Genomic DNA, 288358 nt, shown 5'->3' with positions numbered 1-288358 from the left:
ATTCTTGAGAAAAGTTAAGAAGCTGATATAATTGACTTTACTTTAAATTCATGATCATAAATTTTATTCTTGAAATTCGGAGGTCATTGCCAGGGCCTCTGGTCAACAATATCAGCCAGAGGTCCTACTGCATCTTTTTAGTAAGCTTTTACATTCCCACACTGTAAGGTAAATAGATTATATTTTCTTTCTTCTTCTCATGCCTCATCTACACTCAAGATCAACACCTTAAACAATTTCAAGAGTTTCTTTAATAATCAAAATGATGTATCTGAACCTTGAACACTCCCTTTTCTCACTCAACCTTGTGGCTAATCGCTTTATACTTCAAACATGAATTCCTTCATCTTTTTAAAACCAAACCTGTAAGTCAACATGCAGCTACCTGTTTTCCAAGTGGGAAATACCCCACCATCCAACAAAGGAAAGTGCAGGCCATGTGTTTGTACTAGCATTTCCCAGAATTTTCACATTTATTCTTTCTAATGAGGCAATATCATTAGCATACACCATAAATTCTATTATGACAGCATATACCTTCTATAAATATTTCTTTCTATCTGTATCATCCTCCAGATACTGCTGATTTTTATCTCCTTCTCAAAAAGAAATTCTCTTAAAAGTGCCTCGTACATCTTGATTCATTTTCACTAATTCTCATTTATTCTTTAACACATTTTAAAACTTCTCCTTTGTTCTTCAACACAACCAAGTCTAGTTTCAGTTTATATAACTTCACTGGGATGACAGCCTCTGATGATGTCTTTATTCAAGCCTCTGATGATGTCTTTATTCACAAATTCAAATGACATTATTTGGTCATCATCCTCTTTGACATTGGGAATACATAACAGAGTTTGACCTTCTGTTCTTTCTTGAGATTGTCTTCTCTCTTATAGTGTACACTTTTTGATTTGCCTCCAAATTATACATATTAGATCTCCTTGAAATATATTCTTGACCTCCTGTCATATTTATTTGCATTCTCTACCTGAGAGAGATTCCCACATCTTTAAATAATAGCTACATGCTAGTATCTTGCAATTTTCCTTCTCTGACAAAGACCTCATTTGAGAAACCCAAATTTATAGAATTAACTGCTGCTTGGATACTTTGAGTAGAATACCTTAAGGGAAATTAAAAGTTAAATTATCCAAAACAGAACTCTTGATTAAAGCTCACCTGATTTTCCCCCATTCTTCCTCATTTAAAAATGATGTATAGCCTACCTACTTATCATACCCAGAAAACTGAGAGTTATTTTTTATATAATTCATCTTTTGCCACCACGTACCTTCTGTATTATCTTTCAGATTTATGGCATCATAAGGATTTTAATATCTACCTTTGTAACATATTTCATATATACGCATTTCTATCTTGGCTGCCACTAGCTTGGCTCCAGTCATTTCCATCTCTTTCTTAAACTACTTTTAATCACTTACGAACTGATTTACTCACTTTTTCACCTTCCATTCATTCTCTATAAATCAGTTTGAATATCCACTAACATATAAATCAGATCATAATGTCCCTAAAGGTCTCCAAGGCTTTCATCTGCAGTTGGAACTAAAATGTAAATCCCTTATGATGTTCCACAGGATTTTACATAGTCTTTCTTTTGATTTCTTTTATAATCTTATTCCATACTACTCCCCCTCCATAGCTATACCCAGTCACAGCATGTCTTCAATTCTAGCACAAGTTTGACCCCCTCATGCATCAAGGGCCTGCATATTACGGTTGTCTATGTATTTCTGTCTGCCTATGTGGTTTGTCCTTCAATTCTTCGGGGCTTTTTTATTATTATTTAGCTGTAAGCTCAATTAACAGTAAGCTTTTTCCCATTCTATCAAATATAGTTTCTCAGATGCTCACAGATATTCTCTATCACAGGATTCAGTGACTCTCTAGTATTACATAAAATGATATAATTATATGATTGTTTTTACTAGCCCATTATTTTAATGTTGTTGTTGTTGTTTTTAATCTCGTGCTGTCTTATTCCATCTTGGTAGCCCCAGGATAAGGACAGTGATTGGCACAGAGCAAGTTTTCAGTAAGTATTTGTTGACTAATTGAATGAATGTGTATTTGATAAATGAGAGTACACTAAGTGGATAAAGGGAATGAAGTTCGCATTTTAACATTAAAATCAAATGTAAATTCATGAACATGGAATATCCTGAAACTTCAGTCAATTTAATATGTCTATAGATAAGGGGTGGATATAAACAATGAAGGGCAAAACAGTCAAATTATTAAGAACATTGTACATTGTGCTAATTTTTTAACTTTTTTTAAGTTAGTGACAATATTGGCTTTGATTTTTAGCTAGCTAACTATAAGAGCAATGCCAAAGATAGAAATGGAAAATACATGCAGAAAGAAATAACATTTAGAGTAATGAAATTATGTCCCTTATATGAGAAAAAAATGAGAAACTGAACTACAGGAGGAAGAGTTAGTCTACAGAGAAGAGGACCTGCTAGATAAGTAGAAGATACAGGATTTGGTGATAATTTGACAACGGAAGGGACAGTGCAGAAGCATCAAATATAATTCCCAGGTGTCTAATACCAATGCCTGGCTTTTTACAATCCTCGGTTAAAGAAAGTAAATTTTAAAAAATGTGAACTGACCTTCCTTTAAGCTTCATATTGCTACATCCTGAGTCTTATTTTGTGAGCAGTATTTAAAGAAGCAGGAAGAGTGGGGATGGTCTTGGGTAAAATTTGAAACTGAATTCCTTTACTTGGCCTCCTTATATTACAGTTTTTCTTTTTTCTTTTTGGTTTGGCCAAATTTTAACATTGCTTTACATGTTTTCTGTTTGTGAAACAATTTATATCACATTTATAAACAACAATTTCAACTGGTAACAGATGTAATATTCGCTATCAAATACACAGTTCATAATCTTGAGGGGAAAATACATCACAAGGTAATTAATATCAAAATATCAATTCTATCAATACTTAAATGCATTTTACTGTGTGAGATAAGCCAATCTAAACAGGTAACATTCATGCTATATGATTCCAACTATATGACATTCTAGAAAAAATAAAATTTTGGAGTCAGTAAAAAGATCAGTAGTTCTTAGGAATTAGCAAGTAGGGAGGGATGAATAGGTGGAGCATAGAAGGTTTTGAGGATACTGAAACTATTTTTTATGATACTATTTTGGTGAATGATTTCATGATACATTTGTTAAATCCATAGATTGTACAACACCAAGAGTGAACCTGGATCTACACTATGAACTTCAGTTGATCATGGTGTCAGTGTAGACTTATTGGTGTAACAAATGCACCACTGTGCTGCGAAATACTGATTGTGGGAGAATCTGTGGGGACCGGGGTGTATGTACTTTCTGCTCAATTTTGCTGTAAAAGTAGAACAGCTTTAAAAATAAAATGTATTCCTTATTAAATAATAATGCTTTGCTATTCTAGATCTTAAACTAAATGATATATTTCTTAAAGCTAATATTGTATTAAAAGGGGTTGCTGAGATACTCAGTAGTATATACCTGAAATCTGTTTTTATTGGCTACCTCTTAGTTTATTTCATCTTAGGTGAAGATAACAACACAATGCAGAGGGAGAAATTTGACATCATAAATTTTGACACCAAATTTTGATTTAAAATTGTAGTAATAGCCACAACAAATACTGCATAAACATAAGAAGTAGCAAATAAAAATGAGGTCCTTTCCTACCCTATGCTTGAACTGTAGGCGCTTACTACATCTCTGAGGTGAGAGTTTACATGGGCATCTCAGTCATGTATAAAAAACAGGTGCACATGGCGGGACTAAGTTATTAATAATTCTCTGAAATTTTTTTTGCCTCTGGCTTTATACTAAATAATAAACAGTATGTAAAAATAATTTAGATTGTAAAACTACATAAAAATATTACCCCTCTGACTCCTGTCATTATTTTTTGCTTCCTACTTTAGACTGACACATACCTCCTGGACCATCACAACCTAGAGATTTGCAGTTTATTTCATACTCAACGATATGTGGCTTGCACCAATGCAAAGAATGTTTTATAAGTATATAAACAAAATGATCACAAAGAATGGAGAAAATATATGCTACAGTTTGATTGTGCGCCTCTGAAACTCATGTTGAGATTTGACTCCCAATATGGCAGTGTTGGTGGAAATGGGGATTACTAGTGGGAGATATTTAGATGATGAGGGTACCACCCTCATGAATAGATTAATGCCACTTCTCAGGAGTGAGCAAGTCTTCACTTTTGTGGAAATGGGTTAGTTTTTCTGAGAGCAGGTTGTTACAGGTGAGTGCAGCTTCTAGTGTATCTCTTTGCTCATGTCCACTTATCTTTCTGCTTCCCTGCTATGTTATGAAGCAGCACCAGGTCCTCATCAGAAGCTAAGCAGATGCCAATTCCATGCCCTTAGACTTATCACCCATGAAAATCCTTAGCCAAGTATGCCTCTTTTCTTTATAAGTTGCCTAGCCTTGGGTATTCTCTTATAGCAACACTAAATGGACTAAGACAACATACATTGAGTATATCAGATATTTAAACAAGATATATACTGTAACTTTATCATATCCCCATAACTTACCTAGTAATTAATTATTTTCTTGAATGCAGTAAACAACACTAGTGTTGCTGAATATTCTTATTATCAATATGAGATAGTGTGGATGTGATTTACAAAATAAGAAATTCTGAAACTGCGACATCTTCAGTGGGAAAACGTTAAAATAAATTCAGAATAAAGCTATTCTTATACTTTCCAATATAATGAGTTCCTGAAAAGAATGGCAAGTCAAATATTAAAAACGTTCCATAGACTTCACATTTCACGTTGAAGATTCCATTTTTTTTTTTTTAGTTAAAAAATAAAGTACAGATTTCTGGGCTCTGGTTCAGCAGATAAGGGGCTTAGAAATTGCTATTCCATCTAACAACAAGTAAAAAGATGAACAAACTAAAAAATCAGCAACTCTTTTTAAATTTATCAGGGAAATGAAGTCATAGGGCAAAATGCTGCACCAAAAATTTGAGACAGAGAGGCAAATACCAGAATCACAACTTAAGGAGCAGAAATCCACAAACAGACACCTCCACACGATCCAGTGTTGGGGTAGAAAAACCTGTACTGGAATTGACAAGTTGCTGGAGAATTAGTGTGAACAAACACGAGAGAGAAAAATTCCACTCATGAGGAGCCCTACATTTTTGTGAACTTTACCTTCAGGAGCTCTTACAGGACCTCACAGAGAATAACAGAGAAAAAAAATGTTTTGTGGTTCCAGCCGAGGGAGGGAAAAGCAAACCATTTTGAAATATGCCATTACATCCTGTCCCCAGAAATGAAACTTGCGTTCAGGATAAATTATTTTGCTAGAACTTAACCTACTGAAGTTCCATCAGAGACTGACTTAGGAGAAAGGAAATACCCAACTGAAGCCCATTCTACATATCTCACCTCACTTGGTGGTGTGGGGGACTGAAGCAGAACTGGTGACTATAGTCCAGAGTTACAGGCTCAACAAAGCCTGACACCTATCCATAAAACTGTACAACACTTCCCCTCCCCACAAACCTTACTACTACATTGCCAAAGCCTTCTACCACAGTTCCTTTTCTCTACTACATCATGTCTATGGTTGATGACAGAATTATAAGACTGACTAAAGGTAAAAAATTAGTTTTTTAAAAATTTCAGATAGAAATTCATACTTCAGAGAAAGAAAAATTGTCATGGATAAAGTGAGAGAACTACATATTGATGATTTGGTCAATAATCTAAGAAGACTTAACAATCCTTAATGTTTATGCACCCAAAACAGAGCTTCATCAAAATATGTGAGACAAAAACTGGTATCGCCATAAGTAGAAGTAGATAAATCCAATATTATTGTTGGAGACCATGACATCCCTGTATCTGAAATAGATAGAACCAGCAGACGGTAAATCAGTAGGAACAGAATTTAACTCAACAGTACCACTAAATAACAATGTCTCCTCTAAGGCCACAATGAAATTAAATTAGAGACAACAGAAAGATAGCCAGAAAAATCTCAAAATGCTTGGAGATTAAATCACGTACCTTTCTATAGCACACAGAGCATATAGGTCAATAAAAAATATCTCAGAGACATTTAAAAATATATAGAAGTAAGTGAAAATGAAAATACAACTTATCAAAATTTGTGAAATGCAATAAAAGCAGTGATGAGAGTAAAATGTATAGCACTGAATAAATATATTAAAAAATATAAATTATTAATCTAAGTGTTCATTGAGGAAGCTACAGAAAGAAAAGCAAATTAAATTCAATGTAAGCAGAAGAAGATAAATAATAACATTAGAAATGTATGAAAATGAAAACAAAGAATCAATACAGAAAATCAACAAAACCAAAGACCGATTATTTGAGAAGGTCCGTAAGATGAATTACTTGCTTGTCAGATTAACTAAGCAGAAAAGAAAGATGACACAAATTTATTTTTTTTACGGTAGCTCTATTTTTAGTTTTTGAGGAACTTCCAAACTGTTCTCCATAGTGATTGTACAAATTTACATTCCCACCAACACAACGGTTCCCTTTTCTCCACATCCTGGCAGGTATTTGTTATTGCCTTACTTTTGGATAAAAACCATTTTAAATGAGGAGAGATATCTCATTGTAGTTTATTTATTTACTTGTTCATTTTTATTTCCATTGGTTTTTGGAGAACAGGTGGTATTTGGTTACATGAGTAAATTATTTAGTGGTGATTTGTGAGATTTTGGTGCACCCATCAACTGAGCATTATACACTGAACCCAATGTGTAGTCTTTTATCCCTCACACCCTTCCTACCTTTTCCCCCTGAGTCCCCAAAGTCCATTGTATCATCCTCATAGCTTAGCTCCCACTTATGAGTGAGAACATAATGATGTTTGGTTCTCCATTCTTGAGTTTTTTCACTTAAAACAAGTCTCCAATTCCATCCAGGTTGCTGCAAATGCCATTAATTCATTTCTTTTATGGCTGAGTAGTATTCCATTAATTAAATATATATATATATACACATAGCTTCTTTATTCACTCATTGATTGATGGGCATTTGGGTTGGTTCCGTATTTTTGCAATTGTGAATTGTGTTACTATAAACAAGTTTGTGCAATTATCTTTTTTGTATAATAACTTCTTTTCTTCTGGGTAGCTACCCACTATATGGATCAAATGGTATGGTGCATCAAATGGTAGTTCTATTTTTAGTTCTTTAAGGAAACACCATACTGTTTTACATAGTCATTGCACTAGTTTACATTCCCACTAGCAGGGTAGATGTGTCCCTTTTCACTGCATCCATGTCAATGTAAGATATTTTTTGATTTTTTGATTATGGCCATTCTTACAGGAGTAAGGTAGTATTTCATTGCGGTTTTGATTTGCATTTCCCTGGTAATTAGTGATGTTGAGCATTTTTTCATATGTCTGTTGACCATTTGTGTATCTTCTTTTGAGAATCATCTATTCATACTCTTAGCCCACTATTTGATGGGATTGTTTGTTTTTTTCTTGATAATTTTTTTTTTTTTTTTTTTTTTTTGAGACGGAGTCTCGCTCTGTCGCCCGGGCTGGAGTGCAGTGGCTGGATCTCAGCTCACTGCAAGCTCCGCCTCCCGGGTTTACGCCATTCTCCTGCCTCAGCCTCCCGAGTAGCTGGGACTACAGGCGCCCGCCACCTCGCCCGGCTAGTTTTTTTTTGTATTTTTTAGTAGAGACGGGGTTTCACCGTGTTAACCAGGATGGTCTTGATCTCCTGACCTCGTGATCCGCCTGTCTCGGCCTCCCAAAGTGCTGGGATTACAGGCTTGAGCCACCGCGCCCGGCCTTTTCTTGATAATTTTATGAGTTCATTGTAGATTCTAGATATTAGTCCTTTGTCAGATGTATAGATTGTGAAGATTTTCTCCAACTCTGTGAACTGGAAAGATGACACAAATTTCTCTTCTTTTTTTTCTTTTTTTTATTTGTGTTTTTATTGTTTTATTATACTTTAAGTTCTAGGGTACATGTGAACAACGTGTGCCGGTTTGTTACATACATATACATGTGCCATGTTGGTGTGCTGCACCTATTAACTTGTCATTTACATTAGGTATATCTCCTAATGCTATGCCTCCTCCCCCTTCCCACAATATGACCCGGTGTGTGATGTTCCCCTACAAATTTCTAATAAGAGAAATGACAGCATTAAAATCCCATGGGCATTTAAGTGATAATAAAGGGATGCTATGAGCAAAATTATGCACACAAATTTGATAGACTGGGAGAAATGAATCAATTCCTTGAAAGACATAATTATCTGCCAACACTCACACAAGAAGAAATAGATATTAATTGGTCTATATCTTCTAAAACTTTCAATCAATAATTAACAACTTTTAAAGACAGAAAACACCAGGCCCAGATATATTCACTAGTGAATTCTACCAAATTTAGGGAAGAAATTATGCCAATTCTTTGCAGTCTAATCTAGAAATTATAAGCAGAGGGAATACTTCCAAACTCATTGTATGAGGTAACCATCGCTCTAGTATTAAAACCAGAAGAAAAAATTATAAGAAAAAACTACAGACCAATGTCTATCATGACATAGATGAAAAAATCCTCAACAAAATATTAGCAAATCAAATCCAATAATACATACAAAGAGTAATAGACCACAACCAAATGAGATTCATCTCAGACATGCAGGCTGGTTCAACATTGGAAAATCAAGTAATGTAATCCATCACATCAACAATCTAAAAAGAAAAAAAAATCATATGATCATATCAATCAATGCAGAAAATGCACTTGACAAAAATCTAACACTCACCCTCAGCAAACTGAGAGTAGAAGGGGACTTTCACATCTTGAATAAGATCATCTATAAAAAGGCTATAGTGAACATCATACTTAATAAGAAATTTAAAGCATTTTTCCTAAGATCAAGGAAAAGACAAGGATGTCTCCTCCCATCAGAGCTTTTCAACATTTTGTTGGAAGTCTTAGCTAATCAAATAGGATAAGAAAAAGAAATGAATGTTAGACCTAACAGGAAAAAAGAAATAAAACTGTCTTTGTAGAAGACATGATTATGTAGAAAATTAAAAAGAATCCAGAAAATAATGTCTGGAACTAATAAATAATTACAGGTTGATTACAGAATACAAAGTTAATGTACAAAAGACAATCACTTTCTTTTATAAAGGAATGAGAAAGTGGAATTTGAAATTAAGGATACAACACCAGAGTGCACAATGTAAGTTAAAAGAAGCAAAAAGTGAAACAGGTAGTAGTTATCAACTACAACCGGATCAAATCATTCAGTGAACTTGTGAAAAAAATTCAGACCAACTGAATGTTAATGTTTGTCAGTACAGTTACAGCATAATTTTCCTTAGTTTATTATGAAGCATACATTGAGATTTCAGAAGTGGTCAGCATCATCGAGGAGCTCATAGAAATGTCGAATCTCAGGTGTCTCTGCAGACTTTCTGTTTTAATCTGTGCTGCTATGACAATATGCCACAGACTGGATAATTCACAAACAACAGAAATGAATTTCTCATCATTCTGGAAGCTGGAAGGTCCAAAAGCAAAGCACCAGCAGGTTTAGCATCAGTCAAAGGCTGCTGTCTACTTCAAGATGATGCCCCACTGTTTCCTCATGTGGCAGTGGAAGCAGGACAAAAACAGGCCTAAGCTAGTTCCTTAGCTTTTAAAAGGCACTAATCCATTTACAAGGGTGGAGACATTACAACTTAATCGCTTCCCAAGAGGCCTCATTCTTAATACTACCACAATAGGGATTAAGTTTCAACATGAATTTGGGAGGGGATACATTTAAACATACTACATTTGAATCTGCATTTAGCAAGATCCCCAGGTGATTCCTAATGCACTTTAACGTTTGAGAAGCACTCAAATAGAAATAATAGAATTGATAAACCTTAATAAGATGTTTATTTTACCTGATGACAATGAGAATGCAATAAATAATTTTAAGTACGTTTATAAAGATAATAAATAAAATGTTAAAAATTTAAAGTTTTTTAAAGTGTAGTACTATTTACATTAGTACTGCCCAAAATAAAATACTGAGGTATAAATCTAAAAAAGTACGTACAAGATCCATGAAAGAAAAACTACAAAACTCTGATGAAACAAAAGAAGGACAAAATAAATGAAGAGAAATTCTATATTCATGTGCAGGCAGACTCAGTATTGTCAGGTTGCTAGTTCTTCCCAATTTGATCTACAGATTAAATGCAATTCCAAACAATAGCTCAGAAAGCTGGTTTGTGGATAGTGTCAACCTAAATCTGAAGTCTATATGGAAAACCCCAAAACCCCAAATGGCCAAATTAACATTGAATGAGAGAAGCAAAGTAGGAGGATTGACACTACTTAACTTCCAGAGCTACTAGAAGGCTCCAGTAATAGTGATAGTGTGGTATTGGAGAAAGAAGAGACAGATTGACAGAATGGAATAGAGAACCCAGAAACTGACACAATAATTATAGTCCATTTATTTTTGACAAAGGAACAAAGGCAATCCAGGAGTAAAGACAGTCTTTGCAACAAATGATGATGCATCAACTGGACATCAATATGCAATAAAATGAATCTACATGCAGATTTTATACCCTTCATAAGAATTAACTTTAAGTGAATCATAGATCTGTATGTAAAAAGAAAACTATAAAACCTCTAGGAAATAAAATGGAAAAAAAATAAAGGTGACATTGGGTATGGCAATAACTTTTTAGATATGACTCTAAAGGCACAATGCATAAAAGAAAGAATTGATAAGGTGTACTTTACCACAGACCGAAAGAAAATATTTGAATAAGGTACATCTGATAAAGGGAGTTATCTAAATTATACAAAGAACTCTTAAAATTCAACAATAAGAAAACAAACCAATGGATAAACTAAATGTGCAAAATACCTGAACAGATACCTCATCAGAAAATGTACAGATGACAAGCATTTGAAAAGATGTTCAACATTATATGCAATTAGGAATTTCAAATGAAAACAGTACTGATATTCCTCTACACATATTTTAGAATGGCCAAAGTCCAAAACAATGACAATACCAAATGGTGGTGAAGATGTAGAACAACAGAAACTCTAATTCATTGGGGATAAGAATGAAAAGTTGTGCAGCTCCCTTGTAATCCATGATTGTGGTTTCTTACAAAATAAACATAAGATCCAGTCATTGCATTCCTTAGTGTTTACCCAAATGAACTGAAAACTTACGCTCACACAAAAGCTATTACATGGATGTTTATTATTGGAGCATTATCCTCAATTGTCAATAGTTGGAAGCAACCAAGAAGGCCTTCAGTAGGATGAATAGATAAAAAAAAAAAATTGGGGTACATCAGGCAATAGAATATTTTTCAGCAATGAAAAGAAATGAGCTATCAAGCCAAGAAGAGATATGAAGGAAATGTAAATGCCTTTTACTAAATGAAAGAAACCAATCTTAAAAGTGTATATACTGCATGATTTCAGCTATATGACATTCTGGAAAAAGCAAAAATTTTTAGGTCAGAGAAACGGTTCTGTATGATACTACAGTGGTGGATAGGAGTCATTATAACATTGATCTAAATCCATAGAATGTACACCACCTCGAGTAAATCCTAATGTAAACTCTGGGCTTTGACAATGATTTGTAGATGTTGTTCCATTGATTGTAACAAATTTATCACTGTGGTTTGGGATGTTGATAGGAAGTTTGTGGTGTTTAGGGACAGGGGTATATGGGAATTCTACGTGTATGTTCTGCTAAATACTGCTGTGAACCTGAAACTGCTCTAAAAAACTTTATTAATTTTAAAAAGAATTATTCAATCCCTTAATTATGAGTGCATGGAAACTGTTGGAATCTGAATAATGCCAATGAATTTCACCAATGTCAGTTTCTTGGTTTGATTTTGTAGTTTGCAAAAAGTTATCAAAGAAACTGGATAAAAAGTACAATAAATCTCTGTACTATTTCAAATGCATATTAATACATAATTACATAAAAATTAAAGTTTATTAATACTCCCTCTGCCTTTACACATTTTTTTTTAATTCTTTAGCTCTAGCATCTTGTGCCTGTTCATTAGCTTGTGTACTTGACTCAAAATTGGTACATTATCTGGCTTAATTCAAATGAGAATTCAATTGATAGTTACAGGTTCACTATTTAAAACTCCAAATATTTATTTCATTATTTCTGCATTATCTTATCATATTAAGTTTATGAGATGATTTTTAAAACTAGTGACATTATTTTTATTTTTCTGTATACCAATAATTTTATAAAAATCCAAAACAAAGCATTAAAAAATTAAAATATTGACTGGGTGCAGTGGCTCATGCCTGTAATACCAGCACTTTAGGAGGCTGAGGCAGGCAGTTCACAAAGTCAAGAGATCGAGACCATCCTGGCCAACATGTTGATTCCCCGTCTCTACTAAAAATTCAAAAATTAGCTAGGCATGGTGGCACGTGCCTGTAGTCCCAGCTACTCAGAAGGCTGAGGCAGAAGCATTGCTTGAACCCAGGAGTTAGAGGCTGCAGTGAGCCAAGATCATGCAACTGCAACACCAACCTGGGCAACAGAGTGAGACTCCGTCTCAAAATAAATAAATAAATAAATAAATAAATAAAATATTAAATCATCTAGCCAACAAATGCAAGTGTTTTGATAAATATAATGACCTATAAAAAGGAGTTCTTGGGCTGCAGGTAGTATCACTAGGAAACAGCTTGAAATGATCATAATTCTGCTCATGGTAGCTCATTTGGTATCTGAAAGCCAGTTAGAGGGGTCTTATACCTAACTACTGGGATGTCTGAAGTTACATATGCAAATTGGGGATAAATAAAGTGGAATGGTATAAGGTCTCAAAGAGGGCCTTACAAAATTTTAGTTGTACGGAAGTAACTCATAAACTAAGAATTTTTTTTTTTTTTTTTGGCCTTGCCTGGAAATAAATATTTTAATTTTTGTTTCATTTTTATGATGACAAATAATTTTCAAGTTTATTTCCTTGTTTGTTTAAATACAAAGCTAAACCACAAACAGGTATAATCAAGACATTATGTCTCACATTTACACTCCCATCGGATCCTCTTCCAATTTGCTGACCACTGACCAGGCTAACGGCGGGTGGGAGGGAAGACTTTCTTAGGTAGCACCATTGTGAGGCCCGAGGTAGGGTTGAGGGGAATCAAAAAAAGGATGGGCTCTCACACCTGTCTCCATTCACATTTACCTGGGACCAGGGTGGGTAGGAGACACCCAGTCATGGCTCCTGAGCCCCGGCCCCCTGGACTGAAAGGATAGTGAGTATAAGCTCTGTGAAGGGCAGAAGGAGGCAGCCACCTATTCCTCCTGCCTTCACAGTTAAGGTGAAAACCTTAGCCCTATCCGTGATTCCTGCGGGCTGCCGGGCCCTGCGTGCTGAAATTTTTAATAAAAGGAAATTGTTATTTTTAAGCTTAGAGACTGACGAAATTAGGATGTTTCTATAAATAAAATGCCAGCCACCTCTCCTATTCCCTTCAGCTTCAACCTGCCATGCTCCTAAGACTGGCTTCACTCAGATCTGCGGTGGTATTCCCTTCCTCCTTATGCAGAAAACAGATACTTGGCATGAAATTGTACCTACATAGTCACAATTTTCAGCTTCTGACACACACATCATTCTAGGATAATTCCTCCACTTATACTTAAAGATCATGACCTCTATTTCTCCTAAAATATTTTTATGAATATGAATTGCTTTATCTTTCACCCATATTATATATTTTACCATTTCAATTAGCTCCAAATCCTTAGCTGGGTTCTGTTCAGATGTCAAGAATAAAGAAAAATGATTCCCTTGAACATACATCCTCTTTTAAACATTACCTTCCTTTTCCCTCTGAGCAATAGTCATTCAGTTGATAATGCTTAGTTTTATGGTGAAATCAGCAAACTAATGATCTTTTCTGTCATGTCCACTAATCAGTGTTCTAGATCTTCTGAAAAATTAGATTTTTAAACTGCTGATGAATAAGACAAGAGCACCCGATATTTGCCTTATAAATACCCCCCACAACACACTTGGTAAGACGCTCAAATTCTGTTAGACAAGAGTTGTTTTTACACATTGAGCATGTACCACTATAAGAAAATTTGTAAGAGAATGTGTATATCAGTGTGTGTGTGTGTGTGTGTGTATGTTTTCTGATAGTAGCAGAGTTGTGATAATCCCAGATAGGAAATTTTTCTAGAAAGGGAAAATAATGCCATACACCAACACTATTATTCTCTTCCTTACTATGCCCAGAGGTGCTACCGAGCAGTGCTTGGGCAGTTATATATGGCTTCTCTGTCTGAAGATCTTGCTGGGGTTAATGACATACACACCTGCGTCAGCTCCAGTGCAAACAGCTCACTCCCCAAGCAGCTGAGAAATTCCTTAGGAATCAGTGTTTATCTGAAACCCCGAGGGCTGCTAGCCAGCCCTGGGTGAGGAAGCCTGTGCTCAGACGTATCTGACAGAAACCTGGGCAGTGATGCAAAGGGACTCTTCCTCCTTTCCCTTACTTTTCAGTTTGTTTTGCCAAACTATAAATCCTAAATGGAGTAATTAAAGTGAATGATACCTCATTATTTCTTAGAACTGTCAAAATCATTTTAGTTCCTTTAACACACCTGTTATTTTCTTTTATCATTATTCTTCAGAAAATTAATTTTACACTGGATATCTTTTTCTCTCTATGCAAGATTGGGAGTAAAAAGTTTTCACTTTATAACCCTTTCATAAATTTTTCTGAGCTTTTATTGAGCTTTTCTGAGCTTAAAAGCTCTGTCGGTGCGGCCCTCAAGCAACTGCTGGTGGAGATAGCTCAGATGTTTGCTCGTGAGTAACTCCAGTACTGTGGTCATTTGCAATAGGACCACTGATGTCCCAATCTCTCATTTATCTCCCAATGGCTGTGCTTCACAGCTGCCTGCAGCCTGGCCCCAGCAGACCTGAGGAAAAATATTCTAGTGGACAGGATGATAGGAAACTACTTTGGTTTCTCTCGGGAAGGTTAGGGTCTTTTATCTCTTCCAACACTTTACTGAAGGTGCATCCAGTTCTGATCTCTTTCTCGCAATCTTCAAGTATTTTCCAGGGACACTATAAATATAACAGATAAAAATTAGTTATTAAGCCTTTCATCTTGGCAGGTGACATTTCTGGGTGTCTCAGGGAGCATACCCACTCTGCTTCCAAAACCCTGAAAAGCTTCCGCGGAAGCTTTTTTGTTTTTATTCTGGAAACAATAAAGAGAAACACTGTAGACTGCATTCCTCTTTACCACCAAAAACTTCAGTTTGTAATCTTAAAAGTCAAGAACACATTCTCTAACATTGTCAAACTAAGTAAACTGAAGATTGATAAAATTACATTGTCTGATATGCTTCCATCATTCAGGTTATAGAGAGTCATCCTGATAACATCATTAATGGCATTTTCCCCCAATTTGGATCCAGTTCGGACTCTTATGTTGCTATCAGTTGCCATGTTATTTTGGTCTCTTTTAATCTGGAAGGGCTCTGAAACTTTCCTTTGTCTTTAAGAACGAAAATATTTTTGAAGTTGGCATATTGTTTTGTAGGAGAAGCTTTTATTACTGTTTTTATTCTTGCTTGTATTTGTATCTCTTACTCAACATCAACAATCAGATAAAACTAGTAAACCAGGCTGATCTCCACATCCAAAATGATTACAAACACTATCTTTATTCACTTTTGACACCACTATTAATAACAACAAAGTAAGGGAGGGCAGGAGTTCCACAAGGAGACTTGCTGTCCAGGGAAACATAATATGAATGCCAGACTAAACTGAGGTTTCAGAGTACTTATCTATCTACTCATCTTCTGCTCTGTGCTTTCTCGTGGGATTATCTAGCCTAAACAAATATGTGCAGACTTTCTTTGCCTTCTGGTAAGGATTTAGAAGTAAGGCAGTATTACTCTCTAATTCTGTGCATGGAAACTTACTCAAGGCTACGTATACATTCTAACTTGATCACTGGAAACCAGTTTCATTTGAGGGTACTAATTATCTCAAAGGCTGAGCCATTCCAGCATTCCAACAGTGTGCTCTGTTTCTTAAATTGACTTTTCATTCAAGTAAGATCTTTTTTTTTTCCATTTGCACTAGCCATTGTTCAAAACCATTTCACCTGTCATTAAAGAGTTTTTTTCTAAAAATAACATCAACACATTTTTCTCAGTAATAGGAAAAATGATTTCCTCAAAATAATGTCCTCATGATGAAATCATATTTACTCCTTGGTCAGAAAATATTTTTGACACTGAGCAGAGGTCTACCATTAAATTTAGTAAGTTAAATATGGATTTTCTTTCTCTTCTCAGGGAATGAAGAGGATTTAAAGAGGATTGTGTGATGTTGCTAGAGGGTAGGGACAAGTTTAAGGATGATTTTCTATGTCCCTCCCTCTCCATTCAGAAATAGGACTCATAAAGCGTTCATGACCAGGCATGTAAATGCATGAAGTTTCATTAGAACCATGATTTAGTTGGTACAGAGTAGCACGGTAGATATTCCCGAGAGAGTTAGTTCACTTGTTTGTTTATTTGTTTCAGTAGATTTCAGTTTTTAGAATAGTTTCACATTTGTCTAGTTTGATTTTAAGGAAGTCTCTAACCTTCACCTGTACACTCTTAGCTAGTAGGTATTCCTACTATCAATATTTCCGGACAAACCTAACTCTTTCCCATGGCAATCCAGGGATCCCCTGAAAAAAAAAATGATACAACAATAAAAGAGGAAAAGAGAGTATTGCTTCTCATTTAGGGGTGCTATTTTATCCGCAATAAAACTTAATTGCACAAGATTCACAAGTAATGATGCTTGTATCACAGTCCGTATGCAGGAGGATATCATCCCACCTTGCTCAAGCATAAATACCAAGATTTTTCTGTCTACACTGCCACCACCTTTTTTAGTGGAAGTTTGTCAACCATTTGTTAGAGGTTCTTACAAATGTACTGAATTACTAGAAAAACAGGACAATTCAGATGAGGGTTAGCCAAATGTTCCAGACTAAGTGGTTGTTCTTCTGGATGATGTAATGTTGATTTGCAGACAACTTTCATTCCTGAGCTCACACCCCACAACAATTAGTCTTACAAAGTTAACAAGCAATGACATAATGCATAATGACATAATGACACAAGAAAATATTGGCCTAGCTTCCATGTGATTCCTCAGCACTGAAAATCTGAGGGACAGTTAATTTCTGAGGCCAACTCACTCCTCCCAATGCCAAATGCACTCATTTTTCGTAGCCAACACTCCTGCCTCAGGATCATATTCCCATATCTACTTTTCTGTCCCAACCCTGGTAATCATCCACTTATTTCCTAGTCCATTAAGTAGAGTGGATGAATTGTTTTCGTTTTCATTCTAATTTGACAATTTTTGCATAAACTTTATTTTCTACTTTCTTCTAATCTTCCTTTTGATACACAGAGAACTTAATTTTTAAGAAAGATATGTTTTTCCTCTTTTCACTCTGCCTAAAACAGTACCACTTTTCCCTTAGCCAATGTGAATGCCTCTAACTGACTTGAAGAAAGTTTGTATGAAACAAAAGATGGAAAAATGCAAAAAATACAATTTTAACACATGTTATTGCTATATAAGAAACCCCAGGCCGGGCGCGGTGGCTCAAGCCTGTAATCCCAGCACTTTGGGAGGCCGAGACGGGCGGATCACGAGGTCAGGAGATTGAGACCATCCTGGCTAACACGGTGAAACCCCGTCTCTACTAAAAATACAAAAACTAGCCGGGCGAGGTGGCGGGCGCCTGTAGTCCCAGCTACTCGGGAGGCTGAGGCAGGAGAATGGCTTGAACCCGGGAGGCGGAGCTTGCAGTGAGCTGAGATTCGGCCACTGCACTCCAGCCCGGGCGAAAGAGCAAGACTCCGTCTCAAAAAAAAAAAAAAAAAAAAAAGAAACCCCAGTAAAGATTGATCTTACAAGACTTCATACTTAGTTTTAACGAGAAGAGTTGGGATAATTCAATGATGATTCGGATATTTCAACACTCAGATACTTTCTAAAATACATACAGTAGTTTTAAAAATAAAGATTGGAAAATCCATTTCAGGAAAATTAATGATTAATTTGTCATTGTGGATGTTGATTTATCAATAATCATAACATATCAGGATGGATATGAACAATAAAGTAGATGCTACAGTGCTACAGCATAGTAAAAGTGTTGGATAGAAAGGAGAAAGTCAAGGATAGAATCCTGGGACTGTCTGCGTTTAAGACAGAGAAAGAAAGAGACCTGAGAAGACACAAATGAAAACTAAAAACAAAAAACTGTCACACTAAGAGAACTAGAAAAGAATGTTTTAAGGAAACAACATCTATGTACCAAGAAAACACATTCCTCAAAGACAGGAAAGTGTAAACTATTACAGAAACTGAGCTCAAAGTGTTCAAGAACTGGGAGTAAAGCCCACTATCAGAGGGAAGTTGTTGTTCTTGTTGACTTTGTTGGTTTGGCAACTGGGTATGAAAGAAAAGTTGAATGAGAATACAAAAAATGCAAAAAGCAGGTAGAAATTACTCCATTATATTGTTCGACATGGAGAGGAAGGAGACTAGTTTAATGGTTACATGAGGAAGTAGAAGTTTCGAGAAAGTAGAAGGCATTTTAATGCAAGGACGAACTAAGCATACATTCAGGAAGTCAGCAAACAGCCAAGTAAGAGAGGAGATCTAAAGACCATGGAAGAAGTATGGATATTGACAAATTAAAATTCAAAATAAGTGAGCAAGGAGGATTCAGCACATTAATAGGAGATATACTTTTAATTAGTCAAACTGGAAAGATACCGAGGAAGGGAAATGAAAAATCTTGTATTAGAAGACTTCAAGCTCTACAATGTAGGAAATGAGATATGTTGACTGTTTTAGTGAGGGTGAAGAATAATTGTAGAATATAATTATGTGAAACACTCCTGGAACTGTAAACCCTGAGGATCTTTGAAGGACTGATCCCATGTATATGCATTGAATCCAAAGTGCAGCTCAAAATCAACAACACAGAAACATGTTGTAGAGATATCCCAACTTTAGATATGGGTAAAGTTGGTTAAGGCAATAGTAAATTCTAAGTATTCAAGCAATGCCATTATTGAAATGGCTGGTCGTAAGCAGAGGCATGTGATTCTGGAAAGCCTCTAAAAAGCTGAGTGAAGAGTGGCTGAATGAGACACAGAGAAATGTCATGGTAGCAAAAATCTGATTCAAGAGAATGGAAGAAGTGAAAAATGTGAAAGGAGAGTATTGATTAAAATGTAGAAATATGGATATAATCAAAGCTATTTTGCTGCACATTTATCTGGAAGTAGTAAGGGATTGGCAAGGCAAAAAATATTCATTCTAATTGGATGTCATTAAATACACTGCAGAAGAAAAAGATGTGAGAGTTTCACCATTCAAGAAAACTGAGTTTTATTTAAAGCAGTTAGGAAGAGTTTTTCTCTTTTGTTTTGAAAAGTAGAAGTACATTGGAGCTTACTTACATTTAAAAATAGGTTCAAAAAGATGTAATGAAAAGTAAGTAGAAGGCTGGCAAAGAAGGTAGTTGAGACAGAATGAAGAACAGGAAAAAGAGAAGCAAGGAATTCTAAATAAATTGGATCAGACATGTTAGTAAAGTAGAGGGGAAAATGCAAAATATGCAAAATATGCAAAGTTCTATTATTAGAAGGGAATTTATATCTAATCATTTCCAGTGTTTCATTTTCAATGTTGCTAAGATAAAATAAGACTATGAAATTTTATTCATTGTCTTTGGTTTTACATCAAGAGCACTTAAAGATACACTCATATTAAAGTTCGACACTTGTTAACAAACAGTATATGTAATTTTTGAAGTTTAGCAATAATGTTTTTATAAAAAATAGTTATTAGAGCCATGACCATTTTTGTAGATAAGATCCAATGGTGTAGAAACCCTAATTCCATGAAATGCTCTTATTGAATATGGAGAATATTTAAAATAATTTTATTGAACTAAAATATTCAGTTATTGGAGGGTATTTTAAAAAATAGCAATGGATCAAGACAGTGTTTTTTATTGATATAGCCTTTCAATTATATTTTAAAAGCATTTGGAGTACTCTGAGTGAGATATCAAAATCTAAGACAAAGATTTTCTCATAATTTTTTTAAAGTTGTTTATCTTCTGAAGGCTTACAATTATATGTAGTTTCAAGATTTCTAAAATATGGCATCATGTATTTTCTTTTCATTAAATATGCAAAGGCTCTATTTTACAACTTAGTATATCTTCTTGTAGTAAATAAATACAATGAAAATAAGAAATGCAGTTTTCAGAGACAAGGTGATTGAGGTTTTGTTTTACTTAGGACTGAAATTAAAAAAAAGCAGTGAAACAATGTCTAGAAGTTCTTCTTTCACTTTATGGAACCTTCTAGAGTATGCTGTGCTAGGTAAGACATTTTATAAACTGGGCTACTTAATTGTCCTTTGGGATTACCAATGTTGTAAAAAAACAGGCCACAAGACAGAGACGTTAAATAGGTTTTATTTGTTGTTGTTTCTTTCTTACCCCAGAGCAATGAATTACAAAATGTGTACATGACTTCCTCTCTCTGTGTCTTTTTCATAGTTCTCTTATGACTTTCATGAACAATGAAATCACAAAATAGCAGTTTTAAGATGGCATAAAACAATAAGATAAACAGAGGCGATAAGATAAAGGGTGAGAAAATTTATGGATTACCAGCTGTTTTGGGGAAAAACAAACGCAGAAAATGTGTGTGATCAAGGAAGGAATACAATTAAGAGTTTACACAAAGAAAGACCAGAATTTTGACTCGATGGCCTGGAGGGCATCAACATAGATTATCTGATGAGATTTCCAGATCTGACATTGGAAGTAAATATTAGACCACTGTGTACCAGTAGGTATTTGTGAAGTCTTACATATTTCTCTTCCTATCTCTGGTTTGTTCTATTTTTTAATAAACATACCACTTAGTGAATGATAAACTCTTTTTCAAAAAATGAAAATAAAATTACCATTCTGAAAATTGGCATAGTGTAGAAAACATCTGAATGATTGTGTTTCTTTCCCAATTTTTATCTGTACAGTTTGAAATTATTTAACCATGACTTTGTAGTGTGCAGAATACTTACTGGCTTTTCATGCAAATATTTGACAAGGAAAACAAGAATAGAAAACCGCAAAATATTTGTCAGTATGACAAACACATAAAAAGTAAAAGATACACAAGTCACAGTTTTAAGGGAGATACATATCATTTTTCTTCATAAAATTTATAAAAAGTACAGCCTAACATTGTGCTTTTGGTCATTGTCATATACTTTGATAACAAATATTAGAAATTAAGATTTTCTTAGTTTCAATACCAAGTTGATCAATATAAAAATTAACAGAGGAAGCAAGAACAATTTATTTTTTTCTAAATTACTTGAGTCATATAATTATTGCCAATGTTAATCTTTCTTCCAATGTGATTAGCTGTGGAAAAATATGATTGACCACAAGGCGTGAGAGAATTTTAAAATATTGTACAAACAATCTGCAAGAAATTGCACTATGATTAATAAGGTCCAACTTAGAAATTTTCTTCAAAGTGAAATAGTACACAGAATTCTGATTTATGAAATTCATCATTTGTTTTCTACCAAAAGAATGTAATTTTTTCTGCAGACCTGACATCAAATATATTTATACATATATTACATATATTTTATATATTTGTCATGCATGTTTTCCAATTAAATGCCACATATTTCAGTCTGTTTGTGCTGCTATAACAAAATGCTATTACCTGGGTAGCTTATAAACAACTGAAATTTATTTTTTATAGTTCTGGATGCTGAGAAATTCAAGATTAAGGTACTGGGATATTCAACATCTATCTGGTGAGGGCCTGTTTCCTGGTTCACAGATGGTGCCTTCTTTCTGTGCCCTCACATGTTAGAAAAAGCAAAGCAGCTCTTTGGGGTGTCTTTTATACTGGCACTAATCCCGGTCATGAGGGATCTGCCCTCATGATCCAATCACCTCCCAATGTTCCCGTCTCCTAACAGGACATTGGTGGTTACCTTTCCACATATACATTTTGGGAGACCCAAACATTGAGACCACGGCATCATGTAGGTTTACAATGTTTCAAAGAATAGTGATGTGAATATTTTTATTATGTTCATACAGTTTAGCCCTAATACTTACATTTCATAGAGAGTACATTTGCAATATTTACAGAAATACTTTCCAGCAGAATAAATACTATTCAGCAAAAAATAGAAATACGAAGAATGAAAAGAGTCAATTAACTCAATATCATTTTTCAAGAAAATAAACCATGGAAAGGGATCTCAATTACGGCTTTTACAATTCAATCTTATTTTTATTTGAAAGCACATAAAGGTCACTGTGCTTAATGCACATGCTTTAAAAGAAACCACAGGGCTTTTCATTTACCATCAGTTATCCACTGATATATAGATAAATCTTTGCAGTACCATAAATTTCCACAATATAAACTCAGTAAAGAAGTATGTGGCATGCACTTTGAAAATATCCGCCTTGTAGTCAGTAAAGTTTCTATTCCATAAAGGAGGCTGTGTTTAACCCTCACTTTAAACAATACTAATTATTTTTATGCAACTTTGACTTGTTGCAACAAAGACATTTCTTATATATGAAGACTAACAAAAAAAAATCCTCATCTTACTTTTCAACGTTGAAACTGGAAAACTGCCTTTCTCTTGAATGTGACTATCCATCAACGCAAACTATGAGTTCACAATCCTGTTGTTACCACAAGTACCACAAAACCTGCAAATATGTTATCTAATGTGTTTCCACAACCACAAAAATCAAAGTAAAATTTGCTATCTTTCATAGTTTAATTCCATATTTAAGTAAAAAAAGGAGCTTACCAAGCATACAATGAATATGTCATTTAATAAGAATGCATATATGCTAGTTTTATAAAAAATATGGATACTGCATTATCTCTGGATTGAAGTTGAAAAAACGTTCAAGTTATTAGTATTTTTACCTGCAACATGAAGTTGCAGTTTCATTTTGTCAAACCTCAAAAACAAGGATGAAAGGAGTATGTGTTAGGTTCATTTGAAACTAAATTCATGAGCACACTAGGAAAAGAAAAAAAGAGGTTTTGTTGAACGAAGTGTCATATAAATTCAAGCTGGTAAAGACTATTTACAGTGGAGAAAGTGAATAAAACAAATGAAAGCCCTGGAATGTTAAACAGACTTAATACTCTAAGAAAATGTACTAATAATGCATTTGTTAAAAAAAATGGGAATTTGATGGGGAGGAGCTAAACAAGGATTTTGATAGCTTTGATGGATTAGTGAAAGAGAAGCCATTAAGTGTAATTTAGAAAATTAGTACAATGCGGAGGCTTTATAGTCCTATATACTATATTTGTATATTATTGTATTTGTAAAGTATAGTATGTAAAACTTTCAAGGTAATGTAATCTTTCTTAAGAAATTATGTTTGTAACATGAAACTGAAATGGGAAATGTTCCCTTGTCTCCCGGGCGGGGTGTGATGGGGGGTGTGGCTTGCTTCCTCAATACCCGGCTGTAGGGAGCATACAGGCGGGGACCTGTGGGGCTCTGACCCCACGGCAGTGTCCAGGGGTGAATGTTTACAGTGGAAGCCCCAGTGGGCGTGTGTTATAGGGTGCTCTTTTAATTTAGCCGTCTGTAGGCGGCTCATCACAATTTTTCTGGCAATTAAGATAGACTATGTACCTAAATCAAAATTGCGATAGTTATCTAGAGAATCTTTTATCTTTTCAATCTGGATAAGTATGACTTCTTAATAGCCAACTCAGCAAAGTTTCTACTGATGCCCTGCTCACCAGGCCACTCTAGCCATTCCACCTGGAAGACCTCCTGATTAAACATAGGATTCTAACATCCCTCACCAGGCTGCATCTCCAAGTGAGCGTGCACCTTTCTTACTGTGCCCCGTATCACCTAAAGGCTGGAGGGCTGAATTGTTCAGGAAGAGAGAGAGAAGAAGGAGAAGGGGTAAAGAAAACAGGAAAAGAGGAAAGGGAAGAGGAAGGATCACAGATCAGAAGAACACAGCTTGTTCTGATTTCCACTAGATTTTCAAAAAGGAAACTCCACAGATTGTATGGTTTGAAAAGCATAGCCAACCTAATAATTTTGTATTTCGAAAATGAAACAAATGTATTGTTTTCATGATACAAGCTATTCAAAATGAAACTAGACAAAATCTTCTTGGATAAGTATATGCATCTTGTGGTAAGGAAGAAAGAAAATGAGATTTTTATATTTATCAATATAAAACAAGGCTTTTAAAATATTGCCATGGAGGATAGCAAGGCATCTCTGCTCTTAAAGGCTGTTTTGCCATCTTTATTTGACTATATGTTTATTAGTATTGTAGGGCGAAAGATAATTAGATGACCATTTCTAGTGAAAGATAGGAAGATGACACTTAAATAATTCAAAACAAAAAGATGAGCCTAGATACGACAAGGTTGTTACATAATCTAGCTAATGCTGAACTAGTATATAAAATATGCACATTCATCTAACACTGTTACTTTAGGCAGTTTCCTTTCTATTTTACATAACTTTGTCTGACCTCACTTTTTTTACCTACAAAGTAATAAATTCAATTAGGTGAATTAATAATTTCGGCCATAACTTTCCTATTACATAGTTCCATTAACAAATGATACAATGTGGTCTAAGTTGCAAGGTGGACTACCATTTATCCAAGAAGATGAATTGTGCTCTGGAATGCAGAATACAGCACTAGGAGTTGGCCTCAGGACTTCAAGATTTGCTGCAGGTGTTCAGAAGAGTTATTTAAATTCTTTGGACTCAGTTCCCTCACCTACAAATACAAACAAAGGTAAAATGATCTCTAGGTTTCCTTCAAGCTCTAATATTCAGCAATTTTATAAACAGACCTGTGTGTGTGTTACAGGAATTACAAAAATAATTCTAGTGCTCTTCTAAGTAAATAATGTAGCTTTCTTTATGAAGTGTTATCAAGAAGTTACACAAATAAACTGTTGACCCTTAAATAATTGTTCTCATTTGAAATTTGATATATTTGTTTTACAACAAGGTAGCATTGCCATGTGACAACAGCATATAATACAAATTGTTTCCAATTTGTTTTTCCTGTGTCTGTCTGCCTTTGTCTGCCAGCTTTGGAATTGTAGTGTGTGGTTCTTTTCTTTGCATTATTTCTTAGAGACTTTTTTTTTTTCCAACAGCTTTTTTGGAATGGCAGGTTACACAGATAAGTCCATTAGTGGAGATTTCTGATATTTTGATGCACCCATCACCTGAGCAGTGTACACTGTACCCAGTGTGAAGTCTTTTATCCTGCACCCCTTCCAACCCTTCCCTGAGTCCCCAAAGTTCATTGGATTATTCTTACGCCTTAGGATCCTCATAGTTTAGTTCCCACTGATAAGTGAGGACATGCAATGTTTGGTTTTCCATTTTTGAGTTACTGCACTTAGAATAACAGTCTCCAACTCTATCCAACTTGATGTGAATGCCATAATTTTGTTCCTTTTTATGGTTGAGTAGTATTCCATGGTATACACACACACACACAAACACACACATATATACATTAAATATACATACAATATTTTATTTGTCCTCTCATTGACTGATGGGCATTTGAGCTGGTTCCATATTTTTGCAATAGCAAATTATCCTGGTATAAACATGCCTGTACAAGTCTGTTTTTCATATAATGACTTATATTCCTCTGGGTAAATACCCAGTAGGGGGAGTGCTGGATTGAATGGTAGTTCTACTTTTATTAGGGTGGTGCAAAAATGATTGTGGTTTTGCCTTTAAAATGGCCAAAACCGCAATTACATTCACACCAACCTAATAGTTGTTTAAGGAATCTCCATACTGCTTTCCACAGTGGTTGTGCTAGCTTACATTCCCACTGGCAGTGTAAAAGGGTTCCTTTTTCACCACATTCATGCCAAGATCTATTATTATTATGTTTTTATTGTGGCCATTCTTGCAGGAGTAAGATGGTATTGCCTTGTGGTTTTGATTTGCATTTCCCTGACAATTAGTGATGTTGGGCATTTGTTCATTTTTGTTGGCCATTTGCATATCTTCTTTGGGGAATCATCTATTCATGTCCCTAGCCCACTTTTTGATGGGATTTTTTTTTTTTCTTACCGATTTGTTAGTTTTCCTTGCAGATTCTGGATACTAGTCCTCTGTCTGATGCACAGTTTGCGAAAATTTTCTCCCACTCTGTGTGACCCTTAAATAATTTTTAAGAGACCTTGATATTTTCATAAGTCCTTTCCTCATCTCCACTAAATAGTATGATGGAGACCACAGAAGTAGAAATTCATAGTTATCTCCTAGGTCCTGGCTGAGGGTCACATTCTTTGTTGATGATGCTAAAGAATCTGCTAAAGACTGAAGTGCAGGGCAATGCCTTCCTTTCTGTGAAGCAGACACGGAGGGTTGCTTATGCCTTGACCAGTTGAGGTTGGGGACATTAATATTTTCTCAAGTTAACTTTAAAGAAATCAATTAATTCTGTCCATACTTTTAAAACAGTGAATATATTCCACACGCAGAAAAGTAAACTACCTGAATCCATCTTTAAAAGAAAAAACATAGTGGGAAACAAAAACAAACATGGAAAATAACAGACTATATACATATATTTATGTACATACACAAATACATGTTATATGTGTATAACGTTTTATAGTCTTTTTTGCATATATTAACTGACATTGCATTGGAATGATTAGTTTTCTGCATATTACCAGACACCCAGCTTACATGTTTTTTCATGTTAAAGTAATTTGAAATTTAAATGCAAAATTCCAATTTTACCTTTAGCTACTTTGAAAATAGCTTTATTTAAATAAAATATCAGACTGCCTTCAAAAGCATACATACAAAGAAATGTTTAACTTCTCAGGGTTAGTAAATGGTAGCAAAATAAGTTTGCAAGAGATAAGGACTTTCAGATGTTTTGCTAATTTTAAGGGTGTATATTCTAGAAGTAAAAACATATATTAAGCAAATTGGTCTAGTAATGTACACATCTTGAGAACAGACAGCTAAATTTGATTGGGGATTTCTAAACCTCACTGCAGCCTTCAGCAATTTTATTATCTGCAATGATTATTATGTGTTTCTTGCCTTCCTAAAAGACTTGCTCAATAGCAAGTTAGGTTAATATACATATTAACCTATGTGTGATAAATTTGAGTGTCATAAAACAATCTAGATTGAAATTCTATAATTAGACACTATGGTTTTTTTATCAAAGGATAATTTGACATTTAAGTCAATGCTATTAATCCTTCACATTTTTGTGCTATTCATAGCATTGATTGTTAAGTTTATTTTAAGACAGATTTTTCTTTTTCTTTCTCCTAAAGATACCCATAACATTATTTGACATTTTGCATGAGACATCTTGTTTGTTTGTTAAGTGTCTGTGTGTATGATTCATGTGAGTGACTATAATATAAGCTATTACATACTTAGCTTTCTGTTTTATATTTACTTGTACTTTGAGAACACTAAACATAATAAACACTTCCACCGGTGACCACCAAATGAGAACATCTTGATAATCATCTAAGATACTATAACACAGGCTTCAGGAACATAATGTTCAACACCAGAAAAGAATATATGTATTTGAATACTGGTCAGTAGGTGAACTTTAGTATCTATTATCTATTATTTTAAAGTTTGGTTTTCTCAGTGGTAAAGTGAGGATATATTGAAGTCTTAACTTTTAAAAAGATGCAGTTTCTACTTCAAACAATAGAGTGTTACCTAAATCTCTATTTCCCCTACTTTTGCATCTTGGTATGCCTCTTAATCATATTCTTTACTGAGTGGCTTTTTACTTATATTTTCCTTATTCTCTCTCCCTTGTTTAGGCAAACACTGTCCAAAATAAAATTACCTTGTCGAACAATGGATAGTTTACACATTTACTCTTCATTCCTTTCCTAATGGTTCAGTGGGATCCATGCTAGTTTTGTCTGTTTCTGTTCTGGGGTCATGACATTGGAGCACATGTCTGCTTGAAAGGATCTGAGGCCAAGGTCCTGTGGACTCCCTTGTCACTTTTATACCTGACTCCAACTCGATACAAAAATAAAGTTCAGTATGCTACTCTGACTTATTCACTGCTCTGATCCACTTTTGTGTTGAACTCTTTGTCCTGCAGTTTGTGCAACATGATTCTATGTAGTTAGGCCCAGGTCAGGCCCCTCTGACCTGAACCAACTGATTGTACCATGGATTTAAGAGATAACTCTGTTTGGATCAAAGAAACAACGAGAGCTCCTTTCCTTCTCTGCCGACACTGTCTTGATAGTTGTCTTTTAAACAGCACTGTTTCTTTATCAGGCAAGAGCAATGTATTATTTTTAAATTTGTAGTCTTTTTAGAGTTGATAAAGCCCATAATAAATATATTATCTTTTAAAGACTGGTGTTATTACTTTCCTAATTTTACACACTAGAAAGCTAAATCCAGAGAAGTTTAATTAGTTGCCCAAAGTTACACAGTAAGCACGGTGCAGAACTGACATTATAATCTCAGACTTTTTTTAATCAGAGACCACTATCAGTTTTCCCAATAATCATAGGACTGACCCATTTATAAACTGTGAATTGAAATGAGGGAAGACAGAGTGCCAATAAACATTTTTTTTGCTTCCCCCTGGGGAAGAGATGTCCCTCGAATTTTAACATAAATTGGTAAATAGAAATTTGTGTGGAGACAAAAAAGGAAAAGAAGAAGAACCTGAAACTCTGTCACCCATATGTATTTTTTATGGAAATTTTTCTAAGCTGACTTGTTGACATAGCCCAAGAAACCAAAGTGTCGGTAACAGAATGAATTGTTTAGATACACAGCCACAACACATGGTATCCAGATCTGACTCAGAACATCTAGGACAGAATACCAGTTGTATTTGAATATAACACCTTGAAGAAAAAGGAAAAATAAAGTAGAATATTTTAAAGTACTGATATTTTTATTATTATTACAGTTAGGAGCAAACAAACATTTGTGGAGGGAATTACTGACAATTTCCAAATTGACTGACAATTTGCTAATATCAGATAGTATATTTAAGCCTTGCTTATTTAACATTTACTACCAACAAAATTGGAAAATTAATGAAAACATTCTATAAGCCTATTGTAGGTGGCTTAAATAGGTTCTACATTGCTGTGTGAATAATCTATAATTGAAAACACTTCACACAATGACTTTTTATTGATTTTTCTTTCACAAAGTTTGATATAGTTAAACCATATTGCTGGGAGTAAAATAACATAGTTTACATGTATAATTTTAGAATTATGGAAAATCTTTCACCAGCATCACTATCTCTTCAATGGCAAGCATATATTTTGACCATAACCATATCCTTGAAAGACTCCTACAGGACCTAGAATAGCTCTCCTGTGAGTGTGTGCCTGTATGTGGTTTCATCTCTTATGACTCTGTATACTACTATTAGAAATCTTATTTTAAAATAGATGTTATAATCTAATTAATTTTACTATACATATTCCCTCTATAAAGTAAGTTGAAATCACATACATAATCTTTACCATATGATAAAGATTAACTATAGAATTGGTAATATATTATATTGCTAAGCAAATAAAACATCTTTTATTTTGTTTTAATGTACTAATAACATAAATCAGGTAAAAAAATCGTGTCTGATATATAAACTTGAGTAAAATATAATTGATTCATGTGAGTGACTATAATGTAAGCTATTACATACTTAGCTTTCTAAGTATGTTCATTTTTAGCTATAATACATCAAGGGCACTGTCAGTGAAGCCAACATAACCAATTCTGATATTTTAGTCATAGGTACCTCTTCTTTCCCCAGAGGACTCCTGGCTTTATTTCTTTTTCTTTCCTTTTTTTTCCTCTGCGGGCTCTGGAGAGCAATCTCCATTCTCTTCCTCTGGCAGATGCCACCACAAACTCTTTCCCCTAGGGTTCTTCACCACACAAGCCTGGGTGTACAGAGGATGTGGAAACCTAAGCTGTACAACCATTGTTTGCTGCCACCCAAGAGGAGAATATAGGCCATTTTTATTTAAAAGTTCTACAACTAAACATGATTAAGAAACACGTTCTACTTCTCAGTTTTAAGTGGGTATCAGAATAACTTGAGTAATACATTAAATATGCATATCCCTTAGCTCACTGGGGGCTTAATGAATCAGGATCTGTGATAGTTGAAACCTGGAAATACCCACATTTTAAACAAGCCTGCAGAGTGTTAAAAGTTGCTTTGAAATCTCATAGTATAGTTTCTAATTTTAGATGACAAATAAAATTCTAAGACATTGGTCTCCAAAAAACGTAGGCATCACTGGCTTGCTTGTGATAGAAATACAATATTACAACTTGTATGTATTAATTTTTCTTTAAAGTAAATGGCCCATTAAATAAATTATCTGTTAAAGCTCAGACTGATGCATATACTACCAATACAAACACAAATGAAACAGACACAAAACAGCTGATATACCTTCTCTGCACATTGTGATGTAAAGTCAAGTATAATCTCATAAGATATAATGAGAAATTGTATAAAAATATCCAAAATTTTCAAAACCATTTGAAATATAGAGTCTCATCAAAGATAAGCAATGGTATACATTTAATAGTAAAGTTAAAAAGACAGCACATCAAAATATGGTTTATTTAGTAATTATTTTCTATATATATTCCTATTGTATGTTTTATAATGTGTACAATGTATTGGCACATGACATCACTTAAATAAATATACATATATTAAGAATACATTTTGATAGTTTTTATTCAAAGACGTATACAGTTAGAAAAGTCTGTAGACCATATATGTAATAGTTTCCTGCCTTTTTATCCAAATAAGGACATCTTTCTTCAGAAATGATACATTTCTTATCTCAGAAACCCAATCCATGCAAAATAATTGAATATCTTTTCATCTCAAGTGAACAATTTATGTTTATTTGAGACTCCTACCCTCGTGGCATTACTCAGGCACTCAGCCATGACCAGGAGTAACTTTTACTTTTATCGACAAATCTGCAAATAGCAAAATGATTATTTAACTAATAATAATTATTGAAACATACAATGCTCTGAATGTTGCAATCAGTCATTGAAAATGATGACACCAGAGAGTACTTGAGATTGTTAAACTATATTGATGTAAATGACAACGATATAAATGATAACAACAATAATTTAATGACAGCTTTGTGACAGGCATTGCACTAAACATTTGTCAAAGGCAATTATCTCCATGTATAAATGAGGAAAACACCTATATCAAAGAAACAAATTACTTGGTAGAGTTCTAATGGGCTTCATAAAAAGAACATTATTGTTGGCCTTTGATAAGCAATTGGGTGTTTGCTGTCACTTATTGGCAAAGGACATTCTTGAGCAAAGAAACGTCACAACAAAAGGGCCCTTATCTACTGGTTCCTGGGAATTAGAACACTCTCTTATCCTCTAGTCTATTGGCTAAATCTTGCACTTTTTCATGATGCCAACTGTTCTTCACTTATCCTTCTTCATTGTCCTTTGAATTAAGTGTCCAGAATACATATCTCAGTTGCTTAATTATTTGTTTATACTCTCCCAACTCTGTTTTTGTTAAACTATAAGATCTGTGAGAACAAGAGTCATATTTCTATCACTCACCTTTATCTTTTTTGAGCCCAGGAGTATTACTGAAGCATGTAGCCAGTGCCAAATAAATATTCGATGAATGTGTGACTGAATATATTAGTCTGGCTTGGAAACAGGCACATGCAACTATCACTGAGGGGGATGCTAAACAGAACACAAATAAGCACAAGTTTGGCCTAAGGACTGAAGGCCTCTAAATAATAAGCAGTCACAGCATTATAGCTAGAGAAGTGCAGATAAGTAGAAAATAATAAAGATGTTATGTACAGAACTATAATGCTTTGTATTACATCTCTATATATTATGTGCAATTATATGAAGCTATTAAACTTTCAATGTTAAATAATCATGTGGCTCTATTTTGCATTAGGAGTAATAAAATAGTTAACATTTATATAAAATGCTTTGTATCAGACAACATACTCAAATCTTAAATAGATTACTTAATTTAATTATTACAGAGACTCAAGGGCAAATCCAAGTTTTTTGGAGTCTGAAGCTTATATGATTTGGGGGTGGGAGATCATCTTAAGAATTCAGTATTAAGAATATTAAATTAAGTACAAAACTAAATATTTATTTAGAATGAGAAAAAATTCAATAAATTGCAATTACAGAAAACAACAAACTTCATAGCCATTGTAAAACCCACAAAAATAACATATTTTATTAATTAACACTACTCTATTGTTTTCTTGTATTTTTATCTGTCCCACTTAGTTGACATTATTAGCACTGATAACACAAAAGCAATGGTGGGTAAAACTACCAGCACATTAGCATAAATGAAAACAGTGGTGTCAAGTTCTAAGAGCAGTCATTGTGTTCTTTACCATCTTGCACTTACAAAAAAAAAAAGCCAGTTTAATTTCAGAATTTCCTTGGTGATACAGTAAAAAATATTAATTTTACTAAATTTCAATACTTGTATACAAGCTTTTAAATATTGTGTGTGATAAAGTGGGAAGTTTGCACAAAACAATTTTGCCGCACAACAAACTACAAAGATTTTCTCATACACACACACACACACACACACACACACACCAAAAAAAAAAAACAACTCTTATTTGTGTTACAAGTTGAACTGGTCACTCTTTTTCTTATGTAAAATTATCTTTACTTGAAAGAACAACTGACAAAAAAAAAAAAAAAACCTATAATTTAGAGTTAAATGTTTGGCTTATACTTTCTCAAAAATGAATGAAGTAAACCTGTAACCTCAATAAAAATAAGGTGTTGTCTTTGATAAATGAGCTTTCAGGAAAAAATTAGGACTTTGGAAAAATTGTATCCACACTGTGAGCTTGACAGCTTCTCAATAATTTTAAGACGTCTCTGATGAGATCAATGAAAATATTAATGAATGTTATAGTTTACTATTATATAATAAAATATGTTAACATTTGGAAGGTATGCATAACTCATAAAACCAACATTTTCCAGAGGAAAAGTTATGTATTATGAAAAAGAACCTTAAAAGTGTAAAATAAGCCAATAGTTTTAAATTTCTCATCGCAACTAGCTTTCATGAAATTATTATTTTTCAGGTTTGAGTGTAATCTTAAAGAAAATTATCTATAATTATCTGAAAAGGCTATTAATTTGCAAAAATGTTAAATGGTTCTACTCTTCTACCTAAATGTCTTGTTTGTTTGGAAAATATATTTTTTTCATAAAAAGTGTAATATACATTAACATGTAGTGAATTTACTGTTGTTGTTTTCAAATGAATTAATAAATGTATATTTAAATTTTTTCCATTTTAATTTCTGTTATGGTAGTTATAATCCACAGAAACAAAAGCTTAGGACATTTGGTGAATTTTTTAAGTGAAAAATATCCTGAGATTAAGAGTTTGAGAACTATGGCCGGGCGCGGTGGCTCAAGCCTGTAATCCCAGCACTTTGGGAGGCCGAGACGGGCGGATCACAAGGTCAGGAGATCGAGACCATCCTGGCGAACACAGTGAAACCCCGTCTCTACTAAAAAAAAAATACAAAAAACTAGCCGGGCAAGGTGGCGGGCGCCTGTAGTCCCAGCTACTAGGGAGGCTGAGACAGGAGAATGGCGTAAACCCGGGAGGCGGAGTTTGCAGTGAGCTGAGATCCGGCCACTGCACTCCAGCCTGGGCAACAGAGCGAGACTCCCTCTCAAAAAAAAAAAAAAAAAAAAAAGAGTTTGAGAACTATTACTCAAAGAAGAAGGTGAGGGAGAAAAAATATTGCAGTTCTCCGTCTCTTGCTCTGATCCCTGGTCTTGTTTTGGGGAGGGCATAGAACAAAGTAGTTTAGTACAAATGACTTGAAATTAGATTAAATATATTGACCCAGAATTCGAGCTGCTCCAGATAACTAGCTCTGTGATACTAAGAGATAATCTCTTTGTGCTTCCAAGTCTTAGTTTCACTAATTCTAATATGAGAACAACAGTAACACCTATTTCATAGGGCCTTTCCAGAGGTGAATGCAACATGAAACTAATGAAATTTACTTTTCAAGGTCTATGATTTGCACAGGCAACTTCTAAAGCCCTAGTTAATGGGTGTAGGGCGATTGAGGTTAGTTACTTTTCACAGTCAAAGAAAATCTGAAATGCCCGGAAACCTGAAAGCTTTTATTGAAAAAAAAAAAAAAAAAAAAAAGGCTTGGTAGAATTTACTGCAAATTTGACAACAATCCTAAATTTTATAATATAGCTAAAATGACCTCTCCTAAACAATCAATGATAAAATATAAACATTAAATAACCTTGATAGGGAACTTAATAGGGAAACAATATTTTTCCTACTCTTTCTACAGGAAAAATACTGCAAAACCATTGCCATATGAAGAGGCCAAAAAGAACCCAAGTAAAATGTACATGTGTACATCGTTTGACCAGTCCTTAGAATGCTTGATACTGGGTTTGTATGTAGAAATAACCATTGAAATCATCATTATAAGAGCCAAAAACAGGCCGAGAGTAGTGACTCATGCCTGTAATCCCAGAACTTTGGGAGGTCGAGACAGGCGGATCACGTGAGGTTGGGAGTTCGAGACCAGCCTGACCAACATGGTGAAACCCCAACTCTGCTAAAAATACAAAATTAGTTTGGCGTGGTGGCACATGCCTATAATCCCAGCTACTCGGGAGGCTGAGACAGGAGAATTGCTTGAACCCGAGAGACAGAGGTTTCCGGGAGCCGGGTTGCAGGGAACCGTGATCACACCTTTGCACTCCAGCCTGGGCAACAAGAGGGAAACTCCATTTCGATAAATAAATAAATTAATTAATTAAAATAGCTTAATAAAGAAATACACATCTCACTCCCTCCAGCTAAAATTAAATATTTTTCTCTCTATGTGTCATATATTTCTTCTCTACCTTCTATCCTAATTTAAATGGTATAGAGATGTCACTCTAGTTACAATTAGTAATATAGTGCGAACATTTTATTACAATATGTGTACAACTAAAGCATATTTTCCAGTGATGACCAGTGTTAGCACCAAGGAAAAGTCCTTGGTGCTATTGATCCACAATGCTGAATTAGTTATTTCACTCTAAAGAGTGGATCCCATTTGTTAGAGAAGGGAAGTGTCAACTAACCAAAACAATGTGTGTATTTCATTACTCTTCCCATTTGATGTTTGACAAAATAAAATGGTACCTACCCAAACCACAATATCAGGTTATGGATCCAAGTGGATTTTGTTTATTTGAATCAATATACAGGATTGTGCACATTTATGGGTTTATATTACCATAACCACAGATGGTAGTCACACTGAATGTATGACATTTTTACATAGATGCACATGTTTTCAATGATGCTAAACTTAATAATTTATGTACTTTTTTATATAGCCCATGAGACTGAAAGGCAGCCAAAGAGAGCCACATCTAGAAATGTTGCTGATGTAAACGAAATTAAATTTAGCATTATAATGCACAAACAAAATGAAAATTAAAAATAAAGCACACTTATCAAATGCAGTTTTAGTACTAATCAAATACTGTGGGTCACAGAGGTGAAAGACCTCATGCACTTACACTAAGTGATTAAAGAGACAGCAGTCTCTGTTTAATGCCCTAGGAAACTGTCCCCTCTTGTTGTCTTAAAGGATCACACAGAACCGAAGAGAATTCCCTTTGTCCATCTCTGAAGAAATACAGACCCTGGCAGATGCATGACAGCCATCAACACACTGAATGATTAGAAAATCATTCCCTGGAGACACAGAATTTAAGAGATAATTGTATAAAAACAAATAAGTGATCAATCAATAACAATAACAACAAAGGCCTTACCTAAAACCTATTGTAAAGTAGTTTTTTTTTTCTTGCAATTAATATTTAGTCCATCTGATAACATATAAATGAAGTGAATAATACCATTTTGGATTCTAAAAGACTATACTTTTTAATAAACTTCAACTATTAAAGCTTAGGATCCCTTTAGATGCTTTTAGCATTTGCAGAAACTATTCAAAAATCTAGTAAAGTCTTTTAAATTATACTATTGCAAATAGAGACAATTTTTAATTCTGTGTGTGTGCTTATCAATTAAGCACACTATCTCTATTTGTTAGCTACTGATAAAATAGGTTGTGAGAAAGGCAATGACCATAAGTAGTGTGTTCAACATATAATGATTGTGATTGATGAAAATCAGCACTATACATTGCTTAACACTTGGGAAAACTAATCATCCAATAGTGCTAGCAGTAACAATTCCTAAATTTATTCTAATATACTTTTATAAACTGATAATTTATAAATTCTAGAATAAACCTGAATGAATTCTTTTAATATCTGACAAAATAAGTTTTCTTCTGGGCAATATTTTAGCTAAGTGTATCATTCAATCTAATTCACTGTACAAGTCATTATTGCATGAAGTTTCATTTAGCAGATATTTTGCCTGAAATGTAATCATTTGGCATAAAACTGCTACATATTGAGCGGAAATAAAATACCTGAAATAAAGAGTAAATAGTTCACTATTTGAGGATACTAATATAAATGTGTAAATTAGATTTTAAAAGAAAACATTGCTACCAGAGTTGAAGCTTTAATATAAAAAATTTATCCATAGTAAATCATTAAACAAAGCTTAATTTATTTCAACGTTATAAAATTTTAATATTGGAAAGAAATATTTTTTCTCACATCTAATACAAACACACACACAGGTGCATGCACATGCATTTAGACTTTTTTTTTTTTTTTTTTAACCTAAGTGGATATCAAAGTTGACAAGTGGAAGAAACTGCATAGGTACCATATTTCTCTAAAGAATAAGTGATCAACTCTGTAATTTGTTTCAGGAAAAATACAAGTTTAACAGGTATACATTGCTATTCTGAGGCTGAAGGGTTTTCCAGTGATGGGGTTCAAGACAAGTTACTCTAAAATATGGCATGTCGGCATTTGAGAAAGAATCAGAAGGAGGTAACAAAATCTAGGAAAGTCACTTTGAATTTTTCCTGCCCTTCTCCCCTGAAATAAATCATAAGACCCTCGTTTGAGAGATGCCCTCCCTATACTGGAAGGAAAGGAATATTTTATTTCTGAAGACACAGAAACACAGAATAATCTGAACAAACAGGCCTTGCTAAATTCCTCTATGCCATTTGTACTATTAGATCATACCTCATTTGTCCAAGTATATTTCTTCGTGACTATCCAAGTATTTATTAAGCCTAAGTGAAAAAAAAAAAAAAAAGTTAACCCTTGAACAAGTAGGAGATTAGTGATGGCATCAGGCATGGTCAAAAATCCACTGATAACTTTTGACTGTCCAAAAACTTAATCATTACAGCCTACTGTTGACCATAAGTCTTACAGATAAAATAAACAATTGATTAACACATAAATTTGTGTATGTTTTTTGTATTATGTACCATATTTCTACAATAAAGTAAGGTAGAGAAAAGATAATGTCATTTTTAAAATTAAAAGGAAGATAGAATATAGTTATTAATTTACTGGAAGTAGATCATCATAAAGATGTTCATTCTCAACTTCATTATGAATAGGCTGAGGAAAAGGCAGATGAGGGGTTGATGTTGCTGTCTTAGAGGTAACAGAGGCAGAAGAAAATTCTCATATTAGCACACGCACGTAGTTCAAAGTTGTGTTGTTCAAGCATCAACAGTACACAGTTCTCTTGTCTATTTAGGCTTTTATTTCCGAAGCTTTTCATGCATTTAAAATTTATATTAAATAAATTTGTATGTCTTTCTATTGTTAGTTTGTATTTTGCTATAGATGCCTCAAACATAGCAATGAGTGAAGAAAAAGTTTCAACAGCAAACATAATTCTGTTCTGCTGAACCGCTCTTATGTTCATAATTCAAGTATCAATATAAAATAAAATATTCTATATTCACTTTCTATATTCACCTAACAGTGTGGGCTGCGTGAGTCCTCTCTAAAATACATATCAACAAAGGGAAAGACAGAGGGAAAACTGAGAATTCAATGTGGAAAATGTCCTCACAGAGATTAGCAAGTAGAAGAGGAAAATCGAAGAACAGAAACAGAATTAACAAATGCTTAGAATTGCGTCACATGTTTCTTTATATTTACATCTACTTTGGGGAATCCATTTACCTTATTAAATTAATTTTTCAGAAACTGTTGTTTGCGTTTAAGCCCATTCATCCTCTTTGGTTAAATAGCATTGATAATTGCTCTTATGAGACACTAAATTGGGACTGTGGAGAATCAGAGAATCCTTTTACATTTATTTTGTAGTTAATTTGACAGTAGATCTGTGTCCCCATATTAATCATAAAGTGAAAGATGATTTTTATTTACCATTTTCTCTCCAGCATCTACAATATTGTCTCTTAATAGACTTTCCAATTATATTTGATGAATTAATAAATAAATAAAAACAGAGGAGGTTATAGTAGAATACTTTAGCCTAACCCTACTAAAGACCATAGTAATAAGTCAAATAGCCTGAATATTATATATTTCTTAGATTGAATGGTGTTGAAGATCACACAAATTAGACAGTAATAATTGGGATAGCCTAACATAGCAACTTTGAATTTATTGCCTTCTGCTACTATACAATAGATAAAACAAGTTTCCATTTCTAAATATAGTATCTTCAGTCTTTAATCCTAGTGAATGCTCTACCATCTTTAATCCTGCTGAATGTTTGTATATCTATTGTAGACAGTAACTTTTTAAATGTTCCTAATGTAGGACAAAGTATGGACTTTGATATAATTTTATTCATTTCAGACCTATGCTTTGAGTCTAGTTACATAGAATTCTTCATCATTGTTCCTTTCCTATGTGAAATCTCCTAATAATCCTAAAATGTTTATGCACATATGGATAATTTCCAATTAACTTTGGAATATCAAATAATGATTTAAGGAATTCACTAAAAGCATAAATTAAATTAAAAGAAGAAAATGTATCTTATATAGTTATAGTAGTTTAACAATAACCTTTCATTTTAAAAATTAATTTTGTTATGACTACATAATGATAAACCAATGTTTGAATAAGAAAAAGAAAGGAAAGAAGAACTAATAGATTATCTTCCCTAATGTAGAGACCCTGGTTTTGTGACCAAAGGAAGATTTGCAATGGTTTTACTTAATTAGCATCTGCTGAGAGAGGCTGTGGTCTATAATAGAATCTGCAAAACATGGGTGTTTTTCAGAGCCTCCCATTAGTTAATGGTGTGACCTTGATCAAACAGATCTGACCCTTACTTTATTCATCAGTATATGAGGAGGTTGGATCAATACATTCCAAACCTAGAGTTCCACTGTTTTCTGTGGTAGACCCAGGAGTTACCAGTCCACTACTGGTGTTCTTGGAAATTTTTGAAGGCATTATAAATAGTTTTCAAGGTTTAATAATAACCAAGACAAAGACTGACAACTTCAGTGAAGACTATATTTTGTCAAAGTTTTTAAAAAAGTGTTTTAATTGACCTTGTGGGAATTAAATCTGTGCATACATGTTGCATATAAAGTGTTTCAAGCTTAAGAGCTGAAAAACTAGTTGATTATTTATAGTTGAAAATGTCTTAATGTATTGCGTTGGACAGCTTGAGTTTTCTAGTTTCTACAGGTTGATAGTTTTATATAAAAATTGTATTTGGAAAGAAAGAAGTGAATCACTACAAAATATCAAAGCAAACATGGGAATCAGAGGATAAGAAAGGAGGTAATCAATAAAGAATAATAATTATTTTTGTTCTTCAAAGCTTTTAAGTAATCGATCAGTGAGAAACAGAGCATCTAATCAGTGGTGATGCATTGTGATGGTTCAGTCTGTCCTCACTGTCCTGCTTCCTTCCCATCATCCCTTCAGAGGCCTTTTCCTGATTCACAATTGCCTAATTAGTATTTACCCAGTGGACCAGATTGTGTATGCAAACTTTGATGACAATAATTTGCACAGAGCTTTAGTTCTACAGCACTGGTTTTACATGTGTGGTAGTTTACCACTTATACCAGAATTGGTTTTGCCATAAATCATGTCAGTAGATACATTTTGAGTTCATTCTGTCAAATTTCATGCTACATACTATGCTATATGCTATAAACTGATTTTAATTAATATATTTTGTCATTGCTACTTATTAACTTGGAATTCTGGTCATATGCAGTGTTGTAGCTTTAGTCTCTGGTTTAATAAGGCTAACAAGGCATAAAAGTGTCAATTGTCCTTAGCTACACTTGACTGGGATGGACACATGCCTTATAATTATCTTCCTTCAGTGGTCCTGATCTCTCCAAATCTAAAACTAAGTTACCCTCTTTCAATGAACATATCTAGATTATTCGTAGTAATGTGTATATTTTCTTTTCTATATAAAGCTATATATAAATAAACAAACATAAATGCATGTGAGAGAAGGATATAGCTCATAGCTGCCTTGACTTACCTACTCTCTTTGCCACCCGGCCCTTCTCACATTTCCAGTGGCAGGGCAGGGAGAGATCTGATAGAGCAGGCGAGTACAGAGAAGCTTATCACTTCCTCAAAGTTACTAGTGCTGCTTCTCCAGGCTCAAATTCCCAAAGTCTGGATTTTGTACAAAGGATCTGCTGAATTTATATTTTGACAAATGCCAAATAAGCAGGCAGCAAAATCAAAATTCAATTGAACCTGAAACCAAATCTAAATTTCACAAGCATAGAATGAATTTCTAGAAAACAAGAAAAAAAAATATTTAAAATTAATTATTTTGCTAAAAATCAAACAATTTTATTTCAAGTTTGGCATTATGGTGCACTAATTTCTGAACACTATAGCTTCTTTATGCCTGCAGTTACTGTATTGTAAATCTACAATATCACATGGATGATGAAATATTATATCTGTTTGTTGCTATGTCAATCTTAGACATTCAGAATTGTTTAAATTTTATTCATTGCACAATGTTTAAATAGGGTAAGCAGTGTCTCAATTTGTTTTGACATTATATTTTAAAATATTTTAAATTATAAATTAAGCAATATTTTACACTTAGGGTAGTTACTTGATAAATGCAATTATGTAAATTAATACGTATATGATATGCTGTAATTAACAGTTGCTGAACTTTCTTTTCTTAATTACCACATGCAAGTTTTAAAATTGAATGTGAGTAAATTGGGAATCATTTAGCATATTATTTAAATAAATGAAATCGAAATTTTGAAAGACATGTTCAGTATCATCTGAAGTCAGTAAAAGCAACAAGATATTTTCATCTAACAGCATGCATTACAGACAGTAATGTTATGAATAATGCATTAAATGATTTTTTTTCCTCTAATAAATGACCAAGATAAAGATCTATCTCCATGTAAGCTCTATAACTTGAAGAGTGGTAAGGATGAATTTCACTGAAGCAATCCACAGATTAATTTTTTAATGATTAAAGAAAACCTTTGTGAATATTTTCATGAAATTAGCATGATTGTTCTAATTTATATGTTTGTTTATGTTTAAAATACCTGCTGCTTCACAAAATCACTTGGGAAAAAAATTAGCAATCCATCAATCTAGATATATGGCAACAGAGCAATGTAATTGACATGTAAAATTTTTTGAAATTCTGAATTTTCACCCAGGTTTTAACTTTCCTTTAATACACCTTTCGTTCCACAAATTTCCTGAAATGGAGTGATTAGCGGGGCATTCACGGTAAACATCATGGGAAACATTTGCACTTTGAAAGAATATCATTTTAATGTCTTCTACAGCTGGTTTTGGCAAACTATTTTCTCTATAATCAACCATTGGATGCTATTAAATATTTATTATCTAAAAATACAGTATTTAGATACTTATTGAAATATCCTTGTCAATATATGAAAATTGGTGTTCTACCCCATTGAAACATCTTGCATAAACAAATGAGAAGGCAGTTATAAAGCCTGTCCTCTTTTATGGTGTTTGGCTGAAGGAGATGAAAACACCCCTGATATATTTCTACTTATGACCAGTAATTCTGTCACATGTCACATTAACCACTTTCTAAACATACAAATAAAAGATGTTAAAAAAAACCTTTTAAGCTTTTAATTTCTAAATTAATCATAGCTTTCACTATTTGTTCTATTGTCTAGGACAAGTTGATAAGTATATAGCAATTACAGATTTTCCATGCCATAAATCTCTTTAAATAGACTATGGTGTTAGTTTCTGATATCAAATCCTTATCAAATTCCTTATTAAATCTGTTAATGAGGAATTAAAGCACAAGCCGAATGCATTGGATATGATGAACATTTATTAATTATAGGACTATTGATTGTCTAAAAGTTCAGCAACAATAACAATCATGTGGATATATGCATTTGATAAACAGTATGTTTTCATCAAACAATGAGCCTGATTACATACTTTAATGACCATGCAATGTACCCATTCTTTTCCTCCTCCACTCCAGGCCCATGTAAAGATGCACCCACATTTTGGAGGAGAAAAGTGATCTAGATAATCATCTGGCCATCTTCTCCAAATTGGGGAAATCATTTTAAGCATCTGAGTATTTTTCTTTAATCTTTAGATCCCCAAGACACTTCATTAATACCTATGCACATGTAACTGGTTAAAATTTTAAAAGCTCTTCATGTGCTTCTCACTTTCCAAATGTCTTGGAAATGTGGCAAATGTCTTGGTCTGTCGGCAGTGTCTGTTTCCTAGAGCCCTGGAGTGTTTTCAAAATAATTTCTAGGAAAAGAACTACAATGATGTTCAACAATAAGATTTTACAGCAAGCAGTAGTATTGTGATGCAGGATTGTCTTGAAAGAAAATTGTCTATTTTTCCCCTTATCCTTTAATATGTTCAGAGTCAAGCTTGGCCTGTTGGACCAAAGAGTTTTATGTATGGTAAGTTCATGTATTTGGAAATAGTAAAAAGAAGAAAAATATTTGTAATTTCCATCTCATGGAGAATAGAAAGGAGAAGGAGGAATGAAAGCAGAGTCATGATGTTGTCAAATGTATCCCAATTTAAACCTGATGAGGGGAAAGTTCATCAGATAAGTTAGTGTGGAAGAAGGCTATGTCCCTAACCATGCACCAACCTGACACATTCACATCAACTCAGTGATCTCCGTAAGGGAGGTCCTAAGATGTCATTTTCCTCAGAAACATTAGTTTTCACGGGACTCAGCTAAAGAGACCTAGCTAACAGTTTGGAGAGACTGCCAAGGAGGTCAGAATGTCATAGCAGGAAACTGTTTTGAGACATGCAGAGGAAACTGCCTGACCTGTGACTATGTGGGCATAGCAGGCAGATCTCAGACAGTTTCATAGAAACAGCGAGGGCTGAGACAAGCCTGAGACAGTTTTGAAACACTGCTGGGCCTTATGAAACCAAAATATCACTAGTTGTTCCAATTACGGACTTTAGTGAAGAAACTAACAGGGTCAGCAACACCCACATGGATAAGGCATATTTTTCTGGAGGACAGAAGAAGCTGAAGACATCACACCCCAGGGCTTTGGTGCTTAACTGCTGCTGTGAGGCTACATAAGCACTGGGTCATGATTTAGGGGAAAGAAGCAAAAGGACAAATTGTCCCAGGTTTTGATTTTTCTTAATCCAAGAGACTGAACACTACTTCATGGAATATTTAAATTATTGATGCTAACTAAGGGATGTCAAGGGAAAGGAACAGAAAAAATGGTGGGGTCAAGAAGAAGGAAAAATAGAAAGTAATAAGGGAAAGAGAAAAAAAATTAAAGGGCACTTTTTAAACTGACAAATAATAATTCTACAAGTGTTACCTGGTACAATGATGTTTGATATTTGTATAATGATTGAATTAAGCTAATTAGCGTATCCATCACCTCATCTACTTACCATTATTTTGTGGTGAGAACGTTTAAAATCTACTTTTTAAACCGTTTTGAAATATACAAATGTGTTCTTATTAACTTCAGTCACCATACTGTTAATAAAGTAAAGAAACAACCCAGGGAGTGGGAGGTAATATCTGTAAACCATATTTCTAATGGTCTAATATTCAATATATACAAGGAACTCAAACAAGTCAATAGTAAGAAAGCAAATAGCTCAAGTAAAAAATGGAGAAAGAATCTAAATAGACATTTCTCAAAAGAAGACATATGAATGACTAGCATATTTATGAAAAAATGCTCAAAATATGTAATTATTAGGGAAATGCAAATTAAAACCACATTGAGGTAACACCTCAAGTATATTAGAATGACTGTTATCAAAAAGAAAACTTTTATGCTTTGATTTTTCTCTCTAGCTCCTGATGTTACTATTTATTAGGATATTTGAAATATCTCTGAGTTTATTTCAAGGTATAGAGTGTTCCAAGGAAAACTGTAATGGTGTGTTGGAGTTCTTACTATATTTGGAAAGAATAGAAGTCAGAGTGATAATAGGAAAAAAGGATGCAAGAGGCTGGTTCCTAAGGCTAGAGGAAGAAAATGAGTCAGACTGGGAAACATTGGTTCCAAAGATCTCTGTACTTCTAAAAGCCTCTATTCAGTACCCTCAGCTCCCTTTTAGCTTGACCACTGTGCAAGAAGCCTTTCCTTGTTGATGAACATAGTAATCAACAATATAGAAGGGAGTAAGTTCCCATACCTATCATGAGCACTTTTCTCATCATCCTACACTGAAAGAATTAAAATGCCTCCTCACTAAAATTGTTATTATGTAGTAAGTTTAAGCTGGTTTACACTGGGTTGGGCCTGGAGAACTAACTACCAGCTAAAAACTGAATCTAGGAAATATTATTTTTTAAGTGTAACTAAATCAAGAAATGACATTGGAAGGGTATTTTTAAGTGGCCTAGAGTCTTTTTTTTTTTTTTTTTTATGGTATTAGATCAATAGCTGCAGTTTAAAAGGTCTATTCATTCAAGTTCTTTGGTGTAATGCTCATTTGATTTCAAATGCCTTTTACAAGTTGGAAAAGTCACTGCTCTCATATGACTAAGGTGGAAAAGGTCAATTAAGTAATAGTCTATTCTGGTCTAGCAAGAGTCTCTTCCTTTCCAATGTTAAACTATGTATTCATTTTTAAGAGCTCAAAGTTTTTTTCAAAAGTGTTTTTTTATAAATTAGTAATATAAAAAAGTATTCATTTTAAAATCTGCTTTCATGTTTTAATCTAGAATATATAGGACATGTAGTTTTAAAATATTTCTCATACTTGAATCTTCCCCTTATTCCATGGGTCATTGCTTATATTCAGATCTTTATTACCTTGGAATATGGAATAATCTCTAAGAAAGATTTTTTTTTTTTTATTCCAATATCTCCCACTTCTAACATATGGTACTGGCAGATTAGCCTTCTTAAAGAGAAGAGCATTGATATTACTACTAGGTTCAAAGTTCTTATTTTTGTTTTTTTCCACCCAATATTTCTCTAGCTCAATCTGTAAAGTCCTCATTTCTTTGTCAGGCATCCACAACCTTCCATAACATCTTCCACATCTACTTTTACAACCTCGTTTCCTACTCTTTGATAGATCCTCATTCCAGAAAAATTGCAAACTTTCAGATTCCCTTTTAACACTGCTGACATTCTCATATCAGGAGTTGGTTCACATGAAATATTTTTCAGGAAATAGCCTTGCCTTACAACCTCTTCCACCCACACAGTTTCCAGGTGCTTACATTCTGTTCATCATGCAAGATCTTGCTCAAAATCCCTCAACAATATTCTATTTATATACTCAAGCCTGTACTGTCTTCTGCACAATGTCCGGTTACATTTGCCACTATTCTATGGAAACCCAGAACTGAGTAGGCTTTCCTTTTTCATTTCCATTATTTATTTATTTATTTTTTCAGAGAGGTTCTCTCTCTCTCTCTCTCTCTCTCCTCTCTCTCTCTCTCTGTCTGTCTTGCAGGCTGGAGCTGGAGTGCAGTGGTGCAATCAGGGCTCTGAACTCCAATAAAACTTTAGGTTTAGTCTCTTTTAAAATAATATTTTTGTCTTCAAAACAAATGGCAAAAACTTCAATTCTAGTTAAATCTAACACTTCCTCTAATCAGTCTATAAACACATGCAGCTGAGCATTTAACATGTTATAAGAACATATTTGCATTTTTACAATAAATTAAGACAGAAACACACAAGATGCTAATTTGATGACTACCACACCCACACTCTTCTGGATATCTGCTGCATACTTCTGCTCTCTGCTCATTACATCCTCTCCAATCTTCACTTTAGCTACTGAGCTTAATCCTGTATTTTTGAGAAAGGAGAGACAATATGAGGAGAACTGCTAAAATCTCATTAAAAATCATCTACCTGCCAACCTGCTTTGCAGGCACCTAATTCTGTCCTGCCTCATTTTACCACACATCAACTGTCTTTCCTGTTAGTATGAAAACTTTTCAACTTGGTATTAGACCTCACCCTCTCTTACCTATGCAACAATGTCATCCAGAAGTTATTTCTCAATTCTTTAGAATCATGTAGTATCTTTTGTTCCACTATATAGTTTTCATCAGTAAAAAAAAAGTAGTGCAATTGTTTTTATATTTAAAAAAAGGATAGACAGAGACTAGTGTGGTGGCTCATACCTGTAATCCTAGCACATTGAGAGGATGAGGTGAGAGAGTCACTTGAGCCTAGGCATTCTAGACCAGCCTGAGCAACATAGTGAGACCACTTCTCTACAAAAAGAGATTTGCCATTCATGGTGGCACAAACCTGTAGTCCCCACTACTCAGGAAGCTAAGGCAGGAGGATGGCTTGAGTCCTGGAGGTCAAGGCTGCAGTGAGCCCTGATTGCACCACTGCACTCCAGCTCCAGCCTGCAAGACAGACAGACAGAGAGAGAGAGAGAGAGAGAGAGAGAGAGAGAGTGAGAGAGAGAGAGAGAGAGAGAGAGAGAGAGAGAACCTCTCTGAAAAAATAAATAAATAAATAATGGAAATGAAAAAGGAAAGCCTACTCAGTTCTGGGTTTCCATAGAATAGTGGCAATTGAAATCTTTCCACATAGCCTCTAAAAACTCACATAGAACAAGAGAGAGCACACACAAAACCACTCTTAACTCAGATCTAGAGCTTAACTAGTAGACAGAAATTACTAAAATCTCTAATTTACATATAAATAATAAAGTAAACACCCAAAAATGAGTAGGGTCAGATCTGGAACCCAAGCTGAGGCTAAGACTAAGAAGGAAATTGAGTAGAAAGGAGATGGTGGTGAAGCCTAGCAATAGCAGGAGACGTTAAATGACTCGAGAGAAAGAGTTTCACACTTGGTGGAAGTTACTGAGAAGAGTCACAGCTTGGACTACTGGGAATTGTAATGAAGGGGCTTAAAAGTATAGGCGATCAAAGTTAGTAGTTTTCAGAAAGCACAGTTTCTGGGGAGGAGGCATTCCTTGGAAATTGGGGCTGGTGAAAGAGAAGAGAACAAATGTTGGAAACCAAGCATCCTATGAAAACAAAAAAGAATTGCAAAATCAGAAGACCGATGAATCGTTTTCCTCTGCTGAAATGAAGACAGATATCTATGAACAAAACCATGTTTTGGTATATCAAAAGAAGAGGATACTGTGGAACAAAGAAACTTGAGAATCCACATACCTAAACTTCTCTTACAAAATTACCTATTTTGCTGGTCTAGGAAAATATGAGACAATTCAAACAGAAGATAAATTACCAAAAATGAAATAAAATCCATATACAACTGTGTATTAGTCTGTTTTCATGGCCTGGACTCTACTGTGGCCCCTTTCGGCCACGTTGAAGTGGTTGGGATGCAGGGCACCAAGTCCCTAGGCTGCACATAGCATGGGGACCCTGACCCTGGCCCACTAAACCATTTTTCCCCCTAGACCTACTGGCCTGTGATGGGAGGGTCTGCCCTGAAGACCTCTCTCATGCCCTAGAGACATTTTCCCCATTGTTTGGGCAATTAACATTAGGCTCCTTGTTACTTATGCAAATTTCTCCAGCTGGCTTCAATTTCTCCTCAGGAAATGGGATTTTCTTTTATATTGCATTGTCAGGCGGCAAATTTTCCAAACTTTTATGTTCTGCTTCCCTATAAAACTGAATGCCTTTAACAGCACCCAAATCTCCTCTTGAATGCTTTGTTGCAGAAAATGTCTTCTGCCAGATACCCTAAATCATCTCTCTCAAGTTCAAAGTTCCACAAATCTCTAGGGCAGGAACAAAATACCACCAGACTCTTTGCTAAAACATAACAAGGGTCATCTTTGCTCCACTTCCAAGAAGTTGCTCATCTCCATCTGAGACAACCTCAGCCTGAACTTTATTGTCCATATCCCTATCAACATTTTGGGCAAAGCCATTCAACAAGTCTCTAGGAAGTTCCAAACTTTAGCACATTTTCCTGTTTTCTTCTGAACCCTCTAAACTGTTCCAACCCCAGCATGTTACCCAGTTCCAAAGTCATTTCCACATTTTTTAGTATCTTTTCAGAAACACCCCACTCTACTGTTAGCAACTTACTGTGTTAGTCCATTTCCATGCTGCTGATAAAGACGTACCTGAGACTGGGCAACTTACAAAAGAAACAGGTTTAATGGACATGCATTTCCACATGGGTGGAGAAGCCTCACAATCACGGCTGAAGGCAAGGAGAAGTAAATCACGTCTTACGTGGATGGCGGTGGAAAGAGAGAGTTTGTGCAGAGGAACTTCTCTTTTAAAACCATCAGATCTCATAAGACTCATTCACTTTCATGAGAACAGCCCAGGAAAGACCTGCCTCCTTAATTCAAACACCTCCCATTTAGTTCCTACCATGGCACATGGGAATTGTAGGAACACACCCAAACCATATGAAACTCAGTGGGAAAAAAAAGCAGAAAATGAGAATGAACAATTTCAGCTGATGAAAATCATATCTATTCAAAATAATATCAACAAGAAAAAAGTGAAGGATAAAACAAAAGATAAACATTTTCAAACTGACTCACAATCTAGAACTCAATTATATGCTGAACGCATAGGACAAACTTAAAATGGTGTGATTCTAAAATACTAAAAATAAAGGAATGGGTGAAGGTGTATTGAAAAAAGTAAATAAGAAAAAATGGATTGGATTTCTGAAAACAGACAAGGTACAGTAGGTCAAAAGGCATTAAAAGATATACTTTACAATGCTAAAGACCACAATATACAATATTATGAATATCTAAACAACTAATAAAACAACTAGCTTTATATAGTAGAAACTACAAGTGATGCAAAGGAAACTGAAAAATCTAAATGTAGAAGAATTGAACACACCATTCTCCGTACAAAAATCAAGGAGCGCAAGTAATGATAATAATGATAATGTTAAAGAAGACTTAAGCAACATAATCTTATGCAAATGCATAGGGTAACAGAAAAATGCCTTAATCTCAAGTGCACAAGAAATAGTCATGAAAATTAAACATATATTTGGCCCTTCAAATCTCCAAAATTACCACGAATATTACAAGCAACATTTTCTCACAGAGCTACAATAGATTTAGAAAATAACACAATTAAAAACTAGACATTAAAAATAATAATGATGTCTCTTTATCCCGAAATTTAAATAAAGAACTTCTCCTATTAATACACAGGAGAAAGAGGAATTGGGAAATAAAATTCTGAAAACTAATAGTAATGAAAACACTACGTTTGAGATACTAACGATATAAAGTAGTAATCATAAGAAAATATATGGCTATTTATATGTATAGTAATATGAATCAAAGAAGGAATAGGATTGAAGCAAATTTTCCCAAAAAAGTTAAAGAACAAATAAAAAACCCTTTAAAGAAGGAGCAAAAAGAAAATAATTAGAGGACAAGCAAAAGTCAATAAATTTTAAAAAGGAAAAACAGTTAAACCAGTTAATGAAAAAACTTTTAAAAAATAAAGTAATTATTAGATAACCAAATTAAAACATAAAAGATGTAAAACATAAACATAATAAATTACCCGTGGTAATAATTATTGAATGAAAAAATGAAAACATGAAGTGATTTTGCCCAACAATATGCAAATAAATTGATAAAACTAGATAAAATAGATAACATTCAAAGGAAAATATAATTTATCTAAATTTATTACAGTATAGAGTTATACTTCTACAGAAGAAATAGTTATTAAAGATTTACACCAAACCTTTAAACCCAAGCTAATCTCAATTATATAACAGTATTCCTGAATAATCCCAAAGAATTCGTGATAAAGGTAGGAAAACAATAAAATAATTCCAAAAGTTTGCAGAATATAAAACTAACATACAAGAATCAATAGGCTTTATATACAAAAACAATATTTAGTGAGACAATACAATGAAAGAAAAGCCTTACTTACAGTATCAGTGAGAAAGTTAAAATACCTAGTAATGATATCATTAAGAAATGGACAAAACCTATATGGGAAAAAGCTTTAAAACATTTTTGAAAGGCAAAAAGGAAACTCGAAGAAATGGAGTGAAATTCTTACTATGGGTTTGGAAGAGTCATATCTAAAAGAGTCAATTCTCCTAATGTTATGGAGTTTTTTTTTATATGAATCTTAGCATCATTTTGTTTATTCCTAAAAATGAGAAGAATTTGTATGGTGAAAACCATAAATCATACTGAGTGTGTCCTCTTTTAATGACTACTAATTTTCTTAAAGACGTGTACATTGTTGGTGTAGTCATAGTTCATTTATTTCTGTTGCTGTGTAACCTTCTTCTGCGTGGATTTTCCACAGTATATTCATCCATTCTACTGTTGAAAATAGTTTGGGTGATTTCTAATGTGAGGTTATTTCAAAGAGTGTTGCCATGAACATTATTGTCCATTTCTTTGTTGAAAACATATTTCTTGGGCTCTATGAGTAGAATTGCAGGGTTATAGGTTATTAAAACATTTAGTTTTTAATCTGTACTGCCAAAGAGTTGCCAATGAAAAGAGTCCAAGTCTGTAAAATATTTTAAGAGATTTATTCTGAGCCAAATATGAGTGACCATGGCCCATTACACAGCCCTCAGGAGGTCCTGAGAACATGTGCCCAAGGTGGTCGGGGTGCAGCTTGGTTTTATACATTTTAGGGACGTATGAGACATCAATCAAATACATTTAAGAAATATATTGGTTTGGTCCAGAAAGGCGGGACAACTCAAAGCAGGGGTGGCGGGGGTGGTGGGGGTTCCCAGGCTATAGGTGATGTAAGTAAATACAGGTAAATTTAAACATTTTCTGGTTGACAATTGGTTGGGTTTATCTAAAAACCTGGGATCACAGAAAGGAAACATTCAGATTAAGATAAAAGATTGTGGAGACCAAAGTTCTTTTGAAGTCTTATAGTTTGAAGTCTTATAGTGGCTGCCCTTAGAGGCAATAGATGACAACTGTTTCCTGTTCAGATATTTAAAAGGTGCTAGGCTTTTAGTTAATCTTTTTAGGATTGGGAGGGCCTGGAAGAAAAAGATCTAACTATGTTAATAGAGATTCTTTCCAGTTGCAAATTTTACCCCACAAATGACAGCTTTGCAGGACCATTTCAAAATATGGCAAAGAAACATGTTGTTGGATAAAACATGTTGATTTTTTTCCTTGTCTTGTAATGTTATGACAGAGTCAGGTTGGAAAGTTAAGTCACATTATACAGCGTTAAAAAAAATAAATAAAAAATAAACATCTGATGAAAATTCATGATTTGTAGGGCATGACTCCACAGACCTCTTAAACAGGAATTTGGGCAAGACAAAAAAAATCAGAGTTTAGTCCTCAGGGTTTTCCAAAGTGGTTGTACAAATACTTCCATCCACAGTGTATGAGAATTCTGATATTTCCAGCCTCAGCAACTATTGGCATTTTGTCTTTTTCATTTTAGTCATTTTTGTGGGTATGTAGTAAAATCACATTGTGGTTTTTATTTGCATTTCCTTGATCACTGCACAAGTTGTTGGCCTTTTGAATCTTCTTTTCTAAAATTTAAAAACTATGTTTATGGATATCTAATAACTGTTGAATACCCCTTAGATGAAGATTCTTTTTAAGTCTTTATTCCCTGTTTCTACTAGGTTGCCTTTTTCTCATTCATTCAAATAAATCCTTTACATATTCTGTATATGTAAAGGATGTGAAGATATATGGATTGACAACATCTTCGCTCACTCTGTGGCTTGACTTTTTACTTTCTTAATTATTTCTTTTGATGACCAGAATTATTAATCTGATACAGTCAAATTTATGAAGCTATTTCTTTACGGTTAACATTTTTTGTGTACTGTTCAAACTTCCTTTTTCTACTCTAAGTTCATGAAGATGTTCTTCCATGTTTTGTTGTTGTTGTGATTGTTGTTGTTTTCTAAATGATACTGTTTTTCCTTTCACTGTCAGATCAAAGCCCTCTGGAATTATTTTGTTTGGGTGTGAAGTAGGATTTTAGATTCACTTTTATTATATTTGTAATAGGGGTCTCCAGTTTTCCTTGAGCATGTCAGTTCATTTTTACATTCCAAATGTTAATGTAGGCATTCTATTTGGAGGAATGTTGTGGGGAAAAAAGCTTCTAAATTTTCTTAATATTTAATTAATCATTCTATTCTAAAACTATTGATTATATATCTTTGTCTCACAAATTTTAAATAGCATCTTTGGTTATATATGCCATACATTTTGGAGATAACGTTTTGGAGGTACAAATATTTTATCTCAGCAATTCCCGATTGCCTCAGGACTCATCATGCTTTGGGTAACTAAGTGTTCCATGAACTATGTGATCACTCACTGAAAGGAAGACAAATGAATTGAATAAAACAAAGCCAACTTTCAGCTTTAAGATTTCTGAATAGACTTATTTAAATGCCTAGCAGTATCTCAAAATTCAAGGGTTGGTATTTTCACAAAAAGTCTCTTTGTTTTCAACTTTGTAAATTCTAAAAAAAAATAGTATATGCCATAAAAAAAGAGTTAAGAAAGATAATAGGTGAAAAACAAGACTATCCCTACTCAGGGCTATATGAGGTTTGAACATTCTGGGAAAAATCAGCACTGAGCTGACAAGAAGTAAAATAACGAGTTGAAAATTAGCTGGGTGTGGTGTCCCATGCCTGTAGCCCCAGCTACTCAGGAGGCTGAGGCGAGAAGAGAGCTTGAGTGTGGGAGGTCGAGGCTACAGTGATCTGTGACCGTGATGCTGCACTCTAGTTCTAGCCTGGATGAGACAGCAACTTAGACTCTGAGTGACACTGTCTCAAAAAAAGAAAAAAATGAAAAAGAAAAAGCTAGTGGGTTTTCTTCAGTTTCTCAATGTTTGGCAAAGTCTGGGGATTATAGAATATCTTGTACCTTTGGTTAAACCTACCCCATTGTATTTATGGGGTACAACTGTGAGGTTGCGAGCTCCAGAGGCCCAGAAGCAAGGTACTAACGTCCTTTACCATCATTTAACCAAAGGAACCTAGTGTTTAAAATAAGGGGCAGACTAAGGGGGATTTATAAGTGGATGCTGTAACTAAACTATAGGTATTTCACAGACACAATGAGAAAACAAGCTAAATCCTAGTAGGGAACTTTGTATTCATCTTAGTGTATGCCAATGGAAGAAAGAAAATGTCTATAAACAAAAACTTCTCTTCACTCCTTTTGTGGGATGAATTGTGACCTCCATCAATTCATACATTGAAGTCCTAAACCCTGGCACTTCAGAGTGTGATTCTATTTGGATATAGGGCCTTTAAAAAAGTAAGTCAGGTAAAATAGATCATATGGGTGGACCCTAATTCAATATAACTGATGTCCTTATAAGAAGAGGAGATTAGGACACACACACACGAAAGATGATGAAAAAACACCAAAAAAGATGGCCATCTACATACCAATTACAAAGAACTTAGAATAAACCAACCCTGATGATACCTTGATCTTTGACTTTATAGCCTCCAGAAAGGTGAGGAAATAAATTTCTCTTGTTAAACTACCTGATCTGTGTTAGTTATTATGGCAGCTCTAGAAAACCAATATACCTTCCTTCCACTCCTAGATTTATTTAAGCCCTCTTTGAATTTAAATGCTCTCATAGGGAGAAAGCAAAAAACAGTAGAACCCTGGAATGAGATATGAATAAAATGTTAAATGGCTGAATAATTACTGACTGAGTTTACCTGAAAACAATCAAGCTATGTTTTTCTGGTTGCCCAGCAACAGTCAAAAGAAAGGGGGAAAAAACCATACAATTATATCAATAAATACAGAAAATGGATTAGACAAAATCAAACACCCATTCATGATGAAAATTGTCAGCAAATAGGAATAGAGCAAACTTCCTCAACTTGACAGAGAGCATCTGCAAAAATCCTAGTGCTAACTTCATACTTAATGGTGAGAAATAGGAAGCTTTATCACTAAGATCAGAAATAAGCAATGTTATCTCCTCTCACCACTGCTTTTTAACAAAGTACTAAAACTCCTAGCTAGTGAAATAAGACAAGAATAAGAAATAAGAGACATACTGATAGGTGAAGAAGAAATAAAACTATCTTTGTTTGCAGGTGACATAATCATCTACTTAGAAAATCTGAAAGAATCAACAACAAAAAAAACTATCTTGGAACTAATGAGCATTATAGCAAGGTTGCATGGTATAAAGCTTATCTACAAAAATTAATCATTCTACGAGGCTTTCTACTTTTTCCATTAAACCTTTGGCATATTGATCACAGGTTTTTAAAGTACCTGGTCTGATAATTACAACATTCCTGCCGTATCTGACTCTGGTACTGATGCTTGCTCTGTCTCTTTAAACTGTGTTTTATTTTTTCCTTCAGTATGGTTTATAATTTTTGTTGTTATTGTTGAAAGATGAACATGACATACTATGTAAAAGCAACTGCAGCAATAAAACTTTAGCAATGTAGTGGTAAGATCCAGAAGAAGAGGAAGTATTCTACAGTCCTATGGTTAAATCCCAGTCTTTTATTAAACTTGTGCGTGTGAACTGTGAACTTCATCCTTGCTTCTCAGTTTTGTTTTGTTTCCCCCTCCATTATGTGGGACAGGGTGACCAGAAGGGGCTGGAGTTGAATATTTTCTACTTGCAAAGTGGTAGGCTGGAGCAGACTGGCTTTGAGTATATCCCTTCTCCCATGTCACTTACGCTTCAATAAAATCCCAGTAGCTAAGGCTCTGGTCATATAGTTTCTGCTGAGGGTAGCCTTGCCAACAAGAACAGAATATTCCAGAGTATTTTAAAATGATTCTTTTTTTCCCCTTTCCCTGCTAAAGGCAGAGGGGACATTTTTTTTTTTTATACTTATTGTGAGGACCAAGTACAGCTCCAGGATGTAAAGCTCACAAAAATGTAGGGATCGTGCTTTGTTTGGGTCTCCCTGGAATGTTTTAATCTCAGACTTGTCCACTCTGAGCCTCCATTAATTTGTGAATTTCTGTGCAAGTTTTCCCACCTAAAGAAGGTTCCCGTGATTTTTGTCCTGGTAAATTGTGATACTGTGTCCCCCTGTCTTTCTCTCCCATTTGGTGGACAGAATTTGCCTTGTGAGCTTACTTCTCTGAGCGATCCAAGAAGAACTGTTGATTCATCATTTTGTTCAGTTTTTTACTTGTTGTTGAGATGAAGTGCTGGCCGCTAAGCTCCCTACATGCTGGACTGAAACCCAGAAGTTAATGGCTATGTTATCATCTTTTGTAATTATCTTCTTTTCTTAGAGTTGTAAGTTTTAAATATAGTAAAATTAGAGATTTTTAAAAAATAAATGGGTTATCATAGACTCCTAATGTAGACTTGCTTTTGACAAACTCAGGAATAAAAGTTGGAAACTAAAACTTTGCTTGATGTAAGAAAAAATAATTTTATTGAAGTGGCAAATAGAAAAAGAATATAAGTTGTTAATGGTATTGTGATGACACAATATTATTCACTACAATAAAATGAAATTAAAAATCCTGAACTGTTTTATGAATATTATTTCCTAATAATTCTAGTGAAAGTACATCTGTGCATCAAAGGTCAAAATGTTCACTATGCTAAATAGACTTAAAGCAACATGATTTTATGTTACCGTGTGCCTTAGAAAAGCAGTAACTCTGGACATTAAATTGGACACTTTGAGAAACTGCATTTATTTTTTCTGATTAGTAAGACAGAATTTGGTCTACTTGGGTAGTAACTTGCTAAATTAAGGGTGAAGATTAGAAGTGCCCTACTAGCTCACTTAATGAACAAAGGAGACACAGTCAGATGGTAAATATTTTATTTTTAAGTCACTTATCTTTAAGTTTCATTATCTGTATAATAATAATACTAAAAATAATAATAGTGATTATTATAGAGTTGAAGTAAAAATTTAGCAACCTGGCTTGTTTTAAGCCTTTGACGTTCACTTAGTTACTGAGCTACTTAAATTAGAGTTTGTATGAAAGTCATTTTCTTGATCAGAAACTGTTCCCCACTAAACCCATTTTCATTTCTGTTGTTTTAGAAAAACATGGTGGGCATTTTTGTGATATTATAAAATTAATTACATCTGCAGCCCACAATATGTAACACACTTGTTACATCCTTATTTCTGAGTAAAGTAGGGCAAAAGGAAAGAAAAATATGCAAGAATGAAAATCACTATTCTCTTAATTGCTTTATTATATACTTCATTTTTTGTAGAGGAAAAATAAACACATCTTACAGTCGAAGAAATAGTAGAGGCACAAATATAGTAGAAAAGGAATCATGAATTTTCTCCCATTTGTGGAAACCGATGGTTTAAGTCTATCCAAAACAAACTTCAATTTTTAGCAAAGAAACTCTATCTAATGCATTTATTTGGAAGGGATTTTGATAATATCTATACAAATTTATAGGCTATTTTGGAAAATCTTGCTTTTCAGGGATACTGATTTCATTGTGGCTAAGCAGCTGCTTATGACTTTGAACAAAGCAGAAGTCTTGGAATGCTTTCCTGCTGTCTGTGTGGACCTGTGTGTGCCAGTTACTGCACAAAGAAATAGTTTAATTCCACATGGAATACAGGTATGTTTGGGTTTCAGGAAATAATAGAGTACTGTTGATTAATTGTGAACCAGAACAAATAAGCCACAAGAGGGCATATTTTTCTTTATTTCATCACTCATATACAAATAAGGCTTGCCTCAGTTGGGTATCACAGGAATTCCCTCTTCAACCTCATTTTCTTAGAAGGATACACTGTATCTAAAATATGCTCTAAGGGTAGAATGATGGTGGTATGAAGGTATTTTTAAAAAGCAAACTTAAATATGGTTTTTATATTATGCATAGGAAAGTTGTTTATTTTTCCTTAAAGTCCTTCCTTGGGGATTGTTTATTGATATAAGTACATTGTTACAAATCAAACACAAAGAGGCATTTATCTGACTAAATTCTACCAATCTGCAATAGCCATGTAGACTCCTATATGAGGCACGGAAAACCTTTCCAACTTCTAGTGAATGTTCATAGTCAAGGAGGACTTTCTTTTCTGAAGTCTCAGGATTTGGGCCAAAGAGGCTGGACTGTGTTTTTATTTTTATTTTGAAGTACATTCCTGCTGAATTTAATTATTCACCACACCCCAACCCAGCTAAGTAAATATAGCCTTAAGATTCTGGCTTGGACAGTTTTGAAAAATAGCCGATTTTTAAAAATTTTCTTCTTTTCTTTTCTTTATTTTTAAGAAAAGTCTCTATAGAAAGGTGAAATATTCTACAGAGGGCATTGAGGCAGAATTCACAAGGAGCTGAGTGATAACTATGTCTTCCTTGGCCCTGGTTTCCTTGTGTCTAACATGAGGGCTAGAAGGTTTTGAGGTGTCTTCTAACTCTGAATGTTTATGATTATTTATGATTTTATAAGAGTTTAAAACTTAAAAGTATGAAGCAAAGTTTGGACAGTTTTACATCCCAATTAACTAAACATAAACTGTTTTCCGTCTTTATCTGATGATGAGAAGCAGGGATACATTTACTTCTGAGAGTTCTATGTATGTATAATTAATACAGAAATAAAGGATGACAGTCAGGTGTGTTTTTTCCCATCATTAAACACATCAAATGATTTTATAATGTAAATATCTAATGATCCAGTGATGAGTGTATTGCTATGATCAAATGAAATAGATGGAAAAAATACCTGGAGTTTATAAGAAGAAAAAAGCTAATAGAAGATAAGGAGCTAGGTGAGCTGCTTTAAACTCATGCCCCTCACTTGTTTCAATTTAGATGCAATGTAACATATATGCCAATTTTCTTGGATGAGGATAACAACATCTCTTATCTGTCAGTGCTGATAAATTGATATACGAGAAAACATTTGTAAAGTGGTATTTATTATAAGACAGAGAGGTTTTGTGTATGACTAAGGTATGACTAGTTTTAGAGAAGTAAGCATTAAAATGATATGCTTTTTAACCCAATTTTCCTTGCTTGCCTCTGTGCATAAACTTTGGGGTCTCCTTTATCAATCATTTTCTTTCACGTTCACCAAGTTTTCATTTGATTTGTGAATATAAAACTGTGCAGAGAGAACTAAGATTGTAGATTTTGTTGGGTTTAGTATCTTCTGCTGAGAGTACAGCCAAATCTTCTGCTAGATTTAAGCTCTGGACCCAGTAATTACCTTTCTCCTGTCTTCTGGGCAGAGGTAGCTATATGTGGAATTGGGGAAGCCTACAATACGTCTATTCTACCCTAACCCATCCCTGCCGCCTTTTCCCATGGCTCTCAATATAGATTGATGATTACTGAAATTATACAATTAGAATTTTATTCTTTGGATTTGTTTGGCATCAAATGTGATCCTTTGAGAAATAGTGTATTTCATATTGCCTAACACATATTACTACCATAAAATGAAAATTACTTATTCATATTATATCTGTGAGCCTGGATAGAGATGAGTGAGGAGTAGTATGTCTCAGAATAGCCTAGATTCTCAAGGCACACAATTTATTTATTCAATAGTGTTTCCAAGAACATGAAAGTTATTTGTTTTCTTTTCTTCTTCTTTTTGTTTGTATTTTTCCTCTTGGACTGAAACAGGCATACAAGCAGCAATTAGGTGGTTTTAACTGATGATATACACATTGCTTTCAGTGAAATTAAGGCTCACTTGTTAAATCTTGAATAGTCACCCTTGAAGACAAACTAAACCACACAATACACCTTATATTTTTTGTAAAATATATTTTTTTCCCACTGGGTTTTAAGAATTTAGATAGGGTATTACCCCTATAGGACAGAATACTAAATTGCTTTTGATGAAAGTAAATCTCAAACTCTTAGAAAGGGTTGTTAAAGCTATCTTGGTGGGACCCTATACAGTTATTACAAATTCAGAAATAAATCCAGTGACTGAATATTAACATTATTTCTACTGTTTTTATTAACTTGTTTAACATATACATATTGGTCAAACACCTAGCACATTCAAGACATTCAGGGAAGCAGCCTGAAGATTACGGAGCCATGAACACAGCTGAGGCCATTTATCACATTGGGCAATATATTAACAGTTGATTCTGTCTGCTTTGTGCTCAGAGTCATTAAAAGGAAGGAAAGCACAGAACTCATGCTCCAGATGTTGTTTTCTCATGGTATGTTCAGGATACTCTGGTAAATTCTGTCTAAATTTGAAGTCAGAACATCTTAAACTAAATCACTACAATACAATGTCACAGGCATTATATTAGAGGATGAAGAAACAAAGACACAAAACAGCCAAAACTTTTGTATGGGATGCAGACACATGCATAACTAATTATAATATAACATGAAAAGAGCTTATTATAGCAGTGAAATCAAAGTGCTTTGGGAAAACAGGAGGGAGTAATTAATTCTATAGGGGGTTTATGGAAAGGATTGAATGGTAGCAAAGGAAGGTGTCATTTGGTTTAAGCATATTAAGCTACAACTTAAAAGAGAAAAGAGGAAAACGGGAAATCCAAAGTTAACCACAATTCTAGTTACACACAAAATTCTGGTCAATAAACAGACAACATTATTTAAAAGTTTAAAAATAGAGTTGTTGTTGTTTTTTTTTTAAATCAAAAACTGCTTACTATAGACTCACCATATATGGGGGACAAAAAGATATTTTGTTTTCACAACGACCTTGCAGTTTGGATGGAAGTGCAATGACATATACAAATGAAAATAACATAAAAACATAGAAAAATACAATAAACAATTGCATGACTAGGTGCAGAATGAGTGGTGTAACATTAAATATAAAACATTCAGAAAAAAATGAAATAAAAGTTGCTATAGTTTGAAATAGTCTATGAGGACTTAATTTTTTTTTTCTCTATCCAAAGAGGGTATTTATGGGGTTGATTGGTTGTGAGTCCAAACCAAGTTTATAGAGTGGGGCAGCGTGAGACACAAGAAAAAGCCTTGGTCAGATTTGGGAAACCTGAGCCTTTCCTTAGCCTGACTCTGCCACCAACCACCTATAACTTAAAATGACTCATTTAGCTTCTGTGGCCCTCAGCCCTCTGCCACAGATAAAAGGTCAAAAGAAGAATGTCTTCTACCCCTTTCAATTATTCCATTACTGCATTTGTCTGTTCATCATCTCCAAATCAAGATATCTTTTGTTACTTGCTAAGGGAGCTTTGGGACCCTTGATTTGTGCTCTTAAATCAAGCTGACAAATGCAGGATCCCATGGCTGCTTTCTTTCCATGTCTCTACCTCATGTCAGATTTATGTTTGGGACTAAGGGCAAGGTGTGTGACTATAAACATGGATTTCCCATCACAAAGGATTTGCCATGCAGCTAAAAATGCCTGACTTACAGGGCTCACCAAATGCACAGGCCTTTTTATAATGTCCCTGACGGTGGCCTCATGAGCTCACATTGTCATATATTTTTGCAGAATCTGTAGAAGTGAGATATTTCTGTGTTACTTTTGCTTAAAGAGGTAGAAGTGAGATATTTCTGCATTACTTTTTCTTAAAGAGGATCCTGCATTCAAATTGCATAGGTTCCAGGTTCATCAAAACTTAGATCTTTTCCTTGTCGTCATATACTTCTAAGTTCCTACTACGTGAATAAGGGGTGCAAAAATCTAAAAAAAAAAAAAAAAAAAAAAAAACTCCCGAAGACAAGAATATGAAGCACATCTCTTTGTAGGTCTGGTGTAAGGGAAAGAGGAAGAAAGGATTACATTCTACTCGTTTTTATCTCTTTCTGTTTGGTCTTTATTGGGCGCCAGCCCCTTAATGGAGGGCTGATCCCTGTTCTTCATCCCTATGCCTGCCTTGTCAAGGCCATTAACTATGGACTGAGGTTTTACATAGTGGAACGCAGATATTGTTTTGTGGGATTAGCATTTTTAGGACGGTGTTTGTGGTCACTTTCTCTGTTTCTTCCTCACGAGGTCCCTTAACAGGTTTTATGGTATAGAGAAGGAAATAAAGAGGTCCCCAAACCACCCAGAAGGAAGATCAGACGTCGGAGGTTGCTTTACATATAGGGTGCCCTGTCCTGATAAACATCCGTCAGCGCGACCGGGGCTACCTCTAAAGCCATGCTATTGGCAGCCTCGGCGCAGCAGGGATGAACTTTCTGCACGCTTGGGAGTTCTGGCGTGCGCAGTGGAAGGGGGGCGGGGGCTGGGGGAGGAGATCGGAAGGGGAAAGGTAATCCCCGGCGTTTTCAGCATCCTCTTTTTAGAAAGACTGAGTCTCTCCCAGGACAGCTGCTGCGGTCACACCACAAATTTAAAAGCCGCCCTCCTGTTTGGAGCGTGCCTTTCCTCGCCACCCTCGCCTCCCCAAAGCTCCAGCTGGTGCCTCGCTCTCCGCCTGTCCCAGCGCGGCGCTCGGGGGAGGCAGCAGCGCCCCCTGCCTCCCGGCCTGGCCCCTGCGGCCGCAGCTTCCCGGCTCTGCCAGGGCTGCTGGCGGTTCCGCCGCTCAGCCAGGGCTGCGGCTCAGAGGAACGCGCGCCGGTGTCCCGGGTCGCTGCGCCGCTGGACCTCAGCCTGCATCCCGTTCCTCTCTCCCTGAAAAGCCACCAGGAAAAGAGAGAGAGAGAATAGTTCACAGCAGGTAAGTCTGGTTTGGGTCACCTGCTACTCCAGTGGGAGTGTGTGCTGGAGACCGCGGTGCTAAGCGGGGGTAGTGGGATTTGGGGGTGGCTGTGTCCGAAGTGGTGGATGAGCAGGGTCTGGGAGATAAGGAACCATCCTGAGACAGAGAAGGCTTCCGCGAGCGGACAGAGAGTGGGCGCCCAGGGTAGCAGACGCGAAATCGGTGCGCAGTAAGCGCGGCGCCGGCTTCAGCGCGGCCCCTGGGGCGCAGTCCCACCCTGCCTCAGCAGCTGCGGAACCTACTCCTCCCAAGCCTCCGCCTGGCAGCACCGCACAAAGTTTTCCTCCCGAGACGCACCCAGGAACTTTGCGCTCTCCCTGGTTTCCTCGCTCCCCCACCACCCCTCCAGTTCTGGGCAGCGGAGAGCGCCTATGAACGTGTCCCCGGCTTCCGCCGGCTGCAGGTTGATTTGGAGACGCTTTGGTCGGGAACATCCGGGGAGGATTTGACCAAAGGGCGTCTGCGCCCTCGCTCGCTCCTTTCGCTGTTGGTCTAGGGGGAAGGGAAAGGGGCAAGGAAGAGGGAAGGGAAGCGTGGTGGTTTTTATGTAGTTTTGAGAGAGGAATGGGCGACGCCTTTTTCCTCGCCGGGGAATCGCGACGCTCCGTCTGATGGAAGTGTGCATCCTTTTAGATTTAGAGGGAAAGTTGGAGTCAAAGAGCAGCCACAAAGCTGGCTATCTGAAATGTAGTTAAGGCAAAACACTTGGGGGATCCCTTTGTAGTAGTGGGCTTGGCTCACTTTGGAAAGGCCGGATTTGACCCGTGCTGGGCATTTAACCAGGAGTGCGGTCCCCCGGGTGTTTCCTCCCGGCTTCCGCCCAACAAACCCGGAGTTAATGCGTTAATGGGCTACGCTGGTAGCGCACGGGCAGTTTTCGGCGCTGATTCTCCTCCTCTGATGACTTGAGTTCAACCTACTGGGCTGAGTTGCTTTGACTCCGTCCCAGTGCAAGGAAGGAAATTGACAGAAGGAGGAGACACTGCGCTCTGGCAGGGCGCTCTTGGATCCAGGGGACTGGACCAGAGCCGCGCCAGCAGCTGGGGCCGCTAATGTCCGGGATTCCGAGTTATGGGGACAGGAGTTAAACGGGCGAACTTTCAGCGATTTCGCCTCGAGCGAAGCGGTAATAAAATGCAAGCTTCTCTGCGTGGACTCTTATTTCATCACCAAAACCCCACCACTTCTCCCTTAAATTAGTGCTATTTATACAAGCAAAAGAAGAGAGGAGAGGAACCAAAGTTTATGGTTTAGCCTAAAAGGGTTCTCCTGAATGTATGCGCAGGCGGGGAATGGCGTGGTGGGGGCGCGCGGAGACGAGGGGGAGGATTTCCTAACAGAGAGGGAAGGGTTGAGGCGGAGGTAGAGGAGAGGTCTGAGACATCTCCTGGGTCTGGTGCTGCTGCTGTTGTGTAACCATGACAACCGCGGGGGCAAGGGCGGTCAGAGCCTTCCCAGTCCTGCACGTGGAAAGAAAAATGTGAAAGGCGGAGAAGGGAGAGAGCCACATGTCATCACTCCAGTGATGCCTTCCCTTCTCCTTTTCCTTCTCTTTTTTGTTCTCCTTCTTTGAGGCCAGACAGCAAGGAGGATGAGCAAGAAGACACACATATCATCACTCCAGTGATGCCCTCCCTTCTCCTTTTCCTTCTCCGAGGCCAGACAGCAAGGAGAATGAGCAAGAAGATCGCGATTGGGAGTGATCAGCCCCAGCTGGCCACTGCTTTAACCTACTCCGGTCTTAGAGTCTCTGAGACTCGCCCCAGCAGCTAAGGCTGGTCAGGGGTGCAATCTCTGACAGGCGCAAAGTGATGACCCTGGTCAGGGAGATGGGAAAAGACCTTGGCTCTTGGAAGGGAAAGGCCAGGAAATATAGGAAGGTGATGTGGGACGAGATAAGAGTAGGGTCAAGGGCTGAGAGACAGTAACACAGTACTGCTTCGGATTGCCAACATTTCCAATGGAATTTGCCCAATTGTGAAATGGAAAATTGCTAGAGAAAGGAAGAGACATTTATCAAACACCAATTGTGTTTCAGGTGCTGTGAACTTTATCACAATTAATATCCTCAACAATATGATACAAGTGTCATTATTCTCTTATTCTTTTCATTTCTTTTTGAAAAGAAAAGAACAAAAAAACAGAGACATAAAGAGTTATAAATGGGTATTGTCCCATTTTGGCTTTTATGTTCTTAACAAAGAATCATAATTCTTAAAAAGTTGTGTTGATGGGGGAATAAGCTAGGTAGTTATTATTTTAGACATGATAATAAATGAGATGCAAAAATGTTGCTTGATGTGCCCAAATATAGGCTGAGTAAGGGACAGGGCTGAGATAGGAACTGTTTTACCTGGGTGTGGGTCTCCTTTCAGAAACTTCAAGCAAGTTGTCGTGAACCCACTTAATGGGAGGACTTTCTGAGGTCAGTTATGATGCTGTATCTGTATCTGTTATCATTTACATGTGGAGGACACTCAAAAATTTAAATGCAATTCATGGTTGAGAATGAGAATGAACCACATCAAATTGATAAGCCCAGAATCATATGTATGTGATATTAAAGATCTATTCATACCTATAGGTTTCATTTTCCTTTGTAGGAATTATTAGTTTCTTTAACAATGTCCATAAAGGGGAAAAAAAATAAAATAATTTCTCAAATAGAAATCCCATGGTTGTGTTAAGAATATCTCCTGAGATTAGTTTTCCTCTGTCTACTTATTGTCCTCATAACCTGAATACCTAAGAATTTACATCGTATTTCAGCACCATTGGTTCACTTTTGTAGTTCGCTCTGGTTACTTTCCTGTTGACATTTTGAGACGAGAGGTTAAGAAAAAGTATCTGGCAATGTAAAATGTTTTGGAATTATTAGGAAACTATAATCAACACTAGCAGAAACTAATGATAAAAGATAGAAAAGTAATTGCTGTGGCTTTCTTTTGCCTTTCACCAGAATTGCCTTCATAAGTAAGTCTTTACTAATGATTTGCTTTATATTTTGCAGAAGGAAAATACACAAAGAAAAGCTGAATTTGTAATCTCTCTTTTATATGGGGGAGGACTAGTAAGCGTGGGAATGGGAATTATTTTTGGTGGCAGGGAAGGTCAGGAATATAAACAACTGGAAAGGCAGAGGAAGCACATCTTCTACTGTTTCCGAAAGGGTAACAGACCGGACTTCAGGTTTCAACTTGAGTCACCAAGCTGATTTACTCTCACATATCTTTCTTTTCCAAAACTAAGACGGATATTGCTTGGGGTTGAAGTTAAATTAATTCAAGAAGTTTCATAGTCTCCAGTTATTCTTCATACAGTGCTCTCATTCCAATGCATGGACTTTTGTTAACTATCAAAAGGGTTATCATAAACCAGAGGTGTCTCTGAAGATAACTTCAGGGATTGGCAAGCATCTCTGTGTCTCAGTGTCTGTTTACTACATTAATAGAGCTACTGGGCTAACTCATTACTATTTTTATTATGCCTGTGTAATATCAAATTCTCAATCTCAAGGGGAAGACATTCTAATTGGTGCTAGTTTAATGAGTATTATGTCTTCAGGTTGTTTGTTATAGCTTCATTATTTTGGCAAAGCAAATGTTGACTCTGAACTTTGCTGTTCTGTCTGGGCAGTTCACTACATTGCTGACACATGTTCCTTGAGAATCATCTTTGTCAATTAATAAATAATTTTCTTCATCAACAAGAGTAGCCATAGGCTTGTTTTGAAAAGTTCTTATTATTCTTCCTTTAAACACCTGGAGCTGCACAGAGTACTTAAGTAAAGTAGTATTTCAACACTCCATAACATAATCCTTGAAAGGAGAAATAAATATTCACATTTGTGGAATAAGTCATAATAACAATAATAGTAATGATGATTTTCTATGGGCAATAACACTGATCACATTCTTTCCTGCCTGAAAACATGGTTTTAAAACAATTCCCATTCTCCAGGAAACATAGCCAAAATCCTTTTTCATTTTATACATTTTCCATACCTGTCAAGCTAATAGTCTATTTTCAAACATTTGTATTCTTCTTTACTTTTTCTGTGGTTATGATCCCTTACTAGGTAATAAGAACCTTGAGGGTAGGAATTTGTCTTCCCTAACTTTTTATACCTTCATGTTGTTCAGTGCTGAACAAATTCTAAATCCTATCGAAGTATAACCAATTGTTTAAATAGGTAATAGTGATTTTGAATCTTTTTATTGACTGTAAAAGTCAAACTAAAGATTTTGGAGTTTATAATTTACTTTCTCTGAGATTTTAGCAAAAAGTGTTATTTACAATATTAGGATTTTACCCCTCATAAAAAATTGTGAGAGACTGGGAGTTTTATGATAATGCATAACACACAGAAATAGTGTCATGATCAGATCAGATAGAGTATATAAAAATAATAATTAAAAATATTTAAGATTATTTTTTGTAATGTTTAGAAGGATCCAATTAATAAAGATAGGTGTACATCATGTATGTCCATGTTAATTCATCCTAACTTTAAATACCTAAATAATAACTAAAGAAAAAAAGAAAATAATAATTCACTGTAACCAAGAAATACAGTGATAAACAATTGCAACACTTTTGAGATTATTTTGAAACTTGAGTGATATTAAGATTAGTAGACATTTATATATAATATAAATAATTAAACATCTATACATAGGTAAGTCTTTTTAAAAAGCTGACATTGTAATGAACTATACTGTTTATATTTGCATTTTAATAACTGTGATGATTTTCAATCCATCATTATTAGTCTTGGATGCTTTAGATCCATGTTCATGTTTAATAATTTTAATAGCCATCAACTAGGTCATCTTTAACTAGCATGCTAATCTTTGACTGGTCAATTTATTCAGTTTGCTCACTCATTTGCAAAGCTCAATAAGCTACAAAGATTACCTTCTTTTTCTCCCCTCCTTTTTCCATGCTGTACTCTTTGGAAGGAGGTCAGCATGCTTAGCCAGCACTTCAGAAGTAGACAGTTAGGCTTCTCTTTCTCATGGGCAGAGTAGCTACATACATTACTTGAAATTATTGTGCATGGAAGAATTGTCTTTTCCTCCATACTTGTTAATTTATTCAGTCACTTATTTATACTAGCATACTATCATGGTTATTTTTTTATACTTGCATTATAATCAGTACTACTTAATTTAATTTATTTATTTATTGCTCAAATTTTTCCAGCTTTGGCCTCTGGGAGCTCTTTCAATTGGCTCCTCTGTCTTTTCAATACACCCCTAGCATTGTGTGTGTGTGTGTTGTGAGCATGTCTTTATTTTTTGGCATTTCAAGATGCTGTAGGCTCACCCTGATCCATTCCTGGAATGAGCCATTTCTCCAAAAATGACTGGTTCTTTCTATTGGAGAACAATATTAGAAAGCAAGATTGGCGTGGGGTAGCATTTTACAGTGGATAAGCCTGAGGAGCCCTATCTCACTATCTTATCCAGGTAATCAAGGTCAACATCAACAGTGGGTGGTAAATCATGTTGATAGTATATGCCCTTGATATTACTGCATTAAAATGACAATTTACCTCTGTGATCTTTCTCCCCAAAACTCATATCTTCAATCTAAGCACAAGAAAAAATCAGATAACTTAATCTAGAGTAGCATTCTACAAACTACCTGATCAGTAATCTTCACACCTGTCTTCAAAAACAAAGAAAGTCATCACTTCTCAGCGCAAATGAACTAAACTAAACAAACAAAAGCCTCAAAATAAGCAAAAAAAAGTCTGAGAAACTATTACAGCACGAGAAGCCTAAGCCTAAAGAGATATGACAACTAAATGTAATATAGTATCCTGCATGGGACCCTGGAACAGAGAAAAAGAAATGTTAGATTAAAACAAAGAGAATCTGAATAATGTATGGACTTTGATTATTGAAAATGTGTCATTATTGATTCATTAATTGTAAAAAATGTCCATACCAATGTAAATGTCCATACCAATAAATAATAAGAATAACTGGATGTGATTTATGGCAGACTTATCTGTACTATTTTCTCAATGTTTCTGTAACTTTAAAAGTATTCAAAAAATAAAGACTATCTTAAATGTATATTTAAATTATATAGTGGAAAACTCTACTAATAGTGAACCATTCTCTGGTGTCAGTAAGATTAATGCATGTATTAGTCATTTTCACACTGCTATGAAGAAATATCCAAGATTAAGTAATTTATAAAGGGAAGAGGTTTAGTTGACTTACAGTTCCACATGGCTGGGGAGGCCTCAGGAAACTTATAATCATAGCGGAAGGGGAAGCAAAAACGTCCTTCTTCACATGGCAGCAGGAGAGAGAAGTACAGAGTGAAAGAGGGAAAAAACCCTTATAAAACCCTTATGTCTTGTGAGAACTCACTCACTATCATGAGAACAACATGGGAAAACTGCTCCCATGATCTAATCACCTCCCATAAGGTCCCTCCCCACAACACATAGGGATTAGAATTCAGATTACAATTCAACATAAGATTTGGGTGGGGACACAGAGCCAAACCATATCATTCTGACCTTGACTCCTCTCAAATGTCATCTTTACCACATTTAAAAACACAATTATGCCTTCCAAAAGTCTTAACTCATTTCAGCATTAACTCAAAAGTCCAAGTCTGTAGTCTCATCTGAGACAAAGCAAGTCTCTTCCAGCTATGCACCTGGAAAATCAAAAGCAAGTTAGTTCAAAATATAATTGGGGTACAAGCTCTGGGTAAATGCACCCATTCCAATGGTAGAAATTGGCCAAAACAAAGAAGCTACAGGCCCCATGTAAGTCTAAAATTCAATAAAGTAGTCATTAAACCTTAAAGTTCCAAAATGATCTCCTTTGACTCCATATCTCATATCCAGGTTATGCTGATACAAGAGGTGGGCTCCCAAAGCCTTGGGAAGCTCTGCTCCTGTGGCTTTGCAAGGTACAGCCCCACTCCTGGCTGCTTTCACAGGCCGGCATTGAGTGTCTGTGACTTTTCCAGCACAGTGCAAGCTGTTGGTGGATCTACCATTCTGGGATCTGGAGGAAGGTGGCCCTCTTCTCACAGCTCCACTATGCAGTGCCCCTACAGGAGGCTCTGGCCACTACTCTATTACTTTGTGGGGGCTCTCACCCCACATTTCCCTTCTATACTTCCCTAGCAGAGGTTCTCCATGAGGGCTATTCTCCTGCAGCAGACTTCTGCCAGGACATCCAGGCATTTCCATACATCCTGTGAAATCTAGGCAGAGGTTCCCAAATCTCATTCTTGACTTCTTTGCACCTGCAGGACCAACAGTACATTGAAGCTGCTAAGACTTAGGTTGCACCCTCTGAAGCAATGGCCTGAGCTATAACTGGGCCCCTTTCAGCCACGGCTGGAGCACCTGGGACACAGGGCACCAAGTCCGAGGCTGCACACAGCAGGGAGGGCCTGGATCGAGCCCATGAAATGTTTTTCTTCTAGGCCTCCAGGCCTGTGACAGGAAGGGTTGCTGTGAAGTCTCTGACATGCCCTGGAGACATTTCCCCCTTGTCTTCATGATTAACATTTGGCTCCTAGTTACTTAAGCAAATTTCTGCACAGGCTTAAATTTCCCCTCCGAAAATGGGTTTTTCTTTTCTGTTGCATCATCTGGAGGCAAATTTTCCAAATTTTTATGCTCTGCTTACTCTTGAGCCCTTTGCCAGTTAGAAATTTTTTCTGCCAGATACCCTAAATCATCTCTCTCAAGTTCAAAGTTCCACAGATCTCTAGGGCTGAGGCAAAATGCCACCAGTCTCTTTGCAAAAACATAGCAAGAGACACCTTTATCCAGTTCCCAACACATTTCTCATCTCCATCTGCAACCACCTCAGACTGCACTTCATTGTTCATACCATTATAAGCATTTTGGTCAAAACCATTCAACAAGTCTCAGAAATTCTAGACCTTCTCACATCTTCCTGTCTTCTTCTGAGCCCTTCACACCATTCCAACCTCTGCCTGTTACCCAGTTCCAAAATCACTTCCCCATTTTCAGGTATCTTTACAGCAGCACCACACTACCCAGTACCAATGTACTGCATTAGCTTGTTTTCATGCTACTATGAGGAAATACCTGAGACTGGGTAATTTCTAAGGAAACAGGTTTAATTGACTCACAGTTCCACATGGCTGGGTAGGCCTCAGGAAACTTCAATCATGGCAGAAGGTGAAGCAAACATGTCCTTCTTCCCATGGCAGCAGGAGATAGAAGTGCAAAGAGAAGTGGGGGAAAGCCCCTTATAATACCATCAGAGCCCATGAGAACTCACTCACTATCATGAGAACAGCATGAGGAAACTATCCGCATGATCTAATCACCTCCCATGATATCCCTCGCACAACACTTGGGTATTACAATTCGGATTACAATTCAAGATGAGATTTGGGTGGGACACAGAGCCAAACCATATCAATGCCTTTCAACTGAATGCTTATGTTTTCCTCTACTTCCATTTACTACTTTGCTGCCATTTTTTTCTGTTGATAATACTATCATAATACATAAATACTGTAAATTAGCTGTTCTTGTAATTACTTATTTTTCTAATAAAATAACATTTGAATTATTAAAAACATTCAGATTTCAAATTATGAGTATAATTAAAGGCTTTCATACAAAAAATGCTATTTATTAGTCATCTTTATAAATCAATCTTAAACATTTAAAAAATATGTGCATTTTTTACTTCTGTCTTTGCTGTTTCAATGATATTGACAAGACACATCAGTGCCAGATGTTTTCAATTCTAGGTGATGATTATGCTTCCAAGATTCTAGCCAAGTGACTACCAAGTAGTAGTAGTGACTACTTACTCTTTTTTTCTCTTTCAATCTCAATAACGTCTACCACATTAAGTGCTTGAAAAATCACTTGCCATCAAATGTTATATGTGTAATATGTAGACCATGACAATTTTGAATATTAAATTATACCCAAGAGTATTAAATTAAATATTAAAGAATACTAAATTATACCCAATATATAATTACATATTATAATTATAATTTAATTATAATATTAAATTATACCCAAATTTGAATATTAAATTATACCCAATTCTACCTCTCCCCAAAATAACTTTTAGAAGCTGAGACTTACATGTGTTCCAGACAATATAGAATGGGCAGCAAATATGGCTACCATCTTACTATCTCCCTATTACATTTTACACACGTGTGTGCATATCTATACACACATACATCCATGTATGAATACATGCACTATACAGTCATGTATCACTTAATGACAGGGATACGTTCTGAGGAATATGTTATTAGGCAATTTTGTCATGGTGCAAACATCATAGAATTAACCTATGCAAACCTAGATGGTATAGCCTATTGCTCCTAGGCTACAAATCTATATAGCATGCTACTATACTGAATATTGTAGGCAACTATGACACAGTGCAAAGTATTTGTGTTTCTGAACATATCTAAACAGAAAAGATACGGTAAAAACATGATATTATACTTTTGGGACCACCGTGATATTGTGATCCATTTTCGAATACAACATTCTTTATATCACATGACTGTATAGATATATCTCTAAATGTCAATTCTCTCTCTGTTTCTCTCTCTCTCTCTCTCTATATATATATATATACACACACACATATGTATATATTATATATACACACACATGCATATACATGTTACTTTACACATTATTCCTTCTCTTCCTTGTGTTCCAAATTGTTGAATTTTTTTTAAAATTGAGTTTTGCTGTCTCTCGGGAAGCTTTCCTTCAGTCAGACCCAAAGTTGTTTTCCCTTTTCTATATAAGCTTTTATACATACCAAAGTCATACTCTTTTTACCTTATATTTATACTTATTTAATAATGACCTGATTCTGTACTTTACAGTTAACTGGAGTTTCTGCTGAATTTGTGCTATACCGGAGAAATGGCTGAAAGTTTAGGCATGCTTTTTTATTTCTGGTTTTAGTTTGTATGAGTGATAGCATACAAAACACATTTCAAGAACTTGTTTGGAAAATGTCATGGAACCTAATCCCAGAATGTGTGACTAAAGAGTGATATCCCACTGAAATTTCTGAAACAATACAAGTGTCTGAAAAGACGAAGATCAATATGACTAATACGATTTGGACTCTTACTAGAATCTTAGATTTTGGGTTTTAATTTCCATTACACAAAATAAATTTTTAAATATTTTATAGAGTGATCTTGTCTTGACAACTTAGCTCAATCCAATAGAGGGATGAAGCAATATAATATTCTGACTAAAATTTTTTAAATGCATGCTTAATTTGCACACTAAGTATGTGAACCTCACTTTTTTTGTACAGACTCATGTTGTCTACTTCTTTGTTTTAAACTTCTATCAATATATCATCGTGATGGCTTGTGAATACTTAATCATGATGAGAATATTAGTTTTAAAAATTTATTTGTAAATGAAAATAATCATCTCAAATGTTAACAAGATTTTAGGTTTGACTTTACGCACTAGAGAGTGAATTCTTTATATATTTTTGCAATTATATATATATATGTTAACTTTATCCTTGACATATTTTAAAATTCAAAATTCATTCTTTTGACCACACTATCTTCTGTCTTGTCTCTTCATATATTTACATAGTTCCCTATCATAACTGAATTCATTGTTATCTGTTTCTTCCCAAGCAGATTGGCCAATTATAAAAGTAGCCAGATTCTTCTGTCTGCAAAATTACCTGCATGATGACAGAGTGTAAGACAAATTATTTATAATTTTGGAAATGGAAGTTAATACAAACTAAGAAATTATAGTAGTAGATTTTGAAATTGATTCCTATCACCTGTAAAGTAGCTGTTCAAAAGCACTTATACTGGATGTACAGACGGGTGAATAACATTTCCCTTTCTTTGGCTCAATTCACATTTCACAGAGCTGTGGGGATTGTTGACTTAGACTTCACTGTGATGAGGCTTGGCAGAGAGTATTCATTGTTCGGGTTTTAAAAAGGGCAAGTTTTTGGCCAGAATAACTTGCAAAAAGAAGGAATGTTATGCTTACACATGTGTACTCAATATTAACTTTCAGAGAGCCTGGGCTAAGATATTACATGATTCCTCACCCTATCCCAGCCCCATTCTCTAGATGTTGATTGTTTAGAAGCCTTCTTTGGTTGTGTCACTATCACATGGGTCTTTTCATATTTCAGGAAATAGTACTTTGATTCATATTTCAGAAGTTAATAGTGTACAGTGAATAGTCATTTCATATCTTGTGCACTTTCACTCGAGTTATTAAAAATCACAATCTCATTCAGGCTTACTTTCCCCTAGTATTTAGCAGTACAAAACCATCATCTCCATGTCAACAAGCAATCATTCTTTTGTATACTTGCAACCCTTTATTACATTCAATAATCATACATGAAGATTTTGAGTTTTCCTTTACTAACTGGGTACAGACAGTGTTGAAGTATATGTGTGCTTTAAGTTGATAGTGTATTAGGATGAGAAAAATCTATTGTAAATTTGCTAAAATGATAAGCAGAGCAAACCAGCATTAGCCATATGGACCAGGCATAGGGGTCTACAGTTTTGCTGTGCTCTTTCCCTAAGGGGCTCTGGCTATGATTTTCCTTTTCAACTGGAATAATTTTATATCTTTTATTGCTACCAACTCTCCCAGTCATCAACTGATGCCCCTACTCCCTACCCCACAGACACCCACTTAATCTTACCTGGAAAAGATTTTTTCATTCCAAATCTACCCACTTGTTTGTAAGATCTCTTTCAGTCCTCAGTAGCTCTTGCCTTCTCCCTTACTTCTTCTAGTGCCACAAGGTTGTTTCTCAAGGATACAAACCAAATGGTTGTTACCTAGGTATCTTTTTTCCATATTCTTATAGCATATTACCAAGTATTGCACAAAATAAGTGCACCGTTTCTAATACTTGATTGAAATTAATCCATTTAGAATCGAATGCATCTGTTTTTTTTTGTCTTGTGACAAACTTGGGCTATGGATCTTATCACAAAGCTTATGTCACTCCTGTATTTCCCATATATTTATATTGCTCTTGAAGCCCTCCTAACTCCAACTCCTCTTTTGTCTTTTCTTTAATGAGTATTTATTTTTCACCTGCTACATGCCAGGTGTTGTAATAGTCACTGATGAAAAACAGATGAAAAAACATGACTAGTGCCCTAAAGTAGACAATTTTAAAAGAATTCTTTATCACCATGGGTTAAATCACATATCGTTAGGGTATCAAACACAAATCAACAAAAGGATCTATTTGTAGTCTTGGTCTTTTTTCTCTGCAGCCTATGCTTAATTACATCACCTTCATCCTCACCTGCTTTTATCTATGTGGAGGTTATGTTCAGAGTATTGTCTCCCTCCTTTCTTTCTTGGGTCCCAGCTATTTCAGCACACCAGGAGCCCTGGCTCAGCACCTGGTATTAGTCCTGATTACTCAATATTTCAGTTATAAAGGTAGTCAATCACTTTAGTAACTAAAAGTGTTAGAGTCCTTGATTAGTTTAACTTTCAACTGAAGCTTTAAAGTATGGAAATGAATGTGGTATCGTGGCTAAGACTATGGGCTGTGAAAGCGGACATCCTGGGTCCAGATCCTAGCTCTGTCAGCTCTTAGTTGTATGATTCAGACAAGTTACTTTCTATATCTCAGTATCCCATTTTTTAATTGGAGTTCATGAAAACACTAATCTCATAGAGTTATTGTGAGGAATACATGGGTTAATACAGGGAAACCAAATACTATATGGCATATTCCAATAGCTGTATGTTACTTTTTCTTTGTCTTACACAGACTGTGCGTATTACAATAGATCAAATTCTATTGTATCCATATAAGATCCATTCTCCTGCCTTTGTATTTTTTATCTGCTGAGTTGAATCCGTCTCATTCAAAGAACAGCCTCTTGGTGGCCTACTTCAAGTATATACCTTCATAAGAAAAGGGTGTTTTTAGAATTGAATATCCCATCTGTTTTGGCACGGAAGTGTGTTTAAAGGGATAATTTTGGGGCACAGTGCAATAGATCATGTTACAGTGATGTGAGGAAGAAGGCAGGACAGTGTAAACCCTTAATCCTAGTTGCCACAGAAGAATCAGCCAGTTATAGAAGCTGAACAGCAAGTAATAAAAGCCTTAAGCACCCCCACTCTGAATTCCCAGACTTATTTCCTAGCATCTCTCTGTTCACTTTTAAACTATCTACTACTGGATTAATAATATTACATATTTTTTGCTCCAGTTATACACCCTCAAATGTGCAATGTATATTTGTTCAATTCTCTCTCTCTCTCTCTCTCTCTCTTTAACCCAATGCATAGTTACTTACTTAGCCTTCCAAGCTAGATCTGCTCTCATTCCCATCTCCTTGTCCACAGTTTACTTCCACTGTGTGATCACTACCTTGTTCCTTTTGTGCCTTGTTTCTTGTGCCTTTTCTAACCAGGTATTGCTCTTGGGATCTTTTGTTAAATGCTCTCACTGTTTTGCTGTTTCAGAATATCTATTTTAGTCTCCCTCATAAGAAAGTGAGGGGAAACAAAATGACCTAATTCACCATCCACTCACTCAAGGATCTGGAACTCAGCCCGGAAACATTCTCCATAATGCAGTCTCATGCCCAGAGACAGGATCATTTGTAGACCACACACCAGTGCTCAACTTGCCCTACTTGAGCTGTCTAGTTACTAAGAGAGCCCAGAATGCTTGCTCCCTAAATTTGGGCTTCAGAGGACTGTGTAGGAACCTGCAGTACAGCACTTGTGCAGTCAAGTTGCCTAATAGAAGCTAAGCACAAATCCCTCAAGAAGCAAGTTTAGGGAGAACCCAGAGATAAATGAGTAACTTCTGCATTTGTAGGGAATCTAATGTGCAAAGTACATCTTTGTTCCATGCTGCTTTATCGGCTTGGCCATTCCCTAGAATACAGTTTAATAGAAACAGCAAAGTATGTTAATCAACGATGTTTTCCAGAAATTGAACTTGAAGGTCACTTCAGCTTCTGAGCAAGTTGAAGTGAAACTGAATAATGTTCTGATTATTTTATGAAAAAATACTTGTTGAGTGCTTTTCTTGGTATGGTTTCAAATTAGGCTATTCCCATAATTGTCTCTTTTGCTTTTGGGTCCTCATCAATATGTCAGATTTTAATAATAATAAACAAAACCCTATCTACAGAAAGTGAAATGTTTTAGAGATAGGATAAATAACAATTACTCTAAATATTTTCTAAGTAATCACAAATAATTATTTAATGATTTCTAAATAATCATTCTACAATATTCATCTTGGGAATATTAAATATTGCCCCATGTTTGCAGATAAATTAGTGTAAAATGTTTCTTGTACTCTTTCAAGTGCAGAGGGAAAAGAAGCCTTTACTCATACACACACACACACACACACACACACACACACCGCTTTAACATGTGTCATTTTCTATTCCATGAGTCCTTAAGGATAATTTTGTTAGAGCAAATCAAGAGAAGGAAACAATTTTAAAGACTAAAACCAAAGTCAGTTCAATTCAAGGTTCATTTTTGTTTTATTTTTCCTTTTTTATATATAAATTCATTCATTCCTTATGTACTTTTATTACTTTAGTGAATACATATTATAAATACGCTGGCTTGCTTCTCTATGAGATTTTTAGTAAATGAGATAAACAATATTAATTTTTAATTATTTTATGGGAGACGTACAGGGCGTCCCTTTTCAAATTATTAACTTTAGGTGTTGTTCAAGGGACATGCCTATCAAACAGTGGGTTTTCTGGGTAGTTCCAGGACACTAATAAAAAGATTGATCTTGATCAAGGTAACAATTGTTGTTCCAGGTCCATAGCCTAGGACTGAACACAGGTAGGGAAGATGGACCAATTCTAGGGCTTTCATGTGGGTTATTTTGAGGCCCTCACAATTCCCAGGCTTCCCCTGACTGTTCCCTCTCTAGCTCCATCACGGTTGCTTTCTCCTCCTCTTACTACATTCTCTTTGTTCATGGTTCTGTTCTTTTTCTCTCTATAGACTTTGTTCACTGACCCATTCACTTTGCTCATTCCAGTTATTATTTAAAAGGGAAATACACATAAATTATTAACTCTAACCTCTCAGCCTTGATGCTTGTTGAGTAGGCCCTAGTCTACAGCAGTAAATCATCCACTTAAGGGTTTACATTCGTATGATTTCACCACATGCCATCTTCTACTGGTTGTGACTTTGTATGCACAAGCGTGTACACTGTATTTTGGTGGAAAGGAAGCTCACTTTTGAGTCACAGTCACAATTATTCTATTAATTATTTGAGAAAATTTTAGTGTACTTATATATTGAGATAGAGGCAAATGACAATTTTGCATCCAAAATGCAATGAGTTTTAAAGAGAATATATAAAGAAATAATCTATTCTGGTGCCTGACACCATTGTTATTTTAAAAGTTAACACTAGTGTTTTGATGTCTTCTCACCAGTATGTATTAAGCATGTTCTACTGGTTGCAGAAATTTGAAATTCTGTGACTTGGAATTTGGATTTTATTCCATAGTTGATAGGGAATCACTGAATATGTTTGTTTGAACAATGAAATAACCCAAGAATTAGTGTCTTGGGAAGACGAACCTATGAATAATTTTGAAGGAGATTAATTAACCCTTTCACATATGTGATATGGACTAGACTATTGCAATGGTAGTGATAATATAAAAGAAGGATACCAGAGAAATTATACGAAATAATTTATTAGACTATTATGGCAGACTGTGCCTGATAGTCATATGGTTTATGATTTTGCCCTATTCTATATTCAAAACACTCTGCCTGACATAGAACTTTTTCTATACCTCTCAGCACCTAGATTCCCTAAGATCCATACCTTTCCATTGATATTATACTTTTTGAAATGATTGTTGTATTGTTCCCAGAATTCACCATGGAACAAGAAATATCTTTCCACATACATAGAAGTCTGAGGTCAGACTTGATTCTAGCAGTATATAGAATACTTCATGATCTTTTTCCTGATAAAGGAAGATGACTGTTTCAGACTACTGAAATAATGAGGTACAGAAAATAGGTTTGTACAGGCAGCAACTTTCAAACATACATCATAGAACTCGAAATAGAAACCAATGATAATCTTACTAAATATTTATTTTGTGAAATAAAGTAGTGAATACTTACTTTGTTGTCATGTATATTTAATATTTAGGGCCCAGCATTGCTCATGCTGTTCTTCCTGAATGGAATTCCTTCTTTCTCTCTCTCTCTTTTTTTTTAAATCTTGTGCTATTCTATTTTTTAAAAATCAAATCACATTTCACCTTCTCTATCCATCAGAATACCAAACCAGATCACATACATACTGAACTTATTTTTATTGTTACATTCACAAACACACATTCACACATCAAAATAAATAATTTAAATTTAAAACTATTTCATACGGACACTTTGTCTCACTAGCAATCTATCAGTTCTTAAGAACTGATAGTTCCACATTTCATATTCATTCTGCGAGATACCTAGCATAGCAATCAACAGTTGTTGATTTGTAATTGCAAATGAAAACAAAAAAAGTAAGTAGAGTTTTGAGAAAAGAATCTAAAATCCTGAGTTGTATGTAGCATCAGTAAAATATTTTTGTTTAAATAAATAATGAAATAGATACCACAGCACTTCTTTTCCAATTTTTGTTAGAATCAGAAAGACTTAAGATGATTATCCTTTTCTCAACCAAAGATATCCAAAGTCAGTCTCTTAGGTGGCAGTACTGATTTAATTTAAAACATATGTTAGATGAAAGGATGCACATTTTAACCTCCATAACATTAAGTTAATAAGCTATGAAAATGTTCTAAGTACTCTATTTTGCCTCCTTACTATCAGCCCATTTCGCTTTAGGTTATCTTCATTCAAAAGAATGTTACGAGCAAAATATACTGTGTGAAAGTAGCAGACAACCTGTTAGTGCTCAGAAAACAGTGTCTCTAAAGTTCAATTTTATTCTAAATATATTAAATTAGTGTATATCCACTAACTAATTTTTGAATTTTTCCAACAAGCTGCATTTTGTTAAAACTTGTTTAACAGAACTAGTGTCTGAAGGTTTTTCTTTGTTTTGTTTAATTTCAGTTTTGGATGTAATTGGAGTATGAGCCTGACAAACTGTTGGTTTCAGAATATTTATGTGAAAATCTTTCTAATTAATAAAATAATGATAAAATAATTTTTTTCTAGTGTGTCTCATGGACTCATAGTATAAGAAAATGATAAAATATTTTTTATCTAATTTATTTAATGGACTCACAGTATTTCAGAATAAAAAAACAAACTGAGATATTGTCTAGTCTGATTTCTTAATTTTACATGGACAACTAAGCACAAGCTGGTTTGAATTCCTTCCCCTGCCTCAATGCTTTACTGCCTCTTTCTTTCTTTTCTCTTTCTTTCTTTTTTTTTCTTTCTTTCTTTCTTTCTTTCTTTCTTTCTTTCTTTCTTTCTTTCTTTTCTTTCTTTCTTTCTTTCTTTCTTTCTTTCTTTCTTTCTTTTTTCTTTCTTTCTCTTTCTTTCTTTCTTCTCTTTTCTTTCTTTCTTGTCTTTCTTTCTTTCTTTCTCTTTCTTGTCTTTCTTTCTTTCTTTCTTTTCTTTCTTTTCTTTCTCTTTCTTTCTCTCTCTTTCTCTTTCTTTCTTTCTTTCTCTCTCTCTCTTTCTTTCTTTCTTCTTTCTTTCTTTCTCTTTCTTTCTTTCTCATCCTTATTTCTTTAAACATGAATATATATATATATGTTTATTATATATATAGTTTAACATACATGCTAAGTGTTCAGAAGAGAATAGCCCTGGGCTTGAGTAATTCATAATCCAATTCTTAGGTTGGTACAAAAAAAAATTAAAATTAAAAATTGCAAAAACCGCAATTACTTTTGCACCAATCTAAGACACTGGTTATAGTGTGCTCAGAGGCACATGACTGAGTTATCACAGAGCTGAGATTACAACTGAAGCCTCTTCATTCCCACAAGAGTAAACTTTTTGCTTCTTACTGAGGTTGACAACTAATTTAGAAAGAAGCCTGTAATGCCAGAATTCTTGATACTTATATCAAAGCAAGGTGACAAATAATAGTCATATTGAAATGAGCATTTCCAGATGAACAAATTAAATTTTGTATCAGATGCTGAAGAATTCTGTTCTGCTATGAGCACCCAGTCTATAAAGCTGGTATGGTCTTTACCTAGAATATATTCCTTATAAAAACTTGGCTGGGCGCCATGGTTCATGCTTGTAATCCCAGCACTTTGGGAGGCCAAGGTGGCAGATCATCTGAGGTCAGGAGTTCGAGACTAGCCCGGTCAACATGGTGAAACCCTGTCTCTACTAAAGATACAAAAATTCATCAGGCATGGTGGTGTGCACCTGTAGTCTCAGCTACTTGGGATGCTGAGGCAGGAGAATCGCTTGAGCCTGGGGGGTGGAGGTTGTAGTGAGCCAAGATCATGCCACTGCAATCCAGGCTAGGCAACAGAGTAAGACTCTGTCTCAACAACAACAACAACAACAACAAAATCACAATAGTACATTTATACACGTGTACCATTTATTAACACTATACAAATTTATATTTATCTATTTATCCATATATACAGATGTATATGCATGTATACATAAATGCCTATTATATAACATGCTAATTCTATCTTGTATAAATGTGATTGTATATACTGTATATCTATGATTACATATACTATATATTGTACATAAGAGAGTGTTTGCAGACAGCAACTTTCAGAAATTTCTTGTGTAAAGTAGTTCTTATAATGACAGTAATAACATGAAATCACACACTGACCCAAATGCTTCTCCTCCAAGTGTAACATTTATTCTTTGAAATTGCCTATTTCTACTCTATTTCCTCCATTATTACATGAACTCTATTAGGTAGAAATATGTCTGTCTTGATGACCATTTTATCATTATGGTACTTATAAATACATGGTAGATTCTCAATAAGTGTAAAATAATTAATGTTTTACAGGATAAATGTTGTCAAGTGTCTTTTGTGATGCTCACCCTGACTTAAGTTATTCGAGACAATTCTTCCAGACAACTGTAAATTGTGAAGTCATTGTTTGGCTTTCTTTGTCTTGCTTGAGTACCCTTGGATTTACATTGCTCTTATCTATTAATTTTACTGTGACATCATCATTCAAGAAGCATAAACCAGGGATAGGCATGTTTTGAAGATAACTTGCACTCATACACTAACTTGTGAAAAACAGGTTTTTGAAAGTCACAGAGGTATTTTAAAATAAGAATTAAAATTAGATCATACATTGATAAAAAGTTAAGTGGTATTTGCTGTTAGATGTTTCTTGGAAAACTTGTTCTGACTAGCCTGTAGAAAGGATGAAACTTTCTTGGGACTACTGTGTGACTGCATCCTGTCCCCACCAAGCCACCCAAATATTAAGTAATGGGTAGGCTCTGTAGGTGGAGACGGGCCATTTTCCACATAGTTGTAGTTGTCTTTAAAAAATAGTAAGAGCCACAGGTTGATTAATCTATTTCAGCCATTAGACTATGATAAGAAAAGTATAAAATTCCGTCAAACTTTTCAATTATTATATACACTTTAGTCCAAAATATATGTCTTCATCATAAATATGCATGGGAACAGTATAGAATACCCCTACTAGTGTTTTGTTTATAGCTATTTGTCTGTGGGAGGTAGACTTATCTAAAGTATTACCATTTTCCATTTGTTATCTGGATGTGAACAAAGAGAAAGATGTTTTTACACAATATCATATTTTCTTGGTGTGGTCACCTTTAATAATAGAAACTAAAAGAAACATTTCCCAATGTATTCATCATAATTCTATCAGGAAGCAGATGTGCAGTCTTATTTTTCTTTTAAATCATGTATTTATTTATTGCATTATATCTTTCAGTTGTAGATATTTTCCTGTAGAGGAAATTCCATCCTTCCTGGAATAATAATTCCCCAAGTTTTAGATGTATTTTTTAAACTGGAGATTTGACATGAAAATACACCCTTCCTTCTTAAATATATTGGTCTTTTGATTGTATGTCTATACCGGTAAACCTTGAATGCTTATAATGCTTCCTGAAGATATTTCTGTGTATTTATAACAGTAAATCAAGATAATTTTATGGGCAAAGTCACATTCTTACTAATCTACCACAAGTAGACCTCCAACAATAGTATCAGCTACACAGTAAATTATATCATTCAAAGGTGAAAATTTATAACACAACCACCTATCCTTCTAGCTTTCTAATTGCTTTTCTTCATTCCCATTGAAATGCTTTATGTTTCCATGAGAACATCTCCACCCTTGACTGTTCTGCATATTTCCAGATACTCTTGGCCTCACTTCTTTATTTAACCAGCCAAGACCTCCAGATGAGGCATTTCAAGCAAAATGTTTCAGCCTATTATAACATTTCTTCTCTTGACATTTCAGTGTAGTTGATGTAGCTCCCTGCATGATGAAACATAATATTGTTTTGGCTTTTTATGATCTTCAGGGTCTCAGTTTACCTGTGTCTAATGAAATATCTGCTGTTTCTCCAGCCACCTTTGCTAATGGATATTTCTCTAAGGCCATATCCATTTGTATTCATTTCAGGACATTGTTTCAGTTAAATTTTGTTTAATTTGGTAATTTACTTTCACATTCACTGTATGCCATCATTTATATAATACCTCTGATCCGTTGCTTTGGCTGTAATCCATTATCACCTTCGTACAAAACCTCAAACTCATGTTTTCTTACCCACTTTAATGTTCTTTCAGCTCTTCCAATATAAAATGTTCAAAATAAAACAGGGCTTTCATTTTTATTTTTCCCCTCACCAACTCACTGAACCTCTTTTCTTTACTTTTATCAACACCATACGGCTAGTAATTTCAACTTTACACATCAGTCATCTCTAATGCAATACAGAGCAGGTCCTGTGAACCTAGTCCCACCTGGATTCCCATCCTGATTCTGTCACTAACAAGCTTGTAGCCTTGGGCAACTTGCTTTATCTCTCTATGCCTTAGATTCAGCATCTGCAAATGAAGTATTAAGAGTATTTAATAAATTACTGTGTGTATTGAGTTAATATGTGTTCATAAGTTAGAATAATGTCTGGTCCTTAGTAATACCTCATAAATGTTAGCTACTATTATTATCACTTTCCTTTGCTCTTTATTTCCAATTACTTCAGCAAGTTTTCTTAAAACTTGCCTCCTTTCCATCATCACTGCCAACACCATGATTCAAACCTTCATGTTCTTTTGCCTGAACTATTTTATTAGTTTTCTAACTCATATTTTTGTTCTCATTTTATCATAAGCCCTAATCAAGTGAAGATATTGCATTTAAGAACCTTTATCATTGTTAGTAAGACTTTATTTGGTAAGATCAACACCGTGTAGAAAAATACATAATTTAAGCAAAACTAACAATGACATTAAGTATCACATGCATATATAGCATGTTTTAATGTGTATATGTGTGTAGGTATATGAAATATAGTAGTAAATGAATAACAGTATCATTCCAAGAAAATCAGATACTCATTGGTTTTAAACCTGCTTATGCCATTAACCGGCTTCTTGGCACCTTCCTCTATTAAAAAATCGATGAAGCACATTATATACTCAGGTACATATTTATATAATTTTGTTAGGAATAATATATGTCCTTTTAAGGCATATGAACCTATCTGCATTTTCTCTTGCTTATCTTTTTAGTGTCTTTTCTGAATATTTCTGTAAAAGGCTGACCTTTGCAAATACTTTGTAGTGTTTGAGATGCATGATTGCTTTCTCTACTACTCATTTTCTCCATAAATGGAGACTTACACAACATACTTGCTCCTATTTTATATAAGAATAATTGTAAGGAATAATTGATGTCCTTCTTAATTTAAAGGGAATGACCTGAATTGGGTTTAAAGAAATATATTGCAAACTTTTTAAAAAATGGTATGCATATGTACTCAGATATTGAAACATCACAAATGATGAAACTATTGTGGGTGAAGCATGATTTTCACCTGATAAGGTAAACTGAAATAAAGTGACTGCCCTGTTTGGACACCTCTGGTGTCATTCACTGCCTACTGAAAGTGATGGCAGAATCCAGTGTAAACACAATACCCTTGTCATGATTGGGTTGTAATCTAACTTTGCAGTTTAGTCCGTGCTTATCTTAGCCGCATGAAACTATTACATCACATCTTTTCTCATGCCATATCTTTTGTGTCTATTGAAATATTATCTACTTACAAACTCTAGCTTAAATAATTTCTCTACTGTGAAATTTTCTTTGATTCTACTACATCTCCCATTCATCTCACTCAAGAAATTTTTTTTACTATTCATCTTCTATATTTCTTGTATAGCACTTTCATTCTGCCTAAATTACAGCTCTTTGTATACATGTTTTATATCTCTAAGTGCCTATTGTTTCCTGGAATAAAAGACCATATTTTATTTACCAGCTACAAATACAATGGAGTTGAGTTTTATACAGGTTCTAAGTTCTAAAGTCAATATTTAAAGTTAAAAATTCCTACTGTCAGCATTATCCAGAAAAATCCTAATGTAATATATAAAATGTATTATACAAAATTTGTGTGCCACAAAAGTGGCTGACATTCAGTCTTTCAATAAACTACAACACTGAAAGTTTTCCTCCTGTATTGTGTCAAGTCACTTTCTTCACTTCAGCACCAGATGAAGTAATTGGCTTGTCTTTAGAGGCTGTGTTGTATGAAAAAAATCCATGGATCTTTAAGCATGAAAATCAAATGCAGCTTGCGGAGATGCTCAGACTATGAGAACTTAGACTGACTAAGAGAATCTAGTTTTCCTTTCCAAAAAATATTTTTTAAAGAGTGGCAGTTCAAAAATGCTCTCTATCTGCGTTAATTTTAAGAAATTTGGTTATCAAGTTCATAAGAGTTTAGATAAATAAATATATGTATAGATACATACAGATAGAGAGATAGGTTTTGGTTCAAACAAACAATAACAACTAGTTTAAATAACTAGTTTAAATCCGTGATTGGTGGTATCATTATACAACGATATTACATAGTGACTCTGTTCAAGTTATTATTCACTGAAGGCTCCCAGGTAGCAACGTTATGAAAAGGACATACTTTTGCTCAAATAGACCTTTATTCAAATCCATGCTCTGATACTGACTGACTGTAAGACCTGAAGCACTCACTACACTTGTCTGAGCATCAACTTTATTGCAAACTAATTCACATTTTTGAAAAGTCTTCCAAAAGAATCTGAAATAAGATGTGTAGAGTTTATTTCATAGCAAACATTCAAAAAAGATTGGTGATTATTACTGTTGTTATTGATGTTTCCATTCACAAAATAAACATTTTTAACTTATGAAACTTGAAACTTTTCCTGTTAGAATGGAAGTCTGTAACTTTACTCAGTTCAAGTTATATTTGAAAGATTGGCAAAAATTACTTTCCCTTACTGTTTCTGAAAAGCATTCAGATATGAAATGCTTGGTTATTTACTTGAATCAGGATTGAAACATTTGGCTGGTTGAAAGCAATTCTGGGAATGAGAATAAGGGAGCCACTTTAAATGATTGAAGCTGGATTTCTGAATTGAGTCTTTCAGAAATAAGGGGCTTCTTTGCCCATTTTCCATGAATTTACATTTTTCATAGTAAATTGTCTTGGATCAGATAAATTTTAAGTAACATCTTTCGCTTTATTCATTACTTTAAAAAATTCATCTTTAAATTGCCTAATTATTTCCTACAGTCCTGTTATCCTTTCTGTTGGACTGATTCTTTTTTTCTTATTTTTTCCATCATGCTGATCATTTTTATAGCGTTTTTTTTTTTTCAGAGTCCATTTCTGATCTTAGAAGTATTATAAATCTTTCAAGACTTTGGAAATTAAGATTTTAGTTTACTGTTCGCTCTGATGACAAGCACTGTATTCTTTGCTTTATAACAATTTTCTTACTGAATTCTCTTGATTTATTGTGTGGTGGGTGATATCTTCTCCTTTTTCAAGTGAAGAAACTGAGGCATAGAGCGATTAAATAACTCGCCCCAATTTCCTCCTACTGAGCTGTGAAGATAGAATGTGGACCCAGGCAGTTGGATTTTAGAGTTTAAGCTCTTCACTGCTGCACAAGCATTAGCTCACTTTCATGGAGAGGCCACTTTCCAAGTGCCTTTTTTTTTTCTTTTCTTTGTGTTCTGTTTTACTTTCTAATCTTACTGTATATTTTGGAATTATATATACTTCTTTTATATTCCTACTTCACATCCTTGTCTTTCCTTCTCGTTAGCTCACCTCCTTGGATGTCCTCGGCCTCTAAACCTCTGCCTGATGACATTCAATCGCTGACTCAGTTCCTTTACTTCTGTCTTCCAAGGAGTCTGAACATTTTAAATGTTATTTTCCTTTCAGTCAGTTCCAAGATGATGTTTGCCTCTGCTAAGTGTATTTCCTCTCAGCTACTGGAACCTTCTGTTCTGCAGATTGCTCCTTGGTGCATTTGGAAAGATGTTGCCAAGTTTCTTTTTGTGCATATGCTTGTTTTCAGTTTCTGGAAACTTGTCAGAGCTTCCACTCTTTTTCCAAATTCTTCCTCAGGTTTCCTCACCCTCCCAGTACACCTTTCCCATATTGTTCCTCCTTCTATTTACTGCTCCACTCCACTGCATCTTTAGAGTGTCCTTTTATTCTGAATGCTTAAACCTACCTGAAATTTCTGGCTTTTTTCACTGTGGCATGAGTTGCACTTTAATCAACTATGACATGTCATTCTTAGAAAACAAAGGTCATTCTATGAAAACAAATGGCTACACATTCTGGAAACTTAAGCTAATAACTTTTGTTATTAATTTTTATCTGATCTATTTCACCTGCTTCTTTCATTTTTCTTTCATAATAATTGCACTTTTTATGTTTCCCAACAAACTCATGATAAGGGTGTGGTTTTATGTAGTAATCACTGTTTTGTTCACTCTGTGTTTATTGATGCTGTGACTTTGTACATGAATTGCTCAGGACATACAATGCAGTGGAAGGATCACTTGCTGGGCAGTTGGAGGATGAGGTCTTTGTTGTTGTTAGCCCTTCTTTCTACTTGATTTAGGCTGCTCAGAAACCTCTCTGATTCTTGCTTTGTTACTTGTGAAACAGAGGATGAGCAATATCTAACTCCAAAGCTGAACTTAAAATGAGATTAAAAAAAAAAAATACATGTTTTACAAATTGGGAACAGCTACAAAACAGGTACAGTTTATTATTACATTGACTCTCAAAGCACAGAGATGAGTGTTTGTCAGACAAGCAAATGCATAAAATGCAAACAAATGGACAGTCTGACTAGAGTGAGAATTTCATTTCTTCAGAGTTTTCTATTGTGCATCAGATGTTTCTTAAAATGCAGAAATCTTCACTTTGAGTTTTAATAAAAACATATTTGTATGCAACACTGTGGATATTTAAGTTGTGAGATGGTGGATGACATACCTGTTTTGCTAACTCAAATATCATAATCCAAAAATAATACCTGTGTGGGTAGTTCAGTTTCTTCCTATGATGGGTTTTACAGAGTGATTCATAGAAAAAAATACAGATTGACCTCTATGTACATGCAACAGCATGTGTTATTATGGATAAATAAGTCCCACCTGAGAATTGTTTGCTTCCTTCTGTGAAGAGCCACCTCACTCCTACATGAATGATAGTTGTTTTCCTCTCTTCCTGCTTCTTGGAACTCTCCCTGCCTACTCAACCTGCAACCATCCTCAGTTCCAGCCCTGTCTTCTTTGCCCCTCCAGAGGCCATGCGTACCTGGGTTTTTCATACCCCGCAAAGTTACAGCAGGGGAGGGAGGAATAATTTTATGATTAAAACATTATAAAATATTTATGATTTATTTCCATATCTATATGTTATTTATATATTTTATATTTCCCCATTGCTAATTATATGAATGATTTATTCACATTTTAATATTTTAAAATATTAATTTGCAAATCAACACAAAGAATCACTGTAAGCTACGTTAAAATGACCAATTATTTGATTTTATTTAGTTCCCTTCTGGAAATTGCCAAATTAATTTACTATTTCAGGTGAAGGCTAGTGTAACAAGAAAACACGGAAGATAAAGCTAAAATTTTTAGTCCTTTTGAAAATTGAGTTTGTATTATTAATATAATTCCGATATTTCCTTATTTTATGTTGACTGTTTTGTCTTCCAGAATCATGGTCACCCTCTGTATGGTCAAGTTGCCTATATTTTATTTACACTGTCCAACTGATGTTATCCATCCCCCTCCTCCATACATGCAAGTAGTCATTGCTTGCATTTTTAGACTTCACTTCCTAATTTTTGGGTTGATTTCTTTTCTGCTTCATTGCAATTATTCTTCATAAACCTCTTCTCCTAGTACCCAATTTAATAATACTTTTTTCCTCCAGAATTTTGATATATTTTGCTGGTTTGTAGAGAGATACTTTGCCCATCAACTTGTTGCTCATCCAAGTTGAGCTTCTTTAGTGCTTTAATCTTCCATCAGAAATCATCTTTCTTTGTATCTTAATCATTTTTCCATCATGTCTCTGAACTCCTTCCAGCTTCCCTGCACCTTTTAGATAACGAGATGCCTGGGTCTGAACACCAGGTGCAGTCCCACCAGTCCTGTTTAGGAGTGTCCCATTACCTCTTGTGCTGCTATGATGTTTTCTTGTTCCCCAAGGTTCTCATTAGAATGATGATGCGTGTTTCTACAGGCAGAGAGTCAGGCACACTGTGTCGCCCCCATTTGCCTATAGCTGCCTTCTGGTTAATTCTTTTTCCATCGTGGAAATCTCGTTTCAATTTCTCTCTCTCTTTCACTATGACTCTGTCTCTCTTGTTCTTTATAGTTTTTATTTTTACTCATTCTGCCTGACTCAGATCTTATTCCTGGGTTTATTGACCTCTTTATTTTTTTTCTGTATCTTGATTAGATCCATTATCTTCCCAGTGCTATACTTTCATGCTGGTGTTGATAGTAATCTCTGTCACTCTGACTGCATGTTCATTCATCTCTTAACCATATCAATTTTGTTCGCACTTCAATGGTAAAAAAAAAAATACATATTTCCTTATTTTATATAATGCCTTACCTTTTTGGTTTTTTTTTTTATCACATCAATAAGTAGGTTGACATTATCCTGTTAGGCTTGAAAATTCAATTTTATCAAAGTTGAATTGAGATATATATTATTTTCAATATTACTATTTTCAGTTCAATAAAATAACAGTTCAGTTTTTATCCACAAGTGATATAGTTTATGGACAGATGTGATAGATATGATATCTCTGGAGTAGTTACTGTAGAACTTATGGCTTGTGTTTCTTGAACACTAGTTGGTCATTCTCTCTTCGTTCACTTCCTTCTTTCCTATCTTTCTTGCTTCCTTCCTCCAGTTATATAATGGTTACTGAAATCCTACCATCTGCAGGACAGTGTGAAGGAAAGAATGTGCACTGGTATTAGATGGCCTGCTGTCAAAGTGAATAGCTCTGCAGCTACATCAAATCATTTACATTGTCACTGTGTTCTCACCCATAACTGACGTGGAGTTCAGCAATATGATGATTAAGTAAGAATAAGACATCATTTTACTCACAAATTAGAAGCCTAGTTAGAGATAAAGCCATAATAAATTTTCAGATAATATTGAGAAGAACCTTGACCACTTGAAAAGTTTGTTTTTCTGGTTTACAAAACAACACATGGCTCCCCATTGCCTACCAAATCAATTGTATCAAAACACCTTCATAGTACACATGTGGTTTGTATATGACCAGAGGACGGAAGTGACAGAAGATAGAAAGTAATGTAATGGTTCATGAATTAGGTAATAAAGATAGATGAGGGCTAGAGTTAGAGGAAAATCTGAATCTGGCACTTTAGATTTGGGAACTGACTTTAAAGTCAATGACTGTTAAAAAGGGGTAGATTCTGTCCTACCACCTGGTGTGTTTTCATGATTAATCCAGATTCCTTATCACCCCTCTTTGACTTGCTGCAATGAAATATTTGAAGATGATGGTCTGGAAACTGCAATTTAACACCCTCCTCTACCCTCACTGCCATTTGATTTATGTGTTTATACTTGTTACAAAATTTTAGCTGAAAGTGCAGCCAGTCATTGTCAAAATAAGAGAATATCAGGGTCTAAGATAAGTAGGAGAAAAAAACAGACGAAGGAGGTTAAGGAACTACAGGTGTTGGGTCCCGCCAGTAGCTGAGGTGATGGTAAAGAGAGTGATGTGGGTAACAAAGCAGGTAGACACTATAGACACAGTCGGTGAGAAGGGGAGAAATAAGTCACTATGAGGAATTTGTGGTAAGGGCCAGAAATTGAGTTTCTGATCTTAGTGGAACAGAAAAAATTCTGATGATACAAATCAGTGTGCTTTGGGGAACTGAAGTGAAAACGTGAGGACTGTTGGGCATTGTTGAGAGGAGCTACATCTCCGCCCAGCGGAGCCTTTGTTGGCTTGTTTTGTTTTGCTTTGCTCTCCCCAAACAATGTTGATGTATGTACAGCATAAATTAATGCAGTTTACTTACAAGCCTTGTAAAATACAAGTAACAAGAGAAATATAAGATAATATTGTGACATGGTGCAAAAAACTCAGACATCAGAGTATTTTAGTGAGCACATTTTAGACAGTATACATAAAGTGTAGGCAAGGGTCAAATTTTGAAGAAAAGGCACATAAAATGTACAATGGGCAGCTGCTTAAGCATACCAAATTGTCCACTTATAAAAGCATCTTTTCAGGAATTTAGTCTCACTTGGAGAAACAAAAATATTTTGGTTAATATTGTGAAATACAACCAGAATCTTTCATACAAGTTATTTTTATTACACTATGCTGATATTTTAACATTGATATCAAAACTGTTACCATATTTGTATTGTTAACATAATTTATTTATTAACTGCCACATTTTTAATATTGACTTTCTTTATCCATCTAAGCAAATAAGGATGAAATTTTGTTATTATAAAAATAAGAAATAGAATAAAACCCTAGGTCTATTTTTTAAATCAGACTAAAAAGGTAGGTTTGTGCCAGAAACAGTGAGACATTCTGTATTTCAAGGTGCCATTTATTCCCGAAGCATGTCAGCCTCTGCAGTGACCGTCTGTGTTTATCTTTATAAAGAGTAAAGTGAACCATTATGCAAACACACTTCCATTTGGGCACTGTAGCGCAAAGTGTTAATGGCATCATTATTCCAAACAAAGCATGTTTAGAACCATTACTTTTTGTGTTATTTTTCTTGTGGTGATTTCCATAAAGTGTCTGTAGGCTAAGATATTTGCTGATATAACTATTTTCTTCTTACTGTCTGTTATGCTAATGGTATTTTGTGGTGTTTTTGGTAAACCGTTTGATTTACTTCATAAAGAGCCTGTTAGAAAGATTACTTTGTAATCTGTGCCAGCTCTCTTTCTTTGTGTGTCCTCTATATTTCATGAATATAAATGGCTTATAGGTGATGACTTGGGTGGAAAATGTAAGCAACTCAAAAGGGGTTGAAATTTGCTCATAAATCAGTAAAATTCTTAAATGTTTTCAATACCAAACTAAAATGTAGTTAAGACCATAGGTCTTAAAGAGATATTATTTTTCTGAAATGTGATTTTTATAACTTTATACTCTGGAACATTCAATGATTCCTTTAAGTTGGAAGAGTCAAACTCTAGAATTCTATGCAATACATTGAAGTTGGAGATTGCTTTATTATCTTAAGAATCACTTGTGGCCGGGTGCGGTGGCTCACGCCTGTAATACCAGCATTTTGGGAGGCTGAGGCGTGGATCAAGAGGTCAGGAGGTAGAGACCATCCTAGTCAATGTGGTGAAACCCTGTCTCTACTAAAAATACAAAAATTAGCCAGGGGTAGTGGTGCGTGCCTGTAGTCCCAGCTACTCAGAAGGCTGAGGCCGGAGAATTGCTTGAACCCTGAAGGTGGAGGTTGCAGTGAGCCGAGATCTTGCCACTGCACCCTAGCCTGGGCGACAGAGCAAGACTTCATCTAAAAAAAGTCACTTATATTACAGCATAATGCAAGATGAATTAAAATATTATTTTGTCTACATTTCTAAGCATACACACACACACACACACACACACACGTAACAAATAGGTGATGAAACTAACAATTATCAGAAGAAAAATAAAAATAACTAGATAAGCCAGTGCACATTTGGACTTAGAAGCACATCAGCTAAAATAAAAGGAATTGTATAAGTGTGACATAAGTCATATTGTTCATTCATATTTGCAAGAGCTCAGCATTTAATTGTCATTGACTGAGGTGCCACAACTTTATGAGATGTCAAGGGCTCATTACTTACTGCTCTATGATAAATGCAAACATTATCTCTGGTAATAATAGACATTTTATAATTTGTACTCTGTTGAAGAGCTAACCCCCATTAGAAATAAATTATATAAATAAAACATAAATATAGGTAAGTATGACATCTCTAAAAGGTAAATAAATTATTGTTTATTGTATATTTTTTAAATAATAGGTTTGTTTTATAGTACCTAAATGTGTAAGTGAATCATTTGCAAAATGTCTTTAATTAACACCATCAGTTGGACCTGTTCCCTGATTTGTCTATTATTTAAGATTTGTGTCTTTGGCATGTTACACCCCTGTTGGAAGTACATTAAGTTTCAGTGTGACTACATGTTATTAGGGGTTTAATATGTACCTATGGAAAACAAAATAACTAATGGACCCTCAGGGAGATTAAAACTAAGATGATAGCCTCATAAGCACTAAATTCTAATGGATAAGTAACTAGTGTCCAACATATACGTTAGGGGTAACATATATGGATATCACTGTCCTGCTTTGAAAAAAATATTTTAAGTCAGATGGTTGGTAGGAATGTATAATGTGATAATAAAGCAAATGTCAAAAAAAAAGTGATTGCAGAATCCAGGTGTTGGTGTACAGATGCTTTCTGTATACTTCAACTTTTCTGTATGTGTGAAAATTTTTATAATAAAATGTTTGAAAAATCTTTGCAATGCAAGATCATTACATTATTTTTAAAGCAATCAATTTGAAAAACTGTGGAGATGACAGTAATAACATGACACAATTCTTTATATGTAGAAAGACAAGTTGTGCTTTATCTTTAAATAAATACCTTTAAAAATAATGACATCTGAGCTTAGCTAAATTCGTTTCAGATTTTTGCATATTTTTGTAAAAAGGTTTTACTCTTTTCTCTTTAGATTATGTGTTCAAACCTAATTATCTTTTATGGTTGTCTATTACTTAGGGCCAACCTAAACTTATCACCTTGTGTTGTATTTTAGTCAATGCACTTATTCAGTTTTATGGTTCTCTCTGGCACATTTACAAAGTGCACTTTATACTGCACTTCTAGTTTCCTATAAACAAGGAAACAATCTGTTCTACTGTATTTCAAATCACTGCCATCCTGACCATTACTTCATTTGCAATAAAAGTCACAAACTGTGCAAGTGCATTTCATACATGTTCATTTCCAAGGTGTTAATAAGTAAATGTCTGGTCAGCATTGGTACAGAGAAGGTGACAGACCCCCCCACATGGTAGGGTTTGTATGAGGTTTGATGGGATACCAAGAGTATGCTTCCCTGCCCATTTCCTTGAGGCTCCCTTCAATGGGAAAGTCCATGTTTGTTCCATCTTTCTAAAAAATAAAATAAGGTGGGCCGGGTGCGGTGGCTCAAGCCTGTAATCCCAGCACTTTGGGAGGCCGAGACGGGCGGATCACGAGGTCAGGAGATCGAGACCATCCTGGCGAACACGGTGAAACCCCGTCTCTACTAAAAAATACAAAAAACTAGCCGGGCAAGGTGGCGGGCGCCTGTAGTCCCAGCTACTCGGGAGGCTGAGCCAGGAGAATGGCGTGAACCTGGGAGGCGGAGCTTGCAGTGAGCTGAGATCCAGCCACTACACTCCAGCCTGGGTGACAGAGCGATAAAATAAAATAAAATAAGGTTTCTATTGAAAGGTAAATGTTATCAACCACTAAGAGTTATTAATAACTGAGCATGATGAATGTATATTGTAGCCAGCCCTGAGAAAACTGGGCATGATGAGAGTTTGGAACTTGGGAATTCTCTGTAGTGTCTGAACATCCCTTGGTTTAGCAGGCACAGGAAATATGATGACTTGGAGGGTAGGCAAGCAGAAGCGAGCAGTAAGGCACTCTTAGCAGTAAGGAGCAGCTAAGGGTTTCTGTGACAGTTGATTTTATGTGTCCACTTGACTGGGCCCATGGGGTGCCCGGACATTTGGGCAAATATTCTGGATTTGTCTGAGAGGGCATTTTTGGATAAGATCAACATATGAATTGGCAGACTGAGTAAAGCAGATTGTTGTGTCTCCTGTTGTGGGTCTCACTCAATCAGTTGAAGACCTAATAGAACAAAAAGCTTGACATTCCCACAAGTGGGAGGGAATTTCCTCTTGCCTGACTACCTTGAGCTGGGATATTTATTTTTCTGCCTTTGGACTTGAACTGAAACGTCTGCCCTTATTGGTCCTGGAACCTGAAGGTGTTTGGACTGGAACTGTAGTATTATCTCTCTTGTTTTTCAGGCCTTCACACTTGGACTAGAACTATAACATCTGCTGTCCTGGTTCCCAGGCTTTTGAACATACACTGTTGGTTCTCCTGAATCTTCACCTTGCCAACTGCAGATCTTGGGAGTCGTCAGCCTCAATAATTATGTGAGTCAATCTCTTAAATAAACCTCAATAGATAGATGCATGTATTCTCCTATTTGTTCTGTTTCTCTGAATAATTCTAATACACTGTCCTTGGGCTGATGTGATTGGAGAGGAAGCACTCTACATGATGGTTCGTTAAGGCAAACTTTGGATAATCTACGTCCACACTACATACGATGTTATTTCTAGACATGATCACTGCAAGACATTGGAATGCAAATAATGATTGGGTCTCTGCTGTATCAATGACTCTCAAAACAAATATAGTGTAAAGTAATTGTAATGCTTTGAGTCCTGTTAGTTATATACAGTTGACCCTTTAACAACATGAGTTTAAACTGGGTGGGTTCACTTATATTAGAATTTTTTTTTTTTCAAACAGATACAGTATTCTCAGGATGCAAAACCTGCTTATACTGAAGGCAGTCTTCTTATAGAGCAGGGTTCTGCAGGGAGGACTGTGGGAGAATATTGCACACGTGGGCATATGGGAATGGCAGTGATCCTGGAACCAATCTTTGGTGTGTATCAAGGGATGACTATACATTATAATGTTGCCATTACATTAGTAATCACTTGCAAATAGTTATTTACCTCTCTCAGAATTAGCAGACATAGCTTTCTTGTGATTTCTTGATTTGAACATGTCACAGTGTCCCAGTTCCTTAGGCTACTAGACTTGACTTTGACTTGCATCAGTGACTACTTTTGCTTCAGCTCCAGAGCTAAAGACGAACAATTATGGTAGTCCCTTCTACTATTTTATTTGTTGTATAGAATAACAAAATATACCATGTAAGCACCAAGTAATTTATCAGTTTCTAATCCTAATACATGTGTGTATTTGTTTTATAAAATAAATTCTTTCAATAGAAATTATTTCAATGAGATTATTGATCTATGTTTGAAGACACTTTGCTTGTATGTAATCTTGGCAATGCTCTGTTGAGTTATTACTATACCAAAAATCAACATCATATTCTGTTATTGTTGTGTTGTTTCATTGTTTGATAGGCATAATTAATAGCTCTCATTTTCCTTTTACTGTAAGATTGTGATTAAAATTTTAGGTACTTAGCCTGAGATCACTTTCATGCTAGCTAACTTGTCTTCTTCCACAAATTAGACATAATGTCATCCTCAAATTATAAACTATTAATTTTCAGGCAAGAAAAATGATGTCTTCTGACTACCATATAATTTAATTTGGTGATCAGGGATCAAATGTAATTATAAGTATTGATTCCTCTTTTATTTGCTTATGACTGATAATGATTCTTTTACGTGCATCTTTGACTTATTCTAACAATCAGTAATAGGTAATTCAGTCATTACTTATTTATACATTACAGTAACATTTGTTTAACAGGTACTTGAAATAATCGAAACCAAAGATTAAAGAACCCTCACTCTGAACAAACAAATATTGTCCTACAAGTAAGCATAGGTATAAAATAAAACATAAAAACAAAACAAGGAAGAGATAAATGTTTAATAAATCAAAGGGAGAGGGGCGGAGCAAGATGGCCGAATAGCAACAGCTCCAGTCTCCAGCTCCCAGTGCGAGTGACACAGAAGACAGGTGATTTCTGCATTTTCAACTGAGGTACTGGGTTTATCTCACTAGGGAGTGCCAGACAATCGGTGCTGGTCAGCTGTTGCAGCCCGACCAGCCAGAGCTGAAGCAGGGCGATGCATCGCCTCACCTGTGAAGTGCAAGGGGGAAGGGAATCCCTTTTCCTAGCCAGGGGAACTGAAACACACACAACACCTGGAAAATCGGGTAATTCCCACCCCAATACTGCGCTTTAAGCAAACAGGCACACCAGGAGATTATATTCCACACCTGGCCAGGAGGGTCCCATGCCCACGGAGCCTTCCTCATTGCTAGCACAGCAGTCTGCGATCTAACTGCAAGGCAGCAGCGAGGCTGCAGGAGGGGCGCTTGCCATTGCTGAGGCTTAAGTAGGTAAACAAAGCCCTGGGAAGATCGAACTGGGTGGAGATCACAGCAGCTCAAGGAGGCCTGCCAGTCTCTATAGACTCCATCTCTGGAGACAGGGCACAGCTAAACAACAGCAGCAACAACAACAACAACAACAACAGCAGCAACAGAAACCTCTGCAGACGCAAACGACTCTGTCTGACAGCTTTGAAGAGAGGAGTGGATCTCCCAACACGGAGGTTGAGATCTGAGAACAGACAGAGTGCCTGCTCAAGTGGGTCTCTGACCCCTGAGTAGCCTAACTGGGAGACATCCTCCACTAGGGGCAGACCGACACCCCACACCTCACACAGTGGAGTACACCCCTGAGAGGAAGCTTCCAAAGCAAGAATCAGACAGGTACACTCACTGTTCAGCAGTATTCTATCTTCTGCAACCTCTGCTGCTGACACCCAGGCAAACAGGGTCTGGAGTGGACCTCAAGCAATCTCCAACAGACCTACAGCTGAGGGTCCTGACTGTTAGAAGGAAAACTAACAAACAGGAAGGACACCCACACCAAAACCCCATCAGGACGTCACCATCATCAACGACCAGAGGCAGATAAAACCACAAAGATGGGGAAAAAGCAGGGCAGAAAAGCTGGAAATTTAAAGAATAAGAGCAAATCTCCCCCTCCAAAGGAACGCAGCTCATCTCCAGCAACGGATCAAAGCTGGACGGAGAATGACTTTGACGAGATGAGAGAAAATGGCTTCAGACTATCAAACTTCTCAGAGCTAAAGGAGGAATTACGTACCCAGTGCAAAGAAACTAAAAATCTTGAAAAAAGAGTGGAAGAATTGATAACCAGCATAATTAATGCAGAGAAGGCCATAAATGAACTGACAGAGATGAAAACCATGACCTGAGAAATACATGACAAATGTACAAGCTTCAGTAACCAACTCGATCAACTGGAAGAAACAGTATCAGCGACTGAGGATCAAATGAATGAAATGAAGCGAGAAGAGAAGTCTAAAGAAAGAAGAAGAAAAAGAAATGAACAAAGCCTGCAAGAAGTATGGGATTATGTAAAAAGACCAAATCTACGTCTGATTGGGGTGCCTGAAAGTGAGGGAGAAAATGGAACCAAGTTGGAAAACACTCTTCAGGATATCATCCAGGAGAACTTCCCCAACCTAGTAGGGCAGGCCAACAATCAAATTCAGGAAATACAGAGAACGCCACAAAGATACTCCTCCAGAAGAGCAACTCCAAGACACATAATTGCCAGATTCACCAAAGTTGAAATGAAGGAAAAAATCTTAAGGGCAGCCAGAGAGAAAGGTCGGGTTACTCACAAAGGGAAGCCCATCAGACTAACAGCAGATCTCTCGCAGAAACTCTACAAGCCAGAAGAGAGTGGGGGCCAATATTCAACATTCTTAAAGAAAAGAATTTTAAACCCAGAATTTCATATCCAGCCAAACTAAGTTTCATCAGTGAAGGAGAAATAAAATCCTTTACAGATAAGCAAATGCTTAGAGATTTTGTCACCACCAGGCCTGCCTTACAAGAGACCCTGAAGGAAGCACTAAACGTGGAAAGGAACAACCGGTACCAGCTATTGCAAAAACTTGACAAAATGAAAAGACCATTGAAGCTAGGAAGAAACTGCATCAACTAACGAGCAAAATAACCAGTTAATATCATAATGGCAGGATCAAGTTCACACATAATAATATTAACCTTAAATATAAATGGACTAAATGCTCCAATTAAAAGACACAGACTGGCAAATTGGATAAAGAGTCAAGACCCATCAGTCTGCTGTATTCAGGAGACCCATCTCACATGCAGAGACATACATAGGCTCAAAATAAAGGGATGGAGGAAGATCTACCAAGCAAATGGAGAACAAAAAAAGCAGGGGTTGCAATCCTAGTCTCTGATAAAACAGACTTTAAACCATCAAAGATCAAAAGAGACAAAGAATGCCATTACATAATGGTAAAGGGATCAATTCAACAGGAAGAGCTAACTATCTTAAATATATATGCACCCAATACAAGAGCACCCAGATTCATAAAGCAAGTCCTTAGAGACTTACAAAGGGACTTAGACTCCCATACAATAATAATGGCAGACTTCAACACCCCACTGTCAACATTAGACAGATCAATGAGACAGAAAGTTAACAAGGATATCCAGGAATTGAACTCAACTCTGCAGCAAGCGGATCTAATAGACATCTACAGAACTCTCCACCCCAAATCAACAGAATATACATTCTTCTCAGCACCACATCACACTTATTCCAAAATTGACCACATAATTGGAAGTAAAGCACTCCTCAGCAAATGTACAAAAACAGAAATTATAATCAAACTGTCTCTTAGATCACAGTGCAATCAAACTAGAACTCAGGACTAAGAAACTCAATCAAAACCGCTCAACTACATGGAAACTGAATAACCTGCTCCTGAATGACTACCGGGTACATAACGAAATGAAGGCAGAAATAAACATGTTCTTTGAAACTAATGAGAACAAAGATGCAACATACCAGAATCTCTGGGACACATTTAAAGCAGTGTGTAGAGGGAAATGTATAGCACTAAATGCCCACAAGAGAAAGCTGGAAAGATCTAAAATGGACACTCTAACATCACAATTAAAAGAACTAGAGAGGCAAGAGCAAACACATTCAAAAGCTAGCAGAAGACAAGAAATAACTAAGATCAGAGCAGAACTGAAGGAGATAGAGACACAAAAAACCCTCCAAAAAATCAATGAATCCAGGAGTTGGTTTTTTGAAAAGATCAACAAAATTGATAGACCACTAGCAAGACTAATAAAGAAGAAAAGAGAGAAGAATCAAATAGATGCAATAAAAAATGATAAAGGGGATATCACCACCAACCCTACAGAAATACAAACTACCATCAGAGAATACTATAAACACCTCTATGCAAGTCAACTAGAAAATCTAGAAGAAATGGATAATTTCCTGGACACTTACATTCTCCCAGGACTAAACCAGGAAGAAGCTGAATCCCTGAATAGACCAATAGCAGGCTCTGAAATTGAGGTAATAATTAATAGCCTACCAACCAAAAAAAGTCCAGGACCAGATGGATTCACAGCTGAATTGTACCAGAGGTACAAGGAGGAGCTGGTACCATTCCTTCTGAAACTATTCCAATCAATAGAAAAAGAGGGAATCCTCCCTAACTCATTTTATGAGGCCAACATCATCCTGATACCAAAGCCTGGCAGAGACACAACAAGAAAAGAATTTTAGACCAATATCCCTGATGAACATCGATGCAAAAATCATCAATAAAATACTGGCAAACCGGATCCAGCAGCACATCAAAAAGCTTATCCACCATGATCAAGTGGGCTTCATCCCTGGGATGCAAAGCTGGTTCAACATACGCAAATCAATAAACGTAATCCAGCATATAAACAGAACCAAAGACAAAAACCACATGATTATCTCAATAGATGCAGAAAAGGCCTTTGACAAAATTCAACAGCCCTTCATGCAAAAAACGGTCAATAAATTCGGTATTGATGGAACGTATCTCAAAATAATAAGAGTTATTTATGACAAACCGACAGCCAATATCATACTGAATAGGCAAAAACTGGAAAAATTCCCTTTGAAAACTGGCACAAGACAGGGATGCCCTCTCTCACCACTCCTATTCAACATAGTGTTGGAAGTTCTGGCTAGGGCAATCAGGCAAGAGAAAGAAATCAAGGGTATTCAGTTAGGAAAAGAAGAAGTCAAATTGTCCCTGTTTGCAGATGACATGATTGTATATTTAGAAAACCCCATTGTCTCAGCCCAAAGTCTCCTTAAGCTGATAAGAAACTTCAGCAAAGTCTCAGGATACAAAATTAATGTGCAAAAATCACAAGCATTCTTATACACCAAAAACAGACAAACAGAGAGCCCAATCAGGAATGAACTTCCATTCACAATTGCTTCAAAGAGAATAAAATACCTAGGAATCCAACTTACAAGGGATGTAAAAGACCTCTTCAAGGAGAACTGCAAACCACTGCTCAGTGAAATAAAAGAGGACACAAACAAATGGAAGAACATACCATGCTCATGGATAGGAAGAATCAATATCGTGAAAATGGCCACACTGCCCAAGGTAATTTATAGATTCAATGCCATCCCCATCAAGGTACCAATGAGTTTCTTCACAGAATTGGAAAAAATGGCGTTAAAGTTCATATGGAACCAAAAAAGAGCCCGCATTGCCAAGACAATCCTAAGTCAAAAGAACAAAGCTGGAGGCATCACACTACCTGACTTCAAACTATACTACAAGGCTACAGTAACCAAAACAGCATGGTACTGGTACCAAAACAGAGATATAGACCAATGGAACAGAACAGAGCCCTCAGAAATAATACCACACATCTACAGCCATCTGATCTTTGATAAACCTGAGAAAAACAAGAAATGGGGAAAGGATTCCCTATTTAATAAATAGTGCTGGGAAAATTGGCTAGCCATAAGTAGAAAGCTGAAACTGGATCCTTTCCTTACTCCTTATACGAAAATTAATTCAAGATGGATTAGAGACTTAAATGTTAGACCTAATACCATAAAAACCCTAGAAGAAAACCTAGGTAGTACCATTCAGGACATAGGCATGGGCAAGGATTTCATGTCTAAATCACCAAAAGCAACAGCAACAAAAGCCAAAATTGACAAATGGGATCTAATTAAACTAAAGAGCTTTTGCACAGCAAAAGAAACTACCATCAGAGTGAACAGGCAACCTACAGAATGGGAGAACATTTTTGCAATCTACTCATCTGACAAAGGGCTAATATCCAGAACCTACAAAGAACTCAAACAAATTTACAAGAAAAAAACAAACAACCTCATGAAAAAGTGGGCAAAGGATATAAACAGACATTTCTCAAAAGAAGACATTCATACAACCAACAGACACATGAAAAAATGCTCATCATCACTGGCCATCAGAGAAATGCAAATCAAAACCACAATGAGATACCATATCACACCAGTGAGAATGGCAATCATTAAAAAGTCAGGAAACAACTGGTTTTGGAGAGGATGTGGAGAAATAGGAACACTTTTACACTGTTGGTGGGATTGTAAACTAGTTCAACCATTATGGAAAACAGTATGGTGATTCCTCAAGGATCTAGAACTAGAAGTACCATATGACCCAGCCATCCCATTACTGGGTATATACCCAAAGGATTATAAATCATGCTGCTATAAAGACACATGCACACGTATGTTTATTGCGGCACTATTCACAATAGCAAAGACTTGGAATCAACCCAAATGTCCATCAGTGACAGACTGGATTAAGAAAATGTGGCACATATACACGATGGAATACTATGCAGCCATAAAAAAGGATGAGTTTGCATCCTTTGTAGGGACATGGATGCAGCTGGAAACCATCATTCTCAGCAAACTATCACAAGAACAGAAAACCAAACACCACATGTTCTCACTCATAGGTGGGAACTGAACAATGAGATCACTTGGACTTGGGAAGGGGAACATCACACACCAGGGCCTATCACGGGGAGGGGGGAGGGGGGAGGGATTGAATTGGGAGTTATACCTGATGTAAATGATGAGTTGATGGGTGCTGACGAGTTGATGGGTGCTGACGAGTTGATGGATGCAGCACACCAACATGGCACAAGTATACATATGTAACAAACCTGCATGTTATGCACATGTACCCTAGAACTTAAAGTATAATAAAAAATAAATAAATAAATCAAAGGGAGAAAAAATCATAAAGTGGTTATGAAATCAATGATTATGAAATTTAAACAATTTTGTTTCATATATTCAGCCATAGAAGCTATAAGATAACTATTACCTAATTAGAAAATAAAGAAAGCATCTCAAGGTATATAATGCAATTGTAAGAGATATTCTTTGCAAAAAAGTTTTGTGGACTTTTTCATTATTTTTATCATAGTAAGGTCAAAAATCCTTTTTTCTTTTTTTCAGACAGTCTAAACTTTGGAATTTTTAAATAGGAATTTAAAATTTTCTTCTAATATAATAGTTTAAGTTTGTCTAGAACCTTCAGGTCAATGTGATGAACTAAACAGAAAATATTATCACAAAAAGCTGTGCCAGTACAAGATGCTTTGAGAATATAAAAGAAATAGTACTAAATACACTATAATATACTGAAAATTGCATACCTTGATCACAGATGCACACACACACACAGAGATGCAGTCACACATCAACTACGATGTTCTATTTTAACCAATATAGAAATACATATTGTCTAATCCCTAGTTCAGGTTAAGAACTATATTCTTTCTGGAACTGATTTTGAAAATAATGTGTTACTGTTTGTTAAGAGTATGACACTGTTTTTGTTTGCTTTGTCTCAATTTGGGGTTAGGAAAAATTTCCAGAAATCTTTTATACATGTATAAACTTGGAGATGTTTAGCTGGTTTATTTTGAAGATTTCCAAAGTGAAGAATAAAGAAGAAATGAGGACAGACTATACAAGCCCAAATTAAGGAATGAGAAAATGAACCATTTTCTTGAGTTGACAACACTTTCTCTATTCAGTTTTACATAGGGTTTTTGCAGCATTTTTTTTTTTACATAGTTTTACTAGACTTTCAGTCTCAGCAATATCAGATAACGTCTCTAATTATGTATGTGCGGTGTGTGTGTTTGTGTGTGTGTGTGTGTGTGTGTGTGTAAATTTTTTTATTGTAGGTAACAGTGCTATTTAAACATTTATATTGCTTAGTATTTGAGAAACTTTCAGGTGATATTAAGCTTTAAATGGGTTAAGCTTTTAACTGAGTTAAATTGTTTTAGAACTTTAGAAACATTGTTTTAAAATATTATTTTGTTTGTCTAACATTTACAATAAAAGGAATTAACAAGAAACACACAATAACACCATTCACCATTCACCACAGAGGGAAGTCAACGTAAAGAAAGTCATCTTTGGATTCTTTCCAGTGAGGCTTAAGCGTGGCACCACAATAGGGACATTATTATGCCAGGTCTTACCTACTTCATTACCTTATACCTAAACTCAGAGAACCAAAACATAGAAAAGCTGCAATGACTGTAATCTTCTGGGTATAAATGTAGCAAAAGCTGGAAGATACTGAAGAGTAAAGGAGATAAAATGAACGTTAAGATGTAAGCAATAAATTGATTAGTACATGTCATACCCAAATTCTCCTTCAGGTTTCAGGTTTGATTTGGGAAGTGATTCGATTTACAGGGATGTATATATACACACATATATATATACACACACACATATATATATATTTTTTCTAGAAAAGTATTTAGAACAGAAATATCTTTCCAAGATTTTCAGTTCTTAGTACCATAACAGCTCAAATTTTTTTTCATGACACCTCTAGGCCAACAAACAAATACTAAGAATTCTGATTTTTATAGTTAAGGCCAAACAACTTAATAAGCATTTATGTCCTGACAACATAAATTAAAACAAAAAAATGTTTTACATGTTTTAAATTTAAATATCCTTAAATTACATGTGAATTACTTACTAATGGGGAGTGCATATGTGTTGGGCACTGTGCAGCTTCTCAAACCTTGGAATTGGATTGAACATTGCGATCCTTAGTACCTGTTCCACAAGGACTTTTGAGGATACTTACTTTACTGAGAACCCAACTTCACATACCTATGACCCCTTGAATGTAACCCCCTGGAATGTTGAAATTAAGAAACAGCTTGACTAGTAGTTAATACAGTGTCTGATAAATAGTGAGTATTGTTGTGTTTATCTTGAAATTTTAAAATATCTTACAGCATTCCCGGTGAGTTCACTGTATTACTCCAGAGTGCCTTGCACATAGTTTTGGAATCACAGTGCTAGACTATTAGATGCTAATGTTAATCGTAGCCCCTAAATCTTAATTGAGAAGTCCAAAAGCCTCTGACATGGTGGAAGTGAATGGAAGCACTGTATGGCGACTATAAAAGCTCAGTATCATCTTTAATCTCATTGTTTTCTGATTTTTCTCAGTCCAGTACGGCAAATATTTCCTAGGATTTACAGGATCACAGAGTCTGTGACTGAAAATTTGATGTTAGATGGTGATGGTAAATAGGACCACTATCATTGTTTAAGGCAAGTGTTACTTTTGTTTTTTGTTTGTTTTGTTTGTTTTTTGAGACAGAGTCTTGCTCTGTCACCCAGGCTGGATTGCAGTGACACGATCTTGGCTCACTGCAACCTCTACCTCCTGGGTTCAAGCAATCCTGCCTCAACCTCCCAAGTAGCTGGGATTACAGGCACATGACACCATACCTGGCTAACTTTTTGTATTTTTATTTATGTATTTATTTATTTGGAGAAGCGGGGTTTCGACATGTTGTCCAGGCTGGTCTTGAACTCCTGACCTCAGATGATCTACCTGCCTTGGCCTCCCAAAGTGCTGAGATTACAGGCATGAGCCACCATGCCCAACCAAGTGTTACTTTTGTATTTTTAAGAAAATAATATTATCAGTGTTTATTAAGACATTTTAAATTTTGACATAGCATTTTAAGATTTGGTGTTATTTTGTGTTTCCTTTTAATCCCTTTTATTATGCAAATGGTTTTATTTTGTGTTTCTTGTTAATTCATTTTATGGTAAATGTTAGAAAAATAAAATATTTTTTTTAAAAGTTTCCAAAGTTCTAAAATAATTTAACTCAGTTAAAAGCTTAGCCTATTTAAAAGTTTAATATCACCTGAAAGTTTCTCAAATACTAAGCAATATAAATGTTTAATGTAGCACTGTTAGCCACAACAACAAAAATCTACACACACACACATACATACACACACACATACACACTGCACATATATAATTAGAGACATTATCTGATATTACTGAGACTGATTTAACTAATTTTTTTCAAAGTTTCTAACTATATTCAGAAGAGCTACTTGTTTTAACAGTTCCTGTGAGATGTATTGTACTGAGAGGAGAACTCTGTCTTCTCGTGAGTCTACCCTAACTGCAAATAAACCCGAGGGTGCTCTGAGGAAGGAGATTTGAACTAATTTTTTATTTTATCTCATTTTCGTGTTTCGGTAACCCAGTTAACTATATAAACACTGTTTCCTTTTAAAAACAAGTATCTTATAGAAATGTGTATTTTCTCTCAGCTAAGGACCTTAGTGGAAATCTTATCTGGATTATTAGGAGAACTCAAATATGAGAGTCCTTGAACTAGATGATGTTAACCATTCCCTGCTCAGTAAACTGTGAGTGCCATCAGCCACACTGAAAGCTCAGAACAGAAAACTAAAACAAGTCATATTAAGATGAATAGTAAAAAATATAAATTGTTTTGTAAGTGAAAAGGGAAACAAGATATGATGACAGAGAATTCTTACAGATCTCAGGGAGGGTTAATTAATGATCATCATTAATAGTGATACTTAGCAGCTGTTTCTGACACTCTTGTGATTTTAAATTCAAATTTTTAATCTTCATGTTTATTTTTAATCTTCATTTCCTAGAACCTATGTTGCTGATCAAGTTTCCATACCTTTAAATAGATTGTCATCGTGATCTCTGACCATAGCAGAGATAATTTGATTAACTTTTGTTCATTGGTTGAAATTGTTTACACCTACTAGGCAGTGGGTGTTTGAGAGAATGAAACTCAAAGCTAGTGGTGAGTGGGCTGGTATGTTAGGGACAGGGTGCACTCTCCCAGTTGAAAGACTCCTGAAAATTGATAGGGAGATGAGGCAGGAAGTTGATCAAATGAATTATGCTGCTAGGAAATAATAGGAAGGGTATTTCTCCTATGTTATATATCCAGAACTGAGTCTGGTTATTTCATATATAACTACAAGATCAGAAAACAATAAATTAGCAGATATATAGGTAAGTGAAACAATATCAGTGATACTAAAGCATTAGGATAAATAATATTTAAATAATAAGGTACTTGAAAAAATTGATTAAGATTTTCATGAAATTCTGTTATCTAAATATCAGAAAAAAATACTTATAGACACAAGATTTTGCTTCTAAATTGATCGAGGCATCGTATTTTTCATTATTGGTATTAAATTGCTTTCTAGCCAGGTTGCTAACAGCACATCTATAGATAGATATATTTACAGATAGTTAGAAATAGGGATCATTAGAAAGATGGACAGAGACCAGGAGCCGTGGCTCAAGCCTGTAATCCTAGCACTTTGGGAGGCCGAGGTGGGCAAATCACCTGAGGTTGGGTTTTGATACCAGCCTGACCAACAGGTGGGCAGATCACTTGAGGTCAGGCATTTGAGACCAGTCTGGCCAACATGACGAAAACCCATCTCTACTAAAAATACAAAATTAGCCGGGCGTGGTAGCTCATGCTTGTAATCCCAGCTACTCAGAAGGCTGAGACAGGAGCATCGCTTGAACACGGGAGGCAGAGGTTGCGGTGAGCCAAGATCATGCCACTGCAATCCAGCCTGGGCAACAAGAGCAAAACTCCATCTCAAAAAAAAAAAAAAAAAAAAAAAAGAGAAGAAAAAGAAAGAAAGAAAGATGGACAGAAAATTCCACTTCCGTGACTGGAACTGTAACCATCTAATGTTGACACTGTGGTATACGGAAAGATGAGCCCATTCTCTGGAGGAATGAACTATGTTTTTCTGGTTCACTTACTTCCTCCTAATTGCTGTACCAACATTCTTTCTTTTAGACTTTCTATTCCTGAAGCTACTCCCTTGAATTGTTCACATTACATTTGCTACTCCTCTGAGTATCCCCACAAATCTGCAGCGTTCTTTTGTAGCCTGCTTCCATTCACTGGGGTCTTCTGCTTTGTCATCATCCAAACATATCTGGAGATTTTACTGTACATTTTTCCAGAAAGATATATTTGTGAACAGAAGACTGGTGCTTGTATCTTATTTCTCCATTTCTTTTATCTGTGATACCTACTATTAGGCTAGTTTTTATTTTCTTTTGAAAATAGGACTTATTTCTTTTTACCAATACAATTGTATATTTTAAATGCAGAATTGTTAAGTAAAAGTTTTTTTTTTTTTTTTTTTTTTTTTTTTTTTAAGATGGAATCTCACTCTGTCACCCAGGCTGGAGTGCAGTGACCCAATCTCAGCTCACTGCAACCTCTGCCTCCCAGTTTCAAGTGATTCCCCTTCCTCAGCCTCCCGAGTAGCTGGGGTTACAGTCCCCGCCACCACGGCCAGCTAATTTTTGTATTTTTAGTAGAGACAGGGTTTCACCATGTTGGCCAGGCTGGTCTCGCACTCCTGACTTCAAGTGATCTGCCCACCTCAGCCTCCCAAAGTGGGGAGATTACACTCATGAGACACCACTCCTGGCTAAGGATTTTTAATAGTATATGTGAAATGTGATTGTATGTGTAAAAATACATATATGTATACATATGTGTATATATCTCATTAAAGAACTATAAGATGTCATACAAATATAAAGTTGATTGAATAAGAAAGATTGAATTATCTATTTATACCAATTGGTTTTTCTTTATATGTACAATTAGCCCTCTGTATCTGTGAGCTCCACACCTGTGCATTCAACCAACTACAGATCAAAAATATCTGGGAAAAAAATTATCTGAAGTTTCACAAAGCAAAACTTAAATTTGCTGCCGACTAAGTTCTATGCCAAATCCATGGGAATGAAATTATGTGTAGGCATTGTATTAGCTTTTATAAGTAATCTAGATATGATTTACAGTTTATAGAAGAAAAATGTATAGGGGAAGAGGTGAATAGGTTATATGCAAATACAACATCATATATAGGAGACTTGAGCATCAGCAGATTTTAGTATCCAAGAAGGATCTTGGAACAATCTCCCAAGAGTCTCGCTCTGTCGCCCAGGCTGCAGTACAGTGGCCGGATCTCAGCTCACTGCAAGCTCCGCCTCCCAGGTTTACGCCATTCTCCTGCCTCAGCCTCCCGGAGTAGCTGGGACTACAGGCGCCCGCCACCTCGCCCGGCTAGTTTTTTGTATTTTTTTGTAGAGACGGGGTTTCACCGAGTTAGCCAGGATGGTCTCGATCTCCTGACCTCGTGATCCGCCCGTCTCGGCCTCCCAAAGTGCTGGGATTACAGGCTTGAGCCACCGCGCCCGGCCGACAGTGTGTTTTTAATCTCAGAGTTTTGTATTTGAGAATAAGAAATCACTTCTTTTTGCAAATGCCTTATAATTTCCCTCCAATAAAGATCCTTTTTTCCACCAGATTTTTTTTGACTTTTTGTATCATTAAACATACTGTATCTTCTTGCTTGGTGACAAGATGTGATTCCTGAGAATTTCCTGTTCCTTTAATGGGAGCTCTTACGTATGAGTTGTAGATTTAGTATTCCAAGATTCCAGCAATGTAGCTTTTAGAATGGCATTTCTCCATTTATTATATAGTACTTAAATACCAAATAACTAAAAGTAACTAACGATGATAGCATAAAAATATGTCCAATTCTGCTTCTTATGTCATTATTTAAGTATAATACTTTTGTCTATCCGCCGAAACCAGTAAAACATTAAAAACTTTTTGATATATTGTTCAGACCATCACATCCATGTCACCTTACACTTTATATTTGACTTCACTTTTTTATTCACGCATTTTTTTCTTTGGTTTTACATAATAAATTTAACACATCTTTTGCGACATGTATTATGCCAGACTGGGATCAAATAAGGGTTAAAAAAACACTGTCAACATAATTCCCATACTTGAATGGCATCATTCCAGAAAGAGTTTAAAACTTTGGAATTCGATTTTTGTGATGCTCTCATGTCTATTCATAATTCAGAGCCCTTGAAACATTCCTAATGAGGTTTCAAGTATTTTCTTTTTCCTCCATGCTTTATAAACAAATAAAATTAAACCAAACTAAACACAAATAAAATCCAAGCTAGAATTGTGTATATCATCCAGCTGCTCCAGGATTTCTCTCTAAAACTTATTTGTTCTCCTTAGTTAAATACAGTGGACACCAAAGCCAGATTAATTTATAATGCCAATTTCTCCTATCTTTGAAATGTGAATCATTGGGCTGGGATTAAAGTAGGAATCTATAACAAATCCTAATCCAATTCTATGACATATTATTATTTGCTTTACACTATTCACACATATCATACTAGAGGCAAGGGGAACAGAAAAAATAAGAACAAACGCAGCTTTAATTTTGGGGTCTAAGCTGACTTAAATGTTGGATATTGCAGGCCAGTTCCCAAAGGGAAAAAAAATGTATATATGAGTATAAATTCTTAGAAACCTTGATAAAGGTCCTTACAGAAATCCTGATGGTTGTGTGAATTGTGTTCATTTTTCTATTACATGAAGCATAAGGCAAAAAATATATCTTTATTCTGAGAATCTTTCCCCTCTATCTCATGTAAAATATATTTTCTACCTCTGGGGAAGAGGATGAAGTTTGCAGGTATTTACATCTTGCTTTAGTTTCAAAGCTAGCTTTAAATTCAACTTTTATGTTATTTAATTTAATTAATTAAACTTGATAAATGATACTCGATTCAGTTATCAGAAAACTTTTATATTTGCTTAAAACAACTTGAGTAAATTCAATCTCATTTTTTAGTTGTAAATTTTCTGAAATCAGAATACAAACCAATTTTTATTGCTAATAAAAATTCAGAATCCACTTAGAGAAATACTGAAAGTGTAAAATGCACACCTGAATCTGAAGACTTAGCATGACAATGGTTTTTTGATTAATAATTTTATATTGTATACATGTTAACATGGTTATATATTGGATTAAATATATAAGAATTGATTTTATCTGCTACTTTTTACTTTCGTATGTAACTACAAGAAAATTTAAAATACTGTGTCTCGGGTCAGGCTCGGTGGCTCATGCCTATAATCCCAGCGCTTTGGGAGGCCTAGGTGGGTGGATCACTTGAGGTTAGGCATTTGAGACCAGCCTGGTCAACGTGGCGAAACACCGTCTCTACTAAAAATACAAAAATTCACCAGGTGTGGTGGTGCATGCCTGTGGTCCCAGCTACTTGGGAGGCTGAGGCAAGAGAATCACTTGAACCTGGGAGGCAGAAATTGCAGTGAGCCAAAATCATGCCACTGCACTTCAGCCTGGGTGATAGAGCAAGACTCCATCTCAAAAAAAAAAAAAAAAAAGAAAGAAAAAATTACATGCCTTATATTATATTTTTACTACAGAGCACTATATATTATACAACTGGATTATATTGCTATATATTACAGTCACGTGCTGCATAACAACATTTCTGTCAACTGACAGACTACATATAGGATGGTGTTCCCATAAGATTATAGTATTTTATTTTTGTTGTATCTCTTCTATGTTTAGGTAAGTTTAAATAAGTAAATACTTCCCATTGTGTAACAATTGCTTTTAATGTTCAGTACAGTGACATGCCATACAGATTTGTTGCCTGGGAGCAATAGGCTATACCATATAGTCTAGGTGTGTAGTAGGCTGTACCATCTAGGTTTGTTTAAGTTCCCTCTATGATGTTTGAACAATGATGAAATCACTTAATGACAAATTTATCAGAACATATTCTCATTTTTAAAGCATGACTGTATATTTTTATGCTATTCTTATCTTTAATAACTTTGAAATCACTGGAATTATAATGAAAGAATTAACATTTACTTTAGAGCTTATAGTTAGGCATTCTGCTAATCACTTTTCTCATATAACCTGATTTTATCTGCAGGTACCATGTCATGTCAGTTTCATACCAAATTATGTGTGGCATCATGATAGCTATGTGATAGGTACTCATTATCATTACTGTAACTTACTTTTAAGATTGTCTTATTAGAAATAATTATTGCATTATGAGTAAACATATGAAAGGCATATTTATTGAAAAGATAAGAAAAACGTTTAGTAAGTTGTCTGAGGTAGAATTGCTCTTGACATTACTTTTCCTAATTAAGGTGGCATTGTCTCAGCATTTGGGATTCCCAGAGAAAGTCTTTTCAACTCATGGACATGGCTCAAGAAAGACAAATTCAGAAAAAAAAAAAAAAATGTATAAGATGTGTTATATTTATTTTGAGAAACCATCACCCAGCCAAAGAGAGAAAAGGTTATTCCATTCACATCATGTGGTTAGTCTGGGAATCTTTCTAGTGTAAAAGCAAGAAGAGTCATAAAATTAAAGAAAACATGGATGGGGTTTTTTAGACGCGCACACACACACACACACACAAATGCCATCCTTCTTTGCTTTCTTCTAAAGAATCTCTTTCTGGACTCTCTGAAATAAAACAAATATCCAAAGCCTTTATTTTTCTTCCTAAAACTTGTCTATATTCTGTTCTTGAGATCCATGTCCAATGCAAATTGGAGAAAATACCGTATTACCATGGAGAATGATTAAATAAAAACAGGACCACCATGAGCTAGATGCCTTATTTCCCTGATGTAATCTGTGTCTTTTGTAAATAAATTATGACATCTTTAGAAAGATTTTCTTATTGAGTTTTAAATAAGGTTATAATTTCATGTCTAGAGAAATAAATTTTGATTTTAAAACAATACAATTCATATAGAATTAACTTTGGCTGATACTGAGGGTGTAGATAAAGCTAAGTACTTTCTCCGTGTTTTACTAGATATTATTGGTTCAAAAATTTATTATATTGGTAAAGAGATGATATCTCAAACCTTGATTAAATAAGCAATTGAGTAATTTAGAAATTGGTAGAGACACCCAGAAAATTGTCCTTTTTAGCAATGTTGATATATATTATTAATTGCTTAGAAAGTTTAACACATCAAAACTAAAATGCATTGCCACCTTCCGTATAGTTCACAGAAAATTGTTTTGTGTTTTTCTCTCTTACCTTCTATTTTGCTGGCTATTAGATTTAAATAGTACATTAATGCATTAAAGCTTTGGTTAAATGCATTTTTAACTCTTTTTCCTATTCTCTCTCTCTCTCTCTTTTTTTTTAATGCAAAGTGCATTGCACACATCATAAATTAATACTGAGAAATCTAAATTTATGCCAATAAGGTCTTTCAGTGAAGGCTTTATAAACTGGGCCCTTGTTTATTCTGTGTGTGGCCACTTTGGTTATCAGTAGGGGTTACACTGACCGCCTTTTCCCAGATTTATGAGACTTGGCAAAAACCTTGAGAAAACAGAGCCCAGCTCCTCTCAATAGAAAACATTATTAGATACTAAATAAACATTAATTTAGGTAAACTGGTACTATTCAGCCCAAAAGGAACATGTTCTTATTTAGATTTGCTCTGATAGGTGAAAGAATATGTGCCAGAAATGATTTATGGAGATAAAAAAGAAGGGAACTTAAGTAATTTAAATTTCAGTAACAGTTAAGACTACTCTTAGAAGGACTTTGTGCTCATTCATGTAGGGCAGTGATCCTGTGCTAGGGAGGACATGCATCATGTCCTTCTCCCAGTGGAGAAAGATCAAGAGACCAATCTTTTTTTTTAATATTAGCACAGAATCCCCAAGAGTACAATGATTAATTTTCTCTGGATTCCAATAAAAACTGAGAAATAGTTTTTTTGTGCAGTTAGTTGACATATGGTTTTGAAATAATTATTAAGTTTTTGACAATGTTAAAATTCCTGAAGAGGTTAAAGCATTTTAAAAGGAATAACTTGAACTTAGTCTGTCTTCAACAAGTTAATATCATGAAATATAAGAGAGGGGGTTAATATGTGTACTATATTAAAAATGATAGTGCTGAAACTAGGTAGGTATAGTGTGCTTAGAATTAGATGTCAAATTGGACAAATCCACCATAAAAACATTTTTGAAACATCTCTAAAATTTTTAATGTGACTGAATATTAAATAAAATGAAAACATAGTGATGGGTAAAGTGGAAACAATTAACTCATTAGTAATTTATAAACTAGATTATTGATATAATCTCATTGTTGTAAAATACATTTATGTATATGCACAGAAAATAGGTAAAATATAGAAGATTTTAACAGTGATGATCTCTAACTGAGGTGCTGATAGGAAGATGGTGTTTTGATTTTCTTTTTGCATACTTACCTTCTTTTAATGGTAGAATGTAAAAAACTACTTTTATAATAATCACAGTCTATTATTAATAGAATAATTAAACAGCAGTAAAATATATATACATTCATTCATTCATTATTAGGCCAATCCCCAGGGAAACCAGAAGAAACTTATATTAAATAGATTTATCTCTTAATAATGACTCCTTAACAGAAGCACTTAATAATGTGCTCGTGTCTTGCAGGTTGTAGGCTATAGATTATAGGGAGTAAAGATCATGTATATATACATAAAACTCTGCTGTAACATGTTGGACAGAAATTTGTGCTGATGTTTGAAGTGACTATGATCAATAATGTCTCAATTTTTCTTTTTAATGTAAGCGATCCTGTATATATCAGAACAGTAAGTCACCTTAAATCCCATCTTCACTAGTCCCTTCATTTAAAGATGAGAAAACTGCAATTCACAAAAATAGAATAATTTAACAACATTTACTGGCAGGGCTTAAACCAGACCTTAGCTTACATGATTTCTAATGCCATGCATTTTCACTCTGTCACAATCAAAGTTTTGCATATTTGAGGAAAAGAGAAAATACAGAAGTCTTATTTAATAAATCAATTATTATTTTTTATTGGGTAAAATAAAACATTTTTATTGATGTTAAAAAACATTAAGTAAATGCTCTTATGAAGTTAATTTTTTAAATATTAGTAAATATGTTAATATACAAACATTTTGAAAATTATATGATACTTAATAGTAGTCTGCAGTAATATATTGTTAATATATTAATGTAATTAATAGTAGCCTGTGTAATAATTACAGCATACAACAAATTTATCTAATTTAATTTCACCTAATTTTTTTTTATCACTTTTTCTGTGGTTATAATAGTTTACAATGTTGCCCACCACTCAGGGAGGTAAAAGGTATTTATTAGGTGTGTTTGTTGTGTCATGGGAACCGTTGTTTATTCTGCAACAGCACTGTACCTAACAGTATTTATCATTTTTCTAATTCTTTGATAGAGAAAATAGAATGCACATCTTAATATAGTCAGAAAAAAATACAATATTATTTCATAAGTTTTAAGATGGTTATTTTTTCTCACTTCAATATCTCTGAAATCAACAATGTCTTACAACCAATGCCATGTCATAGTTAAATTGACAAGATTGTTTTCTTAGTGACACCTAAAATAATGATGTATATTAAAATGGTATCTTAGGTTAGATTAAATAAGTTATAATAAATAATATTTATTCACTTCTTTAAAGACATTTTCATTATAAGTTGAAAAGCATTTTTCTTAAAGAATAGCATTCATCTGTAGTCTCTGTGAAAAAGACAGAAATATTATTACAAGGATTTCAGGATGCTATAAATCTTAACTTTAAAGCATTTGCTGATATAAAATGATGTTTTCATTGTGAAAATAAAATAAAATATATACATATAAATGTATATATCTATTTGAATAACTTGATATTTTTGATCCATTGCATAACTCTTTAGTACTATTTAAATCTAATAATCAGTGCTCAGATCTTACCTTATTGACATATTAGTAACATTTAATCCGGTGGCTCTGTTGATCATTTATCTTCCTCTGATTTCTGATTCCTGTGAAAATTTCAAAGGAATACAGAGTCTCACATATTTCTCATTGTCCTTCTCCACAAGTAGCTTTTACCAGTCTCAGTTGCTGGTTCAGCCTCATCTCTCTGACCTTTTAATAATGGAGTGTGCCAGGGATCAGTCCTTGCACCCATTTTTTCCTCTATCTGAATTTTTTCCCTTGGCAATCTCCCCTCTCATAAATGCCACCCATATACTGATGACTGCCAAAATTATACATCTATCTCTGACTACTACTTTCACCTTCTGACTTTAATTCAGCTGCCTTCTCAATGTTGCCAGGTGAACGTCCAATAGAAAGCTAGAATATATACAAAACCAAATCTTGATCTTCCAGCAACCTCCAAAATGAGAGTTGAACAATGAGAACATAAGGACAGGGGGAGGGGAACATCACAGGGGAGGGATAGCATTAGGAGAAATACCTAATGTAGATGACGGGTTGATGGGTGCAGCAAACCACCATGGCACGTGTATACCTATGTAACCCACCTGCACATTCTGCACATGTATCCTAGAACTTAAATTATATATATATATTTAAAAAAGGACAGGGAGGCACAAAATGGAACACAGGGATGAAAGGTATTCATGTTAATATACATGTAATATAATTTTGATATTTGAGTTACGTACATGTTTTATATAATCAAAACGCAAAACAAAAAATAAGAAAAAAAGCTTAAAGTAAACAAAAATTAGCCAGGCGTGGTGGTGCACACCTGTAATCCCAGCTGCTCTAGAGGCTGAGATGTGAGAATCTCTTCAACTGGGGAGGCAGAGGTTGCAGTGAGCAGAGATTGTGCCACTGCACTCCAGCTAGGGTGACAGAATGAGACTGTATCAAAAAAAAAAAAAGTAAAATTATTAATTAAAAAAGAATATCAGTTATTGCTCTTATAAAATTTACAGAACCTTTTATTCCTAAAATTAATTAATTGTTTAATGAGTCAGAACAGCAGATTTCTGTTATGTTTCCTCTATATAATTGTTTGACTTCTTATCTGTCTACTAAACATTTATTGTGCTTTTATTTTGAGCCCATTCAGCTTCTATGAGCTATCTGAAGTAGATTTAAGACAGTATACATTTTCTGAGCCTAAGCATCTTTCCAAATTATTTGGAGAGGTAAGAGGCTTGTAAAATTCAGGCCATATGCAAGACACTTTGACTGTAAGTCGATGTAGTTGAGAAAAAATCTGCTGTAGTTACCCTGGTAGAAAGTGTGTGAGTGTGTTGACCTGGAACTTACCCAGAAATGCTTTTTGGATGAGATTGGATCAGGACAGCAGAACATCACACACAGGAAGAAGGAAAAGAATATAATTTAGATGGAATGTGTTCACTGACTATTTTGCCTGGAACAGGGAGTGCACATTGAGGAACAAGGAAAATAATTTGTGTAGTTAAAGAAGGGATTTAGATACCAACCTAGGGAGTTTATATTTCAAATTAGAGATGGCATTATGAAAGCAAACATTTGAGGAAAACAAGTATGGAAAACAAGTTATCCATTTCCAGGATTGAAGTCTATGGGTCAAGTCCGGAATACCAATTGTAGCAACCCAGGCATTCAATCAGAGCAACTCAGTGCTACATTAGTCGCATGAAAATGGAGTAGAAAAATTAATCTTAGGTAAAAAAAGAACATGTACATTATTAAAGGTGTCATTAATATTGATGACAACTTTGATAAAGAGCAGATATTCCCTTGCCATATCCCTGTAGTGTCTGTGTTTTGTATGTGAGTATATATGAGATTTATATATATACACACACTCCTATGTATATACTATATATGTCTTATGTATCATATCCTGTATGTACCTGATGTATAGACTATATATGTCATATCGATATCATATATATATACCACATATATACACATCTTATATGACTTTTATACATATCATATATGCCATACGTAATACATGGTACTTCTCTATTTCATAAAAGTAAATTGCAATATCTGAATCAGAGTTTCTCATATCTGACTCTGCTGTACATTAGATTTAATAACATTGATCCCTAAAAAAAGTAAAATTGAATTAAGTCAAAAAGGTTAATCCCTTTTTAAAGAAAAAAGTCTATGTATGTTGTTAATCATTTAAAAATACTCATAGACACTTTGCTTTGCTAAAACTACGTACGTCATATTCCTGTTATATTGATGACATATCAACATACTAAATTTACATAAAAAAATCCCTGACCCTGAGTGGCTAATTGAATTCCCGAAAATAAGATGTCTTGTATGAGGCAAACCAGGACTACAGTCATATCTTTAGACCTTTAACTCAGAGCTTTTTCCACTAAAGCATAGTGGATCCTTATTCATGTTCCCTTTGCATTCTTTATCAAAGAGTAACTGGAAAATCTGACACTTATATAAAACATCAGAATTTAATAGTTCAAGTTAAATGATAATAAAAATCTGTGAATAGTAAAAAATAAAAATGTATTTTCCCAGTTCATACACATATTTTTAGCAAGACAAAGCATAATATGTCTTTCAATGCATAATGTTTTTACTTTTCTTTAATATTATAAATAAAAACACATTGTAGACAATTGTATAATTTGTTTTAAACTGAAATAATCTTGAAATACCATTTACATATTACAAAAATTTTTTTAAATATGTTACTCTACCCTTTTGCACTACATTGATTGGTCAATAGATAGATGATATAAGCTTGTTTTAAATAAATCAAATGCAGTATTTGGAAAATCAGAGTTCTGTGTATACTTAATGCTGATGCTTATCATAATCCCTGGAAGTTGGCAGTCTTTGTTGAATGATTAGGTAAAGTACACAAGTCACCTTTTTAAAGGAGAATTCTTAATTTTATGAGGATAAAGCAGTACAAGAGTTTAATGAAGCATTGTCTGAAAACTGATTTATTATAGTGACAAGGATAGAAAGATATCTTTTTCTCATTGTTTTATAATCAAGAATTCGTTATTCTTCATTGACATTCCAAAGGACGCACTCATGCACTATTACAATTGAACTCCACATTCTTTCTTACCCAAGATAGCAATAATCTCTACATCTCTACATTTTCCTCTGAGTAGCTTGCATATTTTACCACTTAGACATTGCTCTCTCATCCTCTTTTTAATCTGGGTGTGCATTTATTTAGGAAAAGGTCCGTGCTGTGAATTTTCTAGAAATGTGGGAATCGTATAGATAGGATAAATGCTTAATGGATACTTCTTGAATATGTCTTTAAATTCTACTTAATTTTATGGTTTGTCTTCTGGATACAACTCAACAATTCACAGGAAGAGAGGAAGAGAAGTAGAAACATGATAGTAAATAATACCAGTAAATATATCATTTTCATATGTGTGTGTGTGTATATATATACACACACACATACATATATATATAAAAATCATACCTAGTTGAGGGAATGGAACTATCTTAATCTATTATAAGAAATAATTGTCTCAAAAAAAAGAAATAGCTATCATAATAGCCATTGTTATTCTGCAAGTACTATTTAGGTACAGATTTTAATGTACATTATTTCAAATGCAAAAACATAGCAAAGTTGTCATTACCTGCCAAATTTCAAAGAAAATCTTATCCTCGAAATGGTAAAACTGGAATGCATAATCAAGCCTGTCTGACTCCAAAGTTCAAATGCTTACCATTATCTCACAGCCCTTCTCTACACACAGGGGTTTTCTAGGATATTCTCAAGTGATGTTAGAAAAAACTGTTGTTCTAAAAACTTGCAAAAAGATACCCAGAATTACAAAGAACGTCCCTGAATCGCTCAGATATTCCTCCCATTTTGGAGGGTATGAATCTTTATAACATCTATACCTCTTTCTAATTTAGTCCCTACATTCCCATATGTTCCTTGGACTCTTGGGGAGACACAAGGTTTTTGAGTTTTTCTGATATTACACATAAGGATGCTGTAAAGAGATTTGAAAAGCTTCTCCATCATATGTCAAAGAAGTGGGCTGGTGAAGGAAAGAGGAGATTGAGTTCTTCTTTCATTTATTTAATAAATAAACACTCATATCTTACTCCATATTAGGGACTGTGTTAAGCTTTGAGGATACAGTGGTAAATGTAATAGATGTCCTGAATTCATGTGGTACAAAAGAAGAAAAAGTACATGATTCGGTAGATGGAGATTATGTCTGGAAGGTACGAATGAAAATCTTGCAAGATTTAGGGAATGATCTACTAATGACTTGGAAATATATTTTAAACTGTGATTTTATTATGATATAACAACTCATGTTTTGAATACTCTAAAAAGTACAGAAGTTATAATTAAAACTAAATTTCTTGATATGCATAAACATTGTTGGTTATTATAATATCTAAATAAGCCTTCAAAAATAACTTTAGGTTGGCTTTCTGTCAAAACCATTTCTAAGCATTTATATCAGCTCCAAGACCTCCCTCATAGACTTTTTCTTCAAACATATTTAGTAATCTCTAGTAGAAAATTCTAAAAAAAAATTTTCATTCTCCCTTTTATTTTGTATAGTCTGACAATTTCCACATCCAGTAAAGCAATTAAGTATGTTCTTTTTATTAGGATTTCAGTTTGGCAGTGCATAGGGGCTCAATGAATTAGAAGTTCAGAGGAAAACAATGCATTATTAATACTGCAATAGGGATCTTATCTAATTGTGCATTGAAAAATATGTACACTGTGGAATGAGAGTTGAGAACTTTAATGCCAAATTATACAAACACATTTGTAACTATGATAGGAGAATATGGGAGTTTCCAGACTTCCTTTTAAGTTTCATATTTACTTACTATCTTTAGAAAATACTTGCTATCATAGTCCATGTAAAAATGGAAGACCATTAAGCTAACGTTTGTTAGAGCTAGTTATGTGCCAGAGAAGATAGTAAGTGCTTTTCATGCATTATTTCATTTTATTCTCACAACAATCATATTTGATAAGAACTGATAATCCTATTTTGTAGATGCAGAAACTGGACTTAGAGAAATTAAGTGAATTCTCTCAGAGGATAAAGTTGATAAGTAACAAAATAGAAATTACAACCAAACCATCTTATAGCCAGGACCTGAAATTTTAACCAGTAGGCTGAGCGATCCCTGGAAAATTCAAGAATTTTATCTCAGTTGCTATAACACTTGGTAAAAACAAATAAGTTTAATTATTGAGGATTTTGAGAGACTATCTGAGTTAAACTCTGTATTTAAAAATTCAGAATGTTGTGCTAGTTTTAGAACATTGTGCTAGCTTTCAAGTCAACTTCTGAGATCATGTAGTAAAAGGTATTATACTTTCTCCAAGAGGGAAAGATGTAAAAAATAAAAATGGAGAAATATCCATTGGCAGCTGTATGCTCAACTCAGGAATCCCCTGCTTATCCTGACTGAGGCACTTTCTAACATTCATATAAGTCCAGTTGTTAAGATGTAGCTGAGGCTATAAGGATGAGACTAAACACAGCTCAGAAACTGATATTACTATGTTGATAGAGAACTAGATAAGGAGGGTGATAAGGGTGGAGGGGAAATTAGATAGCACAAATATTCAACACATGACTTCAACAGAACAGTCATGCAAAAAGAAGAAAGAAAGCAAACATATCTACATAGGAAGACCAAAGAGGTTTTTTATAAATACGTGACTGCCTGATAAAGAAGCTGAAATTTCTGGCACTTTATTAGTCTCACTATCACAAGACAACACCCCAACTCATTCTATACGCATTGCGTATGCACTAGGTAACTGCAAGTTACTTTTTAAACACAAATATATTAGTCCAGGAACTGCTCCCTTATACACATTAAGAGAAGGTAAAAGAGATGAATTCAGCTTTAATGATAGAAGCTCTTTAATAAGATCCATATTATGCTTCTATATTGCATGTCCTGTACATCAAATAATGTTATTAAAATATAATAAATTCATGTGAAGGCATATATACAGATAATATAAAACTTGTATTAATTATAAGATGATATTTCTACATTTTATTATGTTATTTGGAATTATGTAATACATTGACATTAATTTTTAATTTTATTAATTTATATTTGAGGACAGTAAAGTTCATGCTAGAGAAACATTTCATCCTTATGCAAATATGTATTTCAATAACTATTTAATATGAAATAAATTTTTTGATGTGTTCTTTTAATAGTCCATCTTGGAACCACCAGAAATATTAAGATGTTCTAAGATGCATAGTAGCTCTTTGAATCTGTGGCAGAGACAACTTCAACTCTTGGTATGCTACAAATACAGTAATTTTGAAAACTGTTACAAATAATACTGGCATGTTTACATATGTGAAATGGTTTAAAATGTTATTAAAAGTATTTTTTATGTTTAACCTGGCAAAACCTAATTAAAGCTCAATATGATATCCAATTTTGCCATGTTTTAACTTAGGAAACATTGCTTCACTGTTTTATGCGTTACCATAGTCAATAACATAATTTTTGTTTTCCTGCTATATATGAAAGTTTTACTATGTTTGATATATAATCACAGGTTACTATAAATGAAATTTGATCAAAACTGTTTTATAAGCTGGTATGAATTTTGAAATATACTTGGTAAAAACATAACAATTTTAATGTAAGTAAAACTAGTTTCAAAACTTGATCATAAACAAAATATAGCTGTTTTTAAACATGATTACTTTTTCATGTAAAAATTATTTTAATCAGGCATATGTTCAAAAATGGTCAGCAACATATGTTCAAAAATATAAATTGGTGAGGTGCCTAAGTTACATCATAATTACGAAGAATAATTTTTTAAAGAAAGCTGAAAACAGATAACATTAATAAAAGTTCGTTAAAGATCTTTATACCTTTAAACCATACTATACGAGTTGTAAAACTAAAGACTAGGTGTGTAATGGAAACTAGAACACTGAATTAAGTCTCATAGATGCATTATTTTTTTTAAATTACAACCTGTTAAGATTCAATACAAAGAATATATTGAATTGCAGACATACATAATCGTTATACTTTGAATATACTGTTGAATGTACTATATCTTTGTATTTCACAGGATCCACAAGATTTTTAAAATTTGTTTTCCCCTTGAGAAGGTAGTATCCTTTCTGGAGAAGGCACTCAGGGAAGCATACTTCTTTTAATCTTTTTAATCCAAGTAAAAATCTTCAAGTCAAGTACTACACATATTCACCAATGTTTATTCTACTTTGATTTAAAAATTTTATATGAAGTTACTGTTGATCAGGTATTTAGTTATTTTCTCTTTCTTGATAAATTATATGATTTAATTTAAATGAGTAGCATTAGAGGTGCTCCAGATACAATTATGTTATATCCTTCATAATCAGATTCAAACCATCACTTTCATTCTCCCCTTTTAAAGTATAGAAACGAAATTTATTTGTTTGCTTGTTTATTTGTGTCTATGATCTCAAAGAATTAAAATTATTTTCTTCATATGTTTTCATACTCTTGGATGTTATATAGTATTTTCCTGAAAACTGCTTTACAGGCCTTATAAACTGTAATTGTACTTTCAGATAATCATGAGTTGTCTTTAAAACCATAATTTTCTCTTGTTCTTAAATCGAGTTTTAATAGAAAATTAAGACAAATTGATTATAATGATTTTTAAATGGCTAACACTGATAGATCATTTACTGTGTACTGGGCAGGGTGTGGCGCTTTACATTATGGTTTCTGAGTCGTTACAACGAAGGAATCAAATACCCTTGTTATCCACAATTTCAGGTGAGAAACATGAGACACAGTATGGTTAAGTAACTGGCCCATGGATAAACAGAAAGCGAGTGATAGACCGGGGCTTTTTGTCTGTGTGCTTAACCACAGTGCTACTATCCTTTTGACATGTCCCAGAAGAGTTATGGAAGATATAACCTGGGATATGTGGAAGTGTAGCTAAAAGAAGCTTTTACCTTGTATAACAAGGCAGTCATATAAGGTACAAATAATGGAACTTATGATATCAATTTATTTATAAAACTTATATATTTGTTTTAAGTTGTTTTTAACTTTCTCAATAGCAGAGTTAAACGAAACATAGGAATATTTACTGAGCCAGGGATTTGAGAACTTTTGAATTTCTGGTAGAAGCTGGTAGATTATTTATGACAAAATTCAGATTTCTCCTATGGATAAGATTTTCCAGACATCCAGCTCTTTTCTGGGCCAGGAGACCCCAACAATGAGCATGTGCAAACTTATTCTACAATGTTTACCTTATAATGACACAATTAGAAATACAAGTGGGTTGGAACAATTGCATTTGAAGCATGTTAAAACAAGATGAAACGCATGAACATATGTCATCATCATTAGAGATACAAACAATGATCACTAAATAACTATTACTGCTAAGAGTGCTGAACAATTCTTTTATTTGTTGAAAGAAAAGTTGCCTTTTTGATTGCATAGTCATCATCAGGTGTTGAATTTAAAATGTTAATTATTAATAGTTGATGAGTTGGGTCAAATACCATGAAATTCAAATTGGATATGAAGACTTGGTTCCTAAATTTCACCTGTGATGCTAAGTTCTTTTTACATGCTGCCTATTTGTGTTCCCAGACAGCATTATGTTTATGAAGTGAATTATTTAAGTTTTTTCTCCTATTTCCCTAGGGTGTTTATTTCCCTAAGGTGTTTCATTAAATAGTGAAGAAAGAAACAAATAGTGTTAATGTGTTTAGCACATCTTTTGTAAAAAAAGAAAAAAAAAAAGATAAAATAAGGCTATATAGGATTCATTTAACTCATTATAAATGTTTTGATCTCAACAGTACATGTGTTCCTGAAGAATATATGTGAGTATGAAACTCAAGGTCATAGTTTTCCTGCTATGTGCAGTTTTTTTAGATTAAAAGTTTGCTATTAAATATGGGCATTGCTGGTAGATTTGATGGCATTTCTTTATCTGTTTATATAAAAGGGTTAGGATTTTTATGAAGAATATGTATAATTGTCCTACAGCATACATCTCAAAAATGTAATTTAATTACTTCATAATTATTTACTGGTTTCCAATAGTTACAACCTTAAGATTCTAAAAGTAAGTATGTATAACCCCATGTTATAATTTAGTCTCAGTGTAGGAACTTATCGAAATGCTATTTTCTGTACATAAGTGGTTTGGTATAAGCAGGCTTATATAATTTTACATATTGGCAACTATAACCTCTGTATGTTGTTTTGATGATAAGATGAAATCCCCGTCTCACAGTCTGATAAGACATGTATTAAATAATAAAAAAAAAATTCAATTTTTCCTCCTTTGGCATAACCAATTTTTTCAATAATGTTTTTAATTGGAAAATTAAAATATACACATGAAGATTGTGGAAAACACGACTACCACACATGTCAATAAATGAAAAGAAATTCTGTTTTACACATTTGTCTGTCTTTCCTATCTAGGTGTTGTGCTCTTCTCTTCGTGCATCTCTGTATTGTTCTTACCTTAAAATAAGTGCTGCTAAAACAAACACCATGATAATATTTTAAAATATAATAAAGTAGGTGAGGCACAGTGGCTCACGCCTGTACTCCCAATACTTTGGGAGGTTGAAGCAGGATGATCACTTGAGGCCGGGAGTTCAAGAGCAGACCAACCTGGTCAAAATAGTGAGACCCTATTTCTAAAAAAAAAAAAAAGAAAAAACAGAAAATAGAATTAGCTGGGCATGATGGCACATGCCTATAATCCCAGCTCCTCAGGAAGCCAAGGCAGATGGATCACTTGAGCCCAGGAAGTCCAGGCTACCAGGAGCTGTGGTCATACCGCTGCACTCTAGCTTCAGTGACAGAGTGAGATCCTATCTATCTCTTAAAAAAAAAAAAAAAAAGGAAATATACATATATCATAAAAATACCTGTATTGCTTTGAAAAACAAGTTTCCAAGTGCAGAATTATTTATGCTGCCACAGAGACCATGGAGCCACTAACTTGGTTTGTAAAACAGAATATTCTGTACATTTTATTGTGAATAATCAATTTTTTAAAATTCGAATCCATTTATTCTTCACATAGGCAGAATATTTATAATATTAGATACATATTATAAATTCTGGGAAAATGTTAAATGAACATATAATTCAACAGCTAAATGAATAACTGAATGTGAATTTCAGAAAAGAATAAAGAAAAATTTTGGATATTTGCCAAAATATTGTTTAGTTTTGATAAAAATGACATTTCTAAAAAATAAAAGAGCTTGACTAAATCAGAAATAAGCATATCTCAATAATAAAAATATAGTTGGCCCAGTGCGGTGACTCATGCCTGTAATCCCAACACTTTGTTTGGGAGCCCGAGGCTGGTGGATCACGAGGTCAGGAGCTCGAGACCAGCCTGATCAACATGGTGAAACCCCATATCTGCTAAAAAATATAAAAAGTTTAGCCAGGAATGGTGGCACGTGCCTGTAATCCCAGCTACTTGGGAGGCTGAGGCAGAAGAATCGCTTGAACTGGGGATGTGGAACTTGCAGTGAGCAGAGATCGCTCCAGTGCACTCCAGTCTGGTTGACAGAGTAAGACTCTGCCATAAAATATAAAATAAAATAATATAAAATAAAATAAAATAAAATAGTTAATTCTTACTTCATTATTCCAAGAAAATATAATAATTTTGCCTTCATATTTTCAATAATTCCTACTCTGCTTTTTTCAAGTCTCTTCATTAAAAAAAGCAGAAATACCTAAGAGGCACATATCAGAATATTTGAGGTCGAAGCTTTTGAGTTTTAAAAAACAACCAATTTATGTTTCGAGTGCACACATTAAAATTTGACAAAATATTATATAATTCTCCAAAAGCATATTATAACATTATCTTGGTCATGAAAAGTTGCATGAGTTAAAATGCTCCCAAGAGTATAAGAATTTGAAAGGAAAATATTGAAACTTTGGACTGTTGATTAATCTGATTTGAAGAAAAGCCAACTCTAATGATGTTGTTAGTACTTTCTCTGACCCTTCAAATTGATAAATATCAATTGCTGCTTTGAACAGAAATTGATGTGAGATTTAGGATGAGGAAAATAAATATCAATAAAGTCATTCACAGTAGTATTTTATTAAATTTGTATAAACGTGTTAATAACTTCAACAGTTTAGACCTTGGAGGCACTTTATTTCTTTGGGACCTCTTTACAACTTAAACATTATTTTGTTGTTACTGTTATGGTTAGAAACAAAAGAAACCCACAATATTAAACCTAAGAGATTATACACATACATTCTAAAATCTCACAATTGTATTATTTTCTGTTGAATTCGTTAGAGGTGAGATCTTACAGAATTTTATTTGGCTCTTAGTACATGGCTATAACGCATGCAAACCCAAGTAAAATGTTAACAGCGTTGCTTTGTTGAACAGGGATTATAAAACAATAAACTCTCAGTGTATTTTAGAAATGCAAACATAGCGTTTAAACCACTAAAAAATAAAAATGTAGGTAGTTTAATTTATATTTACTGACAAATAGCTTAGCTCAGCTCTACAACTAATTTCTGATGATAATCATAATTTGTTTGGTGTGTGGAGAAATATCATTGGCCATCATAAAGAGGTTTGGAAGCAGATTAGCATTTAATCAAATATAAGACTCTTTGTGATCTCTGAGGAGTCAGATGGCCTTCCACACTCCTTTAGAATATATCAATTGATGGAGAATTCATGATATCTGAAGACAATGAAGTCCATTAATGGACAATTAGTCTTTCAACAAATACTTGCTATCTTACTAAAGTAGTAGGATATTTTATATGCCTATTAGAAAATACACAGAAGGAAACTTAGAAAGGATAGGATAAATTTAAGTGAAAGTTCTAGCATTCCAAGCTCTACTTCTGTGGACCTTTTCACATACCACTTGAATCCTACTTTGATATTATTGCACTTGATCAATGGAATGTATAACAGCCCCCTATAACATAAAGCTTCTCTTTGTTTGCCTATGTTACCTCTTTGGCTTTCAAGTGTTTTTCTATAATCCCTTTTTGTTGTGCTGTCCACAGCCATGCCATGAAGTAATGTTACCAATCATTGATCAGTCATGAGCACCCTACAGGAAAACCATCTAATCAAACAATAGCTCAAAATCGGAGCAGCAATTTGGCCAAAGTGAGTTAATACAGATATTGCTTTTAATATTGAGATAGGCCTATTTCCTTGTGCTTTCTGAACTGGGTAAAAAACATTCTCAAGTGACCTTATATGTACCACTAAGTTATAAAGAAGAAAGAGCTCTTTATAAAATTAAAAAATCAGGGGTTCTTTTCTTCCCTTCCCCAACCTACACACCTACACACACACACACACACACACACACACACACACACACTTGACAAGAGTCCTAAATCTAAGTGTTCTAGATTTTCAGGCATGAAGACTTATATATTTTAATTATTGTTCTGTGCATAGAAGCTATTTTTTCACACAAATAGTACCTGATCCTGGCTTAATGACTTTTGGAACAAATGCATATGAATAAATAAGACAAATCAATGAAGTTCACATATAAAATTTTGTATCTCTTGCTCCTGAAATAAATTTTTTGACAAGTTATCATCCATCTAATAAGTTCTGGACTCTTTGTGTTCCTTAGGGAAATGGCACAAGGTCTTCTTCAGTTTAGATTATGCATTCGGATCTCTGATTTAGTGGAACAGTGTGTAAAAGTCTCTCATAATCAGAACACTCCCTATTGGCTCCACATCTGAAGATCCCCAAGAGTGCCGTTTCTATCAGGGAGCATCTGGAATAGATTATATTCAGTTAATTGGCTCCAGATCAAGCTTGTTACAGACAGTAGCATGCAGTATAACCTATGCATTTCACTAAATCCACCCACTTTGGGTTAAATCACACCTACTTCTCTCCATAATTCATCCCAGATGCCCAACACACACACATGTGCACATAACACACACACACATACAGAGCAAAATATCAATAGAGTAGGGAGGGAGGAGGTTGTTGGCAATACGTTTAACCCATAAATTATCTCAATTAAAAGATTAACTATTGAATTTATAGGATTGTTGGGAAGAAAAACAAAGAATCAGGACCAGCAGATTGTAGGTCTTGACTGTTTTATAGTAGAAAAATATATAAAGGCTTTTATTTTAAGTTCCAGAAGTATCACCATTTTTGCTTTATTTTGTTCCTCCAAGTACAGGTTCAGCACATATAGGCACTTCTCAGAATGTCTTAGTAGTAAGGAAAGCAGGGCTTTGATTTTTAACTTATTTAACAATATTAATTAGTTGGGTTACAAGGAACAGTGTTACTACTGTTCATTGAAAACCAAAACATCAATCTTCTTAACTTACGACGTTAGAGGCACAGGGCATGTCTTAGCGATTAATGACTAGTTGGAGGAGTGGATATCTCAATGCATAGCCAAGGGCCATTAACCCCAACTAGTCATTAATTCCCAGGAAATGTCCTGCACTGAGGTCATTATTGCTAATAAAATGCACACATGGAAAATTCCCTCTTTTTTGCCTGTGTATATAAACATACATTCACATTACATGCATTGTTACATTCACATGTCCAGAAGCTCAAAAAAAAAAAAAAACAACTAAGTATAATGAGAAATTTAATATACTTAGTCTCTACATTCATTTATTCATTTTACTTTTCTTTTTTTTAGAGGGTATGGGTAGGAGGGAGAATACATGTTTGTATGCCAAGGCTGTGAGTCTGCTGCAATCAGATATCAGTGCTTTGCTAATAATGTGAATACAAGAAATAATGGAAGGAACAGGGTAATGGGATTGGAGAAGCACTGATGAATGTGGGTGGAACAGCACACTTGATCAATACCAAAAGGCAGTACGGAGTGATAATATGCATTGTTTTGAGTCGTAATATATTAGGTACCAGATCATGCATGAGCCAAATTTAAGAATTAGCCCAGGATTCTCTTTGGTGTGCTTCTGTTCTATGCCACTGAATTATGCCACATTCTCTTCCTTCTCATAGCCATATAACCAAGTCTATCGTGCAGCCTGCCTCACTGTTCAGGAGTCCTTAACGAGGTTTCACTGTTTTCTGGAACTGTCTCTGTTTGCTTTCCCAGTCTCTTTTCTCTGTCATCTATGAAAGTGTACTTGTCTTGTTTAAGCCTATATGATACTGCTTTGAGTTATTTTGCATAGCGTGTCACAAATGTCTCCATTTTAAATTTATGTTATGGTACTTTATTGTTTATAATCAACCATTCCCTTCAGAATAATAATCTTATCCATTTCCTCACCTTATAAATAGCGATTAGATATGTCAATGGCTGATAAGAATGTATATAAGTGAATATATGTTAGATATATTCAAATACCATCACAAGTTATATAAATATATATTTATTAACATATAAATATGTAAATATTTAAAACTCGTATTGAAATTTGTGTAAAAGCAGCAAGTTTTTAAGGAGAATCTATAAGTCAAAGAATACTGGTATTCTAACAAGTTAAAACTAACTTTTAAAACTAATAAGTTGTAAGAATGCATTGAGATTGAATGATTCAAAACTCATATATTGAAATCTAATCTGATACTTTTTTTTCTGAAGATCAGTTAAAGTGACTGTTTTGTGGCAATAGCATTAATGTGTTCCTACTGGACTGTAAATAATATAATTTTTAGGACTTTATTATATTTTTTAAAGGCTTTATTAGTGTTCTATATTAAAATTAGCATAATTGAAATATTTAAAACTAAAATTTTCATAAAGGGCTGCTGATGGTGTAGGTGTTTTTGGTCAGAGAGACATTCCTGTTGTCTCACATTTTATCTAATTAGGGGAAACGTCCAGGAAATGTCAATTAAATGTGAATAAAATATGCAACGATTGTTATTTAATACAATATGATTGAAAGACTATCTAAATCAACTTGATTATCTGCATATGGAGTAACCTTATAAAAGAAGAATTAAATGTTGACAGATTATATATGAAGAATAATTTAGTATTTCTTGTAGGTATCTTTGAATGTAATGAAAGTGATTGAAGAAGCAACTTATTAAGCACTCACTTTTAACATTTCATGAAGAAATTCAGCATAAAATTGAAGTCTATCCTTAATTATTTATCATGTATAAACGTAATATACATCAAAATGTGATTTTATTTTACTTCCAAAGACTTAACTGCTGAGATTTAAGGTAACTGAAAACTTGGTATTCAAAATCTGGGAGACATTTTAATACACTGAAGAGCTGATCTCACTTAAGGAAAATTCATCCCTTATTACGCCTTCTCTTAAAACTAAACCATATAGGCATCAAATATTTATTGTGAATGTTAACTAATTAGAACATTACTTAAAGTCTAATACTTTTTTATTATGATCAAAGCTATCACCATGCAATGTATCATCAAGGAAATTATGGGTTCTGTGGCCTATTTCCTAGTAAGATGGCAGTAAGTTAATTAACATAGAAGAGAAGTTGAAGACTCTAGCAGGAGCTGAAGATCACTAGTTTCTACCATGATGCAAAGCACCCGAAGACTTAGGTGTGGAGAAAGCAGACTCCAGCTAAAGTCCTGATCATGTGTTGATTTGATACATCTCTTACTTGCCGTGTACCCCTGGAAGAACTATTTCACTCTGTATCTCCATTTTGTTTCATTGGTGAAGTGAGATAAATAATTACCCACCCTTAATGGCTGTTTTTAAATTAAATCATTTAATCTATGTAAAGCACTTTTCAAAAAGTATTGGGTACATATAAATGCTCAATAAATATGATTTGTAATTTTTATTACCAGGCTTAGTTTGGAATACGTGTTTTGATTTACTCTACATCTTACAGAAAACAACGAAGTTAGCCTAGTTTATGGCAACCCAGTTAATAACCACCCCCTCCTTCTTATAAATGCTTATATTTTAGAATTTGTTTTTCTATTCATTACTTCCCTGTGTGGAATAATACAGGTTTCAGGTAAGATTGCATTGTTCCAGGCCTAACACCTATACTGGGGCCCTGACCTAATTAAATTAGTTTCTCACATTTAAGTGGAATTTTTAAATGTCTCTAAACGCAGAAACAAGAGAACTTGTCTCAAAATGACAGCTTTTGTCTGTTTTAGTTGGTGGACCTTTTTATTTGGGGATGATATGGGGCAAGTATGGACCTCTACCAGTGAAAGTAGTCTCATCTGATCAAGTAATTCAAGTTTTGAAAAAAGTTGGTTCTTGAGATATTTGCTTAAACAAAACACAGAAACAACTTTAGTCAAGGAAAAAACAGTAAATATCAAAATAGTTTAAATTCTAGTGGTGCTTTTATTTCTACATCTGGACGAAGCCAGTCCTTAATTTTATTCCCTAGTTCTGATTCGTTTCTGTAAGAGTAAAATAAGAGCTATGGGGAAATTATTTTTAAAAATCTATATACATTCAATAAATTATAATTTAGTAAATTGAGGAAAACCTGCCAACTGCTATCTTAATAGTTTTTTGTTTGTTTGTTTGTTTGTTTGTTTTGATACTTTAAGTTCTGGGATACATGTGCAAAACATGCAGGTTTCTTACATAGGTATACACGTGCCATGGTGGTTTGCTGCAACCATTAACCTGTCATCTACATTAGGTATTTCCCCTAATGCTCTCCCTCTCCCAGCCCCCAGCCCCCAACAGGCCTGGTGTGTGATGTTCGCTTCCCTGTGTCCATGTGTTCTCATTGTTCAACTCCCACTTCTGAGTGAGATGATGTGGTGTTTGGTTTTCTGTTCCTGTGTCAGTTTGCTGATACCTTAATAGTTTTTTCTTTTTTTTTTTTTTTTTTTTACTCTTTCTTAGATTAAATTAACACCGTTGGAAAGAGAACATTGTTTTCATCATGAATGCTAATAAAGATGAGAGACTTAAGGCGAGAAGCCAAGATTTTCACCTTTTTCCTGCTTTGATAATGCTAAGTATGGCCATGTTGTTTCTTCCAGTCATTGGTACTTCAAAACAAAATATTCCAAGACTCAAGCTAACCTACAAAGGTAAATATATACAATATTTTCTAAATTGTTTATTAAGATTTTTAAATGTCTTTTTTGATTGCTATATTTTTTCTTTTTAGAAAAGCTTATTGGCTTCTGTGAAATGTTTATTATGTTGGCATCAATTCATAAAATAGAATTATAGAACACGAAGCCCAATCACTCATTTTTATGAGGAAAAATATGCTAAAGCTATTCAAGTACCCTTTTCAGCCCAGTATTTATAATAATCAGTTTGATCTGCAAGTGGTAAACGGTTTGGTGTTAAAACAAATCAATCCTTAAAAATAGAAAAATGTTAACTAATTTCACATAAGTCTTGCTAGTTTATTCCTAGTTAGAGGGGATTTTTTTAAAAAACACAGTAAGATATCTTCAAAAAGAATTTAAGACAGCAGGATAGCTTCAAGTTCTCAACTACATATGTATTTGGTAATAGAAAAAGACAATGTGAAAGGTTTAAAATACAAAAAAGATGAAACAACTTGGCTAAGAAATGAAATCTGCTAAGCTAGTTTTTAAGTGTTTGATATAACAGCAAAGTTTATGTGAATTACGGTTGGTCATCTTTGTGTGTGTCTGTGTCCAGTTTCATGCCCAAATAGTTTTTACTTTGGTTTTCCTTTTTGATGTACTCTGGGGTTCATTAATACCTCAATAAATAAAACGGATGTAGGGAGAATAAAACTTCTTTATTCTCAATAAGATAGGCAAAAATGATGCTGGCAATTTGATATCCTCTGATCTCTTTAAGATGACATTTTATAGACAAACAAAATATTAATAAAAGCATATTGGATGGTAAATCTAAGAGTAAGTTGAATTAGCACATTATATCCATTACAAATCTTATATGTTGGTATTTGTACAGAATATATGTCATGTATTAAAGAGTTAAACAATTTATATCTTTTTGAATTCTTATGTTTTTATATGTATCAAACTCATTTGAATTGGAAGTCTATTTTTTGGTAATCTAGGATGTTTTTATCTGGAAACATTGATCACATTATGAAATATAGTTTATTGATGTCTTATTTAATCAATAATTAAAACCTTTTTTTTTTTTTTTTTGAGATGATGTCTTATTCTGTTGCCCAGGCTGGAAGGCAGGGCATGATCTCGGCTCACTGCAACCTCCGCCTTCCGGATTCAAGCGACTCTCTCACCTCAGCCTCCCGAGTAGCTGGGATTACAGGTGCCCACCATCATGCTTGATTAATTTTTGTATTTTTAATAGAGATGGGGTTTCACCATGTTGGCCAGGCTGGTCTTGAACTCCTGACCTCAAGTGATCCGCCCACCTCGGCCTCCCAAAGTGCTAGGATTACAGGTGTGAGCCATCTCGCCCGGCCATAATCAATAACTAAAACCTGTATTTGATTGTCTTCCATTTCTTAATCATAGATATATTCAATTTTCTGTCATTCCCCTAAAATTATCTTAGTTTCAAGTGAACATTAACAGTTATGGTAAGATTTAGGCCATAAAAAACAAAGTCAAGGCTTTAACCATGCCAGTATAAATAGTACTGAATTATGCCTTCTTCCATAAACAACTATTCATCTAGATAAACTATATGAAGCAACTATTTTTAGACATTGAGCAATAGGCAGCAAAGTTGAAAGAAAGAAACTACCAGTGGTACATGCCTATAATCCTAGCTATTCAAGAGGCTGAAACGAGAAGATTGCTTGAGCCCAGGGGTTTGACTGCAGTGAGCTAGGATTGCATCACTGTATGCGAGACTCTGTCTCTAAAAAAGAAAAAAAAAAAAAAAAAACACTTAATGGCGCAATTCGGAAAGGGTTTGGGGCAAACGGGGAATTTGTGCGCTGAGCCGAGATACTGAGCTGAAATATTGAAGGTCAAGGAGTGCCGAATGATATAGCAGTTCTGCCCACCCAGAATTTTAAAACTTTACCAAAACTTGGGCCACTCAGTTGACATACTGCAAGGGTCATTTTATTTTTTAATTTTTATTTTAAGTTCAAGGGTGCATGCACAGGTTTGTTACATAGGCAAGTTGTGTCATGGAGATTTGTTGTGCAGATTGTTTCATCAAACAAGTATCAAACCTTGTACCCATTAGTCATTTTTCCCGATCCTCTCCCTCCTTCCTACCTCCATGCTCTGATAGTCCCCAGGGTATGTTATTCCCCTCTATGTGTCCACATGTTGTCACTGGTTAGTTCACACTTATAAGTGAGAACATGTGGTATTTTTTATTTTTCCTCCATTAGTTGGCTAAGGATAATGGCCTCCAACTCTATCCATGTCCCTTTCAAGAACATGGTCTCATCCTTTTTTGATGGCTGCATAGTATTCCAGGGTATATACGTGCAACATTTTCTTTATTTAGTCTATCAGTGATGGACATTTAGGTTGATTCCATGTCTTTGCTAATGTGAATAGTGCTGCAAGGAACATACAAATGCATGTGTCTTTATAATAGAAAGATGTATATTTTGGGAGTATATACCCAGTAATGGGATTGCAGGTTCTAAAGGTATTTACGTCTTTAGATCTTCGAGAAGTTGCCACACTGTCTTCCACAATGGTTGAACTAATTTACACTCCCACCAACAGTGTATAAGCATTCAGTTTTCTCCACAACCTTGCCAGCATGTGTTATTTTTGTCTTTTTATATAATAGCCATTCTGACTGACTAGTGTGAGATGGTATCTTGTTGTGGTTTTGATTTGTATTTCTATAATGATCAGTGGTGTTGAGGTTTTTTTTTTTTTTCCACATGATTGTTGCCTGCATGTATGTGTTCTCTTGAAAAGCATCTGTTCGTGTCCTTTGCCCACTTTTTAATGATGTCGTTTATTTGAAACTATAAAAACCCTGAAAGACAACCTAAGCAATACCATTCAGCACATAGGCATAGGCAAAGAATTCATGATGAAGATGCCAAAAGCAATAGCAACAAAAGCAAAAATTGACAAATGGGATCTCATTAAACTAAAGAGCATCTGAACAGCAAAATAAACTATCAACAGTTGACAGTGAGTAAGCAGGATTGAGTCAACAGATAACCTACAGAATCAGAGAAAACTGTTACATACTATGCATCTGACAAAGATCTAATATAAAGCATCTATGAGGAACTTAAACAAATTTACAAGGGTCACATTATAAGAGCTCAGCTATTCTATTCCTACTGTAAGGGATACTTTAGTCCTACCTTAAAAAACATGACAATAAGTCTCAAAAGGATTGAACTGATCTTCCAGTAAACTCAATATCTGCCAGAAAAAAAAAAAAAACTCAACAATTTTTAAAATAAGAAAACCCAAATCAACCATACTCTCAACAATTTAATATTCATAATGTCCAGATACAGTAAGAAAATTACTAGACCTACAAAGAAACAGGAAAATTTAATGATAACAAGGGAAACATGCAGTTAATGGAAGGTAAATTGAAGTGATGCAGATGTTCACATTAGCAAAGATTTTAAAATAGCTATTATGAATATGTTCAAGAATTTAAAAGAAAATGCTATCAAAAGGAATAAGCAGATATGGAATCTCAACAGAGAAGTGAAATGTATTAACAAAACTAAATGAAAACTCTAGTAATGAAAATTGTATCTGAAATTAAAAACTTACTGCATGAATTAAAGATTGGAGATAGAAGAACAACATCTGTCAGTAAACCAGAAGATCCCAGAGAGATAGGGATCATCCAATATAAAGAACCCTTGAGTTTTTTACATGTCAATTTATAACATATTCCATTAAACCAAAGCCATATCTAGAAAGTTCTTTTGTATTCCTTATGTTCTTTGTTTGACTATAATGGGATATCTTTAAATTCTTTGATGCTCTATTGTTTAAATAAATAAATACATATATATATCTTTACATCTGTATCTATCTATAAATATAGATATCTTCATATCTATATTTATATCTATCTCTATATATAGTATCTATATGTATCTCTATATATAGTATCTATCTCTCTATAAAGATACTATATTTAGAGAGAGAGAGATAGATACTCTTGCTCTGTCTCCTATATATAGAGAGAGATAGACAGATAGATACTCTTGCTCTGTCTCCTATATATAGAGAGAGATAGACAGATAGATACTCTTGCTCTGTCTCCTATATATAGAGAGAGATAGACAGATAGATACTCTTGCTCTGTCTCCCACGCTGGAGTACAGTGGTAAGATCTTGGCTCACTGCAGCCTTGACCTCCTAAGCTCAAGTAATCCTCCCACCTCAGCCTCTGGACTACAAGCATGAGCCATAATGCATGGCTAATTTTTGTATTTTTTGTAGAGCCAGAGTTTCACCATGTTGCCCAGGCTTGTCTCCTGGGCTCAAGCAATCCGCCTGCTTCAGCCTCCCAAAATGCTGGGGTCATAGGAGTGAACCACCTTACCTGGCCAAAAGATAACCTTTAAAGCCACAGGTTTCATGTTTTATTATGTCAGTGCCCATTTCTAAAACCAAAATGTAATTTGGATAACTATTGCTGTATAACAAGCCATCATAAAACTCATTCCCTTAATAAAACAACAATTACTATATCCCTCAGTTTCTCTGGATCAAGAATTTGGAAAGGCTTAGCTGGGTGGTTCTGGTTTGTACTCTTTAATGGAATTGTAATCAGACAACGGCTAGAGTTATAACAGTAAGGGTCTGGCTGGCATCTCTTCCTTGATGTATCCTCAGGTTCCTCCGAGGGAGTCTTTTCACTTGGGTAGTTTGGGCTTGCTCAGGGCCTCAAGTGCATACATTTAAACAAACAAAGAGGAAGTTTCATTGCCTTTTTATACCTAGCTTCAGAAGTTACATGGCATTGGTTCCAGAGTATTCTATTGGTTGAAACATGAGAAAGCTTCACTCAATTTTAAAAGGAGAGCACAAAGTCTGTACTTCTCAATCATAGTAGTGTCAAAGTCACATATGTAAGGAGCTGTGGCATGGGAGGTATTGTTGATACATATATATATGTATATATACACATATATACATATATAAATTCTTATATATATATCTGAAACAAATTGATAATAATAAACAAGTTTATATAGGGTAAAGTACTTATTCAGACACTTCACAAACATATACATAGCCAATAAACACTTAAAAATGCTGGCTCTCATGAGTCATTGGGTAAATACAAATTAATATTACAATGAAATACTCTTATATATCTGTTGGAATAGCTAAAAACATGAAACACTGATTATATCAAATATTTGTGAATCTGTGGAACAATTTGAGCTTGCAAACATTGCTAATGGAAGAGTTAAGTTGGAAATTGTTTTGGCAATTTCTTATACTATTATACATGCACTTACCATTCATTTGAAGTTCTAGAACAGGCAAAACTAATCAATGGTTTAAAAATATGATAACAGTTGCCCTTGTTGTTGGGGGACAGAGAGGATTGACTGAGAGGAGCATGAGAGGAAATTTTCTGGGAGTATAGATGTGTTTTCTGTCTTGATAGGGATGTTGAATGCCTAAGTGTACAGATTTATCACAACTCATTAAATTGCACATGTAAAGTCTGTCCATTTGCCTATATATAATATTGCCTTAAAAAAAAAAGAATAGGAAACAAATATTAAAATCCAAGGAATAAAGAAAGGATATGGAAAGTTTGAACTAAAGGAATTGTTCATAAAAGGGGAAACATAAAAAGGGAAACTCTGGTTTCTTTAATACAGTGAATATCGCAAAAGCACTGCACTGACAAACATGAGTAAAGCAAACATCACGCTTGCAAATATATTTTAATAATTGATAATATTCACTAAAGAGTCATAATGAGCAAAACATTGGCATAAGGACTGTGTGTGAATTATCTCATTACCTCGCTGTGAGAAGCGTATTATCATCCCTATGTATGAGGATACCAAGGTACTGAGAGATTGAGCAATTTGCCAGGGTCACAAATTTAATTCATGGCTCAACTCCTGGGTCAACCCCAGGCTACTTAGAGCTAGGATTCTAGCCAAGTCTCTCTCACTGTAGACATAAGTATTTCCTTCCTGAGGCACTTACCTGTCATAGTGAATAAATTTACAGAAGCATCATGCTGATATTTGACTAAAACTGATTATGTGATTTTCCATTGTCAACATTAAATGATGTTGAAGAAGATTACATGTACTCTTTAAGATCACTGGGTAGCCAAAAAGATTATTTGATTTTTGTGGGATTTTATGCCATTTGCTAAACTTATTTTTTAAAAGTTGATTGTGATAAATTGTCTTCGTAATCAAAATTTCATAGAAAAGTGAGTCTTAATATTAAATCAAATTGTCATCTGAAAATAACAGCTTGCATTAATATATGTTTTTGGCCTTAGAGCCAACTCTATAAGGATTAAAAATCTTGTTTTATTTATCTTTCTCTAAATTTTCATTCCTCTCAGCACCTTATTCTTATATATAAGGATAATTGATATGTTTTTCTTGGAATAAATGCAAAAAGCTCTACTCTTTTGATGCTTCTTATATTCAGTATTTGTTTCAACTTTATAATTTTTTCAGATGTTTTAGGTTGTCTACATGTCAAAGGCTGGTAATCAGAAGCAGAGACTGAATGCAGGATAGAAATCCTAGATATCTTCCAACACACCCTCAGCACACACCCATACTTCCCTACCAGCTCCCCAGGGCTACTGTTAGTGAGTCATTTCTCGATTGTATGCTAATAATAGAGTAGTCACCTTTGTTAAGAGAACTACTGATAATCCTTTGCTGCTCACAGCACACCATTTTAAGGAATGCTGAACCATTTTAATGAATGCAGAGTATTCATTTTGAATATCACAATTGTTCAGCACTGTGAAGTGTATATTTCCCCTTCACTTCCAAAAATTTCAAGTTTTCCTATCCACCTCTATAAAATCAAGCACTTTAGAAGAAAGTAGCTCAAATCCTGACATACCACCTTTTAAAAGCTGTCTTTTCCTGGATTTTAAAAAGCTGTGACACAAAAATTACCATTAATTTTGTGTTCTGATGGGGCAAACTGCTTACATACCACATTCCTGCTTCTGAGGTAAGAATCACAACATTTCCTTGACATTTTCATTTTTTCTCTCATGACAACTTATTGACTTGAGATCAGCTGGGACTATCCTTTGCTTAGACAGTATTGAGAGTCTGAAAGGTTATTCTTGGTCACTAATACACTGGTAGAACGTGAGGTTAAAAATAGCCAAAATAAAAAAAATACTAATTTTAGTTTTAAAAATAATTAATTTTTATGGACATAAAATTAGCTTTGTTTTCTTTGCTTTCCGTAATTCATATCTTCTCAGTGTAAACCAAAGATGCAGGAAGTATCTATAGTAGTAGAGTTCGCTACTTGGACGAGCTGCAAGGTAATATTAAGGGATTTCTTTTCTTTCTTTTCTTTTTTTTTTTTTTTTTTGAGATGGAATCTCACTCTTTCGCCAAGCTGGAGTGCAGTGGCCCGATCTCGGCTCACTGCAGCCTCTGCCTCCCGGGTTCAAGCGATTCTCCTGCCTCAGCCTCCTGAGTAGCTGGGACTACAGGCACATGCCACCAAGCCCAGTTAATTTTTGTATTTTTAGTAGAGATGAGGTTTTACCATGTTGGCCAGGATGGTCTCATTCTCTTGACCTCGTGATCTACCCACCTTGGCCTCCCAAAGTACTGGGACTGCAGGTGTGAACCAACACGCCCGACCTATTGCGGGATTTCTTAAAGTATTTCTTAAACAACAAGAGAGTTGTAGCAACCATTTTATCCAAAGAATGCTCTTTAATAAAGGCTTAACTGAGAACCTCTGAATCCACAGGGGCTTGGTAGTTTGGTTCCATTGTTGTGCAAAGAAATTTCCCTTTCGTCTATGTTGTGAATTCTTGCATACTTATGACTACTAAACTTTTTTCTTGAATAATAAGTAAGGAATCACGGAGGTCAGAATGTTCTATATTTCCAGGTTTTGTATTATATGATTATTACTATATATATTGTCTTACAAATTGGGCTTCTCATAGTGACTTCTACAGTTTATGCCTCAATTGTAAAAATAATATTTGAGAGACGATCTTCTCAAATTGCACAATAATATAAATATTTTCTATCTCACCATCATCACTATAGACTTTGAATGTGTTGGAGATATTTACACTAAGGAATCACTGGTGTCTGTAACGTTATTTGTTTGGAAAACTCCAGAAGATTAGATAGGTTTAAGTCTTCAGCAAGAAAAGTAACTCATTTAATATTTACCATATATTCATCCATTCTACAAATACGTAATATGGAATCACTATTTACTAGGCATTGTTTTAGATAAAAATCACTGTCTCATTGGAGCTTATTTTTCACTTAGGGAGACAAACAGTGAACAAGCAAACAAGCAGGTGAATATCATTTCAGATAGTGCTAAGTGCTATCAAGACTATAAAGCCAGAGAATGACTGGGCCCAGGTACCCTATTCAGATTTTATCATGTATAAGTCTCACAATACTGTTTTTATACCCATTGTTTTCATACCTACTTTATAGATAAGATACGTGAGGCTTAGAACCTGAGTCTCTTGCCCGGAAGCAAAAAGCTATTAAATAGCCCGACCAAGCTGTGTGCTTACATTTATCTAGTTCAAGGTGCATGTTATTGTCAACTCACCATGCCCTTGAGGAAAACATTACATTTTCAAGAGGATAAATATTAAGATATAAAAAATAACAAGGTTTTACCATTATTTCTTTAGCATCAAGCTATTTTCAATAAATTCTGATAGTAGTAATTATGTTGTACACCTCCAACATTTATTAGATGTATATTCATTGACAAGAAAAACTTCAAAATTCCCTTTTGAATTTTTATCTGCCTATCTTATAACTAGGGATTACTGTATCTTCTAGAATTGTTCTTTGTTTTATCAGAATTTTCTAAAAAATGAATAAGTAAGGCTATATATTTTTCTGTAATTTACAAATTATTTAGCTGTGAAATTTAGCATGTGTGTCAAGTAGAGATGTCATTTAACTAATCTAATTTGTTTGATTTGTATTGATAAATCTAATAATATGTGTTTTATCTGGATTCAGTATGATATAGCAGTGAATTATTTACCAAGATAGAAAGTGACCAGCACTGTGGAGAAAAATGAATCAAGACAGGGAGCTCAGTAGTGGTGGGAGTGCAGTCATCAAATACTGTAGTCAGGAAAGCACTTCCTGAGAGAATATTTTCACAGATGCTTAAGCTAGTCATGCAGATATCAGGAATATTTTTGCAGAAAGAACATCAAGTGCAAAGGCCCTGGAGTGAAAGTGTGTCTGGCATGTGTAAGGATCCTAAAGAAGATGGTATGGCTAAACAAATAGTGGGATGGAAGAAAGAAGAAAATTGACTAAATAGAGAGTTAACAGGAGGGAGGAGGGATTAGATCTTCTACTGCTGGCATTTAGTCTGAGTATTACGGGAATCCACTGAAGAATTCTGAACACAGTCTGACATGATCTGACTCTCAGAATAATAGAATCATTATAATTTGCATGTTGAGAATACACAGAAAGAAAGAGATCAAGAAATAGGGAGCCAAATTTGAGGCTATTGTAATAATTCATGTGAGAATTAATGGCCTGTGGCACAAAGTGATAGGAGTGGATACACATAGATAGAGCCAACAAGATTTGCTGATGAGCTGAATATAAAGTGAGAGAGAAGTCAAAGATGACTCCATGGCTTTTGTGGTTTTGTTTTGTTTTGATGTGGTCTACAGGTGGAGGTACCATTAATTAAAGTGGGAAATACTGTGGAAGAAGTAGTTTTGTGGAGAAGATCAAGTGGACATATTTTGTTTGAGAAGGCTATTAGACACCTAAGTGAGATGCCAAGAAGGCATTTGAGTACATTTATAACCCTGCAGTTCACGAAGATGTCAATTGGAGATACGAATTTGACCATTTAACATATAGAAATTTTTAAATCTACAAGACTGTGAAATAATTAAGGGATGAAGCAGAATTCAAAAGATTGGCTTCTGGTGTACTATCAAGTCAGGAGATGGGATAAAGGAAGAATTAACTGCAAGGTGAACTGAAGAGGAATGCCCAGGTATATAGGAGAAAAATTAGGAGTTATAATACAGAAGGCATTAAATGAAAAAAGTAAAAGGAAAGAGATAATCAGTGGTGTCAAAGTCAGCTAATACGTCTAGAGAGATGACAACTAAAAGGTAACATTAAATTTAACAGAGCTCACTGTTGACTTTGATAAAAGCAGTGTATGAGTGTGCCAGCCAAAGCCCGATTAGGATGGATAATCTTGAGAGCATGGGACTGGAGACACTGATTATAGATAATTCTCTTAAGGAAATTTTTGATAATTGTGACATAGGCATTAGCTGGAGGAGCAAAGAGATCAAGAGACTTATTTTAATGCAAGAAATAACATATTTGTATTTTAATTGAAGTAATCTAGAATAATAATTGATGATACAGGAGACATGCCAGATCATCTACACCTTACTGAAGAAAGTATTGATGAGATTATTTTCCCTAAACAGGGTACATTTAGAACATGTATTAATAAAAGTGGCCTATTTTGCATAATAAAGTTCATTATCAGTTGCAACTATTGTCTAGAAAGGAAGCTAGGTTAAACATAAACAAATTTTCAAGGAGGAATGCTTTTTTTTTTTTTTTTTTTGAGACGGAGTCTGGCTCTGTTACCCGGGCTGGAGTGCAGTGGCCGGATCTCAGCTCACTGTAAGCTCCGCCTCCTGGGTTCCCGCCATTCTCTTGCCTCAGCCTCCGGAGTAGCTGGGACTACAGGCGCCCGCCACCTCGCCCGGCTAGTTTTTTGTATTTTTTTAGTAGAGACGGGGTTTCACCGTGTTAGCCAGGATGGTTTCGATCTCCTGACCTCGTGATCCGCCCGTCTCGGCCTCCCAAAGTGCTGGGATTACAGGCTTGAGCCACCGCGCCCGGCCGGAGGAATGCTTAAGTATGATATAATGATACAGACTGTAGGCACTATATATGTTTAGGAGATTAATATGTAAAGATTTGGAAACAAAAATACAGACAGATTAAATAATAACGCTAGGGTCACATAAGTAGATAATTTTTAAAAAACTGATGTTCAGATCTAAGTCCACTGTTTTTTAGTAAAATAGTGTTTGTATTATTAATACAACTTACCTGTATACAATCCCTTTATACGATAATAATTGAAATCCATTTAACATTGTATATGGAACATTGTTCTAAACATTACTGGTCTATGGAGCTTTACAGAGTGGTAGAGTGACACAATAATATAAGGTAATATATGATGCAGTATTGCCATGCAAACGTACAAGAAGCCTTCCTGGAATTAAGAAGATAGATAAAAATCACTAAGGGCTACAGTGATCATCTATGTACTCCTAGCAGGGTAAAAGAGAGCTCAGCCTTGAGGCACTTGGGTGGTGTCTTTGTTTTTGCATAAATGTGGAAATAACTTTAAAAAGGGCATAGTTTGTCTAAAGGCAATTTTTATTGTGATAAAATCCAGTCAGCTATCTTTTGGTGGAAAACTCTTTTTGAATAGATCTTGTAAGCAACTGGTTTATTATTCTATAAACTATTGAGGAGGAAAAGTTTTTATGTGCAACTGCTCATTTCATAATTCAACTTCCCTAAATTTGGCTCTAATTTCTTGAGCCTTAAAGGAATTTTCACAGTGAGATTTTTTCATACATGTGTATAAATATAAATTCAATGGCAGTTTTAAAAATAATGTCATTAGGTCTTTTTTAAGCAGAAGATTTGACAAACAATTCCCTGATTTCTTAAGAACTAGTAATATACAGTTTGCATTTTTGTAAGAATCCTTTAAACATACTGCTTTAATCCTACTAATTCAAAAGAGGCATAAATTAGAACGAAAGTCCTTTTTACTTACAAAGATGGTCATAAAGCGGTTTATTTGACTAAAGCCACAGTGAGCCAGGCACAGTTTGGAAATTAAGATAAATACTTCAGTAATCCCGATGGAGTGGTGAAGTGGAAGAAGCAATAGAAGTGAACCTGTCTGTTGGAATATTCAGTGGAAATATAAGTAGAGACCTTTTGAAAAAGAATCTTGTTTATCTAAGTAATGCTAAACATTAAAATATAAAATATAGCTGTAATGGGTGATGGGGCTTAGAATCAGAAGATAAAGATAGGTTTGAGCTCTTTCTGTGACATGAACTGTCTATGCACCATTAGAATCGTAAATTGTCTTTCTGAGTCTAGGTTTTCTCATCTGGAAATTAAGTTCTTCTTGGGGATCAAATTAAATAATAAATGGGAAAGTTCCTCAGATGTTACAAACCACAAAATGGAGGTTGTGACAGATTTCAAAGACAGACCATACATGTTTATAATTAATTGAATATATAAAGAAAATTTAAGGTGTTTAAGAATATAATTGTAGTTTAGCATCTTGGGTAGAATTTTTGCTACCACAGATAACAGCAAAGATATTTGAAATGAAAGTCTACAATGGATACTCATCTTGACACCTTTTTTTTTCTCAAGTAAATGTGCGTTAAATTAATGTACTTCACTTCTTTGTTTGAAAAAAAAGCTGAAGGGAAAAATCTTATATATCATTGGTTTAAACTAAACATTTCATTGATCACTTCTAGAAATTAAGGAATAAGCTAGGTAAGGATGTACAAATGTGACCAATTTAGAATCGTAAAAGAAAAGAAATACTTTGGCCACCTTGCATAAATTAACACACACCATGAGGTAAAGGTTTGAGAGAAATTCTAGTGTGAGGAAGAATGAAATAATTCAGCTCTTTAATGCGGGCAAGCTGAGAATAACAGGCACACACTGTATTTATTTTAAACCTTTCTACTCTAGGTGTGGTTCAAACTGCAGTAGTATCAGCCAAATCTGAAAGCTTGTTTGAAATGCAGAATCTCAGATATACTCTGTGACTTCTAAACAAAAATGACTGTATTTTAACAAGAATCCTTGAATATATGTTACATACTGAAAAGTAATGCTTAGGGATCCCCCCGATACATGTGAAATATGGAGATTACAAAAGGAACCCCTTATGACTGCAAAACATTATCACAATTGGGTCTCTAAATAGCACTGCACTTCTCTAAATTATTAATAAGATGGAAATAAATCCTGATTTATATCGAAGGTAGATAAACCAAGGCAAACAAAAACACTAGTTTAAAATATTGTGAGTTAAAACTTTATTAGCCTTATGTATAAGAGGTGGTGTTGAAATACAGAAATGATTTTGACATTATTCTTATCTTCTAGGGCTTCTAGTGTTTTTAAGGGACAAAATAACTACAAAAAATAACTGCCAAAAGACCAGTGCCATAGTATAAATAAAACCAAAAGTTTGAAAGCATTTAGAAGAATTTGGATATGAAATTGAACTTTGAGCACTGGAGAAAGTTTAAAATTTATTCAATGAAGCATATGTTAGTATTGGAGTATTTTAATCATGAAATTGACCTAATTTAATTGTGATTGTGGGGAAAATGAAATAGGCAGCATCATGCGGGAGACGCTGTTGGGAGAGTGGGCGTAGCAAAAGATAATTTATGAACCTTTTACAGTAATTTGGAGTAGTAGTAATATGATAGGCAATAAGAATAAATATTCAAGAAGGGAGAATAGAAAGTTTGCTTGATAGACTCTATAAGGCTTTAAATTTAGCTGGATGTTGTGTGAGGTGGGGGTTAAATAGATTTAGAGTGATGGATTATATAAATGGGAGAAAGAAGAGTAAGGAAGAAAAACTAAAAGTGATTCAGAAATGTTGAGCCTCGTGACTAGATAATTTTATTGAAGTCATTAAAATCAATGAGATCAGATGATTGGAGGAAAAACTGACAGTACCTAGCAAGCGATGGCAAATTCTAAACTGGAACACTTGGGAGAGATGATGGGGTTGTGGCTGTGTATTTTAAAGTCATCAGCAGAGAACTAACAATTTGTGGGAGAGAAACTATTTAAGGAAGATAATGCATAAATGGAAAGCATTTTTTCATTGCTTATACCCGCTGAATAGTACCTGAAATTGAGAACAATATTCCATGATGACATTTTTAAATTTCCCTCTTGTAGTATATGTGCAAGTTCTGATGCAAATTCTCTGCACACCTTTACCAGGGTGATGCTCCTTGGGCAAGTGATTAAGAACTTTCATCTGGAGAAAACCTCGAGAAAAGTCTCACAGTTGATTGACATTTATTTGTTGTAGATGAAAAGCCAAACTGAAATTTTCTTGAATGTATGAAAATTGAATTTTAGATAAAATGTCACACTGAGTGGCCAGTATGATCAATGATCAATTATATATGTGTGTGTGTATATATATATAATTATATACGTGTATATATATATATAATTATATATATATATATATATTCTGGCAAATTATTTTAAATTTCATAATAGCAAGAGAGAGGATGTGATTTGAACAGCTTCCAAGAAAAACAGAAGGCACATTCAAAGGCTTGGAAATACAAATGGTGATATGGTTTGACTGTGTTGCCACCCAAACCTCACCTTGAATTGTAGTTCCCATAATCCCCACATGTCCTGTGAGGGATCTGGTGGGAGGTAATTGAATCATGAGGGCGGTTTCCCCCATGCTATTCTCCTGATAGCGAGTGAGTTGTCAAGAGGTCTGATGGTTTTATAAACATCTGGCATTTCCCCTGCTTGCACTCATTTTTCATCCTGCTGCCCTGTGAAGAGGTGGGTTCCACCATGATTGTAAGTTTCCTGAGGCCTACCCAGCCATACAGAACTGTGAGTCAATTAAACCAGTTTTTCTTTATAAATTACCCAGTCTAGGGTATTTCTTCATAGCATCTTGAGAACAGACTACTACAGATGGCATGAGACATCTCAACTATGACTCTCACAATTGAGAAGTTTCACATATACCTTTTAACATTATTTTTGATATACATATACTTGACTTTAATTAATTGAAGTAATTTTATAAAACAATATTGTTATAAAATAGTGTTTTGTTTTTGTTTTTTTTTTTTTTTGAGACGGAGTCTCGCTCTGTCCACCAGGCTGGAGTGCAGTGGCGCTATCTCGGCTCACTGCAAGCTCTGCCTCCCGGGTTCCCGCCATTCTCCTGCCTCAGCCTCCCGAGTAGCTGGGACTACAGGCGCCCGTCACGGGCGGATCACAAGGTCAGGAGATCGAGACCACGGTGAAACCCCGTCTCTACTAAAAATACAAAAGTGTTATCTGTTTTATATTACACACATAACTTTTTGCTTTATTCCTTACTTTATAGGGATCTTACCTGCAGGAATTATTTGCTCTTGTCATATTTGTCTATTATTTAGAGTCAATAATAGATGTTGTATTCAGTTAAGACCTTCCGAGGTTTTTTACATTAAATGTATATACTTGATTGAAACAAGTACCAAATATGTGTGACATGGTGTTTCATTTTAAACATTCTTTGAAACTTGAAGAAGGAGAAATTCTGAATAACTTGAAGGAAGCTAGGAAACAATTGTCAAAGTAGTATCAATCGTGCTCAGAATGATACTCTCAACTTTTTATCAGGAAGTTTATTCTATTGTGACATTGCTTTTCTTGAAATGTACTAGATATTTATAACACTAACATTTTCACAGGTCAGTAGGAAAAAAGATCACAGCAAAGCTTTTGAAAATGTAAAAGGACTCCTTCTTATTCAAAGTATGAATTTACTCCATAACTATAAATCATAAATGTCACAGTGATGGATTATATAAAGCATCCACTATTGAAAGCTGGCCAAATAAGAAGAAAATGTAATTTAAAAGTATGGATGTGACAGAAATATGACCGTGTATAATTGCCACACTCCTACTCCACAACCTGTCTTGGCAAGAACACAGGCCCCATGACATAATAAGTTTAATTTGTTTCTAATTTATGTTTCCCTATGTGATATCATCTGTTTTATTATTGATATAGATACTGTTCTAAGACCTAATGAACAGAATGATCTATAACATTCCATCACAGAAAAGCAAGAGAATTTGATTTGTTTGTGTTCTTTCTGATTTGGACTTGCATTTGCAAGGAGATAATGGTTAGCATGGCTAGCATAATGATATCTAAGAGAGCATAATAATAACATAATCTACACCTGCAATTTTGAAGCAGTCTTTTGTAGCGCTTTTAGGTTTGACTAATATTTTTTCTTCATATGCTTTGAACGATTAGCTTTAAAGACTAAATGTACACAGTAGAGAATCATTGGTATTTTTGTGTTGGTAGAGGTGAATTATTAGTTATCTTGATAACCAGAATGTTTTCACATGATCTCAAGCCTCAGAAAACATATTGGAAGTCAGCTGATGCCAAGTTAAGATGACCTAATTTTCCCAATGTTAAATCTAAGGGAGAATCAGTGTCTTGCCTTGGACAAAAAGCTGTAGTATTTCTGGAAGTTATGGGAAGAAGCTTTGAAGGCACTTCATAGAAATGATGCTCTGATAGTAACTTAGCATAAAAAGCCTGGAACTTTAGAGATCAGAGGAGAAATGCTGAATTTAAGGGGAAGGCAGAAGTAGAAAGGATGCTGAAAGGCTTAAAGAGAAATGTTTTTACTTAGACAGCTTTGTAGAGAACACACTGGAGATCTGACTACACTAAAGAAACCTGAGAATAGCCCTATTGATAAAACTGCTATTTCCTGAAGGAAAAAGAAAAGTGGGTAGGGCAAGAATATGTGCTGAATATCCTGAGATGGCACGGAAAGGTGATTGTATTTTGATCTGGATCTATTTTTAGTTGTAACATTTCTCTGCTGAGGAATTTTACTCTTTAGATTGGAATACATTGGAATTTAAGCTTCTCCAAAGCGGATTTTCTTTTTAGCCCCATGAATTTCTGTCTTTCATAAAACATTCTTTAAAAGATGTGGGAAGCATTTTTTTCTTTTTTTTCTTTTTCTTTATCTATGTAGTCTTCTCGTGAGAGAAACTGACAACTCCACCCAGTTCGGGATCTCTGGCAATAAATGCAGGATTTCAAGGTTATAGGATCTTGTTCATTTAACACTCAAATACTGAGGAAGTCTGTGTTGCTTAATCCTAAATTTATTAGATTCAATATGACTCACCACTCCCTTCCTTTCTGGGGTGAAGAGGAAGAATATAGACCATTGGGTCAAATGTTTCCTCAGGCTGAATGAACAATTGTATTAAGGGACACTAAAAGGGAGACACAAAGAATTATTTTTAGAACAAAAGTATTTCAAATAAGAGCAGAGATTACCTAATCCTTAGCCTTCCCTTAAATAGGGGAGCATCTGGCTGTCAATTAGGGGATTCATTTTATTAGGCTTGCTAAAGGAAATATATATAAAAAGATAGTTCCATTTTACCATTAGCGGTACTTACTGGTCTACTACATTATATGGTTGTCCTTTGTCACAAGTATATTTTCATTTTTGTTGTAGATGAGCATTTTCTCTCCACTAGGCTGTGAGTTCCATGAGGACAGGAGTGTGTCAAACTTGTAATCAGTGTCTTTCCAGCATGTGCAGATACCTGGTGTTCTTAGACGAGTCAGTTATTGCCTGCAAAAGTCACATTTTAGGAGGGTAGTGACTCACTTTCTTGGGCTAGCAATGAGAAATTATTTTAGATATTATTAACTACATGTGGAAAACATATAATTTTCCCTGTGACTTCTGGTAAGATATCAAGAGGTGTTAATAAAGACACATGCAGAAACTCTTCAAAAAATACACACATACATACACATGTGAAAATGTCATGTTGTTTACATGAAATTCAATCCTCAGACCCATTTCATTGTCCCATGATGGTTTACTGATAATGGGTCAAGAACATCTTCTCTGTGTCACCCACGCATCAAAATCCATAATATGCAATGATTCCTATGTTTAACCAAGTAGATAAATAAAAAATCATGTCCTTACTTCATTAATTTTAGAAATGGTGAGATTGTAGATTTTTCCAAAAGTGTGTTGCTAGAGCAAAAGTGGGAATTTGAACATCTGTGAGATTAAGATTACAAACTGGGAACAAGGTAATAGGAGAATGCACTGCTAAAAGGAACAGTGAAAAAGAATTATGGTGGATTAGGTCAAAGGTTTAGGGAGATAGAACAAAGGAGTCATTTGGAGGTAAGTGCTGCTGACATCCCGAGGAAGGGTGAGGCTGTTTAATCAAGCACAGAGCTGGCCTCCTCTCAATGGCACGTGTGAAGCAACGCACTCACCCTTTTGCCCAAGGGGAAAAATAAAAAAAACAAAGTTCCTGTCTAAAAAGCTTTAAAACTATGGACAATCTAAAAAATCACATGCCCAAAAATTTCCAGTTTAGAATTTTTTTAAAAAAGCTCCAAAATATATTGCCAAATTATTTGTCTTCAACTTTGATGAGTTTGAACTCAGCGGAGCCAGCATCCATTTCTGATTTATGAAATCCACTGAGTGTCTTCGCTTTATGTGTTAAGATACAGACTCTAAAATTACCAATTTTTTTCAGTTTTGGTTAATAATCCTGTGGAAACAAAAATGTCTTTGCTTGGTTTGGCGGAAAGGCAAGAAAGATAAGCTGGTTGGAAAAGAGGGAACCTGTTCCAATCCCTGTCCCAAAGTCTTTTCATAATGTGTGCGTCAGCGTAAGAAATTCTCATATGTAATGCCTAAATCTAATTATTTAATTTGGCTACAACAAATTGTTGAAGGATGTTTGATCATTTTGCTGCTAGCATTGTCACAGGGCAATATTAAATCATTTGGAAATGATAATACCCCAGGTTAGTCACTATTTTTTCAGCTGTTTTTTCTTGTCAAGTTGGTTTGAAACTAAACCCCATAGAATTGGTTTTGATTAAAGAAAATAAAGCAAGTGGCTATATCAACTTTATATTTATTTTGCTCACTGTATAAGTAAAGACAAAAAAATGACATAAACAGCTCTTAAACACCTTCCTCCTCTCACTGCCATAATTCAGGGACTCTCCATGTTTCAGAAGCTCTGGATAGTCTTCCTGACCCCACCTTTCCCTGTTCTCACCCATCCTGAATAATTTAGCCAGACTTATCTTTGCAACATTCAGCTATAGTTGTTGCCACTTTTCTGAACAAAACATTTTAGTAGCTTCCAATCACCTACATAATAACCAAAATTTTCAACCTGCCATCATAGGCTATAATCATCTAGATGCTGCCTTTATGTCTAGTCTCAATTCTTTCCACCCCACATAGTCCCTATATTTCAGCAAAGCACATTTCCTCAGTTCTACAAATAATTATTAAGTACTGAATTTGTCTCAGACTGAGCTAGGTGCTGGGACTTCTAAGATAATTACACCATGGTCTTTGCCCGGAGAGAGGTCACACTCCAGAGTAGGAGACATATTAGAAGTGCAGTATGTATGTGCAACCTGGAGTAACATGTGCCCCTGTACAGCCTAGTTTCATTCTGCCTGGAAAAAATTTTTCTTTATGTGTTTCCTCTCAAAATTCTATCTGTCTTTCAAGGCTGTCCTCAAATGTCACCTCCTTTTAGAAGGTGATGTATAATTAATTATCTGAAAGGTTTAACATTTTATATATACTTCTATTAGAATTTATTTCACATATGTTGTGTTTTATATACATAACTGTTTCCACACTGAACTGTGAGCCCCTTGCAAACAAGGCTCACTAATCCCACAATCTTAACACCATACTCAACATTTAATACACACTAAATACTTCTAACTATATGTGGCTTTAATAGCATTTTAATATTATTCCATTATCATAAAAAATGCAGAGATGTTCTCATCTTACTAATTCTGATTTAATGGAAGATAAGATATATGATTTTAAAATATATCTTATTTGGCCCAAAGCAGAGTTTAATAATCAGACTTTTCCTATCTACCAAGCATGGTTCTAAGAACTTTATATAAATTACCTCCTTTAATCATCATGAGAACTATGAGTTGGGAAATATTACGAATTCCTTTTTATACATTTTGTATAGACTTTTAAAAATACATCATCATCACTGTAATGACTGATAGATACATAGCACTTACTATGTGCCAGACACTATTCATAATGCTGATCATGTATTAACTCATTTATTCCTCACACCAACATGGCTTGTTACATCATTTCTGCTTTTGTCCTCACTTTATAGACGAGGCAACTGAGGCACAGAGAGGTTAAGTGACTCGTTCTAGATTACACAGCCAGTGAGTTGGGAGGCAGGATAATGCCCTGATGGCCTGGACCTAAAGTTCATACTCTTACTCATTATGAGAAGTAATATTTCATTTTGTAATTAACAGTGCAATGCATGCTTCTAAATAATTGAATATTATTCATAGGCACTTGAAACAATAAGGATTTTTATTATATAAACTACTTATTCTACTAGCTGGGTCAAAATAAACCCCTGGGAATGCTTTTACATACTTTTGATTTTGCTGATTTCAGTCTTTGTTAAATAAGGGAAGTTACATGGAAGGCAACTGCCTGATTGAAATAAGGTTTATGTGAAATGTATTTTCTCATTAAGGCTTTAGATTACATTTGTTTACCTTTTGTCTTGGTTCCATTCTTCTCTTCTCAATTCTACTTTACAATCAGTATGGCGTGTTTATTGGATATTATCCCTGCATTCGGAACTGCTATAAAATATTACACCATTGGGTCTCTAGTCTGAAAAATGATTAAAGTTATATTTAGCTTAATAGAAAAATAATTAGTATCAATTTCAGACTTCTATCCAATGTACACAAAGCATGATCCATAAATGTTAGTGAGACATTTATGTTCGGTAAAGTCACGCTCATTTGAGATTTCAAATATCATGTCTTCTTCAGCATACTGCCTTTTGCTTTGTAAAATCTAAGACAAAACCCAGCTTAGAAACTAAGGGAAATAACATTTAACCATTATAAAGTAGAAAAAAGAAGGAAGGAAGAGCTAAAAAATGTGAAATAATAATAAAGCCCATTGTTGGTAGATGGAATATACAGCCATTGTATTTAAGGGACTCAAATATCATTTTTACAGAGGTTCAAACTGCCATGATACTTTTTAGAATTATCTTGGTGCCTATATCCTAGACATTATCTCTTTTTATCTTTCTCATAAATTAATGATAAGCTACTTTTAAATAATGAATTGATTAAAAGTCAGATAGCACATAATGAGCTTTAATAAAGTGATGAATATTAGTACCTTATTAGCATTCATTATTCTAGGATTTAAAAATAAGATGATATTGTAAGTACCTGAGGCAAAATCTAGTGAAAGGATCTGGATAACTTATAGGAGTCTGTACATATTATAATTATAAATAAAACAAAGAATTGGGACCTAAAGAGAAGTGTCAAAAAAAAAGAAAAATTAAGACTGCAGAATCCAATTCAATTATCAACTTTGCTGCTATGTAGTTTTGTAACTTTAGGGCATGTGACTTTACCTCAAAACGATTAAAGAGCTTCATTTGTATAATTATGCTTTTGCATTAATTTAATTTCAAGGCCCATTCTAGCATTAAATTTTTGATAATACTGGATTACTGGTTCAGGGTCATATCTCTTTCAGAGTACATTTTCTGCGGTTCAGTTTATTTACATCTTCTTTCTGCACACACATATGAAATAGAAAAAGTTTAGTTCTTCAAACACAGGCATCAATCTAAATACTATCAAAAGTAGGATGGGCAAAAGACAAGCTGCAGATTGGAAATAATATTTGCAAAATATATATCTGATAAAAGACTGTAATCCAAAATATACAAAGAACTATTAAAACTGAATGATAAGAAAACAAACAACCTAATTTTTTAAAATGGACAAAAGGCCTTAACAGACATCTCACCAAGGAAGGCATACAGATGGCAAATAAGCATATGAAAAGATGCTCCATATCACATATCATCAGCGAAATACAAATTGAAACAATAAGATACTGCTACACACCTATTGGCATGGCCAAAATCGAAAACACTGATACCACCAAATGCTAATGAAGACGGAGCAACAGAAATTCTCATTCATTGCTAGTGGAAACGCAAAGTGGTACAGACACTTTGGAAGCCAATTTGGCAGTTTCTCACAAATCTAAACAAAAGACCCAACAATCATGCTCCTTAGTATAATATTTACTCAAAAAAGGTGAAAACTATGCGTATTAGTCCATTTTCACACTGCTGATAAAGACATACTCGAGACTGGGTAATTTATAAAGAAAATGAAGTATAACGGACTCACAATTCTAGGCCGCTGAGAGGCCTGGCAATCATGGCGGAGGGCAACAGGCCTGTCTTCAACAGCGGCAGGCAAGAGAAAGTAAGAGCCAAGTGAAAGGGGTTTCCCCTTATAAAACCATCAGATCTCATGAGACTTATTCACTGCCTCCAGAACAGCATGGGGAAACCACCCCCATGATTCAATTATCTCTGACCGGGTCCCTCCCACAACATGTGGGAATCATGGAAGCTACAACTCAAGATAAGATTTGGGTGGGGACATAGCCAAACCATATCAGTATGTCCACACAAAAACCTGCACACAGGTGTTTATGGAAGCTTTATTCATACTTGCCAAAACTTGGAAACAACGAAGATGTCCTTCAGTAGGTAAAAATTTAAATAAACTGTGGTACATCCAGGAAATAAAATGTTAGCATTAATAAAGGATGAGCTATCAAGCCATTAAAACATGGAGCTAACTTAAATGCATATTACTAAGTGAAACAAGCCAATCCGCAAAGGCAACATATTGTTTGGTTTAAACTATGTGACATCCTGTAGCAAGTTGAACTTTGAAGACAGAAAAAATTAGTTATTGCCAGGGAGAGGGGTGGGGGAGAAGGATGAACAGGTGGAGCACAGACAATTTTTAAGGCAGAGAAGGTACTCTATATGATACTACAGTGGTTGATACTTGTCATTATTCCTTTGTCGAAATATATAAAATATACAACACCAAAATTAAACCCTAAAGTAAACTATGAAGTTTGAATGATTAATATGTGCCATTTTAGGTTTATTGATTGTAATAATTATACCACTGAAGTGAGGGATGTTGATGATGGGAGAAGCTATGAATATGTGGGGTAAGAGGTATATGGGAAATTTCTGTATCTCCCTCTCAGTTTTGCTATGAACCTAAAACCGCTCCAAAAAAAGAAGTGTATTTTTTTAAAAGTAGGAAAAAAATGTTGAGATTTATGACACACTTGATTTGATGTTTACTTTGCATACATTAATTAATTTTATAGGTTTTCAAATATTGATATAGATAGATGCTTTAAATGATAAGAATATGAATATAGGGTTGTAAAATATTTCGTATTTAACTTTTTGTGTATTTACGTATTTTATATTCATTTTAATACTGTGTATTTTTCACACATAAATATTGTGTTAAAGTACAAATATATTACATCTATTTCTAAGTAATTATGTTGAAAACCGTAATTACATATAGCTATATTGGCCCTTTTATGCTGTATGTATTCATTTACAAAGTGGGACAATATGTATATTTAGGCAAGTAAATATTTTGCTTATTACTAATTCTTTCTTTCTTTCTTTCTTTCTTTCTTTCTTTCTTTCTTTCTCTCTCTTTCTTTCTCTTTCTTTCTTTCTCTCTCCTTCCTTCCTCTTTCTTTCCTTCCTTCTTTCTTTCTTTTCCTTCCTTCTTTCTTTCTTTCTCTTTCTTTCTTTCTTTCTTTCTCTCTCTCTTCCTTTCTTTTCTTTCTTTCTTTCTTTCTTTCTTTCTTTCTTTCTTTCTTCCTTCCTTCCTTCCTTCCTTCCTTCCTTTCCCTTCTTTATTTTTCTCTTTTTCTTTATCTTTCTTTCTCTCTTTCCTTTCTCTCTTTTCTCCTTCCTTCCTTCTTTCCTTCCTTCTTTCTTTCTTCTCTTCTTCTTTTTTTTTTTTTTTTTTTTTTTTTTTTTGCTTTCCATAGACTTGCTGCTTTCAAATAGCTGTATTCCCTTTTTGGGTTCATCAGAAGGACTGGATTTTCAAACTCTTCTGTTAGATGAGGAAAGAGGCAGGCTACTCTTGGGAGCCAAAGACCACATCTTTCTACTCAGTCTGGTTGACTTAAACAAAAATTTTAAGAAGGTCAGTATATTTATGTATACATTTGGTTAAGTTCATTTACTTTCATCTTTCTTCTTCTCCCATTTTGTTTTGCTTTGTTTTAAGGGACACAATGTCAAATGCAGTGCCTCATGTACATGTCAAAAAGTAGAATACTTGAAGAATATATTGCCTCTGATACACATTCTGGATTTTTATGGATTTAAGTACATATGCATGTTCTTTATTAAGAGTGAATAAATATAATAAAAGCCTTGAAAATATAAATGAAAACATCAAAAATTAGTTAATGTACATTAGGCTGTATAATAGAAATGCAAAGTTTGAGATTGAAGAAATGACAAATGAGTTATACATCAAGAATGAATATATCCATAACAATAGTTGTACAATTAAATTTGATTAACTTTCAGTTCACAAATAAGCATACTTTCAAATGATAATGTGGCTATAATAACAAACACTATACTGCTTTTTCCACACTCTCATTTCACATCCGAATAGGTTTCTCTTACAAGTCAATCACTCTCAGCAAGTATAGATAAATAATCTCCCAACTATGGGTTCATTAAGACAATCTTACCATGACAAAGAAACATACACTAGTAATTTAAAAATCAAAAGGCAATTACTACCATGTCCTACATTTTCAACTACCAGTGTGAAACCCGGAGGAAAGGATGCCACACTTCAGATGTCGTCTACTAACTAGTACTTTAGCAAATGTCAATATCTATGTAAGCAGAGATAGATGCTAAGACTGGCAGAGATTGAATGGCTGATAAGATAACATAATATCAGATCTCTTCTGCATTTTTGAGACATCTTCTATTGTCTTTTTATCCCATCTTTTTCAGAAGTATTGGAAAAAAAAAAAGACTAGGAGCAATTGCAAGGTTTAAATCCAATAGTTACCAATATTGAGTTCTTCTTCTTCAAAGAGAATTGATTATAGGCCATCCTAGGACTTTAGACTTTGAAGCTACATACAGTATTCATCTACAATGACTGCTTTAACTCTCTAATTGTGAGATTTAATAGCCAAATATCAGTTGCTCAATTATTTTAGAATTATTTATTCTCAGGGCTTTAGTCTACACAAAACATTTATTTTAATATGCAGTAATATTACTTACTTAATTTCTGAAATAGAACAATGTTCTTTGGTTTTCAATCAATTAACTTTTTTATTATTATTATTATACTTTAAGTTCTAGGGTACATGTGCATAACGTGCAGGTTTGTTACATATGTATACTTGTGCCATGTTGGTGTGCTGCACCCATCAACTCGTCAGCACCCATCAACTCGTCATTTACATCAGGCATAACTCCCAATGCAATCCCTCCCCCCTCCCCCCTCCCCGTGATAGGCCCCAGTTGTGATGTTCCCCTTCCCGAGTCCAAGTGATCTCATTGTTCAGTTCCCACCTATGAGTGAGAACATGCGGTGTTTGGTTTTCTGTTCTTGCGATAGTTTGCTAAGAATGATGGTTTCCAGCTGCATCCATGTCCCTACAAAGGACACAAATCATCCTTTTTTATGGCTGCATAGTATTCCATGGTGATATGTGCCACATTTCTTAATCCAGTCTGTCACTGATGGACATTGGGTTGATTCCAAGTGTTTCCTATTGTGAATACTGCCACAATAAACATACGTGTGCATGTGTCTTTATAGCAGCATGATTTATAATCCTTTGGGTATATACCAGTAATGGGATGGCTGGGTCATATGGTACATCTAGTTCTAGATCCTTGAGGAATCGCCATACTGTTTTCCATAATGGTTGAACTAGTTTACAATCCCACCAACAGTGTAAAAGTGTTCCTATTTCTCCACATCCTCTCCAGCACCTGTGTTGCCTGACTTTTTAATGATTGCCATTCTCACTGGTGTGAGATGGTATCTCATTGTGGTTTTGATTTGCATTTCTCTGATGGCCAGTGATGATGAGCATTTTTTCATGTGTCTGTGGTTGTACGAATGTCTCTTTTGAGAAATGTCTGTTCATATCCTTTGCCCACTTTTTGATGAGGTGTTGTTTTTCTTGTAAATTTGTTTGAGTTCTTTGTAGGTTCTGGATATTAGCCCTTTGTCAGATGAGTAGATTGCAAAAATGTTCTCCATTCTGTAGGTTGCCTGTTCACTCTGATGGTAGTTTCTTTTGCTGTGCAGAAGCTCTTTAGTTTAATTAGATCCCATTTGTCAATTTTGGCTTTTGCTGCCGTTGCTTTTGGTGTTTTAGACATGAAGTCCTTGCCCATGCCTATGTCCTGAATGGTACTACCTAGGTTTTCTTCTAGGGTTTTTATGGTACTAGGTCTAACACTTAAGTCTCTAATCCATCTTGAATTAATTTCGTATAAGGAGTAAGGAAAGGATCCAGTTTCAGCTTTCTACTTATGGCTAGCCATTTTCCCAGCACCATTTATTAAATAGGGAATCCTTTCCCCATTTCTTGTTTCTCTCAGGTTTGTCAAAGATCAGATGGCTGTAGATGTGTGGTATTATTTCTGAGGACTCTGTTCTGTTCCATTGGTCTATATCTCTGTTTTGGTACCAGTACCATGCTGTTTTGGTTACTGTAGCCTTGTAGTATAGTTTGAAGTCAGGTAGTGTGATGCCTCCAGCTTTGTTCTTTTGACTTAGGATTGTCTTGGCAATGCGGGCTCTTTTTTGGTTCCATATGAACTTTAACGCCGTTTTTTCCAATTCTGTGAAGAAAGTCATTGGTAGCTTGATGGGGATGGCATTGAATCTATAAATAACCTTGGACAGTGTGGCCATTTTCACAATATTGATTCTTCCTATCCATGAGCATGGTATGTTCTTCCATTTGTTAGTGTCCTCTTTTATTTCACTGAGCAGTGGTTTGTAGTTCTCCTTGAAGAGGTCCTTTACATCCCTTGTAAGTTGGATTCCTAGGTATTTTATTCTCTTTGAAGCAATTGTGAATGGAAATTCATTCATTATTTGGCTCTCTGTTTGTCTGTTACTGGTGTATAAGAATGCTTGTGATTTATGCACATTAAATTTGTATCCTGAGACTTTGCTGAAGTTGCTTATCAGCTTAAGTAGATGTTGGGCTGAGACAATGGGGTTTTCTAAATATACAGTCATGTCATCTGCAAACAGGGACAATTTGACTTCTTCTTTTCCTAACTGAATACCCTTGATTTCTTTCTCTTGCCTGATTGCCCTAGCCAGAACTTCCAACACTATGTTGAATAGGAGTGGTGAGAGAGGGCATCCCTGTCTTGTGCCAGTTTTCAAAGGGAATGTTTCCAGTTTTTGCCCATTCAGTATGATATTGGCTGTGGGTTTGTCATAAATAACTCTTATTATTTTGAGGTACGTTCCATCAATACAGAATTTATTGAGCGTTTTTAGTATGAAGGGCTGTTGAATTTTGTCAAAGGCCTTTTCTGCATCTATTGAGATAATCATGTGGTTCTTGTCTTTGATTCTGTTTATATGCTGGATTATGTTTATTGATTTGCGAATGTTGAACCAGCCTTGCATCCCAGGGATGAAGCCCACTTGATCATGGTGGATAAGCTTTTTGATGTGCTGCTGAATCCGGTTTGCCAGTATTTTATTGATGATTTTTGCATCGATGTTCATCAGGGATATTGGTCTAAAATTCTCTTTTTTTGTTGTGTCTCTGCCAGTCTTTGGTATCAGGATGATGTTGGCCTCATAAAATGAGTTAGGGAGGATTCTCTCTTTTTCTATAGATTGGAATAGTTTCAGAAGGAATGGTACCAGCTCCTCCTTATACCTCTGGTACAATTTAGCTGTGAATCCATCTGGTCCTGGACTTTCTTTGGTTGGTAGGCTATTAATTATTGCCTCAATTTCAGAGCCTGCTATTGGTCTATTCAGGGATTCAACTTCTTCCTGGTTTAGTCTTGGGAGAGTGTAAGTGTCCAGGAAGTTATCCATTTCTTCTAGATTTTCTAGTTGATTTGCGTAGAGGTGTTTATAGTATCCTCTGATGATAGTTTGTATTTCTGTGGGTTCGGTGGTGATATCCCCTTTATCATTTTTTATTGCGTCTATTTGATTCTTCTCTCTTTTCTTCTTTATTAGTTTTGCTAGCGGTCTGTCAATTTTGTTGATCTTTTCAAAAAACCAACTCCTGGATTCATTGATTTTTTGGAGGGTTTTTTGTATCTCTATCTCCTTCAGTTCTGCTCTGATCTTAGTTATTTCTTGCCTTCTGCTAGCTTTTGAATGTGTTTGCTCTTGCTTCTCTAGTTCTTCTAATTGTGATGTTAGAGTGTCCATTTTAGATCTTTCCAGCTTTCTCTTGTGGGCATATAGTGCTATAAATTTCCCTCTACACACCGCTTTAAATGTGTCCCAGAGATTCTGGTATGTTGTATCTTTGTTCTCATTGGTTTCAAAGAACATGTTTATTTCTGCCTTCATTTCGTTATGAACCCAGTAGTCATTCAGGAGCAGGTTATTCAGTTTCCATGTAGTTGAGCGGTTTTGATTGAGTTTCTTAGTCCTGAGTTCTAGTTTGATTGCACTGTGGTCTAAGAGACAGTTTGTTATAATTTCTGTTCTTTTACATTTGCTGAGGAGTGCTTTACTTCCAATTATGTGGTCAATTTTGGAATAATTGTGATGTGGTGCTGAGGAGAATGTATATTCTGTTGATTTGGGGTGGAGAGTTCTATAGATGTCTATTAGGTCCGCTTGGTGCAGAGATGAGTTCAATTCCTGGATATCCTTGTTAACTTTCTGTCTCGTTGATCTGTCTAATGTTGACAGTGGAGTGTTGAAGTCTCCCATTATTATTGCATGGGAGTCTAAGTCTCTTTGTAAGTCTCTAAGGACTTGCTTTATGAATCTGGGTGCTCCTGTATTGTGTGTGTATATATTTAGGATAGTTAGCTCTTCTTGTTGAATTGATCCCTTTACCATTATGTAATGGCCTTCTTTGTCTCTTTTGATCTTTGATGGTTTAAAGTCTGTTTTATCAGAGACTAGGATTGCAACCCCTGCTTTTTTTTGTTCTCCATTTGCTTGGTAGATCTTCCTCCATCCCTTTATTTTGAGCCTATGTATGTCTCTGCATGTGAGGTGAGTCTCCTGAATACAGCAGATTGATGAGTCTTGACTCTTTATTCAGTTTGCCAGTCTGTGTCTTTTAACTGGACCATTTAGTCCATTTACATTTAAGGTTAACATTGTTATGTGTGAACTTGATCCTGCCATTATGATAATAACTGGTTATTTTGCTCATTTGTTGATGCAGTTTCTTCCTAGCCTCGATGGTCTTTACATTTTGGCAGGTTTTTGCAATGGCTGGTAGTGGTTGTTCCTTTCCATGTTTAGTGCTTCCTTCAGGGTCTCTTGTAAGGCCTGGTGACAAAATCTCTAAGCATTTGCTTATCTGTAAAGGATTTTATTTCTCCTTCACTTGAAATGAAACTTAGTTTGGCTGGATATGAAATTCTGGGTTTAAAATTCTTTTAAGAATGTTGAATATTGGCCCCCACTCTCTTCTGGCTTGTAGAGTTTCTGCCGAGAGATCTGCTGTTAGTCTGATGGGCTTCCCTTTGTGGGTAACCCGACCTTTCTCTCTGGCTGCCCTTAAGATTTTTTCCTTCATTTCAACTTTGGTGAATCTGGCAATTATGTGTCTTGGAGTTGCTCTTCTGGAGGAGTATCTTTGTGGCATTCTCTGTATTTCCTGAATTTGAATGTTGGCGTGCCCTACTAGGTTGGGGAAGTTCTTCTGGATGATATCCTGAAGAGTGTTTTCCAACTTGGTTCCATTTTCCCCCTCACTTGCAGGCACCCCAATCAGACATAGATTTGGTCTTTTACATAATCCCATACTTCTTGCAGGCTTTGTTCATTCTTTTTCTTCTTTTTCTTTTGGTTTCTCTTCTCGCTTCATTTCATTCATTTGATCCTCAATCGCTGATACTCTTTCTTCCAGTTGATCGAGTCGGTTACCGAAGCTTGTGCATTTGTCACGTATTTCTCGTGTCATGGTTTTCATCTCTGTCATTTCGTTTATGACCTTCTCTGCATTAATTATTCTAGTTATCAATTCTTCCACTCTTTTTTCAAGATTTTTAGTTTCTTTGTGCTGAGTACGTAATTCTTCCTTTAGCTCTGAGAAGTTTGATGGACTGAAGCCTTCTTCTCTCATCTCATCAAAGTCATTCTCCGTCCAGCTTTGATCCGTTGCTGGAGATGAGCTGCGCTCCTTTGCAGGGGGAGATGTGCTCTTATTTTTTGAATTTCCAGCTTTTCTGCCCTGCTTTTTCCCCATCTTTGTGGTTTTATCTGCTTCTGGTCGTTGATGATGGTGACATACTGATGGGGTTTTGGTGTAGGTGTCCTTCCTGTTTGATAGTCTTCCTTCTAACAGTCAGGACCCTCAGCTGTAGGTCTGTTGGAGATTGCCTGAGGTCCACTCCACTCCCTGTTTGCCCGGGTATCAGCAGCAGAGGCTGTAGAAGATAGAATATTGCTGAACAGCGAGTGTACCTGTCTGATTCTTACTTTGGAAGCTTCCTCTCAGGGGTGTACTCCACTGTGTGAGGTGTGGGATGTCTGTCTGCCCCTAGTGGGGGATGTCTCCCAGTTAGGCTACTCAGGGGTCAGGGACCCACTTGAGCATGCAGTCTGTCCCTTCTCAAATCTCAACCTCTGTGTTGGGAGATCCACTGCTCTCTTCAAAGCTGTCAGAGAGAGTCATTTGCGTCTGCAGAGGTTTTTGCTGCTTTTGTTGTTGTTGTTGTTGTTGTTTAGCTATGCCCTGTCCCCAGAGGTGGAGTCTACAGAGACTGGCAGGCTTCCTTGAGCTTCTGTGAGCTCCACCCAGTTCGAGCTTCCCAGGGCTTTGTTTACCTACTTAAGCCTTAGCAATGGTGGGCGCCCCTCCTCCAGCCTCGCTGCTGCCTTGCGGTTAGATCACAGACTGCTGTGCTAGCAATGAGGGAGGCTCCGTGGGCGTGGGACCCTCCCGGCCAGGTGTGGGATATAATTTCCTGGTGTGCCCGTTTGCTTAAAGCACAGTATTGGGGTGGGAGTTACCCGATTTTCCAGCTGTTGTGTTTCTCAGTTCCCCTGGCTACAAAAAGGGATTCCCTTCCCCCTTGCGCTTCCCAGGTGAGGCGATGCCTCGCCCTGCTTCAGCTCTCGCTGGTCCGGCTGCAGCGGCTGACCAGCACCGATTGTCCGGCATTCCCTAGTGAGATGATCCCAGTACCTCATTTGAAAATGCAGAAATCACCGGTCTTCTGTGTTGCTCGCGCTGGGAGTTGGAGACTGGAGCTGTTCCTATTCGGCCATCTTGCTCCGCCCCCTAATCAATTAACTTTTAAGTAGTTCTTTCACACATTTTAAGGTCTGCTAAAGGAACAGGAGGTATTGCTTATAAAGGCTCATACTTAATAAAAAAATTTATTTCTGAAAATGTAAACACATACATTTTATGTAATCTATGTTTTCAGATGAAAAATTGAGGGCTAAAATACTGCTAGCAATTGTTTTTGACTTCTCTTAATCCAAACACACTAAGAAGCTCATATGATTATCTTTAAAAAAATTAAAGTTATCTGGTAGCCTGGATATTGTTTAATGTAAAATAAAATAAGCAGTTGATTATGTACTAGAATTTGAAAGTTTGTCCTCCATTCTAATCTAACACTATAGCTCCATTCAATTTTTTTCTTAAGGCTGTATTTTTTTCTTCAGGAATTTCTTTTAAAAATACTGATACTCCTAGCATGAGCCAATTGGTGGCATCAAGTAACATCTTAATTTTCAGTAAATATCTTAGCAGGGGATGACATGTTTTATGAAAGTGGCCAAGGAAAAAAATCTTAGTTAACTTTGCAATTTTGCTTTAAGAGATGCCACGTAGCTTAAAAGGCATTTTTTCCAAATATGTCTCAGTTTTACTATAGTAGAAAAAGCAATTCATACTTTTAAGGGAATTTTTTTCTTGTTCTGTTCTCTGCCTTCAGGGATGGGAAGAAAAAGTCCCTTTATCTGAACTGAGTGTATTAGATCATTGCTTAAAATAAATTCTTATAGCATAACTTCCTGCTGTGACTATTTTAAGCAAATCTCTCTTTGGAGATGTTTCATGCATGAAGTGTGTTAATATTTAATAAAGTAAATGTTTATGAAGTATCGATTTATCTTATGATATCATTAAAATAAAGTTATTTGAATACATTATAAAAGTAGATGTTGTCTACATAACTGATATTTCTTTATATCTCTATAAAATGTATAATTCATAAGGGGATTATGTATGCAAAGGTAATAATTTATATTATTTAGGTATCCACCATTCCAATTTATATAAATCACTCCATTGCTAAGGATACTCCACAGTAGCACATAAGTGTCAAAATGTAGTACTTTAGCAGTGTTTAGACCCACTTGGTTTGCACTGGCTCAGTGCCCCTCGGCAAAGATCCAAACTCTCCTGCAGAGGAAACCACAATGTTGGGACTCTAAGGGTCTGAAGGCTGTCCTTTGTACTCTTTAGGGTTAAAGCAACCTACAATATATAATTGAGTTATCAGTGACTGGTTGGGGTTTTTTCCCCTTGGAAAGTTTAAAAAAAAAATCTGTAGAAAATACTGGAAGTTAGCAAAATTTACAATATATGTGAACTTTGAGGTTTTGTACAAACAAGGCTGTGCCTCTTGAAAAAAAGGCCATTATCATTCATATTTGCCATGGGCATTTAGCATAGAATCACCAGAAATTATAGCATAATCATTCACAAAATGCGTTTTGTAATAATTATTTAATAATACCTTTTTACTATCTTTACTGTTGTTCAGACTAGATTTTGAGTCTACTAGAGTGAATAGTGCAGGTATATAATTAGTAAATATTTGACAAATAAATGATCGCAGGAGAAGAAAGTCATAATTAATTAGAATTTTGGGGAACATTTCCACTATCTAGAAAATAAAAATTAAGTAGACTGAATTGTTTTTTTGTTTCTGTTTTTTAAATTCTCTGGCATTTAAAGAAGATGGATGAGATTATGACCTTCTTTTTGTCTTTTCTGAAATTTTTTTTAGAGAAAGGACTATTTCTATAGGGACTTAGACTTAAAAGCAAGTATAAGCACACATTGCAAGGATGTGACACCTCACAACTTAACTATTCCGAAGTTTAATGATTCCAGATTTGGTCCGTAAGGCCTTTCTTCAGCTAGGGAATACTCGTGGACTCCTCTGGGACGGGGTCTGGAAAGATGATGCTTATTGATTTGACGGTCCCTTCCTCCAATACTAAATCAAAATGGAGCAATCAGAACCACCCAGAAGTGATCACATTGCGAGAGAAGGACATGGATCTAGAATGGTATTTGCCATTTCCGACACTTTTGTGTAGGTTGAGTTTCTCCAGAAGCCAACTCTGAGATGAAGATTATATCATCAGAGAGTGTTCTTGGAATCAGCCCAGTGGGAGGAAAGCTAGGAAGCAGTATTAGGCAAAAGGAGATTTGAGCTGTGACACAGTCCCAGCAAAAGCCTCAGCTGACAAGCCAAGCTGATAATGTGGCAAACATTTCAATATATTTTTCTAGTGTGAGTGATAATACCATTTTTAATTTAGTTTATCCTTTTCTCCTATCTAATCTGTTCACCACAACCATAAGAGTTATCATCACAAAATTAAAAGTCTGAATGTGTCTCACTCACTTATACAACTCTGGCAGTTTTTCCTAGCATCAAACTTGAATAAACTCCAGGCTTCTTAGCATTGACTTTTTTTTTTTTTTTTTATACTTTAAGTTCTAGGGTACATGTGCATAACATGTAGGTTTGTTACATATGTATACTTGTGCCATGTTGGTGTGCTGCACCCATCAACTTGTCAGCACCCATCAACTCATCCTTTACATCAGGTATAACTCCCAATGCTTTTAAGTCTCTTCCTAGTGCATTTCCACCGTTTCCAGTCTCACCGTTAACTATTCTTCATTGTTCTCTCACATGCACTCTATTTTCTGCTTCTCTCTCCCCACCCCTCTCTTTCTACTTTACTCAAAGCATCCTGTTTATTCTTCATAAAGAATTTACTATCAAGTTCTGTGCCTTTTCTAAAACTTCCTGGATTTCACTTTCTTGCTCATTTCACTGCTCTTCATTCTTGAAAGACTTTATCAAATTATATTCTTTTGCTCTCCAAGGCTTCACCTTTTGCTCTCCAAGGCTTCACCTCACCCTTGGGAAATTTAAGTGTTCTTTATGTTTACTGGGGCATTTTGTATATTTATGTCAATGTCAGATGTCCTAGCTGATAGTGTTGTCAGTATTGATTTGTGTCAGTATGTCTTCATCCACATTATACATTCCAAGAATAAGGGGATAATCTTTTATGCACTTCTGATTCTCTTTTAGCACACTGCAAAATGTCTGATACATAAAATACACTAAGTGGTGTGTTTCTCTAATTTTTTTGAATTTGTGATTTTGTTAGTTTTCCTTTTTTTGAGTAAGAAACCACTCTATTGCTTTTATCAATTAGCATGGAATAGATGGCTAACAGAAAAAAAGACACCTAAATTTGAATTAAAAAATAAGAAAATGTGTCATATAATATAAATATGTTCAGAGTTCGAGTGACTACAAAGATGAAAATATCATCTGCTTAATGATGTTATCAAGGACCCAGTTATTTCTCTGTCAGCCATTCTTGGGGTTGGCATTATCTTTAGGTTGGTAGCAAGATGGCTGCCACAGTTTTCATGGGTCACATCCAGACAAAAAATATAAATGGAAAAATAGATAATCACTTATATCTCTTTTTTAGGAACAAAAATACTTTTGTAAAACCCTTTCTTTCATCTCATTGTCAGAAATATATTAGTTTCAACTATCAAACTTGCATGGAAAGGAGGGTAACTATAAGGTGATTATATCAGTCACCTCAATTTGAAGGAATATTTAGGAACCAAACCCTTTGAATACAACACTTACAGAGAGGGAGCAGAAAATAAACTTTCTTTAAAAATTAATTGACTTAGAAGACTGATTTTTTTCTTTTTCAGTTTAACACAGGTAACGCAAGGGAAACATAAAAGTTTTCTCAGCCAAACAAAAAGAAGAGGATATATTGCCTATTTGGAAAGACTTATAAAGTTTAGCTAGTTCTACAAGAAAATTATCTAGAAGAATTTATTATTCTTTCAGTAGATGGCCTCGGAAGGTATTTGTTGCCAGTAAAAATCCTAAAAATGATGTAGTTTTTTCATCTTGTGTAGTAAAAATTGAAAAATCTGCTAATCCTCATAAATAATTATTTTCCTTCACAAGAGCTTATTTGCCTCTGCAAAAGTTTTCTCTGTCTTGATTTAATATAAACTTCATGAAATCTGGTCTGCTGCAAATCTTTTTAATTATGGTAGTATCATATAAGTTTTCTCCCTTTAATATTTTGACTGTTTTGGGGGGGTGACTTTGATGAGAAAGAATGGATTGTAACTTAGTTCAAAGGCTTACATAATATGTTATTCTATAATCATAGTATTTAGCATTATATGCTAATTATTTAATGTACAGAGAACATACTTTTTAAAAATCAAATAACTACATATGACTTAAGCACCATTTAATATATATCTTAGTGTAATTATAAATAAAATAATGCTGCTTTTATTGGTTTGGTTTTGTCAGTCTCTGCAGCCGAAACAACTGATATGCATTATGGAAATAAAACTTGGGATACTTTATAAGTGACTACACTTTGAATATTTTTTCTTTTGCCCTTCTACTTGAGCCAGCATTTATTTTTCGTTTGGTTCAACAAAAATCCATTGAGTATCTATTATTATCACTAAGCATATTGTAATAGAATATAAAACTCAGATCTTGTCATTGCTCAAATCCTAGTTAGGGCAACAAGGCATAATACAGTTACAAGGAAAGTTAGAACATTTTAAATGTCCAAAATAATAAGACAGATCACATATGGTAGAAACCCAGAGAGAGGAAAACAATTACATGTTGTTCATGGTTTTGAACTAGCACAAGATGGATGAGTAAAATTTGGATTAATGTTAACTGGTTAGTTTAAAATGTTTGCATTTAAATTTTGAACTTGGGGTTTGTTGTTTCCTTGTTGTTCAGTTTGAATGGGGAAATATATGTTTGAAAAATGGAGCAGAAGAGAGTCTATTCTCTATTCTGTATGTAGATTTCTCACTTGATCTTAGCCAACAGGCTGAGAAATGATTGTATGTAGATTTCTCATAGTTTAAATTAAGGGAGCTGCATTTCCTGCCCCAGCTCTTAACATCCTACTCCATCTCCTTAGTTAGAGGAAGTATATAAAAGAAGAACTTTTAATCAGAAAGGTGGTCAACTGTGAATAGACATTTATATCTATTTATCATTCATTTACAAGTGATGCATTAGAAGCCTGTTCAGTGTAGATATTATAATAATGAATGTGTTTGACATTTGTACAATATGGTTTAAGGACCCATGGTTTCCAAACAAATGATTCGAAACTCCATAGTAACTGTCAGCTTGACTACAAGTGAACATTCTCTACTTCAGCCGGCCTTAAGTAGTCCTAGCAATAATTCATATAAAATCCAGAGCCCTCTCTATGTAAACTTCAGGAATAATGTATACAAACTGAAAGTCTTCCTCTCCCTCTTTCTCACTCTTTTTTTTTTTAATGGAGTCATAGTTGATGGTAAAAAAATATATATCCAATACTCTCTGTTTGGTTATGTTACTTAGTTGGACTTCTGAGTTAATGAATTATTGGGATCTGTCCATATGAAAATGTTACTTATTTTGGAAGCAGTTCAGACCTGCAGGGATGGAACGAGTCTCTAAACTAGTATGAAAGCAAAGGGTCGCAAAGAGAATGACGTATGACTTACCAAGCTGAGTACTGCTTTTGTGTCTATATTGTTCAAGGATTTATTTGTTGGCTTTCTTTATTTCTCCTTCCTTCTCTTCCTCCCTTCCTCCCTTCCTTCCTTCTTTCCCTCCCTCCCTCTCTCCCTCTCTCTCCTTCTCTCTCTTTGTTCGTTTTCTTTCTTTCTTTCTTTTTCTTTTTCTTTCTTTCTTTCTTTCTTTCTTTCTTTCTTTCTTTCTTTCTTTTCTTTCTTTCTTTCTCTCTTTCTCTTTCTTTCTTCTCTCATCCTTTCCTTCCTTCCTTTCTTCCTTCCTTCATTTCTTTCCTTCTTTCTCTTTCTTTCTTTCTTCTTTCTTTCTTTCTTTCTTTCTTTCTCTCCTTTCTTTCTTTCTTCTCTCTTTTTGTATATAATTGTAAAAATTACTCAGATTACTTGAAATCCTTAATACTACACCCTTATGTTTGAGCATTTATATTGTGAAAATAACTAACCTAAATGAGTTTATAATTTTACATATAATAATTTTCAGTGTACTATTTAAACACCCTTCTTTGCCTAACATAAAAAGAGCTTTGTTATTTCCCTTTCTTTAAGGAAGTCTACAACAAGACTTTTGATACATGAGGACTCTACACTTGCTTGTTTAAGTATAAGCAAAAATACTATTATAAATCAGAATGATTTTCTGACTCCAGTTCTATTAACTTACTCTATGGCTAAATAAGACATTTCTGTCTAATGCTTTAGCTTGTAAGAAGTCTATTATATAGTGGGAAAAGAATAGAAGAAATAACCTTCTCACTTAAAATCAAGTTATTGGTAAAACAAAATTGTCAGTCTTTTAATTCTTATTTAATACTTGAAATTAAGAAAATATAAACACATGGAAAGCATGTGGACAGCCTAATAAATTAACTTTCGGTATAAGGCACCCTGCTTAGATTCATGGGATTAATCTGTTTCCATTGCCTGCCAAGCATATGCTGTCTAGTAATCACAGAGCTAAAACAATCGACTCGTTCATGGATGTGCTGGCTCTCTAGCCCGGGTGCTCATGTGCAGGTCCCATCTGGTCACTGTAATGGACTGTCGGGATGTTGTCAGACTGCTCAGACCTCGCCAGAACTCTGACAAGAACTGCTTCTCTGTGTCCAATTCTATGGGAAACTCTGCAGATCACTTTTCAATGAATAATTATTGAGCGCTCACTATGCCGGGTTCTGTGCCAGGTACTAAAGGTGGTAGGAAGAAAAAGCAATGCTCCTTGACACTGGACATCAGTGCTTATTAAACTTCAGTGAGTCATGGATTTGAGGTGTTGAATAGTATTCACTACAAAAGTTTGAAGTCCATCCACGAGAATAATTGGACCGCAACTTCTAAATTACTGACCATTTGTGAATTTCTTCGAATGTATTTTAATTTGTATGGTATATTAGCATTTCTCTCTCTTTCATGCAATACATATTAGTAGGTTTTGTTTGTTGGTTGGTTGGTTGGTTGGTTGGTTTTATGAGATAGGTTCGCACTCCTGTCACCCAGGCTGGACTGCAGTGATATGATCTTGGCTTACTGCAGTGTTGACTTCTTGGACTCAAACAATCCTCTCACTTCAGCCTCCTGAGTAGCTGGGACTACAGGTGCTTGTCACCATGCCCAACTAACTTTTATTATTATTATTTTTAATAGAGACAGGGTGTTGCCACATTGCCCAGTCTTGTGTCAAACTTTTGGGCTCATGCAATCTGCCCACCTCACTTGTAATCCCAAAGTGCTAGGATTACAGGGCATGAGCCATGGCACCTGGTCTTGCAATACATATTTATTGAGGTTCTACTATATTCCTGATACTCTTGTAGATCCTGAGAATATAGTGAAAAATAAAACAGGTCAGACATTTGTGTTCATAGTGTCTTCAATTTGGGAATAGAGAGTTAATGGAGAAAAAGAAACAAATAAAATAACACTTATTGTGAAGTGTTATGTTAAAAAATGTGTGGTGTTCCTGGGAAACTACTTCAGATTGTTATTAGAAAAGACCTTTCTAGGGAGATGATAATAAAATTGGCATTTGAACGTTTCTTTCAATTGAGTATTAACTTGGTGGAGATGATGATTTGTATTTTAAGGCTGGGCAGCTGGGACTCACACCTACCTAAAGTCACAAATCAAGCGGCGATGCAGTAGGGACTCACATTCACATCTTCTGATTGCACTATATTTAATTGATCTTTACACCTGGGAAAAGGTCTCAAACTAAACTTACTTTTGAAAAAGAAAGTACCAAATGGATGTGATAAGCAAAAGTGTAGTAGAAGACAGAGATAGTGGTAGAAGGCTAAAATGCAGGTGAGGCTCCTGAGCTGAGTCGGGAAACGGGAAAGACAATTGTCACCCAAGTCTTCAAGAAGAAATATCATGGAAAAGACCACTTTAGACTGTGCCTGGAACTCCATCTTCTGTATTGAAGGACATTTTCTTGGAAAATTTGTAGGCCTGCCCTTATATAAAAATCTAAAAAAAAAAAAGTGGAGAACTTAAACTTCCCTTCTATAACAATTTCTGTGTAGGCCAGGCCAGTACCCACTGTGCAAGCTTTACCTTTGGCGCTGTTGCTCTTGTTTTGCAATAGGAAAACATCTCCCTGTCCTGGGAAACCAGAGTAACCATTGCTCTTTTAGTTGTTCAACTACTTATATAGCATTCAGAGTGACTTTTTTTTTTCTTTAAAGACATTAAAAAACTTGTATCCTGTTTTTTGAAAGAGATGGCCTCTATCTCAAGGGTTCTGAATTTTTGTCTTTAATTAGGTTCTATGAACAAGTTTCAACTTCCTTTTGTGTGTCTCATTCAGTTGTTTTGACATCTCTGAATTAGGCCAAGGGGCATTTGACTGACCATGCACTTGCTAACTTGAGACAATTAAATTGCTTCTCCAAAGATGAAACAAAGAGCAGATATAATTAGAATTTCCTTTGGATGTTGTTATAAGTTCTTATCATTATTTGAATGTTTCTGTAACTTGTCTAACACTGAATAATTAAAAATTAATTGTCTGACATTTTCACCTTACTGTTCATTAATTATCTAAATCATGAATGAAACAATAACTATTAGGGATACTGCAATATTTTGTGAGTCCCTTCTAAGTATTTTTTTCAAAGTGAAGTAAAAATAATATTAAAAGGACAAAAAGTTATTTTGGATTTTAGACAGAGATAAGCAAATAAAATCAATATAACTAGATCACAGCTTGTATTTTAAATTCACATAGTTTCCACTACATTTTCGTAAAAAATATTACTAAATCTTTTTAAAAATATGTTTAAACTATAACTTTATGCACAAAGCCTATTTAAGGAGGAACTGAAGACCATTTTTATTTCTGTAATATGGTCTCTTTTCATACTAGTAAGCTATACAACTCTAAAAGAAAATATACAGATATATGTTTAGACAATAATATTTGAGCCTTCCAAGGTTAGCATGAAAAAATTAATCCTGGCCGGGTGCGGTGGCTCAAGCCTGTAATCCCAGCACTTTGGGGGGCTGAGACTGGCGGATCACGAGGTCAGGAGATTGAGACCATTCTGGCTAACATGGTGAAACCCCATCTCTACTAAAAAAATACAAAAAACTAGCCGGGCGAGGTGGCGGGCGCCTGTAGTCCCAGCTACTAGGGAGGCTGAGGCAGGAGAATGGTGTAAACCTGGGAGGCGGAGCTTGCAGTGAGCTGAGATGTGGCCACAGCACTCCAGCCTGGGTGAGAGAGCAAGACTCCCTCTCAAAAAAAAAAAAAAAAAAAAAAAATTATTTGCAAATGATCAATTGTGAAATACTATAAAGGCAACATAAATACAGTAATATGGGTAAGTCAGTAAATTATAGAATGTGAGGACTGGCTTATGAGACATACTTGTTTTACAGTGTTGACCCATACACTCTTATTTCTAAGTGAAGAAATGTTGTAAATTTATTTACTTCTGTTTGCCAATTTTCTGTTATCAACTGGATCTATAAGAATTAGCACTCAAATTAAAACTAATTGGCAAGTATTGTTTAATAATTGTTCAATTAGTAATTATACCCTGAATAAGTAAGTTGAGAGGAATTCTTAGGTTCTTCTGGATCCACAGAAAAGATCTCCATTTGATTTCTGATGTCTCCTGCACGTGGATAGATAGCAACAGTAAGCTCTCCGCATATTTGCAGTCCTTGATATCAAGGGTCTAAGGTCCCAAAGACCACAACCTACCAAAATTATATCCTTAAAATCTGTATCTGGTGCAGCAGCACAAGGTTAGTTAAGAATTAGTGTTATGTGGGAATATTTCAGAACAATTAAAACCTGGCCATTAGGCAATGGCATCTCTGCTTCTGATATGACTCTCTTTGATAAGTGAAGGAAAAAGATCTGTGGATGACTTTCTAAGGGACAAATACAGTTGCATCAGCTTTTAGAAATGGGGACATGTGCTTTGTTGTGTGCTGTTTCATGCAACTTTTAATATGTCAAGATACTGTGTGCAAGACACACTACAGTGCAAGAAGATTTATGTGGCATTTTATTGCCAATAAATTCAAAATGCAGTAAGAATATTAATAATCACTGTCTCAAAATTGTTCATATTAACTATTGATCCTGAGGGTTGACACTTAATGGATAATGTGGATATTATATTTTTTAACTATATCATGTGACTTTTGTCTAATAGTGACACAATCTCAAAGTGTACTGACTAGGCTACTAAAATAATCTAAGGAACACAGGTACGTCTTGGGCTGTTGTACAAAATATGCTGAAACTTCAGCCTATATGTGAAACACATCTTATTCTATACCCAATCACCCTACAGTTAACATCTCTATTTTTCCTTTTATATAACTGTGTGTGTCTCTGACTTTCTCTCTCCTACTTCCCCCTCCACATGCACCTATACACACACACACACACACACACCACACACACACACGGGGTGAGGAGAGAGAGAGACTAGAAAAATATGAAAATAGTGGAGTGCTATTATATATGTGCTTGTATTGTACATTATATGTCACATTCTATAAACATTATATATAATGTGATATATATACATATAACACTTCAAAAGATTATTGAAAACTTTGCCAATTCTGTGTAAGAATGAGAGTGGATCTTTAAAAACGAATTTGTCTGATTTTTGTGTTTTTAGATTAAATTAAGGGAAATTCTGTCTCTTTAAATTATTTTCCAATTAGAAATAAAAATGAATATTTTTTAAAAATTTCTTTATTCTAATGACTAGGTAGTCTGTAAGAAAAAAGTCCACCACAAATCATAATAAAACTGACATCTTTTCAATATTGACACAGCTATAATGACTCTTTTTCCCTTCTAAGTAAATGTTTAGAGTCTAAAAGACAATCAGATATATCATGGGTTGTTTTTATTTAAGGTAATTCTGTTTGTGATTACTAAACCTTGGCAGCATTGTGTCAAAATAAGCCAATATGTAATTTCAATAAATCGTTATTTTTGAAGGTTTCAATTTTACGTTAAGAAGTAAAATTTTCTTTGTGATCCCATCTCAGAATCCTGTGCTTATATGTAACATTTACTTGCTAATCAAAAAGTCAGTTCTCTGAAACTTGTAATTAGTTGTATGGCTTCATCAACTAGGATGATGCAACTCAAATTACAATTATGTGGTTTATAAGCAATAACTGAAAATGTACAACAAAAACATTAAAGCATCTTTTACAGATTTGTATTTCTTTACAAAGAGAATAAACGTGCAATTGCTATTTTGGTGTCAAGTCCCTGAGACAAAATTAGAGTTGAAACTACCTAACTAAACCAAACGATTATATTAGAGTTGAAACTATTAAGAGCAAGTAATTTAAAACAGAGGCTCAAAAGTAGAGACTGCTAAAGACGCTGTTTACCAGTAAGCACTCCACAGTGCTCCCTGGGCACAGTGGTTTCATCTTGTGTACTCTTTTCTCACTCTGTCTCTTCCCTCCTGACTCAGATCCAAGCACCCCAGTTTTATACCTTGGCTGACATACAGAGTCCCTTCATAATTATATGTCTAATGAACAAACAGTTAATGAAGAGTAACTACTTGATGCTAACTTTGAAATCTCGATTTAGATTTCAAAAACAATTGCTTCCACATTTTGTCATTCTTTAAATAAGCCCCTCCTCTTAGAATTACTAATGAATATATTCACACTTAAGTTTGGTGGCATAATTTATCTCATAATTTAACTCAATCACCCAATACTATGATTTGAAGTAAAAAATAAAACCCTTAAAACCCTTTATCCTTTCTAAGACTCATTTACTTAATATGAGTTATATATTTTTTGTTTCCTACATTCTTAATATTTGTATGATATGTAATTCTGAACAAATCTATAGATATTTGTCCTATACATATTCCTGAATTGCGATTAAACCTGATTGTCATCTAAAACAAACAAAAAAAGAACAGGATCTTTCATGCTGAAATGGTTCAAAGAAATATTCATCTAGCACCATAGCAAAGGCATGGAATCAACCTAAATGCCCATCAGTGGTAGACTGGATAAAGAAAATGAGGTACATGTACCCTATGGAATACTGCCCAGCCATAAAAAATGAAACAGATTTTGTCCTTTGCAGAAACATGGGTGGAGTTGGAGGCCATTATCCTTAGCAAACTAGCACAGGAACAGAAAGCCAAATACTTATAAAATGGACTTCTGTGTGTCCATGTGTTCTCTTCACTTATAAGTGGGAGTTCACTGGTAAGAATACATGAACACATAGAGGGGACCAACACACAGGGGGGCCTTCTGGAGGGTGGAGGGTGGAAGGTGGGAGAGAATCAGAAAAAATAACTAATGTGTACTAGGCTTAATACCTGGGTAAAGAAACAGTCTTTACAAGAAACCCCCATGTGGCAAGTTTACCTGTGTGACAAACCTGTACTTGTACCTCTGAACTTAAAATAAAGGTTACAAAGAAAGGGGGAAAAAAAAGAAAATATTCTAAAAAAAAAAAATAAAATAAAATAAAATTCTAGGCACAAGATCTGCATCAATAAATATATTTTGAGTGCATTAAAAAGATTAAATCAATTGACAGGTTATGGATAAGTAGTCTGTGTACTATTTTCAGTCCAATGACATAAAGTTGCTTTTGTAAAATCACTGTAATATTGAAGAACCAGCAAGTACAGCATTTCACTTTTGCAAGATGAAAAAGTTCTAGAGATTGGCTGCAGAACAATGTAAATATACTTAACATTACTGAATTCTACACCGAAAATTGTTAAAATGATAAATTTTTTGTTATGCGTTTTTAACCAAAATTAAAAATAATAATAAAATTGGACCATTGGAGGGGGAAAAAGTGAGAGGATACCCAGAGATCTCATAATCTCATATCTAAAGCAAAGACTCTGAATTCAAGATGCAATTTTTTTTTTTTTTTTTTGGCAGAGTCTTGCTCTGTCGCCCAGGCTGGAGTGCAGTGGCGCAATCTGCGCTCACTACAAGCTCCACCTCCTGGATTTACGCCATTCTCCTGCCTCAGCCTCCCGAGTAGCTGGCACTACAGGTGCCCGCCACCAGTCCCGGCTAATTTTTTTTCTATTTTTAGTAGAGATGGGGTTTCACCGTTTTAGCCAGGATGGTCTTGATCTCCTGACGCCGTGATCTGCCTGCCTCGGCCTCCCAAAGTGCTGGGATTACAGGCGTGAGCCACCACTCCCGGCCAATGCAATTTTAAAAGAGCACTAAGTCCACTATTTTTGCTAGCAATGATGAATAACAAAGGAACAACCAAAACAAAAATAACAACAACATTGGAAGAAACTCTCCAGTTTGTGGCCAACTGCGGTGTTCCATCTGGATTATTAAGTTATGGCTTCACGATTCTGGGTTTATGACTAACCATTGTCCATTGATCCATGCATAGCCCATTTTAATCTATTTGCTAACTTACATTAATGTCTTGTTCTTAATTATGTATTAAACGCCTGAAAATGTACCGTCAAACACAAATGCTAGAATCTGATAAATAACCTGTTTCTTACCACCAAGTCATCCTTCCCCTCGTCTCCCATTTTGGTTGGCCATTTTTCTAAATGCACCCACCTATACACCTGAAATGTAACCATTTTATTTTAGTTGCTTTTAACTTTAATCTAAAGCAAGATCCTGCGGTTTTCAATTTGAGGACGTATTCTTTTTTGACCTATTACTGAGTTGCTAATTTCCATTTATATTGCTTTTCATTGCTGTAGCTCATTGATATTTGACTGCTGGCTGCTATTTAAAGTTGTGTGATAGTAGAACTACAGTGATTCAAACCGTTTCTGAATAAATAGCATTTTCTGGTCTTCATTATGCACCTTATCAAAGTTAGCTCATCACTTGGGCCTCCTGCTGTCCCAACCACCTGCCTATATACATATCTGGATTGTAATTTGTGAGTCTTAAGATCTTCTCTAAGTAAACAATCTTGCTTCCGTTTAAAATCTCAAAAATTTCATTGTATTTGTCCATTTTGAATGCTATTCTCTATTCTTTATTTAGAGACATAAAACCCTAAAATTTCACCACAAAGATAATATCATATAAACATTGATGACTTCTAAATCTTTTGTTAATTCCAGGTTTAACAAGTCTCTTTCAGTGTATTCCCTCAGGATATTTTCTTTTTTTCTCACCTATTAAAATATTTTCTGCTACCATTGGTAAGAAACATAATAAAATTCTGTCTGGAACTCCTGGAGCATATATTATAAGATTTTAGAGCTTGCTTTTCTTGTTCCTTCCTGCTTATAGCTTAACAGAGAGCATTTCTTTCTGTAAGCTAATGAAGTAACATAGCTGTTTAAACTTTATTTTTCAAAAACTTTCTTACAGAATTCCTACAAAAACTTCCTGACAGAATTTAAAAGAAAGAAAGAAAAGGCTTGAACACAAGATTGTGAAGCATAATTAAAAGCTATCAACCAATGAGTTTGGAACACTTGAGTTATATAATGGTTGAGACCCCCCCCCCAGTTCAGGAGTCAGATGGACTTTGAGTCAGATTGTGGCTCTGCCATAAGTGTTGTGGTCCTCAACATGTTATTTAAAGACTATGTGACTAAGTTTTCTGATCTCAAAATGGGAAGAATAAGTACAGCCATCTCAGAGGGTCATTGTGAAATTTAAATAAGATAATGCTTATAAAACATTTAGCTAAGTGTCAGATGCATCTGAGTTCCAAGCATGTTAAATATTGTCAACAAATTCACACTGGTCCTTGGCTTGAAGAAAGAACTTATGCTCTGACAGAGAGTTGTTTCTAACACTTCATGGCACATGTTTATGATGTACTGCTACTCTGAGTAAACACAGAAAAACATGGTACATACAGCCTCTTATTTAGACAAATGCTCATGTGAAATTCTGTTGACATCACGGCCGGGCGCGGTGGCTCAAGCCTGTAATCCCAGCACTTTGGGAGGCCGAGACGGGCGGATCACGAGGTCAGGAGATCAGGACCATCCTGGCTAACACGGTGAAACCCCGTCTCTACTAAAAAATACAAAAAACTAGCCGGGCGAGGTGGCGGGCGCTTCTAGTCCCAGCTACTCAGGAGGCTGAGTCAGGAGAATGGCGTAAACCCAGGAGGCGGAGCTTGCAGTGAGCTGAGATCCGGCCACTGCACTCCAGCCTGGGCCACAGAGCGAGACTCTGTCTCAAAAAAAAAAAAAAAAAAAAAAAAAAAATTCTGTTGACATCATGATAAAGCTTGTGGACCTCTGAACATAATGTATCTACTGTTACATACATTAAATTAGAAACTAGAAGATTAACAAAAATAGATAGTACTAGACACTTTTCTTTTAGAAACTTTCAGAGTGGCTTTGAGAAATATTTAAATCTCAGATTTCCCACATTGACTCTAACAACATGCTTAATACTCGTTCTTCAATTTCACACGTCACTCTCTAATCAGAATTGCAGAGTGTTAGGGTGTTTCAGATATTCAGATTGTAACATACTTTGAAATGTTTTGCAGATTTATTGGCCTGCTGCAAAGGAACGGGTGGAATTATGTAAATTAGCTGGGAAAGATGCCAATGTAAGTATGAAACTTTAACAATTATCTTTGTAAAACTTCTACTGATATGAGAGTAAATATTTATATTGGGCTTTATTGAATTAATGGTATTAGTGTATTATTTTCAGACTAAACTAACATATTCCATGTGAATATTACTGTGGAATAAAATATCTCTACCTTACCGAAAGCCACGATATTATTTATAAAATTTAAGAAATCTAGAAACATTCTCATGTATTAATTCTAAATATTATTTTTGTCACAAAAAAAGATTAGAAACACATTAAAATATTCAAAAATAAACCATCCGAAAGATTGTAGTTGTAGGAATATGTATTTTTCATGTATGCACATGTATTTTGTAAGTGTACATAAAACCATCAGTTATTTTAGCATCACACAGAATTGATATGTAATTTCAATTGAGTTGAAATTAAAATATCTATAAGAATTCCTTTATGTAGTGACATGATGGAAAGAACAATAAGAATTAGTTAATAATGAATGACAGCCTTCTGGCATAAGAACTAGTAATTACATAAGAACTAGTAATATGTAACAAAATTTACATATTAGTAATAATGATTATATAAAATAACTCATAAAAGACAACTAGAGGGTACTAATAGGAGCTTTTAGTTTAAGCTGCCTTGAAGAGCAGAGAAAACCCTTAGACAAGTATGACTTTTCGTCTCCAGGATGGTCTTATCTACCTTGATTTCTGCACTGTCCAAGCTGTCCTGCATGCTCCCTTTAATCGTGTTGCCTGATTTATCTCCAGCAATGAGGGCCATGACTCTGACTGGCTCCTCTCCTCATCCGAGTGCTTTGATTCAGGCCAGATATTCTGTCTTCTGCCCTGACTTCTTGCATTATGATAATGGGGAGAATTGCTTTTTTTTTTGGCAAAATAAATCACATTCAAGTTGTAACCCAAGATGACAACAGGTCGTAACCTGGGGCAGAAACATGGACATCTTGAGGCTTCTTTTGCACCATCCTTTAATCGTACCTCTAACCACAATAATGCAGGGGTATTAAGCTCAGTAATACCATCATATTTAATAATAACAAATAGTGTTTGTTATATGAAAGGATGAATAAAGAATCCTCTGTCAACGTGATATAAATAAAACAATACGACACATAATGCCTAATGATGTGAGGAGAAGCTCAGACAGCTAATAATCTCAGACAACAGGTTAGTTCACTCATTTCTTACTCATTTATTCAAAAAATATTTTTAGAGATCCTAAATATGTATATGAAAATTCATATCATATCTGTCCTCATGCAGCTTTCAATCTAATGGGGGATACAGATATTGCTCAAATGATGACTTCTACATAGTAACTACAAAGCAAAATAATTGAAATGAAACAAAACAAACTTGTGGTGACCCCTGATTTTATATTCAGTTATTAAGAGAATTAAATGTCATCCTTTCAGGCATATTTATATTAGCAGAAATATATCAGGGAGTGTTAACATAAAATGCAATGGGAAACAGTTTTTACATTTCAGCCACTAGAGATGAAAGAGATTAAACTATTCTGTAATTTATTCTTCTTCCTCCCATGGCTTTGGTATCTTCATCCAGTTCAATATTCCAACACCAAACATGTACCCAGGTCTGCAAAAGCACCAATACTTTACTGAACACTCATAGAGAAAAAAATGCTTTGGTTATGAGAGTTTTTCAAATTATTTCATTTAATGGACAGTATAAGCATGGCATAACCACCATGAACATTGTTATATTTCTGTTTCACCAGTATTGAGTATACAATAAGGAGGCAAGAAGGAAAAGGATGTTTTCAATTGACTCCAATAAACTGGTTTTCCCATGGAGTAGATCAGGGATAAACAGTCAAGGTCAAACAGTCAGTGAAGGTTTAAATTCTGACAGTGCTCTCACTTGGGTATGTTCACTAATTCCAGTTACATAGTAACTTAATTGCCTCTCTTATTAAGTTAAAGCAAACGGAGATAAACTTTTCTGGAGGTGATATCCTTGACCATGTAGGATTCTGTATATAGAACATACTATTCCAATTCGGTCATAATTGTGAGCTAGCAACCACCTCTAACCTTCAAGTACATTTGCTGCTAACCCAGGATTAAAGATATGAGGAGCTTTTTGCTTTTTGCTAAAGTCTGTAGTTTGCTGTTGAATCATGTAGTGATAATTTTTAATTTTTGCCTCATTTTAACTTGTTCCTTTAAAATAATGTTTCATTTTAGAGCTACTAATAATAGCTAACACTTTTGTAGCAGTTACCATGTTCAAGGAACTGTTTTCAATGCTTTACATTTATAAGCTCATTTAATCCTTACGACAACACTATATGCTAGATTTTATTATTATTTTCTATTTTCTGGATGAGAAAACTAAAGCCAAAAATCTTAAATGGCTTGCCCAATATCATGCATCTGGTAAATGGTAAAGCCAGGGATTGAATCCAAAAGTCTTGCCCCAAGGTCTGTGCTCTTACATCACTTTATAAAATATACATATAAGATCCAAAAACTATATCCTTCAAATTATTTCTGTCCGTATATCACCAGAACATAGATCCTCATTTTTAACAGCATTACATAGATTTTGGCCGACAGAAAACTGGGACAGCTCTGTGGTTTTATTGACATCTTTTTTTTTTTTTTGAGACGGAGTCTTGCTCTGCCACCCAGGCTGGAGTGCAGTGGCCGGATCTCAGCTCACTGCAAGCTCCGCCTCCCGGGTTTACGCCATTCTCCTGCCTCAGCCTCCCGAGTAGCTGGGACTACAGGCGCCCGCCTCGTCGCCCGGCTAGTTTTTTGTATTTTTAAGTAGAGACGGGGTTTCACCGTATTAGCCAGGATGGTCTTGATCTCCTGACCTCGTGATCCGCCCGTCTCGGCCTCCCAAAGTGCTGGGATTACAGGCTTGAGCCACCGCGCCCGGCCGACATCTTTTATTATGTTTGGCATTACCCTCTCTCCTCCTTTCTCTCTAGTAATTTTTACCTACTTCCCAAGAGTGTGTTTAGGATTAACAAGTGTTTGGAAAGACTGTCCCTTTACACAGAGGTACTATATAACTGCAGAACAGTGAATTATTCACCCTAATGAAAGTTAGCTAATTGGGGTGTGGATAGTAGAAGATGAGGAAACAAAAGGGAACTATTCCACTTTGTTGAACATAGTGCCCAGTTTAATCCAAAGAAGGGTAGAGGTGACAGGAAGATATTTAGTAGTATTTTGCTTCTGTTTAGTGGAAAGTTATTCAAAAGAAAGTAACTAAAGAAATGTCTTTAGTCCTGACTATATAATTGTGGGTTCAACAGCTTACTCCAAGCAAAAGAAACCACAGGGTGAGGGTAGCCTTGGCTTTGTTTGTCAGTTTAACCACAGAGGGGCACAGCCTGTCCACACAGACATTACACAGAGTTAAAGCGTCTTCCGGAACTTCAGTTCTTTGATTATATCCACCCTCCTTCCCTGTCTCCCTCCTTCCCTTTCTCCCTTCTTTCCTTCTCTCCCTTCCTTCCTTCCTTCCTTCCTTCCTTCCTTCCTTCCTTCCTTCCTTCCTTCCTTCCTCTCCCTTTCTTTTTTTCTTCCTTTCTTTCTCTCAAGAAAGTCTAAAACTAAAATAGAACGTTCATTGTAGAAGTTTGCAATTATATACAAGCAAAAAAAGAAAAACAAATCATTTATAAATACCTCCCCCATGAACACTGACCAGAGTAACTGGTGACATTTTGATGTTTTTCTATCTTATCTATTTACTATTTTTCAGTATGATATCATTGTATACATAATCACTTAAAACACTTTTTTTTTTTTACTTCACAGACTGCCATGAGCATTTTCCCATGTCATTAAATTCCTTTTTATAACACTACTTTTAATAGTTACACTGCATTTCTTTATGTATTATTTCATCAATCCCCTATTGTTAGAAGTTTGGTACATATCCAGTTTTACTATTGAAAATGACACTGTACATGAAAAATTTTTATGTAAATATTATGAACATCTTTGATTATTGAGTAGACTTTTATTAGTTAAGACCATAAAAATTTTTATAAACATGTTGCCAAATTGCCCTCCAGAAAGTTTATGCCTCATATGCTTTAACCAGCATTATGTGATCAACGGAGGGTGTATTTACCTATTATACCATTGTTAATATTGGATACAACATACAATTAATGCCTAATACAAATGCATACGAATGAATAAAATATGTATATTCTTTGCCAATAAAAAGAAAACTATTTTTGTTGTTTTAGCTTGAATTGTTTTCATTACTCTAAACATCTTATATAGTTGTAAAATAAAATTTTTAAATAGCATATCCCTGTGGCCTGTATTTTTTTAAATTTTCCTGTTTGCCTTTTTTGTGCTATTTACAGATTTATAAAACATATATATACACACACACGTATATGTAGACATATATAATAACATAAATAATAGAGAGTGTACATAAAGTATAATGCCTTGTGTTCCAAGCATGAAAAACATATTCTTTATCATTTTATCAGTTATCTTATTTGATGTATAGACTTTATTTAAATAGTCATTTCTATCTTTTTCTTTAAAATGTTTTCTTTTGCATTTTTACTGTAACTGACTATTGCTCTGTAGAAATCTTCACTGTTAGATCTCCCATTTTTAAGTATAAACGTGATATATGAGTTTTTCCATTTTTATTTTGAAGTGTTAACCATCTATTAAATAGTTTTGTTGTTGTTGTTGTTTGTTTGTTTGTTTTAGACGGAGTCTCGCTCTGTCACCCAGGCTGGAGTACAGTGGCTCAACCTCAGCTCACTGCAACCTCTGTTGCCCGGTTCAAGTGAGTCTCCTGCCTCAGCCTCCTGAGTAGCTGAGATTACAGGCACCTGCCACCACTCCCAGCTATTTTTTTTCTTTGTATTTTTGTGTTTTTAGTAGAGAAAATTCACCATCTTAGCCAGACTGATCTTGAACTTCTGACCTTGTGATCCACCCGCCTCGTTCTCCCAAAGTGTTGGAATTACAGGCGTAAGCCACCGTTCCCAGCCCTATTTTAAAGATTTTAAGACCTAAACTGATATCTCTGCATCCTGGATCCTGTCTGAGAACTTCTAGACAAGCCTAACATGTAGCACAGAGACAGATATAGGTGAAAAGTCAAAAAATGTTTGATAACAATATTCTGCAACACACATTAAAAATAAAACCAGATAAGATTCCTAAATCATTAGTATCTTGTAATATTTAACATAAATAAATTAAAATTAGCTATTTTAAGTCAATTATCATAATAGATATAAAGCTGTTTTGGATTTTATTGGACACTTCGTACGTCTTGAGAATTACAAGTACTTCTATTTTTCTATTATCTTTCCAGGTATCTGGGGAGAAATTAAAATTCTAAGTGTTCATGCATAAACTAATATGTTTTTTGCTTTTTTTCTCTCCAAGTATGAATTCATCTTTATACTTGTCTATTTAGTTATTTATATATGTATGAATATGTCTGAGAGATAAAATATTGAAACATCTAATATTACTTAAGATAATTAAAAAGTTGATGTTTGCTTTGGTTCTTTCTCTCTTCTCCCCCTCTTCCCTTTTTCTTTCTCTCCCAGTGGGGGTAGGGTAGGGCCTATGGAAAGTCATGTAGGTAGGAGAAATAAAGGAAGGAAGGAGAAATTCAATACTTTTCCTAAGTTGAATATATTATTCCCTGAGTTGTTTGGTCACATTCAGTGATTGATTGACATTGTGGGCAATAGCTGACAAATTAGCTTTCAGGGAAAGTTACAAAGGCTGTTTCTCAAAGTTGTCTTTCTTCATGCCTCACAGAATTACACTACCATTGATAGCCTTGCCGGTCACTAAGTGAATTAAATCAAGTTAATTATTGATCATGCTATTTAAACAAATCTTCGAAACTTTGTGTATAAGAATAAAACAATACAGGATTTCTGAGACTTAAAAAAGTGAAGTTATGAATTGAAAGGGAAGTCATTGTAAAGTTTTTTTTTTGCAACAAGGATTGTTTGGCTTAAATATCAACCTCAGCCAAAATTTAAAGTGGGAGACCTTATCTTTCACGAGCTCTGTTCACAGGTTTTTTTTTGCTCAGGCAGCCAAGGCCTTTCTATTGCCTCTAGGCTGCTGAGAGAACCATCCTCTCTCAACTTCCCTACAGAAAACTTGGAGCACAACTGACATTTTTGTAAACTGTGTCAGATAATTCAAGATTCACCAATACTTTTTTTATTATTATTATTCCATGTCAGCCCAATCAGACAGAAGGAGGAATTTCATAAATTAATCTGAGGTATGCCTTATCAAGTCAGGAAATTGGCATATTAGGCTACTTTCTAGGACTAGCACCATTTTAATAAAGTACTCCTAGAAAAGTGAAAGGAAATGAAATACTTTAGATGTGTTTCAGAATTTTTTTTTAAATAATCACCAAAATTATATCCCCACTGTGTATAAAATGTTACCCTGGATCATATTTGTCTTTTTAAACAGTGCTGCGTCACTGGTGGCTTCTAATCTGTTTGACTCCATAATTTAAAATCTGGAAAGGGAGTTATATTTCTTTATCCAAATATTTATTTCAGAATCTTGCAAAATTACTTTCTAAATTCTAACTGAGCTTTTGAAAAAATGATGAACTAATTGGTGGTGAGTCAGTCCTCCCTCACTCCAGCCATATGATTTTACTGTTCCCTGCCCTGCATGCTCTCCACGATGCACTAAAGTCTTTGTTCAGGAAAAACAAAGGAATACAAGTCTTTTCAAAAAGCGAGCATGAGTGAGCAAATTAAAGGCTGGATTATAAAACTTCTTACTCTAGCCATGAGGCCATCAATAAAATTTACCTGGTGATCAAGTACATTTTCATACTTTTATCTTTTCTCATATTACTTTGTCTTAATTGTTTGTTCAAAACTATTAGTATTGACCTGCCACGGTGGCTCATGCGTCTAGGGGATTGCTTGAGGCCAGGAGTTCCAGACCAGACTAAGTAACAAAGCAAGACCCTATCTCTACAAAAAATGACAAAAATTATCCAGGAGTTGGTGACTTGCACCTGTAGTTCCAGCTACTCAAGAGGCTGAGGCTGGAGAATTGCTTGGGCCCAGGAAGCGGAGGCTGCAGTGAGCCGAGATCGCACCACTGTACTCCAGCAGCCTAAACAAACAAACAACAAACAAATATATGTATGTGTGTATGTGTGTGTGTGTATGTGTGTATATATACGTGTGTGTGTCTGTGTGTGTGTGTGTGTGTGTATATATATGCCAGTTGAAACGTTGTAGCTCAAAATCAGGGTAAGGAATACACAAGTATTAAATTTATATTATTTCACTTAATCTACATAACAGCCATAACAATCCTATCAGTAAGTCATTGTCTGACTTTTTAAAAAATTTTATTTCATTCTAAGAAACACCCTACCAGTTAGGTTATCATCTATTGTTGGGGTTTGTTTGTTTTAATATATTCCTCCTAGGAACCCCAACAACAACAGTGGACCATTAGGTCTATGCCTGACTGGTGAGTAACCTATGGCCACTTGGGCAGAAATAAACTGAACTTTTTCTATGAAATCCAGTGGTTTATAATCAGATTACCAACTTCCTTAATAACCCAACACTTGCCTGTCTCCTGGGTAAAGTCAATCTAGAATAAAAGTGTACTCTAGCCCAGTGTTTACTTAGGTGTCTTTGGATCTAAGAATCATGAAGCCATGATTAAGAAATTGCATCCAACAATTATGTAAAGATACAGTATCACTTGCAGGAGATAGATTGAAAATAATATATAATAACAAGAATAAATACTTTGAAAAAGAGAGAGTCAGTATTTACTGCTATCTGAAGCATATAAAATAATTAAGTTCTAAAGATAATGATGACATAAGGAAATATTTTTAGGCATAAGCTTATGCAAAACAAAAAGAAACAAAAATTTCTTCAAAAATTTGACTTGGTGTAAAAAAAGTCCATGAGAAAAACAGGGATTATTGAAATTAAGCAGAAATAATCTGATTCTTAAAGGCTCTGAAACATCGGAAAATAAATGGCAAAAAGTGGTAGGGCATCTGGTCAATAAGAATAGAATACATAGGTAGAGATGTACGTTTGTGTTCAGTGTTTTGTTCAGTGTAGCTGAGACAGATGACATTGCACACAGTAGTAGCTATATAGTATAAATTATGTGGTAAAAACAGATGGTGATAGATTTTGTGTTCTATGTATTTCTTGTAGAAAGTAAGGATACCAGGTGAGGTGGTTGGTGCCTGTAGTCCTAGCTACTCGGGAGGCTGAGTAAGGAGGATCTCTTGAGCCTAGGAGTTTGAGGCCAGTCTGGACAACATAGAGAGGTCTCATCTCTAAAAAAATAAAAAAGAGAAAATTTTAAATATGGAGGTCTAATTCATATTCTGTTTATATCCGTTTTGTAGGCCTCACTGAGTATCACTTTAGAAGCTTGCATTCTAATTAACCCTAATTCTGATTAGTTCAATGGTTTTATAACTTCGAAAATCTAAAAAGCTACTCCTTTATGCTATCTATGGTTTCTATATTTGTCTTGCCTCCTTTGCTACAACAGATGTCTAGAATTTCTCATAAATCTTTTTCATTTGTGCTCTTATTTTTGAAGGCTAATCTACTTGGAAAACAGGGGGCATAAATGATAATATTTCAAAAACCTGAACTGTGTGTTAATGCTTTTAATTTTTATGCCCAATAGACAGAATGTGCAAACTTCATCAGAGTACTTCAGCCATATAACAAAACTCACATATATGTGTGTGGAACTGGAGCATTTCATCCAATATGTGGATATATTGATCTTGGAGTCTACAAAGAGGTAAATAATGAAAAAGTATGAAAAGCATAATTTATTGTAATACGTTGTTACTTAATTCCTATGACATAAAAGAGGCAGATTTGAATATAAAACTGAAACATATATGGCCAGGCATGGAGGTGCATGCTTTTAATCCCAAAACTCAGGAGGATGAAGTCAGAGGGTCCCTTGAGCCAAGAAATTAAAATCCATCCTAAGCAGCATAGTAAGATCCTGTTTTAACACAAAACAAAACAAAAAATGAACAGTTTATGAACAATATAGTAACTCATGTTCTTAGCCATTCTATGGACTGTTGTTTTCACCATATACTTGATCTACCTAATAAAAATGTTTTTCTATTAAAAGTGGTTTTTAGCAGGATGATCAAAATTAATAGTGTAAAATGTTAAAAGCATTTGTTTTTTATGGGCTCCATGTACATCTTTATTTTCTCTTGACTTTCCTTTTTAACTAGATATATATAGAATGTTGCTGTTGGTAAAAATTCATTTCCCATAAGATCTTGTAGTGGAATTGCATTATATAAATAATTTCATTTTCCCATCTAATAAAGTTGACCTGTTATGTATAATAGTGGACACTAAGTAAAGAATATTTTAATAATTTTGCTAAAATTTTATAGTCATTGGCACAATGAATTTATTGTTTCAGCTGGACCAAATTGGCATAATGGAAATAAAGGATGTATTAATTAGGAGTAATGTATTCCAGATATCAATTAGCACTTTAATAAGTGAGAAACATGCATATTTTTGCAATTAAATTATTTACTAATAATTTAGTTTACTGTCCTTGTGTTATGGACTTCATGCAATCCACTTTACATGGATTATTGCTTTGGAATTTCACAACACTATTAATAAAGCCAGTGTCATTATAATTACCAATTTACAGGTTAGTAAAAATTAAGTCTCAATGGAATAAATAATATGCTAAATCACCCAACTAATAAATGGTCTTGCAACAAACTGAATCAAGGCAGTGTAACTCTAGAGCAAGCATGAGCAACTGAGCTTTAGGATAAGTGCTCCCACTTGTTTCTTGGTGATGTGCAATGTCATCCTCATGTTTATGTAAGTACAGTCATGTGCATCATAACAAAGTTTCCATCAGCAACAGGCTGCATATAATACAGTAGTCCCATGAGATTATATTACCCTGTTTCTACTGTATCTTTTCTATGTTTACATATATTTACATACACAAATGCTTACCATTGTCTTATGGTTGCCTGTAGTATTCAACAGTAACGAGCTGTACATTTGTAATCTAGGAGTCGTAGGCTATACCATATAGCCTAGGTGTGCAGTAGGCTATACTATCTAGGTTTGTGTAAGTGCACTCTGTGGTGTTCACACAACGATGACATTGCATAACAATGTACTTCTCAGAACATACCCTGTCTTTAAGTGATGCATGACTGTACTTTTTGTGAGTAACCACACATATTTGCAGGATAATTGGCTGTGTTTTTGAAAGTAAAGTCTGGGCTTATGGAAAAGGTTTCTTTACATTGACTTAACTGATTCACACAGAAATCAAACCCACAACTGTGGATGGATAGATTTTGCTCTCTAACCAACTTGTCTAACCAGCCCAAACTCAACTGTTTGAAAATAAAGCAACCCTGACAGTTAAATTTCTGAACCACTAGGAGACTAGGAAACTTGAATCCATCATTCTTTGTTGGTGGTGTAATGCTTTCTTGTCTAGCTCTGATGCAGGGTAATATATAACGTTAGCTCGTAGCATAGGGTGTAATTATGTGATACAGTCCCACAGCTTGAATGTGTTTTGAGGCCTAAGGATAAAGGCCAAACTCACAACCTGCTGAGGGGCGCAAATAGTGTTCTATAGCTTCTTAAAAGTCACAAATGCTGGCGGGACACAGTGGCTCACACTTTGGGAGGCCGAGGTAGGCAGATCACCAGAGGTCAGGAGTTCGAGACCAGGCTGGCCAACATGGTGAAACACCATCTCTACTAATAATACAAATATAGCCGAGCATGGTGGCACATGCCTGTAATCCCAGCTACTCTAAAGGCTGAGGCAAGAAAATTGTTTGAACTCGGGAGGCAGAGGTTACAGTGAGCCAAGATTGTACCACTGCACTCCAACCTGGGTGACAGAGCAAGACTCTGTCTCAAAAAAAAAAAAAAAAAAAGTCACAAGTGCTGAAAGGGAATTTAGATTTTAGATGGAGCTAATTAGTAGCTAATTAGCAGCTTGGGACTGTCAAGAAGCTCTGGGGCAGTCAAATTTACAGGTTTCATGAATAAGAGAATTATGAGTAAACAGGGGCATTGAACCTCGAGTTTTCAGCTGGTCTGGCGTACAGGTAAGTTGGCAGCCCTGCTTGAAAATTGTTAACTTTTTAAATGAATCATTAGTCCCAAGAAATCATTGTACTTCTAGAGGGAGTTTAGAAGGACCTTCCATTTTCAGATAAATAAGGCTCCTCCTAAGGTGGCTGGGAAGAGGGAACAGCAATACACAAAAGGAGCAGAAGAAGGTACTTCAGGGACTGCTATGCAGTGTGGCTGGGGCAATGGGAAGAAACAGGGAAAAGCTAAGATGAATCCCAGATTTCTGACTTTGCCAGTGAGTTGAAGAGTGGTGTTATTTATTGAGGTGAGAGTAGTAGCAAGTTTGAGGGAAATATGGTGAGTTAGTTTTGCACATTCTGTGTTTGAGGCATGTTCAGTAGGTCATGCCAAGTGGCCAACTGGAGCTGGAATTTAGGAAGGAAGTCAGTGCTGCTGTCAACAACTTCTAATAGTAAGTTGAGGACAGAGGGCCAGAGTTTGAAATATGGTTCCAGTCATTTACTAACTCCATTGCTGTATGCATACTCTATAAACTTTCTACGCTTCTGCTTATTCAGTAAAATAATGATAATACTAACTATTTCACAGAATTATTTTCAGAATAAAAATGAGAAAATAATTGCATACTATTTGGCATAGCACTTGCTTTATTCTAGTCACTTAACATTCATCCATTTCTAGGTAACAGAAACACAGAAAGCTAAAGAGGCATGGATATACACAATATGTATATTTTACGTATTTCTATAAAATAATATTTGTATCCCACAGTGCTGGGAAACCTTGAAAGCTGTTTAATACTTGGCTTGGTATTGTTTCCTCTGGGACCTCCCCTCTGCTGCTGCAGATCTTATCTTTAAATTGCCGTGATATTGACAATAATGTTGCTTAGCTGTTGTGATCATTAAATGTTTTCTTACTATCATTCCTACCTACTTGTATCATCTTTACTTCTCTGCCCATATTTCCACCTGTGTAGCTCAGACAGGTGCTTTTTGCATAATTAATCAAGAAAAAGGAACTTCATAGAAGCAATCTTATAAAGTTGAAGTCTCAAAATATAGAGTGCCACTAATTCAGTCAGCTTATTTCAGGAAGCACATGGAATCATCCATTTTTTTTTATATTGTTTTCTTGTATGTGTCCTTGACTGGCTCAAGGAAACTTGCTTTCTTGCTATCTTCTATTTCCAGTAGATATTGTCCTCAGCTTCCACAAATATCAATATAATGGGCTTCCGTGAATCATTTAATCGAATACTGTATTCAAAAACAGAAGTCTATACAATTGTAAGAGTTTATCTAGTACCTTGGATCCACTGTTACATTTTCCCAGATATTTTTTTTTCTTTAATACTTCCTTCCTTTCTCTTTCCCTCAGTTCCTCCCTCCCCCGCCTCCCTTCCTTTTTTTTCAGCTTTTTACTATAATTTTCTGGGGCATCAGGATTCAGTTCACTTTTCTCTTTACAACATCCCATTACAGACTTTTGAGTCAATAAATCTATTTGATCTGTGGAGAATAATGTACCCTTAATGATATTTAAATATGCTTCCGAGTCACCATATACAGTTGTTTTCCCCTGGCATATCTCTGACCCCATCTGCAGTTGGGAAGCATGCCCTAAATGTGTTCTCATTAAACTTTTTTTCATAGCTCAGTTCCACTATTACAACTTTTCATTAGTTGGCCTATTCTAACAAAACATACTTGGATTTGATCACATTGTGGTCACAGTGAGTCTACAAATTAACTTCAACACATTTTTAAATTTATGTGTTTGAAATTCTGAGACTAGATTAGTTAAGAGGATAAATTTTGGAGACAGTCATTAATTCAACCTCCGCTTTGCCTGTTACTAGCTATGTGAGAGAATAAGGTCAGTAACCCTTTCTATCCTCAATGTGGTATTTGCAAGTCTGGAATTATTAAAGTATTACCAGCTACATTATTAGGCTGGTGGTGAGAATTCAATGAGATAAAGGGCATAAAGTTGCTGGCATTAGATTAGTACCTATTTAAGTACCATTATTATTTGTATTAAAGTGTTTACCTAAAATTGTGATCCATAAATTGTTAACCAGGCTATTTAAATTGCTATTAGTATTTAGTATATTTTTTTAATTAGGCAATAGTTACTATTGGTTTTGTTCAAAAGAAAAACAAAGATCTGAGGTGCAACATAACACATAATTTTCTCTGTCTCTTTTGCTTTGTTGCTTGTGTTCTACATAAGTTGTACTGAATGGTCCTTTTTTATTACATGTGTGCTCTGATATAACCTAATAGATACGTCACCTAGACAGAATGTCTGAAGTGCAGGATTTCTGTAACTAGTGCATGCACAGAGTGAATCATCATCCTTTCTGCTGGATGGTAGTGCTCTCATTGTTATGAAACACTCAATCTCATGGGGCCATTTTCATTATACATTCATATTTTTTCTTGGAAAGTTCAACTTAAGATGTTATTTATTTTCCCAAATACTAAAAGTCTGCCAATGTCATTCTGTCTGTGGCCACTATTATAAAAATAGATGTTTCAGCCAAAGTAACTATGTGGTTTAATGTGTACAGTGTTTTCGTAATAGTGAAATACTACAACAGGATTTTTTTTTTTTTTTTACCCAGATGTATCAACAACTTGAAAATGAACTGTCTGCCTTAGAACACTTTTATGTTACCATAATTTTAAAAACTATTACAAGGTTTAAGTCATTTGACATAGTTGAAGATGCTTAGTTATATAAATCATAATCATTATCCTGAAAGTATGATTATTATAGCAAATCTATTTCTTAAAAGATGAAGTTGGTTTTATTAGGCTTAATAAGTTAGTCATGAAGCTCAAGAAATGTGTGTTCTTAGTGGTGATTTTGATATTGATAATGGTGGAGACTAAATGTACTGATGAGTACATTACTATTTGCATTTGAAAAACTCACTCAGTATTATCATTGCCACTTTGGGCAAAGGGAGACCAAAACATGGTTATTAAGTCTTGCCAGATATGTTTGCTAAAAAGTTAAGGAGTCCAGCATGATGCACATGCTGTATACTCAATTAGTATTATCAAATTCATGAGTTGGAATTCAGTTTGTATCTCCCACATTCTTACTGTTTGTAATATTTTTAAAAAGTTCACTGATATTAATATTTCTCATAACAGGATGTTATATTCAAACTAGACACACATAATTTGGAGTCTGGCAGACTGAAATGTCCTTTCGATCCTCAGCAGCCTTTTGCTTCAGTAATGACAGGTAAGATCAATGACAGGCAGTTCTTATCCTTAAATGGTTTTCTAAGAGTTATTTGTTGACTGAACCACATTTTCCTATTGAGTTAAAGTAATTTTTGACTAATCTTCCACCAGCAATTTGTTTCCATTATTTTAGTGCCAGATTTGTCTGTACTGAGCATCCTTCTCAGTAAAGGAAGGCCACAGCAATCCATGGTGTCTGCATAGTTACTTTTTAAATGAACTTCTGATTGAATTTTTATAATGTAAAAGAACACATAATTAAGTGTTCTATATTTTATATTTAGATGTCTGGGGATTTTCTTATGTTGTAATATCTCCCTATCTGACTTAGTATGGAAATTAAATTTAGCAATTCCCTATGTGGGTAAATTAAATCAAATTAATCAAGCTATAGAATACAGATAATAGAATGTTATAACATCTTGCTTTGCAATTTCACTATAACCTGATTATATCTGTGGAAACATGAAATTTCTGCTAGCGTAGCTAGTCTTCTCTCACTTTGTATACATCTTAAATTCTCTTATGAGATAGCTATCTTGTTCAAAGAAGCAGTGCTGTGTGGTCTGAAGTCTGTTCCAAGGAATGTCGACAAGACTTCTGAATTTCAGCCATTATAAGGACTCCTTTTGTCTTGGTTTGGTTCATGACTTTAGTCTCTTTCTATTTAACTTGTCTGTCAAATGTTTGAATAGACGATAAGATTGAAGCACCATGACATTTTAATTTTCACTTAGTGAAAACTAGTGATTTTGCTTTGAAGTGACAACATGTGTGTATTTGTGTTTTTTGAAAATTATGTGACTAATGGTCAGTCATTATTCTCAGAAAATGAGATACATGGTTTGTGATTCTGATTTGTGAAGTGGAGTTGGCACACTCTTAATAAAAAGCAAAACAAAACAATAGATTGTTGGCAGTTGTTACACCCCTTATGAATCTCCAAGTAATTTTAGGTACAAGAAAGAAGTTTGAAAGCCTGGATATTCAGATCTAATTTTTATGTTGAAATACATTTTTCCTAACAAAACATTCAAATACTTGCAATTTTATAGTTTTCAAAGTGACAGTTCGCTTCGTTTACCAAACTTTTTAATAATGTCTTTGGTGTTATTATTTTATTATTTTTAAAAAATATGCCCACAATGAAATATTGCCGTTTACCTGATACATTGTAGGGAAATACTGTAAGAGGATGGAAGCAGTACCTAATCTACGTGTACTTTACATAGCTGGAGTTCTTTCTCTCTCTCTCTGTGTGTGTGTGTGTTTCTTTAGAAGTTAGCTATCTCATTCTTAAGGTTGAATTATCTCTGATTGTTCACTGAAATCTTATTTAGATGGATATAAACAGGGGCTATAGAAAGTATCTTCATGCCTTCTTATACAAGGCAGAATTTTAAAGATATGTTTCTGAGCAAAAATAAATTTCAGTGACAACACAATGTATTTGTTCTCATATTTAGGCATTCATAAAATCTAAATGCTTTGTAGGGATTAGCCATTTTTTACATTGTGGTATTAAATGTAAAGCCAAGTGGTTGACTAACAAGTTTCTTGAAATAGTAAAGGTTTACCTCTCAAAGAGACAACATATTCTCCTGCAGGGACAGCCTTCTTCCTGCCACTCCACCCCACCCCTACCCAACACCCTGACTAACATTAGGGAACATGGATCCCCACTCCCTTCTTCTCCTTCCCTTATGTTTTTCTCACTCCCCTTCCTTCCATCTTCTTCTTCTCTCTAACCTGCCTTTTCTCTTTTCTCTTTGTCCTCCCCTTCTCCTGCCTCCACTTTCCCCCTCTTCCTCTTACTTCCCTTCTTCCTCCTTCTCACTATCCCTTCTCCTCCTTTTCCTTCTCTTTTCTTCTTCGTTCTTCTCTCCTTTCTGTCTCTTTTTCTCCTTGACATTCCCCTTCTCTCTTTTCTTTCTTTCTGTCTCTGGTGAAACAGAACATGCATTTTACACAAATAACAGAACAAAGAAGTTTGGTATGCGGTAATGGCAACATCTTTCCACTTTCAAGAATTCCTGTTTATCAGAACTATTAGAGACATGATTAGCTACAAAGAATGCAACATGTTATAATTACCAAGAATGACTTCAGTGCTGAAAGCTCCCTTTCAACAGAGGTTAGGCAAAGAAAATTTGTGGTCATTGAGGTTGTGTCAGTTAAGTAAAGACTAATTACACAATCCATTCCTCATTATGGCATTTAGCTTTTCATATTTTTTGTGTCTTATTCTAAAGAAGAACTCTTAATTATGATATTTATTTGAATTATTTGTGGGGAGAGGAGAAAGAGGAATCGCTTATTATTATTTATTGAAAAGGGAAGCTGATGCATGTGCAATTATTAATTCAGAAGAATTTGGCCTGTTTTATATTCAAGTATTCAGCATCAGCTTACCAAAGTAAACTGAGTTATCCTTTCTTCAACTGAGATAAATTTTCAAAATCTGAATGTGAAATTTATGAAACAATACATTCTGATATTAAACAACAAACATCTTTGGTGTCATGCTGTAAAATTTGTGTATGTTAAATAGCATCTACTGTTGTACTCTTAAAAGCTCTGTGTACTTTTTTCTCCCTCTCAGATGAGTACCTCTACTCTGGAACAGCTTCTGATTTCCTTGGCAAAGATACTGCATTCACCCGATCCCTTGGGCCTACTCATGACTACCACTACATCAGAACTGACATTTCAGAGCACTACTGGCTCAATGGTTAGTGATTTTTTTTGTTGTTCCCTTTTGATTGTCTTGCCTTTGGTTTAAGATAGATAAGAAGTGCATTATTATTCATTCAAATGCATTTTGGAATAATTGATTTAGCTCAACATTATAAAATACATTTGAAATAATTCCTCACTAAGAAAATCTCCAAACCCTTTTGTTTATATAGTAATACATAATATTTATTGAGTGTGTGCTATTCTTCAACACTCTTCTATGCTCTAATTAATATTTTACATATTTACAATGACATCTGGGATGTATCATTATTTTATTCTTTAATATGCATAAACTATTATGCTATAAAAATACTGAAGTACGGAGAAGTAATTTGGTCAAGGTCTTACAACTTGTCAGATGCAGAGTGAGAATTCAAGCAGGCAATCTTACTCTTGCAGTCTTTGTAAAGACCAAGGCATGTACTGTCTGTTAGCCCAATGAACTGGGGTTAGATTATAATGGTAACTTCTGTTGCTTAAAAATAATATACATTTGGGTTAAGACACTTCTCTTCAAAATTTTAAGCATATTAATACTGACATAATTTTGTCTGATTACCATTTTATTTAAGAATCATACAATATTTTGAGTTTAAAATTTTTTAAAAAACATAAGAATCTTATAAGTGAATTTATTTAATTAATACAAGGAACACTACAAGGCATCCAACTCCACCCCACTCCCCACTACCGCCTTACAACAGATCAAATTTTATCATGATTCTCTAACATATGACTTTATTCCATTGCGTGGCAGAATGACTTAATACTATAATTTAAGCAGGCAGGCATTTTTCATTCCCATAATAAATATTGGACCTTAGTGAAGGAGGCCAGGGTAGAGATTTCCTAGGGGCTATCTCTCTATCTCTCAGTGCCTTTTAAGCAGTGACAACATAAACAAAAGGAAAAACACTTTGAAAACATTTCTTTAGTCAAAAACTCCAGATCTATTTGTTTATACAACAATGTGTTTCTCATCAGCCAAAAATGTACCCTTAATAGGTAGTCTTAAAAGGGAAAACAAATATAGAATATCCAGGACTATGTGATTACCCGTTAATTTCTTAACACACATGAAAAGCAAAGCTATCTTTTTGTGCATTGTCAGATATTTGTGAAATTACTTGGTTTGAGAGTAAGTTCTTAGATGTCACCTATAGAATAGCTTAGATACCTATTTGAATAAAAAGATATTTTATGGCTTAAAATGAAGTACAAGATTGTATCTCTGTCTTGGAATGACAAATATCACGTTTTTCCTCCTCTAAAAAACGATAGTATTTTTTCCATTACTGTAACATATTCATTAATAAGTTGGCAGCATTGTCAATACAATAAATGTAGGAAATATGCATTCAAATATTATTTGCCTAGATATGCTATTTTTAGTGCTGTATGAAGAAGATTAGAGATTAGGAAGCCTTTGAATTGGTTTAACAATTTCCTTAATAAATAACTTCTGAGACCCTATTGCCTACTGGGTGCTACTCTACCCCTGTGGCCTGCATAGATAGATAGGGGAGGGTCACTGACCTCACAGATGATGAATGCCTTGCTCAGCCTGAAGCATAAAGCAAGAGTGGGAGACAAGGCTACGAAGCTGTAAATATTATCTTGAAACCATGATGGCTTACTTTTTAATCAAGGAATCAGAACTTTGTTTTTCTAAAGGTAACTTACAAAAACAATAGCATGTTTTTTAATAGTATGAATGGAAGACTAAAGAAGGACGAGGACAGAGAGACAAGAGGCCATTGCATGAAAATAGGGAAATGAGAAAGGGACAGCCACAAAGGTAGTGGAAGTGGGGATGGGCATGAGAATATACTGCAAAGAATATTTGAAAGAGAATACACTGGCTTGTAAATAGAAGAATCCAAGGACATGAGGCAGAGCTCAAGAGATTTGGATGCTGGGAAAATTCGCAATTAAAGAAGCCAGTAGAATGGAGGAAATTGAAGGTAGGAGAAAAGACAAATGGTAGAGGAAGTCTCAATTGACCGAATTCAAGTAAATAATTATGATGCAGAAAAACTGACTTTTATGATCCTAGGAGATTCAAGGCAGACTGCTTAGCAGTTAAAAGCCAGGGTGATCATATGACCTACTTTGCCCAGGACATTTTCAGTTTGCTTCTGTTCTTTTACTCTTAAAAGTGTCCCAGTTTAGACCAAAATTACAGCTTTGTTTCTGTGGAACTTATTTATTTGTGCTTAATTCCTGAGTGGTGACTTTGATCAAACTTTAATGTCCATTCAAATTATTTGTGTGTAAATATGGAATCTATTAACAATAGAATCTATTTACAGGGTGTTATAAGGATTAAATTAAATCATATCGGGAAGTCTATTAGAAGATAATTTTAAGAGCTGAATTAATGTCAATATCATCATGATCATTATTATTCCTGAAGGTAGCAGTGGGAGGTAGAAGTGGGGCTAAAACCTGAATGCCATGTGAGTCTCCACCATCTCGTTAGCGTTTTGTATTACTGACCGCCTTTTCATTCTCTCCCTCTACACCTCATAATTCTGTGAGCTCATCCATCCGAAGAGTTTCCACTGTTTCCTGTGTTCCAGTATTTCCTAAAATTGTATTTCCAACCTTTTCCTGTAACTAAGTGGCCTTAAAAATAATTTATTTGGATGACTTCCATTTTCATTCTAGATTAAAAGAAAAAAGATTATTGTTTTATATAAAAATCAAGATATGTAAGCCTTAGTTTTGACTGTGCTGTTAAATTGCTTTAAGGTTTTTACAAGTGGTTTAATGACCCTTTGTTTTAATTGGATCTAAAGTCTAAAATCTTGTGAATGTTATAGATCTTGTTTCTTCTTTCAAATCTGTCCTCCAATGTCCATTTCCTAATTTTTATCTATTTTAACTTTCTTAACTTCATCCACCCAGTTACCTTGGAGTTATCTTTGATTCCTTCCTCTTCTTCCTCTCCTTTATCTAATCTATCACTAAGAGCTTTTACTTCCTTGAAAATATCTGCTGACCTTGTTCTTTCTACGGTTACCATTTTCCTATAGGGCTTCATTACTTCATCTCTGGTTTATTGCCACCATTTTATTGTTTACCAACTGCTCTCCCCATCTCTCATCTCTTCCCATTCAAATTTATTTTATGTAATATCCATGCTAGTCCTATCTTTGGCACTTTTAAAGTGCTATTTTATTTTACTGTTATAATCCTGAGAGAATTACTATTTGCACTTTACATTTGGTTATATATTAGATGTCAGATAATAGTTCATAGTTAAACAGCAAGTAGAGGTGAGACTGAAGCTCGAATATGTGTATCTAGCCCCCTACATTGTATCATTTCCGTTGTATGATACAGTTCATCAGCTCAAAATCCACTCTTTTGATGGCATATCCCCTGCTCTTTGCAGCCTCACTACAAACTGGGCCATACGTACATGCCAGGTAGGGCAACAGCAAACCAAGGATGTGGGTCTGGTAGCAGGAATTAGGACAGATAGAGAAAATGGAGTTCAGCAAGCAATGAGGGAGACCTAGGCAGTCTGGCTGGAGCCAGGGAAAGCAGGGAAAGTGCAAGCAGCTAGTCAGATGTTTGCTGAGGGAAAGGCAGGCCAGAGCTAGAAGAGCGCAATGCTTCAGGAGACTCAGTCATTCAGGAGTTTCCCAGTCCACAGAAACTAGGGCAGAGTAAGGGCAGAAATTATAGAAATGATGATATTCTTATAATGAAGAGGGATCTGATGGACTAAGACAAAATATTGGCTTGCTAAGAGGACATTTCTGTCCTTTATGAGAAATGGCCATTTTCCAGATACAGTCAGCCTATGGTCCAAAGTCAATGGGGTCATCTGTCTGGAGTCAGGAGTGGGAGGGGAGAGAATACAGATGAAGTGTGACAACTGAATATTTAACTGTTAAGATGCAGTTTCTAAAGAATTATCATTTTTAATACGATGCTACATGAATCTTTTATAAATCCATTTTTATCACTGAAGGACTTAGGGAGTTTAAAATTCTTGATACATGTGTGCATGCCATATTGTGTTCTGTGCCCCACTTGGCATTAACCAGAGTGAGATCAGCTAACCACTTAACAGTACAAGGATCCTTCTCAGAATTACTCTAGGACTGTTTAATCCAGTTTCAAGACTTAAGAAGTAGGAATCCTGATTCCTTCCTTAAGATACTAATCCATCTAGCAAATACCTTATGAGGAGTATACAAAATGGCAAAGATGAAATTTTTTCATCTTTGAGGCAGTTTTCATTTGAAGTTGTAAAAAGTGTTTTTTACAGTACTTTTATGGGCATTTCTAAATGAAGACTGATGGTTCCATACTTTGATTTATCAACTTAATCTTAAAACATATAGGAAATAGGAATATAGATGCAGACTAGGGTGTTTACTCAAATGCAGTTGAGCTTTTGTTACAATTTTAGGATAAAACTAAGAAGTGTGACCACTTGGAAGATGAAAGCGAGCAATAACGCTTCAGATGCAAGCAGATGTTTTTGTTTTCTTTCTTGGAATAGATGAGAACTTTGTTTCAAATTTTCATTTTTAACATATGGAGACAGTTTTCATTTGAAGTTTCTCTTGGGGTGATCTGTTGTCTGTAAACTCTCCTTCCACATGAAAGGAGAACATTAAAAAATAGTAATAGGAAAATGAGACCATAAGAAGTAGTAAAAGGAAGTTAGGAACTCACTGTCTGTTAAATAATGCTAGTGTGCTCATCTGGGTGAAAAGAGGTTTATAGGGAGAAAGGGAAGTAGTGTGTGCTGCAGGCCACATGAGTTTATGCCATTTTCTTTTGGCATTGGCTCCTGGTGTCATGCTAGAAGTTCATCTGAAAATGCACGATTTCAAACTGCATTCCTTTTGGAGCATGTACTTAAATGCCAAATGGAGAAAATGTGCTATAATAAAGCCCAGGTGCCTAATGGTATAATTTTAAATTGTTGAATTCATCAAGTATGCACTGATTAAATGATACCTCTTTTTACCCAAATTTGGCAACAAATCAGGAAGAGCTTCTGTCATAAAATACTAACATCAGAGTTCTAAGACTGGACCTCAACAGAATCTACAAGAAAGAAAGTCTGTTCTTGCAACTTGTATTTAGTTTTAACTCTCAAGTATGCTTCCTGTTTAAATTACAGAATGAAGCACTATTTGATACTAACTCTTTTTCTTATAATTAAATTTCTTTATATAATAAACATTTAGCTTTAACACCTCCAGTATTCCCCTCTAAAACATTTTTACAGTGCTGGCAAGAGAACCAATATTTAAAAGAGAGTTCAATAAAATCAATAATGACTGAATAAACAAATAAGACTATGGTATACATTAGTTGAAAAGTAAAATCAATATCCCTTAGAAAATTATACATGCTCTTTCCTCCTCCCACCTCATTGATGTCATACTGAAATTTCTGAAACGTAGACTGGTGTCATAGCCTACCTATCGGCCATTTCAAATAGCCATTCCTGTCAACACTTGGATGACTTTCTTCATATCCTAAATGGATTGTCCCATGCATTTCTACAATATGACAGTGAATTGCCATATTTATTTATACTCCTTTTAGACATCTTTTATCTTTCTATTCTATTTTATTATTCTGCTCTTTTTCTTTTAATTGAACTGTGAAAACAAGTGAACAGCAATCAGTTCATGGAACCCCTTCTCCCATTTGAGTGACTGAGGAAAGCTTTATAAGCGACTCTCTCCTTCATATTGGTATCCCTTTTACTGTTATGTTTTCCTGTTTCACATCACTGAGTTCTGATTTTTTTTCTCTCTCTCTAGAGAGGAGATTCTATACACTTTGCACCATTATGTTATTTTTTTAATTATAAATTCAATTCAATCATTTTGTAGGTTTGACAGGACACTAAAATTTCAAGGGCCATCATGCTGCATGTGTAATTTCTATATTAATTATATGTAAGTGCCACGATAAATTCTACTAATGTTAATACCAATTTTAATCCTACCTATTTGTGAAGATAAGGAAAGCCAATCATTTCCTATAATTTCTGCATAGTTTCAGTTTTATGTATTTTTCCCATTTATATTACTTAAGAATTTATTATTAAGTCCCCATACCGCCCTGTCCATCCATACAATTGTATTACTGACCTTGAGTTAATGAGTCTAAATGTATCTTTTTCCCATTCCATGTATACATAGAGGTTTATTTATTTTTGTATTTGTATATGTTTGAAATACACATGGCAGTTCAGGTACAGAATTCCATCCAGTTTGGCAGCACTGGATTTAAACATCTGTAAATTCAAAAAGTTCTGTAGATTCTTATTCCTCCCTGGTCTGTGTTTGTGGGAACCCCCAGTTGGTTGTTTTTGTCTGTTCATTGTTGTAATATCATTTCAAGTCAGTGGGAAAAATCACGGCTAGGCATCCTCCTTAGCCATGTCTTGACCATTTGTCAATATTTCCTTAATCCAGGTTGTACTTGGTTTGATATAGAGTGTCAGTTGTTATTAATTCTTGCATTAATTCAATAGTTTTCTTTTTTTGCACTAAGTTCCTTGAATATAATAATTAAATACATTATTTCTCTGTTTTCTTAAATTTCAGAAACCCAAATCTCACATTTATAGAACAATTTGATCCACAAAGAGTTCCTTTTTTTTTTTTTTTTTGAGGCGGAGTCTCGCTCTGTCGCCCGGACTGGAGTGCAGTGGCCGGATCTCAGCTCACTGCAAGCTCCGCCTCCCGGGTTTACGCCATTCTCCTGCCTCAGCCTCCCGAGTAGCTGGGACTACAGGCGCCCGCCACCTCGCCCGGCTAGTTTTTATTTTTTGTATTTGTATATGTTTGAAATACACATGGCAGTTCAGGTACAGAATTCCATCCAGTTTGGCAGCACTGGATTTAAACATCTGTAAATTCAAAAAGTTCTGTAGATTCTTATTCCTCCCTGGTCTGTGTTTGTGGGAACCCCCAGTTGGTTGTTTTTGTCTGTTCATTGTTGTAATATCATTTCAAGTCAGTGGGAAAAATCACGGCTAGGCATCCTCCTTAGCCATGTCTTGACCATTTGTCAATATTTCCTTAATCCAGGTTGTACTTGGTTTGATATAGAGTGTCAGTTGTTATTAATTCTTGCATTAATTCAATAGTTTTCTTTTTTTGCACTAAGTTCCTTGAATATAATAATTAAATACATTATTTCTCTGTTTTCTTAAATTTCAGAAACCCAAATCTCACATTTATAGAACAATTTGATGCCACAAAGAGTTCCTTTTTTTTTTTTTTTTTGAGGCGGAGTCTCGCTCTGTCGCCCGGACTGGAGTGCAGTGGCCGGATCTCAGCTCACTGCAAGCTCCGCCTCCCGGGTTTACGCCATTCTCCTGCCTCAGCCTCCCGAGTAGCTGGGACTACAGGCGCCCGCCACCTCGCCCGGCTAGTTTTTATTTTTTGTATTTTTAGTAGAGACGGGGTTTCACCGGGTTAGCCAGGATGGTCTCGATCTCCTGCCTCGTGATCCGCCCGTCTCAGCCTCCCAAAGTGCTGGGATTACAGGCTTGAGCCACCGCGCCCAGCCCTTTTTTTTTTTTTTTTTTTGAGACAGTCTCGCTCTGTCACCCAGGCTGGAGTGCAGTGGTGTGATCTCGGCTCACTGCAAACTCCACCTCCCAGGTTCACACCATTCTCCTGCCTCAGCCTCCTGAGTAGCTGGGACTACAGGTGCCTGCCACCAGACCTGGCTAATTTTTTGTATTTTCAGTAGAGAGGGAGTTTCACCTTATTAGCCAGGATGGTCTCAATCTCCTGACCTGGTGATCTGCTGGCCTCGGTCTCCCAAAGTGCTGGGATTACAGGTGTGAGCCACACCAAGAGTTGCTTTTTAAAAGAAAACATATTTAAATAAAAAATCTGAAGTACTGGTTTGAGATTTAAAAAAAAAAAGATTTTTACTTTGCTCAGTGATTAAAACCAAATGTTTGTGATTTACTAATAATTTGAAAGAGGGCCGGGGCGGGGGTGGGGAGAGACGTTGAATGGAATTAATTGACCTTGCCAATTTGAGATTAGTTAGAAAAAAATAAATAAATACTTTATGTGGTTTTCTAAAGTTTTATTTTTATATGTTTTTGAAAAACCATACCAAAGTGAGGTTATCAAGAATATAAAAAGTCTATTGAAGTTCTAAATTACCGACAAAACAAAACAAAACAGGAAAATAATATAGAATAAGGAGAAGAAAGTTCATGAATGTATTTCCCTCCTCTCTTTCCCTTTCAAAGCTTTGCATTAAAGCAAAGAAGAGATTGGATGGGAGACACATGGCCAACCCAGAGAGGCTGAGACTTTTTTTTGTTGTTGTTGTTGTTTTGTTTTGTTTTGTTTGAGACGTAGTCTCTCTCTCTATCGCCCAGGCTGGAGTGACTTGGTGTGATCTCGGCTCCCTGCAACCTCTGCTTTCCGGGTTCAAGGGATTCTCATGCCTTAGCCTCCCAAGTAGCTGGGATTACAGATGTGCACAACCATGCCCGGCTAATTTTTGTATTTTTAGTAGACAGGGTTTTACCATATTGTCCAGGCTGGTCTCAAACTACTGACCTCAAGTGATCCACCCACCTCAGCCTCCCCAAAGTGCTGGGATTATAAGCATGAGCCACCACACCCAGCCCCAACATTAACTTTTGTCTATTGAAAAAGGCTACTGTGAAGCTTTCTTTATTGGGATATTGGCCAATTACTGTGCATTTGCAGGAGAGTGATTTTCATTACACATGGGACACACAGCAATCAGAGCTCTAGGCAAAACTCTAGAAAAGACAATATTGATCTTTTTCACCTCCTGCCAATTTATTTTTCTTTTAAACCTTTCTGGCTTCTCTTTTCTCTTGCTTCTACTTCTTAAAAAACCAGTGCTCTGTGCTTCTTTCCAGGTGCCACTCATTTCCTACTTACAGTCTTTCCTTCATTTCTCAATAACCATACTGTCTGTCTTCTTTCCTTTAATCCAATTATTTCTGAACTAGTATCATCCTATTACACATCTGTTACCTGGTTAATTCGCAGTTATTTAAAACCAAGACTTAAAATGCCCAATACCTCTTAAACAAGGATTTAGAAACACAAATAGATTTATTACTGATACAGTGAAAAGAGGTTTATCATATTGCGAATATTTTTACACTGTACATATATTATGGCCGTCTTTCCAGGTCAGTACATACAGATCTAGTAAATTTTTAATAATGACATATTGTTTTTACAAGTACATGGATGTACTAAATTTTCTATTAACTCCTCTGTATTGTCATCATAATGATAATGCTTATCAGCCCCATAACTATCTTAATAATAAATCACATTTATTACACACTTATTATATAATCAGCCTTTGCCTGATGCTAAATGCTATACATATATATATATATATATATGCTGTATATATATGCTATATAAATTTCAGTATGACATCAATGAGGTGGCAGGAGGGAAAAGCATGGATATTTTTTGAAGTGCTATTTATTTTACCTTTTAACTAATATATACCATAAATAGTCTTATTCTGTTTATTCAGTCATTGTTGACTTTATAGAACTCTGGTAAACATTGGCTTTTGTATTGTAAAAAATTGTTTTAGGGGAATACTGGAGGTGTTAAAGCTAAATGTTGTATAAAGCTATATATATAAATGCTATGTATATAGCATATATAAATGCTATATATAAAATATTATATATGGTATATATATAAATGCTATATATAGCATATATACACATATAAAAAGGAATTTAATGCTTATATAGATGCTTTATGTATATGAATGCTATATATACACACATATAAATTCACTTGGTAATTAAATTATCTTATTAGGTAGATGACATTGGTAGTCTTACATTACATATGAGTAAATTGAGTCATTGAAAAGATAAATAATGTGTCAAAAGTCACCACTCCAGTAAGTGGCAGAGAAAAGATATAAACTCAGAAAGTTTATCTAGAGCCTATACTGCTATATGGAACTTGAACCAAACACTATTGGTTGTTTCCATTTTTATACCGCTAGGGCAATTACACAAAATTCATCAAAGTATTAATACATCACAATATGTCAAAATCAGTGCTAGATATTTACTATTTCCTAAGCCTTTTACGAAAGACATGGTGGTTACTTGAGCTTCGCACAGTCGCAGCTGCTGCATGTGTTAACCCCAGCCTGGACTTGCTTCTGACTTCACCTCCTCCTTCCTTTGCCCTCCACCTTCCAGCTCAGGGATCCCTTCCCTCAGGGCTGTGTTCTCTGAGTAGAATGTGGTAGATGGTGGATCATAAAAGTAAATACCCTTCTGGGGTACAGAAAAAGTTAAGAGAGGATTAACCTGAACTAATCATTCAATGTGTCCCCTGGCACCTAGCTAACCCTGGCTCCAGACTGAACTCCTAACACTGACCACAGACTGAGCCCTCTAACCTTGGCCACCATATAATTGTTATTTGTGGCCGGACGCTAAGTAAGAAGATTTCTTAGAGTGTGTTTTTTTTATTGTATTTTGGGTTCTGGGGTACATGTGAAGAACGTGCAGGTTTGTTGCATAGGTATATACGTGCCGTGGTGGTTTGCTGCACTCATCAACCCATCATCTATATTGGGTATTTCTCACGATGCTATCCCTCCCCTAGTCCCCCACCCCTAGACGGGCCCTGGTGTGTGATGTTCCCCTCCCTGTGTCCGTGTGTTCTCGCTGTTCGGCTCCCACCTGTGGGTGGGAGAGTGCGGTGTTTGGTTTTCTGTTCTTGTGTTGGGCTTGCTGAGAGTGATGGTTTCCAGCTTCACTCATGTCCCTGCAAAGGACATGGAACAGCCCTTCATGCTAAAAGCTCTCAATAAACTAGGTATCGATGAAATGTATCTCAAAATAATAAGAGCTATTTATGACAAATCCACAGCCAATATCATACTGAATGGGCAAAAACTGGAAGCATTCTCTTTGAAAACCGGCATAAGACAAGGATGCCCTCTCTTCACCACTCCTATTCAACATAGTATTGGAAGTTCTAGCCACGGCAATCAGCAAAAGAAAGAAATAAAGGGTATTCAGTTAGGAAAAGAAGATTTAAAAAAACAAAAGTTATTGCCTCAGAGAAATCTTATCATGCCCCACCAATAGAGACATAATTCAAAGGACACATCCTATCTAACTGATTATAAATCAACAGTATATGCCTTTACCAACTGTAATTTATAATCCATCAGTAAAAGATAGGAGAATGAGAAGCAGAGAGGGGCAGCAACAGAATCTCTTATGTAGGTGAACAAATAAATTGAAATAAACAGAGCCTACTCCACCTGGACCTCAGAACCTCATGGTCAGCAATATCAATGTGCTTTTTATTATGTTTGCTAACATAACCCTGCCTCTACTCATAATGATAAAAGAGGAATTGAGCCATGATGCCAGAATATTCATGAAACTAAATATTTATAAGCAGAACAGACAATAAATGTTTGAGAACAGTAACGTTACAAGCACTCAAATATGAAATATGCAACCTCTGCCCTTTGTTGTAGCTTTCAGTTGTGAAGAATAGTTTTAAAAATAAAATTTAGTCTCCTAATGAAAAAAAGGAAAAGAAAGACATGGTGGTTAAAAACTTCATTATATAGAAAGAGAATATAAAATCATAGTATCTCCATATCTGAAAAGATCTACAAGTAATTTAATCTAGTCATGTTCTCACCTGTTCTCTGGAATTCCTGGAGAACTTGTTCAGTACCTCTATGCTGATACATATTTATACATTGTGTCATGTTCATTTATATACAACATCTCATTTTCCACATCCTGCCCATAGTTCATTTTTTTAAATCCTACTGCTAATTGCTTTTACATGGAAATATCACCATACTATGATGACTGGATTGTTTCAGCATCTTAATTTATAGCTTCTTTTCTTTCAAACAGGAGCAAAATTTATTGGAACTTTCCCCATACCAGACACCTACAATCCAGATGACGATAAAATATATTTCTTCTTTCGTGAATCATCTCAAGAAGGCAGTACCTCCGATAAAACCATTCTTTCTCGAGTTGGAAGAGTTTGTAAGGCAAGATATATTTATATGTTTTACTTAAAGCATATATATATGTATATGTATGTGTATATATACATGCATATATACATAATATATTACATACATATATACATAATATATATACATGCATATATACATAACATATATACATACATATATACATAGTATATATACATAATATATTACTTAAAGCATATATATATGAAAAAAATGCAAGGTTTAAGTCAAAGTTAATGCCCATTATTCATAAATGGTATGATTCATACTACCCTAGATGTTTAATTTTTGAGATCCAAATGTTAAAAAAGAAAAGAAAAGAAAGAAAAAGAAAAGAATTCACATTTTTCAAACATTACAGTTTGTTTTCCAACAGTGCCTGAACTGTTGCCCTGGTGTGAGTTACACATCTTTGGCAGCTTATTTCATTTATTGAAGGGCTATTCCTTTGCCAGTGATTGCTATTCCCAGTCACATCATTGCATTGTCCTGATCCCTGGAGCTTAAAATTGTTTTATATAATGTCAAATAATCCACATGAAAGTAACTTAATGTAATACCTAGAGTAATTTAAGTATCATCAGATGTATATTCTATATTTTTATCATCATGCACATCACACATGTAAAATTATATATCATTACATGTATCAAATAAGCTGAAATTTTGTTATATTATTACTCTATTAAATATTTTCTAGACCTGTAATCTAGATTAGGTTCTGAGAGAAAATGAGGCAAAGAGGAAAAAACAAATAAGCACAAGGAAAAATATTTATTTTGAAGAAAACTGCAATGAGTTTTTAATCTTGCTATTTTATGTAAATTATAGATAAGCACAGATACTCTATGAGAAGCTTCTATTTTTGATTGAATACAAGCTTTATGGAATAATAATGCTACTATAATCATACTTTGACTTCAGTATATTATTTTTCTGCTTAGATTTGTCTCCACTGAAATAACTTTTCTTAAATACACACCTTTAACATCAACTCAGTTATTAAGGGGAAGAGCTGTTAATAAATACTCTCAGCGGGAAGCTTTATTTGGTCTTGTACAAACTTTTCATTTTCTTCCATCTGAACCTATGACGTTTTTGTTTCAATCTGTACCCTCAGGCTTCTGAACACTTTCGGGGACAGAAATACAAACCATCATTGCACTTAAAAGTGCTAATGAAAACATGGCTTTTGAATGAGGCCAACTTGTGAGCCCAGATCATTCTTTACCTAGTGTCCTAGCCAATAATGCTGTCTCCCACTGATCCCCTCACCCCCAGGGGACAGATTCTCTAAAAAGCATTCTCATTCTTTCAGACTCTAAGAATTCGCAGTAATTTCTCTTGAAGCCTCTTGCCTAGAGATGAATGCCTGTTGTTTGGAGTAGTCCTAGTGTGTTAGTGTATTGAAGCATGCCTTACAGCAACAGTATCCTGATCCTGAAAAGCTGTGTTGTGGGTTGACATTATTTGTATAAATGAGCTCTGTTAAATAAAGAATAAGGTATTTACAATCAATTAAATGAATTTCAAGAGTCACTTTCTGATGAACATACATAGCAAGTAAGTATATATTTTGTGCACCAGTTCAATGCTTATTTCTTGATAAACATAATCCATTTAACAGAACGTATTTATAACAAAGTAATGTCTTACCCTAGTATAAATATACTGAAAGTTAATCTCAGAGGTGGAGAAATGTATTAAAGAAAAATGTAGTTGCCCCATGTATAAATTCCTATATTAAAATTATAACCTATTCTCTAAACATCAACATGTAATATTTTATGTATATTATGAAAAAACACCTAGAGAACTGGAAAGGCAGAGAAAATTGTCGTAAATGAGTTTTCCCATCACACACACGCACAAAAAACCTCTGAGGCCACACAGCAAGATTCTGTCATGCTATTGTTCTTGGTTAAAAAGCTAACAAATTGTGAGATCCAAAAAGAATATATAATGGATGAATTTACTTTTAAAAAAATAGAGGTTCTTCATTAATTAGTGTATCTCTACTCAATCACTCTTTTAAATGAGCACGTCTTCAGAATTTCTCACTGTACATATAATCCATTTGTCAAATGTCTACAATGTTTTGCTTCTAAATGCTTTCCTTGCAGTTTCTTAGTTGCATCACATGCTGCCCATGTTTCTAACTTAATAATCTAAGATTAAATTGTGTCAAAAAGTGAACACTTTCAAGTGGAGATTTCACTGACAACATGAGAAATGACTGAAAATCTTTATTTAAAATATGACAAGATGTCCTACAAAACCATAACAACTTTAGCAATAGTTTAAAAAGACCTCAGCATCATTGTTGCTGTGGTATCTTATTTTCACATAAAAAAGATTATTTTGACATTATTTGAACTTATTATTCTTTTCTGTTGTTTCTTCCCCCCAACGTCATTATAATACTGTTTTTTCTTTTGACAAATAATAACAGAATGCACCTCTATGCTGTGAAACAAAATTGAGTTCAATAGATACAAGTAAAGATCTAAGAAGCAACAAATCACGTTAGAGGAAACTAAGAATAAACTCTGTATGCTTCACTGAATTTATAAAGATTTTTTAGTAACATGAGAGTCCTTTATTCTATATGTTCCATCGGCATATTCCCACAGAACATATTTGGAAATACTCAGGTTTTGTTGTTCTTGCTGTTATAGTTGTTCATTTGTTTTCATGTTTCACTGAATACGTTAGCACAGTAAAGAACTGCTGACAATTTAAGGGCTCCCTTCATCTTCAGCTACTAACTGAAAAACAATTGTTTTATTGACTTGTAAAACTCGTTTTATTGACCTGTCAAAGATATTATTATTAGACTAAGTAGTAAACTGTGATTGGTGGGGAAAAGGCTTTGACAATAGAGAAACATTATAGAAAAATGGGTAAAGGATTATTCGCAGAACAAGGGTAAATCTTCTCAATTTTATAACTCTTTTGTTTATTATTTTATCATCTCATTTTTCAACAACAGCAACAAAATATAAAATAATTTCTGTGCAAAACGCACTATACTAGACAATTAGTGTAAATAATCAACCAATGTCCCTTTTCCTTCAAAGTTTATAGTGGGGGCAATAGACATATCAACAAATAATCATAATGTGATGTGATAGAGTTATGAGCTGAGAACTCTAAGAATTTGGTGAAGCCCAAAAACGAAGGAAGTGGTGCTTTAGTTGAGTTCTGTGAGGAAGTGGAACAACACTAACGAGTGGAGGCCAGGCATTTGAGGCAGTGTGGCGACAGTTTTTTTTTTTTTTTTTTTTTTTTTTTTGGTTTTGGTTTGGTTTTATTTTTTGTTTATAGAACAGTGAAATCTTGTTGTAACTGGAATTCAAGGGATGTGTCTGAGGAGCAATGACTTTTGAGATTAGAGTGGTAAATTCGTTGATAAGAAGTCTTGTTTCTGTGTTAGCGAGTGTGAACTCTATCCTGTAGTCAATGAGGGATTATAAAATGTTTTAAGCAGAGAAGTGACAAGATAGATAAATACAGTTAGCAGCAATTTGAAGAATGTATCTGGATCGAGAAATATTTGTGACTGGGAGAACCTGTTAGGTTGTTCCCTAAAGACAACAGGAACAAAGAGATAAGCACTAAGAGTAAGTTCAAGAGATAGTTCAGGTAGAAAGTATATGTAGATTTCTATAAAGTCCTCACTTTATTACTGCTCTTTTATTATTTGCCTGATATGCATAGGGCTGACCAATAGAGCATTCTGGTAATGATGGTACTTGTTCTACACCTGCACTATCCAATAGCCACGTAGATGTTAGTCTTCAAATATGACTGGCATGACTCATGAGCTAAATTTTTTAATGCATTTTAATTCTCTTTCTCCCATCACAGAGATTTTGATACCCACCTTGTAGACAAGTACCCTTTTATTCTTTGTAATTGTGATTACTAGAAGATACAGCATGGACCAGGAACATGTGCACAGATATATATTTTGATATGAGACAGTAAATAACAAAAAAATAATTATGAGCACAGATTTTTATATTTGGACATGAAGAACTTCATGTGGTTCTCAGATATGGGGACTCAATAGCCAGCTGAAAATATAACCTGAGGCTCAGTAGTCTCTGGACTGATAAATTTGAAAATTACCAGTATACTGGCAGATCTTGAAGTTATGGAAGTGCCTGACATTGCTCAGACAGATTTGTAGTGCAAGATCAAAGGGCAAGGATAGAATCCAAAGGGACAATGACATTTAAGAAATAGAAGAGAAAAATATCTGCAAAGGCAATTTGCAGAGTGGAATGGTGTCATTGCTGAGTGGAAAAACTGGAGAAGAGTGTTGTCACAAGTCAGGGGAAAAGACTGCTTCAATAAGAAAGCAGCTGTCAAAAATGTCGCTTATCAAAAAGAGGTCAAATAAGATTACGATTAAAGACTAGGTGTTAGATTTGGCAGTAAACATATCATCAATGACCTTTGCCTGGAGTATATGAATGTTCAACTTAAAATCAGATTTAGGCTTACATTTTGCTCTACTTCTCATTCTCTCAGTTTCTTAACCTAAACAAATGAGAACACCAGGGACCTATTGCTTCCATGACTGTTTTACCAAACAAATGTAAGGCTTTAATGAGATCATATGAATTTGGATGTGACAGAAACTGAGGAAGTTACCAAAAACAAGGGTAACTTAGATATCTAAGTTTACAAGCATGCAACAATTTACTGTAAGAGATTGACGAATAAATAATGTAAATATCTGGTCACACTACAGTGAATTTAATCCCAACAATCACACATATGCACACGTGCATGTGCACACGCATGCACACACACACACACATCATACATACATTTGGAGCCAGATCAATGTACCTGTCCTTAGGAGTGGAAGAAGTTGGTGTTCATGGTAGTGGTGTGTGTATTTTGCGGTGTTAGGGGCAGGTTAGTTACCAAAGATAAGATATGTCATTTTATTAGTTTTAAAGGCTGGAGTTACCATTATTATTTTTCTTTATCTTTAAGAGAATTTGTGCTTTGAAGATTGATCTTATTTCTGAACACAGTCAAAGTAATTTGGAGCTGTATTTGGACAAAGTTGCATAAATGATCTGAACAATGCAAATTTTGGTCAAGGGATATCAATGAAGAGAGACACAATAAATAAACTGACTTAAAAGAACTTTACTTGGCAATATTGCTCAATGAGAGCCTGAGGAGAATAAGTACCTTCATCCACAGAATATCTTTTAAACTTAATATGTTTATAATTGTACATGGTAGAGCACATTTTCTAATGAATTATTTTTAGTAGTGTTCCCACTTTCCAAACAACTTACTCTATTTTTCCAATAAATTGTTTCACCTTGAAGGATTTCTAAAGTCCTTGTCAAGCTCTACAATTCTTCCATTTTGTGAAACAGTCAATATTTTGAAGCACAAAATGATGCAACTTACACCCCAAATAACTGCTCTCGTAGATGGTAAATAACACAGATCTTTGTGATGAGGTATTAAATGCTAATTGAATGAACAGCCAAAACCACGTGAAATAAACCCAATGAAAAGATTTGTGTCTATTAACTTTGCAAGGTAGTACTTTCAAAATACCACTATTTATGTCTGTGTGATGTTTATTACTCTGTGTGTGTGTGTGTGTGTGTGTGTGTGTGTGTTTCCCTTCAAGACCCACCTTTTAAGCCAATGGGTGGAAATACTAGTTCCTTCAGTGAGACTTGCTTTCAATTTTTCACCTCAACGCTGTTTTGCATTATTTTTTAATTCTATTCATTTTTGGAAGAGCTGTCCATTATACTTACAGCAGTCTACTCCAGATCCCAGCTGTAGTTTATGCCAATTCTCTTTTTTTGTTTTGCAGTATTTCCTTTCCCTATGCCAAGAATTCAGTTTGGATGGCCCTTTCACATAACTTGCCTGGGGGTCTCATTAATAGCCCTTTGCTTCAATTCCCCTTGCATTGTCTATTTTGATATATGGTCCTATTTGGACAATTACTGCCTTTGAAGATTTGTGTTTTGAGGCCTATGACACTTTCCGTATTTATTGATCTCTGTTGAGCTGTGGTTTTTGTGCTTACTTTCAGCATGTCACTTACAACCTAAATGAGAGATTTAGTGCCCACGAGTTACAGATGTGCTTTTGCTTCACTTCCATCTGTTTTCCTGTCTGAGAAATTCCTAGGAAAGGGTTTATACTGTTTGCTACAGCTTTTTTTTTTTTTTTACTTGAATCAACTCTGATTCTATCTGAAAAGGACTGCTTCACTTGCCTAGATTTACCTAATTGAATGTGCTAAATCTTAGAAACTGAGTTGTTTAGGATAGTGTATTACACCAGTCCTGTATTTCCAATAATTTTTATGAGTTTCTGAAGTAGTTAGAAAAACATGCTCCCCATTTCTGTTTGCTTAGTCGTTAACAGCAAATCACAAATAGTCGTCTCTAAATACGAGGTGTTTTTTTCAGAAAAAAAAAAAAATTGCCTTGAAAGCCTCTATAGAATTTATCCCTTAAAACTTAGTGTGTTTAATACCTGCCACAAAAGTTTTTTGTTGTTTTCTTTTTTTTTTCTTTCTTGTCTATCCTTTTCCTTACATGTTTGAGTTTGTATATTTTTATTTCCTCTAAGGTATTTCAAGATTATTAGTAGGTGAGGTAAAAGAATCTATGTTATTATATGTCAAGAATTTTGGGGGGATTCCTAAGTATCAGAAATGGGACAAAAACCTTTGAAAACAGTAAAGGGCAAGTGCCAATAGATCTTCTTCTAGTCAAGAGAAATGCTATCCATGAATTTCTCTTTATATTAAAAAATGCTTATAATTTCAGTTGCCAAAGAAAGTAAGTGAAGAGATATTTGTTTCTACATGTTATATTTCTACATGTTCTATGTTACATAGTTTTTTCTACATTTGTTTCTACAACTTAACTTACATGAGTTGGCAGCCAAATATGGTTAGGTGAAAACTCACAACCTTATTTTTTAAATTCATATTATTATTTTTGCCTTTATTTTTTAGTGGTCAGACCCTTTTTTTTAATCCCAATGAACCAAGTACATGAAACATAGTTATAGCATTGCAACTATTGCAAAAGAAGACCCACAGGCTAAAAAGTGAATTTCAACATAGTTTGTTTCATTTGATGTAATGAGCATAACTTCACTATCTTCCATTAGTTCACTTAATGTATTGAAATATACTCATTTAAGATCTTCTTCACAATATAGTAATATAAGTCAATATATGGCATACACTTCTAATGAGTGTCCTTGGGGCTTATGCCAGGTTTCACTTTTTGTTTCTACCATGTCATGGTCATAGTTTCAACCTTCTGAATAGGCCACCCTGAGTTTGGATTATCCTTATCATTATTATTTATTTATACAGCCCCATGCAGGTCATTTGTACTAAGTTTTCAAAGAAAGATTCTAAAATCTGTCTCTAGAAATAACCCAGTGAAGATTGAGACAACACAGATAGATGTAGATTGGACAGTTGCTGTGGGATCTATTATGAATGACAAATCAAGCAAATAATATGAATGATGGATTGAAATATAACAGGCATTAAATCAAAAAGATAAAAGTATTAAATTTATCTAATCTTATTTGTTGAATTTGTAAAAATGGCCAACAGGAAGCCTGTGTGTTTGCCTCCGTGTTAGTTTGGGTAATGGCATAGGTTTTTATTAATTTGTAATACTATAGTATTTATATCACGCTCCAAAAGAAGGTGAGTAGTATTAATTCAAACTAAAATCTATAAGCATAAGTGTTACTAATGGGTAGAATAGGGAGTGGGGCACGCAAAGGATGTGTATATCATGGTTTTCAGAGTCTGAGAATTTCATTTTCTTGCTTGCACAAAGATGCAGAAGAGCAGTATTAGGCAAAATAACTAAATGTTAAGCAAAGAATAATTTATTACCTCTAACTCCAGCATCAACTATTTTTTTAAAGTTCTTAAACTTTGTCATTATCCAGTTTCTATTGATTTGAAAATAGTGTCCTTCAACTTAAACTCATTAATAGGGTTACAAATCTCTGCATACAAATTAGTAGCTTAACAAAACACTTGTTTTCAAATATCTTGTAAACTGATTTTATAAAATCTTCAGGATTTAAGAGCATAGGAGCTGAAAGTCAATTATTACATTTTCCAAAAGCCACTGTTATCTAATATATAGGTTAAAATGACAATGTTTATAAAGTACTGAGGGATCCTTGAAGAGGATGGTATATACAGATAAAATCATGTTTAACAGAGGAACCCAGCATAGTGACCCAAAGGTCAAAAGGCACACTCAATAAAAGTTCAGGTGTGACAGCTGCTAGCTACTTTACATGTCTATGTAAGATTTATAAGAGTCTGAGTTTTTCTGGGACAGTAGAAGGAAAATGTAATGCCATATTACCCTGCTTTAAGTCTGATCTACCTATTAGTAGATGCTATGATTAGAAGATCTTAGTAATTCGTAACATGCAGCCATCATACAAACGACTCAGATGTACTATATTTTAAAGCTGCTGAAGTATTGCAAATTGTGTTTTGTTTTGTCTTTAATTTTTTTCTTTTTTTAATTAATCATTTTAAATTAAGAAATATTACAAACACATAGAAAGATACAGGAAAAAGAAAACAGGCAGCCTCTCTACTTACCACCCAAATTGAACTCATGTGATCAGGTTTGTTTACATATAATTTCTTTGTTACTTTCATCTGCATCTTTGAGTAGAGGGTGTCAAGGCTTTTGGAAACCTGACTACAAAAAGTGAATGATAAACAGTGTAGAGACTCACAGAAGTGACTGGTGACTAAGAACTGCTGATTTTGACATCTTAATAATAAATCTATTGTGTTAGTGAGATGGTTGTATTCTTTAGAACTTCACAGAAAAAAGCAAGGAGGTGACAATTTAGTACAAAAGTGGTTACCTCCCTTTCAGCCCTCTCCTGGGCTTAAAGTTCTTAGAGGAGATTGTGTGGATATGCAAACAAATCCAGGGACTGAGAAACTGGTCAACAAAATCCACCCAACTGACATTTCCCTGCAGGAGAAATACAACTCCTTGTGAGTTGAACTTTGCCATCTCAGGTCATGCTTCTGGATGTCTGTAAGAGTTACTATCCAGTCATTAAATGCTTATATTCCATTCCTGAGTGCTATTACATCGGGAACTGTATTTGTTTCCCTTCTGACAGCAGGTGGCTTTCATCTTTGGCTTGGATTTTTTTTGTTTTGTTTTGTCTTGGTTCTGTATCTTTTTATTTCTGAGGGGCTAGAGAAGGCTGTAGGATGATTAGGTAAGATTATTTAGTTCAAAAAATTTCATTTTTTTTAAAATCAGGTTAAAAGAAATGCGGGTACAGTATAAATCTCTTCTCTGTCCTTCAAATCTAGATAGGATTATTCTACTAGTTAGAATGTTCTCATGGTTACCTTAAATATCAGTGATAATTATAAATAGAAAGGGAGGAAATGTTTGAAAATGAACATTTATTGTCACTTTTACTTAGTAAAATGTTTAAAAGAGGATACAATTGTTCATTTTTATGAAGTAATACTGTGTATGCCTGTTAAAGGAATGTCATTAAGCTGATATTCTGCTTATATATGTATTCACTTAACAAAATAATTTCAGCACATATTCTGAGTTGGGTAAGCCAAACTTTAGTCTCTGGCATTATATTCATGATCACTGATATCTTTGTTTATATTTATTGAATCAACACTATTTTCAGTATTCACTGCTGACCCTCTCAAAACATACAAATGTAGGCAAAGAAAATTTAATAAATACTATCAATATATAATAATGCATTAAAATAAAATTGTTTTTACCAGTGCTCTTCTTAGCACAACTAGAAAGCTGATGAAAAATGTAAAGATTAGATATGTTACTTTAAAAAGATCTAAGTCAAGGGTCATGAAATAGATGGGGAAATATCTTATATTTTAAAATTTATTTAAAATTATCTTAGTTTCTGATAATTCCAGATATACATCTTCTCACTGGAATCCTACTATATGTGAACACAGAACTCATTGTTACATTAGGAGAAAGATTCAATATTTTTGCTCATTCCTATTAATGTATAGACATCTTTTCATACATGATCTGAGGATATTGGCATTAAAAACAAGTCATATCTAGATAAATCTGTCTGCATATGCAGACATCTGCAATCATCCAATAACTGAAATATACTTTATTTTTTAACAAAGATACTCATAATAAAGGTATTGTATATAAAATATAAATGTAAGAGCAATTACTGACATATTTTTTATAAGAGAGTCACTATATAGAATATATTATGCATTTTCTTAAAAGGAAACTGATTATTTAACTTCCTTGCCAATTGCTAAATTTTTTAGTAGTTCTTCATGTGAACTTAATAACATACAGACACTCTGGCCTGGCATTAAAGCTTTCCTTGATCTTACCCCAATTTACTTTTATAACTTTTTCCTTCACTATTTTAATTGATCTCAGTCTTCAACTAAACACAGTTTATCCTGATTCTCCCTAGATGTGCTGGATTGTTCCACTCATTGTCCTTTTCCCTAGTTTCCAGCACTGAGTGTATTTCCTGAACCAATTTCTCCGTATGTAGTTTGGTCCCATCTATTATTGTAAAAAGTTAGCATTAAATCCAACTCTTCAGTGAAGCTTTTGCCATTTTCCCACTATAATGAAATTTTAGAGGAAACTCAAACTCCTTGGCCCTTAGTCTATACCATTCTGAAAATTTGTTTCAATTTTGTCTTTTATTCTTAGTTATGTATTAACTACTAACCATGTCTTCATTCAACAGCGATAGGGATTTAGTGACATATCGGGAGTTGAGTGGAGGGAATTTTAGTGAGTGCATTGTCTAGCAAGAATTAAAAAATTATTCAAAAACCAACTAAAAATTATTGTGCTTTTTATTATCACCTCATGCCAGTAATTGTAAACAGTATCAGTGACAATATGCTAATCATAGAAGAGTCTTTTCGGTCTAGATTTTAAATTGTTGTTTACTACTGTGTATCTATTATGTATATGTATATGTGTATATATGGATATTTGTGAGGATAGTCAGCCGCCAGCACACAGGTACTCAGTTACACACATGTTCCAAGAGTAAGTTCATAATGATTTGGAGTCATTTAAAATTTAAAACAGTGAGACATAGTGCAAACTATGAGGTGTGATAGTTTGTTCCTTAAGTGCCCATTTTTAGTTCGTACATGAAATATTTTATTGAGTGTTGTTGCTTTTAAATTTCAAAGCTATTATTTTAAAATTGTGTGTTATAAACTAAGGAGCAAATAAAGAAAATAATAATTGTTCCTGAGTTTTATAGAACTATTATTGAAAATGTATCTTTTGTTTAGTGGGAAAGGATTGTAAGAAATGATTCACTCTGGGTATCACATACCATAGATGCCCTTGGCGTTAGGTGCTAAGGCTATGAAGATACCTCTGGTCCTGGTTTCCTTGCCTTCCCTTCTTCCCTTCCCCCTTTCTTCAAGCATAGTAGTTATATGATTTCAAATTCTCCTGTTTGTTGGAATCATTTAAATGCCTTTCTCTAATTTAGTTTAATTTCAGAGATAAAAGAAGAAAGTGTCTAGATATTCAGACTTGAAACTTAACAGTTAACTTCTCATTAACTTTACAGAACATAGATTGATTCAAGGATACATGATTTTATGTAATTTATACTTAAATGTAAATAAATTATTGGAAAAGATAGGCTCCAGTAGTAATTTAAATAAATTAGGTTTATCATAAGCACAGCAGAGCTAGTTGAGTTAAATGAATGAAAAATCATACTTATTCAGTGTTCACAGGTGTATTAGTCTGTTTTCATGCTTCTGATAAAGACATACTGGAAACTGGGAAATTTATAAAATAAATAGGTTTACTTGGACTCACAGGTTCAGATGCCTGTGGAGGCCTCACATTCATAGCAGAAGGCAATGAGGAGCAAGTCACATCTTACCTGGATGGCAGCAGGCAAAGAAAGCTTATGCAGGGCAACTCCTGTTTTTAAAACCATCAGATCTCGTGAGACCCATTCACTATCAGGAGGACAGCATGGGAAAGACCCGCCTCCATAATTCCATCATCAACCACAGAGTCCTTCCCACAACATGTGGGAATTATGGGAGCTACAAAATGAGAGTTGGGTGGGGACACAGAGCCAAACCATATCAACAGATATATATTAATTTAAAAATGAGAATATAAATTTTTATGCTGAATTATTGAATACTGTCATCTTTTTTTTTTTTTTTTGAGACAGAGCCTCGCTGTGTCTCCCAGATTGGAGTGCAGTGGCACGATCTCAGCTCACTGCAAGCTCCACCTCCACGGTTCACGCCATTCTCCTGCCTCAGCCTCCCGAGTAGCTGGGACTACAGGCGCCCGCCACCACGCCCGGCTAATTTTTTGTATTTTTAGTAGAGACAGGGTTTCACTGTGTTAGCCAGGATGGTCTCGATCTCCTGACCTTGTGATCCACCCACCTTGACCTCCCAAAGTGCTGGGATTACAGGCGTGAGCCACCACGCCTGGCCTGTAATCTTTTTTATTGTGTAATTGATTTAAGTGGTTATGTTTTGCTAAATGCTTAAAGAACATTTTTAATGAACCATTTCAGAGTAAAAATAAAGTATGGAAAATATAGATAAATATTATTTAAAAGATTTGTTTTGGTTTTGGTTTTGTTTGCTTTTGAGACAGGATCTTGCTCTGTTACCCAGACTAGAATCAGTGGCATAAACATGTCACACTGCAGCCTCGAACCCCTGGGCTTAAGCGATCTTTCTCCTTCAGCCTTCTGAATAGCAGGGATTACAGGCACACACCACCACACATGTCTAATTTTTGTAGAGATGAGATCTCACTATGTTGACCATACTGGTCTTGAACTACTGGATTCAACTGATCCTCCTGCCTCAGCCTCCCAAATCGCTGTGATTATAGGCAAAAGGATGGCTTTTATATATGTATTATTAAGCATATGTTTATGTTGCATTTATGTTTAATCTGTAAGACATTCAATTTGAAAACGACTTTTAAGCCTATAAAGACACATATTGCTAAAGGCTACACATACTGTTTTTAATCCTATAAATACTATACAAGCCAGTACTAGCATTCATTGAACTCAAGTTGCCTGGAACTATGCTAAGCATTTTATAGACTTTTTTTCCCCATTTACTCATCAAACTAACCATATTTCAGCTGGGTGCAGTTGTATGCACCTGTAGTATCAGCTACTCAGGAGGCTAATGTGGGAGGATTACTTGAGCCCAGGGGTCTGAGGCTATGATCTTACCTGTGAATAATTACTGCACTCCAGCTTGGACAACATAGAAAGACTCCATCTCTGAAAAACAACAACAAAAATAACTAACCATATTTCAAGAGATTTATCATTTTTATCAATGAGAAAATAGAGACTTAAAAAAATAAATAGTCTCTTGCAGGTTATGAAGCAAAAAAATTGGCAGGTGGGATTATTACCTTGTATGCATCTACTCATCCAGTAGAGCTGAATTGCTTGTATTGAATTTATTTAACTATGAGAAAAACATTTAAGATTGAAGGCATATACTATCTTTTCCCTTATTTTAAAGTTCAAGGACTCAATATCTGGATCCCGTGTCTTTGTAAACAATGGCATCAGTAAAACACTGTAATACCTGTAATAGCTACCAGTTTTGGTGAGTGAAAGAATTGTGTTGGTAAATATTTTTTTTTTTTTTTCCATGTCAGAATGATGTAGGAGGACAACGCAGCCTGATAAACAAGTGGACGACTTTTCTTAAGGCCAGATTGATTTGCTCAATTCCTGGAAGTGATGGGGCAGATACTTACTTTGATGAGCTTCGTAAGTTCCTTCTTTCCTTCTTTCTTGGAAAAGCCTTACTGCCTAATTAAGTAACTTGGCATTTGTTTCCCTTTGGCTCCAATTTGGCCTGATTAATTATAGCTGAGCAAACCTTACAGGAATGGTTCTTACTGAAATTCACACGCAAAGTACACAGAAGTGCTTTAGGTCTGGGCACACGTAGTAATGCAGTAACTCTTCTCTTTGTAAAAGTCCTCAAAGTAAGTGAAGGAAACAAAACTCCAGCAAGACACAGAAAGGTATGAGCTCTGAAACTACAAAGTTCATCCATTCTCCGTGCAGTCTTTCATTTTGAAAGGAGCCACCTTCTATAGGTGGCTCCTTGTTCCACAGATGCCCTCTGCTGGCAAGTACAGGAGATTTGGTGAACACTGTCCCTCCGACTTGTTGATGTAAAGAATAAGCACAAGCAGTAGACAGCTTCTTCTATTTCACTTATCCTCTTCACTCCCTCAAAAACTCCTTCCAAGTCCCAGAATGATTTTTTTTTCTTTTTTGGTTGTGTATAATGTTAGCATCATTAGCTTTTAGCTTCTTGAACTTGTTCTTGTTTTTGCCATGTAATGTATACATGATAATCTATATCATTAAATTATTTCATCAGTATTGTGTATTTTACAAGCTTAAAGTATATATTGAGTAATCATGGATGACCTCTCATATTGTATGTAAGCACATTCACATCTTAATCTTTTAAAGAATATTATTCACACATAACTTACTGTCAATACTGCACTGATTTTGGGGTAACTATTTCCTTACTGTTACCAAATAGGTAAATGAGACTGGGCGTGGTGGCTCACGCCTGTAATCCCAGCACTTTGGGAGGCGGAGGTGGGCGGATCACTTGAGGTCAGGAGTTCAACCTGTCTCGTAACTAAAAATACAAAAAGTAGCCGGGCTGGTGGTGGGCACCTATAATCCCAGCTACTTGGGAGGCTGAGGTAGCAGAATTGCTTGAATCCAGGAGGGAGGGGTTGCAGTGAGGAGAGATTGTGCCACTGATTTCTAGCCTGGGTGACAGAGCAAGACTCCATCAAAAAAGAAAAAAAAAGGTAAATTAATTACTAACTTGACACAATTATAGGACAGAACTTTTTTACATTAGAGGGTAAAAATTACTATTTTTTGGTTTGCATTTTCTATGAAATCAAAGATTTCTAATTGGAAACTGCCTTAGAGATTATCAGTTGTACCATACTCTACATAGTCAGTGAGAAAAAAACAATCTTATATTTGATTTCTCAAGGCATAATATAGTGCCTCTGTTATTTTAATCTTATAAACTGTTTAGATTTTGAGAGTTTCAGTTGTGTTATTAACAAAAAAAGCAAATGTAATACTGAAAAATAAGAGTAAATATTTATTTTTCCACTTTAATAGAAGATATATATTTACTCCCCACAAGAGATGAAAGAAATCCTGTAGTATACGGAGTCTTTACTACAACCAGGTATGTTCAACAAAATGCTTTTAATGCTTCTAGAGAATTGTATATGTATGCAAGCCAATATAGTTATAGGATCTTTTTGTCCCTGCCTTTGTAGTAGCATGTCGTAAACTTTTTTTTTTCATTTTACCATTTTACTTAATGTTCCTTAAAAATCATTTAATATCAATGTAAAAATTATATTTTTTCTTTTTACGCCAACATAGCATTCGCTATAATAATTACCACAAGTTATTTAACCAGTCATCTGAACGTGGACATTTCTGTTATTTCCAGACTCCTACTGTTGCATATAATGCTTCAGTGACTAATCTTCTTCAAATGCCATTCCCCATAGGAACAAAGATATCTGTGAGATAAAGTCCCAAAATAAATTTTCTGTGTACAAAAGGCATATGCAGACCGGGCTCAGCAGCTCACTCCTATAATACCAGCACTTTGGGAGTCCAAGGGGAGGATGACTTGAACTCAGGAGTTCAAGACCAGCCTGGACAACACAGTGAGACCCAGTCTCTGCAAAAATAAAAATAAAAAAATTTAGCTGGGCATGGAGGCACATGTCTGTAGTCCCAGCTACTCAGAAGGCTGAGGTCAGAGGATTGTTTGAGCTTGGGAGGTAGAGGCTGCAGTAAGCCATGATGATACCACTGTACTCCAGCCTGGGTGACACAGAGAGACCCTGTCACCAAAAAAAAAAAAAAAAAAAAAAAAAAAAAAAGGTGTTTGCATATATTAATCATAGTAATTCCAAGATAGGTGCCATAGTGATAGTACTAAGGAAATACGTGGGTAAATGGTTAAGTTCATTTTTAAGGCTATAATCATGAGATGGGACACTCTTAAGTTTTAAAACATCATCACATGCTATCCTATTATCATTTCCCAGTTACCCTACAAAGATAGGTGTGGCTGTTGTGAGTATTTCACCGCCTTACTAATTTAGGCAAAGAATGTTTACATTACTTGCTCAAAGAGAAGCAGCCTATTAGTAGTAAAAAAAAAAAAAAAAAAAAAAAACAGATTGAAAATGAATTTCATATTTTCTACTCCTGTATTTTTGTCTTCTTTTTGCATAATGCTCTCCTGTACTTATCATTGAGACCTTCTGACTTCCTTAAAAGCTGTACTAGCATTGCTGGGTGTGATGGCTCACGCCTGTAATCCCAACACTTTGGGAGACCAAGGCAGGTGGATCATCTGAGGTCAGGAGTTTGAGACCAGCCTCCCCAACATGGTGAAACCCCATCTCTACTAAAAATACAAAAAATTAGTCAGGTATGGTGGTGGGTGCCTGTAATCCTATCTACTCAGGAGGCTGAGGCAGGAGAATCACTTGAACTTGAGAGGCGGAGGTTGCAGTGAGCCAAGATTGCACTATTGCACTTCAGCCTGGGCAACAAAAATAAATTCTGTCTCAAAAAAAAAAAAAAAAAGGTTGTACTAGCATCTATGAAACTTTCTCAAATAATATGTAGGCCCCCTGCCTTAATTTTATTGAATTCAGTAACTTAAATTTGACTATGTTCAAAGCACTCCCTTACTCCTGTTCCCTATCACTGCCTACATTGCTGGAAATAGTTTTCATATTTTCCACAGTTTTGCTCTCAATCATTATCAATGTATATTGACATCAGTATAAAAGGAATTGAAGATACTGATATTGGTACTGAAGAAAAGGTCTTACTGCCTCCTAGTGAATAAATTTTTAATCTATTTATATGTACAATATAATTTTTTTTCTGTGGCACAATCCTCATTTAGTTCACAATACCTTATTCATAAACTGAAATGCACTCTGGTTCAGAATATATCAGAAAACAAAACACTATTTGGTTAATTATAAGATATAGAATGTGAATGTTTAAATATGAGAATAAAGACGATATCCTAGGAAGCTGCTATTTTAGACTCAATTTTTCTGTTCATTTATGTCCTAATATAAAAAGGTATAAGAAGTGCCTCTAGTCAAGTATCTCAATCCCAGTTCCATTGGCACCTTTCCAATTGCAGCACTTTCTTTGAAGTCACTGTGCTCCACACACAAGGCACGGATATGTGCCAGGAAAATATAGCCCCAAGATAGTTCATTTTTTTCTCCTATTAAGTTTCTGCCCACCCAGAGTTTGAAGTTACAAGTTAGCTCTTTGTTCTTGTTATACTTTATTGTTTTGTTTTTAATGCCATCCTAAAGACCAAGGTGACATTGGAATGTATATCACATCCTTTGTCCAGCAAGAAGACATAATTAACCTGCAATAATGGCAATGCCATTAAGCATGAGGCATCATACCTTTAAAATATCCTAGGCAGATTCTGTGATTTTTGTGGCAACACCACCTCTACTCTCAGCAGCTACTTTTCTCCCACCTACCTATTTACTGTTACCTCTCTAAAGGTTCCCATTAATGTCACTCCAAGAATATTAATAATTGAGTTACCATGCTAGAGAATCATTAGCTTGTTAATGCTAAGATGCTTAATATATTTCTTAGATCATAAAGGGTGATCTCCTTTTTGAAAATGGGAATGATTAAAAGTTTTCAACTCAAAGTATCTTTTAATTTCTAGAAATAAAGCAAAATAAAAAGACATCTGATTAGTGTTCATTTTTGTTCGTTTGCAAAAATTTGAAAAAATTCCTATGGACTTTTTTGCCTTTTAATACTTTCTCTAATTTCATGTAATTATAATTACTTTCAGTATCAGATGAGCTGCTGTAATACATAAACTCATACATTTAAGGAGGACCAAAAAGAAAAAGATTGTTTCAACATTTTAAAATCAATTTAATAAAAATCATATAAGTAATTTAGCAACTAATATTTATGGATATTCATTCATTGTAAGAAAACAAATGAGAGGATTATTATTAAAATATTTAAATAATTATTTTTAAAAAGTAAATAATATCACTTTTTATTTTGTAAGCTCTTTGAAATGCACTACGCTATGATAAATTTAAATAAAATAGAAGAACATATAGAAAAATATACCAATCTTTCATGCATATATTCCTCTTTATCCTCCAGGGTTTGTTTTAGATAATTTCTGTTTATCTGTCAGGTGTCAATTTAGATGACACCTCCTCCCTGAAAACTTAGTTGGCAGCCCAATACTGGGTACCTATGCATATTCCACATTGCTTACCATATTTACTGGCAATGAAGTTATTATTACACCTTGTTTAGAATTGCTTGGCTATAAGCCACTTGAGGACATAGGCACATTGTGTCTACAGTACTCATCAAATTTAATGTGCTAAATAAATTTTGTCCACAGCACCTACTGATAGTATGTGCTCAGTCAATGTTTATTGAATTCATCAGTGAATGATTGAATGACGTTGCTTTTTTTTTCAGCTCCATCTTCAAAGGCTCTGCTGTTTGTGTGTATAGCATGGCTGACATCAGAGCAGTTTTTAACGGTCCGTATGCTCATAAGGAAAGTGCAGACCATCGTTGGGTGCAGTATGATGGGAGAATTCCTTATCCGCGGCCTGGTACAGTATGTATCCAACCTAATAATAAAATTATTTTCCTAAGCTCATATTTAATTCCTAATTTAATTGTAATAAATTCTGCTATTCACCAGAGCCACATATGCTGTAATAACCATTATTTATTTGCAGTGATGTATTAGCATTTTCATCCTTCATTGAAATTTAACATTTCACTAAGAATTTTAGTTACTTTGAGAAACAATGGACTATGTCATAAGGATGTAACCATGCTGACAATATGGAGCTTATCCCCAGCATGTTTATGTTTATAGAATCACTGGAAAGATTTAGTTATCTAGAATGACAGCTATTCTAAATTAGATGGAAATGTCAGAGAAGTATTATTTCTCACATACAGCTCTGCAGATAGCTCGAGTCTTCTAATCCCCACTTCTACTTTGAAAAGACCACGTCATAATGGTTCACTTAATTTATCTCTTTTTTGGTATGCATTTATCTTTTCTTTACTTAATTGTACTTTAGAATAACATGCATTTTTTAAATGAGAAAGGAATTTTAGAAAACCCTCAGTCAAAATTTTTTTTCAAATAGTATAAATCATGTTTAAAGCACAAATGATGTAGGAATGTATTTTAGAGTTTATACAATTGTTTAAAACAAAAAACAACTGCAGTTCAAAATGCTGTTACATGCATTTTAAGTAAAAGGATTTTGAAAACGTTTGTTGATATTACTATGACAGTTTAAGTTATGTTAACATCACGATTATTTATTGACCTAATATTAGAGGAAAAAATGTGTTTTTTCATTTTGGATTTATTCTGAATATTACAACCAAGAGGTATAAAATAATTACCAAAATATCTGAGAAAAAATATTGACTTAACTCCTCAAGTTTTACTGAATATTATCTTTTCATATGTTCATTCTTAAAGGAGAACCAGCTGGTAGATATGCTTTCTGAATTCTGTTTCCATCTTCCTGTTATATAATTTAATTAAATTTGGGAAGCATACTATACAACCATCTCTATTTTCCCCTTAATAATTCCTCAATATAAATTTGTTTCAAGGATGGTTTCTGGCTTGATTATAAAGTAATGATGATGTTTGTGGAAACATGTTTTTTTTTAAAAAATAATATTATGATTTTCAGGAGTCATTTTTTAATTTTCTCACTTTTTAATATTGTGATAAGAACATTTATCATGAGGCCTACCCCGTTAAATTTTTAAATTTACCACCCATTATTATTGAGTATAGGTACAATGTTGTATGGCCCATCTCTAACGCTGTTCTTCTTAACTAACAGAAACTTTATATCCACTGATTGGTAACTTCCCATTTTGCTCCCTCCTAGCCCTTGGAAACCACCATTCTGCTTTTTGATTATATTATTTTGACTATTATGGATACCTTATATAAGTGGAATCATGCAGTGTTTATTTCTCTGCAAATGGCTTATTTCACTCAACATAACGTCCTTAAGATTTATTCATGTTGTTGCATAGTGTATGTAGAATTTCTTTGTTTTTCAAGGATGAATGCAGTCCCATTTTATGCATATACACACACACATCCCATATATATATGCACATATAGAGATATATATGTATCACATGTATATAGATATGTACATATATGATGCATATGTCATATATAAATATATGTATGATGTATGTCTAAATGTATTATATATTTATATATAGATACGTCTCATATATGTATATAGGTATATAATATATAATCCCAGATATATTGTATAAATATAATGTGCAAGCACACACACACACACATACACACACACCATACATTTTCTTTATCCATTCATCTATTGACAGACATTTAGGTTGTTTCCGAGTCTTGGCTATTGTGAATAGTGCTGCAGTGAATCTAAGAGTGATAATATTTCGTATATCTTTGATATCTTAATTTTGATTATTTTAGATAAATATCCTCAAGCAGGATTGCTGCATCATGTAGTAGTTCTATTTTTAATTTTTTTTTTTTTTTTGAGACGGAGTCTCGCTCTAGCCCAGGCTGGAGTGCAGTGGCCGGATCTCAGCTCACTGCAAGCTCCGCCTCCCGGGTTTACGCCATTCTCCTGCCTCAGCCTCTGGAGTAGCTGGGACTACAGGCGCCCGCCACCTCGCCCGGCTAGTTTTTTGTATTTTTTAGTAGAGACGGGGTTTCACCGTGTTAGCCAGGATGGTCTCGATCTCCTGACCTCGTGATCTGCCCGTCTCGGCCTCCCAAAGTGCTGGGATTACAGGCTTGAGCCACCGCACCCGGCCTATTTTTAATTTTTTGAGGAACTGCCGCACTGTTTTCCATAGTGGTAGTACCATTTTGCATTACCACTAACAGTGTGCAAGGGTTCCAATTTCTCCACATCCTCCTTAATACTCACCTTTTGTTTTTATGATATTATCCATATTATCCATCCTGACAGATGTGAAGTGATATCTCATTGTGGTTTTGTTTTCAATATCACTGATGATTAGTGATGAACAATTTTCACGTACCCATTGGCCATTCATGTCTTCTTTGGAGAAATGTCTTTTCAAGTACTTAGCCCATTTTTTAATTAAGTTATTCTTTTCTTTTTTTGTCAGAGTCTTGCTCTGTTGCCCAGGCTGAAGTGCAGTGGTGCAATCTCGGCTCACTGCAAACTTCTCCTCCTGGATTCAAGCAATTCTCCTACCTCAGCCTCCAGAGTAGCTAGGATTACAGGTGTGCACTACCACACCTGTAATTTTTGTATTTTTAATAAAGACTGAGTTTCACCATGTTGGCGAGGCTGGTCTCGAACTCCTGACCTCAGATGATCTGCCCGCCTCATCCTCCCAAAGTCCTGGGATTACAAGCATGAGCCATTGCACCTAGCCTAGGTCATTCTCTTTTTTAACTATTTTTTATTCATTGAATATCATAGCTGTACTTGCTAGTTTCACTTAATTATGTTTGAACAGTAATATAACACTTAGGATATGGGGATATTCTTCTAGATGATTTACAAATATTAACTTACTTAATACTGGTCATAATCCCATGAAACGTATGCTGCTATTATCATTAATTCCATTATGCAGATGAGGAATGTCAGGCACAGACAGGTACAGTAACTTGCCCAGGATCACAAAGCTAATTAGTGATAGGACTGGGTTTCAACCCCAAGCTCCAAATTCTTGGTTTCTACTGTGATTCAAGGTCATTGTTCTTACCCTAAGTCCCAGTTATTAGTTTTTATACTATGATGTTGCACTACAAAAATGTTAAATTAAATTGTTTAACCTTCCATGGGAGAGTGTGTGTGTGTGTGTGTGTGATTAAAATTGGGAAACAGCTCTAGCTGGGTAAATTTTACGGTATTAATACTTTGGGGTTAAATATTATAGACTGTCACATTCTGAGCCTTTTCTTACTACATGAGCTTTTTGGCTTTGGGTTGTTTTTGTTTTTATTTGTGTTTAATAAAGACTGTCACCATTCAGGCCATTTTTTTTTTTTTTTCAGTTATCTAGATATCATAGGAGAATGAATTGGAAGCTGAAACTATTCATATTTATTACAACAATAACAAATTATTTGCATATGTAGACATTGAGTCCTATAATACTCAGAAATAGAAAATAATTATCAAAATGATTATATGCTGGTACACCACAGTTACATTATTTTCCAACTCGAGTGTAAGTTAAGATGCTTTACAAGTGATGGTTGTCACCGCTTTCCCTGCTGCTGCCTAGAACAACTGTGAATGTCATGCGAGGCTTAAAGAGAACTCATGTTTTACATGACTGTCCTCATAAGTACACATACACTTCTCTGAAATATGAGTAAATGACTCCCCAAAAGTAAGAAAACAAAAATGTCAGTGGGGAGTGTCTTTCATTGATGAGAAAAGAAACACCAAATTATGTTCAACATAGTTGTCTCTTCTGCTGCTTACTCAGAATACAGTCTTTATGCTGTAAGACATTGTCTTGAAAAGTTCAAAATTATTTAGCAAATAGCCTGTATCTAAATCATCAAATAAATACTTAATATTTCCTTTCTAACAACTTGAGAAAACAAAAGCATTATTAGGACTAAAGAAGGGTCATTTAAGAAAGTTATTACTCAGTTTTTCCTCAACATTAATATTTATCAGACAATTTCTATGCCTTTAAAAATATGTAAAAGCATTTGCACCTGAAGTTGAGCTCTGAGAACCATGCCTAATAAGGAATCTTTCCACCGTAGCCTCTATTAAGGCGATAATCGGTAAATAGAGACAGAAAGACCAAGTCTCCCTCTGGAAGACTCCACCGAGAAAACTCTCTTTCATCAAATATTATGTCCCTTTATAGAATTTAGAGAGATTTTAAACATGCCAGTTACTGTCAAAATTTATTTATTTATTTTTACAGGCGTGGTTAAAAGAAGGAGGATTTTCTTTTTGTTGTACTGAATTAAACTGTTATATCTATGCTCTCTTTAGATAAGTAGAAACCACATAATATAAATTTATTAGTATGAGACTAACAATATTGAGGTATTTTAAAAAATTTTTTTTTTTTTTTTTGAGACGGAGTCTCGCTCTATCGCCCAGGCCGGAGTGCAGTGGCCGGATCTCAGCTCACTGCAAGCTCCGCCTCCCGGGTTTACGCCATTCTCTTGCCTCAGCCTCCCGAGTAGCTGGGACTACAGGCGCCCGCCACCTCGCCCAGCTAGTTTTTTATATTTTTTTTAGTAGAGATGGGGTTTCACCGTGTTAGCCAGGATGGTCTCGATCTCCTGACCTCATGATCCACCCGTCTCGGCCTCCCAAAGTGCTAGGATTACAGGCTTGAGCCACAGCGCCCGGCCAAAATATTTTTATTGATCAACCCTATCCAATTGGTTCTGCGTTAGAATAGTGACAATCATTTCTACTAACATATTTGCAGACTTTATCTAGAAATCTGTGGTAGCTAAGGACATCAGCTATTTCCAAATAACTAGTTACTTATGTATTCTCTTTGAAATCACTGTGACCAAATTTGAAAATGTCTAAAATCATGCATAGATAGGTAGGCTTTTACTTCATTGCTTCTTCAGTCATTTTTCAACATCTTGTTTTTTATTAGCATTAAATGCTGTTAGTCTGCTTTTCTACATTATGTCTTATATTTAGAATACTGATGTTGAATTTAGGAGCATCATATATGTGATGTGAAAATCTGTTATACAAATACACTTTACAGAAACTAACTTTACCATTAAAAACAATACACATAAAATCATTGAAATTATATTTCACAGCATATCAGGTAACTATGCTTGTAAAATTTGAGAATGTAAGAACTGGAGTGAATGATAAAGACCACATAATTCACCCTCATTTTACAGGGGAGGGAATGAATACCCAGAATAATTACATAACTTTACCAATATCATATTGCCAAAAACAGCAGAATGAAGAGGGATGTTGAATTTTCTGATCAGTCTTCTCTCTCTATTCGTTAATATTCTCTAATATGCACTTATTTCCTAATATTTATCTCACTGATATACTGCCAAATGTCCCACCTAAAATTAGCTGCATTGAATTTTACATTATCTCCTGGCATTCTTTATTATTTGTTTTCTAAAAGCAGCCCAATTTCAGTAATTTTTGTTTACATGAAGTTATGATTCTATTTATCTAAATATCCAGCATATTTTGATGAAAGTCATGATTGAACACTCCTTATGATCCAGACACTCTGATAAGCCCTTATATGTTATCTCACTACATTCTTAAAACAAACACATAGAGTAGGTATTATTATCCCAATTTTATAGATAAGAAACAAGCCCAGTGAGGGTAAACATACGTTCATGATCTCACAGCTTATGGATTGTTATGACTGGAATTAAACTTACTCTACTTAACTCCAAATCAAAAGCCATTAACCCACCTTTTGTTCTACCTTCAAAGTGATAACAAATGAACAACCAAACAGAACCTTATGCTATTTTTTCCAGAGATTTGTCTATTCTCTTCACAAATAATAATGAATTTTGAAACCTTATTACACTTATCTTACTGCAATTCAGAGGAACACATCTTACTTTAATAGAAGTATTGCTGAATAATTTGCTTTCTATGAAATTGTTAGAACCTTTACTAAAAGCTGTATTACACTTAAGTTAAAGCTTTAACATAGATTAATTTTTTTAAAAAAATTGTTTTTACATTTTCTGCACCTGTATTGCTATTAAGATTGAATTCTAAGTTGTTCTCCCAGTAGTTACTTCTGTTGACATTATCACTCAGTTAAATAAACACTACAACTTGCAGTGTGCCATGCTTACTTTAAGTTTTTGGTTTTGACAGAATGCTGTACTTCTTTGACAAAAAGTCAAACTTAAACTCCTAGCTTAACCGTGACATCACTGCTCTGCAATGTTAATAAGCCTAGAAATGCAAGGATGCAAAAGGATGTATTATAGAATGCCTTCACTTGAAGTGATTCTTCCGCCCTCTGCTGTCCAGATAGAATATTTGAACAAGCCATATTTTGTTCAGGAGGATTTTTTCAATCATTATTGACCTGCCGGGTCTTGGTAATAGGAAGTTCCAAGTGAAATAAAATATTAGAGAGTCCATGATACAGTGAATCAATCATACAGGTCAGAGACAGAAACCAAATTGAATCCAACCCAAAATAACAAACTACTAGAAAACCCAGAATGCAAGAAAGATTTGTAAAGGCAGAAAATTTCCAATTTGATAGTTGATTTTTTATAACTGATATACTCTGCAGTTTTATTTTGTGTTGTCAAGGGCTTTTTAAGATTTATGTGTAAATGTAAAGTATTAATAAATGTTTGCTCAAAAGTGAGTTTCAGTTTTAAACCGTTCCCTTATCAAAAAGAATGCATGTTTTAGTTTTCTTGAATCCTTTTGCCACCATTTTTAAACAACTACTAAATGTTTGATTTTGTAAAAATAACAATTCCTTTTTAAATTCTATTTACTCCCAAATTGTTATTGCGTTAAATGTTAGTTGTTTTAGTTTTACTTTTACAGATAAAAGTTTACATATGAATTTCCCAACTAAGTCTCCATTTTTTGGTAGGACATAAAAGGAGGTAGTTATAGGTATTTTTAAAATATTTCATAAGTTCGTTTTACTATGTGGACGCTGATGAACATAAAGGCATGATAATTTCTATTAATAGCTCAAACACGAGAAAAGCCTGTTATTTTTACTTTTTTTGTATCTACATAGTTTAAAAAAAAAAATAGGTGGTGAAAAATGGTGATTCTAAGGATTCCTGAAAATTTCTTGGTTCAAAAATTTGAAACAAAGCCATATTTAAGGAACATCATAACATGGTGAGAAACATCCCGGGTAGAGCACCTAGAGACTGGACTTCTCACCCCAGCATTGCCTCTTCCACTATCCAACACTAGAGACACTAAGTAAATGCTCATTTTCAGCTCAAAATCTCTTTTTATTCAGGGGTGGAGGTTGTGGTTAGTTTTCTTTTGTTTAATCTTTTTTTGATACCAACTTTAAATACAGTTTTATTTAAGACATTTCCATTTTCCACTTACAATACAATGTTTATAAAGTGCAATGTTATTTCCTTTCCTTGTGCACATGTTCCATATTCAAGCATTGAGAATGCCCAGTAATTTATTATAGCAACTTGACCTTAAAACTGCCATAGAATTTGCTGCAAATTTGGGTTCTTCGGTGCTTTAACTGTGTAGAACAATGCTTCATCTGTACTTGTGTTAGCTTAATCAACCTCTTCAGTGGTGGGCCCTGAAAATCACCACCAGAGGCAGGAGCTCTACCACCAGGAAATTCCACTGGCATTCCTGCTAGTATGCCTTCTGCGCTCTAGTCCAGTTTGGTTGTGATGGACTTGCAGACTTCTCCAGCTCTTGCTGTGCATGTTCAAATTCTTCCTTCTCTGCAGTCTGATTCTTATCAAGCCAGTTGATAATTTCATGGCACTTGCTAAGAATCTACTGTTTGTGCTCACTGTTAATCTTGACTTGAAGTTTCTCGTCTTCAACAGTTGCTTTCATGTTGAACACATAGGAATCAAGTGAATTTTTGGATGACACCTTGTCCCTCTGCTTCTAATCTTCAGCTTTGTATTTCTCAGTTTCCTGAAACATAGGCTCAATGTCTTTCTTGCTCAAATGGCCCTTGTCATCAGTGATAGTAAACATTGAGGATGCCCTTGGCATCAATATCAAAGGTAACTTCGTTCTGATGAACACCAAGGGGTGCAGGAGGTATGCCTGTGAGCTCAAACTTGCCAAGCAAGTTTTTATCCTTGGTAATGACATGCTAGGCTTGTCAGAGTAGGCAATGAAGGTCTGTGTCTGCCTGGTAGGAATGATAGTATCACACTTAATGAGGACAGTCATGACTCCATCAGCAGTTTTAATATCAAAGGAAAGAGGAGTGACATCCAAAAACAGAAAATCTTGAACATTTTGAGATATCTCCAGATAGGACAGCTGCATTGTAAGCAACAGCTTCATCAAATGATGCTCTCATTCAGTTCTTTTCCATTGAAGATGCCTTGGAGAAGCTACTAAATTGTGGGAATACAATTAGGACCACCAACCAGGACAATATCAGGAATCTGTGGTTTGTCTAGTTTGGCATCTCAAATGGATTTCTCTGTGGGGTCTAGAGTACAACAGAACAGGCTCAGCATTCAATTCTTCAAATTGGGCACAGTTAATGGAGATATAGAAGTTGATTCCTTCATGAAGAGAATTGATCTCAGTACTGGTTTCGGTGCTGGAAGAGAGTATGCTTAGCACGTTCACAAGCAGTATGGAGGCACTGGACAGCTCTCTTGCTCTCACTGATGTCCCTCCATATGTACACTTGAACGCACCAGTAAAATGGTTAACAATTCAGTTGTGAAAGTCCTCTCCACCTAAGTGGGTGTCTCTGGCTGTAGATTTGGCCTCAGAGATTCCATCCTCCATAGTGAGGATCAAAAATGCCACCTCCCAGGTCAAAGATTAGCATGTTTCTTTCAGCTCCAACCTTTTTGTCTAAACTGTAAGCAATAGCAGCAACAATTGGCTCATTGATAATTCCAAGTACATTGAGACCAGCTATAGTTCCAACATCTTTGATAGTCCTGATGCTGAGAGTCATTAAAGTCATTAAAGTAAGCTGGCACAGCATTGGTAATAGTCTTCCCAAGGCAAACTTTTGCAATTTCCTTCATCTTTGTCAGAACCATAGAAGACACCTCCTCTGGGTAGCAGCTTTTTGTCTCTCTCTTGTACTCTACTTGGACCTTGGGCCTGCCAGCATCATTTACCACCGTGAAAGGCCAGGGTGTCATATCACACTGGATAATGGCATCATCAAAATCACATCCAGTCAGACATTTGATGTCAAAAATCATGCTGGCACGGTTCATTGGAACTTGATTATTTGGAGTATCACCAATCAATTGTTTGGCATTTGTAAAGGTGACATAGCTTGGCATGGTTCGGATTCCCTGATCATTGGAAGTTATCTCTACTTTTCCCTGCTGGAAAACACCTATGCAATAGTAGGTGGTGCCAAGATCAATACCAATTGCAGGTCCCTGAGCCACGGTTGTTTGTGTGCACGCTCAGCTCAGATTGCAAAGTGAGACATGGGAACCCCAAAAGCTGCCGGTGTGTTCAATGGAACCCTTGTTTAACACTCCTTTTATGTTGAGAAAACAAATGTTAAGTCACATAAAACATCAAAAACACTAAGCTAACCTGCTAATTGTCTTCCATGGTTTTTCTTCTGCTAATTGTTTTCTTCCTGCTAATTGTCTTCCATGGTTTTTCTTCTGAATATATGTCCTTTTAGTAAGAAAATAAAATAAAATAAAATACCCTATAAATCTTGATTAACAAAACTTGACTAAGAATATTCGTAAAACTTTATTAAGAAAAAAAAAATATTTTCAACTGCCACCAATGTAAAATAATGAAATGTGTCCCCTTCTGCAAGATTTCAAATCTTTATCTAAAAAAAAGGCCCCATCATGTACAACTCACATTGATTTTCACTAGAGAAAATCAAATGTAGATGCTAAAAATTTCCTCTTTTGCTGTAGGGTCTTTATTGTTCCTCTTTTTTGCTATAAGATAAAACCTCCAAACTTGAGATATAGGTGTAGACATGTCTGACAGTCATTTATTTCCCATCAAATCATTAGACTTTCTAACATTGTAAGAGTCATTGAGAAATTATAAAGTTCTTTTGATTCTGGATCCACTGAAAAATTCATCTTACAAATGCACTACCATGAACCATCTCTGGGTCCTGGCATACCCTTCTTTTGTAGAAAGGTCTTTTTCACTCTAGCATATCAAGGCATCACTGCCATGCCTGAGCTTGGTTTCTGATTTTGCTTTACAAAAGCAAACCTTGGAGAAGATGGATCATAGGATAATAACACATATTATCAACAATTGGGATTTCATAGTGGACTTGAAGTACATAATGTGTTCTTCAACTAGAACTGGAATATTGCTTAGAAATTCCAACTTTTACCTTGGTTGATCTTCTCAACAGCAGGGGTTTGAGGTAACCATGGATTCCACAAGTCAAAACTCTTTAGCTGTTTTCTCTTCCTGCTCCACCTAAACTATTTTACTTAAGCTTCAGCATGATTCTAAATACATTCTTTTCCTAAAGAGCTGATGTTTCTCAGAATATATGTATTTCTTAACCTCATACATTAGATTTTAATTGTAAACTATGCTGATCCTATTAAGAGTTTTAAAAGACATATTTTACAGTTGACTTTCAAAAATAAGTGTAACTTACCAAAAAAAAAAAGTAATTCAAAAATAGTATCCAGAACTTTCTATTAATTTGTCTAGTGTTGGACTATGATAGTCTTTCCAAAGGACACTGAAAACTACAGAGTATGATGCAGGAATTCTCTCATAGTGTCTCACCCTATCTTCCCATTTGTGTGCCTGAGGAATGTAGCTAACATCTTATTGTTATTGTTTGTTTCATTTAAGCAAGTCTTTCCTAATTAATTCAAAGTCTGTGGAAAATTTGGGGGATATCTCATTTTAGGCATCAGTGGCTCACTCATGTCTCTCTAGCATATTGAATTCACAGTTTTATTTTCTCTTTAATATTTGTTCACTCCATTACCTTCCACTTATTGGATAACAATTACTTTATCATCTCTCTAAATTACTGAGGATATCTCTAGTTCTGTTCACTCAGTCCTGGTTTTGGTTCTAGAAGGGAGAAGCAGAGGCAGGACTAGACTGTGGACATTCTGAGTCCAGATTCTTAAAACAGATTACACTAAAGGAGATGTATCATATATCCTATCATTTCCCTTTAACTGTGTGTAGGCCATTTTTCCCTAAAATGGAGATAGTCAAGGGGCTTCCAACAGGAATTGACTTTTCCAACTGGCTTCAGCTTTGTTTTCCAGAGGGCAAGCAATTTGCTTTTAAAATTAAGTTATTCAAATCCCAGGCTATTTACTGTGTTCAATAATATTTTGCTTTTTCTGGCATAGAAATTCCTCTAAGAGAAAGGGAACCTTAAAGAGAAAGAGAGGGAGAGGGAAGGACAGAAATTTACCTCTATATGTTTGCCCCAGGCCTCTTTGTCCCTGATATTTAATATAGGATCTTTCCTTGTCCTTATCTGTTGTAGATTGACTCTTCGATGAATAAGCAGAGGGATAAGATGGCAACTGTTACATTTGCATTTTTACTCTATAAATAAAACTCAAGCTTCTGAAAACGAAAGCCTAGTTCTGTCTTTCCTTTGCCATGTCTTCCCTCACGTTAGTCATTCCTCTGATTTGTTTAAAAGGAAACTGCAACCTGTAGAGAATAGCCTGAAGCTGCAGGGAGAAAAATCCTTTGGCAGCTGTCTGGGGCCTTGCCAAGGGGAAAAGTTCTCTCATTGGATAAAAACCATTTTTCTCCTCTTATCCATTGCTTCCCACTCCACTACTAAAGGCCCTAGAGAAACACACGGACTTGCCAAGCATAACATGATCACACCTAGCCAGCTGTGGCAGCCAGCCATGGGAGATAGGCCCTGAACCAGGGCTTGTTGCTGTCGGGTTTTCCCTTTCATCTCAGGGTATGTCTAGGCATGTTCTATTTTCTCTTCTTCTTTTGCTCTGGTATTAATATTTCCAGCACAAGAGAAGAATACTGTCTTTGAGTATTTTACAACAGTGGATAGAGACACAGATACATTTCCTGATTTATTTCCTACACTCCTAGTAGCTAAACTGGCAAATGTAAGAAAACTGAAGGCAGAAATAAATGGCCCCCTATGGTATGTTCAGGTGGGCTGTGTTAATACCGAGAAATTAAAAGTACATACATACAGAGAAAAAAACACTAGATTTCTTATACCTGAGATGTATAACTGCCATAGGAGAATTTTCTAGAATTTGTTAAAGGAAAATAACTGAGTATGAACGACCATCTGCTTTAGATGTAGCATTTACCTACACTGTCTCTTTTCCTTTATGGAATTTTTCTTTCCTACTTTACTCTTACCTACATACATTGCTTGGCATCTCGTTATTTTTAGATCTGTGTGCGGCACAGCTATATGATATCAAAGCAAAAATTCTCCGGGTTTGAATGTACTAAAATAACAATATTTAATTCAAACTGTACTATCCTAAACCTCAGAGAGTAACTCTACCAAATCATTTTCATTTGTGCAAGCATAGTGGAGACGCAGACCTGAGATATCACGCATAGCAATTGAGAGGATAAAGATCTTATCCAAACACTGGCAACATGCCATGAGGAAAAGCTGCCATAAGAAAAAATATATATTCTCAAAGATCATTTTATAGTCAATAGAAACCAGGTTTTCCTTCCCTTTTTTCCCCTTAGATTTTATTACACTTAAACCTTTTTTGTCAGTGCAATGAGGAAAATTAATATTTATTTTTTTCCTAAATGTTTATATTTTCATTCAGCTATACTTTCTTACATTAAAATTTCTAATTATTTAACAATTTGATATCAAAAACTATGGCTTGAATGTCATGATATTATTTCTTTGAAAACGTTGGCTACTGCACAACTACAGCCGCAAAGTCAAAAGTGATTTTTTCTTAAGTTGGAGGACTTTTTAAAAAATGTGTGCAGGCAAAATCTTGCTCTGGCTTTGATTCTAATGATACACCAACCAGATTGAACCGCAGGCATTATATAAGCCTGCTATGAATCGTCTTTGACTGAGCCTCAAACATGCAGCCTATAATTGGATAAGAGCTTTGTATCATTTGAGCTCCATATCCATTTTGAGTCCCTGCTTAATCTACTTAATGCAGGGTTCTTCCATTATCAAGTTGACGGATTCCGCTTGGCTGAAGGTTAAGTGCTTGAAATAATGACTGAAACTGCAGACTTAGATCTTTAGACCAACATCCAGTTAAGAATATGTTAAGTCAATGCAAAGTGGCTAATATTCTAGAACATTTCTAATCTCTCTGATGCAGACCTGGGACAAATAAGTAAATATCAAGAAAGTGTCAGTTTCTTAATACCAGACATTTAAAATTTTTGTTAAAGATATTCTTAAGATATTTATAGAGAAACATCAACAGACTTTTAGTAAAACCTCTTTGATATTTCTTTTAATTCATAATGAGTCATTATTATTTTATAGGTATAAAATTTGGGGTCAAAGTCAAATATCGGGACTAGTTCTAGTATCTTCAGCTCCCTAAGAATGACACTCTTGAATATTTTGAGAAGTACATTACGTTTTTGGAGCCTTGGCATGATTCTGATTAGTGCCAAGTATAAATGGTTCAGTTCCATGGAGACTGTTTCCAACTTCTCTAAAAACTGAAAAAAAGGAAAGGCACCATTAAAAAAAAACAAAAACTTTCCTTACTGTCAATCATTTTACTCTCCATGACTGCATTAATTGACTAAAGTTTTCCACTCCAAAAGAATGCATTAGTCCATTAAGAATTCAAATATTATAACAGAAGAGTTCTATATGAGGTACCTTCCTAAATTGCAATATGTTTAAACATAAAATAGACTTAGGATGTGGGAGAGATGATATTTTCTGGAAAAAAAAAAGTCTAATCATAAAGTGTTTTTTCCCCTTTATTTTTGGATAAAGGCACATAAAATTCATTTGATTTGTACCATTTTGAACTTTTTACTCTTACCACCAGGGGGCAGGTCATGCTAACTATTGATTTAGTGGATGCTGAAAGGCACGTAAGTCAATTTTAGACAGAAGTATAAAATTCCCTAAGGGTTTCTTCGCAGACTCTTTAGGAGAAGAGCTGTTGAATTGTTCGAAGTGTAATTTTCACACGAATTATAAAAGAAACTACATAATTACAATTTCAAGCTATTAAATACTTTGAAATTAATTTTTGTGAACTGTTTGTTCCTTTTTTATTTTTTAATTAAACATGATTTCATTTGAACTGAAATTATAAATTACTCAAAGGAAATTGAAAATAATGGCTTTCCACATGTTCTCGTGTTTATAGATCAGTTTCTTAACAGTTATTTCAAGTTAGATTTCAAATATCTTCATTAGAAACAACCTTCAGAAGAAATAATCTTCATAAGTAAATAATTCACTATGGAAACGTTGAAAAATGCAGATATAATTTAGAAAATTTCTGCAGGAGAAAACTGGGTTTACATTTATTGGAGGCACACTGCATTTATTTACAAGTACACATGATTCCATATTGACTCTGCTGTCCCTTCATTTAATACTATTGATGATAAGCTATACAAGCTTTATTGGAAATAAGTGTGAACTTCTCAGGTGCATAAACAATGTCTTTACTTTCCTCTACATTTCTTTTCAGTGTCCAAGCAAAACCTATGACCCACTGATTAAATCCACCCGAGATTTTCCAGATGATGTCATCAGTTTCATAAAGCGGCACTCTGTGATGTATAAGTCCATATACCCAGTTGCAGGAGGACCAACATTCAAGAGAATCAATGTGGATTACAGACTGACACAGATAGTGGTGGATCATGTCACTGCAGAAGATGGCCAGTATGATGTAATGTTTCTTGGGACAGGTAAGCTAAAACTGGATTAGGATTTTTTCAAAAGGAATTTTTCATGATTAGACAAAGAGAAGAGAAACTTCCAAAATATTTATTGGTCAAAATCAAAATGAGTAATCATTAGATAAAACCTTGTCAATATTTCTTAAAATTATGTAGCTTTTAATTGATAATCATAAATATCTCTGAACTTCATATTTGAGATTTCAAAATGTATTTGACAGCAATCTGACTGCTCTACCTTACATGCTCAATACATATTTGTTGTATGATTTTGAACTAAAATTAAACAGGGCAAAGCAATTTTTATTTTCAAACTTTGCCTTTCCCTCTCTTTACAAGTATACCCCCAAAAGATTCCTTCACCTGATTTCGAGAATCACTAACTTAGTTGACTTAAGATAGATTTTCGAAAACATTAAGCATTACTTTGTGAAGGTCTTTAAATAGAAAGTTCTTGGAGATTATCTTTCTTCTTGAATTTTGTGCATTAAAATGTATTTCATAGACTTAGTTTTTAAGCCCATTGTATTTTCCTTTGCATGTCAACTCAATAACTATAAAATGATTACAATGTTTTTATAAAAAGAAAAATTTAATCTCAAAAAAGGTAAAAGTATTAACTAATAATGTCATGGGAATTCTAATGGCAGTAAAAATAACATGTATCATTAAAACAAAAGCACTGTATTCCATATCATGTTATATAACTTAATGGATCAAGCATTTCATAAAGATTAAAAATTAAGAATTTTCAAGAAACAAAACTTTTTATTAGAATAGATATTTAAGAGTTCAAAACAATTTTAGAATAATTTTATTTTTAAAAATTATGGGTCTTATAGAAGTTAGGTTTATTAGGAAGTATGTGTGTGATGGACTCAGAGGACCTTTGTCATCGATTGTCAAACCTGATTATTTTCCAGATGGCAATTCCACAAACCAGAAAAATAAGGGATATTCCCAAGACAACAGAGATAGAAGTTAAAGAGTCAAAAGTAGAATTAATTAGTTACTATTAATTCCCACAAGTTTGACACTTAATTTGCACTGTCCACCCAAAACTAGGTCTTCAGCAATTCACTGCAATGAATGTCAGTTAGCCACTAGGTGGTACTATCTAACCTTTATTGAGAAAATTCTAGACCTGCTAAGATAGGTTTTTAATTTTGACATTTGGAAAAATGTACATTTAATATTCTTTAAAATTCCCGGAGTTATTTAAAAACAATTACATAATTCAGACTATTTTATGCAAACAGGATCTTTACTATATATGTTACTGTACTCCAACCTCAGTGCTCAGAAGTTTAGAAATGCCTATATTGTATAAATTAAAGTGGGATTGTTTTTTTCTTTCTCTAAACTGTTCTTTTAATTTTCTTTCTGTACTAACCTTACACCTCATGGAATTTCAATGCAAGATGATGTATTTAAGATACCTCTTTTAAATGTCAATTTTTGGTTTGCATTATCAACCTTGTATTAAGTTGACGTTAAATAATTTTAAACAAACCTTCCATTTCTCATCTATTAATAATGATTCTGAAGATGGAATACATTTGAAGAGTGAGCTGCAATTTCCCTCAGCTGCAATGAATTTTTTGTTCATTTGGCAATGTTATTAAAAGAATATATATCTGTCTTCCATGAACTGGATATAATAACTATTAAATAAATATATATTACATGGAAGGAAGAGAGAGAACTTATTATTTTAATGTATTTTTAATGTTTTAAGTTAAGGTTCAAAATATTTGCTCTACCCTTGTTTAACATTTCAAACAATTTTTAAATTAAACATTATATATATTACTTTTGTTAAGAATATACTCTGAATATGCATCCTTTAATATTCTCTCCATAAAAGGGTGTTCTACTAGCTAAAAGCTATATTTTAGGAGGACAAAACTTATACATTAAACTTCATTTCATATATGTTTCATTTAATCTGTTTTTTGTAAGGCATTTAAAGAGGAGGGGAGTAATTTGAAGGTTTCTGGGAATATGCTTACCACTGATTTTTGAGATAGGAACAATGGGATCATGCGTTATGCTTTTTTTTCAGACATTGGAACTGTCCTCAAAGTTGTCAGCATTTCAAAGGAAAAGTGGAATATGGAAGAGGTAGTGCTGGAGGAGTTGCAGATATTCAAGGTAAGACTTAGTCCAGAGTTCCAGAAGAGATGTTGAAACTGAGTAGCCCTTGTTATAGGGCACCCTTGTTTTAATACATCATCACGTTTCCCAGAGAAGCCTTTGAAATCAGCTTTCTTAGTTTTCTTTTCCTGAAGCAGTGGAAAAAGTTTTATAGGCAACTAGGAATGGGACTCACCTTCCTCTATAGCATACCGCTGAATTCAGGACTCCCGGGATTGCCTCTCATTACTGCATTCTCTAAGCATATAGTCAGACAAATTGCCACATTAAATGAAAGCCTGGGGTCTCTTTTACTATCCAGATGCTTTTCTACTTTATAAATTTTACTTTTCAATTTTTTTCCCCAATTGAATTTGAGAAAACTAGACGAGTGTATAAATCATGTGTCCCTGCTTTTCTGTAAGGAAATTAAAAAAAAATATAGAGGTTGCATGATACTAAGTCTTCATGTATGCTAAATTCCTCTCACCTGCCAAAAAGAGTAGATCTAGAAGAATAGTTCTCCAGATTTGGAGAATGAATGCCTTTGACTTTTAACAGTAACTCTCAATTGTGGCATGTTTTGTAAATCCTCAGTAAAATTAAGTTTACACTTATTTGCTGATTATAACATTTGAAATACGTTTTTTCTTAGAGAAACTTTTTAAAATATATGCTTTGTTTATTAGGACATTTTTATTGAGACTCTTTATTAAAATGGATTGTTTCCATGTCAATATCTAATGCTTTAAAAGAGAATAAAGCCCTCCTCTGTGAGGGGCTCAAGTTAATTAACATGCTGAGTTCCACAGGATCCTGTTTACATTGTGATGATAATAGTGGTCAAGGAGTTAACAAGAACAAGACCTGCTATCTGGTGTCTACTAAAACAAAATCTTGGGTGGTTCCTAGGGGAAGGCCAGATGTCAAATATAAGTGTGAACCCAAAGGCCAAAAATACAGTCCCTGTGACACACATAGTTGCATTAGAACAAGTCTCATTCAATGGTGTTAGACAGTGGTCAAGAAGCATTACTTGGATTCTTCTGTTAAAATTACATAATGACCAGCTTTTGTTTTCCTGTCTCATTTTAAAAACAGTTTTATTGTGGTATAATTGAGATACAACAAAAAACTGAATGTATTTTATGTATATAATTTAATGTTTGGCCATGTTTTTAAAATTGATAACAAAAAATGCTATTTGATAGAACTTTCTCACTGAAATTTTTTCTTTACTATATTTCTTTAAACTTTAACATCTGGTAGTGCTTCTCAATTAGTAAATTTGAACTGGTGCTAAATGAAAAATAGCAGAAAGATGATAGGTAGATGGGAATTTTTTAAACCATCTTGTCCTTTTTCATTTGGTAGCTTTCTTGTTCATGTTTCTGATTTTATATTGCATCAAGCCATGTTTTCTATAAATAAAACTAGCCTTAGTTCATAGCATGAAATCATTTGCACCAGTATTATGTAGTGCTCCGTAAAGAATGTGGTCATCCACAAGGAGCACTATAACTTTTCAAAACTCTGCTACTTAAAACAACTTTTGGAACCACTGATCTAAGTAAGAGCAGAAAGAGGTAATAAATAATAACGGAGATGTTCTTGTCAACATGAGTTTGACTTATATGGAAGCGGTTAAGATAAGCAGATTTAGAAGAAGAACACTTGTGAGTAACTGGGAACAACTTTCAATGCAGAGTATTTTCTTATGTATTTAAGTCACTTGTCTTTAATAGGATACTACAAATAATGATTTTTATCATTTCTGTTAAGGTACAAACACTACATTTTTGAAGAAAATAGCAAACAATAAGAACTTTTTTTCCTTATGTAATAGACTTGATGTTTACTTCAGTGATATATGGCATCAGATAAAACAACATATTTAATATGAAAACCTGTTAATGATTATCTTTATTGACATTTAACTTCTATTTTCAGCACCCGTCCATCATCTTGAACATGGAATTGTCTCTGAAGCAGGTACTTTTTAACTTTTGTATGAAAGTTAACCACAAAAGCAATGGGCTGCTTGAATCAAACTTTATTTGGAAAAAAATTCATTGAAATTGGAAGTTAAATTTTAAGAAATGTAAAATGTTATTTGTTTCTCTTGTAATTCATTAGAGACCATTGTTTCAGCCTTGCCTTGGGAGAAATGTAGTTAAATTTCATTAATTGAACGATGCATTCTCCCCTTCCTTTGGATCTTAAAAACTGAACTCACTTTCCTAGTCTCATGAGAATGTCCTTCTCTCAAGCCCATTAGACATTCATGTAGAATATCAACCCTAACCAGTACAAAGCATTTTTAATCTGGGAGTCTAGGATTTAGAATATGAACTGTGGTGACAAACAGCCCAAAAGTCAACCTTCAACATGTCACGTAATATCAAACTCTCAAAATCAATTTCCTCAACAGTGAAGTTAGAAAAACAATATCCACCTCCAGAGTTTGTTGGGAGTTTAAAGAGGATGCTTCATGTAACATTCTAAACAGAGAGCAGACACACAAGTGTAAAGTAAATGGTAACTAATTATAATAATAGTAATAATCTTTAACATGATTTCATAACTCTCTGATGATATTCCAAATTACAACTGATTCAAGAGATTCAGACTGCACTATTATTTCTATTTGCACCCCCAATATTTAAGAAAGCCATATGATATGTTCAACATCAAGGTGTTGCTAAAATTGTCTTAATCTATTACAGTTCCTATGGCAGAGTGATTTTTTTAGAAAATGATCTAAATAGTTTTCTTCTTCAGGTCTTTGTCATTTATTTGTTCATTCACTTATCATTTATTTATTGAAAGCCTAAGGTGCTTGGAGGGTACATAAATGAATGAATAACATAGCTAGCCATTAACCTCCAGAAGCTCACAGTAGAGCTGACAGTCAAAGGAAGACACTAACACTGCACAGTAATAATAGGGTATATGCTAGAGAGACAGAGACAAAGGGGCCTAAAGGGAGCCAGAAGGAACAGGGAAAGATAATTGAAAGACGAGACATACAACTTGAATTATGAAGGATGTCATAGTTAACCAGATATATTAAAAGGAGAATGGAATGGAAGAGCATGTGCCAACCAGAAGGGGAGAATCTTTGCAAAAGTGTGAAGAGTGAGAGACCATAGCTTATTGTAATAAGTGTGTATACAATTAGGGTATGGATCATATGTGTGTTCAAAGGGGAGGAAGGCTGGAAATGAACCTGGAGAAGTAAGACAGAACAAGATTAGACACATCTTTATATATCCTCCTAAGAAGTTTAGTAGCATATCTTAAAAACAATGAAAACTCCTGAGTGCTTGGGTAATGCTCACCTGTAGTCCAGCTACTCAGGAACCTAGAGTGGGAGGATACCTTGAGCCCCAGAACTCAAATCCAGTCTGGGCAACATAGTGAGATCCAGGCTCAAAAAAAGAAAAAAAAAAAAGCCATTGAAAAGGAAAACAAACAAACAAAAATACAATGATTAAGCAGGAGGGTATTATAATAAGATTTTCTTTTTAGAAAAATCAGTCTGGTGTGGCAATGTGGAAGATAGATTGGATACTGGGGTAGAGGTGGGGGTTGTTGGAAAACAAAATCAAAGCCAGCAGAAATAGGACACTTACAAGTAATCCAGGAAAGAAGTGATAAGGACTGAAACAAAGTCAGTGTCGGTAGAGAGGGAGGAGATGAAATAGATTAGAAAATTCTGTATGAGAGAATGGAAATGAAGTGATGACAGATTGAATGTGAGAGAAAGAAGACTCAAAGACAACTCCCAGATTTCTTGACTTGGTGGATGAGGGTGCTGCTCTCCAAGGTAGGGCGGGAGGAATAGATTTAGGGGGGTTATTATGTTCATGTTTACGTTGTTTTCAAGATAGGTCTAAGTCTTTTGTACAATATAAAAGGTAAATAAATAAGAAGCGAAAAGAGGGAAACCCAACATTTAATGCAAAAAACGAAATCACAAAGGAGACAAATGTCTTAATCTGAAATAAAGTGGGAGAATAGAAAGTGGAGAAAGTTTCAAGGAATATATAGTCATTAGTGTCAAACAGTATAGAGAATTTCAGTAAAACAAATACTAAACAGTGTTCATTGCATTTAGCAACTAGGAATTCTTAATTGACAGTTTAATGGATGCTAGAGGTGTAAGACCTATTTCTGTAAGTTGAGTACTATGATATTATGCCAAATATATTTCTAACATGGATTTCCCTCCTTTAACTCTTGAAATGGTCCACTAGAGTGGACCATGAGTTCTTTGGCACAGATTGTGGCTTATTCACTTTTATCACCCCTCCTCCTCCACCACTACTACCACAGATACTCAAAAGAATGTATAAGGAAAGTAATTCATTACTTTCAGGACTTATATTGAAAATGTGATCTTATTTGCTGGGTTTTTCAGTATCATGCAGCCTTGCATTTGTGATATGGCATCCCTCAAGCCTGTTTAATACTTTCTTTCAGAATGATAATAAATACTTTCTCTCCCACTAATAACTCATGTTCTTTCAAGGATCAGTACTTCAATAACAAATGAAACAAATGAAATGGTTAATTGAAACCAGGGGAATGCTTTATAAATTTATTTTCAGTCATCTCTTATATAAGGAGTCATGGGAAGTCTTGGGAAGACTGTGAGCTTTGCCTATAGCATCTGTGCTGGACATAATCTCTCAAAGTACATTTTCTAGTATTGAGAAAGAATTTGACATCTTAATTCCTGTCTAGCAGCTGGTTTTTGACCTTCTGAAATTACTGCCAAGCTTGTAGAATGCTGTCTATTTCAGCATCAAAATCTTCAAACTACCATCCAACCAGAATAGAAATGATTGACTTATTTTACTCCTCATTATGTTTCTGTACAAGTGTTTACAATGGGCAGGACACCCAGAGAAACAGATTTATATGTATTATGTGTTATTCAAGAAAAGAAAATTCTTAAGACTAGTCTGAAAGATGCTTCTAATTCATTTGTTTTACCCGATTTGCAGCAACAATTGTACATTGGTTCCCGAGATGGATTAGTTCAGCTCTCCTTGCACAGATGCGACACTTATGGGAAAGCTTGTGCAGACTGTTGTCTTGCCAGAGACCCCTACTGTGCCTGGGATGGAAATGCATGCTCTCGATATGCTCCTACTTCTAAAAGGTAAGAGGCACATTGAGTTAGTATAAAGCCTCCCTTTCTACAAGATGAATATCTCACATTAAGGCCTTGTCTTATAGTTTAAGTTAAAGAGAAAATATATACTAAACATGGCCTATAGAAGGAATATTGAAATCAAAATGTTGTTTTATATTTTTACATAAAATTTAATTTTGAAGGAGGGTAAAACAGACGCTCTGAAATTCTGAAATATGCAACTTCAAACAATTTTAATAAATTGTTTATTCACTATTTTGGCTTTTTTATAATTGTTCCTTCCTTATTTCTTATTTCTAAATATGCGTATACTGATGCCTACTGTTTTGCAAATAATATATAAATATATATGATGGTACAAGCACAGATTGTATAAAACCCACAGTGCAGCCCAGTGACTTGGTATAATTTTAGTTTTACTCTAATAATTATAACTTGGTCAATTTCTGCCACTCATATAATTAAACAACAAACATTTTCCTTGCTGTTTGTAGTTCATTGCTTTATGTGTTCTTAGAAATAGTGCTATTTTGAGCGAACAATTCCAAGCTAGGAATTTGTTCTATATACACATGTGCAAAAGTACCACAAAGTTCTATGTTCACGAATGTTTATTTCAGCATTATTTTTATAGCAAAATAACTGCAAACAATCTGAATGCCCATTGATATGCTTGACGCTAGCTAAATATGTTATGTTAATTAGTTTAAAATGTCAGTTATAGTAACATTATTTTCTAAAGTATTCAAAGTATATTTTCCTCTAGGTGAAATGTAAGCAAATGTATTTTTAGGTCTGTTTTTAAACTAACAGGCACATGCTAGTCTCATTACCACATGTACACTTTTTCTTTTTGGAATTTTATGGATTTCTCAAATTCTGATTTCTAAGAAATTATGGATTGAATGTATAGTGCAATAACAAATATTACTTAAAATTAGAAAACATTTTATATTCCCTGAAATCCATGAATTAAATTGAAATGGGTACATATGATTATTAGAAATTACAAGTTAAAAGTCACCCACATTTTGTTATAGTTTTTGGCCAAGAACATACTCATTATAGTCTTTGGGGAATGCTTTCCTGGAAAGCTGAAAAACAAGAATGCTCATTAGTTGCTAATAAACCTTCAGTTTGATGAATTGACCCTGTTCCTTAAGAAGCCAAGATTTAAAAACATTCTTGACCTTTTGTACCTTACACCATTATAATTTTTTCTTCTTGTATTTCCCAAGACTGTATCTCTGATCTTTCAGACATGCCACTGTGATGTTTTCCCTTACCTAACATAATGTCATGTGAGCCAAAAGATGTGTATAATGGATGAATCTTGTCATCTGTTGTCATCTGTTCAGCATTACCCTCAAGGAACACTCTAGATATCACAGAACATTTATTGGTACTTTTCTGATCTCTGAAGTGACAAAATAAAATAGCCAAAGCAAATGAAAATATGCTGTAAGAGTGTAAGACTTGCTTAGATGTAGCAGGGTTTTTGTTTGTTTGTTTGTTTGTTTGTTTCTTTTTTATAAAATAGTTACTACTTTATTTTAAGGAAAATGTGTGATGTAATACAAAAGCCATTGTTTAATATTGTTATTACCATAACTACCAGAAAAACAATTTGAGCTACTCATCAGCAGATAGAAATAACAGGTAGTCTTTTATACCATATTGAACTTATAATTCTATTTCAAGTTACAGTATTTAGTTTGTTGCTTAATAAAATCTATGCAATAATGAATCTTTACATGACAAGGTGTTTTGTATTTGTGTATATGTTCCTATCCACTGACTGAACTCTTTTATATATTATTATTTCTCAATGACTGACTAAAAAGAGAGTTCCTAAAGAGAGTAGCTGGCCAGGCGCAGTGGCTCATGCCTGTAATCCCAGCACTTTGGGAGGCCAAGGCGGGCAGATCACCTGAGGTCGGGAGTTCGAGACTAGTCTGACCAACATGGAGAAACCCCGGCTCTACTAAAAATACAAAAAAAAAAAAAAAAAATAGCCAGCCGTGGTGACACATGCCTGTAATCCCAGCTACTAGGGAGACTGAGGCAGGAGAATCAGTTGAACCTGGGAGGGGGAGGTTGCAGTGAGCCGAGATCGCACCATTGCTCTCCAGCCTGGGCAGCAAAAGCTAAACTCCGTCTCAAAAAAAAAAAAAAAAAAAACAAGAGTAGCTATCCTCATTTTAATTATATAAAACCAGGATTGTATTTTTATTCAACCTTTTTTTGTTGAATACTTTGTGAAAAAATCAGAGAAAAAGAAGCATAGTTAAATAAAATTCATGTCATCTCATTGTCTGAACAGGATTTCTTCTATTAGGACCTCATTACCAGTAGTTTTTTAAATCAGTGTTAGATTGATTGGAATATTGACTTGCATTTTAAGTTGAGCTGTAAGACAAGCATAGTGCTGCATCTGCTACTGTTGTTAGTATTAGATGTAGCCTTTCTATATGATGGTAATCATGCTTGAGGTTCTAATCAGTGTAATCCCCTTTCCGTAGGAGAGCTAGACGCCAAGACGTAAAATATGGTGACCCGATCACCCAGTGCTGGGACATTGAAGACAGTAAGTACAGCTGTGATATGCTTTTTCTCTGATTTAAAATGCTAAGCCCATTCTTTTGTGTACTTTTATTATATGACTTAAACCATCTATTATATGGGAATATCTCCATTTTGTGTAATGCACGTGTTCTGGAAGAGCAATAGGAAATTGTGTAAATCAACCCCTGTCTACGTGCCTAATTGAATTATCTTTTGTTATATCATTATTTGTTTCATATGTCTTTTAAAATTCCTAAACTGTAGCCTTTGTTTCTTTTTACTACCATATCCATCCTTATAAAGTTTGAAAACTGCTATTAGAGATAAAACAGGATATAACAGAAAACATTTGCACATTTAGAGTAAACTCAAATAGACCTCCCAGAAGTCTTATTTGAAAAAAGTTTTCAGGTAGCTTATACTTTATTTATATTCACCTATCAAATCATATATTCACTTAATCAATAAATATTTATTAAGCAACTTCCATATGCATGTAATTGTCCTGGGTATACTATGTGACTAAGAAACTCCTTAAAGAGTTTATGAATCTTTGGGGAAATGTCATAAGGCACAATTAGTGATAGGGGAGTTTAGTGAAAGAGAGGCTGTATTATTTAGAAAAATGAATCATAGAATAGAAGATCTTGAAAGCCTGTAGGAGAAGGCAAGTGTGGGGGAATAGAGAGGAGGCCTGATGAGTGATTCTGAAAACAGAGAAAAAAAAAATTGATAAAAGTATGTATTCCAGAGCTTCAGTTACTCTCCACTCTCAGGCTCTACCTTAAGATAGAAAATATATACACATACACACCAAACACACACACACACACACAACCTGGTAGAAGAAGTGCACATTCATCACAATGTTACTGACCAGCCCACCAGTGATGTAAGTAACCCAGATTTCATAATCTACAACTGGTGGTCTGGTAGTGTTTTCTTGATTTAAAAAAAAACAGTTATTTTTAACTTATAACTTAATTCTTCTGAAAAATAAGCCTTCATTCAGATTAGTATGCTTGGGTTCTTGTTCTAATGTGTAGGTGATTCATTGTGATGTCCATTGGTTTAGTTACCAATCATTACTGTGCGATACATATGCAATTCTCTACACATGCATATGAAATGTATCAGAGATGATTATAGGTATTGAGGATACAGCAATGAACAACAAAGAAAACAACAACAGAATCTGTACATTCATGATACTTATATTCAAGAGTGTGTTAGGGGAGAGAGCAGACAATAAATACCAAAACAAGTAAAATAAATGCTATGTCAATGATAAATGTTATAAAGAAACTGACACAAAACATAGTTGCTGCCTAAGGCACTCACAATTTTTGTCTTCACTTTACCATATCCTATTCGTGCTATAACCCACTGCACACAGTCTTTTCTAATCATCATGATCATCACTCTATCCAATCCATTCTTGTCAAGGTCACCGGCAATTTCCTCCTTGCCAAATCCAATGACCAATTTTCCGTTCTCATTTTTACTTAAGCTGTAACTCCCTCCTTTTTGAAACACGTTCTTTGACTTCCATGCATTTGTGTGCTGGAGCCAGTTCATGTGGCATCATATAAGTTGGTTCCTTAAAATTTTGAAATTTTGTGAGCTGATTTTAAACCACTGAAAGCTTGAATCAAACATGTTGGGAGTTTTTACACCAGCAAAATCAGCAAGCACTACAAATTAGTTTTTTTGTTGTTTTGTTGTGTTTTCAGAGAAATGATGTTCCAGCATACATATGTGCCCTTGTACCATATCCTTCTGGTTTATCTCTTACTTTGCAAACTGTGCCTTCTGAGTGTCCTTAACTTCCTTTTTTGTCCCATCTTTTAAATATTGGAGTGTCCCGAGCCACTTTCCCATTCTCTGTCTACTCATTCTCTAATACTGTCTATTTCAACACTGTCAGAGGCTATTTCCCTCCCAAATTCATAGTCCAATTCTGAACTCACCCTTACATGCCAGACACAGACACTTGTATGCCTACTAAAGAGCTCCACTTGAAGGTCTAATTAGCATCTGAAACTTATGTCTGAGAAAGAATTCTTGTTATCTTCTTCAAGACCTATTTGTTCTGCAGACTTTCCTATATTAACAAATTGCACACCATTCACCCAGCTACTTATGTCAAAAAGCAGCTAGGAGTCACTTTTATATTATTTTCTTTCCTTCCCATCCTATCACCAACCTCTCAATTAGTCCTTCTGGCCCGTGGCCAAGCTTTCCTACTTCTCATCACACCCACAAACGCCAGCCTAACTGAGGCCACAGTAGTCTTCAGTAGCTGCTTCACTGGTCTTTCTGCCTCCACACTTGTGCCACTTCTATCTGTACCCCACTTAGCTGTATACCCCACTTACTAGCTAGAGTCATCTTTTTAAAAACTTCAGTCAGAGCATGTCACTCCCTTACTCAACATTTTTCAATAGCTTCTTAGAACAATTGGTAAAAAAACGGAAAGCTTTCCTATGGCATGTAAGATTATTCTTGACCTGATCCCTAGTATATTCTCTGACCCTCCTTCACATCACTGATGCTAGATTCACTTAGTAGCTTTCTCTTTTTCAAAAGCACCAATGGGTTGCTGCCTTATGTATGTTTGCGTTCATTGTCCTCTGTACCTGAGGAACTCATTTTTCAGATGTTTATTTAGCTCCATCTTTTTACATCAACTAATCCTATGGTTACATGTTAATTATTCCGAGAGACCTTTCCTCATCATCCCATTTAAAGTACTTTTTTTTTTTTTGCCCTTGGTATTTTCTAATCTCCTTTATTGTTTTGTAGCAGATATTACTTCTTTATTTATTTACTTGATTACTTTGTCTATGTCAATAGAATGTAAGTTTCTAGAGGGCAGTGAATTTCATATTCATCCTGTCATATTATCCTAGCACTTAAAATGATGTTAGTGAGTTAGGCACACAATAGCAGTTATGTAATAGACAAGTAAATAGAGGAATATTCAGATGGATAGCATTTGAGCCATGCCTTCAGGAGAAAGTTAGATTTTATAAAGTAAATGAAGAAACAATAATTAAAATCAGAAAGACCTCACATAGATTGGGTAAAGTTTGTGAAAGTGTCTATATGATTCTATTAATTTTATGTTAACTTTATAGGTGCTAGGAGCTATTTCATATTGCTCAGAAAAGTTGTTTTTTTTTAAATAAAAGTAATTGACACCTGTATAAAAAATTGATTGGAATATGAGACGCTAGAGGCAGAGGATCAATTGTGGGAGTTAGAGTAGAGACTGTAAAGATATTTACAAATTAATTGACTTGTTTCTAATCCATCATAAATGTGTGCTGCATTTTATTAGGAAGTCAAGTCTTGAATAATGGGCAAAGATTTTTCTTTTCTCCTTTATTGCTTTTATTGTTAAAAGCTGCAAAACTGCATGGTTATCGATGACATAAAACCAGCAATACGTGCAGAAAAATAGTTCAACAACATTAAACAGATCAATCTGGCACTTCAATGATAAGCTATATATTTATTATAAAGAGGTATTCTAGGCATTTTACTATAAAAAATTTTTTTGACTGCAATCTGGAGGAAAAAAAAATACTCCACAATTACCTTACATGTCATAAGAAGCTATTTTAACTCTTTCAAACACTATTGTAATATAACTTTTACACATTTAAAATTTAGATCATGATAGAATAAAACAAATTGAATATTCCTTATCTGAAATGCCTAGGATCAGAAGATTTTTTGACCATATTTTATCAGATTTTGGAATATTTGCATATACATAATGAAATATCTTGGAATGGGATCCAAATCTGCACACAAAATTTATTTGTATTTCATATACACCTGATACACATAGACTTCAGGTAATTTTGTATAGTATTTTAAATAATATTGTGCATGAAACAAAGTGTGTGTGCATTGTACCATAAGAAAGTAAAGGTGTTATTTTCTCAGCCACCAATGCAGACAGTCTGTGGTTGTATGGCATCACCACCATTCCTGACTGAATTTATATGTTACCAATAAGCAATCATCTTCTTATTCACACATAAACTGTATGTTGTGTCCCTGCCTTTTGACTGCAACCCATCAAGTAGAATTTTTCACTTGTGATTCACGTCTGTGCTGAAAATGTTTTGGATTTTGGAGCATTTTGGATTTCAGATTTTTGAATTAAGGATGCAGAACCTTTGTGTATGATAGTGTGTGTGTGTGTGTGTGTGTATGTGTGTATGTGTATATAATGTGCATACATCTATATGCATTTAAAAACTTTTAAAGTGGAAAACTTAGAATTCAGAAATAAAACTAACGTTGTTGGAAGTAACAATAAATTCATTTTCAGTGAAACTGATGTAGAGATGTCAGACATTATTTTTATTAATTTGAAAAAAGAGTTCAGATAATGAGCTCGCTATCACTTTTCCAGTTGATTTCACCAATTTATCTTTTACTAAATTGACCAATTCTTTGGTCAAGTCAGTCTAATGGCATTTCTCCTGAGCCCTTGCCCCATATCCCAAAAATTAACCTGCATCCTCTCCTACTTTGTTGACAAAATCCTTTTCTCAGGAAAATTGTATCTGTTATTATAAGATGGTGCATGTCTTTCTTTTCCATAACTAGCACCAGTGATCTTTTTGTGCATTAGGAATTTATTAACTGTGAAAATCACAGCTATAATCTGTTGAATTGGTGGAGATAGTTGATTGACTACAGGTTTTAAATGGAATCCACACATTTTGAAGGTTAGATGAGGTTAACTCATAATGGTGTCAGCATGCTTGACTTAATCCTTGCTGGTAAAACACAAGTAAATTCAAAATAAGTTTCTTGAAAAGAAGCCTAACTAACATATGTGCATTTATGCCACTGCTGATCATTTGTATGCTTAGGTTTAGGATTCACTTGGTCTTTTAAACCTTACTCTAGTTGATGTTCTATAGTGCTAAGTAAGCCAATCTGTAAAATTGAGATATCTGAATATATGATGAAATAGTGCATATTTGGGCTAAGCTGAGCAGCTGTCATTTTTTGTTTGATCAAATTTGAGCTAGAGCTCTTAGATCACACAAGGGACACAGCCTTTGGCTACTCTAGATGGAATGTATTTCAGATGGTGCATTGATTTACGAGAATAAGGTGTCTGAGACACCGTTCTTTTAAGCATCCCAGTAACTATCTCATAGCAAATGTATATTGGGCTAAAAAATCCCTCTGTATAAAAAAGCATAAAAATGATAGATTAATACAGATAAGGCCCAGATATTGAGTATTAGTGCATGTGTCTCATGATCATCATCATAGAATTTTATCAAGTGTAGATCACTATAACTTACTTTTCTGATATCAAAATTTTCTGTTATCTGATCAGCTCTGTGGACCAATTCATGATAGAAATTGTCTTTAAATTAAAGCAAACTGCTCCTCCAGAACTATCTACAAAATTGTTTATATTTTATATTAACAAAAAAGTATTTAAGCACTAAAAGATGCAAAAGATTTATTTAGCTCAAAGAAAAAATCTCAATATATAGAGTTTGATATTATGAACATTATTTTTTAAAATCAAGTGCAAATAGCTAGTATATTGATGAAAGAATAAAAATTACAATACAGGGATAAAATTTTAAAAATCCATCTATTGTGTAATATTTGTCTCAGGTAACAATATTATAACATGAATTTCCTTTCTCTTTAATAATGTATATGATTCTTTCCCCATGGCATCTGTTCTGAATCAGTCTGTTTTCCCATTGCTTTTAAAATCAGGTCAAGGTTAATCTCTTATTCCATGTTTGCTTTCTAGGCATTAGTCATGAAACTGCTGATGAAAAGGTGATTTTTGGCATTGAATTTAACTCAACCTTTCTGGAATGTATACCTAAATCCCAACAAGCAACTATTAAATGGTATATCCAGAGGTCAGGGGATGAGCATCGAGAGGAGGTAAGCTGTTGTCATCAAAGAATACTCACTTTGAGGGAAATAGTGTACGACTGAGAGATGTTCAACTTTTAGTGCTGTATGCTACTTTTATCATTATTTGATTAAAAAAAAAGTTTTTGCTTACTAACACCAAAAGTAACAATAGCTTTGAGATAAGAATAGGCCAACTTCACACAAATGTTTCCATAAAATATATTTAAAAGTAGACTGAATTTTTAAAAGACTTTTACATTTTTTTTCCAAATTCCATATTTCATAGATTGCCTATATTTAGGAACAAAGCCCTGACTAATAACAAGAACACCATATTTTTCTTCCCACAGTAGCACAGTGACTACATTTTAGTTCGCACTGTGTTTCATATAGATCATGAAATGAAGCATGTTGAGGTTGTATTAAAACAGAAACATCTGGTCGGGCGCGGTGGCTCATGCCTGTAATCTCAGAACTTTTGGAGGCTGAGGCGGGCGGATCATGAGGTTAGGAGATCGAGACCATCCTGGCTAATTCGGTGAAACCTTGTCTCTACTAAAATACAAAAAATTTAGCCGGGTGTGGTGGTGGGTGCCTGTAGTCTCAGCTACTGGGGAGACTGAGGCAGGAGAATGGCATGAACCCACGAGGTGGAGCTTGCAGTGAGCTGAGATCATGCCACTGTACTCCAGCCTGGGCGACAGAGCAAGACTCCGTCTTTAAAAAAAAAAAAAAAAAAACACACAGAAATATCTATGTTTATCAAATTATATGAGCAAATTAGATAAGTATCCAGACATGTTAAACTAAGGACACTGTAATGAATAATGGAAAGAACACAAGATTCAGAATTACATCTCTTGAGTTGAAACATGGTCCTTAAACCTTTGGTAATGTTCCTGAGCCCCCAATTTTCTAAGTGAACAAAATAAATTCAAAAGTTACTATAATATTAAGTGAAAAAATGCATATGAGAATGTAGAATTTCAATAAAGAAGCGCTCACAACTGTAAAATATGCATGTAAATTACAGATACCCTATTAATGAGGGTATTTTACATGTGGATCAGGAAAGAGTACTAATCATGTGTTTAGAAAATATTAGTTCTACCTTTGGCTTAACTCCTGAGAATTCATGAGCAGATCGTAACTTCTCTAGCACTTAGTTTCTCTCTTATATAAGTAGATCAAATTTCCCTAAAATATCAGCCTTATTGACAAGTCTATAAACATTTAAAATAGTACATGTAATTAAGTCAAACATTAGTACAGAACAGTGGATCTCAACCTCCGGTAATTTTGTTTCCAGAGTGCCAACATTGGGCTATGTCTGGAGACATTTTTGAACATCACAGCTAGGTGGGTGGGTGGCCAAGTGGGTGCCCCTGGTGTGTACTGGGTAGAGGTCAGAGATGATTCTAAAAATTCTACAATGCACAGTCCCTCACAGTAAAAAACTATGTCACTCCAAATGTCAAAGATGCTGAGGTTAAGAAAACTTCAAGTAAAAAAATCAAATTTTATCATAAGAAATTGATTTAAAGATATAGTTCTACTGTTACATGAAGAGTTTAACATCATTCTCTTCATCTAACAGCTACAAGAATAACTTTTTCTAAGTGTTAACTCTTTACATACTTAATATATAAATAAAAGAATAACTTCACGTTTTGTTAAGTCAAATTTCACCAATAAAACTAGATACATCATCATTCCTGACTTCTATAAGTCCTAAGACTATGGCAGATTCATGTTTACACTGAATATTTATTTTAAGGGTTCAATTTTTCACATTTATATTGAGATATTATTTGATACAGAAATGATTATTTAATTTCAAAATACAAGGCATTTACTAGAAATATTGAAAGAACGATACTGAAATTTTTTAACTTGCAAATTTTTTTATTATGTTGCAATGTTTTAATCTTAAGTGTCACAAACCAATATTTTGAATTTCATAGCAAATAAAGTTTGATAATTGCTTTTCAGTTAAATATAATTCTTTAATAAATGGATTTTTCTTCATGGGAAATTTAATCTGATTTTTAAAAATATGTGGTCCTCTGCTTGAGTTCATCTCTCAGCTCTAGATACTTACATTTGCCTGTGGTTGTTTGCATTCACGTTTTGCATTTTCTTGAAAAGTCTGTGCATTACTTTAATTTACCTTTTAAAAATATATTATATATTCATAATGGTTCCATGCTCCATGAATTTCAATGGAGCAGAAATATTTATTGAATTTTACTTAAAAGTATCTTCACTGTAATATTTCAACTGGTATTTTCATTTATCTTTGTAAATAGAGACTTTCACATTATCCAAGATATGCAATACTGCTTCCTGAGCTGAGGAAAAGGGCAATATCCAGATTATACTTGAAGTATTTTTCCCAGCAGGATGCCTTCTGCTTCTTACCCATAAGGTCACAGTTTGGAATCTTTCCTCCACTCAAAAACAGCCTGCAGGAGGGACTGTGATCTCCTGTGGCACAGAGGCTGTCACCAGGTTATTCTCTGCCAGGAGGAGAACATTTCCTTACTGAGCTGTTTCACAGTTGGGTGCTGTACGGGAGGTCATGAGTCAGTTATCTGCTGACTTTCTTATAAAACTGTTCTTAAAATTGATGATGTTTATGCTGTAACTAGCGAGTCAATTGGCAGTCCCCAAGCTTCTGTTGAACTTTTGGGATCTGAATAAGTAAACGAGGCTGTCCTATATTTTCTCTGTTTATGTTAATAATATTTTTAAAATATTCAAATATTTGCATTATTCCACTTGTAGATCTTATTTTATTTTTATTCTAAAAGCAATATAAATGATTTTAAAATTATAGTAACACATAAAAGAAGTATGAGACCACTAAGTGTAGATAAGCATAAATAATATTTTGATGTCTATTCCAGCTTTTTTTTCCACTCACCACTGCGCTGTGAGCATTTTCCATTATCATTTAATGTCAATACCATGCTTTTTCTGTCTCCCACACATCCCACCCTGCCGTAGTTATCCATAGGTATTCCAGGTGTTCTCTCACTAGATCATGTTCCTGCTTGAAATAATAATAATGAACTTTGTTATATCTGAGCCTTTCTCTGCTTTTCTAACTATTTTCTTAAGAAAAAAATCTTAGAAGTAAAATAAGTTAAAGACATTTGTTATCTTTATGGATTTTGATAAACAACACCATATTGCTAATTTCACATAAAAATCACTGTATTAGTGTCTGTTACAAATCCCTGAGGCAAAATTATGATTCACAATTTAAGAAAATCTTTACCAGTTTAACATGAAAACTGTATTGCCTTAATATCTACTTCTTTGCATATTAGTGGATGCGAACTGACCTTCTTATGTGTCTTGGTTCTTGGCTTCAGTTGTATTTGGCGAATTGTCTTGCCTGTCATTGCTTACTTTATATGGGCATATTTATTTAATAATAATTGTAATAAGTCCTTTGTATATTACATATATTAATAATTTAATGTTATACATTTATACATTTATTTTATTTTACATTTCTTTTGTTTCTGACAATTTCTGACTTTCCTACACATTTTGTTTTATACAGGCAAATCTGTTGATTTGTGGCTCTGTGATATTTCACCTGTTATGCTTAAAGACTCCTTCCCCAATCAGACAGCAATTACATATTTTTTCTAGTTATTTTATGATTTTTTACATTTATATTTTACATATTATATTTACATGTACCCAAAGATAGTAAATTAATCTAGTAGTTATTTATGTATGTATATATTTGATTTTTCTTTTTAATAAAATCAAGGTCATTGCTCTAGCATCCGGTTTAGCAAGTTTTCCTTTTTCTAATGTTTGCTTAAAAATATTAATTATTGGTTTTGTGGTATAGTAATAGATGGATCATATACAGTGTCATGTAAGTAAACTCTGATAAATTTAAAAACATGTATACAAATGATTCTATTTCAGTTCCTTTTCCTTTCTTCCAAATTAAATAAGAAAACTTTTCAATGTATTTTTTAAATACAGAAAAATTTTTGCCACAGTTTTGCAGACATTTGTTCTCTCACACAAGCAGCTTTATTTATTTTTTAATTCTAATTTCCCACTAGTAATATTTTCTATTTGTTAGAGAAAGGGGATATTTTTGAAGCCCTGACCTCTTCCAAAGCATGTGCAGTGCTTTTACTATGGAAGAACTGACAGGTGAATTATCTGTAAAAGAACTACCATTAGACTGCTATTATAAGAGATAAAGTCGCTGACCTTTACCTGCTGCTTAATACTTAAATGTCCTTTGTCCCTTCCATGTTACTCTTCTCATGTTAAATGAATTGCCCTTCACTGGAGATCTACATTTAATAATGCCAGATATATTATCCTTGTTCACATTAGGCAAATGGATAGTCAACCCCAGCTCAAACGTGGTTTTAATTTGTAAAGTTGAGCAGTTTTTACTTATCACTTCTAGAGTGGAGAAAATTCCAAGAGTTTAAATCAATGACCAGAGATTACATTATCTCTTTGTTGAGGAGCTGAATTTTCTAAATTGACTGTGCTGACATTTCACTGTTGAGATACAGTCTGCATAATGCATCCTGTTTCAGCAAAGAATGAAAGCATTACAGAGAAAGAGAATGTAAAGTAGGCAAATGTTAATCAACTACTTAGTTTATGGGTCACAGATTTTTATCTCTAGATTGTAAACATTCTCTGTAAATATATCTATTCAAAATGTCTTTTATTAGAGCTGCCAGTTTACTAAAAGCACATTATTGAAATTTCAGCAAGAAAAAAATTGTTAAATGGTCTAATTGACATTAGTTAGATGTAGAAAGCTGAAAATTTATTAAATCAAGTATATCTGTAGGTCAAAAACCAAAGAACAAATCCAGCACTCCACAGAAGAAAAGAAAGTTGAAAGATCATGACCGCGTAATGGAATGCCAGGTGTTTATGGAATCCTGAGTCCTGTGGGGACAGAATTAGAGGGAAAAGGATGGAAGGGGACCAGACCTCAAAGTACAACAACATAAACAGGATACAAAAAGATAATAGCAAAAGCAATGATGAAGTGTTACACAATATGTGTGAGATCAAGTCATAATTTCTTCCTGTCAGAAGATTAAAGAGAACAATCAAATGTCCTAGTCAGAGCTGTGACAATCTCCAAAAGCCACATTAAATGTAATTTAAACATTAGCAAGAGTACCAGTTATGTAAAGGAAATCTAGAGATGAACTAGAACTGGAGATATCCACTTTGATTGTCATGCTAATAACCTCAGGCCATTTTCTATTAAAAGAATTATAGTAATAAAGGCTTCAAAATATTACCTCTCAAGCAGCATTGCAGTAGTATGTAATGTTGCTAATAATACTTCACATTTTAACCTTCAAAGAGCTTTGCTTTTAATCCCCCAAATACACCATATGCTGCACCACCAACTTGATAGATGGGAGACCAATGGGGGAAGATAAATGAGTCATCATAGGAAACAGAGTAGAGACCAGAAGGTTTGGTTATGAAGCTAGTATTTTGATACCTAAAATGTATTAAATTAAAAAAAATACAGTGAAATTATCTAAGGGGAAAAAAATAATTATACATAGTGTATTAAATTTGACATGGTCATTTCTGTTTAAGATTGGCCATTTAAAACTCTCCTAATTCAAATCACATTTATTTTAGGCCTGAGACTCCTATGGTTTCTGAGAATGTAAATTAATTCAAAGTTAGTTTGTATTACAATAGCATTTCTAAATGTCTGGGCTTTTAGAATAAATCCATAAGAAAAAGAATACCACATCCAGCTTACCAAATGGGCAACATAAGAGAAACAAACACACAAAGCTCTGATGGTGTGGATTCAGTGCAGAGCAAAGGCAGGCCTGGAGACCATTCAGCCTCATTAACCAGGGATCTGAGCTGTGACCTGCCTTTGGCCTCAAATGGTTCCCCGCCAGCTGCACTTCTCTGGCACAGAGGGTGGCTTGCCATATACTTGTTAGTTAACTGGGCCAGTAGCCAGAGATGTTTCTTTTCCTTTTCTCATATTTCCAGAATTGGGGAGATTTTTTCCTACATATTTTCACATAAAGATGCAGAGTACAATCCACCCACTGTGAATAAATTTAATTTAACCATCTTTATGCTTCCTTGATTTCCATCATCTAAAAGTCTGCAATACAGGGGCAGATGTGTAAACTGGGAAATCTTCCAGACTTCTTTGTTGCTGCTGTTGTTGTTTTTGTTATTCCACTTAATGCTGAGCCACTCAACAATACTCCACATTAAGCAGGGCTCTTTAGTGGGTAAACATGCCTCTAGTTTTACTGAAGATAGGTTCATTATTCACACCATATCATGGGCCAGGCAAGCTTAATATTAGAATTGTCTTTTAGTAATATTTTTTCAAAGGCTGGAGAGCACCACATTTCAGTGGAAGTTCTTTGTGTTCATTGGGCTTTCTCACACTTGAAATCACATTACCATGTCATAGTATACGAAGGCATGGCAAATATTTCCACAAATGACAGTTGAAAGTATCATGTATACATACAGTATGAAAATTCAATCCACAGTAAAGAGGGAAATTCAGCTTTCAATGTTGCTAACCTTCTGACTAGGGTCCTACTCAATGAAAGCTCTAACTTCCAAAAGACTATACCCATACCTTTGGGTTTGACTTTAAAGAAGTCGTCATTTACAGCTTTCATATGCTACTCACATAACTTATTTGGTGATATCTGGAAAATAGTAAATTCCACTTGGAATTATTGTTCTATTCTACATTATAGGTAGTAGCATGTACTGAAGCTCGTTCTCTATACAATAATTGTAAATGTTGCATTCTTGCTCTACATTTCAGGTGCTAATTTATGATCTTGGTATAGTAATTTGTATATGAAATCTCTGTAAAGAAGGTCACTTGATGGTTTCCAGTTTTTCATTCCTATCTGTAAATTGGGAGAAAAAAAAATAACTGTATTCCAAAGGTTGTTAGACTTACTAAGATACAAATGTGAAAAATTAAGGATAGAGTTTGGGGGCGATTACTTTAGTTAAATTTTTTTACCCTTTTAAACTATGACTGACAATATTATGCTTGATGACAGAGACAAAGAGACAGTGAATATGTCTTTTAGGTTCATCTAAGTAAAACTATGTAGCCTGTTTTCATTTGCTCTTAGCTCTCTCTGTTTTTAATTTATTACCTATATTTTTCCAATTCTGCAGTTGAAGCCTGATGAAAGAATCATCAAAACGGAATATGGGCTACTGATTCGAAGTTTGCAGAAGAAGGATTCTGGGATGTATTACTGCAAAGCACAGGAGCACACTTTCATCCACACCATAGTGAAGCTGACTTTGAATGTCATTGAGAATGAACAGATGGAAAATACCCAGAGGGCAGAGCATGAGGAGGGGCAGGTCAAGGATCTATTGGCTGAGTCACGGTTGAGATACAAAGACTACATCCAAATCCTTAGCAGCCCAAACTTCAGCCTTGACCAGTACTGCGAACAGATGTGGCACAGGGAGAAGCGGAGACAGCGAAACAAGGGGGGCCCAAAGTGGAAGCACATGCAGGAAATGAAGAAGAAAAGAAACAGAAGACATCACAGAGACCTGGATGAGCTCCCTAGAGCTGTGGCCACGTAGTTTTCTACTTAATTTAAAGAAAAGAATTATTTACCTACCAAAACACTGTCTGCTGTTTTGTATATCCCTTATAATAATTCATAAATGCTTCTCATGGAGTTTTGCTAAGGCACAAGACAATAATCTGATTAAGACAATATGTGGTGAATATAAGAAAGGGCAAAAAAATCATTTGAACCAGTTTTCCAAGAACAAATCTTGCACCAGCAAAGTATAAGAATTATCCTAAAAATAGGGGCTTTACATTTGTAAATGTTCCATGTTTTGAGTTTTGGAATTTATTGTCATGTAAATAATTGAGCTAAGTAAGCACCAAAGTTGATAGTATATAAGGTGCTTTATTCCCTCAAATGTCCATGAAGCATGGAATTTACCATGCAGTTGTGCTATGTTCTTATGAACAGATATATCATTCCTATTGAGAACCAGCTACCTTGTGGTAGAGAATTAGAGGTCAGACACAAATTAAGACTACTTCCATTATCAACAGGAACTTTCCCAGTGAGCCATTCGCTCCTGGAGAATGGTATAGGAGTTTGGAGAGGTGCATTATTTCTTTGTGGCCACTGGGGTTAAATTTAGTGTACTACAACATTGATTTACTGAAGGGCATTAATGTTTCCCCCAGGGTTTCTATTGACTAGTCAGGAGTAACAGGTTCACAGAGAGAAGTTGGTGCTTAGTTATGTGTTTTTAGAATATATGCTAAGCTCTACAGGGACAGAATGCCTAATAAATATTTTAATAAGATATGGGAAAATATTTTAATAAAACAAGGAAAACATAATGATATATAATGCATCCTGATGGGAAGGCATGCAGATGGGATTTGTTAGAAGACAGAAAGAAAGACAGCCATAAATTCTGTCTTTGGGGAAAACTCATATCCCCATGAAAAGGAAGAACAATCACAAATAAAGTGAGAGTAATGTAATGGAGCTCTTTTCACTAGAGTATAAGTAGCTGCCAATTTGTAATTCATCTGTTAAAAAAAATCTAGATTATAACAAACTGCTAGCAAAAGTCTGAGGAAAAAATAAATTTTTCTGAAGAATCATAGGAAGGGTAGACATATTTTATTTATAACCAATGATATTTCAATATATATTTTCTCTCAAAAATATTTATCATTCTCTGTATATTATTTCTTTTTACTGCCTTTTTTCTTTCCTGTATATTGGATTTTGTGATTATGTTTCAGTGAATAGGAGAAAACAATATATAACACAAAGAGAATTAAGAAAATGACATTGCTGGGGAGTGGGGATATATATTTGTTGAATAGCAGAACAAGTGTAAAATTTTGACAACGGAAAGGGTTAAATTAACTCTTTGACATTATTTCTTCACGCAACCTTTTCGCATTGCTGAGTTAATCTGTTGTAATGGTAGTATTATTGTGTTAGTAATTTAACAATAAATAAGCCTGCCACGTGTAAAAAGAACCAAACTCACAATATTAACATAAACATCTTTCATATTTTGTTAGTACTTTCAGATGTTTTCAATTTGACTTTCCCTCTGACTATGTATGGTGTGTTTCCTGTCTGTTTAAGCAGAACTCACCTTTCCTTCTTGTAACACAGAACCCTTACCCTTCTTCAGTTTTGCCTTTTCACGCCCTTTATAGTGTGAAATGAAAAATTAGTCACTTCCTCACATGGAAGGCAGCTTTTCAGAAAACTAAATAACAGACATTGCTCGTTTCTCATGCATTCTACATATCTTGAAAGAAAAGTCTGTGAGAAATCCGTGTGATTAGAGGGCAACGTAATGCAAGATCTGTGGCTTTATGTTGAGAGCATTCTCTCTCTGTTATATTTATTTTATTTGCATTGGTTACCTATCTCAAACTAGTCAAAATGGTCAAACTGATATATGAGATTGAGTATTCCCTTTTGATATTATACTGATGAATATTTGTAGGTGTTTCACTGTAAGGAAAAGCTAAGGAATAATTTTAATAAAAGTGAACCAGAACAAATCACTCATTTAAAAAGTAATTCAGAAGAACTGTGTGGCATGACCAGACTTCTAATTGAATAGCATAACAACAGTGTTTGTAATTATAGATTTGCTTGGACAAAATGTTCCAGGAACTCATAGCGAGCTCAAAGCAATTAAGTGGGAACATTTTTAATTTAAAAAAAATTCAAAATATTTGTGGGTCCGACAGTAAATATGAATGACTTCGGTAAAATTACATGAAGCTCAAATGTTAGGATTGACTTAGGAAAATAAATTTTATTTCTATCCAAATTTGAATGTCCAAACCATTTTTTAATTACTTCTTTCTAATCCTAGTTATTCAAACAAAATTTGGGAACCTTATTTTATGACCACCTCTAATATTCTGGCTGCTTTGGATACAATACTCTTAATTTATGATAATTAGTTAAAATATATTAAAAATATTATTAGTAAAATAAAATTTCACACAATAAAAAACAACATAGAGGACAAATATTTATGTGTATTTTCAAAGATAAAGAATATCTAAACTGTTTTTTTCTTAGCTTTTTAGTTGTGTAGGACATTTAGAGAGAATATGAATATATTAAATCCACAAAGACACTATATACTTCCTCATCAATGACTATGTCATCAAATTTGCCTTAAAATGAAAATGAAAGGTACAATTAATGGTTTCAAATATTCTAAGAAATTGATTCTCTATGGAGGGGATCTTAAAATGCCTGTTTACTCATGTTTTTGAATTTTTCTTGTCTCTAATACTTCTGTCTTTGACTGCCTTGTGTGTTCTTTTCTGAATTTTCTGAATTTCATTTCAGCAATTTATGCTGCTAAATAGAATCCTGCATGTCTGCATTCATTTACATTCAATTTATTGTAAATTTGAAGATTTTATTTAGAAATGAACAGTCTAATTAATTTATGTAGAGTCCTTTTTTCCAGAGAGCTCAAAACACTACATCCAAATTATTGAATAAACACTTTTGGAAACCAACCAAATTACTTGAGAAATGGAAAAGTAGTCATAGAGAAACTTAGTAGTTTGCAAAAGGCACAACAGTAGTGGAAGAATTAAAATTCATAAAGTCTCAGCATTCTGTTGGCTAAAATAATGCTCTTTACAATATGCTGGCTACAAAATGGTCTTACTCTTGAATTTTGCTTTTGGTTCATATTTTGGTTCTTCATATTCTAGTATGTTTTGTTCCTGCTGAATTTTACAGACTCAGCTAAACAATAAGTTATCAGTAGTCACTTTTTACTTTTCATTATCAAAATTAAATTTCCAAGAACATCTTGGTATCATTCAACTGTCCACAAAATAATAAAAGGGGCATTCATTAAATACTGATTTTCTTAAACTTAAATGTTATATTTCATATTTATTTATATAATGCAAGGGGAAATCAAAACTGAAATAGCCTCCCTTTAGAATGTCACATTTTTCTTCAAAAACATGTTGGAATTGGTTAGTCTTATTGGGAATGGATAATTTAGAAACAAACCAAAAAAAAGAAAAAGAAAGATATTTGAAGTGTTTTTATAGGAGATGTATTTTTATCATCATAAATGATCACAATTTTAAATAATTCATCTTACAAGTGAGGTAAAACAAATGAAATCTAAGATTCCCAGATTCCATACATTACGAGTGCAAAGACAGGATCGTACACATGACTTATACCTCTCATTTAAATATTTTGTAGTATAAAGTATTTATGGGAATTGTTTGAGATAGATGATTTTTGGAAAAGGGCAAAATCTGTCAGATGCCATAGTTAATCATGTAATTTAATTCTAGTATTGTGAGTGGTTAGCAATCAATTTTGAATTTATAATTTTGCTATTTTAAAAGAAATGTAGTCTTGTAGACGAAATAATTAAAAATTGTTAAATGTATATTTTGGTTGTATTATAATAAAACACAAACATTAGCATTCTATGATTATAAAAACTACTGGTTTGTGTGCAAATTTTGTTTTTAAACCCCAAATATGGTAAATTTTATATATAAAATGGGACTAAGGAAAATATAAGATGCAATATTTTCAGAAATGTTCAGTAGATGTATTTTACACTGTAAGTATGCAGTAATTTCATTTATGAAAGAAAAGAATGTGTCCCACCCAATTTGACACAATTATATTGCTAAGCTTTATTGTGATTTAATTTAGGTTTTAGTGGATTGAGATAAATGTTATTACCACAAATAACTACTTATTTGAAAGTTCTCAATTGCCATCTGATTATTTAAAAATACTTACTATATGTTTAGCTGTATTGGAGTATAATTTATTAAAGAGTAAGGTGGATTTTGTCTTTAATTTTGCTTTATAGAAACATTTTTAAAATTTATTTTACAGACACATATTTCTTGCCAATTTGGGACACACATGAAGAATATTTAATATTCGCAAATAAATAATATAATGTCCTACAAATATGGTACTCAAATAATATAGAGAGACACTGTGTTGAGAAATGTCAAGTTTTCTGACTTTACTGATAAGCTTGTAAGATTACACTAATAGTCTTTAAAAGAACAAATAATTTTCACACAAAACACTTAAAAATTATTACTTCATTTGGGCTACCAAAAAAATACAATAAACTGGGTGGCTCATAAACTACAGAAATGTATTTCTCACAGTTCGGAAGCCAGAGAAGTTCAAGATCAAGGTACTGGCAGATTCTGTGTCTTGTTAGGGCCACTTTCTGATTCATAGACGATGCCTTCTTGTGTGTCCTCACCTAGTGGAAGGGGTGAATGAGCTCTCCTTGGCCTATTTTACACAGGCAATAATCCCACTCATCAGGGTCCCACTCTCATGACCTAATCACCTTCCAAAGGCCTCATTTTCTGACACCATCACCTTGAGGGGGTTAGGATTTCCATGTATAAATTGAGGAAAGAGGGAACACAAAAATTCAGACCATAGCAGAGCTGTTAGGTACTAGATCATGTCCAAGCTTTTACTGTAGATGAAATACAAGATTAATAACTGAGAAAATTTCAGGTATATTTGTTGGAATACATAAAGACACTTAAGTAATTCCCAAGACAGAAGAAACAAGAATGTAACAGTTTAGTTGAGAATGGAAAGCATGTAAGACCACACAACTTGCTGTCTTTATTAACATGGCTTTACTAGTCAAAAAAAACTCTTGCCCAAAGAAGATGAAGTTGAAAATACCTTTATTGTTTGTTTCAAAAGTTCATATACTTTTACGTTACATATATGTTGGCATAAACACTCACCTTGGAGAATGATTTGGCAATATCCAATGAAGTTGGATTTTAGTGGATTGAGATTAATGTTATTACCACAAGTAACTACTTCTTTTAAAGTTTCCGGCCGGGCGTGGCGGCTCATGCCTGTAATTGCAGCGCTTTGGAAGGCTGAGGCGGGCGGATCACGATGTGAGGAGATGGATACCATCCTGGCAAACACGGTGAAACCCTGTCTCTACTAAAAATACAAAAAAATTGGCCGGGAGTGGTGGCGGGTGCCTGTAGCCTCAGCAACTGGGGAGGCTGAGGCAGGAGATTGGAGTGAACTCTGGAAGCGGAGCTTCCAGTGAGCTAGATCGCACCACTGCTCTCCAGCCTGGGGGCCAGAGCGAGACTCCATCTCAAAAAAAAAAAAAAAAAAAGTTTCCAATTGCCGTCTGATTATTTTAAAAATACTCATCTATATGTTTAACTGTATTGGAGTATAATTATCTCAAGAACAAGCTCTTCACAATTAATACATACCCTTGAGAAACTCCACATGTGTAGTAGTAGACATTTTTGAAATTCTATTACAGGATAATTATAACAGAAAAACTAAACAATCTATATGTTCAAGAAAAGGAGAATGAATAACTTGAAATATACTTACTAAATAGATACAGAAATTTAAATTTAAAAAAAGGTTGTATTAACAGAAACATCTCAAAAATATAATGTTAAACAAGTAAAATCAAGGAGTCTAGGGATGCAAAAAAAATTGTCCCGGGTATATCAAGTTTAAAGAAGCAAATGATAACGCTTATGGTACATATGCTCATATGTAAGTAGTAAACATACAAAAATAATTTTTGGAAAAGTTAAGTACTAAATTCAAAATAAATTTTCCTGTAAGTATCAAAGGAAAAGATGAGGACAGGCCGGGCGCGGTGGCTCAAGCCTGTAATCCCAGCACTTTGGGAGGCCGAGATGGGCGGATCTCGAGGTCAGGAGATCGAGACCATCCTGGCTAACATGGTGAAACCCCGTCTCTACTAAAAATACAAAAACTAGCCGGGCGAGGTGGTGGGCGCCTGTAGTCCCAGCTACTCGGGAGGCTGAGGCAGGAGAATGGCGTAAACCTGGGAGGCGGAGCTTGCAGTGAGCTGAGATCTGGCCACTGCACTCCAGTCCGGGCGACAGAGCGAGACTCCGCCTCAAAAAAAAAAAGATGAGGACATAGGGAGCTACAATTGTTTCAATAGCTTTTAAAATACTTTTTTTTTTTCTTTTTCCTTTTTTTTTTTTTTTTTTGGAGACGGGGTTTTGCTCTGTCACCCAGGCTGGAGAGCAGTGGTGCGATTTCAGCTCACTGCAAGCTCTGCCTCCCGGGCTCATGCCATTCTCCTTCCTCAGACTCCCAAGTAGAGTTACTGGGACTACAGGTGCGCGCCACCACACCCAGCTAATTTTATTTATTTTTATTTTTTTTAGTAGAGACGGGGTTTCACCGTGTTAGCCAGGATGGTCTCCATCTCCTGACCTTGTGATCCGCCCGCCTCAGCCTCCCAAAGTGCTGGGATTACAGTTGTAAGTCACTGCACCCGGCCTAAAATTCTTTTTTAAAAAAATCTAAACCCAATATAGTAAAAAGTTGAATTTTTAAAAGTTGATTGTTAGATTACAATTTTAGTACTCTATATTACTTTCAATATAATTGTGTGCTTGAAATAGTTCAAATAAAAAGCACATAAAGTATCTCTATCTCAACAAAAGAACAAATTATTCAGTAGTAAATTCTGAAGACAAAGAGAGAGGTAAAGAGAAAAAAGAATAACACAGAAATAGTAAACATTCGACTACTATACAGTAGATACAGTTCCAGTTGCTCTTAAAACATGGACTTTCTTGAACATCCTGATTATTTTAAAAATATGTCAGCTAAGACCTTGGTGGACCTCAGAGATCCAGGAATAATGTCTAGTCTTCAAAGTAACAACATATTGTTATGAAAATGCCTGAGACATCTAGGATATCAAGCTATTTGCTTAATACACCAGAAGACTCTGAACAGCTGAGCTGGCCTTTTCTTAGATTGAATACTGTTTAAGGTTAATGTTTAAAATATAAAGTTTATTTTTCCTGGTTTACAAATCAAATTTATAAACCAACTCATGCTCTTTATGTAACCTGAAGCATAAAGAAGAAATATTTACATCACTTTAGATGTCCTTAAATGGTCTCACACATGGTTATTTTCTTAAAGAACGATTCTATATCAATTTAATTTTCACTTTTAATTCACAACAAAAATTTTATGTGTAGACATAGGTCAAAATTTAGCCCAACATTTTAGACCTTTGCAAATTCTCAATTTTACTGGGTTCTGCTAGTGAGGAGCTACAATATTTAAACAAGTATTTTAGAAGTATAGGGTAGCATATTCTGAGAGTATTAGTTTAAAGTACAAAAACATAGATAAGGAGAAAATGAGATCAATTTACTGAATGAATCAGGAAAACGGTTGTTCAATGGGTGATATTTCTGTACGCTTTTAATATATTGAAACAAATTACTGTTGCACAATTATCTCCAATTATTGAATTGTGCTTAAATTCTAGCTTTCTTGCAGGTCATTTTTATCACTGAAAAATGAATAAACAAAAAAACTTTGAATCTCCTGTGCTAATTTGTGCTGTTGTAATTAGTCTTTAAAGATATTTGAAGTAGCCTTCGGTTTCAGTAGCTATGGCCAAAACTAAAAGTGAGAATTGCCACACTTTATTCATGTGTTGGAAATTACAGAAAGTTTGACAAGAAGACAAGGGTCTGATTATTAGAAAGTTCTTGTTCACACTATGCAGCGATTTAATTGTGTAGGCAGGGGGAGACATTTTGGTATTTTTAAGCAGAGAAGTGGCATAGTGAGATTTCAGAATTTTCATATAGGAAAAATAAGCATAGAATTAAAAACGACTCCTTGATGTTCATGGTGTGCAACCGGGTGGATGTTAGTGTCATTTAAAAGTAAGAGGAAGTACAGTGGGGGAAACAGGATGGGGTTGGGAGAACATGGTTTCAGCATTGAACTCTATGAGTATGAGAAGATTTGAGGAGTATCTGGTAGGCAGTTTTATACATGGGTTTGGTGTTCAGGCAAAATTAAAGTTGGGGTTATTTTGTGGTTTCTGGACTACAGATGACAGAAGCAATGTAGTAGGGAATGCAGTGAACATAAAACAGAAAGGGATGGTCAACTTGGTGCTAAAATTAGTGTATATTTTGATGTAAGTCAACATTAATTTCTCTGTACCCCAATGCAATGTCTCTAAGGTATAAAAGAGCTTAAAGTTTATGAATTTCCTTTTTTTATCAGAAAGTAATTTTATTAAGGACTAAATCTTTATTCTTAATATCTACTACAATCTGTATCAACTAAAATAGTTAAAACTTTTGCAAAACAAGTTTTCTTTAAATTATGATTTGTTATTGTAAAAACTAGTAAGAAAAAATTCCACCAAATGAAAGCATTTTCTAAAATTCCTACCCCATGTACCTATTTTTAAATTCAATTAGTAAATTGATGAAGCTCTATTTTCATTTTGAATGCTCATCTGGTTTAAGGAAAACAATTACAAACTGATGTTGTTGGTCTTTTTTTCTTTTTTTTCTTTTCCTTTTTTTTGTCAAATTGCTTTGACTCAGGTGGACTCAGTGCCATAAACTACACAGTTTCAAACTGATAGATGGGGGAGCTTATAGAATTTGTAATAGATGGTTTCTTTAAGCACAGGAACTTTGAAGAGGTCTTTGAAGAAAGCTTTAAAGATGTACATTCATGGCATAGTAAAATATTGACAGATTTCTCTGACAGTTTTGGGTTAAAAATATTTTAAATTATTTTTTCCTATTATTTTTCTGTTTTATTTACTTTAAAGAGCACAAAGTCTTAGATATAGCCTTCTTGAAAAAATTCTATTAGAATTTTAAATCTCAGCACTAAATGAGTCCAAACCAAAATTATAACAGTTTCTCATCCATTTTCTACCATTATATATCGTCTCAAAAATGTAGTTGAATTAGGCATATTGGATATATTTACATATTTGATCCATTAACAGCAAAATATTAAGTTGGTGCAAAAATAATTGTGGTTTTGCCATTAAAAGTAATGGTAAGAACCTCAATTACTTTTACACAAACTATTATAATAAAGTTAATTTCTGTCATTGACTTCAATAGTAACAATAAAACTCATTATGCAGTTTTAAAATAAAATATTTAAAAATAAAATACTTATATATGAGAATTTTGATTTGAATTTGAACCCAGGATGATGCATGTAATTTGATAAACAGAAATCAGCTCTTTTGGACAAGCTCCTCAGAAACAAGCATTTCTAGTCATTAATGAAACTTGTAGCTCTTTGCTTTTTTTATGATTACATAAAAACAACAAACAACAAATAGCAAACAAAAATAATATATTTTGGTTATTTAACATTCATGTAGCATCATTTTATATAAGGATACAAATAATTTAACAAAAATATAAAAATTAATATATTTCTATATGTAGAGAATTAACTGAGATGTATATGGTAGAGATGTATATCTATGCAATCTAAGAGGGAAAATCACACAGCTTAGACAACTCTTCTTTATTTTCCATTTACTCTAACCAAGGGATTGAATAGCATAGAGAAGTATTTTGTGGCAGCCGTGTGCAGTGGCTCAAGCCTGTAATCCCAGCACTTTGGGAGGCCGAGACGGGCGGATCATGAGGTCAGGAGATCGAGACCATCCTGGCTAACACGGTGAAACCCCATCTCTACTAAAAATACAAAAAACTAGCCGGGCGAGGTGGCGGGGGCCTGTAGTCCCAGCTACTCGGGAGGCTGAGGCAGGAGAATGGCGTGAAACCGTGAGGCGGAGATTGTAGTGAGCTGAGATCCGGCCAGTGCACTCCAGCCTGGGCGACAGAGCGAGACTCCGTCTCAAAAAAAAAAAAAAAAGAGAAGTATTTTGTGGCATATCTTTCCAAGATGGCAAATTAGATAAATTTCTGGTTTATCCCTCCCAATTAACCCTAAAGAAATGCTAAAAGACAATGTCAATAGGATGGTGTGAAGGGTGATAGGAAGCAAATGAAAATAAAAGTGTTCAATTCTTATTTTATAAGTGAGGAAATATAGATACTAATAAGTGTAAGAAATCATAACCATGAATACATATATGTCTTAAGGATAACCACTATAGAAATAAAATAATAATGTCATTTAAACTAATTGAAGAGAACTATTTTTATCCAGGAAAAAGCAGAACAAAAGAAAGGAATGAGGGTGGATTGTGTGTATCAAATATGAAACAAGGGAATGGAAACATGACCTAATATGATATGTAGAACAAAGGGAAAAATAAAATATTCAATTCATTAAGACAAAGAATTCAGATGGGCTTAAAAACTTCTAGCAAGTTATGAATAAAAAATAAACATAAAGCAAAAAGATACAGAAATAAAGAAGACAAATATATATTAAAAATACTGAGCAAAGAGTCCACGGGGATCACGATGGACAGGAGGCAGGATTAGATTGCAGCTCCAACTCGCATGCGCAGAGCAGTGTGTGGAGGCCTGCATCATGAATTTTTGCTCCAGAATGAATGCAGAAACAAATCAGCAAGTCTGAGAGGACTCACAGAGCCCCTGAAGGAAGTGGATTGATCCTGCAGGACCCGGGAGACACCCCAAATACTGTGAGGGCCCAAAATGTGGAAGTGGGAAAGGGGGATCATCCACTCTCGAACACACCCCTCCACTGAAGAAACTGAGGGCCTAGATTATGGGAGAAGATTTTGATGTTACTTGGAGCTGAGTCAATTTAGAGAACCGAGTGAAATATAGAGGTAGAAAAAGCAGCAGAAAAAGGCCTGGAAGCTCATTGGGTTCCCTAGCAAGCTGTTTTTGCCTGGCCTCACAGGGGTCCTTCCGTAGGGCAGCCAGAGGCACCGGAAAAAGGCCACAGGGAGAAGGAAATCTCCAGCTGAGCTTTGTAACAATTTGAATTGATCGAGAAGCCCCCTGGCCAGAACTCAGGGGAGGGAGTCAATTCAGTGTACAGACTCCGCAGGCAGGGGAAGAAAGAAAGCCATATTTGGTTTTGCAGCTGGGATGTGGGTAGCCTGGGGCAAATTCTCAGCCCAGCTCGCCCACTGACTGGAAACAGACTGGGTGCTGTTGAGGGCGGGGCATGGTGGGAGTGAGACGGCCCTTAGTATTTCATGGGAGCTGGGTGAGGCCTGTGACTGCCAGCTTTCCCCCACTTTCCTGACAACCAGCATGACACAGTAGAAACAGTCATAATCCTCCTAGGAATATAACTCCATTGACCTGGTAACCTTACCCCTATTCCCCATAGCAGCTGCAGCAAGACCTGCCCAAGGAGAGTCTGAGCTCAGATATGCCTAGCCCTGCTCCTGCCTGATGGCCCTTCCCTCCCCACCCTGGTAACTAGAGACAAAGGGCATATACTCTTGGGAGTTCTAGGACCCTGCCCACCACTGGTTCCTCTCCATACTACCACAGCTGATGCTTTCCAGAAAGCTCCAGCTCCTGGCAGGGGGACAATCAGCACAAAAATAGTGCATTAAACCACCAAAGCTAAGAACCCTCATGGAGTCCTTTTCACACCACTGCCACCTCCACCAGAACAGTTCCTGGTATCTGTGGTAGAGAGACCCACAGACAGATCATATCACAGGACTCTGTGCAGACAATCCCCAGGATCAGCACAGAACCTGGTAGACTTGCTGGGTGGCTAGATCCAGAAGAGAGAGAATTTCTACAGCTCAGCTTTCAGGAAGCCATACCCATAGGAAAAGGGGGAGAGTACTACATCAAGGTGACATCCTGTGGGACAAAAGAATCTGAACAACAGTCTTCAGAAGCTCTAGCCCTCTCCTCTGACCCAAGTGAGAAGGAACCAGCAACCATCTCTGGTAATATAAAAAAACAAGGTTCTTTAACACCTCCAAAAAATCACACTCATTCACCAGGAATGGACCTGAACCAAGAAGAAATCCCTGATTTACCTAAAAGAGAATTCAGGAGGTTAGTTTTTAAGCTAATCAGGGAGACACCAGAGAAAGGCAAAGCACAATGTAAGGAAATTCAAAAAATGATACAACAAGTGAAAGGAGAAATATTCAAGGAAATAGATGGCATAAATGATAAACAGTAAAAACTTCAGGAAACAATGGACACACTTATAGAAATGCAAAATTATCTGGAAAATCTCAGCAATAGAATTGAACAAGTAGAAGAAAGAAATTCAAAGCTCAAAGAAAAGGTCTTTGAACTAACCCAATCCAACAAAGACAAAGAAAAAAAAATAAGAAAACATGAAAGAAGCCCCCAAGAAGTCTTGGATTATGTTAAAGAATCAAACCGAAGAATAATTGGTGCCCCTGAGGAAGAAGAAAAATCTAAAAATTTGGAGAACATATTCGAGAAAATTATCAAGAAAAACTTCCCTGGCCTTGCTAGAGACCTAGACATCCAAATATAAGAAACAGAACACCTGGGAAATTCATTGCAAAAAAGATCATTATGTAGGCACATTGTCATCAGTTTATCTAAAGTTAAGATGAAAGAAAGAATCTTAAGAACTGTGAGACAAAAGCACCAGGTAACCTATTAAAGCAAAAAAAAAAAAAAAAAAAAAAGCCTATTAGATAAACAGCAGATTTCTCAGTTGAAGCCCTACAAGCTAGAAAGGATTGGAGCCCTATCATCAGGCTCCTCAAACAAAACAGCCAAGAATTTTGTATCTAGGTAAACTAAGCTTCATATATGAAGTATGCAGTATTTTTCAGACAAACAAATGCTCAGAGAATTTGCCACTACCAAGCCACTACCACAAGAACTGCTAAAACGAGCTCTACATCTTGAAACAAATCCTGGAAACGCATCAAAACAGAACCTTTTTAAAGCATAAATTTTCCAGGACCTAGAAAAAATACAATTTAAAAAACCAAAACAAAAAACCAAGGTATACAGGCAATGAACAGCACAATAAACAAATGGTACTTCACATCTCAATACTGACATTGAATGTAAATTGCCTAAATGCAATACTTAAAAGATACACAATGGCAGAATGGATAAGAATTCACCAACCATCTGCTGCCTTCAAGAGACTCACCTAACACATAAGGACTCGCACAAACTTAAGGCAAAGGGGTGGAAAAAGACATTTCAGGCAAATGGATACCAAAAGTGAGCAGGAGTAGCTATTCTTATATCAGACAAAACAAACTTTAAAGCAACAGCAGTTAAAAAAGACAAAGAGGGACATTATGTAATGATAAACAGCCTTGTCCAACAGGAAAGTATCACAGTTCTAAACATATATGCACCAAACACTGGAGCTCCCAAATGTATAAAACAATTACTAATAGACCTAAGAAATGAGATAGACAGCAACACAATAATAGTGGGGGACTTCAATACTCCACTTAAAGCACTAGACAGGTCATCAAGACAGAAAGTCAACAAATAAATAATCGATTTATACGCAGCAACAGATGGGCTTAACAGATATATACAGAATATTCCATCTAGCAGCCACAGAATATACATTCTATTCAACAAGACATGGAACCTTCTCCAAGATAGATCATATGATAGGCCACAAAATGAGCCTCAATAAATTTAAGAAAATTGAGAATATATCAAGCACTCTCCCAGACCACATTGGAATAAAACTGAAAATCAACTCCAAAAGGAACCTTCAAAACTATGCAAATACACGGAAACTAAATAACCTGCTCCTGAATGATCATTGGGTCAAAAACAAAGTCAGGATGGAGATTTAAAAAATTCATCAAACTGAATGACAATAGTGACACAACCTATCAAAACCTCTGGGACACAGCAAAGGTCATACTAAGAGGAAATTTCATAGCCCTAAACGCCTACATTAAAAAGTCTGAAACAGCACAAACAGACAATCTAAGGTCAAACCTCAAGGAACTAGAGAAACTAGAACAAGCCAAACCCAAGCCCAGCAAAAGAAAGCAAATAACCAAGATCAGAGCAGAGCTAAATGAAATTGAAGCAGAGCACAGAGGATTTTTAGGCCAGTGAAACTATTCTTATGATACTAGGAGAGTGGCTCCATGCCATTATACATTTGTCCAGACCCATAGAATATATACAATACCAAGAATACATCCTAATGCACACTATGGACTTTGGTAATAATGATGTGTCAATGTAGGCTTATTGATTGTAATAAATGTACCATGGTGGTAGAGAATTTTGATAGTGGGAAGAGCCTATGCATGTGTGGGGATAGTGGAAAATCTTCATACTTTCTACTAAATTTTGCTGCAAATCTAAAACGACTCTAAATAATAAAGGCTATTATTTAAAGGAAAGAAATACATAGCAAAAATGAGCAAAAAATAGTTAATTCTGACAAAATATGTTTTAGGTGAAGAAATATAAGCAGCTAATTGCATATTTAAAGACATTTTTATCTGTTAAGACAAACATTAAAGGTTGAAATGATTTTTAGAATAAAAAAAGTAGAATATAAACTTTTGAAACAATAGTTGCTGAAGCTAGCTTATGGATGCAGGGAACTTATTTTCTCCCTACTTCTGTGTATTTTTGACAATTTGCATAATAAGGAAGTTTGCAAATGTAAAGGGGCAAAAAATGGTGTTAAATTCAGATGAGAGTCATAACAGAGAGAAACTACATCCACTTAAAATGCATATGTATTGAATATCACAAAATCTAAGCAATAACTGGATGATTAATTTAGGAAAATCTAAATGAATCAATAACTTTAGTTGGCTATTTTTTAAATGTAAGTTCTGTGAGACAGGTGCAGAACATGCAGGTTTGTTACATAGGTATACCTGTGCCATGGTGGTTTGCTGCACCCATCAACCCATCACCTATGCTTTAAGCCCCACATGCATTCAGTATTTGTCATAATGCTCTCCCTCCCCTTGCCCCCCACCTCCTGACAGGCCCTGGTGTGTGATATTCCCCTCCCTGTGTCCATGTGTTCTTATTGTTCAACTCCCATTTATGAGTGAGAACATGTGGTATTTGGTTTTCTGTTCCTGTGTTAGTTTGCTGAAAATGATGTTTTCCAGCTTCAGCCATGTCCCTGCAAAGGACACGTACTCATTCTTTTTCATGGCTGCATAGTATTCCATGATGTACATGTGCCACATTTTCTTTATCCAGTCTATCATTGATGGGCACTTGGGTTGGTTCCAAGTCTTTGCTATTGTAATTAGTGCTGCAATAAACATATGTATTCATATGTCTTTATGATAGAATGATTTATAAACCTTTGGGTCTATATCCAATACTGAGATTGCAGGGTCAAATGATATTCCTGGTTCTAGATCCTTGAGGAATCACCACCCTGTCATTCACAATAGTTGAACTAACTTACACTTCCACCAGTGGTGTAAAAGTGTTCCTATTTCTCCTAGTTGGCTATTTTAATACATTATTCCTGGGAGCTGATAGTACAAGTAGCAAAAGAATAAGTGAAGAATACAGTAACTATATATAACACTGTAACACCACATTCATAAGAGAGGTAATATGCATTTTGAAGAAATATAAAAGATTCACAAAAATAGATCATGTATTAGCCTATAAGAAGATTTCTTTTTTTTTTATTTCTTAGTTTAAGCTAAAAAGGGAATTTGTTATATGCATAATAAGATACAAAGACAAAGATGTGGCTGGACCCCAGAAATAACTAGAAGGAGTGATCTGAATTCCATGAAGATTTTTTTAAATCTCTGCTCTTCTCTACTTCTCCTTCACTCTCATCATTAGACATAGCTCCTATTTCTTTTTATTATTATTATTATTTTTTAACTTTTATTTTAAGTTCAGGGGTACAAGTACAGTTTTGTTACACAGGTAAATTTGTGTCATGGGGGTTTGTCATACAGATTTATGTCATCACCAGATATTAAGCCTAGTACTCATTAGTTATTTTTTTCTGATCCTCTCCCTCCTCCGACCCTCCACCCTCTGAAATGCCCTAGTGTTTGTTGTTCCCCTCTATGTGTCCATGTGTTCTCATAATTTACCTCCCAATTATAAGTGAGAATCACTTGAACTTGAGAGGCAGAGGTTGCAGTGAGCCAAGATCATGCCACCATACTCTAGCCTGGGTGACAGAGCAAGAGTCTGTCTCAAAAAAAGAAAAAAAAAAAAAGAAAGAAAAAAAAAGAAAATAACTAACAGAGGCAAATATTGTAAAACTGTTTGGCAAAATCTGCAAAGGCTGAGCATGATGTATCTTATAACTCATCAATACTTCTCCTAGCACAGCCCCTACAGAAAGGTATACTTGCATTTTTAAAATACAGTGACAAGTATGTTCACAGCAGCACTATTAATCGTCACAAGTTGGAAACATTCCAAATTTCTTCCTACTGCTGAATGAGTAATTAAATTATAGTACATTTATGCAAATGGAATTTCAGACAGGAATGAGAATTAGTAAACTTTAACTGCATACAAATGGATCCATCTCAAAATATAAGAGTTGAAAAAAAAAAGTGAGGCACAAAAATATATGCTTTATGATTTCATTTATATAAAGAAATTATGGGCAAAAGTAATCTCTAGTCAACATAGTGGTTTCTCTGAGGGAAAGGGAAATAACAGGAAGAGAATAAGGGCTTCTCGGGTTCTGAGAATGTTGTTTCATGATCTGGAAGACAGATGCAGAAGTGAGTTTAATTTATCACAATTTTGAGTTTTGCATTACATATCAATTGATAAATAGTTAATAGCTGAATAAAATCTACATTAAACATGACAAATAATAATTTGATTAAGTAAGGATTTATCCCAGAAAGCTAGTATAGTTCAGTAACAAAGGAATCTATAACTCTGTGAACATATTAAAACCATTGAATTGTACAATTTAAACAAGTAAATTGTATAGTACATGAATTATATTCCAATAAAATTTTTAAAAAAGAACTGATAAATGTAATTTACCAGCGACTACATAGAATTAAACCTAGCTATTATTCTAATTGGAAAAAAGAAAAAAAAAAACTTTTGATAGAGATTAACAATAATTTTTTTACTTAATTTTTTAGCCAATTCTAAGTAGAAAAAAAATCTGTAATTTGGCAAAGGTTATAAATCAAATGTATAAAGCAAATATATGGACAAAATTTTGTTACATTCCTTTTAGATTTCAGAACAAAACAGGAATGCCCATTATCAATGCTACTATTTAACATAGTACTGAGAGTCCTGTTCAATATTAAAAGAAAGATAAGTAGGCAATAATTAAAAGGATTGGAAAAGAAGTGATAAATACATCATTATTGATAGATGATACATTTATCTTCTAATGGGGAAAGATTACTAATGTAAGCAACATCTATTAATATAAATATAAATACAAAATTAGTCTAAAATTATAGCATTTATTTAAAACAGAATTAACAAATACAATTATAAACTAAAAATAAACTCTAATCACACAATAATATGGTTTGGCTCAGTGTCCCCACCCAAATCTCATCTCAGTTGTAATCCCCACGTGTCAAGGAAAGGACCTGGTGGGAGGTGACCAGATCATGGGGAGTGGTTTCCCTCATGCTGTTCTCATGATAGTGAGGGAGTTCTCATGAGAGCTGATGGTTTTAAAAGTGTTTGGCAGCTCCCCCCCTTCCTCTCTGTCTCTCTTGTCACCATGTAAGATGTGCCTTGATTCCTCTTCACCTTCCACAATGATTGTAAATTACCTGAGGCCTTCCAGCCATGCGGAACTGTGAGTCAACTAAACCTCTTTCTTTTATAAATTACCCAGTCTCTGGTAGCATTTATTTATTTATTTATTTATTTTTGAGACGGAGTCTCGCTCTGTCGCCCAGGCTGGAGTGCAGTGGCTGGATCTCAGCTCACTGCAAGCTCCGCCTCCCGGGTTTACACTATTCTCCTGCCTCAGCCTCCCAAGTAGCTGGGACTACAGGCGCCCGCCACCTCGCCCGGCTAGTTTTTTGTATTTTTTGTAGAGACGGGGTTTCACCGGGTTAGCCAGGATGGTCTCGATCTCCTGACCTCGTGATCCACCTGTCTCGGCCTCCCAAAGTGCTGGGATTACAGGCTTGAGCCACCGCGCCCGGCCTTCTGGTAGCATTTTTATAGCAATGTGAGAATGGACTAAAACACAAAAATAAGAAAAATTATAAAATGTCTTGGATTTAACCAAGAATACATACACTTCTATGGAGTAAACATTAAAACTTTAATTGGAATATGATCTGAAATCTGAACAAATGTAGAGACATTCTATGCTAAAGGATGGAACAAGCTAATATTAATATTATAATAAAAGATTTTAAGTTTTTCCAAATAAGATAAATTGAGTTGAACTCCAATCAAAATTATTATAGAACATTTACACGGTGCTTTATTGATTCACAAGGAACTAATCTATGAAAGGTAAGTGAAAAAGAACAGTATATTTTTAGTTAATAATGAAATGATTGAAATATCCAACCTATTATCATTTTATACATTAACAATGTGTGCCTATGAAGCTGAAACACTCATGTTCACAAATATATTCATTAAACTTCAAAATATACAAATTTAACATAAATAAATGATAGCTTAAGGAGAGAGAGGAAATTAAAAGTGGAGTACCTGCCGTAAAACCCCAGGAATTGGGCAGCAGCAAGCTCTGCCCCTCTGCTCAGTAACTGAAACTCAAGCACACTTCTAGGGCTTGTGAATTTCTGTTTCTTGAGTCCAGTAATCCACGATATTATTAAAGAAAAAACAGACTTGGACAATGGTTAAAGCAATAAAAATAGATTTTATTCAGGAATTACTGCAGTAGGAGAAAAAAGACAGCTTCTTAGAAAAAATGAGATATGAGTTTCAAACCTGGGAACATAATAAAAATTAAAGAAGTTATTAATATCCACCAATTATTGAATGCATACTATGTGCCAGCTACTTTGCAGATATAATCTCATTCAGTATTCAAAACCACCCTTAGACATAGGAACTATTAGCCCCATTTTTCAGAAGAAGTAGCTGAGACTGGCAGAGAATAAATGTGTGGCTTAACATTGTTACAGCTATCACAGAGCTAGTAAATGACAGAACCAAAATACACATCCAGGCGGTCTGATCTAAATTCCAAGTTGTTAACAATAACAATACTATATTTTGTTCCATTAGTAAATTAGAAATGAGAGTAATAAGTATTCTTATTACTGCTAAAGGATATTTAATTTTTGTTTTTGTTAATAGGTAATAATTATAGAAGCTAGTATTTATGTAATGCAAAATATTAATCCATTAATAATCTAATTAAGTAAATACCATTTTAATTTATATTTATTAATGAAAAAACTTAGAATTCCACATTAGATTAATTATCCAAGGATATTTTATTTTACACATACTAATACACATAGTTTGTTTCAGTTCTAAGTGTATTAAGAATATTAGCACATTGAATTCCTACAACCTCTTTGAAGTCAGTACCATTTTGATCTAGATTTAACAGATAAGGAAAATAAGGCACAGAGAGGTTAAATATCTCATCTGAGGCCACATGGGAACAAAGATAGGACTCGAACCCAAAGTGGGTTATTCTGACATTTATTCTCTATTGGTTTAGGCTGCAAATTGACAAAGCAAGCCCCGACTTTCAAGTCCAACCCTTAAACTCTGTTACAAGAATATCTATGTTATTTCACCACAGTCAAGAAATTGTTAATAGTAATCTACTTAGTTTTTCATTCACATTTGTGAAGTCAAAGCCCTTTTATTTCCATAAATATTTAGTTACTTTTCTGTTTTAACATTAGCCTTTCAGCTAAGACCAATTGCTGTTTTGGGAATGAGTATCGAATAAATATCAAATAAAGGCTCTTTGCTAAGTTTGAGGAGGGTCTGTTTGTCAAATGTTGCTCTGCTCCCTAGAAGTGAAGAGTGATAGCATCTAGAAATTAAGTAAATTATGACTCCATTCTAAGAGACATATTAGACAGAACTGCCTCTCCCAGAGGTTTAGAGGACTTCATTACACTTTCCATTTTGGCATAGATCACTTTCTCCCCGGGAAGCCAAGTTTGTAATCAGGACATAGTTAGGTAACACTATCAGTAGGAGCAAGCTGTACTTTTTTCCAGAACAGCATTTGCATATTCTGAACTGACCAAAGTGCAGGACTGATTATATTCCATTGATTACACACCGAAGAGTGAATTCTAGAAGAGAATTACAGTCAATTAATATAATGTGTATTTAGAAAAACAATGAACTGGAGAGAACATCTTGTTCTACGACTGACTTACAAAGAACAAAAATAGAAAAAGACATTATATGAGATGGTTATTGTTATAAATATTTTATGCTTTCTTCCAAACTATCTCTGTCCATTTTTCTTAAAATTTGACAATGACTTGTGTGAACACACTGTGGATTAATACATACTGCACAATTATCCAATATTACAAGAGAGACTGAAGCTTCCCAGAGAGGCTTGTCAAACTGTATATTTACTTCCCTCTTAGACCTCTTTGTGGAAAGTTCTCACATCACTGTTGAAATGGAGATATCCCTAAAGCAACAGGATCAAAAATATTTCCATTAGAATAATAATCTTTTTAGAAGCAGAATCTAAACTCTTCAGATTCTGTGTGTGTCTGTGTGTTCATAGGTAATCTTTACTCATCATTCTGACATTTTCTGCTTTGAAGATATGGAAAGCACGAATTGAATCCGGCCAGGGAAAAGAAAGCAAAAAGTGTATGGGAAATCCCATGCTTTTCTATGAGAATCTTGGTATGTTAAGAGGTTGGCAGAGGTTTATCTCTACCTCTTCCTGGCATAATTTTCCACAAGATTTCAATAGTTCTTTTCAACTTGGTCAAATCATACAATATATTTCCTGGTCATGTCTCCAGAAATTAGCAAGTCACAAATGTTCAACAACCTACTTACACACGCTATCTTAGTTTATTCAGGCAGCTATAACAAAATACTATAGACTGGATGGCTTATAAATAAGAGAAATTTATTTTTCACAATTCTGGAGGCTGAAAAGTCCAAAATCAAGGTGCCAGCAGATTTGTGTCTGGTGAGGGCCTGCCTCCTGGCTCATACACAGATATCTTCTCACTATAATCTAACATGGCAAAGGGCAAAGGAGTTCTTCAAGGCCTCTTGTATAAAGACACTAATTCCATTTATGAGGGCTAAGAACCCACCCCAAAAACTCCACCTCCAAATACCATCACATCAGATTTTAGGTCTCAACATAGGAATTTTGGGGGGATGCCAATCTTCAGTTTATGGCCCATGCCCTTACTGGGTGGACATGAATACCCTCACTGAACAGGGGGTGTCAATTACATGTTTAGTTGCACATTATGCCCATATTTACAC

General features: G+C 34.8%; 1 protein-coding gene and 1 pseudogene across 2 annotated transcripts; one reads left to right on the top strand and one right to left on the bottom strand.

Annotated features, from left to right (window-relative positions):
• The first annotated feature begins 62047 nt into the window (after positions 1-62047).
• SEMA3D (semaphorin 3D) lies at positions 62048-270974 on the top strand. 2 transcript variants are annotated; one of them, XM_033193173.1, is made up of 20 exons: positions 62048-62421; positions 81528-81601; positions 95203-95334; positions 132816-133006; positions 156965-157125; positions 180036-180098; positions 188829-188948; positions 194446-194539; positions 197144-197272; positions 209228-209370; positions 223140-223254; positions 224659-224728; positions 228085-228229; positions 243038-243260; positions 245317-245405; positions 247338-247379; positions 250400-250557; positions 253074-253138; positions 258929-259068; positions 266266-270974. In XM_033193173.1, exons 4-20 carry the CDS (start codon positions 132856-132858, stop codon positions 266689-266691), a joined length of 2334 nt encoding a protein of 777 aa, XP_033049064.1. In that variant the 5' UTR covers positions 62048-62421; positions 81528-81601; positions 95203-95334; positions 132816-132855; the 3' UTR covers positions 266692-270974. The 2 variants fall into 2 exon arrangements, with proteins under 2 accessions (XP_033049064.1, XP_033049063.1); XM_033193172.1 differs by lacking the exon at positions 81528-81601.
• LOC117072772 lies at positions 235943-237781 on the bottom strand (annotated as a pseudogene).
• Positions 270975-288358: the final 17384 nt, after the last annotated feature.

The sequence above is a fragment of the Trachypithecus francoisi genome, unplaced genomic scaffold (genome assembly GCF_009764315.1).
Source record: "Trachypithecus francoisi isolate TF-2019V2 unplaced genomic scaffold, Tfra_2.0 Lachesis_group4, whole genome shotgun sequence".
NCBI lineage: Eukaryota > Metazoa > Chordata > Mammalia > Primates > Cercopithecidae > Trachypithecus > Trachypithecus francoisi.
The sequence above is the reverse complement of the archived record's forward strand: the minus strand, read 5'-3'. Positions and strand labels throughout refer to the sequence as shown.

Coding starts and splice junctions, on each gene's coding strand:
- SEMA3D (XM_033193172.1), top strand. CDS start 132,856: ATGAATGCTAATAAAGATGAGAGACTTAAGGCGAGAAGCCAAGATTTT. Junction 228,230..243,037: donor CTTATCCGCGGCCTGGTACA/GTATGTATCCAA, acceptor ATTTCTTTTCAG/TGTCCAAGCAAAACCTATGA. Junction 253,139..258,928: donor GTGCTGGGACATTGAAGACA/GTAAGTACAGCT, acceptor TTTGCTTTCTAG/GCATTAGTCATGAAACTGCT.